The 288,358-nt window shown below is 38.2% G+C and overlaps 1 protein-coding gene across 3 annotated transcripts; it reads left to right on the forward strand.

Moving 5' to 3' along the window:
• Positions 1 to 64,278: 64,278 nt before the first annotated feature.
• On the forward strand, positions 64,279 to 202,033 carry NXPH1 (neurexophilin 1). 3 transcript variants are annotated; one of them, XM_077175359.1, is made up of 3 exons: positions 64,279 to 64,550; positions 65,507 to 65,668; positions 200,091 to 202,033. In XM_077175359.1, exons 2-3 carry the CDS (start codon positions 65,615 to 65,617, stop codon positions 200,850 to 200,852), a joined length of 816 nt encoding a protein of 271 aa, XP_077031474.1. In that variant the 5' UTR covers positions 64,279 to 64,550; positions 65,507 to 65,614; the 3' UTR covers positions 200,853 to 202,033. The 3 variants fall into 3 exon arrangements, with proteins under 3 accessions (XP_077031474.1, XP_054490563.1, XP_077031479.1); XM_054634588.2 differs by having other exon boundaries at positions 64,280 to 64,803; XM_077175364.1 differs by lacking the exon at positions 64,279 to 64,550 and adding an exon at positions 64,843 to 64,986.
• The last annotated feature ends 86,325 nt before the right edge of the window (positions 202,034 to 288,358 follow it).

A 288,358-nucleotide genomic window follows, 5' to 3' on the forward strand; every position in this document is an offset into this window, starting at 1 on the left:
TGAGGGATCATTTTCTGAACCTTACCGAGGTCCCAAGCACTCATGTCAGTGTCTCCAAGTTACTGTGAGGCAGAGCTGCGCTACTTCTCTGGAAGTCACAGATCTAAGAGTAAAAGTGAGGATGTTTTCAGCAACAGGGACTGTGCTGTGGGACAGTGACTGTGAAAAAGACTTGGGATCCTAATGGGTAGAGAGCTAGGCATGCTATCCCTGAGCTCTGAAGAAATCAACTGGGATAATTTAACACTGTATAATGTGAGGAATTTCAGGTATAATTTGGGAGCTTTTTCGTTTCCCTGTTTGGCATTAGTGTAACCACTAACAGCAGGTCATACCCCCAGGCATGGTTTATGTAGCACAGAGAGTGTGTTGACAAACAAGAATGGTTTTATGGCAAGAAATACAGGGTTGTTTCCCAGAACTACAGAAACCCTAACAGGATAGGTTTTGCGTTAAAGCAAAGTTACAGCAAGAAAATATTTTCATGCAAGACAAATCTCTTCATGGGGTCCTTCATCTTGCAGAAAAGGGTAGGACACAGCTGAAAGCTTGGAATACAGGAAACCTGGTGTAAAAGATCTCATTTGCTTTTGGATGTTATACTGTAAACACCCTTTAGCTGCCTTTTTATTCTAGAGCTCTCTTTAGAACAAATATAAAAAGATGCATTTTAGGGTGTGGTTATCTGGTTTATTTTAGTTTCCAGTGAGATTAATCATCCTCTGGACAGGGGTTCCCATGACTGAAAGAGTAACAGGCTGAAGTGTAAATACTTGCATTAGACATATTACCCCATTAGTCAAATAAATTTTAGGTGTTACTGGTTTTGAGAGAAAAAATGTTCATGGAGTTCTTACTTTACCAAAGGGAAGTGGTGCCAATAAGTGACATAATGTTTCTCTGCAGTGGATGAGGATCTGGGATCTCTTCAGCCACGTCTGGCATTGGGATTTGATAGCTTTTAGTTTCTCAGTGAACATGAAGAATCTGTTGTGTCTTTTAGTAGTATTTACATGTGCAAATCTTCTAGAGGAAGGTGCAAAAAGAAAATTTCACCGGATGTAAGGAATTACTTTAGCCATTGCAGGAGCAGAACCAAGACAAATAGATTTTTTTTTTTTTGTAAATTTGCAAGTATTACTTTTCTTAGTTGCTCCATGGCAAGGAAGAGGCAAAATAAACCTGAATAAACCTTGATTCTGCAAAACGCTGTACTTTTGTAATTATGGAACTATTTTTATGCTAATATTTATGTATGTATGTGAATATACCAAAGATCAGGACTTAGGCTAGCTCATTTCTCATGTACTTTAGGACTACATCCTGCAAATTACAGACAATTTTTGGCTTTGTCCATCTAAATGTCTCAAGCCATTAGCTGAGATTACTCTATAACCTCAAAAAATTAGTTTTACAGCTTTATTCCTCACTGAAGGGAAGGCATTACTTAATCTTTTCTCATGTTTCATGTAGTTTATCACCAGATGTAAATGTTATAAATATAAGCAAGTGCCATCTGGTTGTTCTAGCACCTCTCTTATCTCCCATGGAGATATTTTTAGGGCAGCAGAAATACAGAAATGTAACTAAAACAGTTATTGTAAGTGATATTTGAAATAAGGTGTACTTTCTACTTTTCACAGGCTTAGTTCTTTAATAAAGCTGACTGGATGCATGAAGCACCTTGAAGCATGGTGCTTCATACTTTGTGCTACTAATAATTTTTCCCCATTTGAACATCAAAGTTAAGTTACTTTAATTAACTGAACAGTTGGTACCCTGACCTTAAAAAAGTTCATTTCTGCTGTTCCATGGAACACCTCATCCTCTCACAAACTGAGATTGTTTGGGTGACATCATTAAAATTGCCATAAGATGCAAGTAAAGATGAAGTACAACCCTCTGAGGTGGAACTACTGATCATGTCTCAGTTGAAAACATCACTTTTTATGGTAGAGAAATGACTTTCCAAGCCCTCAATCACACAAACCCAGAGTTTTTGAAAGACTGAGGCAGCAATTAGTTTTAGCCCTCATTTTGTAAGCTCCTTTTTGCATCTGAGCTTTGTGTTGCACTTTGCTCCAGCTGCATTTAATTTTTAAAAAGACAAATAAAGATGGGAATCCCATGTTGACTCAGTGAGACTCACCATCCAGTTGTGTTTACTGTACCACATGGCTACTATAGCATACTATGGGATATGCTATAATTGATACAGGTGTTCGTGCTGTCTATATGAAATAATCCTAAAAATGTGTGTGGTTGGTGATTTTTGGCTTATTATATTCCTTAAGTAATAAGATTGAATTTCAAATAAGAAAATGGAAACCATAAAGAGAGAGTAAACTAGAAACTCAAGGATTTTGGAAGCCCAGTAGTAGAGGCCTGTTTTTCACTTGAAGCAATAGAAATTACATTTCCCAATTTGTATATATTATTTTCTTAAGGTTTCTCAATGTGCTGTTATTCTGTCCCCCATTTATATGCATCTGGGAATTAGTAACTTCAGAAACTTGAATAGTTTAGGTATCCTAGAAACAGCATTGAAAGTTTCTCATCTTCCTTGGACAGTAACACCATCATCATCATCATCATCATCATCATCATTATTATTATTGTTATTATTTAAACTTTCCCATATTAAGATGGTTTTTAATCCTCTCAAGTCATTTGCCCTCTGTTTCTTTTCCACATAAGGAAGTACAGTCTTTTAATGTTTTGTTTTATGGACACAGTCACTACTTCCTTGAGCTTCTGCTCAAAATTTAGAAATTTAGAAAAATTAGAAATCAAGATGAGGGACATGATGCTTCCCTTAAACTTCCTCAAGTCCCTCATATGACTATTTTCAGTCTTTTTTGTCCTCTCTTGTCTAACTGCTGTTCTTTTAATTTTCCTGCCACATTGCTGTTTGTTTTCAAATTTCTTAGCAAAAATCTGTCTAGTTTAAAGGTGTTTGTGTTCTGCTGTTTTGCATTTATTTTTATAGTTTCTATAATTCAGCTCAGCTTGTATTGTTTGTGTGACTATTCCAGCTTAGTGATCTGCTGAAAACCTTTAGCCTATTGTCAGCTTCAGAGATTTACTTAATTAGTCATTTATTTCTCCTTTCTTAAGCTGGAAAATACAGAATCACAGGATAATTTGGGTTGGGATTGGAAGAGATCTGTGGGGTAATCTGGTCCAGCCCCTGCTGCTAAAGCAGACTCCCCTGGAGCATGTTGCACAGGACTGTGTGCAGATGGATTTTCAGTATGTCCAGAGAAGGATACTCCAGAACCTCTCCATGCAGCCTGTTCTGGTGCTCGGTCACCCTCAAAGTGAAGTTTTCCCTCATATTCTTATGGAACTTCCTGTGTTTCAGTTGCCCCTGATATCTTCTACGATAGCAGAGGATGACAGCCAAGTGTAGAATTAGAGGGCTCCAGGTTGAAGTGGTGCCAGCATCTCTGACCATCAAGGTAGGACCAAAACTGCCCAATAGGACTCAGCCTGTAATCATGGCTTTCATGATGTCCAGTCATCATTACTTTCCTATGGTTCGTAAGACTTAAAATTAAAACAGTCCTAAGTGGAAGGGCTTGCCTGGATTTTTCTTCATGCAGGTTTTTGTTCACTTTTAGATACTGTCTGAAGTCCAAATTTAATATTGCCATCCAAATGCTGGTTTGTATACTCTTTCTGGCAATTCCTGATCAGTGAGCTGTGCAATACTCTTCTTTCCTGTTGTCTGGTTTGCACTGAACATTTTTGTACATTCTTCCACTATCCTCCACTATTTATCTCCTTTATTGTCATTATCCAGCTCCCTGGATACTCTTGTGCAAACAGCACACAGGGTATTCTTTCCTGCCAAATACTTTTCATTTGAATGACAGGGATGGAGCATTTGGAGTGACTATCTATTTTTCATACCTGACATTTTGAATCAAAAGAACTGTGTTGGTTAATCTGTTGTTGAGATGGAGCTGGTATTTGCAGAATTCACCAGAGAATTAGCAAGGCATTCAAGAGCCAGGTTTATCCTTAATAAGACAAGTAGACAGTAGGGAGAGGAGAATGGGCACGGTGGCAATTTGCACTGATTTTCATCTGAGAACAATAATGTTTTAAAAAAACATTCTTCTTAAGTATTTACTTGGAAATATTAATGTGGACACACACAACCTGACATCATGGGTTGTATTCTGAAATGCATATGTACTTGAACTGAGATTATCTTTATCTACTGTGGACTTGGATAAGCAATCCAATCCCTGCTGTAAACAATGAATTTATTTTATTATAGTCTGCAACGGTATTATGGAATAATCCCCAAACTTCTTTCCCAAAGAGGCTTACAGTCTGAAAGAAAATGCAAAATGGGAGAGAGACAGCAAGAATCACTGGTTTTGCTTTGTAAATGAGAAACTGAGACACAGATAAAGTGATTAGTCAGCAAAAACTGATGACAGAACTGGCCAAGGGTTTTTACACTGATTTACCAGTGCCTTCAGCTATCCCATCTTCCAGTGTTTTCAAAGGCTAGAGATTCATAAGACGGGCTTGCTTTTTCTACAGGTTTGGGAATGAGAAAGGAGCAGGGTACTGACAGAAACCATGTTTAATAAATAGAACTTCTTTGAAGGATGGTATATCAATTAAACAGCTCTTCATTTAATGTATTTTCATAGTGGCAATATGAATGCATTTTCTATTAAGTTCATTTCTTTCGAAGACAATAATATTGTAAATACAGGCTGGGGCTCCCAGATGTTACCATGCTCTCTTTGATGCATTCATGAGAGCTGTTCCATATAAAGACAAACATTTTGAAACAGTCATTAAAATATTCTGGCCCATTAAGAATATGAGTCACCTAATTTTTAAAGCTCTCCTGGAGATGTTTCTTATGTTAGGAGTGTAAGTCTACTAAAAAAGAATCTGGCAGCTGTTATCCTGTGTACTGTAGATATTGCTAATTCTCAAATGTGTGAGAAGAATTCCACTACATCAGAAAATAAATTTGCAGCACAATAACTATGCAAGCAACTACAGAGTTTGTTTTACTTTCAACCCCTCATGTATCATATAAACACTTTTATTGTAAATGTATACTTACTGAATTTTCTGAATGTATGAGTTTTAATACTTAGCAAGCATACTATGGCTTGGTACAAATTTGAATATTGATTTTGAGATATTGAAATTCTGAACAATCCATCTGTGAATAATTTAAAAAACTTGATTTTTTTTTCCCCAAAACATGTTAATATTTGGGTTTGTAAAATTTTTTGACATTTGCTTGAAAAGAAACTATAATGAAGCTGTTGTGCTCAATAAACCTTTGTAACATGTGCCAGAGTTCTTAGTGATAAGATGGTCCTAAAATTGAGCATTGTGATTTAAATAATCTCTGAGATTTCAACGGCTTGAATCAGATGTTCCAGTGCTGTATAATCTCTTTGCCCTTCAAGGCAGTATGAACTGGCTGTCCCAAGATAACTGTTTTGAGATAGAAGATACTTTTCAATTCCTTATGACACATGGACTTTATGTTATTTTTGCCATTTAATAGAAAAAATAGTGGCATTGTTTGAGAAACAGGACGTTGGTGGAGTTTCATCTTCTAATATGCAGAGATTTCTTATCTGACAAAAAAATACCTTTACCAATCTATTTTTTTTTTCAGTTGTGCCAACAGGAATCATGAAGGCTACTATTCTGAAAGTACAGCTTAGTCCAACTTCAGTTTGCATTTGAAAAACAAGCCTCTTAATTTTCTAAGGTGCACTTTTTTAAGTGATGGAAAATAACTGAAAATATTACTGAAAACTTGATTTTTCCAACCCTTTTCATACTATGCTGTTGAAAAAACACCCCACCTCATCATAAATTAAATTATTGATCTGAACAGAGAAAAAAATATAGAAGTATTGTTTTAAATAGAAAAAGTATTCATCAAAGTACTGCTGCATCTCTCATTCAGCCATGACTTTTTCCTTCCTCTTTTGTGAATAGCATGAATCAGTTGTCCCAGGAGATAAGCTATACCCTCTCTGAAATTCAATGTTTTCTGTTTCTGATGTTGTTTTTTTCCCATCTTATATATGTATATTCCACAGAACTAAAAAGATGTGCATACTTCCTGCATGTTGCCATGAGATTGTTTTCATTCTGATTCTATGAGAAATGTTCTGATATCTACAAAACATTTAACAAAGGTGAAACTGTTGTGGGCAATAAACCAATTTGCTCACTAGATTGATGTGCTCAGCTCATTCCTGCTGAAGAGAGATAAACATTTACTTGGGATATACACTAAAATTAAAGTCTTGAGCTTCAGCTTCTCTCCAAGGCAGGGTTTGAAAAAGGCTCTCAAATTCCAAATAGAATTTGAAGAGAACAGAATTTGAAGAGAACAGAATTTGAAGAGAATAGAACAGTATCTATTCTCAAATAGGTACTGTTAGTATGGATACTTAAAATATTCTGTAATTTTTGAGAAATCATATTTTTTTTATTGTGAAAGCACAGTAGATAGATTATTTGTCATTTTGAGTTATTGACAATATAGATCATCTTAATACTTTTAGAGATAAAGCCTGCTAAAATTTGCTGTTAAAGCAAGTTTTAAAATTTGCTGGTTTTAAAAATTTGCTGTTAAAGCCAGTGATTTGCACCACAGTAGATTTCTGTCCTGAGCTGCTTTAGTGAAAGATCTGTCAGCTTTTCCATTATCACATCCTTTTTTTGGAGAGGATCCTAATTCATTCATTTCAATTCTCACCAGGAAAAAATTTGGCTTATAATACGTATTATTGATAGTTTTCGTTGCGTTAGCATTTGGAAATGCAAAATATGTTGTTTTCTCACAGCTCTACTTCTTATCTATTGCCTCTACAGCACAAGAATTCATTAGACTGAATTCTGGAAAATAAAATATTCAGGGCTAGACTGTTCCTTTCAGCACAGCCTTGATCCATGAATGCTGTGCAATCTGTGCAGCTGGAAGACATTGTGCCTTTGAGATGCTCTCCTCTGGTGTAGTACAGTCTTCCTGCTGGTCTACACCAGCTCATTTTAACTTCCTTTACAAGAGGTGGTTCCTGAGCAGTGTAAAGAAGAGAAAACTCAATGTATTCCCCTTCCCAATGAACCTGTGCAGTGAAAAGTATTGTATTTGCTACTTCTGCCTATTAGAATACAAGATTTAAATAACTTGTTCATTAGTACAAAGGCAGACGTTTTACACACCTAGCTGCTCTAATAGAGGCACACAATGTTATCTTTCCTTTTGAAAATGCAATTTAAAAGTTTTTGGCTAGCTAGCTATCTTTTTATGTTTTATGATATGTGGTATAGGGATGAACAAGTAATAACAGTGCAAAATTTCACTGCATGTATTCATTGTGGCTAAGAAAAAAAATTAGCATTTGAGTCCCTTAAACTACGAGTTCAATCTAAAGTCTTGATGACTTCAATGACTGCTGGTTCAAGATGTTGTACTTCTGTTTATGTGGTTTTAGAATTTTAGGTCTATTGAGCTCAGTTCTGTTCTTGAGCTGTTTTTTTTCATGAGCTTCTTAAAACTGAAATAAATACAATATAAGCAGTCTAAAACAAACTGTAATATTCTAACTTTGACCAAATCAAGATGCATTTATGATGTCTGAATCATCCCCTCCCAGATTTACGTCTCTTTCAAGCCAGTAAAAACAATGCATAACCAAATATTTAATCTGAGTGAAGCTGAAGACATTGAACTATTCAGCCATAGCAAACAAAACATGGCCAATCAAACAAACAAGCAAACAAACAAACAAAAAAAAAACCCAACCAAAAAAAACCCAAAGAAGCAATTGAAAATCTTTTTCTTTCCTATTGTTTTTATATCTACCTTTATAAAGCTTTTTTGTGAGCCACAGAAGAATGTGTAAAATCATAAGTATCTCTTGGTAATTGTTGGCAAGGTGTTGTTTGCAGGCCTCCCAAGTGTCTGTTCTTTGTGGCAGAATCCCAGTGAAGGAAGCACTATCCACACTAGAGAGGAGCTTGGTTAAGGACCATTTTGAACGTAGCCCAGTTCATTGGACAGGCTGGGGTTCTGGCTGGTGCCATGGAGAGGCTGTGATGACTAGGGGATATTTCTGATGGCTGGGAAAAGGCAAACATTAAGCCTGTGTTTGTGAAGAGCCATCCACAAAGGTGACCAGGGAGGGGCAGCCTGCTCTGTCTGGCCTCAGTCTCTAGGATGATCATGAAGAAAATCCTTCTGGAGGCCATTTCCATGCTCTGAAAGACAAATAACACAATTAGGAGGAACCAGTATGGATTTACCAGGGATAAGTCATCCCTGAGCAATTTGATAGCTCTCTGTGATTAAATAGCTGTCCCTGATAGTAACTGAGATAGAGCAAGGGATGTTGTATGCTTTTACTTTAATAGGCTTATGTTAAAATCTGCCATAGCATCCTTATAAGCCAAATTAGATATGGATGGATTACAAGGTGACTGGAAAACTGGCTTAATCGCTAGGCTCGAAGAGTCACTGGTTTGAAGTTCAGGTAGCCTCTAGTGTAGCTCCTCTGCAGTTGTTTATGGTCTAACATGTTTAATGTCTTAGTTTATAACCTGGATGATGGGTTGAAACACCCTCAGCAAGTTCATGGCTGCCACTAAATTGGAGAAAACAGCTGATACATTTGAGGGCAAGGCTTCTGCATAGGGATATTTTGAAAAACTGGACGAAGAGATTGATTTGCTGCTTAATATGTGTGTCTTAAGAGTACAAGCACATACCTAGGCTTACCTCAGCACAGATATTATACAGGAAAGGTTTATTATCTCTTCTGCAGTATGACTTAATTATGATGAAGTACTTTAAGTATTGGAACATTATTCCTGTTTGATAGAACTATTAATCAGTGACATGAAAAATGATTGTCATTATTCAAATCTCTGAATGACAGTATGCCCTGTCTGGCACTCAAGATACGAAGCAGAACACCTACCACATAATGCATCCCAAAATGGAAAAGCACAGAACAAGCTTTGGCATATAATTACATATATTTCAGTGTTGTACAAGTGTGTAAACACTGCTACTTGCTCCCTCTTTCATCACATCAATGCAAAATTCTTCTGTTGCATTACTACAAATGTGAAGTGAATGGACTTAATTGTTTCAGGTATGTTTCTAACTGAAGTCTGAATTTGACTTAGAAAGCTAGAATAATCAAACACCAAAATATTTGAAAAATGTTCATTGATCTTTAATCTATCAAGTGAGTGTGACTGTTTTGTGGAGAATCACAGTAAGAGCAGTGGGTCTTTCTTTTGTAAATCTTATACTCAAGTTCAATAGGAATTGCTTGAAAGAAGTCCTGATATTTGGCATGGATGGGAGGCAAGATTAGGTGCTCTGTTGTGGCAGTTAAAACCAGCATATCCTTGTAACATGAATTTTAATTTTTTTTTAAATTAGCTTCTGTGACTGAGGAAGGGCCTTGTTACCAAGAAGAAATAGAAGTGTTTTGTGGTGAGGAAATAATTTTGTATGTCTAGTTCTCCCCACCTCTCTGAAAAAAAAGGCTTATTTAATTGCAACATATAAAAGTTCTTTTTTCCATTTCAGCATAGAAATATGAGCTTAATGTTATCACCATTTTTAACATTTTATCTTGTATACTTTTCCAGAAAGATACCATTCTCTAGCCCTATCCCTAGAAAGCAGTAATATATCAGTGTGAAAGAATTATTCAGTTTTCTGCATATTGTATTTTTGAACAAAACTAAGCTTTGAGTATTTTGCATGAACATAGACTTACATTGTATTAAACCTTTATCTATAATGACAAATATCTCATCTTAGGTGTTTTCAACTAAAATTTAATCAATTAGAGCCATTTTTTCCCTGGGGTTGGTATTCATTAGTGCAACTCATAATTTCTAAGCTCCAGTCTGGTGAAAATAATGAAATTAGATCAATAGATTTGTGTTTAATGGCTTGTGTTATACAGCTCATCTGCAAGAGCTCTAAATGTACATTTTCATAAGGTCTGCATTACTCAACTCATTGACCAGAGTGTGATGATGAGCTAATGCTGTTATTTTTAGTTCCTGCAGGTTTTATCCAAGGCATTTTGGAGATAAAGAGCTGGAAGGAATGACTGTACTGAACAGGGAAGCAGGATGCATTATGAATGATTTTTAAGTTCTGTTTTTCAGGAATGAGAGCTAGAAAGTTAGTTGAGTAGTGTTGCAACTGCAATTTCCTTATTTTAATGACTCCAGTTTATAGCCTTGGGAATATGCCCATTTTCATGTTTTCATGGACTGTGCCTATTGGCTCCAGGAGCAAAGAAATTTCACTGCTCTGTGAGACCTGTGTGCTGTCCTGTGTCAAACCACAGCCAGCACTAGGGGAAGATGCAAAGACCTGTACAGGAGCTAGTTGCAGGTCAGATATAAATCTCAGCCTAATCCCTGAATTTAAGATCATACCCATGAAGTTTTCTTACTGCTGCCTTTTTGTTACTCATATTGACCATTACAACCCTGGTATCACTAGTGTATAGACATGGTAAGGGCTACTAAGAGGTAGGATTGAAGTGCCTTTGTTGTATCTAATTTCTTTTCTAAGAAAATCAATATCAATATTTTAAGTCTCCCTTTGTAAAACTCCATCTCCCTTTTTTTTTCTTCCATTCTTCTCTGAATCCCCTGTAATTCTAGGGTGGGCTCCTCGAGAGGCTGTGTGTGAGCAGATGCACACCCAATGCAGAGAGGGCTATTTCTGTGGCTTGTATAACAGCCTCCTGATGTTTGCTGATTTCCCCATGCCCTTTCCTCACACCACCTGCCAATTTGTCTGGATTTTGGGAGAAGAGGTGCCCATTAAGGTTATAAAATTAATTATCTGTTGTGGTGTGTTTTATGTTTGTTCAGTTTTCCCTCCATTGTTCTCTCAGAAAGTCCTGCCCTGTTACCAGTTTGTGTCAATCCCCAAACCCCTCCCCAGTTGTCTTGGTTATCAAATGTATCTTTCTTGTTCCCCACCCCTGGCGGCCTGCCTGTCACTCGACACCCCTGCCTCTTTTTCTAGAGAGTTCGGGCCAGGATGTCGGGTGATTGGGTTAGGGGCCAGGGTCCCTCCTGCAACTGTGTTTGATGGGTTCTCCGATTATGCCAATCCTTAATGTATCCCTCTCTGATTTGCTATCTTTCACCCCTCCCACCCTCTGTAAAACCCGAGGCTTTCCCTGCCTCGGGGCTCTCAGCTCCTTCTACCTGAAACTCCACGTTTCCCTACCAATAAAACCACCCTCCCTGAAGAAACTGAGGGTCGCCTCTTCATTTCATCCTGCGACTTCGGAGCTCTCTACTGCGGCCACACGTCCGTAAGCTTGTCATCGCCTTGGGCACAAGGCCCTGACTTAGGGTTGGGGAAGTGCCTGACTGGCTGGAGGTTGGCTGGACACTTATCTAGCCTGGGCGTTTTACTTTCCACTGGCCACCGCTCCAATTATCCTTGTTCCATTTCTGGTTGGATTTTTTTGATTCAAAAGAGATTGTGACCGATACAAAGGAAACCTGGTTTCTTAACACTCTTTGCTTTGCTGGCCACGTGTTTGTAAAGATCATGAAGAACCTGGTTGAGTGCCTCTTAATGAACCTTATTGGCTCAGATCCAAACTGTTTTAAATAATTAGAAAAGTAAATATGGGGCCCCACAGGATATTTTCAAAGGCACAAAGGACAGTTAGCTCACAGGGCAGATCTAAGGCTTTCTCCAACTAAGCCACTAAAAAAGCCCTGTACCTATGTAATTTTACACAAGCTGAAAAACGTGGCCCATAGATACTGGCATATTTCTGCAAACTAAACCTCAAAAAAACTCTAATTAAATAAAAAAAAAGGAGTGATAAGACATCTGGAACAATAGATTGTGTTGAGATATATGATTCATAATTACAGATAGGAAATGGCAGCAGATTATAAAATATCTTTGGCCTGAAATGATGCAGCAGAAATCTGTGAGGAGCTGCTTGAAGAGGCCTATCAGCAAGTGCCTGAATTTCACCAAACCCTCTGTGTTCACTTATGTTGAACATTTTCAGCTGAAAAGAACCTGCAAGTACGAGATGGCAACTTTGATTTTGCATTTGATTAACAGTAGGAAGTGCTAGTAATTGTCAGTTTGTATTGGTTAAGCTGGTACTCCATGGCACTAACTCGACAAAACCATTTACTTTGAATATGTCTAGCAAACAGAATGTAGCTTACTAGACATGGCCAGTTTGGTGCTGGCCTGTGCTTCTGTGCAATGTCTGTATAATGCACCAAGCTGAGAGCTATTTGTTGCTGTCTGACTGTGCTGTCATGCTGTTGGCATGGCCTTGCTTCCAAGCTAGTAAAAGAAGACAAGACAGAGGCAGCATCTTGATACTGTTCTGTTTCCCTTGAACTTAGCTATGCTGCTGCCTTTGTGTTTAGTGTCTTCAGACTCCAGGTTAAAATTAGAATTAGTGCATTTGTCTTCTAATTCATTAGTATGGCTGCCAACATGACAGAAAAGTGCTCCATCTTCACCAAAATTGCTTATTTGATTTGATTCAACTTCCTTTAATTCTGATCTTATATCATGTACAAATCCAAATCAAGTTACATGTCTGTAATAGCCCACATAATAAAAAAATGCTCAAATGTTTTATTGTCATTGAAAGCAACATCATTCATTTCTAGTGTCCAGAAATTTAGATGTGGTGAAACTGCATTGATGTTTAAATAATACAATTAATTAACTCCTTTATTGTGTTCTGATGTACAAATTGGAATTACCAGCATAAAATCCCCTTCGGATTAGATTTTGCAATTATTTATTTACAAATTAAACACTTTCTATACCAGATTCTTTCAGTACACAAAGGGAGCTGAAAAGGAAATTTGGACAAAAGTCTGATTTCAGGAAATGTTTAATGTAACATTGTAAGAAAAAAATTAAACTATCAATAAAGAATATGATGGGTAGCCTTACTTATGTGACCAGAATTGTAAAGCTATTTTCAGTGAGTTGACATTTGCCATGGTATCTATGATTTATTAATAATGTTGTTTAATGCAGGATAACTGCATTCCTTGAGCACTCAGACATTCTGACAATATGTGCTGTGTAATCACTGTAATCACTGCAATCTCTGCTTTGTAAATAAAATGGAAATAAATCTTTGTCTCTAAATAACCCTTGCAGGGAATACAGCAAAAGGACAGCAGAAAAAAAAAGTTACAGTGAGGGGAAGTGCCTTATCTGTGGTCCCATCAAATGTAAGTGAAAAGGATGAAAACAGAAGGCACATCTTCTGAGTCTTAGACATCTAAGTCTCCATCCAGTGGCTTGCTTGTTAGTCTAATCTGTCTCTCACATACCTTTGGATCTCACCTAACTGCAGTAGCCACCAACTGAAATTTCACAGATCAGTTTTAAAGGCTGATTGTTTTACTTGTGGTTGCATAGAAAGCCTTCCATATTCACAGAACTGGGGTGATAAGGAGGCAGTGATACGAAGCCTCAAAGGAAACCACATTTTTCAGAAGTCATATGCTGACACTGATTTACTCATGAGAGTCTCAAACTTCATGTTGAGTATAAGCTTACTATGAACTTCCACTTCATATCCTGTGTGACACAGGGTTTTGTTCTGCTTGATGGTGGGGCTGTTTGGCTGACCTCAGAAGTATTGTTTGGTATGAATTACTACATTATCTCTGCTTTATTCTAAATGAGGAATCCATGGAATTTCCCTCATTCTAATAATAAACATAGCAGTAAAAGCCAATGTTAGGCTGGACAAGGCCCAAATAGATTTTTATCTGGGCAGCTGAAAGGACTTGCCTCAAAATTGACCACAGATTCAGGGTCGGATGCATCAGTTTGGTGTCTGCCTAAAGATAAATAGGAATTGGAAAGTAAATATAACTAGAGAACAAGGGGAACTGTGAATGTAGTCCTGGTGGAAGTCCTGTGAGAGAGAGGGAAGCTTATTTTGAGCATATGATCAGGTGGAAATCCAGACTTGAGATTTATGAGCGGGAAAACCTTCATGTCGGCTTCTGAGAAATTTGTGCATGTTCTTTGTATGAGTTTTTAAATAAAAAAGTATGAAACTTTGGAAATAATCAAGTCATGTTTTACATTTCTTTTTCAAATGGAAACAAGATGGCTTTGGTATCAACTAACATTTGAAGGTTTCTGTGATTGAAACAGATTAAAGAGTTTTAGAGACCTGAAGTGCACTTTCCCATGAGTATACAGCAAAGAAATTATTTGGGGATCTCAGAAGAAATGACTACAAGTTCCTGCATCAAATTATGGCATGACTTAAAGCAGATAGGAAAATGAAGAGTCAGGAGTCTTCCACAGACACAATTTTGCACTGTTCATTAGAGATGCTTCCTGCAGGTTACACTGTAATGGGGTGGGGGGAGTGAGTTTAAAAGATCATCAGAAATAAACAGTGTTGGGTGCTGCACCCATCACAGTGACTGACAGCATCCCTGGGAATTCAGATTGCTGGAAATTGCAGTGTAGTAGGAGATAAGGAGCCTTTCAAAATCTGAATTGCACAAGGAGTGGGCTTCTGGGCTTTTTTTGCCCTTAACATACAGCACTTTTTCTTTATAAAATTTTAGATTAAAAGTGATATTATATGCATTTTTAATAAAGGAAACACTATTTTGTTTTTGTGTTGTTACACAGCAGAGTGATCACTGGCATTACAAAACCCTCCCTGTGTGATGTGTGTATTGAGTGAGAGCCCGCACATCATTTCAGGAGTTTGAATTTTGAATAAAGGAAATAAGTGTGTCTTAGGCCTTGAAAACAGGCATACCTAGAAATGTGAGGGAAGCACAAAGGTATTATGGTCATCATTTTCCTTGTGGAAAAAACCATCACATGTGAAATGTGATTGCCAACTCGGAAAAATTGCTGTTTGGCTTCTGCATACAAACACGAACATATTAATTGAATTTCTCATCAGGAAGTTGTTCCAGTCTCCTTGTTCACCTGGTGATAATCCATCTGATGCAGCAGTTGCTATGGTAGCAGCTGTTTCAACATTTTAACCTATATAAATATTGCCCAATATAGAATTCTGTGATAACACAGTTAACTTGTACTAACACAGTTAACTATTACTCCTGAAAAGAAAATTATGATAAAAAATCAGAGCAAATAAATTTGCAAGAATTTGCTACTGAGCCAGGAAAAGGCTGGTTGGATAAAGCAAGGCTGACACCTGCTGGCTTCTTTTGCTCAGACACAAATGGATTTTCTGCATTCGAGACACGTCCAGCTTTATTTAAAATAGCCTTAAAATAGCCTAATTCCTTCTGCATTAGGAGAATTCTGTTTTTCTAGTATCATCACCTATTTCTTATCCTTTTCTTTCTGAAGGTTGTGAACAATGTTTATATATAGCTTGCAGCTCATACTATAGACTATAAGCATGTCTTTAGTAAAAACAAGCTTCCAATTCTTACTACCCAGATTGCTTATTCATAAAGTTTGACATTTAAGACAAATTCAGTGGTGCTAATTGGCTAGCTAGGCATGCTGATGGATTTGGTGTTTTGAGAGTGAATAAGGCATTTTATGTAACTTCTAAAATACTCTTTGGGATTTTTTTGAGGCAGAGAATGAAAAAATATGTAACAAATAATCTCTTCCAGGCAGAGCTAGTGTCTTACTAAGCACCATGCATATGGCCAGTGCTTAAAAATCCATGAATAAATCCAGCAATAGGACATGCATAAATACTGTATGATGTCTATTCTCCTGACACTACCAAGGGCACAGCAAAATCATGGGGGAACTGCAGGTGCACTGCAGCGCTGGTAATTCCTGAAAGTGTTGCGCCTGTCAGCTCTCAAGGGCAGGCAGAAAGTCTCAGTGTCATGGGAAGGATTTCTTCAATGACAAGTAGTTTGTACGTCTCCTTTGTGGGGGTATAGCATAAACTCCCTCTGTTTAGTTTGGTAGCTAATGTGAGAGAAAGAGAGCAGAGCTTTAACTGCCCTCCCTTCTGCTCCACTTTCCTTTGAAAAGTGTTCTGCTGCTGGCATTATTAACTCTGAAACTCCCTATACAGCTGTGGGCTGCAAGGACTGGCTCTCCTATGCAACTGTGGAAGAGGCACAAAGGTTTCCTTGTGACCACTCATTCTTTTTGTGTCCCCACAAAAGGCCAGTCACAATGTAGTATGCTGTTAATAGCTGAAGCACAAGATGTGGTAATGTTAATGAAGCCTGAGCAGCTGACGCTAAGGTTTGGGGGAAACTGGGGCCTAAATGACTGTGCTTTATCTTTCTTATTGAGTCACTGCCACATGACTCTTTTGGCTTAATCCCTTCACAGCATTTTATGCAGAGGCACTACATTCAGATGTTTAAACACAAATTCATTATATGCCATGTATGCTCTGATGTCCTTGTGTGTGAATATGACTTTGTTATTACTCTGTCCTCAAGTATATTTTTCACCTGCCCATGTGAATACTGAGGTATTTTGGCAAAGTGCTTCATTGTGGAGCTGTACTTCCCACTCCCTGAGCTGACATTATGCTCTTCTCATTAGCATGTATGAAAACGAACTTTTTGGTTTAATAAGGAGCCATTAAGAATCTGTGAAATATCAAAGTGGAAGCAAAGAAACTGAGCATCATTGAAACTAGAGATGCAGTAGAGATGCAAAGAGCTCTGGCTTTTCAAAGAGAGGCAAGGAGGGAGGGGGGAGGCTAAGGGTGTTCATGCCATGAATGTCCCTTCTGTTTGTTAGCTCTACAGCAGAGTCAAAGAAGCTCCTATCTGTGACAGGCAGACCTGACAGACATTGTTTTTTCTGTTTTTATTCCTGCCTCATCTTCTATTTGACGTTCTTAGATCCCAGTGTCAGGATAGTGTGGTACTCAGTAAGTGGTCTCACAAGTCCTGCTCCTCTAGGGCTCAGAAGTCCACGATGTGCCTACTATAGGTAATTCCTATTTTCCTGTCAGGGATTCTGAGATGAAAGTGAAAGGTGATTTTTTTTTGTTTGTTTGTTTGTTTTTTTGTTAGGATTCAGGCAAGCCAGTGTGAATATTTGAATATATTTCGAGATGCAAAATATGTGGCCCTTCATATAGTTCCTAGTTTGTGTACTTTTCTGTGACAGCTTGCAAAGTTGAGGGAATGGTAGTGGTAGTGATTGATGCTATATACCTGTGAAAAAAGGTAAGAGGAGAGTCAGCTCTTTTGGTGCTGTGCAAAATCCCAATAGGTTAATCATCTGACATTGCAGAACTGTATCATTTTAGGAAACCTGAAAACCTTGTTATTATTTCCTGGCAAAGAATTTCTGTTTGCTACCTGATACATGCTGTGATCCTGTATGTTTGTGTCTCCTGAAATGGAGAGCTACTCTAAAGCATCTGGAGTGACAAGAACCACAGCAGATTATTGTTTTTACAGAATTGTGTAGCTTGTGAGGCTAATGTGGTGTCACATCACTGATGTTGGAGTTCTCATTGCAAGTAATCATACACAGCAAGGAATAAATATGGTGGGAAGCGTGTCCATCACCAGCCAAAGAAAAGCATGTCTCAGTTCTCACTTTCTAGTGTAAGTAAGTTCCCTAAATCCCTCAGATGCCCTTGAAAACCACCCCCAAGTCATGCCCACCCCACCCACACCTCAGTGAAAAGCGTCTCTTGAGGCCAATTTCCTGAGAAAGTCTGTATGTAACTAAGCAGAAAACTGGGGCATCACTAAAGACAGAGGAACATATGGAAGTTCTCTAGTTCCAAGTTTCTGCAGCATTTCTTCCACTAAGGGACCCTTGCAAATCAAGCATAGAACAAGCAGAAATACTAACTTGGAAGAAATTCATCCAGTGCTGTATTCTGCGTTTGCACATCCATGTTAGCATATTCTGCCCTCCTTCAGAGAAGGAAAATATTTTGAGGCAAGCATCACAGATTATGATAACTTTCAGTTTGGTGCAGAGAAATAGCCATCAAGTCATTGTCTAGAAAGATTCCTGGCCTCAGAGTGGCTGAGTCTGTGAGGAACTCTGCCTTGTCCAAGTCACTGCTCACAACAGGGTCAGCAGGGTCAGCTGGAGCAGGTTGCTAAGGCTGTGTCCAGTTGGGTTTTGAGTATCTCCAAGGATGGAGACTTCACAACCTCTCTATTCCAATATTCAGCAGTTCTTACCATTAAAAAAAAAAGTTTTGCTTGTGTTAAAAGTACAATCTCTTGTATTTCAGTTTGTGCCCCATTTGCTCTTAGCCTGTCACTGGGTGCTACAAAGAAGAGTCTTCTTTACTCATTCCTATCAGGTATTTATGCACAGTGATAACATCCCAGTGAGCTGTCTCTTCTCCAGGCTAGGCAGCCCCCATGCTAAAGAACAGCATAAAGAAGGCAAACTGAGAACTCCTGACATAGTTCTGGAACTGACAACTTTGAGCAAATCATAGGGAAATTCTGTGTCCTGTCCCCAGAGCAGAAGCACAGAAATCATGACCTAGTAGGAAGAGAGGCAAAAGTAGCTTCAAGATACTTCTGAGCTCTTTTAACCTTGAATTTCCCTGGGGTCTGGTGAATGCTCTAGTGTAATCTGTTCAGTTCAAACTGTGGTTCTTCTTCAGTGTCCTACGGGAATGTGAAATAGGATTGCATGAAATAGAAATGTCATGGCTGGAATATCCGTAATACTGTTTCTTTTGTCCCCACTCCAAGCTGTAGCATGCTCCTTTCACCAGACCTTGAGAAAGGATGTTAGGAACAAAGCTTATTGGGTTCTTTCATAGTGCCCCTTCTAAAGAAACCTTACTCCGTGTGAAGGGCTTTTAGGGCCCCTTTAGGCCTCCACATTGCTTTTGCATGGAAAACAGTGATGATGAGGCTTTTCTGTTTATTCTGTCTAGGTCTTAGGTATAAGATACCTGAGACTTGTCTCTGAATCATAATCTCTTTGTGTTGGGGTTGGATTTTGAGTTGGGATTGGACTTTATTCCATACTTTTGGCTTAGCAGAAAGGGTGCCATTTTTTCCCTGTGGTTTCCTGCAATGCTGTAGAATAATTCGATTAGGACAAGTCAAAACTACAATACATGACTCTTCAATAAGTCATTTTACTTCTTGGGAGTGGAAAGGTCAGTGGGCCAGCAGATGACTTCTATTTGCTAGAGCGAATTTTACTTGTGCAGACACCTTCCAGAAAGGTTACCATAATGACAATGTAAGTCCAGACTCTTGGAAAATTCTTTTTAGGAACTCTTGACAGGGTGGTAATGCTTCCCTCCTCATATTCCTCATATCAAGCTGGAGATGCATCTCATTGACCTGGTAATTTTGATGCAGGTCATCTTGGCAGCTGCTGAGTTAAAGAGTGGTAAGAGGTAGCTTCCTCTCTTTGGGAGACTTTTTGGTCTTTTTACCAACTGACTATTCCTTAAGTTGACTTATTTTAAACAGAACAGCCCAATATCAAAGGTCTTTAAAACTTTTATAAAGTGATACACTTTAGTACCTGGAGTTTTCTTGTAAGAGAACTAATTAAAGATCAGTATATACAGGTAGTGTGAAAATTGAGCTTTGTCCTTCACCTGATGACATGTCTGTTCCCCTTCACTTTTTGACAGTGATACATCTACCACACTAAATGTTACACTTTCACACAGCTACTCAATATTTGTCAATATTCTCATTGTTATTCAAATCATATGGCCTACTCATGTATTCATGCAGCAGTTAAGATGGTCATTGCTGGATGATAGCAGCCTTTATTGTCATGACTGAATTTTTTGCCTTTATATAATTCAAAAAATTTTATGGTCCAATAATGTACAGTACATTGGATATAAGACAGATGATGAGATTTAAGTGAGTTTGTGTCTTTTGAGCTTTTCATCTCTGTGCATATGCATGGGATAAAAATATGGTCTTGAGGCCAACAAAAATTGGAAAGATAATGGAGAGTAAAAGAATTTTTGAAACCATTGATTTGAATATTGTGTAAGGAAAATATTTATAAACAAAAGTATTAGGGAAATCAAATGTTGTCAAAAAACCAATAAACATTGATAGCAAAAGAGAAATAACAGGTAGTACATCAGTTTGGGAGTTCAGATTGTGATCTTGCAGCAAAAAATTTAATTAATTTATTGTTAAATCAGAAGAAATAAATTTTCTTAAGTGACATTGCAGGCAGGTGTTGGTTCTCCATCTCTGAATGAATTCTCTGTTTTTCCATAAGAAAAGAGAAAAATCAAGAGTTATTTAGTATCTATGTGAACAATTTTGGATTTAATTTTTCTTTTTAAGCCTAAAAATCCTGGTCAGAATGGGAGAATATGTAAATACAGGGAGAAATATTTCAGCTCTGCAAATCAGAGATGACAAGTGCTGTCTCATTTCTCCATGATGATTATAAGGTACACTAAAAATTATCAAACTGCAGTTATGTTACCTGTCTGAAAAAAATATCAGAATTATCATAAAGGAAAATAAAATTATTTTGCATCTTTCTTCACAAAAATTTTCACTAGACTGTAATGATTTGGAAGGCAAGCTTTATTAATGTTATTTCTCCTTTATCAAATCTCATGTTTTAGCTTTTGTACCTTTAATTCTTGGTGTGAAATCAAGTGACCCTTCTGTACTTTGACAAAGCCCTTGTCTCCACTGGACAGTGACTAGCCTGAATTTAGTGGCTTGATCACTTCTAATCCAAGCTAATATAGCAGTTAGAGAAAAAGATTTTAAAAGAAGTCACTGGGTATCCCTGAAATGATGCTTTGTTTTCATAAAAGCAGGCAAGCCAACCATCAACCCCACCAGACATTATCTGCTTAAACATACCTGCATATTTCCAGCTGCCTTTTCCTTTCCTTTATCTCCTTTCTTATGGAGGAAAATGGGTGGGCTGACTGGCAGTCTGAGGGAGTCTGCCTTTGGCTGGAGAGCCTCCTCCTGTCCCCCAAGGGTTTACAAAGAGGTGCCTTGTCCTCTCACTGACTGTCTGCCTTGCTCATTGGTGCATATTGTTGCAATTCTCCTTCCCATCACAGTGGAAGTGACTTGTGTCAAATGCCAAATTAAATGTGTACAAATCAGGGCAGTTTTAACAATTTATTGCAGTGCATTGTCAATTTGATCAACACAAGTCATTCAGATAAACCAGATTTTTCTAAAAGATCTTTAGATCTTTTAGATCAAAAGAGGCTTTGCCACCTCTACAGTCTACTGATTTTTTTCAAGTCATATCCTAAAAATCTGTTTTAAAATTCAAGGAATGAAGATGACTCCTCATTTAATTTGTCCTCTCCCAGTGAGCTGGTGTATAGTAGACAGCTGGCAGACCTGTGAGGAATTGCTTCAGTGCTCTCATTCTGATTTTTTCAGGCCTTTCTCAGAGATACTAGGACACTCTTCATTTCCAGTTTATTCTTTTGGGGTTTTGTATTGAGCTCGTGACCAAAGCACCAGAGTGACATGCAAAAGAGCACGGAGCAGCATGAGGAACAGCTGGTGTATGTTTATGCTCTCACCCTCTCCTCAGGGGGATGTGTGTGCCCAGCTGAATATTTTCCTTTGGAATTACTTTAAATACTGTGCTAATAAGAGAGAATCGAGGGTAAAAGAAATGATCTTGTTGTTCAGTGTATAAATAGTGTTGTCATGTCCCTATTTCCTTGCTTAGCCCAAGCACTGAGCAAGCTTCCAGAACCTGTCTGCTTCACAGACAGGCTTTACTCTTTGTAGAGATTGTGTTATGGATATTCTCTTTCTGCTGCTTTAGGGAGAAAAAGCTGTTGTTTGTTTGGGTTGGTTTTGTTTTTTTTTTTACTAGAATAATATGAAGGGAAGCTCAAAAAAATTGAATTTCTCTGTCTCCAGATCCATAGATGTCTGTTTTTCTGAGGAAAGTGGGTGCTCCTAAATACAGAAAAATAGCACTGCTATTTCAGTGAAGACAATGACAATTAGGCTTATCTATGGTACAACCTCTGTGTCTGGAACAAGATGAAAATTTGACAGGTGGCACCAGTGAGAATTATCCTTTTGGAAATGAATGTTGGAGCCATTAGGAATTGTCTGTGGCATCCTGTTTGGAGCAATAGAAGTGAACCAGAATGACATTACTTTCATTTTATTCTCAGATACTTCTTTCTGTCAAAGGATATTTTCTAAGCTAAACCTTGTCTTTAATCAGGGAAAATTTTATTCTGTTTTCCTTATATTGTATTGCTATGGCAACACAACACGAAATGGCTGATTCTGAGCTGGCTATCATAAAGCTGCTTCCCCCATTGTGTCCAGTGACCAGCCTCCGTTCAGGGCTGTCCTCTCCCCTGAGTGCAGGGTCTGTCTGGTGCCTCCTGTCCCTCGAGTGCTGCTGGCTCACTTCTGTGCAGAAGCCTGTGATGAGTCAGAATAACACTGTGGACATTTTGACATGTTTATACTTCCACAGGTACTGGGGCACATCAAGGACCCGGTAGCCTACAGCAGCAGCTTGCAGCACAGAGCAAATCATGTCCAGGAGTGGTGTCACCCTCACACATGAGGGCTCCTGGCTCACAGGGGCCGGGTGTTGCTCTGTCCAGTTTGGGCAGGAGCAACAATCCCCCTGTGACAGCTGAGGCTTCACAGCTCAGCACTAACCTGTGGTTTGAGGCAAGCCAGTGCAGTGTGATGGAAGCTGTGCTGCTGCAGACATGCTCCTGTTGTTAAGGAGGGTTAAGGGCAGGTAAAGCCTACCTGAGCTGCAGTCGTGCCTCTGTGTTGACTTACCCCCCAAGACTTCTGTTTTTCCAGTGCCCCCTCTTTCCAGAGGAGGCCTGTAGTGCAGCACCGAGCCAGCACAGCCTGACCTAATTGCACTTACTCCTCAACAAATATTCTAGTAACCTGATGTTTCTATTCTAGAAGGATAATAATGATTCTTTCTGGAGTGAAACTTTACCTGTAGCAGAATAATTACAGTGAATTATCTGGGGGTACGATTGCAAGGCAGCAGTTCCCAGGAACTTGCTTTGAAGAATGTACCTCTGCAAATGTGAGAAGGATGACTTCTGACAATCTGCTATTGATTACAGAAAATTGTTTAGTTCTAGTTTCATCCTCAAACAATTGTCTCTCTGCTGCCTTGTTTTGGAAGAGGAAGCTTCTCAGAAACTGAAAGTGGGTCTTATTGATATCAACTGTATTTTACCTAACAGCTCATTTACCTCTTTCCTCTCTGCCTGCCTCCCTCCCTTTCCTTTCCATGCTGCTGCTGGCAGCTAATTAGGCTGCTCCCTCAAGAAAAATTCATCCAAGGCCATAATAGCCATATCAGATGGAAGCTAGGATAAAACTCTCCACAGTATAGCCTTGTAAGTGCCTCTCAGCTTCCCATAATGTTTCCCTGCCTGCTTTTGCTTTGTAGGGAGAATTCTCTCATTGTATGTTCTATGGAAGTATTAGGTAAATTAATTAAAAGAAATTATGATGTCTGTTTCCTGAAATATCCTCCTTGATTTCTTTTTATCCCACTTATTTATACATTTTAGGTGCTGAATCTCAAGCTTTGTCCAAAAAGCCCACATTTTATATTTCACTATCATTCCTTTTGTAAATCCTTAACCTTCTGTTAGACTAATATATTAAAATTCTTCAGACATGGAGTAGCAATGTTCATAATCCCCAGTTCATTATCTTAATTAGATCTGTCTTACATTATCCCATAGTTTATTCTTGTTACTTTTAAGGTGATCAGCCTTAGAAGGGAATGTGAGCAGAATTTAGTGAATTCTATTGTGACAACATTTCTCTGATCTGGCTTTGAATCTTTCAGGTGTAATAATGATAATGCTGCTGGTGCTGTTAATTAAAAATTGCATTTGAATGGTATGAATATTCATTTTGGGGAATGAACACAGAATTAACTAAGGGGGCTAAAATGTCTTTAATGGCCCAAGGAAGTGAAGTGAACCTGGCTCCCCATTAAAACACAAATGAATCATTAAAAATGATGGAAATTCAAAATCCTCCCACCCTGCAAACTATTAGTAAAGTATTGCCCAGGTCAAGCCTGTCTTCTAAGGTGGCAACAGACATTAATGTTCATCCTTCAGTAACAAATTATATGACATATACTTGACAAACAGCTCTGTCCAGGAGCTGATACCTGATGCTAAATCTCTATTAAATAATTTAGAAGGGCTATTGCTTATTTAAAATTCTCAAATTAAAGTGCTGTATCTATAAGATCCAGGTCACTTTTAATAGCTTTCCGTGGAAGATCAAAATTGCTTTCCCAGAAAATGATTGTGACATCCAAGATGCTGTTGGGGAAGATACAGACAAGAAGTGCTGAGACCTTTGATTATGAAGCTCTCTATACCCAAATTCTCTCTCAGGCAAAATGCAGGACTTTAATTTTCTGGGCAGAAGTGTTAAAAATGTATCTTTGTCATGTGAATAGCACCACTGAAAATATGAAAGTGGTGTCTGGTTTTGGTTTTTTTTCTGAATTTATTTGTTGTCATTTTTATCTGAACAAAAGAAACATCAAATAATGAATACCTTTTTTAAAAGCTTATCTGGTACTGCAGGATGTTTAAAAAAATGAGACTACAAACTAGAGATAAAGCCTCTTTGGTGTAGGAACGTTATGTGAAGTTTAATGGGCATTTGGCAGGGAATATTTTGCTGGCTGTTAGCTAGTTGCCAAGGGGATTCACAGGATGCATGTTCTAGAATAAAATGCTCTGTGAATAAACTGGGGTCAGTTAAGGTAATTTGTATGGTGCTTTTGACTGGAGCACCGGGGTCTGGGCTTGCTGTGCAGTCAGAGATAAGTGCACTGATGTGCACCCTCTCCTTTCTCGCTCTGCATCTAAGTCCTTCTTATGCAATCCACTTCTCAGTTCAGGTCTGCACCAGATATCTGCTTGGGAGAGCCCAAATCAACTCTTCATATCATGCAAGACAGATTTTGGCCTTCCTTTGTGCAAGAGAGAAACAGAAATGTTGTGTCTTACGGATTCAAGCTGTATCATGAAACAAATAGAGGGAGGTTTCACAGTGAGAACCCCTTCCTCCTATGCTTCTAAATGAGGATAGATAAAAGCAAAAGGATTCTGCTGACCCTTGTGTTTTCTTGCTTGTGGTGAAGAGGAGATATGGTAAGCTTTTCTCTGGGAAGGATGTAACAGGGACATGGAGAGTATGTGATTAAGATTCTGTATACAGTGGGGATCTCCCTATTAAGCTGCTCCTCTTCTACCCAGTGGCAGTAGAAGGGAGCTCTGTCCTTGGCCTTGCAGTTGTTTGTGATCAAGAGGGCATCTTTTTGCTAGTTCTGTGTGGGCCTTTTGGAACTGAACTGTAACTTGCAAATAAAATCATGGGACTAAATAAAGGAAATACTAAAAAGTAAAAAAAAAAAGCTATTACCAATATTTAATCTGATTTTTATTAGCAGTATTATTTTCTGTACATTAGGCTGAAAAGTGTGATAAATAATTTAAGGTCATTGTGTCTGGATACAGCACACACAAAAGCCAAAAATCTCCTTGTTTGGCTTGTGGGGCACATTTAAGGTTCTTAACTACTGATGTCTTGTATCACTGAAGATACTGTTGGGTGTGTGTGCTTGCTGGGTCTGACATGGCAACCAAGGTGGATCTACTGCCTCCAGAAGCACAGCTAGTTGATTCACTCTGGATTGTCTTTGACATTTTAGTCCTTATCCAGAGAATCTATCTGTGTGTCAAGACACTCAGCCCTTTCTGAAATCAGATTCCTCAACATCTAAATATTAGCAGAGAGTCACTTAAAAAATCTCTACCCCAGCACATCAGTGCAAATGTATGCCACTTGCAAACTCTATTGAACAGAGTAACATCAAGGCTCAATTTGAGCTGCTAATTAAACTTGAGAAGGAGACTACGGCTGGACAGCAGCTGTGAGAGGAAGGAATGAGCAAACTCAGAGTTTTGTTTCATCTGATCATGTTTTTCACCCTTGTTTGACTATCTGGCAATTATTGTGCATATGCTTGTGTTCTTTAAAATTTATCCTGCAAGTGAGAAACTGCAGATAGTGAGAAACTGATGTTTCTTTCTTCCCCCATAATTTTATCCCACTGTGAAGGCCAGGCTTAAGGTGATGGAGTACCTGGCCTTGCATTAGTGCCAGATGTTTTCCTTGGTATCTCTTTGAAGGAGTAATCACATTAATTTATTCATGGAATGTCATAGTGCTCAGTTTTGAGGAGGAGCATGTGCTTGCCTTTTGTACCCTGCTTCTGCTTTGTATATTTTTGTGGAGCCCATGTGTCTAGTGCCTGATAGCTAATCCCAAGGATAGTGTGATTTAATAAAATGAAAGAATGATATGGCTGCATCCTGCCCATTATGCCCTTAGGAAAGAGATTTTTATTTGCTGTGAGATGTCGTTGATGGTGCATTTGGCTTCCTTTCATCAAGTGACAATTGCAGTTTTAAGAGTACAGTACAGAGAGCCACTTTAAAGCCAAACATCTCAATTCACAAGTAAGGGAAGGAAAAAAAGTTGTGCAGCTGGAGGATGCTATTTCTTCTCAGCAGCTGTCATTGAAAAGGCATGTGAATGCTCTAGATGTCAGGTGTCATAAATGCTTCATCCAGAGTCTGTCATGTGCCTGGAAATATCATATGAAATGTTGAAACAAAGTTTCTAAACATTAGAAGTCTCTAGACAAGCTTGCCTTGGAATTTGCTATATTGAAATTTTAGGGAATGAGAAATTAATATAAGTGAAATCTACAGCAAAATCTCTATTTTTACCATAGTCACAGAGCCTTTTGTGTTACTCAGATCAAAGTGTTTGACTGTGGTAGGAAAAATGTTCATGACAAATTCTCTGCCCTTTCCTTGGCTCTCCAAATCTTTAGATGTACCCACAAGGGGACATCTGCACATTTTAAAGGACAGATGCACACACAGTGGTGGTCATGAGAAAAAAGCACTATTCCAATTTAAGAAGAGGCTTTACATTAGAAAAATATTATACAGTGTGCCCATTATATGCCCTATTAGCAGCTCTCAAACTTTTTTGTTTTATGCCTTTCTTGTTTCTTCCCCTTCACTGGTGGAAGATGTCATCACTGGGACAGAAGAGAAGAAGAACAGCTGAAGCCATGAAGAATACCTGGGTCTTTTCACTTGATTCACACTCCTGGATTCACACTCCTGTCTTCTTCTAACAGGTCCTTGTTGGAGGAGGGCAGTGCTTGACAAAGCTGGTGTGTGTAGGTTGGCTGGGAGCTTTGGCTCTATGCAGGATTCCAAGTCCCCATTGCGTGGTTCATGAGGTACCCCAGATTGCCTGTGGAGTTGTTCCCAAGTTTGCATATAGTTTGGTCTCCAGAAAGTACACGGGTGCTGAGTTTTAGTCATTTTGCCCCTCTCTTTCTACAATGTATTCAATGTGATCTGTGCTTGACAGCAGCTGCACTACCTATGTATGGGGGCACTTAGTAGGAGTCACTATCAAAACCATGAGCTTGAGAATTGTTTAGGTCTGATGCCTGGTGACAGCTGGGGCAAGGAAAGGGTGAGGTTTGAATCTGCTCTCTTTGGCCTTGGACTCTGGTATTAACATACAGGTTTTCTGTAATGTCCTGTTCCTTTTCAGTTGTCACTGGCTGGCTTTCTCTGCGTATCATTTCTGTCAACTATTGAAATCAGAGTGTCTCTTCCTATTCCAGCTGGCAGTTGCCAAAGCTGTGTGAAACAGAACTGGATATACAGAAGAACACTTTTCATTTGTTTTTATGTCAGGTGAAAAATGTAACACTAGAAACCTAGGGGTGTTTATTGATGCAGGGGACACCAGGCACTGAGTGCTGGAATTCTGCTCAAAGGAAGCAAGACAGATGGGAAGGGAAAAAAAATCCACACCTGTCAAGTGTCACATCATCGCAGGTGAGTCTAAAGAATAAAAGTAGCATCTTCTTCCAGTATACTACTGCCTCTGCACAAGAAATCCTTTGATAACACATGCCTGTTGTTCATTTAATAGATTTTTAAATTAAGATTATGGAAAATTTACATCCAGTGTGCCTCACTGCATTGAGTTAATACCAGATTTTATAAAGTGAGGAGTACTGGACCTTACTACACCAGTCTCCCTTCTGTATTTGTGGCCATAGGTGATTGAAAGAGTTGAGATCAAGGCCACCAAGGAGAGTGGAACTACCCACAACATCTTACTAATTTTGCATTGCAGTTGTCAAGTAAGTCCATGAATATTGTGGATTCCTGGAATACTCATCTGCACAATAATCTTCTAAGGAAAACTTGTGATTTCACTTTGTGTCTCACCAGGTGATGATTGGTTCATGATTGACTTCCTTTTGGTATTTCCAAGGGCTCTTCTATATCCCATAAATCTAAATATAGTTGTAATTGATTGAAAAATATTGCCTATAGATTCAAGCATAAGATTTGTTTCCCAATTTGTATGAACTGCAAAGAAATACCCTGACCACTTGACTGGTCTTACAATTTTCTGTAACACATTTGTATTGAATGTTGAGAAAAATGTGACTTTTAAGATGAAAGTATGGTTTGATTTTTAAGAGAGTAACAATGATGGGAAGAAAGGGATACATTGTTGTCTATCTTTAGAATATAATGAGAACAGGCTACATTTGTATTATTTCCCGGGTTTAAGTTTCATTACAGTTATTTTCCCAATGAATACATTGCATGGTGTGCTATTTCCTCTTTTCATTACCATCTTTTTCATGCAAAGGCAGTTATGGAATCTTAATGATTCTGTTATTTAAACCTTTTTGATAATCTCTGTGTTTTGAATGACCTCTCTTTCACCTCTTCCCTAAGGTTGCTGAAATTGAGACTAGGAGTTGCTTTCAAATCAAATTACTCACAGTTATTGTCACAATTACAGATTTTATAAAAAGGATGAGGGAAAAAAAAAAGAAAAGGAAGTCTGAAACTGAACTAGTTTTCCACCACAAAGCAGGGAAAATAATAATTATTGTATGTGACTGATTCAAAATTCACTGAAAAGCATGGATCCCTACATATGAGATTATTCAGGCTTCAGACACTATCAAATCAGGGTTAGTTCTGGATTTGGGGTAAAAAATAACTGTCTAAACCATTGGTAAACACTGACAATGTGCTCTTTAAAAGTTTTCTCATCTTGAAAAATGTACAAATGTGGTTGATCATGTGCTTTTGAAATATTTTAGGAATGTTTATTTATAAGACTTCGTATTCAAATGAGAGGAGAAGAATAGATCTCCCATTCAAGGTGCTGGCTGGTGATATGAGTGAAATGGGCTGCACACTGCTTGGGATCCATAGTCCATGTGGGAAAATTGGTATGTGTACTTATAAAACCCCAAATATTTGTGTCCAGAAGTTACCACACAGTTTGACTGAATGGACTCTGCCAGCCAATCAACTCTCACCATTTAAAGACATGACTGAATAGTCTGTAATGCTTCACAGACATCTGAGATAGTCAACCATGATCATTGTATGATAAAAGTCAAGATTAAGAACTCAGTACTTTCAGTATCATTATGACTTTTGTGTGTGCACTGACCCTTCTAAAAGGTAAATACATTTCCTTCTCATGCCCTGTACTTTCTATTAGGGCTGTTTTCCTACAGTGGGCAGGGAGCTCGCATGACAGACTCGTGGGAAGTGCAAAAACAAAGAACAAATATAGGCAAAGGATTTACCTGCAAAGAAATTGTAGAGAGCAGGCTTGCTGTATTTACTCACACTCTCCAATCTTCATCCAAATAAATAAAGTGGTGTCATGGGGTATGCTGCAATACTGATAATGAGTTTTATATTCATTCAGCTTAAGAAGCTTCAACTGATACAGTTTGTCTGTCAAATGGATTTAAAATTGTATTGTCTCTGCCTTGCTTTCTGCACTGATTGCTTTTGTATTGCAGCTCCATGCCTCAATAGACACTTTGATTGTCTATATCTGTCACTTTGTTCACATGAGTCTCCCCATAATCTATAATATGAAACCCTTTGTTTTAATACCAAAACTCAACATGTGCTTCTATGAAGATTATTAACTTAGGGAGATGGTGGCCAAAATTATATTTTGCTGTCTATCCTTGGTTCTGGGTTGGTTTTTTTTTTCTGTGTACATTGAATGGTAGGCAACAATCCACTTAGTTCAAGATCTCAGTTTAGTGACAGAACCATTTCAGAAGGGACGTTGTGGGTACAGCTGCAGACACTTCCACAGGTTTGATTACCATGCTGCACACAGGTATAATAATGAACCTTGGCTACCCTTGGCTTAAATTTTATTTTAAATTCATAAGATCTGAATCCTAACTTTCATCACAGAGTATGACTGCAATTTAACAAGTCTTTTAAGCATGTATTCCATCTCAAATACATTACCTTAAGAATGAATGATTTAATCCTGACATAATGATTTGGTATATAAAATACCAAATATATAAAAATATATGTAAGGTATTGTGTATTGCTATAAAACCACAATGTCTTTGGAGAACACTGCTCTGAGGGGGCCTACTTGGGTACCAAAAGCACCACGATCATCCTAATAAAATGGTCTTTCTAATGTTAAATTACCTTCAGCAAGTGAGTTGAAACTGCTGTAAATATTATAGATATATTCTCAATCAGGATTATCTGTCTGACTCCAGTATTTATACCTTAGGTATATACCTTAATATATACCTTAGGTGTCACTCTGGACTTTTGCTATTTCTTCAAAATAAGACCAAATTTCACTTTTAGTGTATCAGAATACACTGGTTTATTGTGCTAGGCCCTGGATGTGAGCTTTCAAATATATACAATACAAGAAACCTTACAGAACCCTAACTCATTCCTTAAAGAAGGGTGATATGTAAATAAAGAATACCATACACTGAAGTGGAAGCATAAACTAGAAATCATATATTTCACATTTAAATATTTTTTTGCATGTGCTAGCACTGCAATAACGTAATACAAACTTTAAAACTTATTAAAGCACATTGTTTATTTTTAGGCAGAGAATAACAGTTCATGTTTCTCAGGGCATTAGGTCTTCTGATTTCCATATGTTTCTGAGCAGCCTCTGAGCATCCACTGAAATACCAGAGAATTAGGTTAGTATCATGCAAACATATTAATGTCCAGAAAAGCAAAATTGTACACACTAGATGTCTTTATTAGTTCCTTTAAAATTGGAGCATTAAAAATTACTAACAAGAAGATTAGAAAACAAGAAGGAGATAAAAAATAACTTACAAGAAAGATTTTCTTTTCCAAATTCATGTAAGGGAGTAGCATTTATAACTGTTAATCCTTTCTTTTCCTTCCTCCTAACTAAATTCAGTCATCGATTTAACTCAAACTTTAGGATTTGCATTTGAGCTTGATAGCAATAATAATAAGAGAGATAAATCAAATTAATATCCTTGCAGATACAGTTAGTTTAATAACTTTGCCATTTCCATTCCCTTTTTATCTGCATTATCACAATTCGATAACATACTACAGTAAACCAACGCCTCAATGAACTTCTTTCTGTGCCCAGCATGGAGAGATTAGAATTTCTAATTTTATTGCTCAGATTGTCATATCTTGCTTTATATGGCACCTTTTATTGCAAAAGGAAGCCAGATGTTGTGATGTAAAGAGGAATTATTTTTTTCAGAGTTTGTATGTGTGTACTTGTGGGGTGAAACAGAGACCTTTGTCAAAGCAACCTGCAATATCACACAGCCATTAAAACAGAATGCCCAGAAAAACTGGAGCAGGGTGTAGTAGTTTTCCTGGGATCTTGGGGCTTCCAGAACAGACAGGACATGTCCTCAAATACAGAGACATCAATATTTGTCTGTGTTCAGGGGGTTTTCATCCTTACGCACCCTCACTGAGAGCTGCTCTGCGTTTATAATCTCAGTATTTGGGCTTTAGGAGGATGGAATATGAATGGTCTGCAGAGGACAAACCTACTTTTTAACCTAGGGCCACTGAGCAGGGCTGTAAAGCTCCTGTTGGAGCCATTGCCAACAAACTGCAGCCTCTCTGCATTCTCCTTGTGGAGTTACTGGATTCAAGTAAGGACAAGTCACAAACTCGTCAAGATGATCTCTATTAGGTGCCACAAAGCTTTTCTGTGGTATCTTTTATATCTCCTGGTGTGAACCAAGTGCCATTTTATACATATGTATATACAGAAGCACTCCCAACTAGGATGTCCTTTTCAGCATAAAGGACAGGTATCTGAGGGAGTTGTGCAGCAGTAATTGTGCTGGGTCAGCAATCTCTTTAACACTTGCAGTTTAAGCCACTGTGTCCATAATTGTCCTCTGTGTGTTTACACAAAAGATTAATATATACACATACAAACCTTTCAAGCCCATGTGTGGGCTGGTTAATAGTTTACCAAGTGTTATCATCTACCTTGGTCCTCCCACTTATCCTTGTTGGGGCTGCCAAGTGTGCCTGGAGCAGTTTTTAATGGCAGGGTTATTCATTATATGAATAGCTAGTGCTTTTGTCTTCAGTGCTGTTCCAGGTGCACTAGAAGGGAACAAGCCATTTGAAGGAAAGAATTTCAATCCCTCACTCCTTCCCAGATTTCAACATGACCTTGGTGAAATATACCTAGCTTTGCACATAGGGTCGGGTTCAGTTCTGAAACGGAACTGGCGCTGGGAATGGAGTTGACAAATCTGACTTAGATGCCTAATGTATGGGGAAATTTAAGACCCTGAGAAAGGGATTCCTTTTTCTTTATGCCTCCATGTCAACTCATTAGAACAGATAATTACATCCTTTTCTTCTTTGAAGGTACAGAGAAAAGCTAGGGAGAACAATAAGTGCCCATCTCTTACATAGTAGCTGGGAGATGGAAGTGTTCCATCAGAGAGCAGAAGACCTGGGTAAACAGATTATAGAGGTGTTTATACATTATTGTCTTGTTAAAGAAGAACAAAGATGCAAAATAAATCAGAAAGTAATATTCATATAGAAGACTGAACATGCTGTAGTTTTTTTGTCATTAATTTCAGTAGTTTTTTCAATGAATGCAATGTCACAATTTATTACTTTTGGTGTAAATAGGCTTTTTTATTCAGCAGTAAGAGACACAAAAGCAATACTTTTTTACTCTAATATGACTCCAGAAACATTAGAATGTTACTGTGCTCACTTACACTCAGCTGAAATAGTTTTGGTTTCATCAAGGCCCTCCTGAGGTAGCTCTGACAGGCTATTTAACTCTGCAGAGCTCTGTGACAGCTGAAGCTAAACACATTCAGCCTTTGTAAAAGACTTTAAGCATACCAATAATGGAAGAAATGGAAACCAAAGAATTGTAGATGTAAAAACAATAAAAAACACCCTTTAGGATTTTCTAAAGGATTGTTAATATCATGGTAAAGGTTTCTTAGGACTTTTGGGTTTTTTTCCTGCCATACCTTCTTTCCTGTTTTAGCATTTTGGGGGGTTTTTTTGCCACTTTTATTAGACTGTTGCTTGTAAAGTCCATTTTTAAATATCTCGTCCTTCTACCTTTCCTCTGTGTTGTTTCTATTCTCCATCCTTTCTTTAAATTGAGGCTAAAAATAGTTAAGAGTAAATGTCTCAGGCAGTGACTTCCACTGTTTTCCTGGAGAGAAGCCATACATTGCCCTGAGACATGTCTGTCCCACAGGCAGGGTCTCTTTTTCCGTATATTTATTCCATGTTTAAAATAAGTCAAAAACAGAGTTCATAAATTAATGAGAATTCATAAGTCTACTTAAAAATATTCTCCAGGCCATCACATGAGATCCTAAATTAAAATATGAAGATGTTTCAAAACTCTACATAATTTGGAGATGGACCCTAGAATAAACACCAGGAAACACTATTCCCTTCATGGCCAAACACCACACACACTTGTATTCATAGAACATATGTTCTATGAATACATCCTGACTTTGCATATGTTTCAAAACTTTAAAATTTTATTTTTCAAAACTTTAAAATTAAACTTTAAATAAAAATATTTGAGCTTAAGGGAAAAAATAACATAACAGAATTGCATTTAATACTGAATTTCTCTTATCCTAGCAGTGTGTGGCTTAGACAAGCTACACTGTCCCCAAAAGGTAATAACTTAATAAATATCCACTGCTTCACAGTTTGTGATCAGTCAAGGTAATACAAGTTCACAGAATGAGGAATAGCTTGATTGGTAACTCAAATTTTTCCTGAAGAGATTGAAGACCACATGCTCCTCTCGTTTGACCCCATATGAACCTATTGATTTATATAAAGCCTTCTCTGAGCCTCAGTGGTCTGAGAACATCAAGCGAGCTAATACAAAACGTATTTTGATTTGGATGATGCTCTTTGGGGACTTAGCTGAATGGATTTCCTATATATTTGATATGGCCTTAAAGGATGGATATTTGAGCACTTACTGTGGATCATCTAGAGTTAGGTAACTGCTTATATGTTGTAACTTGGTTGTAGGTCTGAGCTTTTTGATTTAGAAACAATCAGAGATCTCACTGAAGTTCCTGGGCATGACAATCACTCTCTTTTAAGATAAATGAGGACAGTGAAGTGATAGTAGGTGTTAAGCAGCAACTGACACAGTGGAATTGCTACTATGAGCACTGACAGCAGATCCCAGCAGCTGCAAATTTCTGCAAAGCTGTCGCAGAGCCTAAGGATCTAATACATAGAGCAGAGAATCAGCAGTCATGAAAAAAACCACAGAAAGGACCAGAAAAACAGGTAACAGAGAAATATGTGTGGCATGATGGAAGGAAAGCCAAAGGGGATAAAAACAGCTTTTGGGGCAGAATGATTGTTAAAAAGACAGATTTAGAATGCTTAAAGACAAAAGAAAAAAAAAAAGAAAAAAAAGAAGACATTCTATTGCTCTTCCTGCTGTATCTGGGATTTATGCTTGCTCCTTGTAAAGAAAATGGTTGTACCAGAGCAATCACAGTCTCTCTCATTAATTTATCCCCCTAACGAAACAATTGAGAAAACCCCAAATATCTCCTTAGCTACTTGGATAAGAAGAATAAGGGTATAAAAGAGAGAACAATATTTCCAGCTGTGGAATTTGCTAGATATGCAGTGAAGTGTGTTGTTCAGCTGAGTTTTGCATAAGAAATACATTTATGTTGCATTTCTAATGCAAATTGCACGTATTTTACATGAACAGAATGAATTCTTGCTGGCTGGATCTTCAGCTTTTCAAATCAATAGAAAGACTCTAATGTATTTTCAATAGACTTTGGAGCAGGCCCTTCCTCCCATGCACTCAAAATGATTTACAATCAATTTATGGCAAGAATCCACTTCAGAAAGCCTGAAAACTACGAATATGCAGTTTCATGGGGAAGCTAGCATCAGTGGCCTAAAAATAGACTCAATTTCAATATACTGATCCAGATGCCCGCCTGTGAAGAATTTAGTCCCTGTGCATATGCTATCTAGCTTTTAGTGGTTTGAACAAAAGAGGCAGAAGACTATGTTTAAGGAAGTGATGACAAGTGCCTCTTTTTATCAGATGTTCTGTGCACCGAAATGGAAATACTCAAGGAGCTTATTTTGATGGCATGTTATTTCTGACCCCCCAGTAACTTGTCATGTGACTGACACCAGAATTGTTATAGATAGATGCATCAACCACTTACATTTATACAGATGGATCTGTAAAGAACCTTTTTATATGGCCTGTTCTAAATGCAGTAGGGCTTCTATTTTTTTTTTTTCCTGGCTTCATCTGTACCTTGGGATTTGGGATTTTGCAGCTTCTGGCTATGGAGGCACACACCAGCAATGTTCCACCTTCTTCCTGAGGTAAAACTGAGGAGTATGACCTCCCTTCCTTTAAGCCAAAAAATATATTCACATGTGCTGACTGAAAGGGGGGACACAGTTTACACCAAGAGGTCCCCAAGTTTGAACAGCCAGGGAGTGAGAAGACATTTCACAGGCTTCACATCCCCAAAAATGCAAATATAGACTCATAGCACTATATTGGGGAATACATATACAGCATATATGATACAACCCTCAGTGTTTCTGGTATTTACAAAGAAGGGAGGACCAGAAAGGGTCAGTGAGCAGGAAAAAGAAGATGGACTAGCAAATCCCCAAAGGCACGGAATATTTTGACATTAAAAACTAGGGTAAGGAAAGATGATTAGGAAAGGAGATGATGTATTGCTCTGAGCAGGCATATGTGGGAGTAGAGAAAGAGCAATAGGCAGTTCAGGGTAGAAAACTACCTGGAGCAGTTTGTGAGTAGAAGAGGAGAAAATGCATGAGGATGACAGATTAGTATTCTGGTTTAGGAGCAGATAACTTACTGTTGTGCATCTGACTCCTTGCAATGTGAAATAAGGGACTTTGGGGAGTCACTAATTGGGACTGAGAGAGGTTGTGGGAGTCTTATGTTCCAAAAATGCTTTTCTTTGCTGTATCAACTAAAGCATAGCAAATAGCATGTCATAGCAAATCTATACTATGAACATCCAGATGGGAATGCAGGAAAGTTGGTAGAGATACTGTTTAAAAATCCTTGGCAGATTTAACTATTCCATATTTAGCATTGTAAGAAAATAGCAATCAATTTCATAACACTTTGCAAAGATCACAGCTCGGGGATGAACAGACAAAAAGATCAAAGTCTCAGTACACAACTAACAAGACGTGTTAATCAGACACCTAATTCTAAATCAGTCATGAGACTGGGCAATACTGGGAATCCTGACCCTGCCAAAGCAAACAGCAGATTGCAGATCAGAGTCACTTCCCCCATGACTGTAAGAAAGAACAGTGAATTTCATTGTGAAATGCCTGCCACCAGGACTTGGCATCACAAGTACTTGACCAGAGTCCTTAGGATCAGTTCTCTAGGAGGCAATTTTGTTCAGCAAGAAGCATGTCCAGAATGATGATGAGAGAACTGTGAATTTGCCATAAACTCACTTGGGTATGTGACACTGCAGCCAAAGAGAAGGCTGCACTCTGGAAACTGATGCAGAGACTGCTTTATCTCTTACACATTACAGGAGGACACTTCTTCTCTCCTTCTGTTTTGTTGGAAGAACCCAAAATTTTTAAAAAGTGTCAACCCAACAAAAATAAAGCTGAAATACACCCAGACATTTCCATAGCACTGCAAAAACTGTCCCGGTGTCTCCCAATCAGTGGAGAGCAGAGCCAGCACCTGGTGCGAATGCGCCTGCCAGCAGGGCTGCCTAGGATGACTTCCGTCCTCTTCTCACCCTCTGCCTGTTTTTAAAGCATTCCCCTTCAACTCCACCAAGTGCTGCTAAATAATTTTCACTCTTTATGTTCTCATCCCTCCAAACTGCAGGAGAAGTCCACAAGACAATCGCTCCCAACTCACAGATGGGCCTTCATGGCATTCATAAACTGCTGCTGTAGAATTGCAACCCAGAAAGGATAGAAAATGCTGCACTGGGCTAGGGTTTTAGTGGAATTGCATCAAACTGGCAGCTTGGTCTGTGAAAGACAAAGAGACAGATAGATTTAAAAAAATCATGTTGAGGAAATAACTGTGCATTTGTACAAAATGAAGATTATTCTGCATATCCTTTCACCACAGTAGAAGAATTGTAATAGTTCTGGTTTTAAATCATCAAGAATATAGTTCCTAGAAAAGAAATATATTGAACAAGGAGTTTTCTTCCTATTACTTTTACTATTGTTTTTGCATTCCTTTTCATCCCCAAAGCTTTTACTTCTAGGTGTTGAATCCTGGCATACAGTCCCCAACAAATGCATGCTTTGGTGCTGATAGTTCAGCTCTGGACTCGTTTTTTCCTCCAGACCAGATGTTTGACTTCTCCCTGCTAATAGTTAACATGGTGCTACCTCATTATACACCTCTCTCTGGAAATGATGCCAGTGCTGCTTCAGCGCCAGCCAAGAGCCATGCAGACTCAATGCGACAGCTGGCCTCCTCCATGGGGATGGGCTGCTTTACCTTTTGGATTCAGGCAGCCACTGTGAGCTCAGATCCAGGATGCTGCAAATGATTTTTCATAGGCAGGTGAGAACAAAAGGGCTTTGAAAACCTACTTCAATAGAATCTCGAGACATGGAGCTCTCCTGATTATAAAAAAAATGTACACATACACAGTCCAGTTGCATTTTCATCTTAATTGATTTTTGTATGAGATGGAGAAGTGAATTCGTCAAACAAAAGTGCTCATAGAAATCTTTTCTTTGCATAACATTAAGTAGATTTTTTCATGCACAACAGCTGTGTTGTGTTTGCAAAAATCAAATAATTCCCTTATAAAGCTCACAAACTGTAAGTTGATTGCTTTGATCTTGTCCACAACATATGCTAATCCTCAAATATCCATGGAAGAAGTGGGTGAGATAATGCAAACAAAATAAACACCTGGTTAAGATAAAACATTTGTACAGTTTGAAGCCAACATGTAGTTAGTGTATTTGCTGTTGGAAAAAAATTAAAAGAAGAAAAGAAGTTAAGACTTTAAAAGGAGGGTTTAAACAGGAAGAACTTGGGGGTGTTCTGTGAAGTCTCACTAAACTGCAAGTTGGAAAATTCTCCTGGAAATAAATGAGAATAGACTGCACTTAATTTTCTTCCTATAGTGTGTATGCCTACTTTCACAGAAGGTACTTGACAAAACTCATCAAGAATGAAGCAGTCAGTTTCTACAAGCACTGTATGACTAAAATAGACTGGAGGATTCTCAAGGTCATCCCTACTTATAAGACTGCCTGGTTGATTTACAGTGTCTAGTTCAGACCATCTAAAGGAGTACTCTGTACATTTTACTATTTCCCCTTTACCTCTGACACTGAATTTAGTTTCAGACTATAAGGTTAAGGACTGATCTTTGTTGGTACTTGAAAGTCTCTCAGTCATGCTGCATGCTGCTGAAAACGAGGATTAATAGTGGCTGTTATCCTTCCAAGGCAGATGATCCTCCAGTGTAATAACTAGAGATATTTCTGATGTCTCCCTCTGCCAGGACTGCATGGAATAACATCTAACCATGCCCCACCTTTGCCAAATTTGTTGAAAACAATTTTAACACTGTTTTTAATCACATCTACTTGTTTCACTTCAAGGGGTTAATGTTTCTTGGATGTCAAGCCTCCAGATCTGCAAAACTCAGTGAAATAGGGATGAAAGTGCAAGGTACCAAGGTAACCTAGGCATCTGCCATCATTTTCATCAGAAATTGCACTGACTGTGTGACTGCTGACAGAGATTTCTCTGTGTCCCTTTTTCCCTAACCCTTTGGTATTCAAAGCAAGCACTAGCTTTGCTGAATAGAAAGAAATAGAGCTGAGTCACATGTCTTCAAAGTGGCTGCAGGAAAAGACCCGAAAATGCATTAATATGACAGCCATCCTTAACAATAGTTTTTATACATCCTGTAGAGATCATGCCTGGCAGAGAGCTACTTCCTTTAAAGAAAAGCACTGTGGTTGGTTTTCCTTTCCTGTCTAGATTACCTTTCAACTGCTTTTATTTTGATTTCTCCTCTCAAAAATGATGAAGGATACTGAAATCTCAGAAAATGATGATCCTAATTGCATTTAAAATTTGTCAATTCCTTGTAAATATGCAGGTCATCTGTATAGTTGTGGTGTTTTTTATCTCAATCCTCTTAAAAAAAAAAAAGAGAAAAGAAAAGGCTTAAACTTCAAAAAATTCCTGTGAGACAGATAAATCTTTTCATAAAAGATTATTTCACCTTTTACTGAGATACAGGCACCTCCAGGGTGAAACACTGTGGTTTTTTAACTGCCTGTAGCCACACACATGAGAAGTGAGGGGACAGGAAATGAAAACCATCCTATCCAATTTAATTTTAAGGAGAAAGGAGATAGGAGAAATGTAAAGTTCACAGCTGGGATTTCACCAGAGTAGAGGAAATAATACACCTTAAACAAAAGTGTCACAGTATCTTTAGTGACTGCAGTAGCAGACTCTCACTTTATGTCTTATCTGGAAGACAAAATCCTCTCTGCAGGTCAGTGCTCTTTACATCATCCTGCAATGACAATCTGAGAATTCATGTTAGAGGGTAAAATAAGATTTTACCTTCCTGAGGAATCCAGATATTCCCTAGATTTTTGCAATGCAAATACCACCTGGCCATCACTGATAAGTTATGACAGTATTGCAGTAAAAGGTGGAAGAATGCAGCAGATGTTTGAAAGTGCCAGTGCAGAAAAACACCAGAGGAAAGGTTATCTTCCAAAAATGTTTATTCCTGTTCCCTAGAGTATCTCAATCTGTATCTGCTTGCTTATCTGTAGTTCTTTATGATTGGAAATGTTTAGATGTTTTAGGATCATTTGGATAATTTTGTTTCTCTGGGAATGAACTTTTGTACTTGAGGTCCCAGCTGAGAATGAAGAAATGAGGATTGCACTTTACAGCTCTGAAGTGGCTTGAGGAAAAGCACCAGCAATGGGAACAAAAATGCATAGATGTGACTGATGTGGAAGAAACATGAAGGAAGGAAGGAAGGAAGGAAGGAAGGAAGGAAGGAAGGAAGGAAGGAAGGAAGGAAGGAAGGAAGGAAGGAAGGAAGGAAGGAAGGAAGGAAGGAAGGAAGGAAGGAAGGAAGGAAGGAAGGAAGGAAGGAAGGAAGGAAGGAAGGAAGGAAGGAAGGACGGGACAAAACATTTGCTGTATTTGTGCTGTGCTTGTCTTTTTTGAGAGCCCCTGTGAGGCTGTGGTCACTGAGCAAATACTTGGTGTGGTTAAAGGGAGAAATAGCTGCAGCCATAAGCAGAGGAGGGTTTTGATGAGGAGGGTCAGACTGGTGGCAATGGGATGTGACCCAAAGAAACTGCCCCTCTAACTGCCATATGTGTTTGCAAGAAAATCAGGTTTGCACTCCAGATGTATTTTTGTGAAGGGGAAAAGAGAAGGTAGTATATTTTATTCTGATTTGTATAGCTGTATTCTTTTCTTCCACTGGATTTGTGAGTGGCTTCTTTAGCTTTAGGTAGCGTAGTCCTTCAATAAGTGGTTAAAGCAATGCATAGAAAGAAGGATGAAAACCACTTGTGGAAACCCTCTTTTCTACCTTTTCTTTACATTTGAAAGGAAATCAAGTGTCTTTTTTCTGTAAACGATTCATCAGGAACCACAACAGCCATGTTTAGAGCTTGAACAACCTCTTCTGCACACTTCTTCCATAAATCATGCATTTATTTCTGACTTCCCTGGTAAACCCGAGCAATGTGCTGTGCTTTTTACAGGTGATTTTCATGCCTCCCATGAAGCTATTTCCAAACCTCCCTATGATGTTTGTCATAGGTTAGGAAGTCTGTGGGGCAGCAGAGAACTATGATGAGAAAGCATGTGTTATATCACAAGTGGTTTCTACACATTCCCAGCAAGACGAAATTATTTTGAACAGCATAGTCTGCCTTGCTTTGTGTTGCTAGGGCATAAAGCTGTCAAATGTTTTTCAGTTTAAAGAGGACAGCAACACTGACAACTGCAGGGATTTCAAAAAGGTGCTGGTTTCTCAGTTATGTAGAGAAGAGCCAGTATTATTAACTTCCTGATCAAAAAGAATGGGAACTGAGATATCCATTGGCTGGTGAACACCACTGGGATCCAGGCACAAAGGTGTTGACCAAGTCAGTCTCTGTGCTGTGGAGAAACATTCATTCAGCTGGAAGATACAGCAGCAGCAGCCCCAGCTGAGCTGTCCACTGCCCTAACCCATAGTCAGTCCTGCAGCAACAGAAGCTGGGGAGAGCTGGAACCAGCCCCATTCCAGCAAAGCAGCAGAACTGGGAGAAGCAATGGCCAACTTGCCTTTCAGTGGTCAGCAGTAAAGGCCTTCTCCTTACCTACAAAGGGAGAAGCAGAAGGAGATGTAACAGAAGAGGAAGAAAAATAATGGTTCTGGTAATTTCTGCAAAGATTCTGCATCTGGGGAAGGGCAGCCCTGTTTGTGAACATAAACTAGGGAATGAGAGGATGGAGCTGCAGAAAGGCGCCTGGGGATCCTGGTCGATGTCAGGTTGGACATGAATCAGCGGTGCCCTGGCAGCCAGGAGGGCCACCTGTGTCCTGGGGACATCAGGCACAGCATCACCAGCCAGGCAAGGGAGGGGATTGTCCTGCTCTGCTCTGAGCTGGGGCAGCCTCACCCTGAGTCCTGGGGGCAGTTTTAGGGCCCAATATTAAAAAAAAACAAAACCAACTCATTAAGCTGTTAGAGTGTGTCCAAAGGAGGACAACAAAGATGGTGAAGGGCCTTGAGGGGAAGCCATATCAGGAGTGGCTGAGGTTACTTGGTCTGTTCAGCCTGGAGAAGAGGAGACTGAGGGGAGACCTCATTGCAGTTACAACTTCCTCATGAGAGGAGAGGAGGGGCAGACAGTGATCTCTTCTCTGTGGTGGGCAGTGACAGGACTCCAGGAAATGGCATGAGGCAGGCTGAGCTAGGGTGGTGGTGGGGGTGTGGAGGGGGTGTGTGTTGAGGATAAATATCAAGAAAAGGTTCTTCCTGCAGAGGGTGGCTGGGCACTGGAACAGCTCCTCGGGGAAGTGGTCACAGCACCAAGCCTGACAGTTCAAGAAGCATTAATACAACACTCTCAGGCACATGGTGTGACTCTTGGGGATATCCTGTGCAGGACCAGGACTTGGACTTGATGATTCTGATGGGTCCCTTCCTACTCAGCATATTCTATTATTCTCTGAAGGGAGGGAACAGAGATGTGTCCTTGAAGCAGAGACATTACCATGTTTGAAATGGTGGACAGTCCAAGACATAGAGTTTTCTCAGAACTGCCAGTAGTTGAAAGCTAAAGATGTGGAAGCTTATCCATAATTCAATTTCAGTGTTCTATACTGGAAACTAGTGATAATACCATAGCCATGGAAAGGTCTCCAGCAACTGGCAGGGTAAAAAAAAAAAACCAAAAAAACAACACAACTTGACTGTCTTTCCTTTTATTTCATAAATGTCAAACTCTATCATACAGTTCTCTAATACTTGTTTTGCATCCATGTTCAAATACTCAGGGGGAACACTTGAAATCAAGCAGCTGAGACAGAGAGAAAGGGATCAAATAGCATTAGAAAACTAAAATTATTTCAATGGAGTTTTACAGAAGAGACCAAGTTTGGCATCTCTTACAGATCGGTCAAGTGATGCCTGGACCCAGTGTGAATCAAATCTACTGATGATTTCTTTGCTGTATAGTCCCATCTCCTTCCCTGCTTTCCTACTATGTGAGCTTTTTTATCTTCTTCTCTGTCTGGCACTTTGTTTGCTTTCCCTTTAGAGAGAGACTAAAATGGTCAGAGGACTCATTACTATATCCCAAGGCAGCACTGGAATGAAGACAAGGGACATTGTTGAAAGACAGTAAAATGATGGGATGTAATGAGAAATACACTCAGGGAATGCCAGCTAATGCTCACAGCCCTCTCAAGGTAGTTTTAGCAAAGAGAATCTTGAATTTGTCACAATCAATCATCCTGAAATCATTATGGTACTTAACAAATGAAGAGTTTTTAGCCATGTGTATTTTGCTATATGCTCAATGAAGAATGAAGAATGAAGAAAGGAGTACTGCAAAGGCAAAAGAAATTTCTGTTTAAGATCAATAACAAATTAATAAAGTTAAAATAGGACTACAGATGACCCGAGATGTCATTTCAAATGGGTGTCATCTACTTGAGATAACTAGGAATTTCTTCTAAAACAGGTTTTGGAAGCGTATCGATCAAATATTAGCTTATTTAGGAGTTTTATAGGTCAACACTTAGTTGTTCTAGGCAATCACATACCTAGTCAGGGAAGCCAAACAGATGCCATTATGAGAAAGTGTAGCATGGAGAGATGCTGTGATGTGGTAGCCTGGGCCCAAAGGGAAAATACTCAGCAGAGGCACAGCCAGTGTCTTCAGGACAGAACATCTTACCTCTGTGCAAAGATAACCAAGGGTATTTCAGGTAATTTCTGGATCAGAAACACCATGGTAAGCTAAGAGACCATCTCACCACCCTTTCAGTACAGCACAGAAGTAGCTGGATGACACAATTAATACATTTTTTATAGGGTGAAAATACTAGTGACACTTCTGTGTTTTTTTCCTATTATTATTCAGAGCCACACTACCCAGCAGCTGCAGCTTCCAGAGAGTACAGCTGAGGCTCAGCATTATGAACTAATCTCACTGTACCTTCAGGCATTGTTTTAGCACACATCTCTTGTTCCTGTAGCTTAGCTAAGACAGAAGACTGTCAGTGAAGTCTGACTCCCCTTTTTATGTGAGCAGGCAAGCTCAGACTCAGGAAGAACTACAAGACTAAGTGAGAGGACCAACAGGACCTGTGCATGTTGAAACACTTGCTGTTCTAGCAGCCCCTCCCGTGGAATGAAAAAGGAGAGGAGATTGTTTCATTCAGACTTTGCAGGTCTGTTGTATGAGTAGGGGCAGGCAAGAGGGCAATCTGAAGTCTTCCCTAGACAGTCTGGGTATTCTCTCCCCCAGGGCTCTCCTGTGCTCCTTCCTCACTCTTCTACCCACTCTGCTGCTTGACTGAGCTTACCTACCAGTGCTTCACGTTTTTACCACTGAGCTATTTAGGAGGCAATACATGGAACTGTGCCATTTGCTCAGCTCTGCTTATTCTGAAGATATTTACTATCTTTTTACTCTTACTAGGCACTACTCTTTTCTATTACTTCTTACTTTCTTACTCTTACTCTCCTACTGCTCACTACTCTTTCTCTTCTCTTTGTTTAGAATTGAAGTGAACTTCGGGTAGACACTTGAGTAGAAATCCCTGTAAAAAGATTTTGGATTACATCTACGCCCATGAAATTACCTGTAAGTTCCATGAGTCTTTCTTCAGTAGCCTGGATTACCTTCTTTCTGTGGTTTTGCAGGATGACTGACCCCAAACTGACCTCTCTTCTCACTACCTCTATCTCTGGGAACATACTGCACACTCAGCCACATCTTTTGTTGAGTCACAAACACCTCCTCACGGGCTGGCCTATTAGTAGTGGTGGGAACATTGTACAAACATTTGCCATTTGTTTTCTGGCAGTTCTTGATTTCCTGCAGCACTTTCTTGTTGGCTGCTTTTGCAGTGGGCTGTGATGAAAAGATGTAACACTTTTATAAGGACATACAGTCACAAACACTTTCCTACCACTCACTAGTTCATTAAGCAATTTAGCAGAAATTCCATAAGTTTTCTAAGCTTTTCATTCACTCTTTTTTCCTTTTTTCTCCTTGAGTAGTGTCACTTTAATGCAGTCACTAGCAGCTCATCTAGCATCAGCAGATACACAGTTACACACTATTTCCATTTTCAAAAACCTGTTTCTATAAATAATAGGAATCCTTTCATCACACAATATTCTCTTTCATCTTTGTCAGTCACTGATTCCAGTCCAGTGACCTTTTCACTTCCCTTTACAATGAGCCTGTTTACAAACATAAACCACTTATTGCTTTCATCTCACTTGCCTTGTCCATCTCTGTTCTCTTCCCTTGCAAGAACAGTGTCACATCACATCTCACTGCTGTGTTGCTATCTCTATTTAGACCTGGGCTTATGTCTCTTTTTTCTTTTCCTTTCAACCCTTCACAGAGGTACCTAGGGTATGATCATAGAAATACAAAATCATAGAATGGTTTGGGTTACAAGGAACCTTAAATTTCATCTAGTTCCAACTCCGCTGGCATGAGCAAGGATGCTTTCCTCTATACCAGGTTGCTCAGAGCTTGATCCAGCCTGGCCTTGAGCAATTCTATGGATGGGGCATTTACAGCTTCTCTGGGCAACCTGTTCCAGTGCCTCACCACCCTTGCAGTAAAGAATTTCTTCCTTATATCTAATCTAAACCTGCCCTCTTTCAGTTTACAGCCATGACCCCTTGTCCTGTCACTATGTGTCCTTGTTACAAGTCCCTCTCTGTCTCTCTTGTAGCCCCTCCAGGTTCTGGAAGGTGCTCTAGTGTCTTCCCAGACCTTTCTTGTTTCCAGGCTGAACAACACCAGCTTTCTTACCCTAGAGAGGTACTCCAGTCCTGTGATCACCTTTGTAGCCCTTCCCTGGACTCATCCAACAAATCCACATCCTTGTCATGTTAGGGACCCCAGAGCTGGATGCAGCACTGTGGATGGGGTTTGAGCAGAGCAGAGCAGAGCAGAGCAGAGGGGCAGAATCTCCTCCCTGGCCCTGCTGGCCACACTGCTGTAGATGCAGCCCAGGACACATTTGTCTTTCTGGGCTATAAGTGCACATTGCTGGGTCATCCACCAGCACCCCACATCCTTCTCAGCAGTGCTGCTCTCACTCCATTCTCTGCTCAGTTTGTATTCATGCTTGGGACTGGAACTACCCCAACCCAGTTGCAGGACCTTGCACTTGACTTTCTTGAACTTCATGAGGTTTTCACAGGCCCACCTCCCAAGCCTGCCATCCCTTCCCTCCAGCACATCAACCAATTGGTTGAGCTTGTGATACAAAGCAAAATGCTTTGTGTTCTTGGCAGATTTGCTAACTGGGAAATTCAGAATTTTGACATTTCTCCCTGTGGAAGAAAGCACAAAGTTAGGAGAAGTGAACCTCAGCCAACATCATGCTACTGCTACAGATTATAATTATGTTATTTGATCCTGTGAGATTCTTTCAAATTATTTTGCGATGGTCTCTGAAACATCAAGTTCAATTTCATTTAAGTGTTAAATACAGCTGTGACTTCTTTTCCTTTGTTGTAAGCTATATGTCACACATTCTTGTGTGGCAAAAAGGAGATTTCTGATTGAAGAGCAGCTCAGCATGTTCCTGTAATTAATACAGGAGAAAACTCAAATCTTAGTTCAGAAATGCTCGAATACCTTCAAACACAGAGATGTTCTGACAGCTGAGCATCCAGTGGGAATTCTGGATAAGAAATAGATACAAATGAAGTCATTTTTCTTCAGGCCTTTGCTAATGAGTACAATGGATGAGTGAAGCAGGCAGCATATAACTCAGCCAAATGGTACACAGGTCACAGGTCACACAGCTTGCTCATTGGCAGCAGTAAAATAATGGAATCACAGAATATCCTGAGTTAGAAAGGACCCAAAAGGATCACTGAGTCCAATTCTTAGCCCTGCACAGGACCATCCCCAAGAGTCACACCATGTGCCTGAGAACATTTTCCAAACACTTCTTGAGCTCTGTCAGTGCTCCCTCCCTGGGGAGCCTGTTCCAGTGCCCAGCCTCTCACTGGATGAAAAACCTTTTTCTGATATCCAGCCTAAACTACCCTAACTCAGCCTCATCCTGCTTCCTCAAATCCTGTCATGATTTATGAGAGTGAAGAAATCGGTACCTGTCCCTTCTCATCCTCAGGTAAGGATGTTGACTTGCAAGAAAGATTGCCAGGAGATCTACAAAGGGAATATTATTCTATTAATCTTTTGATCTATTCGTCTTCTAGAAGAGGCCAAATGCTACATAAATTTGAGTTGCTGCTCCACCACGCCATATCCAGACTTCTTGTCACGACATCTATTTATTTTCATGTCTATTAGAACATCTCAGTCTAAGAGAGAGATGAAGGACCCAAGACAGAAATCCCACAGCTGGGGACTACCAGGTGCTGGTTTGTGGCACAGTCCAAGGTGGCATCTAGAGTAGATATAAAACTAGACTATTTATCCACTTAAATCTGTTGTGTAAAACGCTGAATGGGAAATTGTTTTGCCTGTAATTAGGATGGCAAAGGTACCCTGGAAACCTTTGTGCATGATATTATTCATTTATTTTTGACTGGGGTGGAGGTGCACTTCTCAACAGAATAGATAACTAGGGAGTTTATAAAAAAGCTCTTTGCTTGCATAAAGCAGCATGTGAGTAATTTCCCTGCTGAAAGCACCTTGGCTGTGTTTGAAAATAGCTGCTTGTCCCTGACAGTCAATGTTCCTGGCTAGTTTGTATCTATATATGGTGATATGACATTGATGCCTGTGTCTGAATGAGAGCTTTACATTATTCCTTAATTGATGACTGCTCAACATTTGTATTGGAGAAAAATAAAAGGTTTTGTAGTGTGACCTTTGAAGTAATTTCAAATTGGTATCAGGATTATTTTTTTTTTTTTACATGACAGCTTCTGATTTTGACCATTAAGTAATTTGCACTTTAGGGTTAGGATTTTAGTGTCTGGATGATGGGTCTGGAAGCAGTCAGGCAAGGGGTTGCCTACATACTGTAGTTTAAAATCCACAATTAATGATTCCAGCAAGTTAAAAGACACAGGAGGTGTCCTTCATTCTCTCCAGCTTTAACTATCTGAAAGCCAGGGTCCAGTCTGTTTTGTGCCCCCTTCCTCAGCCAGTGAAGAAATATGTCCTCTTGGAAAAAAAGATACTCTAACTAAAGCAGGTGTCTAATTGGTTTCAAAATGTCTAAGTGCTCTAAAGCTTCATGTTTGAGTTATGCAAGATGAATTGCCCTCTGGAGTTTCCTGCCTTGGTCTTTTGACAATGAAACAGCTATCTAAGTGTGCTGATGGTTGCACTTAAGGTGTTGAATCTCTATCAGAAATGATAGCTATGAAAATACTGCCCAAACTTCATCTGTTTGGTGTGTTTGGCCCTCTGTACTGCTAACACTTTAAGAATGAGGCATCAGCTGAACAGTCCTTCTGGGAATAAATGCTCCTGGTTTCTGGTCAGAAGGATGTGAAGAATGTGAAGCATTTCGCTTTGTATCACAAGCTCAACAAATGGGAAATCTCACCCATAGCAGCATCTCTTGGCATAATGGTGCACCAGTTAATTGTTTACAATAAGTACAAACCACAGTTTAACCTTAAGACTGGAGCCAAGTATAGCTTTAGGTTGAATAAACTACAGTTTGCTTTTCTATTGAGATTAGAATATGTTTAAGCCCATACATTTTCCAACTTGCAATTTGCTTACATAGCCAAACTTCTCTACTTCAGTTATTGTGAGAATGAATCGTTTCATATTTTTTAACCTCTTTGCGTGGTAACTATTGAAACATATGAACACATCACACAGTCAGAATGAAGCACTGTGCATTACATTGGTATCTATTTCAGGTTTTTTGAGGTACTGTCTTATAACAGATACAAATACACTGAAAACTCTGTTGTGTCTTGTGGCTATGTTTTTTAAAAAAAAAGTTTCTGCATAGGATTTAATGTTTTCCATAAATAGGTAAATAAATTTTAAAAAACATAAAACCCACACAGATGATGCTGTATTTAATCAAAAATGTAGTTAGACTTTTGTTCATAGCACATTTCTCCAGTCAGTGGGGTTCTAGCATGCCCAACCTCCTTTGGTGAAGACACCAGAAACAGTCTGAGATGTGGAAGATTCCCACTTGGGCTTACAGAACGGTCTGTGCAGTGTCATGAAGAGACAAAGACATTCACCACAGACACTACATCAGCTGGGTAGAGAAAACAGTGGGAAATCAATTTTGATTTTGAATCTTATGTTTTACACCACCACAGGAAGGGAAGAGGTAATTTATCTGCACATGGACTTTTTGTACTGAAGACTTCTGCAAACACATAATTTCACTTGCCAGTCAACTAACACTTGCCTTTTTCCCAGCCTGGAAACTCGAGATAATTTTAGTAAGGAGGTAATGTAAAAGAGGATCTTTATTTGAAGACCTTCAGGAGCAGTTATGGAAAGATGTGCACAAAAGCCCACCTGCTCCAGGGGGGAGTATATTTTTAGAGGTTTTAAGAAATCAGCATAATTGATAAAAAGTACCAATTAGGAGGACAATTGGTGATGCAAACCCCTTCTCTGGAGGCTCCCCTTCAGCACTAATACAGGAAGAGCCAAGATAGGACAGGGGCCTTGTACCCCCTGGGGTTTGGAGCTCTGGAATTTGTTTTGTCTTTCTGCTTAGGGAAAGGCCATGGAAAAGTACTGAGAAAACTAACTGCTAATGCAATAGGTGACAGGGTTACAAATATATGTGTGAAGAATACAGAAAACATATAAAAGAGAAAAGGCAAAACCCAAATGGCATCATTACATACTTGTACATGACTCTACCTGCCAGCCACAGCTGGTCACACATCTGCAGGTACACAAGCTATAACTCTGCAAACATGTAATTGTGTGCCTGATGTAAATAGTGCTAACAGTGCCATTGATGCAGATTACTGCCTAAATAGGCAGAATTAAAGAAGGTGCCTAAAGGCCATAGATTACTCAGGATCTAAAAATCTTACCTCTTCAACTCAGAGTTGCACTGGAGAATTGCATGTCCTGAGTGAGTCTGCAAAGACACCCCAGAAGTGCCCACCAGCAATGCATGCAGGCTCACAAAAAACACCACAGGGACAGGGAGCTACTTATAGCTAGAAATCATTAAAACCAAAGTACTACTACCAAACTGCCTCCTAGATAAATTATCGCTAAAATTAAAATAAATCATGTAACTTTTCCAGCTCTCCATGAAATGGACTGATACAGTTTAAGTTCTGTGGAGCTGAGTTTTTTTTCAATGAGTCAATTGTCTGCATTACTGGAGACTAAATGCTACACACAAATTAATAACACAATTAAACTTTGAATGTAGTAATAAAAGGATTAGTTTGAGTTCTTTTTTTTTCTGTTTTGGAAAGATGTTTAATTTTCATAGTGCTCTCCTCTGCTCACATATTTCTTCTTTTTCTCTTTACAAGAGTGGCTTTTGGGGTGAAGCTTGAATTCTGCTGTAGTGGATCTTCTCTTATACACTTTGCATTAGCAATTTCCTGCTTCACTGCTCCTGCACTATGAGACAAGCTTCAAGATTTAGTGATCTTATAGCAGAGTTGAGTAACAGCACTTCCATTTCCTTTTACAAAAATTGGCATCTCTCTTGCCCTAGTCACTCAGATGCACCTAAACAAAAATTGCAACAGAGAAAGGAAAAAGTAGCATCAGAATTTTTAACAGTGGCTCTCAAGAATCTGCATTTTTTGGAATACAAGGACAAACAAGTTGATGCGTTTGAAGGGGATTTTTTTCCTTCTTCACATCATTTTATTCCTTTGCCATTGGTTTTACAAGCAGAAAAGTGGTTTGTAGAGGCTTTCCTCATGTGGAAGCTGTAACACAATGGTGATCTTATCTTTCTCTTCAGCTTTTCTACTTCTGTTAAAGCCGTTTGCTGATAGAGGAGTAGACCTGTGCACAGTCAGCAATGGGGATGCACTAACCATTTGTGAGCAATATACTTCTTGTACTCCTGTTTTCTGACTTCTTCGCTCTTTTTTTTTTTTATTATTAAATAATTAAGATCTGTTTTTCTTCATGATTCCCACAGACTGTTAAGCTAAACTTTCCACTTTCCACAAATCTCTTTCCTGAGAGGAAAACATTTATTTAGAGCACATGTTTAAAGTTTTAATTAACTGATATTGAACTTCACTTTACAGTTTGTTGCCACTCTACATGGAAGCCACTAGTAAATGAGGTCCCTTTTCAACTTTTCACTACCACCCTAATTCTTTTCCAGTCCTGAATAATTTTCAGTCATCATGATGTGCCAATCTTGGCACATCAGTTTGATGTTCCTTTCAGACTTTCAAGCTGTTGAGCACCAGAAATGCTTACATGGATCCTTGTGAGCCCCCTGGCTCCATCTCCCTGTTGTGAAAAATTTCAGTTCATAACAGGGCCTCCATCTTCCTCCAGGCAAGCAGAGTGTTTTTAAAGCCCTTGTGGAGAGAATATGAGCAAACTTTTAACAAAATTCTAATATTCCTACTACACTGCAGTATCCCTGTTTACATGTTAATTGACACTTCAAAGAAATGTAGTAGATTTATGAAGCATGACTTTTCACCATGAAAGTCAAACTGACCCTTCTCCAATGCATCATGTTTACTTCTGAGTCTATATATTCTGTTCTTTAATATAGTTTCTACAAATTTACCCAAGATGGAAAACAAATTTACTAGATTCATGTCAACAACTATTTAAAAAAATTGTTACCAAACTTAACATCTCTGGTACCAATACTGGTGTGTTTCTTGAGATATGAAATGGAGTTGGCTCTTCAGCAATTTCACACATGAATTCCTTTAGGTGTCCCGAGTGAACATTTTTTAGTTCTGGAACCTGATTTGTTACAACTTATTTTGTAGCTTTTTCTGTACTGTTTTCTTCTACATTTCAGTTTGAGACAGATCATCATATTCTTATCCCATATAAAGTGCTCTGCTGCCTGAGCCTCCCTCAGATCCTCCACCATGAACAGTAGTGGAAAAATTCATTAAACATTTTCAACCTTATCTTCCATGAGCATTCCTTTTACATCTTGATCATATATCTGCCTGACTAACTAGCTGGCAGCTGTCCTACTTCTGATGTGTTTAAAAGGAGGGTTTTTTTTTAATGAAACATTTTTATGACTTCAGTAAATTGCTCCTAAAAATATTTTGGGCTTCCTTGTGGTTTTCTGTAAACCTTCCAGTTTTTATGATCTCTTTTCCTCACTTGGATGAAACTACTTCTGTTTTTTCTTTTTTACTTTTGAAATCTTTCATCACCCTGTTAACCCTAACTGACTTGTGATTTTCTTCCTTTTAAAGTTTTGTGATAGTAGTTCCTGGCTTGCTTAGAACCAACCTCTAACAGGGCATCTTAAAACAATTTCCACACCATGCAAATTTTTTTTGCCCTTTTGCTTCTTTCCTAGTTTCCTCTTTTTTGGGGAATTCTATTTTTTGAAGTCAAATACCTTTCACATGAATTCTTCCAACTCTTTTGCTCCTATTGGCATAGTCACTGTGCCTGTAATATAAGGTTATATTATGTCTCCTTTGCAGCCAGTTTGAGGTAGTTCACTGCTTGGGCCTGAGTCAATAACAGCTTTCTCTGGTGGGGACTCTCCAAGCTGTTATGCCATGCAACCATAAGTGGGCAATGGGCTCCGGTCCTCAGCCCTGACAAGAGGACACAGCAGGTGCCTCTGACACCCTTCTGCACAACATCAGTTCCTGGGACTCTTGAACCTCCAGGAAGGTTTCTTCAGACTGTTAATAGCTCACTGACCTACTCTGTCACACGTGCTGTGTGATGAAAGGATCCTGCTTGATTTATCCACCGGTATCTTGCAGTGGAAGGAGGGAATGTCTGAAGTAAACAAAGATTCAGAAGCAGAAGTCTTTCCCTGGTACGTATATATATATATATGTATATATATATATATCTCCTTGGTGCTGAATTACATGCTGAATTTAGAGCAATGCTTATGTACTACAACATGGCCTGTTGCATGGCCTCCCTGGGGATCTCTCTGCACACTGCTTTGGGTGCATCCTTAGAGCAACACCCCTTTCCCTGGGGTATTTAGTCCAAGAAGGAGGAAGTTGTTATCTAATGCCAAACATTTATTCCCTGTGACTCCTTGCTGAGAAGGAATCCTTGTTTTTCATTTCCCTAGCTGTGGCTTTGAACAAAGAACAGACTCTCTCTTAGTCCTCAAGAGCATGGTGCTTTCAGGCTGTGTTTGTCAAGAGTGTCCCAAAGCTTTGAATTCTCCAGTGTCCAGCCCATCTCAGGGTACTTTCTCAGGAGACCAGACAGGGTTTGTTCCCAGCTGTCAGCTCTGGAGCTGGGTCTCATGTCATGAACAGGGGTATCTGCTGCCTGTAAAAGGGCTGGGAAATTACAGGTGCTCTGGGTGTTTGAATCACCTTGGATTGTCATCATGGAGGTGAGGCAGCTCTATTTCCAGGGGCTGTCATGCATATAGGCCTTTCTTAATGAGAATTTATGAGTGCTCTGAGGGACAGAGGGGAGAGAGCCTCCCTTTAAACAGCATGGAAGTTAGATACCACACATGGGGATAAGCCCTGGAGCCTTGACAGAGGTGTGATGGCATACCTGGTGAAGAGGTATGCCATTGGTTTGAATAGAAAGAGACAGAACTGTAACACTACTGAGTTGGAAAGAGTATGTACCTTTTTTATAGGTCTTGGCTTTCCTTGACTTTTGTTTATTTAAAAAAAAAAAAATTAAAACTCTCTGTTTCAATTAATCAATGAGTTGGTTCTAGTTTGGTTTTTCCTTCCTTACATAAATTTCAGCTATTCCAAAGAGTTCCAAAAATTAACCTTTCTGCCTTTACTGCTTTCATAACCTTACTTTTCAAATGTATTTTTTCTCTGTCTGTGTGGCAGTTTCAGAGTACACTTCCTAGCTTAAAAGATTACTTTTTCTCCCTTTGATATTGATACTGTCATGGTCCAGAGCTACCACATCCTCTTTGATGTTGTATAAGAAACTATCAAGAAAACTTCAGAGGTCCAGTGCTATTACATGTGGCCTACAAACCACTGGCCAGGTTTCCATGGCTTTGGAAGCTGGATTATCCATGTAGCTGACAATTGAATCTTTCTGTAGTGCATGTCTTTTACAATGAAAGCTAGATTCCTTGTCCACTGAGTGTTTCACTTGGTGAAAAAGAATATATGGACATCCTAGGGTTAAGGGAAACATGTACTGGAAAAAATGTGCTCCTTTTCAGATGAGTGGTGCCCTGCTGTAGGACTGTTTATGAGCACAGGTGCTGTAGCCCACAGCTGGGACTGTGCTGTCTCCACGTGGGTTGCTGGTGCTCCCCAAGCTCTTCCCATTTTGCCAGGTCTGGGAGCTGGGTTGCTGTGAGCACAGCCCATCTGCTCAGGGGCAGATAATGGTACAGATGATACCTGTGCATTATGTGAATCAAGGGGCTTCCACTCTCCTTCTGCTCTCATTAGACAGTTTGCTCCACACTTCTACAAAGAAGATAGTTAATTAAGGGTAATTAATCTACTGTTGCAGTGCCCAGCGCTCAAATGGAAACCAAACAGCAACCTATTTATCACTCCTTCAGACCAGCTTTATACTGAATCCAGTTAATATTGTTAAGGCTATGGATTTAATTCAAACTAGTAATTTGAACTACCATGCTCAAGGATTTGCTTAATTTTAATGAGTGGTGCTCAAATTGAAAAATTTCTAAAACTGTATGTCTGTTTTGTCTAAGTACACTGTACCATGCTGGCAAAGTTATAAATTAGCTGAACTTAAAATCTAATTGAATGGCACAATTCCCAACCTGTCTCAAATTTAAATGTAATTCCCCCTTCAGACTAGCTGATCTGTAGAATCCAAATTTACTGAATTTATTTTACTGCAGTGTTTGAAACTTGTCAGGTAAGACAAGCAGATTTTATCCTAAACAGTCTGTTCTTTCTGAAGAATATATATTTCATACCATATATCTAAATCTGCAAGCAATCTGAACTTGAAAAAAATAGTATTTCCATGTCCTGATGTGTACATAGATGCCTATGTAGCTAGCATGTGCTTGGCTTAGAAGAGTATTGTTCTTCATCTTAAAACTGTCCTCCTCTTAAAGACAAAAATGAGATCTGCAAGCTTCAATTTACCTGGGGAGCTGGGGTGATCATGGCCACCTTGCTAGACTTAAACACCATTGCTGTTTAAATCAGGCTTCTGTCAGCATCTGATAGTCTCCTTAAATCTATGTGTAGAAATAAAACCGTGGACACATCTTATGCCTTCAAGAGGAAGATGAATCTTCTGGAAATGTGCTTCTTACAATTATGTTTTATGATCCTATTACCTTATGAGTGGTACGCTACATAAGCTCAGCACCTTTGAAAATAACATAATATATACTATTGACAGATGACAAGAAACAAAAGATTTGTCAGCATAGATCTGTAAGAAGTATAGGATGAAAAGTAAAAGAGGGATCTGTCAGTAGGGTAATTGGTTGACTCTCCAAAACACGAATCCCATTTTAAAGCCTGCTGGATGATGTTTGCCTGGCACTGCATGGTCATCTGAGGCATAACTATCCAGGACTGATATTGGTCTTATTAGTAAACTCTGACTTAGCATCCTGCAGATTATTTTAATTAATGTGTCATTTGTGGGTTTCATGGATTTTCACACTCAAGGAAATAGAACCACTTGGTTCCCTTGGTTTAATTTCTTTTTATATCCTCCAAATGTCCTTGCAGTCACTGCAAGTCTTGTACAGCTGTGAAGGGCAGTTTCACAGTAGGATGTGAGGTTAACCAGCCTGGGGAACTGGACTGTCCACCCCCAAATCACAGCTCACAGAACCAGACTGAGTATGAGCTGTTCTGCAGCTCTTGCCAGTGTACTGCCACTGTTGCTGACATCCTTGTGCCTTGTACACTATTCAAAAATATCCCTTCCCTGTTTAAAACTGTTATGTCCTCTGGGTTATGTGTCAATGAAATCAGCCAGTTTTATTTTGGGTGATTTATGTCTCTTATCAGTTGGTGACACCAAGGTACTCTGTGTGTGTGCAAGGAGCTCGTGTAGCAACATGGAAGGGCTCTGCTCAGGAGCTGTGATTCTATTGCTGTGAGTGTGATGTGATAATCCAGCCTCAGACTGCAGCAAGACAAATCCTGGTGGCCTGAGAGAAACAATCTTCACAGGGAGAGTAGTTAAGACTGGAATAGATGTCCACATATGGTGATGTTTTCTTATGTTGGTGCATTCCGTTCCATTGTAAAGTAAGAATGGTGATTTAAACAAATATATATATATGTATATATATATATAGATATATCTATCCTTGGTGCTGAATTACATTCTGAATTTAGAGCATTGCTTATGTACTGCAACATGGCCTGTTGCAAAGCCTCCCTGGGGATCTCTCTGCACACTGCTTTGTGTGCATCCTTAGAGTGACACCCAAATATCAGCATTAGGTGTGATGGGTGCTACTCTCTACCAGCAAGAGCTGACATTTTCTTGTGGCAGGGGCAGAAGTTTAATATCTAAGATGAAAACTCTCCTCCACCTCTCTGTTATGTTTATGGACTGCTGCATGGATAACTGGCTGCTTTTGCTTGGCGAGGGCGATGCGAGATGCCTTTTGCGGTATTATACTGTGCCACAAGGTGGCACTGGAAGATTGCTGTAATCCAGCGTAATTAACACCATCACCCCGCAGCCTCTGCCAGAGAGCACGAATTTTTGTATTAAAGGATGTAAACCAAGGGAACTGGCAATATTTTATTTCTTCTGATTTTAGGATTCACTAAAAATTTTTAGTGAAGTTTTCTCAAGAGTGAAAAGGAAATGGGTCTGTGTGCAGTGTAGCTATTGCAAAAGCATAACTAGACAAATTGAGATCCCTTTGTTTTCCAACATGTATTCGTTAATACTGGCATTCCTAACAGCTGTCTCTGTTTTTGTAGTGAATTGTTCATACCTCAGCAGCAACTGTAATGCAAAAGTGGGATTTTAATTTCCTCTGTAATTTCTTTGATATGTGTCTGAAGCTTTCTCTTCCCTTATAAAGTTGAAAATCTATTTCAGGTTTTCTTAAAGGTGAAAATTCTCCCAACGTTTGTCTGCTTCTAATAGATTTCACAATAGTCTCATCCAAAATATCTCACTTGATTTTAATACCAGATGTAGGCTTGGGTAAAGAAAACCAGTTAATTACTGTATTGCTATTACAGGTGAAATATGACATATTTTTGCATGGCTTTGCAAAATATATAGCTTCTTCCCATATTGCCACATTTCTTTCTGATCCTCTGAACAGTGAAAATATCTGAACTGTTTTGTACTTTAGTGAAGTAACAAGATGTTCACTTGGATGGGCCATTGGCTAACTGAAGACTGTCTTTTACACCTATGACTAAGAGAATGCCTTCAAGCTAACAAAGAAAATAAAACATGTTCGTACCTTTTAGTCCTAAGCTAAAATGTACAATCTGGATCGTGAAATGTAAACAGCCTTCAATAGTTTAAAAATACTCCTTGTTGGTCTTAATACCTGACCACATGAAATAATTTACTTGATCGGGGACTTGGAAAAAATTTTTCTTTACAGGTTTTTGTTGCTGCAAGATATATCCAAAGGAGACTTCTCACAAAAGCTCAACTCCCCTTGTTCAAAGGAAGTCTCAATACTTGATTTATTTAATGATGAACAGAGTGGTCACCCAAATTTACAGGTCTAAAACATGAAAGACAAAGTTTTTATGAATAGATTCCTGATAGCTCATTTTGTCTTATAGGTTAACAATATTAAGTTATTCATTATGAAAGGTAAAAAAAAGCCCTCAGGTTCTGCTACTCACTGAGCTAGAGGCAAAATCAGTGTGGTTGGTAATTACAAACCTACTATGAAGCAAAAGCAATGTGAAAGGGTTCAGAGCTCCACAAAACACATGGAACATTCACTCAGAAACTCGTTTCTTCCTAGCTACAGCTATATTTGACATGAAGAGTCCCGTGTCTGAGCTCAGGCTCTTCTATCTGAGATCATTTATCCTTTTATCAGATGCTTCCTTAAAAGAGAATCAGGTTCCTTTTGGACACAGCCATTCCAGTAATTTACCACCTGTACTTCCCTTCCTGAGGTCAACAGAGCTTTTTACTGCAGTGTGTAGAAGCTGTAGCCCCAGCCCAGCTCCGTGAGCAGGCGAGTGTGGGGCAGCACACCCAGCACCCTGCCTGTCAGCCTGGCACCAGCGTGCCTGCCACAAACCCCCAGGGGGAGAGGAGGGGGTGGAAAGAGCTGCCCCCAGAGCCTTCAGTGTGATGGCTCCAGCATCAAGAAGAGCCCGACTGGGCATGCAGCCTGATGTCCTGCCCTGCCTGGCTGCAGCTGCAGCCACTCCATAGAGTGACAAGTGAATTCTGGCTTCAGGACAGCACTGCTGTTGAGTGTACACAGTCAATACAGGATGAAGGAGAAAAAAAGAGGCAAAGACACTAAAGAGATCTGCCTTCAGTGAACTTAGCACTGCATCAGAGATTTTATTCCTGCTTATAATACAGTGAATGGAAAATAGTTGATTGCTGCTTCACAAGGTGTGGCTTCACAGTGTTGTTTTGGCACGTACAATGTAGAGCCAGGATGTCTCCCCTGGCAGGCTTTGGGGGTGAAATTTTGCCATTCTTCCTCATTCTCTGTCGAGTGTCCTTCTGCTCTGAATGCTCAAGGTTTATGCAGCTCTCTGACTCAACCCTTGAAAAGCAGACTGCTCCCAGGAGCCAAGGGCAGCTGCTTTGACCATGCATTGCTCCTTCCTTCAGCTTAGCCAGCAGCCCAAGAAGCCTTCAGAGACTTCCCTGCTCTCTTCCTCACCATCACTGAAAGGAAGAAAACTGGCTTTGCAGACTCTCCCTTACATCAGTTTCTTCAAGACATTTTAACTCTCCTATTTTAGCTCTCTTGTATAAAGCCTTCCCTGCTGACATGGTATACTTTGTGTTATTTTGCAGTTAAAACACATACTCAGAGACATAGAAATTTTAATAAAACTTTTGTTATCAAGTTTTATTATTCCAACAAGTGTTGCTGTCAGCTAATAATCCCTAGAGTGGACATCATGAAATATCCTAATAATTGGATTTTAATTAAGCAATTCACTTAGTCCTACATTATTTTTGAAATCTAATTATGTCTTCTGGAAACTCACCCAAGTTGTGGACCTAATATAAAGACTTAGTATAGACTTCTTTCTTACATTAAGTTCTTTTTCTCCACTTCTTATAGCTATTATTTCCTGTATTCCCACTGTCGAAAATTATCTAGATATAATGGATAAAATAAAAGTGGAATGCAAATAAAAATCTCTTGATATAATGATATAATTATAATTATATATATATATTTATAAATATTATGTTAGAAAAGAAGCTCCCTATTCAATGGAAGTTTGAAAGATTTTTTTTTATTAAATTCATGATTTCCCCTCCTCCTTGAATTTAAAGACATTACTAATGAGAGAATCCCATAGATAAATTTGGCTGTAAGTTTTATTCATATAGATTATAATTTACATTTTACCTCATCTCAAGTATTTTTTGTGCACACTGAGTGTCACCTGCAGTAAGTCTTATGGAGCCTGTAGGCTGACTCATGTTTCTATCACAGAAGCACTGAGTGGTCCAGACACAGCTGTTTCTACATTACCTTTTAGTCTTCTTTGATGCTGAACATCACATCTCACTCCAGCATGGTGTGAATCCTCGTGGTGTAGTGTCAGGAGAAATAGTTAAGAACACCATGAATACAAGGCACTTCTCTTGAAGGGGTTGGAGTATTCCTGTATTTTTCCATATGGGACACAGAGAAACATCACTTTGTGGTGTGCCTTTGACCGTAAGTAGGCAGAAATCAATGTAATAAAAATAAAAGTCTCACAGAGATATTTTTATATTTAGAAATAGCAATAGTACATACAGTCATATTCTGACCTTGAAAAATGGAAATAAAATGTGACAAGGGACTCTGTTTGTAGTATTTATACCAACCATAAAAATGCTCTCTTCAAACATGAAGATTTCCTTGAAACAAAAGAAATCTATTTAAAATGTGAAGAGGGGAAGGGATAAGAAGAGAAGGTCTGATGAGTTAATGGTTGGCAATATGAAGAACATTTCAATAAGATTATTTACATGAGTGATATGAGGCATCTGGCCCACACACTGTATGGTACAAATATAGAAAAGCTGTGGAGGCCATAATCTGTCATTGTGGTGCATATGCAACTCCAGCTGAATTCAGCTTGCATATAGATAAGATAGCGGAGTTGCACATGCCCTACATATGTACTACACAGTTTACAGGCTGGACACTCCTTATCACTCATGTAAATAATCTTACTGAAATATTCTTCATATGGCCAGACACTGATTCATCAGACTTTCTCTTCTTATTCCTTTGCTTCTTCACATTTTACATGGATTTCATTGTTCTCTGGCCCACCTTTGCCTTCTTTGCTTTGCTTTTTTTCCCCAAGCAGTTTATTTCCAAAATAAGAGATGTGTGGTCTCTATGAATAGAATTCCACGGGATTCAGTTCTATTTACTATTTCATAAATAACTGTCCATGTTTAGACAGGTTAGCTACATTGTGCAGTAAGTTTAGCACAATCATTTGATATTTATCATTATAGCATTGTATTTTCTTCCAGGGCCTCAAGCAATTAAACCATGTGCCCATCTTCCATTGGAACCTGTAACAGTTATTAATCACTTGCCATTGTCTTTGGATTTTCTGCTTGCGACCCTTTCAGTTCTTCAAGCCAGGACGCTATCTTTGCAGAAACAGGGAAGATATCTAAAGGCTAGAATGCATTTCCAAGCTTTAAAAATAGTCCAATTACATTCTAAACTCTAATTGGTCTTTTGCAAAGTCCGTTACTAAGCCCAGAATTTGTGATTCTTTAAAACCTCACTAGCTGATACTGCTTTGATGAGGACCTTATTGTTAAAATTGCAAACTGCATCCAAATGGTTGAAATTAAAATTCACTTATTCACTGCAAAAATCTAATATTCCACTTAAGCTGCTGCACCAATATTACAGGATCAGATGAAAGTCAAATGACTGTATCCAAAAATCTTAAATGTCAGATTTTTATATGCCTTTTATAATTTTATTCCCTTTGAAAAAGTATCACATGTTCACAGGTGGAATACTTTGGAGTTTGCATTTTTTTTTCTTTAATAATAAAAACGCTTAATCCAGATTCCTATATACTCCTTACTCCTTTCTTCTGGAATGGCAGTGGAGAGAAGGAGCAATCCAAGCAGCATTTCTGAAGGAAGTCTCAGTTCCACTGTAGTTAGAAAGTTTGTCCCGGTGGCCTCTGGCTAAGGAGGTCAGCTGAAGGGCAAAGAGAGATGCCCTCAGTTAAGCCAATGAGACCTTGGAACAGTCTGAAACTTCAGTAAACAGATCCATCCATCCTTCAGAACTTTGCCTCAAGAGTCTCCCCAACAATTGGAATAGATGCCACACAGATCAGGCTGTTTATAGGAGACCTTGCTGAATTCACAGGGTGAGGACATTTCAATGGGATGAAGTAAAGATGAGGCATGCTTGTGATTCCAGTGGAGCCAGGAATGAGGAGGCACAGTGGAGCCTCCATAATGCTCCTCTAGACAAGGTATAAGGATCTGGATGAGAAAGACTCGGAGGACCTTCTTCTATTTGACCAGCTGAAGGAATGATTATTCTCCTGGGACTACTGCCTTGTCACTCTAATAGGAAGGCAGTGATCAGAGCTTGGGTAAACTGAATCAAGTTATACATAGAATTGAATTGCCCCTTCCTGAAGAAATTATGTCTTCTCCAGGAGCATGACCTACTGATACCTGGCAGACTTTGCTTTTTCTGCTCGGTACTTACCTGGCAATTTCATATCTAAAATAAGAGTACTGTGCTGTGTTAAACAGCAAGTTATTGCAATGATCAGCAGTATGCTCCACACTGTCTATGGCAAGTTTGTTCTATGCAAAGAGAGCAATATCTATCTAGCCATCTCCTCTCTCTCTCTCTCTCCCTCTCTCATCTGTCATCTCTCTAGATTGTTTATTAGGTGTGGTTCTAGCCCCGGACTAACGGAGAAGTGAGAGTGGGAGAGATAGGAAGGAGGGAGTTGCAAGGGAAAAGTCAGCTGCAATTTTTTGTTCTCCTTTTGAAAGGAGAAGTCCCTAGGCAGCTTTAGCCTGCACTGCAACGCAGAGGCTGTCTGGAGGGGCAGGATGACAGTATGATTCCTCGCAGGCTGCACACTTCTGTTCAAAGCTGTGACATGAGCATTCTGCATGTCTAGCAGAGTGATGGTGCTGGAAGCATATGGAGGTGTCCATCTTCCAGGTGTTTGGAGCAGAAATGGCTATGGGGGAGGGCTCTGGTGCAGCTCTTTCAAAGAGTACTCATTACCTTCCCCATTCTTTCCCTGCTCCCCTTTTATTATAGTGTTCCAAACTCAGACCCCAAAATGAAAACATATTAAAATATTAAGTATTTTACAGCTTGATACTGAAGTCCCAGACCACAGATATTAGTTACTCCTATGTGCTCTGAGAGAAGGATTTGACAGGATTACTGAAGTCCTCCTTTTCTTTATCATTTCCCTCTCTGTACAGCGTACTGGAGTGCTTCTTGCTTTGGCTTTGGGAAGTGATAAATCTGAGGTTTGCTATTGAGCTTGGGCATCTGGTAAGGCTGCTCTGTGCTGCTGGTATCCTCCCCTTCACCCTGTCCCAATGTCACACTAGTAATGATACCGTTTAGGAGGATGGAAGGGTGTATGAAAAACATCCATAGGATTCTTTGCAAAGTAGAAGCAAAAACAGGTCGGTGAGACCTTTCCATTTGTATGACAGCTGGCAGGATAAGCCACAGCACCCGACAGGGGTGAGCTTTCCAGCCTCACTCCGAGGGGCTGTCCAGCTACAGGTTCCTGCTAGCGCGGGAGAAGCCACCCTTCCATCCTGGAGCCTGGCTCCCGCAGCCGTCACCCTTCTGGGCTCCGCGATCCTGCCACCTCCGTCAGCTGGCGGGCGCCCGCTGACTTCCCAGGCGGAGCAGCACTGTCGGTGCACGGGACACCGCAGAGGGAGGCGGAAAAACTAAAATGAGAGGGAAGAAAGAGGAAGAAGATGTTCTGCCATGCTCCTTTAAGGCGGACAGCCGGCTCCCGCGGGCAGGCAGAGAGGGAAAGGGCTGTGCCCAGGCAGCAGCGCGGGCAGCAGGGAGGGCAGGGAGGGCAGCGCCGCTCCCGGGCAGAGGCAGGCAGCAGGGCGGCTAGGGCAGGCAGCAGGGACAGGGCAGGCAGCAGGGACAGGGCAGGCAGCAGGGACAGGGCAGGACACACGGCGGGCAGCAGGGACAGGGCAGGCAGCAGGAACAGCGCAGGACACAGGGCGGGCAGCAGGGACAGGGCAGGCAGCAGGAACAGGGCAGGCAGCGGGACAGGGCAGGACACACGGCAGGCAGCAGGGACAGGGCAGGCAGCAGGGACAGGGCAGGACACACGGCAGGCAGCAGGGCGGCTAGGGCAGGCAGCAGGGACAGGGCAGGACACACGGCGGGCAGCAGGGACAGGGCAGGCAGCAGGGACAGGGCAGCACACACGGCGGGCAGCAGGGATAGGGCAGGCAGCAGGGACAGGGCAGGCAGCAGGGACAGGGCAGGACACACGGCGGGCAGCAGCGCGGGCAGGGTGGGCAGGGCGGGCAGCGCAAGGCAGATCGCGCCGCCCGGGGAGGGCTCTAATTCATCACCCCGTTCAGCGGAGAGGATGGGACGCCGCTAAACTCCCCTTCCTCCCTCCTCCCTTCCCCCCTCGCCAAGCAAGCCCCCCCCTCCTCCCCCCTCCGCTGCTCTTTCTCTTTCCCCAAGCAGTGAGCCTCGGACAGTGCTCGGCTCCAGCGCTTTATTTTAAGATGATCGGCCAAGGTCTTTGCAGATAGATTTTATCTGAAGTTAAATAGCAGGCGCTCGCCGCTCACTCGCCAATAAGTCATTTTTAATAGAGACAAATCGCTCTGGACGCCCCGGAGCGCCGGTGCCGCCGCTCCTGCCCGCGCCCCCCGCCGAAGGCGAGCGGGCAGCCCGGGCAGCTCCCTCCTCCCGTAAGTGTCCTGCTCGGCGGATCCAGAGCGCGGCCGTGTGCGGAGAAGGGGAGGCAAGGGGGGGAGAGCCTGCCAGCCGCCCCGCCGCCCTGACAGTGCCTGCGCTGGATGCACAGCGGCCGCGGGACACCTCGGCGCGGAGCGCGGCCAGGAGATGCGCAGGGGTGGTGGGCTGCGCCGCGGCACTCGGCCCCTCTAGGCTCGCCCATGGAGCGTCCCGCGGAGCCCCGTCCGCCGTCGGATCCCCCACGCCGTACGTATCCCCAGCGCGGCCCCCCCGCGGCGGCGGGGCTGTCCGCGGGCCGCGGGGGCGGAGAAGGGCTGGGGCCGGGGATGGGGGTCCTCGCCCGTCGGGGCGCCCCGGGGCGCGGTCCCGGCCCGGGGCAGGGCACGGCGCGCCTTTAGGAGCGGCAGAGGGAGGTGGGCGCTTGCAGGGGTAAGCAGATCCTGCTCGGGCGTCCCGAAGGCGAAGCTCTCTGCCTCGGCTTTAAGCGCCCGCAAGCATCCGGAGCCACGACCCCAGCGTCCGCTGTCGCCTTCTCCCCGCTCCGTTCCCTAGCTCGCTGCCGGGGCTCCGCAGCCAACCGGCGGGCGGCTGCCGCCCGGTCCCCGCCGGGGGCACACAGACAGGCAGGGCTGGCAGTGGCACCCCCGGGCCGTCCCAGCCTACACCACGGGGCTCTCCCGCCCAGTGAAAGGACTGAGCGCCGGGGAGCGCTACCTGTAGGCGGTCTGCCGCCACCTCGGACCGTGCGATCACTTTGCTCTGACGATGGATTAACTCGATTTTAATCGTTTTTTGTTTCGCCCACCCCCATTCACACACCCCATCTCCTCCTTCTCTCCCGCCGCCGCCCCCCCGCGCCACCCCTTTCCCTATACACCTCTCTTCCCCCCTTGTGCTGAGCCTAACCTTGTCTTGTGGTCATGGGATCTATAATTTCGTTTTTGTCTAGGCTGGTGAGAGCTCTGCTTGTTCTGTAAAGTGGATGTCAGGTGGATCTATGTTCTGGAAGGAACAAAGAGGCAGCGAAAGCAGCGCGGGGGAAGTTTGAGCGGCGAGGATGCAGGCTGTGTACTGGTACGCGGTCCTTCTGCTGCAGCCCACTCTCTACCTGGTGAGTGTCCCCGGCCCCTGTCACGGGCCGGGCATGGGGAAGCTCGTCGGGGAGGAGGGCGCCAGCCTGGCGGAGAACGAGCAAACTCACGGCAACTACTTGCACGCCGCAGCCAGCCCTGCCCCGTCCTCCCGGGGCCGGGGCGGTGCGGGTCCCGGCCGGGAAATCTCGGCGGGGTGCGAGGAGTGGGGGCGCAGACCTGTAACTCCTTCGCGGGGAAGGGGCGCTCCGCCGGGCCAGAGCAGGGTCGGGGTCTCCTGGGCCGCGTCCCCCGGTGCTGCCTCCCGGACCGGTCCCTGGGTGTCTGCGCGGGCACCAGAGCACCGCCGCGGGGGCGCCCGGCCAGGCTGTGGGATGGAGGCAACTTCGTGCCCTCCGCTCCCTCCTGAGGGTGGGAGCCCCTCCGGAAGGGAACCCCGCGGTGTGCCACTACGGGCGGTGCGGCACAGGCGGGCGGGCACTCGGCGGCCAGCACAGCTAGTATTTTCCGCGACAAGTGTCATTGACTTTCGTAGCAAATCTCCTTTAAGATTACCGCGGGAACACGAGTAAACATCGGCGTTATCTCCTTTCACACACGCACATACACTTTATTCCCGCTACGACTGCAAGGAACAAAACCCAGGCAGACTGCCCTTTTGCAGTCCGCATCCTCTCTCGCTTGTGATGCGTTAAGCAGGCAAACGCTTGGCGGCAGCTCATCCCCATGGCTACGGGGGAGGGAAAAGACCTTTTTCCAGGAGCGCTGCCGAGAGAAGCACACCGGCGCCCGTGCGGGGGGTGGTGACGGCGACGGCCCGGCTCCGGCTCCCGGGCTCCGGCTCCGGCTCTCGGGCTCCGGCTCCGGCTCTCGGGCTCCGGCTCCGGCTCCCGGGCTCCGGCTCTCGGGCTCGAGCTCGGGCTCCGGCTGCGGCTGCGGCTCCGGCTCCGGCTCCGGTTCCCGGGCTGCGGGCGCTGCCCGCGCCGCCGCTCCCTGCGCTGTGGCGGTGGCGCCGCCCGGGGGCGCTGCGGGGCAGCGCGCGCGGCCCCGCGCGGGGCAGCCAATGGGGCGCGGGCGGGGCGGGGGGGGGGGGGGGGGGGGCAGGCGGGGCCGCGCGCGCTCCAACCGCGCCCGCGCAGCGCCCGCCGCGCCCGGCCCGGCCCGGCCCAATCCCGGCCCAATCCCGGCCCAATCCCGGCCCGGTCCGGCACCTCCCGGCCCTTCCGTGCCCGCCCGACGTGGCTCCCTCATCGGGGGTCCTGCCCTCGCCGGGCGGTGCCACGTCTGCCGCGGGCGTCTCTCCTCCCTGCGAATTTTATAGCTGGGGTGGGGGTGGAGGGGGGAAATGGGGAGAAAAGCGCGTGGCAAATAATCCATCAAAAAGCCGGAGCGAGATCGATACGTCGTGTTAAATTTTAAATGTGTTTGCTGGCAGTTAAACTGCTCTCGACTCATTACAACAACAGTGCTGGATTTATTCTAATGCGCTGCAGTCTGAACAACAAGCGCATTAATTCTCCTTTAATTGTAAACTGGGAGCATTTGAAAACCATTCAGTGTGCAAATTATGCTGATTCAATTACCGTTTAGTTACAGACTTCATTACCTGAATACTTTTTTTTTCCTGAGGACTTGGCATTGCAGAGTGAAGGAGACGATTTTCAAGTTTCCCTCGAAACAATGCGAAATATGACACAGAAAAAAAAAATCGGGAATAAAAGGCGAGCTAGGGGGAGGGAATGCGCCCTTCAGCTGGTCTGTGTCTTCTGCCAAAACGCTCGGGGAGGATCCAAAGGATTTCCCTAGCACGATTCTTCTTTCTAACTCGATTCTTCCACGTTTCTGCCAATGTCCCCCTATTCTCTGTATTTCAGGAGTGACTCTGAAAGTTTGTATTAGGCCGTCACATGGTAACAAACTGTTTATTAGCACCGAAGCATGAAGTTTTGATTAAAGCTTTAATGCGGCGCCACAAAGCAGCAAGGTGCAGCACTTTGTTGTGCCTATCCATATGTGCACGTCGCTCCGCGTGGACAAAAGCAGTTTCAATTAGGAATTAAATTTTCAATGCTCAAACTGTTAGGAAGGGTAAATGAAATGGCAGCACAAACAGCTTCCTATCGAGTTTGTTAAAGAAAACCTTTTTGAGAGGGGTTAATAATATAGGTGAGAGGGACAATAGCCTGTTTCCCCTTCGCCTGAATTAGGAGGTGTTCATGGAGAGTGAACAGCTGCAGTGAGGCTAGGCTGCCTTGAAGTCACTCATTTACGGACACTGCCTTGTAATTTCTCTTCGCTCAGCAAACTGCTAAACCGCTGCTCTTTTTCTTTTGTTTTTTAATTAATTTTTCCCCCTCCACCGTTAAACCTCTTTGCAAGAAATATTAAGGAAAAAAAACCAAACCAAATAATGCTTCTGCTTTTCTTCCCCTTTTAGTAGGGCCATATGCTATTCAGCCTTATTGCCTGAAATTTATAGAGATCGTGGCCGATCTGAATGAGTAGGAATTTTGCTGGGGTGGAGATGGTAAACCTTATTATGTTTATTGAAAAGAACATTAGTTGTGCATTTCAAGGTGCATTTTCTCCTTGTTTTGAGCTGTGCAGTGTATTGAAAATGTTATATTTGATTTGCAATGGTAGTGCATTTCCTTTGGCCTAAATGGGTAACTTAGTACTTATTTGTCAGAATTAGGAGTTAACCTTTAAAGTCATGCAGTTGTTTTCTTTCTCTACTTTTAGAAAGCTGCAGAAATTATTCAAACACCTACACTAGGTCTCATTTACCACGACACTCCACATCACTGCTGTTCTTTCAAAAGCATCTTAGTCTGATTCTAATGGATGATGTTTCCTTAACTAACAGTGCTGAGCTCAAAATCGTCCGTGAGGAAGAACGTAAAGAATAAAGAAAAAAACCAAAATAACATCTGGAGCTTGCAGACTCTCTTAGAATTGAGTTCTGTTTATAAGGATGCTGGGATTTTACAACCTTCTCGTTGTACCTCCTGCCTAGCTGCCTGTGAACTTCCAGTCCGACACCACAGGACAATAAAAGGCCAGGCTGTTTCTTTTCATTTCTTCCTTATTTTTTCTCCCCCTGTGTGGAAGCAGCAAGCTGTAGAAGTGGCTACAGAACGCGCGGGCTGTTAGGAAGGGCGGCAAGGATCCTGAGTATTATTTCTCAGAGGGACAGGTCAAGCAGGCCCTGGAAGGAGGAGGCAGATCGCGTTCGTGCCGGCAGCTGCGGAGCCGCTCCGTGCGGCGGGGCCCGGCGGGCTGTGCCCGGCAGCTCCCGGCGGCGAAGGGCGCTCGCCCCGTCCCGTCCCGTCCCGTCCCGTCCCGTCCCGTCCCGTCCCGTCCCGTCCCGTCCCGGCGCTCCCGGGCCCCGTGCAGCCCCGGGTGGCGAAGGGCTGGCTCACGGCGGGATTTCACCCCCGCCACGGTCACAGGCTCGACTCCCGCCCGCCCTGAGGAGACCGTGCCGCACCGCACAAGCACGGAGTGGGTACTTTTGTGCACCTCTCTTGCCGGGATCACCCCGGCTCGGAGAGACTTCGGCTCATTTCTTAGGTGCTCCTACACCGGAGCAGCGGGTACGGAATTAAATCAGTCGGAATTTTGCGTGGCATGCTGCTAGGGTAAGGATCCCTCCCCCCCTTCATCCCCCGCCCGGCTTGTCGTCTTCTCCCAGCAAAGTGTTTATTCACCGGTGGCTTTAATTAGGATACGCACCGGAGCCGGGTAGCAGAGTGCTGAACTCTGTGCAGAACTTAAGCAGCGCCAGGGCAAGAGGAGGGGTGGTTCTGCACCCCGCGGTGAAGGCTGTTCCGCGGGGGGAGCTTTCCTGCGCGGCGCTTTGCCAGAGGAGCAGAACTGCGGGGCTCACGGGGCACCTTGTTAAACACGGCGATGGCTTTGGCAGAGGGGCTTTGGAAACAGCCTGCTAACCTCCCCCCCGTGCCGGGCTGGGATTTTAAGGTCTGTTTCACACCGCCACTGTAGCTTGGAGGCCTTCTGACAGCCGAGAGGAGCTTCCCTGCAAAATTGTTGTGAATAACAGGGGTTTAAAATTGTCCTCGGTGATGGCACACTTTGTGCAGTATTTGCTGAGGGGGTAAACAGGGGGTGAGCGGCTCCGGAGTTTGTGTACATTTAATTTCACTGCGCGTCGCACTGTTTGCGGTCATTTCACCCCGGTTAATGAAAGCTGTGGTGAACGTGAGGAAATATCACGTGCCGGCGAAGATAAGTTGGTTTTTTTTCTTCCTTCTTTTTAAAGATTGTTGCTGATTGTGTCCTACTTTGTCACGGAAGAAAAAAAAAGCCCAACAAACAAACCCACACCTCTATAGGCAGAAAACAAAAGAGACAGGAGGCATTGTCCTATCGTAATCACCACCCACAGTATTTTCTCAGAGGCATTTGGTGGTGAATGCATTCGGGTATTGCTTTTTTCCCCCCAAATAAGCGATTTCTTTCAATTTTCAAATTGACGTCGAAGGGAGGGAGGGCGGGGGAGAGTGCTTGGCGAGCAGGGACAGTAGTGGCTTTTTGTGCGGGGGAGTTTACGTAGCCTTGAGAAGCTCCTGCTCCCTCTTTCTAGACGAGTTTGAGAGACGCTGTAGCGGTGGTGTAAGGGGAAAAAAAATACCCTTTCGGAAGGTAAGACACGGGAATAACAACGGGACCCCGACCTCGTGTAGGTGAAACAAACTTACCTGCGCTCTTGATTTTTTTTTTTTTTTTCAAGCTGAGGATAGTGTATTCTTTTCCAGGCATCCCTGCTTCCTAACCACCAGAGACCTGTGCTAGTTTTAGAAGGGGTTTCCTTGCACTGAACTTTCTTTTTCCTGATGCTTAGTACACACTATTTTAATTCAGTATATAGTTGGAGAAAGCAATCTGGAATAGATTTCACCTTCTGGGGAGGTACCTGAATGTAATCCAAATTCCTGCCTCTCTTCGACTAGCCAAATCTTCCAAGTCGGTACGGTACCTAGAGGTATCCATTTTAACCTCTTTAATATTTCCCTGCATCTCTAAACCGCCATTTTAATTAACAAAAAACCCGTTTCCTAATCGTCTTGGAAAGTGCGGTGAAGCAGGTTAAGAAACCAATTGCTCGGAATAGCCAGCACTTGGAGAAAATGAATGTGTGAGCCATCCTAGCCTCCCTAGGATTGGCTTCTGTTCTCCCGACTGGATTTGGGTGAAGTTTTAATGTGATTTAGCAGATAGTTTAACACCCAGCTCGCTCTTCTTGTAAGTCAGCATTAAACCACCTCCTGGGTGCTTTGTAAATACAGCTTTAGCATTTTTTTCATGCAGCAGATTGACATGTTGACGATTCTGCTTTAAGGAATGTGACAATAAAGTGGAAAACCAAAGGCTGGCAAGCACTTCATCAAGGATAAAAAGGTTCTGCTGTAAGGATGTCACTCAATTTATTGTGAAAGTCGAATGAATTACGTTTAATGAAAGTGCTCCCCAGATGAATATTACCAGCAATTTCCTGAGTTGGCTCTGTCAGATTGATATGAGGAAATGCCAACCCATATCAAAAAAGATCTCCAATCTCAATTACTATGCAAGCTTTCGAAGAGCTCCTTTTTATTGATATGATATATATTGGCGGGTTCTCAATGCTGTGCAAACTACTCTCTGTTTAACAGGACAGCACATTTCCCAGTTTATTGTTTAACACTACGTTTTTCTGGCTGTTGTATAAACTTCTGCGAGTGCCCTTTTTCAGAGGGGAAACTGCCTCTCATCCTCTTTCCCTTTCTGTGACCCAGAGAGATCAAAGTTGTGTGGCTGGCAGACAGCGGGGGCGACGCTCATTGCAGGAAGTTTGTTCAGCCTGGATGGACAAAGCCGAAGGTCAGGACAAATAGCTCGGCTGAGACAATGGCATTGGATCCCCTAATTTTCAGTGCATTTCTAGGCAACAATCCAGATCACGGTAATATTTGTTGCGACTAGCAATCCCAGTATTCCCACCCCTTCTTCCTCATTCCTCTAGGGCTTCTAGGGGCAAATTAGGAATTCAGTGAGCCCTCGAAGGGAGAGAAAATCTCTCTTGTCACCTCATCTACATAAGAATTGACTTTTCGAGAGGCTTTTCTGTTCTAGTTTAACTACTGTGACGCCGGTCGTTACTCAAGAGTACAGCTTCTTTTCCCATAATCCGTCCTGCTGGGCTTGATTGTGATTGATTCAGTCAGATTTCTTCTATCGCTTTGCCATACTCTTTCAATTTTTTTGTATCAAAGCAGAGAGACGGTATTGAAGGACAATAGGGAGGCTCTCAAAACTCTGCAGTAGGACGGGGACATTGTTACTTTCACATGTGGGCTGCACTCCTTGCATGAAGCATTAACGAGGAAGCAGAAAGAGCTTGTCCTTAGCACATATCGGGTTAGTCTGGCTTCCTATTTCCCTTTCGTTGCTGGATCCGTATCTGAAACTTTCTTCAGAGTACGATTAGTCTACGTGCCATTTATTTATTTGTTTATTTTTAAAAGTGTGGTTTTTTTCCCCCCTCTGTCGGAGATGCTGAGTGTTTCGAGCCGTGGACGGCGAGGGCAGGCGCTGCGGGGAGAGCGGGCAGGCTCTGGCAAGGGGGCCGAGAGAGGGCCTGAGAGAGACACACCCTGAGTGTCCCGCTCGGTGCCGGGCCGGGGCCGGCGCTGCCCCCTCGGCCGGGCCGGCAGCGCCGTGCGGCAGCACCCTGGAGAGAGCCCGGGATGGGGGAGAGCCCTGGAGAGAGCCCGGGATGGGGCAGCACCCTGGAGAGAGCCCGGGATGGGGGAGAGCCCTGGAGAGAGCCCGGGATGGGGGAGAGCCCTGGAGAGAGCCCGGGATGGGGCAGTGCCCTGGAGAGAGTCCGGGCCAGGGCAGCACCACGGACAGCGCCTGGGCCGGCAGCACCACGGACAGCGCCTGGGCCGGCAGCACCACTAACAGCGCCTGGGCCGGCAGCACCACGGACAGCGCCCGGCCCGGCCCGGCCCCGGCCCGCACCGCCGCTACTCGCTCTCAAGGTGCCCCGTCCCGGGTTACTCAATATTTTGGGCTGCTGCTGCTTAGACCTCATCCTCAACACGCTCTGGAGTCGGGGCTTGGCGCTCTGTGCCAGTTTTCCTGAAGGAAGGAGGGGACGGGTGGACCAGCAGATCGATGTATTTGTTTACTGTTGCTGCTGACTGTCTTTCACTCAGTGGTGAAATGGTAGCTTTGTTTTCTGAGGAAAAGCTGGTCAGAGGGACAATACATGAGTATACGGTGGAGCAGGGGTGGTAGAATGAATCTGAGGATAGGAAAGCTGTTCTGAGATGCTCAGGTTTGTCTCATTCTATCCCAGGACCATGGCATCCTCTCCTTTTGGAGAGACACCAGAGATATCCAAAAGCACTGGAGTAAAAAATGAGATCTGAGACATGGCTGACACTGAGACATGAGAACAGGGAGTTATTAATTAACAATGACTTTTTTAATCCTATGGGTCGGGGCAGGAGTGTCTCTCAGACATAGCTGATGTCATTTTTGGAGGTAGTGGCACTCTGAGGCACCTGTGAGGGGCAGCCAGATCTTGCTGCCTTCAACTGATTGCCTGTGTCCTGGCAGACAGTGCTCAGGGTATCACCCAGCCCTCCACTTGCTTTCACGAGGAGATAATCACAGGCAACTGCCTCCACCCCTGTAAATCCCACTTACTATCAACAGAGCTATCCTCTAGAGCTCTACTGCCTGAAAAGCACTTGTCAATGAAACAGTGACTTTTGGCAAGGCAGGTGTAAGTGAATGACTGATGAAGAGTCCTTCAATAAAGGAATGTGATGGGAATTGACTGGGCTGAGAGGTAAAATAACCCACAATCTCCACCAGCCTTCCAGACAAAACCATAAGCCATTTATTCTTGATCCATATTCTCCCATGAATACCAGTTGTGATTGTGATGCTTTTGCTGGATGTGAACATTCTCCAGTCCCTTTTGATTACACCATATCCCTGTGCGTGGCGTCTCACAACTGCATTGTCTGCTGCAGAGATACTGCTTTTATCTTCCAAATGCCACCCTCATTAATGTCAATGTCTCACCGTCCAGCCGGTGACAAATGTCTCAGGGACGTTCATCTGCCTTGCACACTGCATCATCTCTCCCGCTGCCTTGTCTTTTCCTCTCTGAGGAGAGATTTAGTAGTATTTTCTACCTTACCCCCTGTATCTGCTCAAAAAATTTTTGTCCAGTAGTTGGTCTTGGTCCTGTCCGTTCACAAGTTAGTTTTGCCAGTGTCCTCTGGGTTATCACCTCTCCTGTTAATCTGTTTGATCACTTTGATGACAGACTGACCAGTGCATGCAAAGATGATCTGCTCTTTCCAGATCTGCAGGCTGTTGAAGGGAGACAAACTAGGCCTACCAAATGATTATGACATTAGTGCCCTCTTTTCCTCAAATTTCATATTCTAACCCAGACTTGACACAAAAACCAAAAGAACAAAGAGCCTGGTTGTTTCTTTGTGTGGGTAACCTGGTTATTGTGTGCACAAGAGCACTTGTGAATGCTCTTATTTTGCTGGGCTTTTGAAAATTTGGTGATAGCTGTGCAGCAGACTTGTTTTAGAAGCAGAGCTGACAGACAAAATAATAGTAGGAAAGTTATCTAATAACCTTGGTTCTTGGAAAGGCATGTAATTATAATAGATACAATATATATATATATAAATATATTAATTATTAATATTACAGTAATATATGAGACATTAGAATTATATTTTTTTATTTAGAAAGAAAAGTAGAGAGTCATTTAAATCTAATCAGTACAGTATCCTCAGCTGAAAATTAAAAGGTACTTCTTACCTTCCTAGTTGGAACATGCTTTGAAATAACAGGAGTAGGATTACCAATGATTAGTGACCAGTGTTTTATGATCCTCTTTCCCCTTCCCCTGCCCTATGTCAGCCTTGCATTATGTGTGAGTTAACTTTCAGCTGGCACAATATTTCCTGCACTCGTTTTAGAGGAGCATGTGAGCTACTGGGTAAAAGTAAAAATAGAAAACGAGAAACATTCTGGCCATGTATTGAGAACACTCTGGATAAACAAAGACTCCCCTGCTGCAGATCCTATGCCCTGATCCTGCAGTGTAATACAAGAGAGGATTCCATGTAAATCAATGGTTTGTTTACTTGTGTGAGGAGGACAGATTCTGTTTATGTTGAAGATTAAGGAGACCATTTCTGTTTCTGGGAATTGCTTGTCACTATTCAGATACCACTTCAAATTGAAAGTGTAATTGGCAGCTCTTAAAAGATTTTAGCTAATGGAATTTCTGTTATGGGTAGTTCAGACCACCTGTACCATAATATTTATCAGCACAGTCATTTTTATAAGCTATTCTTGATTGAACTTTAGAAAAATAGTCCTTCTGCTAGGCTATTTTGTCAAGAAATGTTGTCATAGGCCTTCAGGTATATAAAACTGCTCATATAAAATTAATGGACTGCTTTTTATATTTACATTCTTATGCATAGCATTTGAGGTCTTGCAAAAGAAGAGATAGACTTAAAATAGGAATAATGTTAAAACTGTGTCCTCATGCTACTGTCAATAACAGTATTGTAAAATATTCATGTGCTTAAAATCAGAATGTTAGTTTGCAATTTGACTCTAATTTAGACTAATTTCTGCTGTCACTTACTGCAACTACTCTGTATTACATAGAGATTTTTCTTAATGTTTATGTGGGGAATGCTTTGCACCTTGAGAAGATTTTGTAAGAAATACTGATAGGTTAAACATAGCAATAATACTGTAGCTCTGTGGAGGACAATTGCTGAGTGAACAGATCTTTAAGGATGGGGAAGATAAGAAAGATTACAGAAATGTGACATAAAAGATGTGCATAATAAATAGTACATGAAAACCTTCACCATTTAAAAAGATGGACTCCATCCTGCTGCCTTCATCTGCAATGGATAATACTTGATAATGTCCACATTTTATATTCCTGCTTTTCTCTTCTCCCTGCTTCCACAAACCATCACATTTGCTTAGCTGACTTGCTTGTAGCAGGTGGCAGTGTAGTACGTGTTGCAAGCAGAGGGAAGTGCATTGATACTTTTAGTGGAATTGCATCTGGGAGTGGTCACTCAGAGTGGGTAAAAAACAATATTATCTGGTCCTTGACAAGACTGTGGTATGTGTGAATCATTATCTATCTCTTTAGCTTCTATCTGTGCTGACTCAGTAGGACCTCTTGCTGTGTGTCTTCTTCCTCTGTGAGCAGCCCTGCTCTCTGTGCTAGCACAAGTCATTGCTGCAAGGTACCATCCCACAGGATTACAAATGTATTCGAATATAGATTGTATTTATCTCTTAAATGTGCTGAAAATTTTCTAGCTAGAGCAGACTGTGAGTCTTGGAAAAGTTATTGTATGGATTAGCAGATTGTAATTATATGGTTCAGTCTTCCAGTGTAACACAACTCAAATGAATATGGAAATGTATGACTAAGTACATTAGAGGAGGTGCTGTTTTTGTTCTCCACAATTTATAGGATATTCTGAAATTGCAGTGTTGTAGCAGACACTTCAGAGTGAAGGCCAATAGCTTGCAACTACTTTTTAGAAGCAAAACACAATCTCAACTGAAGTCAGAACACTTGTCACATATGCTTCAGTGCTTTACTGAGCTAGGAGAAGGTGAATGCAGTATGGTTTTTGCATTTCTTTTTTTGGGATATAGAACTTCTTCCATGGAGGAAATGATAACACATCCATGTCTTCAAAAATATTACAGAGTAATGTTTTTGCCAAGAATCTGCTGAATTTACCTCTAGACTACTTAGGATCTATTACAATATTTTTCTATAACCAAGTAGTACACTTGATACTATCCCTTATCCTAAAAAGATTGTCTTTATTATTATTGGATAATAATTAATGAGAAAAATTCCTATAATTATGAGATAATAATTATTTTTGGATTATTTTAATTTTTTGAGTCATGATTTGTGACTCATTCTGACTACTGCTCCAGCTTCTGAAGAAATAGTCTACAAAAATACCGTTATCTATGAAATTAAATTAAAGTTAGGATTTTCAAATAGATAATTCACGTGTCTTTTTTTTCTTCCTGTAAATATGTTTTTGAGGCATCCAGACAGCACCCTTACTGCTGTCTAGAGCTACAAAGAGATGCAAATGGTGACATGTCTCAGAAAGCCATGTGTGGCTATTTTGCAGAAGTATATTTGAGGTCTAAAGTTGAAGTCTAACTGCACTATTGATGTACATGTTTTGCAGACTACTGCAGATTCTTTTTTTTTTTTTTCTTTCAGAAGAAAAATGCACTGGAATAATGACCATGTAAAGCAAAAAATGTAGCTTTATTTATTCTTCGACAAGAAACTTGCATGTTGATTCAAAACCACTCAGCTCAGAAGAACTTTGCCATTGATTTCTTCGACTGTAAACTGGGGTCTTTAGCTTGATAAATACTTCCATTTTTATAAGGTGGCTGGGATATTTCATTACATTTTAGCTTGACTTTCTTTGTGAGAACTGGCTATTGATAGCTTACAGAGGAAAGAAGTAGTGAGCATTTCTGATGACTGTGAAAGAATATGTATGTATGGGTATGTGGTATTCATAGCCTCTGGTCTGAGCAACTTAGTCATCTGTGAAGTCAAAAAAAGCTGAGCAGGTTCTATATATTTTTATTTCTAGCATTGTTTCTGTCATTGTTTTATTCTTTAGTGTATTTACCCAGAAGAATGTCATCCTGTCTTTGGCCTGCCATGAGACCCTTCCCGTAGATCCCAGTCCTTCTGTCCTCTGGCAGAATGGCTCCATGGCTGCAGTATCCTTCACCTAGAGTGATGACTGCATGGTTTGTCCCTAAACTCTGATGTTTTACTTTATCCAAGAAGCACAGTGTTAGTCATCCACGTCTGGCACAAGAACAAACCTGTGCTGCCAGCAGTTACAGGTGGATGGTTTGCTTTAGCTCAACAGGTGGAGCTGTGACTTCGTTAGCCTCTTGATTCAGGCTAAAATTCATCTCCCTGGGCAGGTCCCTGACTCAATTTTGCTCAGGTGTTTTACACTCTCTAAATTTGTACCTACATTTCCATTGCCGATGGAAAGTTTTTAACCTCTTGACCTATAAAACATTTCAGGTAATGAGAGGCATATATGCTTATGTATTCATCAAGAACAGTTACTTTGTGGGAATGTGGTGGTTGTAGGGAGATTCTGTGGGAGATTTTTTTCACCTCAGCTTTGTGTAATAACAGAGAAATTAGATGGAGTCTAAGATGATATTTCATTTAGTCCTCTTTGAGCAAGGTCCACCTTGCATGATTGATTTTTTGTGACCTGTCTTTTTGTTAGGTTCTCAAAGACTGTAGAGATGTTTGGAACAATTCTGTCTTCAGCGTGTTTAGAGGAAATGAGTTCCAGTGGAGTTATACTAATGACATTTATAAAAACAGCAAACTCATTGCTCATACATGCTAAAATTCTCGTTTCATGGAATACTTACCACTCCTATGGGCCCTTTTTGGCCTTGATTTAGCTGGAGCTGATGAATTGGTGATTGGAATGAATGAAGGATCATTCTGTGTTGAGGAAATATATCATAGGACAACAAGGGAGTGGTTTGAAATAAGTTGGGATAATAGTGTGAGGATCCATCTATAAAGGTTCTTGCTTCTCCAAAGATTTCCATTTTCTGTATTCTTATGTTTTTTTAATTCATTTTTCAACATACTCCTGTTTAAACTTGTTTTGTCTGATGAATGTTTAGAGAAAGGTTGTTTTCCTATGGATTTGTGCATCCCTTGGTAAGTCAGTGCTTCAATATGATACTAGATGTTCACTATTCATGTCAGAAGTGTTCCTGATACTGCACTTACAGTGGCAAAGTCAGTTAGGTGAACAAAGACAATACTAACTGAAGATTCCAAGTCACAGCATCTCCAGCAAAGAAATAATCATTGTGATTAGATGAAGCAAAGAACTTCCAAACAAATATTTTAGCTTTCTAGACTAAAATATGCTGGAAACATTCACTGAATGCTTATGAATAAAATAAGCAGAAATCAAAATGGGAGAAGCTTTTTAATGAACAGAAGTATAGGGTAAATGAATCAAATAAATTGTTTGCTATTAATAATGTGACCAGCTACAGTAAGATTCCAATAAATATGCCCAGTGGGGATGGAAAATCTACACAACTGAAATTACATTGATGAATTTATCCTAGTTTCCAATGCCTTCTGAGTATGTATTTAGGAAACAAAAGCTGTCATAAAGATAGCCTGACAGAAAATGGTCTCAACTATATATTTTTTTTTTTAAATTGAGATACTTCTCTTTGACAGTGAAAGTAATTTCAAGTTACTTAAGGATGTAAATGTATTACTGCTTAGGCAGAAAATTCTTAGCAGAAATATCAGCATAAAAGTGACCTCTACTTTTGCTAGAAGACTCATTGGGAATGGTAGGAAATGCATAGTATTACCTCTCATGCCTGAAGAAACAGGAGGTTAGTCTTTAGTGGAATACTGTTGGTTCTAAAATATGAATGAGTCACTGTAGTTGCACAGAAGTAGGTACAGTAATCAAAAGGCAATCCCAGCACAAATTCCTTCTTAGAAATCAAAACAAAATCTCAAAAACCCCAGAATCTGAATAAAGATTCATCTTGTCCTAATTGCTTAGCTTTGATGTTCGTTTTTACAAGAGTCTGTCCTCTGGATCTTGGGCCTCTATTTCATTCTTGACTATTTAAGAATTGTTTACATCTTGCATTGTTGATGTCTGAGTCAATGTTACCCACAAACCTGAGACTGAGTTCAGTCACAGGCTTGGTTCAAGGCTGAACTCCTCACCTAGGTTTTGTTTTTTTCTCATACAATTTTATTGCCATTGAACACAGAAAAAACCCCAAACCTCTCTCAAATGTCCAACAAAATGACTGTGCAGAAAGCTACTCTCACATGCAATAATTTTTATTTTTCATCTCTCATATCACAACTTCTAGCTTTATTTGTTTAACTACTTTATATTACTCCATAAGTAATTCACATCAACCATGCACTTAAGCTCTGTCTCATGACAGTCTGAATATATTCTTTGGATGTTTTTCAGTGTGCACATCTTCACTGAATAGTACCTTTTCCATGTTTGGTATAAGCCAAATCTTATGCAGCTATCAGCTGCATTCACACTTTCAAGCATCCTACTAGTCAGTTGTAAGAAACTAACAACATATAGCAAAGCTTTGTTCCCAAAAAAATGACTGCACCCCACATTCAACTATCACTTACAACAGAATTGGTATCAGCTGTAATAGACTTCTTAGTTATTTAACTTAAATGCCACCACTTCAGCCTAAAATACCAATACTTCTTTAGTATTGATTCTGTTGACTCACATTAGCACATGAAAACAAAAATAAACAAACAAAAATCACCCAACCAACCAAAAAAAAAAACCAAACCAAGAAAATTCCCAAAAAACTCCAAAACCAAAAAACGGAATGCTGACCATCAAGAAGCAGTTCTAGCTGGGGGTGTAACACCCTAGACTTACAAAAGATTTCATAGGGTCACAGGACTTTTCCACTCTCATTTTCTCTGTCTCTTGTTCATATTTTTCTCATCAGCCCAGTGACTGAAGCTTCTGTTAGGGATTTAAGAGATTCAGTTTCTTTACTTCTTCAGAAAATGTGAATCCAAACCTTACAAATAGAGGTAATTGCTTCAACCACTGCCTGGTGGAATAGCCTTGGTGGAATTTTCTTGATTTTGCTTGTTCATTTTATTCTGCTTGGTTTAATACAGTCAGGGACTGCTTTAACCTGAAACAGGATCTCATTGTAGGTAGATTCTGAGACATTTGTGTAATTAACTCTCTTTCTCTTGCTCTTTGGCCCTATGTATTTGAGTTCACTCCTAATGGAAGCACTTCAGATTTTGAGAGCCCTGTATCAGAAAAAAAAGCTTTATTATTGTGTGTAAGAAATACTTGAACCAGAAAGTTGAAGATATGCTGCCTTGCCAATTCTATTCATTGGGCATACTAGCAACAGCAAAATAAGGTACCTAATTCTAGGAGCATTTGTGCTTCAGAAATGTCAGAAAGTGTTTAAGTTAATTCCTTTTCTTTCTCTGATTGCCTGGTTTGGACAGTTTAGTAGCTTTTATGAATGCTGCTTTCAGGAAACATTTCCCAACAGAAATATGTGGACAGCTAATTTCAGGTTATGAACTTTAACAGGTCCCTTGGATGAAGAGAGTGAGCCTTTCACTGTAGTAATTATAGGCACCTTCTGGGTCAAGCCTGGAGGGTCTTCCAAGGTTGCTCACAGTAAGCATAGGCAGTCCTGAATTTAAGCATAGGCAGTCCTGAATTTTATCTGCTTGCTGAATCTCCATTATCTTCACAGCTTCATACAAGTCCAGTTCTCATCTTACATTTTAAGAAACCCTGTCAGTCTGTCATAGCACAGTAACTAATTAGTTACTAATTTCTTCTAGAAAGCTGTTTATGTGCCCAAGATCCTGAAAGCTTTATTTTTTTTCCTGAAGAGCAATACCCATGGTTAGCTATGGATGCATATGTTAGCTTGCAACAAGCTACCAATTTGCAGACCACTACCCTCACTCCCCATCCACTATTTTTAAGCTTATAATTTCCTTTGTTTGATGATTTGTATCTATCATCCATGCATAAAAACCTGTAATGAATTACTGGATTGCAAGCTCTTTTCATGTCTATCTGCTTTTTCATTCTCAGTGCACCTGCAGGAACTGTCAGGAAAGGATGGGAGAACTTGGCTCCAGTATCTTATTTTGTTGGTCTAGGATATATAGAGCAAGGATTGAAGGGGTGTTTTTGCTTGGTGCAACTAGCTCTATGGGCTGAAGAAAGCAAACTCGGTTTTCCAGAGCTGAAACATGTATAGGTCATTCTGAATGTTAAAACACATAAAGAATATTAATGATTTTATCTGTAGAAACTGAGATGATTCTGGGGAGTAGTTAAGGCTTGATATTGAAAACACCCAACAAACTAGCCTGTCTTTGAATGGGCATTCTAGGAATCATAAAATTTATATGCCTGACAAAAAGGCCATGCCCTTACACATTTTAAAGGTTTTTCCTTCTCCAGAAATGCAGCATTAGGAATTCTCAAAGAAAAACTGGTTTTGGTTTTTTTTTTCCCAAAGCCAAGGATATTTTCCTGTAGTCTTGTTCTCCAAACCATTTTGTGTTAATCTTTCCACAAAGACTATATAAATACTCAGGTAGACACCCTGCAGGGAAAAAAATTGTTCCAAGTAGTTGGAGTTCAGCAAACTTATAAGTAACTGAAAAAAGTGTCTTATTCCATGAAGTTTCAGGCAGCCTTAATCACAGCCATTGCTACCAGAACCATCTATAGTTTATAAACATATGTATCCTCCTAGGTGCTCTGTGTGACAGTACTTTGCAATATGGTGTAATTCTGTGAATAACTGTTGCCCTTTTTTAAATGTTGTACTTTGGAGTAGCTCCATGGGTAAACAGAATGGTTAGAAAAATGCAGTTATTGTTGATATTTAAAATTTCTTTATAACACTACCACTCTCTGGTGCTTACAAACAAGAATTTTAGTAGTAACTTTTTCATCATGCGGTTCTTAGACAATGAACAGGGAATACTGTAGTGTAATGGATAGATTTTTAAATATACATTTTAAAAAAATTGAAAGTGACAGGCACATTTGGTATACATACAAAAAATATGCTGTTCTATAAGTGCTTTAACACGCAGATTGCATCCAATTATACACAGCTTTAATTATTTCCTAAAGACTCTGTTCTAAAAGTATAGACATTATAGTGCTGTTGGCCCTGGAGGATGTGATATATTTCATTTTGAATAAGGCTTTTTCAAGCTGCCATCTCTTTATGGGTAGATCTTTTTATCTGTACAGATGAAACTAGCTTGTTATAGTAGCTCAAACATAATTAATGATCTGTTTGTGCAGAACAGTTAAGGGACAAAGAAACAGTGTCTCATTATTTCTTATTTCTCCATCTTAAAATTAGGAGATTTTTTTTGACTGGCAAACAAAAATAGATCACCAGTATTACAAGGTCTGGGTGAAACATACTGGTAGCAGGATTAAGAAAGTCTTGCTTCATTTCAGACTATATGTGCCCTTGGGGGATCTCAGTTATGCCTTGTGAGAAAAAATTTAATGTTTCATTTTGTAGTGGTACATCTTTCACCTTTATGTGGATTTAAAAATGTAAATAAAATTCCTTTCTGTCAATGGGCTATGTGAAGGTCGCAGTCATATTCACCACAAGAATTCAAAATGCCATTTGACCCATCATTGGTTCAGTAGATAACAATGCATTCCATTCCCTTCCAGTGATCTAATTTGTAAGCACTTTGCAGCCCAACATTTTATGCCTAGCTGCTAAAAAGTAGAAATAAACCTTTAAGGACTTCATTGCAGATTTATTTACAGAATGTCTGTGTATCAAATGAGAAGATTTTAGAGTGCCAGGACATCTTGTAACAAGACTGAATATTATAAAAGATAGTAGGAATGACTAGCAAAGGAGTTCAAGGGCTCTCTGATATATTTACTTTAAACTTTTATGTGCTTATCTCACACAATTCTCTCAGATCATCTTTGCAGCAGGCTTGGCATAGACTGCATTCTTCTAAAATTGAAAACAAGTAAAAGCTACTGTGCATGCTGTTTAGAGGTGGGGATGGATAAAGCCACAGTTTTAATTAAATAGAATTTTTCTAATTTTGTCAATGGAAGGTCTAGGATAAGTGTGAAGTTTGTTTGCCACAGTGCAGACTGCCCAAGTGCCCACAGACTTCTCTCTGGATATCCGGAACATTTCTTGGCCAGAGCTTCAGCCGGCATTAGGTCCGGATGGTTCCCCTGATCTGGCCATATGTGACCATGCATACCTTCTGTTGTTGCTTCCTCTCTTGGCTAGCAGACAGTTGTTCTGAAACTGTGTAAACTGTTAAGCTTTGAAACAGAAACAAACCCCTAAATGCTTAAAGCTGGCATGAGACTTTTCTACATGCAGCTTATTCTGCATTTGCTCAGGAGAAACAGTAGTTTTTTTCTGCCAGAATGGGAACAATATATTTTTCTTTAATATTAATGTGTTGCATTGTTTAGAGCTTCATTAGAAATACCTGATATCAGCCATAGGTAGGATCAGGACACTAGATTAAGTGAACTGATTTGGCCATAACTTCATTTCTGTATCCTGTGGAACACACTGAATACACTACCATGAGATTATCTCAACTGATTTGAAAGGAACTGGTAAAAACTAACAACTATTAGACTCTACAAACACTTTACACCAACAGAATTTGATGGAACACACTTCCCAGACTCCCCCTAGATATCCGTGGATCTCTAAAAAGATATGACTTGCAGTATTAAGCAAAGATATGTGGATTAAATTTTTACAAATATATTCTTAGTTTTCTGTGGCGTGATTTCATATAGGTTCTTTTGTTAGGAACAGAAGGAGTTGTCCCAGTGGCTGGTACTGGGGAACTTAGTACCTTTCATGAAGTAGATATCTGTAAAGAGTTGTTGTAGAGAACACACTTGGGGCTCTTATAACTGCAGATGCAGACAACTTAGGTGCTTGGCTAGGCTGTCCTTGAGCTACAGGAGCAGGAAGTATCCCTAGTCCTGAACATATGCAGCTCAGTTAGGGAATCAGAGCGTTTGAGCAAAGAAAGAACACCCTCCTCTTAGGTGAGCTGTTAGCATGGGTTGGTAGCTGTGCACAAACATAATTGTCTTCATCTTGGAAATTACTCACATGCTGGCAAAGAAAATCTCTGTGTTTTACCATACAGATACATTGTTGAATTCTATCCTGAGCCCCAGCATAAGTGAACAAGATGAATATTATGACTGAGGCACAGGAGTAAAGATTTATCCTCCAGAAATTGCCTTGTTCTTCCTTCTGTTGCCTGCTTTACTTAACCTTTGCTTACAAAGGTATTTCTAGGCTAAAATTTTAGGCTAAAGCAATATGAGGTCAGAGTGTGTTTGTAATATTCACAGCAAAACTCAGCTTGAAGTGAAAGCAAGCCTGGGACTCTAAAGGAAATGCTTCTTTAGTTTATTAACCAAGAGAGAATATTTTTCAGAATGGATGTGTTTAAAAGAAGTCTCCTGTTAAGCTCAATGAGATCTAAGAATATGTGCTGACTATAACCAAGATTACTACATGTTTTGGAGAAGTAAAGCTTGAGGGTTTTATGTTGATTTATTTTTCCTTTTACCTTTTTATGCCATCTTTTTTGAGGAAAAGTACTAGCAGGAGAGAGCCCTAGGGGTTGTAAAATGTACTCTCAATATATTATAAAAAGCAGTGAATGTGTGAAGAAAAGTATAATATTTGCCTATAGTATTTGCTAGGTGTAGTCTGATCTAAAGCCCATCAATGAAATAACTGGACATTTTTCTGCACTACATCTAGATGGGTTTAACAAAGTTTTCCACAAAAAAGATTTCAGAGCTTTTTACAATGTCCAAAACCCCCTACAAACAAAGACTTCAACTCCTCCCACCCCCTACTCCCCCAAAAAACCCAAAAACCAAACCAAGGAACCTCACAACAAAGCTAAATCAGAAGTGCAGAGGAGTGGAAGGTGTTACCTATCTCGGGCTAGTTTTAGATGCTCATCTCCACACAGCTCCATCACTTGTCTGACTAACCACGAGGACACTGGTGGGGAAGTTGGAGGTGCAAAGCAGGTCCCTGCAAGTCACACTAAGCACACACTCTCCTGGCAGCAGTAATGCTGGATGCTCAGTGGGACATCACACTACAGCTACAGAGCCTCTGTGGGAGGCAATTGTCCTATTTGTCATGAACAAGGACACTCATATATAACCAGGAACAATTCACCAGTTCAGAACAATTAATGGTATGATAACTCAACCCATTTAATCTTTAATTGAAGTTGCAGACCTTATGAAATAATAAAACTGGGAGGCAGAAATAGTATAAAATGTATCGATTTGTCAGTAATTGATTAAAAAAAAATCAAAAAAACACCCCATGAATCCTGCTCTCATTATGCTATCTCAGATTGATGTTTTGGGATATTATGTGCTTTTGCAACTAACTCATCTGTAATAAAAGGATGTGAGGAGAGAAATATGATTCAGAAAAGGATTTAAAAGCATCAAACAAATCCAATACCTCAGAAATCTATTCATAGCTCATTGTCAATGAGAGAGGCCTTGCAGAAGAATGGTAAACAATCTCTTTTCTTAGTATTAGCAGAGCTGTGCAACAATCTTTAGAAGCCAAAATGTTTTGCTGTGTTTGACCTAAGGTGAATAGCTGGACTGAGCTCCTTGCAAGTTTTTACACATTACTTATGCGCTTTCTATATTATTTTGAAGATAATAGCAGATAAACCAAAGGATATTTGTACTTGTCCATTGTATTGTTGCAAATAAATCCAGACAGAGTTTTAGTGTTAGTAAATTTTTCACTACTGAAAAGGGAAATGAAAGGGGAATTACTTGATGTCACTTTTTTTCTGATATGGAAACTCTGTTAGTGCCGGTCAAGTGAAAGAACAAAACATATTCTAAACTATGAATATGTAACACGAGTTGCAGTGAGACTCTTCACATATATAAATATTTGCTTCCATCCTCTGCTGAATAGAGGCATATCACAGAATCACAGAATATGCTGAGTTGGAAGGGATCCACAAGGATCATTCAGTCCAACTCCTGCCCTGCACAGGACCATTCCCAAGAGTCACACCAAGTACCCAAGAGCATGGTCTGGATGCTTCTTGAACTCTGTCAGGCTTCATGCTGTGACCACTTCCTTGGGGGTTCCAGTGGCCAACTATCCTCTGGGTGAAAACCCCTTTTGTAATATCCAATCTAAACCTCTCCTGGCACAACTTCAGGCCATTCCCTCACTGGTCATGTCACTGGTTGTCACAGAGAATTCAGTGCCTGCCCCTCCTCTTCCCCTCACAAGGAAGTTGTAACTGCAATGAGGTATCCCCTCAGTCTCTTCTTCTCCAGGCTGAACAGACCAAATTACCTCAGCCACTCTTCAAGGAGTAGTTTTTCCTCAAGGCCTTTTACCATTCTTGTCTCACTCTTTTGGACACTGTCCAACAGTTTAATCTCTTTTTTTATATTGTGGTGCCCAAAACTGCCTCGAGGATTCAAGGTGAGGCCGCCCCAGTGCAGAGCAGGATAGGACAATCCCTCCCTTGCCTGGCTGGTAATCCTGTGTCTGATGCACAGCATCAGATGAGTAGGGGTTGAATACATTCCATGTGTGCATATTTGTACAAAGTCCCATGTTATTCTGTATACTTTAGCAAAAATACTCATGCAGAAGACAAAATGAGGGTGACATCTGGAAAAATACATGGCATAATTGGTCCAGCAGTTAAGTTTTCCTGTGTTATTAAGAAAGTTCATTGTGATGATGGCTGCTACATCTCAGCTTCTGTGATTATTCCAGTCTCAGTTACTGCTTCACATTCTTTGAATCAGTATCCTGGGTTATGGCCATTCCTCTGCCATCTGAGGGGATTAAAAAATCGAGATCATGATCTGTGAAAGATTACTGGGTATGCACACATTTGGTTTGGCCTTGCTTCTGTCTTGTTTGAGGTTCTGATCTCTCACCCTTTCTCCTGCTTGCTCTTCCTGGAGAACCATCTGTTACTATTCTATGCAGCCATATGTAGGTGCTTTGTGACACCTTAGATTTATCTTCTCTTTCACTGATGTTTGAGGGAGGAGATACCCTGTCCAAAACTTAAGACATTCCAAGAGAATCCTGCCAAATCAGGTGGTTGCTCTCCTGGGCACAAGCATGTGAGAAAAGGACTGTCTGTTAAAGTGTCTCAAGCACAGGGTGAGTCTCAGGTGTTGAGTGTTGGAAGAACCTGGTGGGTGAGTGCAAAGGCTGGTAAGGAAGGCTGTGTATCTTAAAGAATATGTTTTCATGTGCTGTTTTTTATCAAGAATTTTCTTCTTAGAAAGTGGATTGCCTTGTATTTTTTTTAATCCAGGTTACTATGCAGGATTGCTTGGACAGGTGGTAACAAGTTTTGATTCAGAGATAAGCCAGAGAGGACAGAGCATAGGCTCCTGTGAGTAAAGATCAATATTTCTTTGGATCAAAGTTAAGTATAAAGAGGACATACATGAACACATATTGATAGATATAAATATATGTATGTGTATGTGACTATTAACTTGTCCTGCTTCTGTGGAAGTCCATACTAGCACAGGATTCTTAGCATTGCTTGTCTTTGATGGAGCTTTCAGTTTAGGGCTTTGACAGCTGAGGTGTCGCTCCTCATCCAAATCAAATCTTTCAAAGCATTACAGGGTGTGCTAAAGACAGGGTCCTTTGTGAAAAGGGATGTACTTGCCTTCCAGATAAACCAAGAACACAGAAAAGCACTCAGGGTGCTGTTCCTTGAAGCAGGGCTGTCAGAATTCATTCTTTGTAAAGTGAGTAAAGTGTGGAGTGAGGTGCATGAAAATCTTCTGTCTTGAACAGCAAGAAAGATTTTGGGAGGATTAAAAATGGTGTGACTTGTTGACATGTAACTAATCTGCTGTCTGTATGACTTGGGAAGAGAACCTTGGCTTTGGTTCTGTTCTCCCACTACCTCCCTACCTCCTCACGTGAACCCAAGAATATTGCATCCAATGTTGTGTGTTCTGTCCTGTGTGCTGTATCTCTAAATCTTGGTGACCTCTGATGACTTGGAATCTTCTCAGTGGGGGAAGAATTCTCCAGTACATCACAGCATGAGTTATATCCAGAAAAATGATGTAAGCAGGACATAATACCTCTGGAGTGCTCTGGCTTGGCTCCTTGGCAAAACAGGTACTTGTTTGATACATGGCCCTTTTGGGCTGCCAGATACCATGTGCACATATTCCCAGTGAAGGGCTGATGGACAAGTCCAGTCTTTGGTGTCCTGTTCCTTTGGCTAGAAAATAATCAAAGACTGAGGCTCCGGCAGGGCCAGTTAAGTTGTGGTTGCTCTCAGGATGCAATTGTCAAAGATGTGGAGAAACCTGGAGGGACAGCTGAAGGCCTGAGGGCACGTCAGGGTGTGGAGTTTGAGCTCATACAGTGTGGTCAGGAATGTGGATAGTTGCCACAGGGCAATTATCCATACTAACTTATAGTATGGGTATCCCTTGGGGGGAGAAACCTAAGTGAGTGATGAAAATGGCATCGTGATGTTCTGAGGCTTAATTGTTGTACAGTCAGGGTGTCACTACAGAACATGAAAGTAATTGCATAAAAATAATTCATTTTCATGTGGTCCCATTGACTGGAGAAGTTTAATACCCATTGAAAAGTGCATCTTATAATAATTCTTTTGACAAAACACACACAAATACACTAACCCTTATCTATGAAATATTTCTGTGGGTTTTGCCCAGGATTCGACCTTCGGCTCATGGAAGTCCAATTCATTAGGTGGGGATATTTTGGTTGTTGTTATTTACTGTTTTTCAATAATCATAATTCCTCAATGCCATCACTAAGCAGAACTTGTATTTTACTTTTCTACATTTTGTAATGTTGAAAGAGCCCCATCTCACTCTTTTGAAAGTCAAAGGGAGATTACCACTAGGCAGTAAGCATGATAGATGCATAATTTGCAGTTTCATCCATTTTCTATCTGATCCACTATTCTGTCTGCTATTTAAAAAGTAAATGAACAGGGAGATCAGAACTCTAAAGAAGTTAACACACCAGTCTTGGGTAAAGCTTTATCTGCCTACCAGGCTGCCATGGCTCACAATAAAGTGAATCTTCTCCTTCTATGCAAACAATTTTAAAAATTTGAAAGCCTTTGGAGGCCAAGCATTACAGGAATACAGGTATTGCCAGGCAGAAATCTTAATTTCAATCATATGCAAGACCTACATTGTTAACATTCATAAGGAGTTTATGAATAGGAATCCAGAGGAAATTACCTACCTCTTATCAATAGTCACTATTTCCTCTGTCTACATAGAGGCTTGGAGGGGAATAGTTTGGTATCTTTATTATTAAAATGTCAAGTAATTTCTTTTGTATATTTCTAGAGTGCACATGTTGTGTTACAGCACAAAGAGTGCACATTCTCTGTGCACAGGGAACACAATGTCTATTATAGTTTTTAGTACTACCATTATGTGGAGTGAGGAACAAAAATAACTGGCATTCTTGGTTTTCTTCACATAGAGGGATTGCTCAGCTGTCCCTGGTCCTGTGAAGGAGAATCAGAGATTGGAATACAAGGTTTGCAAGGGAGATATTTGTAGGACCCTCTGCTTACCTGGCCATAAACTTTGGCAGTTCTATAATGGAAAAAAGAGAAGGTGGGCTCAATTTCCCCTGCAATGATCACTAAGAGAGGCTTGTAGCTAGGCCTGATTTGCCTTTACTGATTTGCCCTCATTTTAGAAGGGTACAACATGTGTACAATAACTGATGGTTTATATACCAGTGGAAAGGAAAGGAAGTTTTTAGGACTAAAATGAATCCCATTCTTTAAATTTTTTTTTTTAATTTTTTTTATTTTTTTTTATTTTTTTTTTTTTTTTTTTGTGAAATAGACAGAGCTTTTGGTTTTCTGGACCTTAAATTGCTTGAAGTGAGGTAGTGGGTGGTGATTTCCAGAAAAAATATGTTGTGGCTCAGGGAGCTCTCTGAGACACAAAGGGTTAGATGCTGGAAGGGTATTATGGGGAAACAGCATTACAGACTTACCTTGTTCTTGTACTCTACACTAAGCACCTTTTGTTCAATGTGTTGAAAACAGACCTTTGGTCCCACCTGTGTGCTTGTTCTTGTGTGCTTCTGTGGGTTGTGGGGAACTTGCCTCACATGGTAATAATTTCCTCTGAGTGGTGGAGGAAGGAAAATGGTTTTCTGTGCCACAGCCCTGAGATGGAGTGCAGCAACTGAGTCTGAGTCTTCTGATGTCTGAATTCAGCCCTTGAAGCAGAAACAAGTATCTGAACTGCTGCAAGCTAACTATAATCAACTCTTTGCAGACAATTCTGTAGCTGAAATACTCTCATGCAGGTGGATAATCTTATGCAATTTGACTATACTTTCCAACTTAAAGGGAACAGGTGTGTTATCTAAAAAACATCTGCCTCTACTCCTGAGATTAAATACTCTGGTTCAGCTCAGAAAAAATAAAATTGGCAAACTCTAAAGAAATTAGCATTTTTGTATGACAAACTTGAACTTGAGATTGGCCACCTGAAAAATGAGAAGCTCATTGGGGCTTAATTTTAATGTACTTTGTTCTTTTGCTGTTCAGGCAGCTTCTTTTCATTAAAAATAGTTATAAAATATGTATTGCTGAATATTCCCCGACAGAAAGTTATGTACTATGTTTTCATACAGTTTCTAGTTCTTATATATTGTTCATCTACCAGATCTGTATCATATTTACAATCTCCATGGGTTTCCAAAATCACCATGTGTATTCTTAAAGGTAGGAAGTTAATTTCAATTTTTAATTTTTTTTTTAATTAAACAGTTTCTGTATTTCAAAGCTTTAATTGAGGTTTCAGCCAGTTTTGTCTATGTAGAAGTTTCAGTGTGTAACTGTATGTGTGACTCATTATATTCTCATGTTCAAAGGATGATGTCTTAGAGGAAATGGTACAAAATAGAAAATATACCTATGTAGTGAAATAATTAAAATTTTCTTTTTCCATACAATGTGTTATAGGTTTATTTGAAATGTGGTTTTAATTACACTAAAATAGATGGACCTCATTTTCTACACTACCACCAATGCTGACATATCCATTTGTTGACCAGAACAATTATTAGAAAAACACTGAAGTATTACACTTTCTGTGAGCATAAATGACTATCTGAAGGCCAGAATGACAAATCAAGGTCAGTGCTTATCTTGCAAACAGAAGACTAAGGAGCAGCTGGTCACCATGATTGAACCTAAAATGAGATTCTTCAGTCTGTGTTTAAATAGTTCAAGTTGTTAGAGGTAGTGAAAATACAGAATTTCCTGTTTTGTACAACAGATCCTTATAAGTGTTTAGTGCTTTTGAAATGAAAATCATTTATCTAAGTATCTTTTAATATCTAGGCTCTCTAGGGATGTCTAACTTGATAGTTTATTTTGGTATTTTAGTACTCCTTGTAAATAAAAAATGGCCCTATGTTTTAATTTTTTATTTTAAAAAGAAAAAAAAAAGCTTGCTTTTCACAGTATGGAATTCTAAATGCAGATTCTAAATTCTAAATGGATTTATTTGCATTTCTTTTCATTTATTGATGTGTACTGGAAATTATGTTGAAAATAATACAGAAAAGGATTATAGCCATTCCAAAAGTGGACAGAATAAAATTGGATGTGATGATTTTTGCAGCATGCACCATTTGTGAACATAAGTATCAGTTGTAGCTATTTGATCCATTTTTGCTTCCTTCTAGCACTTCTAGCTATTAAAGGGAACTTTAAAAACATGAAGAGTGTATGTGTAAAAATGCTCAAGACTTGATACCAGGATGTGTTGATATCAGGGCACGTTGAGTGATTGCAATATTCATGTGTGGGGGGGTACAGAGGTGAAAACAGAACTATACTAAAATTTGTGGGAAATGGATGCACTAAATACACTTCAGGTAGAAGAATTTATATATTTTTTGTGTTGGTTCCCTCAAAAAATGTTGCTCCCCTTTCATTGTCCCATGTGAAGAAGCTGAAGTGGAAAAACTTTTCTTTTCTCTCTCTCCCCTTCTTTCTATATGTAAGTGAAAAGATATGAGAAGTGAAATATTGATTTTTTAATAACATGTCCAAATTATATTTTCACAAATTAAAGTAAAAACACTTCATGAAAATTATTGAAGATGTGACAAACTTATTAATGCTCCATTGATTTAACTCTGTTAAAGAATCACAGATCTTGAGTAGTAAAGTGCAGAATTACCTAGATTGTTCAATAATATAAGTATGTCTTTATCCTCAGTGACAAAAAATCACAGTTCTGGCATTTTCACAGGGTGCTGAAAAGAGATGTGAATTTCAGGGCCAAATCCAGCAATTTCTTGTTGCTCATGGTGAGAAGGAGACCAATTCTTGTTGCAACAATGAAAAGGGACAGGTAGAGTGAGGTGTAATTTCAGATGATCAAGTGGTTTTTGAATGAGCTTGTTTATAGTGAGGAAGAGCTCTAGAAGAGAAGAGCAAGAGATTTTTGCTTGAATGTGTGGCTTCAACTGCACCTTCTAGACACCTACAGTGAATGTGATAGACTGTTTTGAGGAGTGTAGTATGGTGGGCATTGAATCAGAGACCTTCCTTTCACATATCTTTGTCCTGACCTGATTGGTGGGAGAATTGATACAAGGATCTTCCAAGGAGGAGCAGCAAAGGACAAAACTATTCAGTGAACAAGGGCAAAAGGTCTGAAGCATTTATAGAAATGTATATCATGATTTTCTACTTGTACACTCTGCATCAAATTTGCAAAATCTAAGAATTACTCCCAAGCTTCTGTATTTGTGTGTGTGACTTTTGCATTTCCCGACTTTTTATCTTTTTTTCCACCAGTTTTATTCTTCCTCTTCCTCTCTATTCCAATGCTTTCACTTTCCTAGAAGAAAGGGTTGCATGAGCTTTGGGGAACTTCAATCAGCTTTGGGTAGATCCCCAAGGGAGCAGTTGTGAGCAGGGAGTGTAGGCTGCCTCGCAGAGAGCATTCATTGCGCCTGTGTCGAGTCTGTGGGAGGAAGCCCTTGCTTTTCAGCTGTGTCACTGGGATGAGCAGCACAACTTTGAGAGAAAAGGGAGTGGTTTCAAAGAACTAATCTCCTGTAGTTTTGGAGATTGCAAGCTCCTTTGATGTCTCTGTCCATGGACAAAAGCCATTGTTTCGTTGTTTAGTTATGAGATGACCTTCTATCCTGGTCTTTTTCCCATGCATTTCCTTTATCTAGACAATGAGGATAAGCAAGGTATTTTCTTTTGTGTTTCTGGAAGTTCCCTATTCTGTGTAGTGTCCACAGGAGAAGGCTGTGCTGTCTTTAGGCTTTCTTTGTGCTGATGGTGTGGCAAATGCTGTTCCAGTACAACTAAGGATTGGGGCCATATGCTGACTGTCAGACATGATTATTTTTCAGAACTATACTCACAGAAGTGAGTCCTTTGATCATATACCAAAGGCAAGAGCAAGAGGTTCTCTCTGGTCATATTAATGTCATGCTGGTTTTCATTTATTTTTCAACGATGTTTTTTCCTTACTATGGTGAAAATCCTCATAAATAAATCATGGAGCGTTAAACGACCCAGTATGCACTTGCTTTCAAAAGTATTTGCCTTTTAATTTAAGAATGCTTTAAAACTTATTTTAGATGACTCTGTGCTGGTATAATATCAAGTGTTCATTGTCCAACTGCTGTGGCATTTTTGCTGGTTGCTTGCCTCTGGAGAGGAGATGCCTGAAACAACTTTCTTGGAATATTAATTTCTGTAAAGAAGATTGCTTACTCGTGAATACCTTCTTTTAGGCCATGGTGTAAATCATCAGTAGATCAGAGGGGGAGAACTTGTACTTTAGCCACCTGAAGTGCTGTTGACACAAAGATAGATGGTGTCTAATTCTGTAAGAGCCCCATGACTGAGAAGTTTCCACTTCAGAAGTTTCTCTTCTGACAGATACAGAAGGTAAATTCTTTTATCAGGGAAACCATGGTGTCATATTCAATATTAACACATGTCCTGTGATATCCCCAAAGCCAACATCAATAACAATTTTGATTAAAATTATAATTTTATGAATAATATGTACTCAGTCAGCATGCTTTCTTCATGCCAAATCTGGAATTATGGGAGAACTTTAACAATTTTTTTTCTCTCCTTCTTAAAGAAAAGAGAAATATACAGTCTGAAGGTAGTAATGAGTAAATAATATTCTTGTGCAGCTGCTAAGCAAAATAAACTCTTGGTGCCTGTATTTTGAAATGACTGCCAGCAAGTTCGTTGAAATGAGTTCAAAATCTATATGCAGATGAAGTTGTGTGTTGTGACTGTCTACCTAACATTGGATAAATACAGCTGGATGAAATGTTTTCCATGTAATTTAGATGTGTGTGTCACCAAGAAGGCTTCCAAGAGATGATGAGATTCTAGGGTGGAATGTGTCTATCACAGCAATGGAAGATTGATCACAGGTGTTGATTTTTTTTCTGCTCAACAAGAAACTATTAGAACAATATGCATCAACAGAAACGGTTCTTCCACATGAATATGGCCCATTAAATATGGAGGAGATTGAAATATTGGTCTTACAAATATCTATAACTACATGCACATTCAGAAGTGCTATCAAAATTAACAACATAGTATATAGGATGTGTATGCTTGCGAATTTATGTGAAATCAAACATGATGAATAGCATGAGCTTCTTACAGACTAGAAATTAGTAAAAGACTATTTTACTGTTATTAGTATTCTTTTCTTCCTTTGTTTCACCCATTTTCATTTGGAATGTGACCACCTTTTCTTTTCCAGGTAATTTTACCAGTGTTTTATATTATGTTAGGCTAATTTATCTAATTTCTTCCCCAATCTCTTTTTATTCCTTTAGAATTCTTTTCCAAGACTTTTTCTCCTAATTTAATTTTTTTTGGTACTATTTCTCTGTTCAAGGTTTATTGTCCCTCTCTTTTTTTGTAGGGTTCCTGTTACACTTCTGTGTATTTTTCTTGGTTTCTGTGACTGTTTAACCCTTTCCCATCCATTTATTTTACTCACACTTTCTCACTTATACCATTGTATTCTCTATGGCTTTTGTCCCAGGTTTTATTTAAGGTATATAGGAAATTGCAGAAAAGTAATGTATAGTAATCACTGAACACATAATTAAACACATTTTTTTTGGGAGTTCATATATTTCAAGAGTACAAGTTATAGATTTCTTACATTACAGTGATAAGAAAAGGAACACAGATATGGTCTGGAATTTTTATTCTGTTTAACAAAGTAAAGTTTTTTTGTAATATACATCAGTTAATCCGTAGAGAGTGTAGTAATTTTGTATTAAAACATATAATAAATAGGATTATCTTGAGCCAATTGTTTAGGTTTACAAATAGCATCAACATAAAAGAGAGTGAAAATTTGTCAAGACTGAGGAAGAATTGCCAATGAAAGCTCTTTAATGAGGTTTGAAATATACATTCTTCTGAAATGCTTTTCTCTCTTGCATTTTTTGTAAGGTTGGTTAGGTGTGAACTGCATCATTAGTCTTTAAGAAATGGTCAATTACTAGGAACTGCAAATTAGGTCTGCCTGTCAGTGCCTCCAAAGGGAAAGCTTTGCTCATCTGCAGTATGGGAAACAAGGGGGGAACTGAATGTTATGGGAATCTCTAAATCAGCTGTGACAACAAGCAAATCTATCTTCAAAGAAGATCAAGACAATAGCCCTTCCTGCCAGAGTGGAATTAAAAGGAAAAATGGACAAGTTCAAAAGCAGCACGGCAGAATAAGACTTTAATATTACTAACAGATCAAAGGGAATGGACTGATAGAAGATAGATGAACTAGACAAACTAGGAGAACAGCCTGCCTCATAAACCTAAGCTGAACCACAGGGTTGTATTCCTAAACTTATATTCCTTCCTTTTCACTAGCCAATTGCCCAAACATTCTTCAAAGTTTATTGCCCTTGTCTTTCCTACACTGTTGCAGAGTGGCCCATGAAATACAGAGATTCTACCTCACGTCTGATATGTGAGGGCAGGGGTTGGAAGCAGTAGGAAAATTCTACATCCTTCTCTCATTTTGGCAACCTAGAGTATTCTTACAACAGAACATTTCTGCATGGAGTTAGAAATATAGATCTACCTCCTAGAGGTTTGGTAAAACAACTAGGCTTAACCAAATAATTCTGTTTCAATATAGGAAAAATTTCTTGAGGGTCCAATGATCCTGTAGACTAAATATCTGTCAGCCACAACAAAATCTTAGATGCCTGTTTCATGTGCACAGACCTATGTGTAGACACTTAAATTTAGCTCAATATTTCCTCATTAAGAAAGATTTTTGTGAGCATTTTTTATGCCACTTAATTTGATCATTGCTTGTATAGAAGGAATGCTTTTCTTGCTTTATTACCTTCTGGTGATTTTCTCTAGACTGTAAGGCAAGGTGAACAACTGGGGTACTTTGTCTTGGGTGTGATGTCACAACAGAAAAAGTGATGCAATATTTCATGTCCACCTTGCTGCTAAAGCAGGCAAAATCAGATAAGTTCAGTTTTCCAGCTGAAGCATACTTAATGTAGTATGACTTAATTAGGTTGACTGAGGAACTGACAAAAAAGCAAAGTAAGATTTTCAGAAATTCTAATTGTTATTGTGGTTCTAGAATTTTAAAGGATTGGAACCTGGAATATGTTCAGCCTTTAGGCTAGAATAAGTTTTCTCTTGGGAGTCCTGAATTTCCTTGCTGGAAGTGTGTTGGAGTAGCAGAGACTTGTTTATTTGTTTTGCCATTGAGACCGAGACAGTTTTTTGTGACTGTGCCTAAGGAGAGGCTGTTACTTTAAAAACTTTCTGGTATTACTTAAATATTCAGCAAACAGCCATGTTTCATGCTTGGAAATTATGCTGAGGAATATAATGGAGAGGTTGTCATGTATGACTGAAAACACGATGTGACTGTTGTGGGGATTCCCAAAACCATGGGAATGTTTCATTTCTCTGCTGGATATGGTTGGGATGGAGTTAATTTTCTTTAAAGCAGTCTGTATGGTGCTGCATTTTGGATTTGTGATAAAAACATTGCTGATGACACACCAAAGTTTTAGCTGTTGCTGAACAGAGCTTGCAGTGTCATATAAAGTTCATGTTCAGCAATGAATCTGGGCAGTTTTTCCAAGGTAGACATTGCTCAGACTAGCTGGAGATTGGTCTGTTTGTGGGAGGTAGTGAGCAATTGCCTTTGTATCACTTGATTTTTTTTTCTTTTTTTTGATTTTGTTTTTGTTTTTTTGTTTACTCTATTAACAAAGTCTTTATTGTGACCCAGAAGGATTTTCTTGCTTCAGCTCTTCTGATTATATCCTTTGTCCTTCTGGGGAGAGATTGAGTGACTGACTGGGTGGAAACTTGGCTACTGCATGGGGCATCCCATCACAATTTCTAATTGCTAATAAATAGGGAATGAGATGTGAGCACTATTATCTGAATATTCTTATTTTTAAGTTCAGCTTTTTGGTTTGGGTATTCTGCAACAGATCATTTCCTGAACTGTGTGTAATGCTGAAGAGAGGGACTAGGAACCTCTAGTGCTGAAAAAAGAAGATTCTCAGCTATAAGATTTTCATTTGCCTAAGTGAAGTGTCCAGAAGGACCCCATTGTAGAATGGTCCCAGAAATGGACCACAGCATAAACCTAGCTATGTGGTGGAAAAATGCTGAAGTTGTATGCAGCAAACTGTTAGTGAACATGGGGTGTAGCTAATGGGATCTTTTATGAAAAACCTCATACTCCTGCCTTTCCCTTTACTATTTTGATCACTAGAATTTGCAGGGATCATTGTTATAAAGGTAATGTTCGTAACCACTAATTTGCAGTTGTTTCTGGAAGCTGGTCTGGTATCTCAGTAGAACTGAAAAGAGAAGGTATGTGAGGACATAGTCTCTTTTTGCTCACAACTTACAGAGTGAGACTAGGCTTGGATTCAGCAGGCAAAGGAACATGAGTCTCTGAAGAACACAAGATGAGATACAAAAAGGTCAATATACTCAATATTACTCTGTGTCCTTAAGACAGAGTGTCTGGGAAGTTCCCTGAACTGTTCCTCCGCATGCAAATGAAAGTTTTATGTAGGAATATTGAGAAGTTGCTTCTTTGCAGTAACTTCTCATTAAGCATTTCTGAAGTGTTGGATATCTTTTAGCTCATCATTGTATAGCACCATTTTTACAGGGATTCCATGGTTTCTAACTTGCTGTAGGGAAGGAAGAGCTAACCATCACTTGTAACATCAATAGATAGAGACTATGAGGCTAGAAAACTAAATGTCATGGCCAAGGTCAAACAGAAAAGAGTGGTAGAATTGGGATTTAAACCCACTTCTCTCCCAGGTGTCTTAACACAGAACTAATCTTCCATTCTTTGTCTTAAAGGTAATTTATTTTGTAAGTCAAATTCTTGGTATATTACTCCTAAGAAGTAGCAGGGTAATAAAGAAAATTAAGCAGATGTTCGAATCACTAAATGAGTGTCATTTTTTGTTTGAAGGCTATCCCAACATGAACTCAGATTTTAGTCTCTTGTGAAAATGTCTGATATAATGCTGAGTTTTAATAGAGTAGCAGAGAGAAGAATATTTAGCTACCTTCAATGTATTCAGCTATTTGATTAATTGAAGGGCTCAGCAGTCAGCGGACATCTCATTAGGCAATTCACGAAGGCATGCTGTGACTATTTTGGATCACATATCCACAATTCAAATTGACGGTAAAAGTCCAATTAAAAAGTAAATGTATTTTCATACATTGTAGCAGTGGTGTTGTCATGTAGCTTCGGTTTTTCCTATTATTTCATTTCCAATTACTCATGTTAATGATGTGCTCCAGCATGTGAGAAACTAATGTTCTTATTTTGAGCTCTGCTTGGAGAAATTGTCAGGCAACCTTTCCCATACTGTTCTGCTCAGCTGCTGCAAAGTTGTGTGCTTCGACTACATGTGCAGAGGTTATTGTGCCAGATGGTGTGGTTGTTTCTAGGATGTGAAAAACCACAGAGAGACCCCTGAAATATATCCCTTATGTCATAAAACATCACTTTGACTGGCTTTTCAGAGATGAGACTTATAGGTAAATTAAGGTGCAGAGAGCCAAACTGTATCTAACATTGAATATCAAAAGGTCAGCTGATACATTTCCAAAGGCATTCAATTTATCTTCAATATAAATTACTTTTTAGCAGTGTTCTTTACTGACATTAGTTTCCTGCTTTAGTCTATTGTTTAAAAGCCAGAATGTTTATTTATCCATCAAAATCATGGTCTAAGTCTCTACATATATTTTGTTATTCATTATGCATAGAGATTATAGATTGTATTTGCTAGTACTTCAAACTAGATAAGATTATACAGTTGTACTGCAGTAATGCAAAGCTTCCACAAAGATAGGTTTACTCTGAATTACATCAGGGCCAAAGCAAAGAATTAGGAAGTTGTGTCTGGTCTCCTATCTACCCTCTCCCTCATTCTTCAAGAAAACAAACTAAAGAGAAATGTTTCTAATGGCTTACCTCCATAAACAGCCCTTGATTTATAGGGAGCAAATTTGAGTGCTGGAACAAGGGAGTGTGGCAGAAGAGGGGACTCTGAAATGTAATCATCAGTTCTGCTTGTTGAAATATTTTATGAGTCTGACAGCCCCCCATACCTCCAGTAAGAACATGCAGAAGAGGTACAGCATACTTTCATTGTGAGTGAAGTCTGCTAGCTGGTGTAGGTTGGGGAAATTTAGGATTCTACAAGTCTGTTTCTGCATAATTCAAGGACAGCATTTGACCTCACTGACGTGCAGATGAGTTCTCGGTCACCATGAAAGGGCTTTGTAAGCCATCCATGAGATCCCTTTTCTCCCTGGGTGCTTGTTTCTAACATGCAGCAGCTGAACTTCTGTATACCAGTGAATTCAATTTTGTGTAGGAGCCCTTCTTGCTCCAACTGGCCACAAACAGTGTCTGTGAATATGTATATTCTGGATTGTTTTTTTCATATATATATATACACACACATTTCCTTTTCCCCAAAGCTTTGAACAGCATGTAGACATGCCTGTGTATTTGGCTTTGAAAAGATCCACAACAGTTGAATTTCAGGCAGGTCAGTAGTGAATCTGAGTGGGCTAAGTCACAGCCCTTTGTGGTACATAAATTCCTTATAGTTCAGTGAAAAGCCGCTAATATCTGATGTAAACTTCAGATCCCAGAAACTATTGCAGATCTTTATTTTATCTACCCACTCAGCGTGTGAACTTGAGCATTCACTTCAGCCTGTGCATTGTATGGGGAGAGAAAAAGGAGCAGAAAAGATTTGCCAGTGACTGTAGACGTACATTCGCAAGCTTTTCCAAATCTGTTTTGGAATTCAACCTTCTTTTTCCTCTGACAGTTTGTAAGTGTGTATAATTCAAGATCCTTACGTTTAGATGTCGGCAACATGGTTGCTACTTCAATAATTTTGATGTTTCATGGTCAGCTCCGTTCATCTTTAGCATACTTCAATTAGTGACAAAGCCAGCACATAAGTGCTTTGAGTAGAAGCGTTTCATTTGTAAATCCCCACACAAGGAGGAGATGAACATGGGTACTGTGAACAGAGTTTAACAAGAAGCAGCAGACTGATCCATCCACATTGGCATAGACTTCTGAAGTTCATCATTCAGTGCCTAAAACTAGCATTTTGCTAACTAACTTGCTATATAGATTAAATGAAAAGGTTATTTTGATTAACATTTGTCATTTGTCATTTTGTTGGTGAACTGAGTAAACATCATTTTAATTCTACAGATGTTTATCTGTATTAACACCTCAAAACTCACCACAGGGTTACTTTATTTTTCTATTCTACATAAAAATACCTTGTTGTTTTGAGAACACTGACTAGTCAGTAATTTGTGTCTACCCAGTATTCATTTGAGAATGATGTATTCATTGTGATTAGTAATCAGATCTGGGTAAGAGATATAAAAAAAAAGTAAAAATATTCCTCTGTCTCTGAATTACTCTGAATTATTTCTTGCTTTTGAGGCAGAGGAAAAGTAAAACAGGTCATCAAGAAATTAGATACATAAAGATGAGAGGTGAGATAATGAGCTCATTTGCATAGCATTCAGGATTTGTTTTGAACTTCAAAACATGAGTTCATAAACGAGTCAACATTTAAATACTGCCAGCTATATGAAAGGCTAAATCAAAAATGGGCTTTGTGTTTTTTATCCTCTAACAATTATTCTCTCACTGGATGTTTTCTGCCTTTCATTTGGTGATCTCTGAATGTGAAGTTCTGTCATCTATTCTTTATTTCTCTTTTAAAAAACAAACAACAATCTAAATGCCATAAATAAATTCTGAAGTCTACTGTAAATAGCATTTAGTGGAGAGTAGAAGAATAGAAGGTATATTAGAAGTGCAGGTGTTGGATTTTTCAAAGAAGCTCTCCTTTAAAAAATGCTTTGCTGCTGGTACAGTTCAGAGCTTTGGGCAAATGAAATTTATCTACATAACAGATAAACAGAGGTAAGGTAATGGACCTCAAACACAGTTTTCTCATGCTTTAGAAGATATTTTATAGGCCTTTCACAATAGGGCTTATATCTAGTAATTTGATAGATGCACTATTCAGACTTCTGTGAGTGCAGAAGGAAAAGGAAGGGTTTCTTTTCTACATTGAGGCTTTGCAATCTGCCACAGGGTGGTGGAGAATAAACAAGACAGCTGTACTTGCCCTGTTGCAGGAATAAGCCAAAGGACAATCTAAGCTTGAGGTTAAGATGGTGGAGTGCATGTTGGCATGTATCTTAGGGTGTTGCCAGTAAGATTTCCATCTTTATCCTTCTATTCCTCCCCCATTCAATTTCTTTATAGAGGTTAAGTTGCTTCTCGATGTTTTACTGATTAGATTCCTTCGCATATCCTTGGTAAGTCTGGACATGGGTTGTATATCTCTAAATTGCCCTTTCCCAATAACTTGGATAAAACCTTCTTGCTCTTCTCACAGCAGAGAAATCAATATTCTGAGCAGAACCAGGCAAGAACCTATGGTTTCATCAGGGGTTTCCTTTCCTCTCTTTCCCTGAACAGTTGGCAAAGGCTGTGACAACTTTAGCCTGCTGTGATAAATGATAGCTCTACTGGCTCATTGTTATAGTGGAGGAGTGAGCTTAAAGACATAAGAGGATAACCTTTCAGGAATGCACAAGTTTGCTCAAATAAATGACATCAGGAAAGGGCACCATATTTTTCCTTAGTTTTTTTCTAGGGTCTGAAACTAACCCATGCCCTAGCTACCATGGTACTGCAAAGTCATTTGATTTTCCATTATCTAGGTTATCTGTTCATATTTGGACGAAGATGTCATTTGGCCCAATCTTCTGTAAATTAGATGTGCTTGACTAGCAGTACTGTCATATACTCAGCAACTGTAAGAGGAAACAAAAGCTTTGCCAGTATAAAAATGGAGACAGAAGCAAAACACAAAGTGATGTGAGTAAAAAGCAGTTCAGGTGACTTTTTGCAGAAAGCCTCCTGGAGTCTCCAGTCAGCCTCACTGATAAAGCTGCTATTCCTGCTTGCAATCTATTTTCCACTGAATGTAATCAGCAAAACAAACACAAAATAATCTTGTTAGTTGCAGACTGCTGTGTTGGCACCTGAAGAGCACCTAATGTGCCAGCTGCTGCTTTGTTTTGTTTTGTTTATTTGTTTATTTCTTGCTGTATTAATGGATTTTACATCACTTTTATTATCCAGTGAAAATATGAAAAAACCATTCAGGTTGTGTGGATGCCAAGGTGGTTTTGTGGAGAAATTTGGCTGCATAGCATCCATTTTTGGAATTGGTGATCATTGTATATTTTCACTTGATTACACCTGTACAAAATATGAGGCCTGTTAAATGATCTGAGTGGTGATGAGGGATCCACTCTGGGTTTTGTAAGGGTACCTGTACACTGTGCACTGCATCACTTTACAGCAGGTACTCTGCTGAATTGCTGCCATCACCCTGAACAATCATTCTATGCCTCTCTTGTCTTCCTCTCCCTGAGAAAGACTGGTATCAAACATGCAAAAATTTTTTTGTGGTAAGATGAAAGAAAGAGAAAAGTATGAGATTTTTATTTGCATCAGCATTTCAGCTAATTTTTTTTGTTTACTTTCACCTTCTCAGTTTACTTTCACCTGTCTCAGATATATTAACATCTTTCATTCCTGGACAGTGAAAGTAGTGTGAGAAAATAAAATATTAGATTATTTCGACCCTTAAGGAACTAATCAGAAAAAGTACTCATAAATGTGAAAGCCAAGATATTAAAGATTTTCTTAAATTTAGTTGAACAGGCTTAGTTTACAGGTCATATACTTTCCCAGGTGAAATCAGTGATAATTTCTGAAGCAGGTAAGGGATGAATTTTAACACTTGGAAGAATTTTTAATAGCTGTGGAGAAGAAAATCTCAGATAGCTAAACACTAGCTATGGCCTTTATACACAAAATGACTATTGCTTATCAAATAATTCTCATAACTCTCGCATATATAATAAGCATAGATCTTCACATACCTTTTGGCATTTACAGTGTCTGTGGGGGTTTTAAAAGTCATAGCACAGTAATTTGGATGGGAAAATTTGATTTATTTTTATTTTGTATATTGTCCAGAGGCCTTCCCTCAAGTAATAATCAATTTCATATTTCTGATAAAAACTTCATACAGTATTTATGATCTTTAAAGGGTTTTAGACTGAGTGTTTATGAAATACTTTGGAAAAATCCTTGTTTAGAAATGTTGGGATAACAGTTGTCCATTAAACCAGTAATAATATTAAAACAACAGCATAACATTAGTATTGTTTTTATCTAGCCTAAGTCACAAAAGCAATCCCAACCTCTCATTCTCCACATTGTGTTTTTTTGGGGTTTTTAAAATGTGAAATACATTTCAGGAATAAAATAGACAAGTGGTTTATGGCATGTGAATTAACATGATTAGTGACATAAATAAATATATATGGAGCACAAAAACATAGACAAAGCTATGTCAACAGAGACAAACAAATAGGCTTTTGGGTGCATACACATACATGGCTTTTTGATATAATAGGACACAGAGCTTTTATAATCATTAGTACCCATGTTTACCACTTGCTTGCTTTCCAGTCTGCATGGTTTATTGCATATTATAATTTGAAAATATTATGTTACCAGGGTAATGAACAATTAAAAAAATTGCAATTCATCCTAATAAGGTTGAATGGTAACCCACATGCCTTGGACATTTCTAGCCAGGCATAATTTATCCACATCTTTGGCTGTGAAACAGTGTGGATCTTCTTAACTGAGTCCCTGACAGATGGTTTAAGCTTTTTCAGGACTACATTTCCAATCACTTTGCCCATATTGCAAAATTGGCCTTGAAAAAGGGTAAAGAGTTGTTATGCTGCATTAACATCTCTTCTGAATTGCTTGCTGTGAAGGACATGAAAAAGCAGGAAATCAAAAAAGCAGTGTTTTAAAAATACACTTTTGAAAGTTACAAATGTTGCATAGGATGATGATCATAATTTATGTCCCTCACCTCAATTACAATGTGAATGTGGTCACGTTATGTGTGATAATGAAAACACAACCTGTTGCCTTGTTTCATAAATGATTCAGATGCCATTCATGATACAAGAAATGTTAAAAGTGCTGTAATTAGAAAGACTTATAGTCTTAAACCCTGCTGATGGATAGCACAATTGACTGCTATTAGATGAACTGGGATTTCTGTGGCACTCAAGATTTTTGCTACTTTGAGTGGAAAGATTCAAATATCTGCATTCATTTGTGCATGAAACATAGATTGATCGCACGTACATTGGCAAATTTTCATTTTCTTTTGCAGCTTCAGCTGACTGGCTTTTTCATATAAACTGCTGTTCTTTTCTTCTTGCCACCTTTTAGTTTATGATAAAAATCAATGAAAGCTGAAACCTTCCACAGCCATCTATAAAATGCAATTATTGTATACAACACACAGTAAAGCTCCTGTGGTGTATATGTTGAGACATAATTTATGCCACTTACCTCCAGAGAGGTATTGATCCTACTCTGTGAATATCTTACAAAAGGGCTGTTGAATGCAGGCTCAAGGAAATATGTGGTTATTGGGACTGATCTGTAATTTGATTAATAATGACCTAATTCTTGAACTCTGTTCATTGCTGCACTGTTTTCTGTGACTGAACCTTTTATTCTTGAATATTGCCCCTGCTGATCCCCTCCAGAGGCCCACCCTTCCTCACTGTCCCTTGGAAGCACTGTGATCTCTGTGATCCACACCAAAGGAGCCATGGGAGAAAGCTGAAGGGACCTGGCAGATTTGGTTTTTATTTTGCAAATGGATTGCAATATTTTCTAGCCTTGAAAGTGGTGGTTGTCCAGCACAGCCTTCACCCCCCATTCTGTGATGGGATCCAGTTCTTAGTTTCCTGCTGTGTATAGGAAGGAAAAACAATTCTGAAAAAATAGTACAGCAGGGATTCTCTGAGATAGAAAAAACTCAATAATTTAATTTAACTCCTGGTTTTGAGACCTGAAATCTAATATATAAATTATAGAATCCTAGAATCCTTTAGGTTAGAAAAGACCTTAAAGGTCATTGCATCCAACCATTACCTTGACACTGACAAGTCCACCACTAAAATCTACATCTTTTAAATACCCACAGGGGTGGTGACTTAACCACTTCCTTGGGCAGCCTGTTCCAAAGCTTGATGACTCTTTCAGTGGAGAAGTTTTTACTAAAATCCTTCATAAACCTCCCTGGACCCAACTTAAGACCATTTCCTCTTGTTCTGTCCCTCATTACTTGGGAGACCAACACCCACTTGGCTGTGTCTTCCTTTCAGGTAGTTTTAGACAGTGATAAGGTTTGCCCTGGGCCTTCTCCTCTCCAGACTCAACACTCCCAGCTCCTTCAGCTACTCCTCATCATACTTATGTTCCAGACCCTTCACCAGCTCTGTTGCCCTTCTCTGGACACACCCCAGCACCTCAGTGTCTTTCTTGTCGTGCAGGGCCCAAAACCCAACATGAGTTTTGAGACGCAGCCTCACCGGGGCCAAGCCATCACCGGGGGGATGATCACTGCCTTGCTGCTGGCCACACTAATTCTGCTACAAGCCAGAATGACATTGGCCTTCTTGGCCATCTGCTGGCTTGTGTTCAACTGGCTATAGACTAGGTCCTCACTTGCCTTTTAAACAACTCTGCCCCCAGCCTGTAGTGCTCCATGGGGTTGTTGTGACCCAAGTGCAGGACCTGGAATGTTTCCTTGTTGAATGTCAGACCATTAGTCCTTTCTCGGGTTGCTGTTGATAATTGCTGCCCTGAGATGTGTAGGTTGTCTCTGCTTCTGTATGCGCTACCAAAGAACGAGTCTGGACTCTTCACTTTTCGGTCTTGAGGTTGTTTATTAATTCTTATCTATAAAATTTTCTTTCTGTCCATCCAAGATCTGCTCAGCAAGGCAGCCACAGGCACTCTGACCGCTCCCAAGGCGGTGTCGTCTTTTTATACCACAAACTACATATATAATATTTACACTTAATTCCCAATACCTATCACCTATGTTAGACAGTGCACTTCTACTCTAAACCAATCCCAAAGTGCCAGCATCACTGCAGAAAATGGAGAACAAGAAGAAGAAGAAGAAGGAGAAAGGCTAGACATGTCCAGATTCCCCCATCTTGTCCCCATAACCCCCATACCAAAAATCCTAAAATCTACATTTTCACCTTGTACTTATTCTGTTATTACACTATTCAAACCTGTGTGACTCACGTCCTCATACAAAGCTAGTAACTTGCTCCAAGGGTCAAAATCAAATCCCCAGGTGTTCTGGGCAGCACGCCAAGGTCTCTGAGCCCCCCGGCGGGGTCCTCAGCAACTCTGGACACCCAGAGGGATGTACTGAGTTCCGACAGTCCTCGACACATCAATCCAGCCTGTCCAGATCCCTTTGCAGAGCCTTCCTGCCTTCCAGCAGATCAATATTCCTGCCCAGCTTGATGTCACCTTCAAACTGTCTGGAGGAAAACTCAATCCCCTTGCCCAAATCTTTGATAAAGATATTAAACAAGACTGGTCCCAGTACTGAGCCCTGGGTAACACCACTAGTGACTGGCTGCCATCTGGATTTAACTTTGTTTACCACCACTCTTTGGGCTGAGCCTCCTTATTACACAGTGAACAGTGCACCCATCCAAGTAATGAAACACCAGGAAAACCCTTCAAGAATGATACAAAAAAAGAAAGTGGGGGGGATTTATGTAAACCTTTCAGTGTTCTGGTGTTGAGTAATATTTGCATAGCAAAATAATGAGAAAAAACCACTTCAAGAATAAACCTCTGTTACTCAGTGTCTCAACCCCTTGTCTGAGGTAAATTCCTCAAATAAAGAGTTGTGGAGTGGTGTCTCTGACATGACTGTTTCCATTTCAAAGTTCATTTTCCTTAAGATGCTACAAGAATATTAGCAATTTGCTGTATATATGTAAAAACTATGTGTATTCATAGAATGAGAGCTCAGGAGAGTTTAATTCACTTTGGGCAGAGACCTGGGTAGGAGGTAAGCTTGTCTACTATGTGATTACAGTAAACAGTTCAACCTTGTTCTGACATAAATGTCCTGGTCTGGGATTTGACAGAAGTTAATTGTCTATTGTGATTGCACTGTAGTTGTTATTACAGAGGGGCATGACAAAATAGTATTTATTGAAAATGAGAGAAATTGCCTGTTAAGGAATGCTAAAAATATATCTCTGGCCCAAATTGACCTAAACTAAATCAAAGTAGAAATACACATGAAAAGGGGAATTTTTCTCTTCATCTCTGTATTGGTGGGGTTTTCAACAAAGCATAAGCTCATATCATCAGTTCTGGAAAATGTGAAGCAGTTCTTAAGTAGCAACTGAATGAAAAATAAACTAAAACACAAATAGCTTCATTACACATACAGAAAAAACCCCAAAACCACCAAAAACCCTAAAACTCAAACTAAGAAATCAAAACCAGAAATTGAATTTCATTTTATAATACTTTTTATTTCACCAATCTTATTATTATGAAAAATTAGTCTCAGTGCAGCAAATGCTGGTCTCTTTGTGCATTCCTCCAAGCCAGGATTACAGCTGTGAATTGTGCAATCAGCAGTGTTACCTGCTTGGGCAAAGTCTCATCAAGGCTTTCTGCATTAGTTTCCCCATCTATGAGATTCTTTGTATCTTTGCTTAAAGATGAAGGACATAATTGCTTTGAAAAGTATCTGTTGAGACTATGAAGCTTGACTGTGTATTTAATAAGAGATAAAAGAGCCATCACTACAGTGGGAAGCAATTCAACTCTTCTAATTTCTTTGCTGACTTAAGTGTTTTTTCTTGCAATGTATTTTGTGCAGTTTTATCCACTCTGGTAAAAAACATGTCCTCTTGATATTGAGATGATGTGAATAATGGGTAAAATACCTGACCAGAGTAAATGGGTAAAATACCAGAGTGGGAGTCCAGCCCAGATATGGAATGGAAGTCCAATCCATACAGTCAAATCCAGCTGGAAATTTCTTACACCACGAGTGAACTTTTCATTTGAAAAACAGAGAGAAAGAATAGTGAGCATTTTTAGAACTCAGACACTGCATCTAGGAATTTGTAAAAAGAACTTATTTGGTAAGCTGGAGAAATCAAGTTTTGGAATTTACTAAGGAAGTAAGGAAGCTTGGTTGAATCAGATGGTCACAGATTGACCAACATATCCCAATATGATTTAGTAATGAAAAAGATCAAATGTTCCTAAGGCAAGTCAGGTAAGGTACTTCTAGTGAGATGGAGAATTATATTATTGGTATTTTATCTGGAAAATTATGTGCAATTCTAGTAACTCATACTTAAGGAAGAAATAAATGACTCTGGGAAATGTCAGGCTACTTTTTTATGAGAGGAGACTAAAAAATGGCTTGTTAGGCCTTGGAGAAAGGGGTTATGTCTGCTCTGTTTAATACATCCTGGAGTAAGTGCAAAGGAAGAAGAAACATTTCCTTCAGCTGAACAACAACAACATTGCTGTTAGAATCAATGTGTTGTGGTTGCCCATACACAAATTCAGGCTAGAAATCTTCCAGCAATCTGAGAAGTGGATTCTGGAGCATCTGACCAGTTGGGAGAGCTAAATGAAGACCTTAATTAGTATTAATAGGGATTTTGATCAGTTCTGAAAGACATGATGGGATGTGGTGTCTGTAGTAGCTTATCGGGATCCTTCTTTTGTGACTATGCCTTTTACCTCATATGAACTAAATCCACCAATTGAAAAGGATGTGATGCTGCTGACTTCAGTTTGATTGCAGAGCTGTATTAAGTGTAGCAGTACTTTACATTTAAAATGCAGATGATGCTTTGTAGAGAGTATAGGAGATTTTAAAAAATCCTTATTACAACCACGGCTAGTAGATTCCTATGAACTCTCATGGGTGAAGGCCTAAGAAAGGGATCAGGGGTCTGTGATTTTTCTAAAGCCAGAAATTCAGCTAGAATAGCTTGAAGATGAAATCTCTTGAGAACATTAGATGAACCACAGCATGAGAAAATGCAGCCATTTCGTGACTTTTCCCTTGCTACACACACTGCTCAAGGACTGTAGGAGAAGGCAGAATGGAGGGTATGTAGGGATATCCCATTTGGAAATTTCCTATTTAATAGAAGAATTATCAGGTGCCTGGTTGCCTCTGCCATTTTTTCAGCTTCTGTAATGAAACCAAACTTCCTGTACTTGCCCATGTAAATTCTAGTTTGCTAAGCAAAAGACTATTATTGCACAGTAAATGCTGAACGCACTTTGTACACCTGAGAAATTTGCTCTGTAAATTGTCATTCATTTGTATCTGAGTTCAGTAGATATCAGCTGTGGCCAAGGTTGCTGTGATTCTGAAGCAAAGTTTGGTCTATCTTGAATGTCCCAGAATGGATCAGACAATACAGCTGCTGTGTATCCTCAATTTGATCAACAGCTTATCAGACTCTCACTGGCTCACTGTCTTGTCTACAAGTGAGATTCAATGTGTTGCTACAGGAATTCAATGTGATCTACAGGGCCATGAAACTGGGAGAATGAACCTTCACACCTGACCACTGCCTGGTCAATGAGGGGTCTTGAACAGATAAATACAATTCCTGACTGGGAAATTAAATCTCGTGGGAAGTAATACTTTACCTACAGCATATCAAATCTTCACAAAAACAGGGGACAGACAGTCATTTTGGTCTGTCATTGTCCCTCTGCTTTCCCTTTCCCTGCTGCTTGATTATTATGTTGCATTCTGGCAAAGGATTTGAACGATGGTGCTGGGAACTGTCCCAGGAGGCAGGGTAGCAGCCTCTGCAAGTTGAATGTATGACATGATTCTTTCTTGTGCAGAGTAACTCTGTAGGCAATGGGGAGTTCTTGGGAGGCTTTGAATGAACTTTGCATCTTGAACTTACCTCAAAAAAAATTAACCCTATATTTGCATTTGTGAAATGTTACATCAAGATGAAATAGACATAGAATACACACTGCCTGCTTCACTGGTTGCAATTCCTACTATGTTTCCTCATGCATGTTTTTTTGAGTTAGATTTATGCTAGAAAAACATACTAAGGCTAATTCATTTGAAATCTTGGTCTCAGACAGGACTTAGTTTAGTGATCTAAAAAGGACCTGGAACGTGCTTTGAACATTTATTTTTAAAATTCCATAGGCTGCACATTTGATGTAGAATTTAGTCTTTTGCAAGATTTCTTGGGCTTTCATGATCTTTATCTACCAAATCCTTATTCATATTAATTTGTGTCCTATCCATTTCCATCTCCTATTTCAAGTGCTGAGTCTGGACTTAGAGAGTTTTCTAGTGCTTTATAAAAATGTGGGCTGCCTTCTTATGTTACATTGATTCATCCAGGTTTAGGATAGTCTGACATAGTCTGTTAGTTGTTATGCATCTGCTGATGGGTGATAATTAAATTTTATTGCGTTCAATTGTGCGACTGTATACAAGAAATCTGTGAAAACTGGTTCAGAAAATAAGGCAGGTATAAAATCTCTGCCTTGTTTATGAAGAAGAGGCTCAGACACAAGTGATTTGCACCTCTTACAGCCACGTTGTGGCAACAACAAATTTCCAGGTGTGTTTAGAATGATATCAGGCCTGTGGTTGTCTTGAATACAGGATGCAGCCCATTGGGTTCGTTTGCAAGTGTGGCAGCTACTGTGAAGCATATTTTCTGTTTTCAAGGTGGGCTCAAAGGAGAGCAGCCACCAGGATGTGAAGGGATTCCAGCAGCAGACTGATCCTGCACCAACCTGAGGCTGTTGTGCTGCTGGGAACAATGCCAGGGCAGAGGCCAGAGGAAGGGCTGCTCACTGCTGCAGATGCCAGTGCTCAAGAAATATAATCTGGAAGATAACAGCTGCCAAGTTAACCCTCAGAGTAGCCAAGCTAGTTGGCTTTTTTTGGAAGAGATGACAGAAAATGGCCAAAGGGACCAGTAGTGGCAATTTTCCAACTACAGGAGTAAAACAAAGCCAAATGAGTACTGTGATTGTACTGGTGTTCTCAGAATAAGAGGCACTGTCAGCAGGATCCTAATTCAGACATTTTCTTTTTTGCATCCACATCCTGGAGGATCTACAATTAAATAGATCAAATGTATGAGCAAAATGGAATCTTCCCCCACTTTTCTGACTCCATCCCAGTCCAGGGCAATGACACAATGAAAAATAGACACTGCAGCCCCTTCTCCAAATGTCATGATCCATGGAAGTAAAATGCTTTCCAAATTATAACTCAACCTTGTGTGTAACTCAGTGGGGCACTGGCTGGATGGGTCTCCCGCTTTAACAGGGGGCCCACTTGGTGTTGCACAGCCTAAGGCAGGAGTTGTTCAGAAGCAAATGGTGATGGCTCAGCACCTGCCTGGAGTTCATATCAAGCACTGCTAATTCTTGCTAAGCTCCCTTCTGTCTGCTGCTGTGCCCAGTGCCCACAGCTGATCTGGCAGCCTTCCACTCTGTGGCTGCAGAGCAACTCCCTCGCCTGTAGCACAGGAGGTCAAGGGCAGAGGTCCTCACTTTGATCCCCTCTGCTAGAATGCCTAGCTAATAACACTCCTGAATTGTGTTGTGGTCCCAAGGAGAATATTGATTCTGCCACCTAAACAAGCCATCCTTTCTCAGGATTTGTCAGGTCTCTCTAAAAGCGTGTGACACAGTTAAGGGTGAGACCTCATGCTAGGAATGAGGGCAAAAAGAGATGGAAAGAGAGAGAGAGACGTCTGAAGCTAAAGAGATGATATTTTTGAAGTAAGGAAGAAAACCTCTGGGAAGCAGACCAGGAGAAAGTTTTCATATTTGCGAAACAAATCTAGTGTGAAAGGAGATTGATTTCTGGGGGAAAGGCAATATGAAAGCTGTTAATAGAATTGACTTTTATTCTAGTACATCTGGAGAGATCTTTTTCACTTTATAGATGCAGGATGGATCATGTGGTAAATTATAGAATCACATGAGAGCTGAAGAGGTCATATTCCTATGGCCGTCTTCATCTATCATACAAGATTTGTAAGGCAGTTCATCTTCTTACAATTGAGCCATCAACTTAACATGCTAAAATGTAGAAGGGGAATGTTTCCTGTTTCTGCTCCTAAATACAGAATTTACTCCATAGCAACCTCAACCATGTACTGAGAATGGCCAAGTTACAGCCATACTTTTCTTTATGCAAATATGTGGCTTCAAAGTACTTTATTTCAAATCCTGGGTTACAAAGGGAGGAGTTGGAAAACTCATATTCCTAACTGGTGCATCCATTGCATCCACTCCCAGTCTAGGAAACAATGAAAAATAGCTTATGTTGTGTACCTTAGGAGGCCAGGTGATTCATTGCCTAAACACACTTGCTTCCTTTCATTGACTACAAAGGGAGAGCACTATGATGAGTTGTTTTAGTTGTTTACTTTATAGATGTGTAGGATGATCAGGTGATTCAGACTCAATGGAGTCATTATAGCTTGATGGGACCTTGGAGCTGAGACCCCAAATTATCAGCACAATCCTTTTTAGGGCATGCCTACAGCTCAGTAAGCAGGCGACTAAACTACTTCGAGACATATTTCTCATTGTCTGAAAAAGTGGAGTGCAAATTTTTCCTGTCTGAATGTTTTACTTAGAGGGTAGCTGCACCCTGGGGTTCTTTGTTACAAAACACAGAAGAGAGGCATAAGATGTTATTATTACAAATGTTATCACAAAATCTGATAAAACATGTCTGGAACCTATTCTTAAAAAATCCAATGATATGGATTTTGCAGTCTTTCCAGGCAATCTGTTCCGATGCTTTGCTCTCATCAAGTTAGAAAGTTTTTCTAATGCCTAGTCTAAAGTTTCCACATTCCATTATTTCTTGTTCTAATCCCTGTGGACATGGAGAACAATTGATTCCGATTCCTCAGCAGGATACTGTTCAAGTCTGTTATGACATTTCCTCTGAAGTCTTTCACTCTCCAAACTGAACAACTCTGGTTTTGTTCAATCTTTACCTGCAGATCATTTTTTTCCAGTCCTCTAATCCACCTTGTTTCTTTCTCTGGACTTCTGCAAGGAGTTCACATCTCTTTTAAAGCAGGGTCCCTAGAGGTGCATACAGAACATTAGCTGCTTACTGATTCTGGAGTAAGTACAAATCTCACACATGATACTACCCAGATAACCTCTGCAATAGTTTTTTGCAGGGAGGTGAGACTGTTTATTTCTGTTCAGCTTGTGATCCCCCACAGGCCACAAACTGTTTCCTACAGACTCATTTTCCACCTTCTATTTGTACAGTTGATTACTCTGCCTAACTGTAGCACTTTCACTTGTCCTTACAGAATTGCATCCTATTGATTTCAAACCACTTCTTCAAATCACCAACTTCATTTTTAATAGTGAAAAATGAGGTCTGCTACCTCAGAGGCTCTCTGTGTTCAGTATGGTAACACAGGAAAGGATCACAGATTTTCCTCTGCTTGTATTCTTATCGAGTGGCAAGGCACAATGGCCACAGCTCTGCTGACATAAGTCTATGCCTTGGGATAAGTTGTTACAGTAGAGCTTAAAGGTAAGAAAAGTTAATCCTGCTGTTAGCAAGAGTTTTCCAGTACTTATTCCATCACATGTATTAAAAATAAGAGGGAGAAAAATATATTTTTATTCCTCAGCAGGAGGACCTTTGTTTTAGGTACTGCATTCATATGAATTGTTCCTGCTCTTCTAAATTTGTAACCTAAACACAAGAAATTAGAAATAGAGGCAAGGGCTTTCGCAGATAATGGAAAGGTGGCAAACTGTATGCTGATTTTTGGCACTTTCTAGGAAAGTTTTTAGTTGTGCTGATGAGGGAAATGGAATGCAAAAATATAGGGGAAGCGTACACTGAAGTGAGGCTAAATGAAGGGGACTGAGCATGCTAAGGGCAATGTAGTGGGAAGGAAGGAAAAGATAAATAAAATTTGAAAAAAAAATAAAATAAAAGGAGAAGATTCTGGGAGGAGATTGTAGAAAAGAGTCAATTCTAAACTAAACTGTATAACATAGTCTATGTGCCTAGAGGTCCCCATTTTGTCTCTGTCAAGTAGGATGTCTCTAGCTGAATGAACACTAGAATTTGTCTTTAAAGCCATAGAACAGGAAAGGAGCATGAGGGGAATGGAAAGGAGTATTTTGTCAAGATTCTCGAGGGTGTGTGTCTCGAGCACAGTTCAGGGAAGTACTAAGATAAGAGGTGGAACCTTTGAAGCTACATTCTACATTGAGTGACATGTCTGTCATTGCAGAGCAGGCCCTTCACAAAAGAAGTGTCCTGTAGACTGGAAGAGGATGATGACACAGCTATATTTTTTACCTGCTCCAAGGACACTGCCTCCAGGAACACTGGCTGTGGTCTGTGGTACTCTTCCATGCTGAGTTCAAAGCATACTCCTTGTGTGCACCTTGAAAACTCTCCACTTCAGAAAATTGCAGTCTATTTTCAGTTGCTGACTGGTTCACTGTGAATTAAAATGGGGTGTTCAGAAGGGTGAAATCAGAACCATTTATAATGCATGTTCTTTGTTTTTTTCATTTCTTCTTTCTCCCCTCTCTCTTCCCTGACATAATTGGAGCACATTAGCTTCACTGTCTCAGTTCATTAGGTCATTTCTGAAAATCGAAAATCACAGCTTTGTGTTTATTGGTGTCTTTTATTTGTAGGAAATCATTTGCAATGAAACTACTTCTAAATTTCCTACTGTGTAGAAGACTCCAGAGCTGTTTGCTTATACCTCATCAGCAGAACTGCTGGAAATAATGCTCTGAGTTGGGGAATGATGTTGTCCAAGGACTCTAGCTTTGATAATTAAAAATTCCAGTCCCTCATGATGCTGAAAACCCTCAGTTCTTGCGGACTGCTGAGGGTCCTCAGCTCTTTGCAACCTCACGACCTAATTCTGAAGTGATGGAGTAAGCTTTTCAGAACATGCATAGGGCAAGTTTATCTCTGCTGCAGTATCAAAAACCAGTGCAAGATCAGATGAATGGCATCTATGGGATATCCAAGGGTAGTTTCTTTTAACTATATTTAACTGATGATGTCTCTTTAGCCTATGATATTTATAACAGCTAAGATCTGGTCTTTTTCTATTTACAACTGACAGAAATTGAAAAGATTCAAAATGTGAAAATTTAAAAAGATGACCTGTAAAGAAAACAACTTTCAGTTTACATAAGAGATGTTTTTATTGAATCTTTACATGGCCTTTACAAAGGAAGGAAAAATTCAGGATTATCTCTACAGGAGAGAAACAGTCCAGTGATTTATATTTTAGAAGATTACTGATATGTGAGAAATCTCTTCTTTTTGCCTTTCACAGTCTTTTTGTCTCAGCGTCACTTTACCCTTTTCTTTCTTTTTCATTTCCCTTCATCCTTTTTCCTGTCAATAATATCCCTTCCCTCATTTTTCCAAATTACAATTTAAAATGTCAGCCTAACCTATGGCAATAGTAAACCAGTTAATTCTATCTTTAATGGTCCCCTTGAGTCCAGAAGAACTTTTCTTACCCATTTTTCCTGCTTGTTTAAAGATATTCCCTAACAGTCACTGTAAATACATGTGAGAGGAGGCAAGATGCTATCTGGCAAGCCTTTAGCTAAGGCTTGCAACTGGAGAAACTACTGTGAAGTTTCAAGGTGCAGAACACTTTTGCAGAATATTTGCTTTATATTCTGAAGCCAGCCCTTGGCTTACTTCTAAGACTGACTATGGCCTGAGTGGGAACTGTGTTTGATTGTTGAATATGACTTTGAAAGTAAACACTTTCATTAGGACTTCTGTAATGGACTTGGAAATCTTTTAATCCAAAGTTTTCTTCCTGGAACGATTAGCTGCCTGTGCTCTAGCCTGAGGGAAACTGCCACAAGGGAAAATATTATGAAAAATGGATGTAAATGGAGAGCTGTGCCACTACCACTTAAAATTCAGTTCCTTGTGTGTGATGTTTTCAGAGAATGAAAAATCATTTCTATATACAAAAAAAAAGAAAAAGAAAAAAACCGCAAACCATACCAGTGATAATATATTGCAACTTCCTAAAATAAAGACTTCAGAAAAATAATTTAGACATTTTTTTTGCTCATTCATTGCAATTTGTTTTCTATGGAGATATTCAATGATGTCAGCCGTTCAGACTAGAACTGGTGATGATACTGCTGCTCCTCTAACACCAGGAAGTGGAGGTGTCAGTGGGAAATTCAGTTATTAGACTGAATTAGTCTTTTACTGGGTAGGTGATGGTTGGGAGGGTATGTGCAACAGGTGTGAAGATGGGTTGTTTCCTGGGATATCAATAAAGTTCTGGGAAGACCTAAGAGACCCTTTTGAACTTTTACCTATTAATTTGACAGTGGGAAGGAAAATGAGTTTTCAAATCAAAATTAAATTAACAGGGAAAAGATGCCCCTCTAAGCAACAGTTTCATGAAATGTACACCAACTTACCTACACATATAGCACAGGATGAGTACTCAGAATCTCAGAATTGTAGTAGGAAAACACAAGTTAACACAAAGAATTTAAATATGCTTAGAAATGTAGGAAGTTTTGCAGAAAAAATTCCTCTACAGAAAGCGATTCTTCCTTTTTTAACAGGGCAAAACTGCTACCCCAGAGAACTGACAATATTTAGGGAAATTATACAAAGCAAGAGCAGGAGAAGGCTGACAGGTGCTAAAGAGTATTCAGGTCAGACAAAGACATCTGCCAAAGACATCAGTCATACGAGATAAGGAAAATTACAATTGAACTGTGGGAGGAACAGATGCTGCTCACAAAGAAGGATTCTGGAAACATAATGGCATATCAGAACACAAAGCTAAATAAAAAAGCCAAATATTAAATAAAACTTATATGTCTTAATGAAAGGCTAAAAAGGCTAGGAAGGTGAAGTTGATTACTTGGTAAGGTGTCAAGAAGCCTTGTATAACCTGGAGGAATGAAAGATAGAAATAAAATATTTTAAAAACTGGATTTGACCACTCATAATGAGTAGATTTAAGTCATTGAATAGTTGAATAGTGCTACACCTAAATTATTTTATATTCTTCAAAGAGGTACACTTTCTTAATACATGGAAATGCCTACAGATATAAACTGCCTGTATGTATTTCACAGATTATGACATTTATTTCATTACCAGTATCCTGACCAAACTATTTTCCATGAAAAAAACCAAAGGAGATCAATAAGATGTAAGATAACAACTGGTTAAAGACTCCAAAAGAGGTGACTTTGAGTATCTGGCTCTAAGCTACAACGAATAAATAATACTCTTTTTGTAACATATGAGACAGTCCAATTGGAAACAGCTGAAATGCCAGATGTGACATTGATATAATTAAGCCCTCTCTATTAAGTGACCATGGAGTTGGAAGTACAGTATTGGAACCTACTTTGGACAGCTCACTATAAATCTCCACAGTAATCTGCAAAGAGCAATAGTGTAACACGGAAAAAATGGAAAGATATAGTACCATCACTTTATTAACTCTATACTCCAATACATATAAATGAGAAGAGACCAACAGGTACATGGCAAAAACATAGAAGCATGAGGCAATTTTGATCTGAATAAAGAGATGAAGTAATGAATTTTAGAAAAGAAAAAAAACCACAATGAAGGTATACAAGATAGTGAATATTAATAAGAAGCTAAATCTGAAGCTTCTATTTACTTTCTGAAGATTTCATCAAAAGGGACTTTGCTTTGAAATGGAAAGCCTCTGCAATTAAAACTGATAAAAGGAAATATATTTAAAGATAATACTTAATTAACCTGTGGCGTTTATGTAGACAATGCAAATATCCTCAGGACATTAAACAGGAAACAACAAACAAAAAAATAATCAGTAACTTAAGCCCTCAGATCTCAGCATGTTTACCAGCCTGGGAAAAAAAAATGTCTGTGAGCAGATTATTTTAAAAAATTCCACTTATTAATTTGGTTTTTCTCTTTCTCTCATGCACTGGATACTGTCTAGGTTACCAGAGCATCTGTGTCATTTGTTTTAGGAAAGAGATGAAAAGATAGATGCAAAAATATCCCTTGCAAAAGTGACAGTAAGTACTTTGACTTCTCAGATGCTCTCTGAAATCTCAGTTTTCAAATCTTGCAGATGGAATATTTTTAAAACCCTTCTAAAATAGAATGGGAGAATTAACATATATTTTTTGTATAATTTTCTTTATTTAGAAAAAGGAAATATTTTTCTGTCCCAAAGTAAGGGACTGTAACAATAGGTGGTAGAATGCTTGTATATGTTTTCATCATTTGTATATGTGGGTGAGGGATGAAATGAAAACAGTAAATTCTATGTGTATTTTGTTATTTATTTGGGAAATGAGCCAAAATGACATAGAAAGGAAGTGATGGCCCTGAACCCTCTTCCCTGAATCTGAGGATTGTGTGAGGTTTTGAGGTTGTGGCTCCTGATTAGGATGGCTTGCTGGGCTGGTGTGGTTGAAGCATATCAATAAGAAGCAGGAAGGTGATGTGATTAGTATCTTATCTCTCTGTCCTTGAATCCCCCATGCTTGTGACCTTGTCTGCATTCATATAGACTGGCTGGGAAAGTGTGTGATTACAGCAGAAGTCCATTAGGAAGTGGACTCATTTCAAGTGCAACACCAGGATGGTCCAACCACTCTGCTGTTGTGCCCCGTGATGAATTCCCTGGTGATCTCTTTGCAGGTTACATGCTGGCAATGGCTTATTTGCATATCTCTTAAGGACATTTAGGGTTAAGACTGCATTTTTAATAAGCTTTTTTTAGAAGACCATGTTAATTTTCCACATCCATAAACAGATTGCCTTTTTCATGGAGATATAGATATATAACAGTTCTTTCAGATTTGGTTCACATTCTGAAAACTTATTTCAGAGATCACACATAATGCACTCTAAAATCAAATCAATGTAGGTCATCATTTGGCTCTGTGAGGGTACTCAGAGGGTAAAGAGGAAAGTAGAGGAGCTCATGACCACCTCAGGTGTTGTGGAGGGGCAAGCACCGGGGTATGAGATATCTGGAGGTGGGGAAACCTTAGCTGTTCCTCAGATAGAACCAGTTTACAAACTGTAACTGACAGGAGATATGTGTGGGGAGGGAGAAGAGGGATGAAAGTAATCTGCATATGCTGAAAACTGTCATCCCTGAGATGCAAAGGGCTTAGAAAGGGAGCTGTGATTCTTAGGCAACACTGTAGTGGAAATAAAATAGCCAAGATTTTCCCATCCACTGACAATGAGAGGAAATTCTAAGTTATTTATTAGCAAAGAGAGTATTTTTCTTATGAAAACATTTTTTTTTCAGTGCATTCTCTGCATGCTTTCAATACCTATAATTACATGTCCCTGCTCTAAGCAGCTAATGATTTACTTTCACACAGGGTGCTCTAAGAGGGACAACAAAAGAGTTGGATGGGGAGCATCAGGGCACTAAGGCTTGGGAGATTATGCAGAGATGATATGGGCACAGCATGGAGAAAGGCTTATTTTGCATTTGCATCCATTTTATGACTGCTCCATGTTGTTAAGCTAACATAAAGAGGCCTCATGTAAATGAGTCAAACCTCCCTGGGTAAGTGATTGAATGGATTTTAGTGGACACACATTCTTGTAGCAACCATGGTAGAGTGGTTTTAAACAGTGGCTGGAATATGAAATTATATTGGCATGGGAAGCCTGGTTACCAAAGGGATTCCCCTGAACCTGTTTGAGCCAACCACAACCATTCCCAGCCAGTGATCCTCCAGGGTGGCTGCTCCCAAACCATTAGGCTCATGACGTTTCTGTTACCTTGGATGTTTGTGGGGAAAAAGCAGCAGAAGTCTGCTCTGTAGAAATGGGACATATTTCCATATTTCCAAAACATCTGTTGACATTACATATGCCGAGTAATCTAATTTCAAAATTGTCATATTTTCCAACATAGGACATCTGTGCTGGTAGGCAGTATCTACAAAGTGCAAACAAAGATAGAATTAGTTGTAAAATAAATATGCTCAGACAAATACTACTTTTCAGTAGAGAAGCAAACATGCAGTGTAACACTTTTATCAGCTATTCTCTTTTGTCAGGGAATACTTTCTCCATTCAACAGTCTAGCAAGAGACCAATATATAGGTTACATGCCCCAAGCAATTCTGAGACTATGGAAGTTTTCTATCCATGTAAAAAAGTTTATTATCTGAGTCATAGCTTCTAAATTCCCTTGGTACTTGACCTTTGCTGAACAAGTTGACTTCATAACACCAAAGTTCCCTCCACACACAGGGTAAGGCAGTTTTGGTCTGGGAGTCTCAAAGTGCTAAATTCTCAGTAGGTTAGCCCCAGAAAAGGGGGGAGTTATGAGCTATGCTCCTGTATCAAGCCAGGAATCAGAGCTTGGAATTGCTGTGTGTCTTTGTGAGGCAAGATGTTGACCTCTCATTTGCAGGATGTTACCTTATAAACAGTACAGTGCTCCTATGCTGTCATGGAGTCATCAGAGCTCTCACTTGCATTATCCTAATGGGTTTTGCATTCTAGGCAGCGCCTTCAACACCACCTTTTCAGATCAAAGGGATGGATTATCCTTTTTGGATATCCCCCTTCTGTTGAAACTGGACTCCTGCTTTTGAGGCAAGAGCTTCAAACACTCAGCTGAGGTGTAAGAAGTGGATAACATTCATACCTGCCAGAGCATTTCACACAAAGTAGTCTGATTTAAGTTGGTCAGAGAATGGCTAGAAAATTAGGTTCCTCTGAGGTCTCAGACATCAGTGCATCTTTCTGAATTGTTAATGAGAAGTGGTTTATCTAGGCAGCCAGCTTGGTAGAGAGAAAGGTGCAAGAGAGTTTCCTCACTAATACATATATAATTATCAGGGAGAAAAATCCCTGACACCTACGTGGGTTAGATAGGGTTTTCCCTAATTGCTTTTCTGATTTGAATTACTCAGATTTTAACTGTGTTGTATTTTGAGTTTGAAGAAGATCTGTCCATGCTCCGTGTTCCAGCTATCACAAAGTGTCTTGTAGGAAAGACACATGACAAAGGAGTGTGAATATAGAGCTATGAGAGACCTAGGTAGAACTGAGATTTTTTTTTTGCATCAATCCTGGTGCAAGAATGAGGGGAACAGTGAACTGGGGAGAAGGGCCAGAGCATGAGGGAAGTTGCACTACACAGAGATTTTAGAGTTACAGAGAGCTTGGTTTATCAGTCTTGCTGTCATTACTGAGTTGGTGGGGCCTCTTCCACCAACCAAGAATATTGCCTGATTTTTTATCCTTCAGCAGCAGCTTGTGTTTCCAAGGTTTTCCTGTCAAAAAAGTAAATAGATAAGTAATGACCAGTTTTATGTGATAGGGATTGTCCATTTCTAATGGAAATTCCAGTCAATTTCATCACAGGTGTTTTTTTTTTTTTAAATTTTTTGGGGTTTTTTTTTGTATTTATTTGAATTACTACAGTAATTTTGAAAATGGATATTGTTCTGTATTGAGCGACAGAGTTCACAAGGTCACTTGTTTTGTGCCTCTTTACATTATCGTTTCTCTTTCTTTCCCTTCCCTCAGATTTTCACTAAATAGGAGAGATGACACCTTAGTCTCTAAGGCAATTAAAGCTGCTTTCAGATCTAAATGTTTGAGCCTTAAATGAACACTAAATACAAAATACATATCTACAGTAGGCATTAATTTGTCTATTTTACCTGAAACACTCTGTCAGATCCTCCAACACAAGGTCTTCATAGATTCATTCACCATCTATGGAATGTACCAGGACCATGGGAATCTGGGATTCAGAACTTTGCTTACTATTGTTTCTCAATCATGCATTCTTCACCTCTTCATAAAGTTCCTTTGGTCTGTGGAAGAGCAGCCTAAAAGTAGGCAGATGTTCAGACTCATGGTGGTTATTTCCTCTTGTAGACATGAAATATTAGCTGTTGAAATATTTCCTCCATGAAACAGCTTTTGTTTTCCTTGTTTTCCTTTTTTTTTTTTTTAAATTGTTGTCACTAGCCTATTTCTCTGTTGTAAATACAATTGCCTTCTGGAAGCAGAGGGAAACAGCTGAAAAAAATTTACAGGATCTTATAACATGAAGTGTTTTACAACTCCTCAAGAGAGGGAGGCACAGTGACTTAGATGTGGTATGAATAGCTTAGAGAAGTGGTGTTTCTCATCTGAAGTACCTGCACAGCTACAAGTGTTTTGTTAACTTGGGCTATAAAGAAACCGTGTCACTTGTAGTCAAGAGAAAGTTTGCCAAAAGTTATATCTACCTTGGTTAGAGACTATAAATGTCATAGAGCGGGCTTTAAGTTTGTTGTTGCTGCTGCATATAAACATCTACATTCAAGATGTGTTCTATTACCTGCAGTTAGGCTCATCCTTGAAAATATATGTTAACATAGCTCAGTGGTGTGCTGTATGTCAGGTTTATTAATGGTGAAAAAAATGCCCTTGATATAGCATTTGTTCCAATTTGCTTAGGTATCAAATCAGTTTGGAACCTCATGCTCAAGCTTGTACATCAATATATCTGCAGATATTATAGAAACGATCCTGAACTTATAGTTCCCAGGAGTTGTTTGTAATGCAGCCTATTCTAAAACAAAGTCTGGATAAGAAGCAAAATTTATATGATATAGCAAAGACTTCCATGAATCTTTCACTGTGTTATGCTATTCATTGATAGTGTGAAATGTATTATTGGTTGCTACAAGGTATTCTGGTAGAGTACTGTGCAAGTATTGAAGCTTACAGATGCATTATATTATTGTGCAGTAGATTTATTCTTGGCATAATATCTGCTAATCGTATATTATTTGGAAGAGAAACATTAGTTTGTGAGTGTGAAACAAGATATTGCTTTAGAAGAATGCATATAAATCTCTATATGGAAGATATTAGGTATTGGTATAAAAAGGATCTCTTTTCATGCACTCTAGAGAAATAATGTTTATCAAGGATTATTAAAGTTGAAAAATCAACCCTTCAGACTGGTAGGAAATAGCAGATTGTGCATTTGCTTCTAATGACCTTCAATCTTTATAATGTGTTTCAATAAATTGTGGTAGAATATGCTGATACATTGTAGATGGTCTACAGTTTGGAATTTCTTTATTGAGATAACAAAATGAGACATGCTCAAAGAAAAACGATAATTCAAATTTTAATACTCACCACATATAAAAATATCCTGGCTTGACCTTCAGAGTAATTTCAGTGGTTACAAAAGCTGTCTGTGGGTTTGGAGACCATGTCAAAATTAATGATACTCAATTTTAAAAGTTTCATTGCTAACCATTTTTTTAAACTTTTCCTTTATTCTTCAGTAGGGAAAAAGTGAACTGTTCAGTGTAGAAAGATGAAACTTGTTTTTTCTTAGCTGCACTGGAAATCTACTGGAAGGAACAAGCCACTTTTGGAGACCACTGTTGAGGAACAAAGTTTGCTAACACTCTAATCCAAAACTATTATACTAGAACTCTTAGCAAATTGACTATCTTTACAGGTGTGTTTTTTCACTTGTCGTGACACATTGAAACTTAGCAATATCATTTTCAGTAATTCATGAGTCAAATTTGATCTGAATAAAAAAAATATTTTTGAAACATAGAAATTATTAAAGAGAAAATAATTTCAGATGTATGAATAACTGAAAAAAAATGGAGGCCAGAATTCCTTTGGCGCATGAGAAGCTTTACTGCTCATATAATACCAGAATAATGAAGCAAATGAACTTCAGGTGCTGGAGGTCTTATAATATGCTCTCTAGAAATAGTGAATTATAGAGAAGTAGTAAACAAATTTCATGTATACTACAAGGTGATGTCTTGTTGTGAAATTTCATGGTAAGCTGGAAACTGACTTTTGCAAAGGATGTGCTCATGAAGACCACAGCACCTTCATGCAAATAGAAACCCTTCATGTAACTAAAATAGTAAAAATTGCTGTCTAGTACTTTTAGGATTTAGCATTAAGCATTTTGAAGTTTCAGCACATTATCACTAGAAACTATTTTTGGCTTCACAAGTTATTCTTTAAAGCCTGTTAAAATGAAATCCTCTTTCCCTTCATGTCTAAAAATAAGCATAGGTAAACTCTAATTTTCTGGAGGTTGTGACAGATGAGTGAAGTCCTCATAAAATCAGGGTAAGTTATAAGAAATCTCAGACTTGATACAATTTTTGGATACATGGATTGCCATGAATTTTGAATGCCAAAGGTATTCAGGACTTCAGCTGCATTTCCTTACGTTACATGAATAGTAGTGTTTATTCTTTATAAGGTGAAATTATTGTGCTTTTTCCAGTGGGCTTTGCTCTGACAATAACTATTATAAAGAAGAGCCAGGCATTTCCATCCCCTCAGGAGGCATACAGTGCCTGGATAATAGCAAAGTGTTATGTGGCTTTGCTGCATGTAGTGGTTAGGGAATAGTCAACAGAAATCTCCTGCAGAGATGGAAGTGAGGGTCGTGTGTACTTGAGCTGTGCTTGTAGGGTCTCTGTTTATCATGGCAGAGGGAATGAGGGCTTTGGGGCCTGGGGGGAAATGTGGCAAATAAAGATCTGCCAGTTAACCTCCTGACAGTGAGGCAGTATATAGGGAGCAGCTGCTATGCAGGGCTTAATCAAAACCTTCCAAAAGATTGTAGCAGGCACGCTGAAAGCAGGATGAAATGTTTGGAAGGATTCACAGTCTAAAAAATGGGGTTAGAAATAATTATGAAAAGGAAAACACCCCAAATGTCTGTCTTCTTCCATGAATCTATAGATAATGATGTGACCATACATGCTGTTTACTGCACTCCTGATAAGCTTTTGTAAGTAAGATAATCTATAGTATCACAGCACATTGCTTGCATGCTTGAGTCAAAATGAAACACCTTTCATGGCAAAGGCAGGATGAGAAAGTGTAAGAGGCAAGACATTTCAGCAAATCTGATCCAGGTTATGGTAGAATCTACATTGTAATAAACATCTTAAGGTCTGTCTATATAAACAAGCTGAGAAAAATCCAATTTTAAAAAGGTTTAAATATCTGAATAATAATTTTCACAGAATAAGCATGTGCAAGGTGCCAGTTATTATTGGATTGTGTATAAATGTATATCTATTTATATATACGTATATTTGTAATACATAAAAAATGTGAAGTGCATATATTTGGGTGCATACATCCCAATTTAATCAATGTCTTTGATTAAGCATCAAATAATGTGTTGTAGGAAAAAAAAAAAAGTGATCTTATTGATATCAATGACTCCAAGGTTTAGCCTCAAACACAAGACCATCTGCCTGTGTGGGCAGACTGACTTGGAAAGAATGTTTAAACTTTTTCAAGTATCTAAAGAACTACCCCATGGGCAAAACTCCTTGATCACACTGGTGTCCAGAGTGCAGATGAGATTTCTAGGATGTGAAAATTTATGTTGTCGATTTCTCTGTATTTGAACAAAAGTAGCAGAAGTTATAGATGAATGAAAGGTAACAAAACACAGGTGAAAAATAACTTGGACATGATGTTACCTTTGTAAAAAGAAGACACCAAGGAGCTTAAGCAATGGTAGGGAGAAAGGAGTCAGCAATTTTGAAGTCACATATGAAAATAATCTGGTAGGGAATAAAAACTAATGTAGAATACCAGATATGAACCATGTACTGCTCTGGAATGTTGTTCCCAATGTTGATACTGTTTTTCAGTGCATATCAAAAAATTAAGTGAAAATTGGTTTAATACAGAGGAGACTTAGAGATTTCTTGAATTTTCAGCATTTTTCAGTTAAGCAAAGAAACTGGGGGAAAAAGAGGATTAGGTAAGACACCATTTGGAAATCTTTCTCATGTTTTTATATTTCACAGGATTCAGGTGTTGCAGTTTGAGAAATTCTGAAAGTTCTAGGAATCCCGTAATGTACCTTTTGGCACTCAAATTATTCTTTTTGAAATTGACAAATTAAGAGAAATTTTAAGCTTCTGCTCAGTAGTAACACTACAGAGTGTAGTGCCAGAAAAAAAATGTGTTGCTGCTGCCAGAAAAAAAATAGTGGATTTCCTCGACTTGTTTTTGATGTTTCCACTTTTTTGGTACCAGCTATTTGTGTTATCCAGGACTCCTTGAAGTCCTGGAGAAGGAGCAGCAAGGGATTACATACACATCCCATCAGAGAATATAAAGCAGTTGATGTATTAAGCACTCAGAAACAAACACAGTTCCCCAGAGAACTGACAAGAGAAAACTGACAATTAACATTTATTTATACCTGAGTGTATGTATGTAAAACAAACATCTGTGCAGAGAAGATGAATAAAAATTTTCACAGTGGAATATTTTTGAGCATTAGATTCTCTCTGTGCAGCAGAGAGAATACCTGTTCTTTATGTCCAGGATACATCAAGAGCACTGGAAGTAATAATATGTCTAGTGTTCATGATGAGACAAAGGGGTACTAAAACAACATGTGAAAGGCTGAGATACTTGGAAATAAATTTAATTAAATTTCCAGAACCAATAACCTGTGTGGCAATGCAAAAAGTAAAAGAAATCCATTTCACTAAATATTGGTACTGTCAAGATTGCTTGTAAAGTGCTTTTTATAAACATCATGCAGAATAGGAGGGCACATCAACAGCTCTTTCAGAAAAGTTCATTCCTATTAAGGAATAAGTAGAATATAAAAAATTCTTTTGCAGATACTTGTTTTGGTGTACATGGACTGTGCAGTTAATTCCCTAAATGGCTGAGCAAGATGCTGTGAGGGAAGGAGGAGGAGCAGTAGAAGTACCTCTTTGATGTTCATGTCTTAATCCGGAATTGGTTTTGATTTGATGTTTGGAGTGGCAAGACTAAGCCTATGATTTGCTGAATTGTAAAATCTATATTCTTACTGGACTGTAACAGAAAAAGAAACCAAACAGGTGGATCTGCTCTCAGTTGTACATCAAACTAATTCAATTTACATTTTGTGCTGTTTCTGATTCAAACTTGTAAGGGTTATGGAAAAACTGGGCTCTAGAAGAGAATTTGTCATTGGACACCAGTTTTGGATTTAGGTCTAGATCCAATACATAAAAATAAGGGTCTGCATATCATCTGGGAGTCTAAATTCATAATATAACAGCAGAGCTTGATTCAGTGGCTTAAACATAGTTATCTGGTGCCATTTGAAACTCAGACTTTCCTTCTTCAAGCTGTTCCAGAAAGGCTCATATTTCCCATTTCTTATGTCACATTTGCAACATTTGTGTATTGCAATAGCTGCAAGGACCAATTTTAGGCAACTGAATTGAATCTGCAGTAAGTACAGTTACTGGACCCTAAGGTACACTGAGCAGATTGGTAAGAAGTCTCTGGTCTCCACCACTTGTTTTTACGAGCTCTCCATTGCCTGTAGTCAGAGCTTGGACATCTACTTTGTACATAGACACCTAAAACGTGTCTTTTAATTCCATGCTGAATTCTACCCTATGTTGCTGGAGCAGTGCTTAGGGACTCAGTTCAATTGCCCCCACCAAGATGCCCCCTGCAACTGGAGCCACTGTGAGCATCTGTGACAGCAATGTGGCCTTGGCACAGATGGCACAGGGCCTACAGTGTGCCCGTGCCCTTCTGGAGTGGTAGCTGGATGCAAGGCAGGCATTAATTCTAGGCTGTCCCAATGGCAGTAAATAGTTTTTTCTAGGCAAATAAATATTATCTGAGAAGATTGGAATAAAAGGTTAGCAAGAACCTTAAAAATGTTCCAGAATGGACCCAGGTTATTAGGATGCTCCAATTCTCCTTTTAGAAAGAATCACTTTTGTTAAAAGATTTAACTAACTTTCAGGTGTATTTTTAGAGGAAGAAAATTAATGTACTAATAGGAATACTTTATAAAGATGCAGTTTTTAAGTTTGTACAAAAAAGGATTCTGAAGACAATCACTCTAACAGGATTTAGCTCCTGGCTCATGAGGTCTGTAACCAGAATGGCACAGGTTCAGTCTGTATTGGGGTTATAGCTGGATTTGGATCAGCAGCACCCACCCACTGCAAGGGATTTAGAATCAGAGTTTTTAAAATGGTGGAATTACTGAGAAGCCAGTTGTTTTTATGTGATTTTCTATTCCCCTGTGCTTAAATTGTGGGAAAAGCATGATTTTACTTCAAAGAGATCCTAAACAGAAGGACTGCTTTAGAACCCTAGAGTGGGTTCAGATTTAGACATTCAAAACTAGTTACCCTGCAATGCACTGGAATGTGGAAAAATTAAAATTCTGGAGCTGGCCAACACTTAATGTCATTTTATAACCAATACTTGTTAAGTGTATTTTTAACAATAAAAGATAATGCTGAATTTTTCTAATGGATGTTGCTGATACTGAGCTTGTAGCTTGTGATTATGAAATCATTATATTCAAAAGTCAAACTTTGTTTTCTGTGTGGTATAAATAGACAAGTTTGAAACTGTGTTTTTGTTACTGCCCTAAATTGTGGTCTCATGATTACGTTGTACATGTGGTAAAATTTGCTACCTTGCCCCAAATCATCAAAGCACCAAGGCATATGCTGAAATAAACATTAGTATCATGTTACCTAAAATAATAGGAAAATATTAAAATTGGATAGTTTGAACCTTGCATGTATTAAGCCCTACAGTGTTACCTTTGCAATGAAGTTTCTACTGATGCCAAGATACAATACTTTAATGTTATCAAGCTTAAGGAATGTGCAAAGTACATCCTCTTATCTCTCATTGCTAGGAGAAATGACACTGCTCTAAGATCTCAGAAGGTGATTGCAGGATATCAAGTATGCAAAGACAGGCCAAGTTGAAAAGTCTTCAGAGGTCCCTGCTCTCAGTATGCAACTTCCAGATAAAGTTGAGAGAAATTAAATCCAGTGCTTTGCTGTGGATATAAATCCAAATTTCATCTGATGGCAAGTTTCCCTTATTGAGTGGTTTTAGCAGCTTTCAGACCTTGGTTCAAGGAGAACTGAAATAATCTGCAAATTATGCTGTAGCTATTATGGCTATTTATTCATACGGTAAAAAGGCAACATTATTCTGTCAGTAGATCTCAGCATCCTAGAAGGCACAGAGAAGACCTTGAAAAAGGGAATATATTTTCAGGAAGATTATTAATCTCACTCTCTAAAATAATCAATGGGTTAATTAATAGCCTATTTCAAAAAGTACTAAGGTTCTATACTATTGATCGTTACCATAATGAAAACAAAGGAAATTCTAAATATCAACAATTTTAGTGCAAATGGCTTCATTAGCATGCAGCAGAGAGCACACGCCTACATTGTTGATACCATTTTTCTTGTTTAATCTATGGCAACTACGCAAACTGGCAGCACTTAACATGATTATGTCAAGATCTCACACAAGTTAGCTCACAGCCAAGGGCTGACATCTAGAGTCAATATGCCAGAGCTAATTATGTTGATGTCAAAAGTTACCTTTCTTTATGCATGTTAAATGTTTCACATAGATTAAAACATGTTTGTGTACTGTGAATTTTACCCAAAAGATTGCACCAAAAGGTCAGCAAGCTTTGATGCGATTTAATTACAAAATTGTTGATCACATGTGCCTTGTAATCTGATATTATGATCAAAGTCAAGTGTGGGATTTGGGAAAAAAGTATGTATTATGACTTTTAATTATGATTTTTGCTGGATGATTATGCCTGGGAGGACTAATACAGTCTGCATGTTAACCTTGGAAAGGAATGCTTCTACTCTATCCACTGCACTTTATTTTCAGTAATTCAGAGATGGAAGGTATTATCCAGTTTTCTGTGAGATTTTGTGTGGTCTGTGGTATGCACATGTCAATAGGAACATGCACATGTAAAGATGAACAGAGGCCCCAGAAATCCTCTTTCAGTCTCCAGACTCAGACTTTTAACATTTTTTTTATAGAAAAGAAATGTTCAGGGTTTCCAGCTCTCTGCTCAGATTTCAAAGCATTCCCTTTCTACTAATGAAAGGCATTTTGATTATTTTCCAGTACTTACAATCCTCTCTTGTCTCCTTCTGTTCAAATTTTAACATGGACACAATTGCTTGGTGCTACAGGTGCATGGTTTAGCTTCTGGGACAAGCATGGGTATAAGTGCAACAAAGAATAAATTCCTCCCTCCTTTATCTGGTTTTCTTCAACCTCCCTCAAAACTGTAAACTTTTTGGCTTACCTTTCTAGAGGGACCACCTCTGGGCAAGGTAATCTATAGCTTTTCCCTCCTTCTCTATTATCAATATGTTTGCAAGTTTATGAAAATTATAACCATAAGGAGAATTTGTATGAAAACACATCACATTTCCCAATAGTAATCTTCAACTTTTGCTTGATCATATTTCCATTGTGAAGAGGAAATACAGTTTCTGTGGGTTTAAGTAGTGTAAAATTGCTCATTTGTCCCCTTTTTATTGGTGTCTGCTGCTAGTGAAGTTGCCATACTAATTTCTTCTAGGAAAATATCTGCCAGAGTTTGGAGACATGCATGTTGCCCATATTTTCTGCTTGTATTTTTTTGTATACATGGTGGAAAGAGATATATATATAACTGCCAGTTGTATCATGCATACCTTAAATATATGCAAGATAACTGGTATTCTGGAATTAGAAATGTCTCTTTTTCCTGTGTAAGATTGATTATCAAACCAGATTAATGAACTGTTTTTTTTCCTTTTCATGACTGAAAAATCAACTTTTTATCCTCTTTGGATGGATAAATATGTTGTGGCTCAGTTGAATTCTTTAATTCCTCTTTCCATTACTCTCCCTCCAAGTACATTTCTCCAGTAATGACAGTTCACAGAAAAACTCTCCAGAGGGATATAACATCCTGGCATAAGTATTTCTTTTTGGAAGCAAGTATTCTGAAGAGCTCTCCTTGTTGCCTAATGAACCAAACCCCAAACCTTGTATTTCATTATGGTTATGATTCCTTAACCCACTAGAGTCCCTCATCAAAATGTGGTCTCATTAAGTGAAAGAGGCACTGTGCACCACTCCATTAAAATGTGCTAAGCTAATTTGTTGTCTGACGTGAGATGAAATGAAATATAATTATTTCAGATCTGTTCCTAGTGGACTGTAGCATACATCATAAGCTGGAAAAATGTGTGAGACAGTTTGGTATTCCTAGTTCTGAGGGCCGTAATCTGAATGAGTATGTAAAGTAACAAGTCTAGAGGGGCATTGTCTTCTTTTGAGTGAGGAGAATAGGAACTTTGTGTTGTGGTCTGGATTGAGACTGGACATCTGCAGCTTTGAAAGAAACAAGCAGCAGCTTGTGTTATGCCTGATGTTTGCACATATATCCAGGAGGTGAGGGAGCAAGGAACCTTTCTCCAAATGCATGCCCTGCTTTACAGACTCTGGGCATGAGGGCAGGCTCTAACTTCTTTCTTTCCCATGAGGAAAAGAAGTTTTTGCACTGTCAGCTGGGAGATCTACAGAATGATTCTTGTACTTTTGCAAATAGAAATATCAGGTGCTGCAACATGCTTTTTTATAGTAAACAGTGTATTTGCCCCAAGGAATCTGTGATAAAAGTTAAAGATTAGGAAAAGAAAGAAAACACTTGCAAGAGAGTGGTGGAGGTGCTTTGGGAATATTTTATAGAGGGAAAATCCAATAAAAATCAGATTTACAAACAGAAATCAAGGCTTTGAGTATGCAATTAAGTAGCTAATTTAAACACAGAATATCTGTAAGTGGGGCATTCAAACTTAACTCATAAGTGGGTGTTCAGCTTGCTGCCTATATGTAAGCCATCTGAACATATACTTGTAGTACCTGCAAATAAAGCTTATTGTTGTAAACCATTATTTCACACAAAGCAAGTACAGTTTTCTATTTCTGTTAAGTGCTAACATTTAAAATATTCTTAAATTATTTCTTTGAATGATATTCTGAAAAGACACATTGTAGATTACTTTTTGTGTTTCTGGAGGCACTAATGATCTTCATTGAAAGGGCAAAAGAGGATGAGATCTTTATACTGAATTCTTTCCTTCCTCATCTGGGAAGGTGGTATCCAAGCATCCCACCCAACTGCATTTGGGTGGGATTAGCATTTTCATTAAAATGCTAATCCCACCCAAAATTAGCATTTTCAACTGAAGGCTTCCACACTTGTGGATCAGTAAGTTGGGTCTGTTGTCCTGTGCTATGTCTCACTCTGTCAGTATGATAGGAAAGATGACAAGATGGAATATGAAGGGAAAAGGATAAGGAGAATTAGCATGGTGTGTGGTATTAAGCCATTTCCTTTGGACTGCACCATGCCAGGAGTCAGGAAAACACACTGGACCTCTCTGTAAAGAATCTGTAAAGATGTTGACCTAAGCATCATGTGGGTCACTGAAAACTTGAATAATTCTTGAATATTTCAGCCCATTTAATTCCTAAAATGCCACTTTAAACGTTATGTACATGGTTGATACAACTGTACAGTGAGTTCCCTTGAGCTTTTTGCTCCCTCTGAGAACCAGTTTGACTCTTCCTGTGACTGGGAACATTATTCCTGTTTGGCTTAAACTCAAAGATTTGCAGGAAAAGAAAAAACTAAAGAAAGGTTTGTATAAAGCTAAGGAGGTCTGAGACCCAAATCCAAAAGTGACATTGCTTACAATTACATAAACAATTTTCCCATGCATTTATCCCAGTTATAACCAATAGCTAATAACAAATTATGGAGGCCCAATGTGATTTATGCACAGAGGTTTCTACACAGGCATTTGTGTGGATAAAAATTACTATTATTTCCTTTTCTATCCAAAGAAAGGAAATAATCGAATTCTTGGGGAGAATATAATTTTCTTTCATTTAGTTTTAAATGGCATTAGCACAGCAATCAGATTTTGAGATGAAAGATAAATACTTCTGGACCTGGTCTGTAAATGTACAAAATACTAAACAATAAATAGAGCAACTCCCTCACCTTTGTACTTCAAAGGGCATTAGCATTTTGCTGTAGAGGCAGATATATAAGTGTTCTCAAACTGTTTTGCCTCCAAGTGACCTATTCTACTATTTTGAAACTGCATTAAGTAGCCTCTGAATGTTAAAAAACCCTGACATTTAAACATAGGAATTATTTCCAAGAGACTTTGATATCACAGTATATTAATGCTGTTAATTGATGATCACTTCTGATGGTGCTGTACCTTCCACTGGTGAAATTTAAGAGATTGTTGTAAATGTGTAACAAACAGTAGGGAGAAAACAGTCTAGCTCTGTCAGAAGAAAAGGATATGTAATAGCATTAATCCTTTAACTGCATCTGAAAAGGCACAGGAAAGCCAGTGTCTTGTAATTATAAAAGGCAGCAGTCATGATGTGACAAAGACAACCCCATGTGGTCATTTCCAGCAATTAGAAAAAAAGGGAGTCAAATAAATAAGGGCAACAACCCAGTTCTCAGCAGTGGAGGGAACACCTGCCTGTGTGTAGGGAGGCAGGGGAGGGCAGGTGAGGCAGCACTGATGGGCACTGCAGGTGTGTGGGTGGGCAGGACAGGTAACAAAGGTGAGGCTGGGGTACAAGGGAGAGGATGGGAAAGTCTTGGCTCAGGGGTTGCCTTCAGCTGCCTCACACTGCACCTCTGTAACTTTTGGAGTCTGGATGCTGCATTGTAGACTTCATCTGTCTCGATTTGTAGACCAGAGAAAGATTTCCTTTTTAATCAGGGCATGCTGCAGAAAACCCAGAGGAGATTATTGCTCCTGGTTCATGCTTTTTATTTTCTAACAAAGGAGGCTATCTTGTTACTTTCTCATACTAGGTCAGAGCACGTATACAGCATCTCACATGTCAAGTGGCTTTAATTACCCTTCTAAAAGAGAGTGATTAGAAATAAAGCAAGTAGTGTTAAATCTTTGGACAGACTACTACTGAGGTTTTCCTAGAGTTTCATTGGATAGATTCTTTTGACTGCAGTGAGAATTTGCCTGAGTAAAAAATGAAAAGAGCCTTTGGTTATAGCTTTAATCATTGAATCGAGCTACAGGAGAAATCAATGCCACATTCATTTAAATTTCCCATACTGGAGCCTGCTGTAGGCCTCATGAAACCACTGCCCTGCCTTTATTACCCGTGCATGTCTCAGATGCTGATTTTTTTCACTGTTTCCTTACAGGTGGATTGCTACTGTTCCAAGTAACTGCAAGATGTGTCAGCAGCTGCTGCTGTTATTGATAAATTGTGCAGCCACTTTGGCTAGGGCGCACTGAGGTGCCTTTGAGGGAGCAAAATAAGAGGATTTAAAGGCAAAGCCCTAGATAGAGTGATGTATGAAGTGCTCAAGCTGCCTGGGTGGGAATGGTTGTGTTAGGTTGATAGCTATAATGTGTTCACAGTAATGTCTTACTGAAGGCAGCACTACATAGTTTGGAAGGTCTGGGTAAACACTCTGTGCCTGCACCCCTCCTCAAACAGACCTTAGGGCAGTGTCTCACCTGCTTCCCTCCCTTTTGGGGGAAAGAAGGATTTTTTTTTTTTAAATTATTTCTCAGGGGAGAGTTTCTCCCAGTGATGTGCCTGATTTTGTCTGTTCCTCCTTCTTTCTGGTTCTTCATTTACTGGGAAGACCTGAGTTTGCTGCCCTTTGTCCTTCTCCTACAGCTAGGGTTAAATACAAGGAAGGCTCTCTCTCCTATTTATTGCCCTCCACACACAGAGTTGTATCACCTCACTGGGAGCCTTCCTTCAACTTTCAGATTTTGGCATGGGCTTTTGCTGCCCTTTTCCTTTACTGTCACTTGCAAGAGGATGTTTTTTCCTCTGTTTTTATGGGTTTGGATCTGAGGGTAAAAAATTCAATAAACATTGAAATAAAGACACAGTAAAAGTAAGGGGAAAAAAAAATCCACACACAGAGCCCAAGGATGTGCACTCTTTTGGTTATGTACTTAAAAGGCCCTTACGTTTCTGTGCAAGAGGAAATGATTGCTTTTGAAGGCATATTCAGGGATATTCACAGAAATACTTTGTGGATGAAGACTCACATTTAAAGTAGCCAATGATAGAAAAAAAATTGACACAGAGACAACTTTTCAGGTTACATGAGTTACAAAAATGCAGTACAGTATGAAAATGTACTGTCACTGTCTGATTTGGAGGGTAAGCAAGGAGGAAGCAACCAGCACATTGAAAAGGCAAGCATTAGGATTTAAAGGTAGAAAAGAAGATGGTGCTTTTTTGCTCAAATACCCAACAGGATGTTCTGCACTCGATAAAGCAAAACATTTTGCTGGTATTGTCACATTGTTTTTAGCTGACATTTGGAAGTATGCATCTATGATAAACATGTAGGAGAAATAACCTGTATCGAGATGACAGGAGGTATGATTAGATCATGAGCAATCCAGATCCCTCAGCAGAGAAATGATATTCACACCAGACTGAGATGCAACTAGACAGGTTGTGAAGAGATTAAGGTTTGCATGACACAAAGCTGGGAGCTGGTCTCACAGCATGATGCAGGCTTATAAAACAGGCTTTCCTCTGTCCATACAGGAACCTTCAAATCAGTCACCCTAAAAGGAGATAATTGCTGAGAATTTAGGCAGGGTGCCTGGCATGCCTGTGAACTTGTGGCTGGCAAGGGGCAAAGCAGAGCACTAATGTTATAGCACATGTGGTAGAGTTAGACCTGGTGGGCTGGAGGTTACCTAAAAAGGGGCTGCCTAAAACACAGAAATACTCAGGATATTCTACTGCTGGTAGAGTCAGTCTGGCTTGTAGACTAATTTAGAGAGAGTTTGCCTTGGAGGCATGACAAAATGTTCTCAATTCTGCCTGTTTGGCAGACATAACATTGATGTTCTGCTGAGTTGCTGAACAAGTCTTCACCATGACCCATGATGCAAAGTATCAAAATACTTTTTCCAGCATATCTTTTTCATCCTGAATTTAAACATCATCTAATATCTCCCAGCTTTCTTTCTTTCAATTATGTGGCTTTGACTGTTTATATAAGAGATTGAAAATAATCAGATAGTCTTTCTTTGCAGAAAAAAAAAAAGGATTCTACAGTTTGCACTTTTGTACACTATTTTTACTAAGCTGAAATTTCAAACTGATGTCACATTTTTGCAGAAGCAGTTTGGTAGAGATTTAGGACTTTCTTTGTTCATTTCAGTTGTTTCTCAACTGGTAGAGTTGTTTTCAACAAAAAAAAGTCAGAGTTTTCCTATTTTTCATATTTTTCATCTTTCATTGATTAAATTATTTTTACTCAAGTCCAAAATATCTGCAAGAGAAAAGATACTGCATTCAATTGAATTAAACATACTTCAGATAGTGAGCAGATTATCAGGTGTTTATAATGTGTGTTTATAATCATAGCAATCTTTTCTCTCTGCAACTATAAGGTCAATTTGCTTTTTAAATTTAGGGTCCTTTGTTATATTTTGGTTGTCATGCCTCCTTACTCCCATCTCCAGATGTCTCAATAATTTGAAAGAGAGTAGGGATTGCACATCATTCCTGCAGGGGACACAGATGAAAGGATCAAGGCTGAAGGGATAACACATGAAAAGAAGCAGAAGGAATTATTATTGCCAAGTCCAACAAGCTTTCAGAGCAGGGTGTCAGAATGGATTGACTTCAATAAAAAAAATTCCCCTACTAACAACTGTGTTAAATGTATGAGTAAGAACCTCAGGAATTGGACTATAGTTTGATATTTCCACATTCACTTTGCATGTCAGTCAGCATTAGTGACTGGCTGGGAAGCTGACACTCTCTGAAATAGTTCAGCTGTTAGGTTGTTTCAAAGGACCATTTGGGGTGTAGATTACTGTCTTTATCCTTGGCTTGTTGACTGCTACGTTCTGCTATATCTCATACTTGTTGCAATCCATTTTAAAGTCTGCTTTGAATATGAATACTTTGTGGTAGTGTCACCTTCTCTAACAGCTCTTCAGCATACTTTGTCCTCATGCATAACTTATATAATGATGAATGGAAAACATCAGTACTACTGGATGTAGCCTGTGAATATATTTTTGTAGGTATAACAGCATGTTTGGACTTCTACTGGAACTGATAGAGCCTGAAATTATTGAAAACTCACTTTTCTATTCTATGTTTCTTAACCCAAGCCAATTCTTATTGAGCTGCACTCCAGGAGCAGACAAATCAGCAAGTGGGATGGAAAATGTTGATTTTTGTTAGTGTGAATACATAACCATAGGGTCTCTAGTCTAGTACAATTGTGTCCTGATAAGTGACAATGCAAAAATACTTCTTTTATAAATTTGTTCCCACTCTGCAGGACCTATAGATTTATTTATAATAATGACATTAAAAGGAGATATTTCCTAAAGGCCAAAGACAAAGCTTGAAATAGGACAAGTGATATATATTTCCATGGCACTGGGGTTTCCCCAGGCTTGAGTCAGGTTTGCCAAAGTGTAAGCAAATTACTAAGTTGAACCTTGGCTGCCTATAGATTTGATCCCTTTATCTCTCCAGCACTGCAGCAATCTTTCCTTACATCAGAGACCACATGGGAGCTTGGCTTCCCAACCTATTCTGGCTCAAGAGTTGGACCCAGGGTGCACAGTGATAACCATGTATGTCACTGCTCTGCTACCTTCTCTGGGAAAGAGAAGGGATGTAGCTGAAGCCCAGGCCTCAGATGGGTGCTACAACCTGTGCTTTAGCCTGGGGGTGATAAGGACTCTTAGAGAAAGAGCAGACCTTTCACTTCAGGCTTCCAGATCAAAGAGCTCCAAAAGGAATTTAGCTGCGCTTTTGTTGTTATATCAAAATTTTTCATGGAGCTCACCATGATGGAGCACTTAAGATGTTGTCATGAAAGAGTAGTGTGAGTAAACCCCAAATCAGTGCATTAGAAGCTGTAGAAACAAGAGAGCTTTACTGCCAAAGATCATTGCTGTTGAACTTTAAAGAAGCAACAGGCAATCCAGAGCCCAGCCACCCAGCAATTGAACTCTGAATTGTAGTACATCTGTCAGGAATTGATTCCTATAACTGGCAGGAATCAAGAAAAAATAAAAACACTGCCCATCATCAAAATACACTGTTCAGTAGACCTTTTTGTGAATCCAACCATAAGCACCATTCCTTCCCTCACTGCTAGCTTAATTACATGGGACAAAAGGTATAATTGGATAATTAGGCATACCATAGCATAAAGCCTTATGTGTGCCTTCCTGTTCTTGTTTCCATGCCAGGTGGGTCAGTTCACAGATGTGAAATGTCTTTTCAGAAGTCACTTATAATCTGTTTTCTTTCTTTTTGTGGACATCATCACATTCATGTTTTAATTGATACTATTTGAACTGTAGATGGATGTTAATTAGGCAATGATTCAAAACCCAAAGGAATTACATGCCCAAATACCGACCTGTATCGTAGAGGATGTGTCTCTTCCAGGTGGATTTATCACACTACACTCATGTTTCACCAGTGCATTGAAGAATATTTTCTAGCTAACTGATAGATGGGGAAAGAAGAGAATGGTAAACTGGAGTTTTGGAAAATGTGTCCAAGGAAATGTTTTTCTGGACAAAGGTTTAGGGAAAAACGCATAAATTATACCTGTTATGATTCAGATTACATAGGTCCTTAGAAATGCAAGTAGTCAGCTTTGACAGATAAGAACAGAAATTGTAATTAGTTTAATATAGGAACTTAATTTCAAACATAAGTCCAATTTATTAGTTAAGAATCAAACACCTTGACATGCTGCCTCACATCCTTTCTTTTACAGTAGTGCCATATTTTTTCTGCTGATATTGCAACAGTTGCACTGAATTTCTTAGCTCTTCAACACAGTTTGAAAAGGAGCTTGCAAAAATACTGAAAGAGACCCATCTGATTTTCCTCTTTATCTGTCTGTCTCTTCTACTAACAACTTTTAACTTTTTTCTGGAGCAGGTGATGGGACTTGAATGTTGTAACCAGCCCTGGCTCAACTTAAAGGGCTGTAGGGAGGTAGGGACCCCTATTGGAAGTCTCATGTCCCAGCCATGTTTTGTATGTTGCATCCATACAGGTCAGAAAAGCTTTTACCTTTTGAAATTGTGCTTTAAAGATTCCTGTGCTATTTCAGACACAGTCAGACACCACTTTGGTTGAACTCACATAGAAGGTAGAATCCCAGTTAGGTTGCAACTTTGGATGTAATTAGAGGAGACAAAATTTCAATGTATTTCAATAGCTTCTTGGTAGTTTGTGCCTTTACCAGTTTTATTTGTTTGTCGAGAACACTGAAAGAAACAGTATAGAGTTTGGCTTGAGAAAAACATCCTTTATGTTTTTTGAAAGCCCAGACAAAACCTGAGATGGGTGTCCTTGAATAAAAGAGGTATGAGAACTAAGAGGAAGCTTAGTGAGCAAATGGTGTGGAATATGATTTTCTAATTTTCTTGCCATTTCAATATACTTCAGAATGAGTGGGATGGGCTTAGGTTTCTCAGCACCACATTAAGGTAGAAAAAACACAGTAGCAAATAAATATGCCTTTAATCGTTATTCTTTTTTATAGTACAGGATGTGTTTAGTGGATAGTATATGCAAAGATGAGGCTTTCAGTTTTTAAAATCTAAAACTTGGGTAATTTGCTACAGCTGTATGTAGTGTCTAAGACAAATTCTGTCTGGAGCACACCAAGTGAACTGGCAAATTTACAGAGTGGAGCTGTTCTGAGAACATGCTGCAAGGTGAGCTTTACATACTTATCACAGCAAATCATGATTTAGAACCTGTGATTGCTGTTTAACTGTGATGGGAGAGTAAAATGAACAGCAACAACAAAAATAAAAAAGAAAGAGAATGTGACTACCTGAAAGCATTGTTTCTGGCTAATGGCTTGCAGTCCTTGAGGGAAGGGGCACACAGGAGCTTCCTACTCCAAGAGAAGCCAGGCTGGAAAGAAAGGCTGGACAGAACCCAGGTACCATGTAAGCTTTGTTTTCTATGTGAGCAAGAAGCTCTGGGGACAGGATAGGGGTGATGAGGTATCCTGCAGTGAGCACTGCAGGACAGTGAGCAGCTGGCCTCTTTACTGCCTCCCTGGGGTAGCCCACCCTCTGCGAGAAGCTTGGCTGAAAAGGCTGAAATGAGGTCAGTCTCTCATTTTTCCACATTCCCTAGTTCTACCTGGGAATTCACTTGGTTATTTTAGCTGCAACTCCAACAGAGAGGGAGGATACTCTCTCATTGCTTGGACATGGGAGGTAAGAAAGGGGCTGGATTCCTCTTGCCTCCATAGCACTCAGAGCACTTTTCTCAACCCCACAAGGACTGCTTAATTTCACCAACCCATGTGCCACAGACCGATCTGTTAGTGGGGAGTGACAGCTCTCTCTCGATCTGCAATAGCATTCACTGCTGCTCTGATAAGCAGATTGGATCTCAAATGAACTTGAAACACAAGATGACAGTTTGGGAAATGTAAAATTGAAATATGAATGGGTTATATGCTACTGCATGTGTGGGGGAGGAAAACGTGATAACTGAGCAGTTTAAATAGCAGGGTTCCCCTCTGTTTCTTTTCTTCCTAGTGCTTGTGGTAAATTACGGGCTTAGTACTCAGACTCCAGTGCATATTTTACCACCTTGTTTCATAAGTCTGAATACAGCATTTAGTGGGAGGACAGCCTGTAATTATGTTGTAAGTTATCAAACAAACTGCAGATGTATAAATGTGAGGGTAGGCTTAACTACTTTGTTTTGAAAGGGAACTTTAATATTAAACAAATGTGTACTTATTGGAAATGGCAGTGTTGAAAGCCTGCATTGTGAATCTGACTTAATAAACCTAATCTTTCCCTAAAGCTCTGTATATTATGGAGAAGTAATAAGATATCTTGACTAACTAAAATATTTTCCTTCATCTTTGAAAAAGAACCCTACTTCTAAAAGTAATTAATTGTTTGATATAAAGCATCCCATGTACATGACCAGATTTTTAATATTACCTGTACAGATATGATAGATTGCAATAATGAGGCAAGTATATGAACAGTGTGTAGTTAGAAGACATAATTTAAATGTTTGTGGGCATTTAGAGAGAGGAAAAGTAATATATATTTGCATCTATTTTTAGAAATCCTTCCTGTAAGAATCAAGCTTTGACAAACAGAATTACATATGAACCTCCAACAAAAATTGCATTTGAACCTAAGGCAAATATTTAATATTTCTCAAGATCTGTGCTTTGTACTTCTTCACTTTTTACTGCCTTCTTTTTCATTTTTTCCCCCTTCACCCAGGACAGAACAGGAATATCACAAGAAATAAACAATTTTTAGAATGTCTAATTCATCTTAAACATGTGCCCTGAACATTATTGTTCAGCCCACTTTTATATGTACAGTAGGTTTGGATTATTCATTCACACACACATGAATGTGGGTATAATAAGCATTTTTGTTAGGCAACAGGAACTACTCTCAAACCTTTTCAAAGTTTTCCTGCTTTTTACTTCTGGATAAGAACAAGCTGCTGGTATTGGTACAGTATGGGATATGTGCTACAAGGATGAAGGTTTTGTCAGTTGTCCCACAGAGGTGCTAGTTTAAGTGAGCAGTTAAAAAAAAAATTGTTCTCTTCTGATTATCTGAATAATGTTAATAGAAAGTCCAGACATTTAAAACTTACATGGTGTGGAGAAATTTGCAGTTATCATCAGCTGGGACAAACAGGAATCGGCATGAACTATTCTGAGTTGGTGATCTGGCTTTGAAATCCAAGTCATTACTGTTCCAGTGGATTTGTTAATAATTGGCTATACGTGTCTAAGAAGCAAGGAAGCAGAAGGTACTTGTGAAGAGAAGTAGTGAAGGAGCAGTGTGCTGTTCTCAGTACTGAGGAACAGAAGAAAGGAATGAGAGAGGAAAGTAGTGGAGCAGGGAAATGGGAGCCTTGTAATTCACATGACTCTCAGTGGGAAGACTGCCTAGAGACCAGGGGTGGTGACAGATGGACACAGGGAGTCCATTCCCTACTTGTACTTGAGATATTTGCTTTCTGTTGCAGTTTGACCTTTCATCTGAATATGTCAACTCGCCTGCTGTGGAACCAGCATCCAGAGCTTGAGTGGTCCATAAGGATATGAATATTTTTTGCTGGATCAGGCACTTTGTACATCACCTAATACCTAAGGCATAAAAATTGTCGTTACAGCCATCTGCAATTTTTAGCAAAGGTTAATGGCTTTAAAGGAATTTTCTTTTTTGATTAATCCATCCTACAGCAAATAATGTGACTAAAATTTCTTGATGGAATATTTCCAATGCTGTTAAAGGGCTGTAATAAACCACAAGAAAGGGCGCTCATATTTTCTTCTTTTTCTATTAGAGAACAGAGATTTATGAAGAATCCAGTTAAGCAGAGAATTAATGAATGACTGTACTAATTGTTTACAAGAGCAAAGAGCTAAGAACTTACTGCAACAAGAAAAACAAGTTATAGGGAGAAGAGTTACATTGCTTAATACTTTGAAAAATATCTCTATAAACTGGCCCTTTCTCAAGAGACCAAGCAACTGCTCTCAGGAGATCAAGTAACTACTTTATTCATGCTGAATTCAGCAAAAGATGTGTTCTAGTAGACATACCTGACTGCTTTCATGGTTAGATCAAGTTTTACCTTCAGGGGACACACTAGGTTTTCCAACAACACCAAACAATTTTCTACAAAGGTCTCAAACCTCCTCAAAAAGTTCAAAAATCTCTTTTCCAGTGGGTGAGTGTGATACTTCAGAGAACATACTTGAAGGCATGGTATAATGGAGAAAAAGAGTACCTGGGCCTGTGTTGTGTGAATGTTAAAGACAGACTGTTAACACAAGAGGATGCAGAAATCTCAGCATGTAAGACCCAATCCTGATGTAATTTGTGAGCTATATGCACACTATATCTCTTTTGGGTCTTAGGTTGAATTTGGGTGGCTGAAAGGTTCAGAGAAAATAACCACTACATTTCTTTAAATAAATTCAGTTCCTATTGCTTTCAATATAATAAAAGAACAAACCAGAAAAAATATTTTCATTTTATAACTAGCTCATGTTAATTTTGAGCTTAATTATGCTTATTCAGTTAACTCCTACGTAATTTAATAGCAAAGCTTCAATAGTTAAATTCAGGCACTGTATTGGGTCCTGGGGACCTGGTCCTGATCCTATATGCTTTACTGATCAAAAGTCATTAAAGTCATCTGATCAACAGGCACAGGAAGTGTATATGTATTTAATCTAGTCCAGTTGCAAGATAACTGGATTTGCATTAAAACTCATTGCATTAAAAAAAAGGAAAGCCTAAGCTAAGTGTCAGTATATTGGATTTGAGGTAGTCTTAGGGTGTGCACACTGAGTGTTATGATAATTTGGATGGTAGTTGTTAACTTAATAAAGCTTTTGTGGATCTCATATCAGAACTCTGCTTCAGTAACTTTTTGTAATTGACTCAAAGGTAGATATCATTCTTATCTAGGGTCCTATGTAGGAGTAGGTAGATCAGTAAACATGCTGCTTTTGAAAATGTGTCACTACTTAGAAGATTTGCTATGCAATATTATTTGTATTTTGACTGAAAGCAGAGACCTCAGCTCTGGAAACAGAATCAAAAAATATGCTGAGTTGGAAGAGACTCACAAGGGTCATTGAGTCCATCTCCTGGCCCTGCACAGGACCATCCCCAAGATGGTCTCATGTACCTGAGAGCATTGTCCAACTGCTTCCTGTACTCTGGCAGCCTTGGTGCAGTGAGTGCTTCCCTGGGGAGCCTGTTCCAGTGCACAACCACCCTCTGGGTGGAAACCCTTTTTCTAATATCCAATCTAAACCTCTCCTGGCACAACTTCAGGCCATTCCCTTGGATCCTGTCACTGTTTAACACAGAGGAGATCCTTCCTCTGCCCATCCTCTTCCCCTCATGAGGAAGTTGAAGATTGCAATGAAGTCTCCCTTCAATCTTCAGACTGAACAGACCAAGTGACCTCAGCCACTGCTCTTATGGCTTCCCCTCCAGGCCCTTCATCTTTGTTGCCCTCCTTTGGGCACTGTGTAACAGCTTAATGTCTTTTTTATATTGTGGCACCCAAAGCTGCACACATGATTCAAGGTGAGGCCGCCCCAGCTCAGAGCAGAGCAGGACAATCCCCTCTCTTGCCTGGCTGGTGATGCTGTGCCTGATGTCCCCAGGACAAGGGTGGCCCTCCTGGCTGCCAGGGCACTGCTGACTCATATTTAACCTCCTGTCAACCAGGACTCCCAGGTCCCTTTCTGTGGTACTGCTCTCCAGCCTCTCATTCCCCAGTCTGTCTGTACATCCAGGGTTGCCCCATCCCAGGTGCAGAATCTGCCACTGTCCCTTGTTGAGCTCTATAATGGTTGGTGATTGTGGTGTTTTCTAATTAGTCAAGGTCTCTCTTTGTGCTAAGTGCTGTTCTTGATCGTGACATAACACAAATATTTTTTCAAGTTACCTTCTGATCACATTAATTTCATATTAAACCCCTGGTTTAATATGAAAACTCTTCCGTACTTTTAAGCGATGGTATAAAATCACATATATGACAAATTTTCATGACAGAGAACATTTTAATATTTTTTTTAGCATAGGAAAAAATGAAAATGAAGGTTCCTTGAAATGGCCTCTTATTTTAGTGGTATCTGCACAATAATTTGGAAGAAGTTAAAAGTACTACTGTATTCTTTGTTTCACTAATGGCATTCATTTATTGTCCTTTCATGCTTTTATTTATGAAGATTTGGTGAAATGAGGAGCAGGACTAGAGAAAGTAGGACTAGAGGAAGTAGGAATTATTTTTTTTGCCCAGGGTACAAATTAAGGACCAAAATGTATTACAAATATGAATTCATCAATGACAATCTAATTGAATCAGGATGCCTCTGGATGTTTGAGTCTGGCGACAGCTGCTCCGTTAAGATATATTTCTATCTGTGTAGATACTGGGACACAAAAGAGGAAATTTACAATCCATGAATCCCTCAATGGGAACAACAAAATTGCATTGATACTTTTAACCTCTTTCCCAGTAATTGTGGAGATATTTCCCATATGGCCAACTTTCAGTATGAAATGTCTAGTAGTGAAAGTCATCCACACATGCCCTCAGTCTCTATAGGCAATAGGCCAATAACATGCAGATGCAATCACAGCCACAGCAGAGACAAGCTCCACTACTAGCAGCATAATGAAGAAGCAAACTTGATGAACATAGCAAACGTGTTCCTCAAAAAACCAGAAATTCCTTCTTATGAGAAAAGGAAAAACAAAGAAGACTGAACAAATGAGGAGGAGTTTGGTAAAGTATTTGTGCTGCAGATTAAGAGGCTGTATTTATTATTAATCTATGCCACAGTAACAGTAAGTAGCATGGAAGTGAGCCGAAAGTGTGAAAGACCAATGGAGTCTGTACTTTCTAGCATTCACCACTATCGTTGATCTTGAAGTGGCAGGAAGAGACAATATTGCAGAAATTATAATTGGAGAATCTGCCTCTGTGGGCCAGGACAGTCTAATTCCACTCAGAGGTCTGCAGGGCACAGCAACCAGTGTATTGAAAACTGCTACTGATGCACCAAATAAGCATTTTTTAAAGTCAAAACTATGTCAGTCACTCTGATGACTCGGCAGCCACCCAACAACCAGTAAATAGAAATGTATGGATCAGCATTTGAGAGAAGTTTATGAAATGAGGTTTTATTAGCTTTTCAGAGAGATTCATGATAACACAATATTTTTCTTATTTACTTTTCTTGAGAAACTAAGTATTTTTTATAAGATAGCTGAATGAAAATGGTTTTGAAAGTCATAATGTTCCTCAGATACAGTACTGCTTGTAACTAGTCTCTAGAAACAGCTTTCTAGAGAGAAACACAATATCATTCCACAGAGACAGATTGTGTAGTAAACAGACCTAATTTTGTATTAATATAAAAATTAATTGAATTGATTAGAAATTTGGTCTTGGTTCTACCTCTCTGAAACCATGGAAAGTTTTCCTTTTAGCTCCTTCGGGTGCCAGAGATTTTAGTGTGAATTATTTGTACCATTTGTATGTACAAAACCCAAAAGGAGCTTCTTAGCAGCTTTATTAAAGTCCCATAGAAGAAACCTAAAATTCCCCAGAGTTTTTGCAGTTATGCAATACAAATTTATATATTACAAAGTTCTCCTGTTTCAAAGGAATTCTAGCGAAGGTCTGGCCAAGCAGGGGCAGTAAGTGTTGGAAAATTGTCCAGCCTATTGCTTTCTGTATACAGTCAATGATAGAATCATAGAATGGTTTGAACTGGAAAGAACCTGAAAGGCCATCTTGTTACAGCCCCACTAACATGGGCTGGGGTGCCACCTACTAGAGCAGGTTGCCCAGAACCATGTCCAATCTGGTCTTAGGCTCTTATTTCTTCAAGACTGCAAGAAGTTCTAAAGTTTGTAAATAGTTTACAATCAGTAATTACTTGAACTTAGTGAACATATTTTTCTATTTATAAAATGTTCAATATAATGCTGTCCCATGCTTATCTTTCCTTCATGTCCTAGGACAATCAATTAAAAATGTAATCTTTACATTCTGGAAAATCCTCTGTAGAGGTTGGATATTGGCTGTGAGACTGTTACATCTGACCTATTAGTCAATTACAATTGATTTGGAAATTGGCATGCTGCACAAATTTTTGCCTATAGAACTTCTCTTCATGATGACTTACAGAAGAAAAGCACAAAAAATAAAGACACTAAATTATGTAAAAAATAAAAAGGAAATAAATAATTTTGTGTATGTGTGTCTGCATCCATCCAAGTGGTTCTGTAAGAAATGGGGCAAAATTTCAAGTTTTCAAAAATCTAAAGAGGGAGAACTGTGTACCATGTACTATTACTCAGATTGTGTGTGCCTTGAGGTTTGAATTTTCTGTGGGCATAAAAAGGTCACAGAATTTAATGCTTGATCAAAAACTTGATCAAATACTAATCCCCTATTTGTTTTTAGTTTTGTCCCTCAACTTCTACATGATTTGCATGATTTTTACTGACATTTGCTTTTCTGACTCCTTTGGCTTTTTTAAAATTCCAGCTTGCACATAATATTTTGCACATTAACATGTGCTGTAGATCCAGTTCTGTACAATGCTCTCAAGCTAAACAGAGCTCATATGATCCCCAGCACCATTCCTGAAACCATCAGCACCTTGTTGTATTAGGTGCTTGTGGTCTGTTAGTCAAATTGTGTTTTAAAAGAAAAGAAAAGCGCCTCATAAAAACACACATAGTTGATCTTTACAACTATTTTTAGTTTGTGTCAATCTTCTATGGCCCTGGGCAACAGAGGCAAAATGCCAGCCTTGGCAATCATTTCAGACACTCTAATATGCCAAGTTCTGGCAGCAGCACATTTTTATCAGAATTGTTTTCCAGCCTCAGTAAACTGCTTCAAATGCTGGTGTGCATGTTGTGGATATGACATCCGTGGAGACTATGATGATTGCAATCAAAAAGTAGCAGAGAAAATAGAAAGAGTTAGTGTCAGTTCTGATTCTCACTATCCCTTTCATCATGACAATAAATTAATACAACTTGGCTTCTGCTCTGGTAAGCTTTTTCCATAAGAACAAGGTATTAGAATCTTAGTGCTTAACATTCACAGTGGAATATTCTGGTGTTACAAATGTAGTGGAAGTGTAGTATGAAATGCAAAAAAGTATGTCTGTGCAATGTCATGATAAGAATGTACACGCACAGAGGAGTCAAGAAATTTGAAGTGATGATTCTCACAGGAATTTTAACTTAGTCCTCTTCTACCTTGCAGAGAATTTTCTACCACTTTCTTTGGCAGCTATTTCTGGGTCTACTTGCAGTGTGGATGTTTTGTTTATCCTGGAAATCATAAATTTGATTTGTTTGACATTTTGATGAGCGTGAATTTCTTAACCTAATGTCACAAAAATATTATTTTAAACTATTTTTTTTCCTTTTTAAGAGTGAGTGCTTTCCATCCTTTAAAAATGTAGACATGTAAAAAGAAAAAATAGTAAATTGTGATGTGTAGTATTGTAAAGAAAATTGTATGGTGTTGAAGTTTTTTGACAACTAGTTGACCATGTAATCAGCAGTTTAACAATATCCATGTTTGCATAATGGTAACATATGATCAGAAGTGCTGAACAGACAAGGAAATCGTTTTGATTATGTTATGTACATTTCAACACTTCCCAGGATGCCAGGATGCATTTTCTATGTGTTTAATAGTCAATGCAATACCCAGAGGCACCTTTTTGACTTTACAGAACTGGATCATACCTGAAGCCTTGACCTTATAGTACCTTAAGCATACTTGTAATCCATTTGCATTGGAGCATTGAGTCAGGATTGTTATAAATATCCTGCTCTACAAAGGCCAATAGACTTTCTAGAATGTGTTGTTTTTTATGTGTTAATGCATTTGTTTCTTATCTGCTACTTCCAAACTCAGTCAAGTATGAAATCTTCCCGTTTGACTATATACATACAGCATTTGAAACTTGCCAAATAACTCTTTTCTGGACTAAGCAGTATGCAGAAGATGACAAGGACATTTTCCTTAAAGTACAAAAGGCAGCTTTTAATGAAAAATAGCCACATTTTACTTTATTCATCATGAAAGGTGGTAAACTGCAGACTGAGCACAAAAATGAAAAATATCAGTTCAGACGATATTTTTGCTTCTGAAAAACAAAAAAGAAGCTCTCAAAATAGGATTTGGCACAAAATTGCCTCTGTGCTTATATTTGCTCTTCAGTTTGCTATAAAAATATGACCTTTTCAATATTTTCTCCTTGGGAGGAGGCTCTTATCTCGAGTTTCCTTTCCAGAGGAGATTAGTGCATTAATACTAATGCATCCTCTCCTAAAAGAAGCCAAAAGCAGAACCAAACATGATTTCTTTCTTGACTAGACAGTATGGTACCATGCCATCGCCTGTACTCAGAGTAAAACAAGTCTATTCTTTGCTTTCCAAGACAATAGTCTCAATGAAGAACACAGAAGTTTACTACAGAGCCTACACCAATACACTGTAATAATTGTTCACTTGCTCAAGTGGGGGTTGGTCACCACATTTTTTTGAACTGTTTCTCTAGGGATCATTAGAGAAGACATAGTGTTCTTTACTCATAGTTCCAAGTATCAGTTGTTGTTGGACAATCTCGTTTCTGAGGGGACTTGGACATGCAAGATGAATAGGCTGCAGTGAGATTCTGCTTGAATGAGCTGGCTCTCCTGCCCTGAAGGAGGACAACCTGATGCTGTGCAATCATGCAAAGTACCTCTGTAGCAATAAAATAGAGGGTAAACCCATGCATGTTTTTGCCCCTCTGCCCTGCACCCCTAATCCCTATTGCCCTGTATGAATCCAAAAGGAGATAGTGAAATACTAATCGCTGTGATATAACTTCTAAGCTGCTGAAGGGCACACGCAGGTGAGAGAGGTTGTTGTTTCCATATGCTCTGTAGAGGGAGGGTAGAAAATCATCTTTGTCAGTCTTTGCTGGGAATCTTATGTACTGTCTCAGATGTTGCTGAGTAGTAGGTGATCTCATTTATGGTAGCACAACACTTGTGACAACATTGTTGAAACTGTTATGTTGATTGTATACTTGCTATATAAATGGAAAGCTAATACTTGAGTAAATTAGTGAAAATAGCTGAAATGTTCTTTGGAAAGCTGCTGTCTCTTGGCTTTGCAGTTAGAACTGGAATCATCTGGCATTTCTCAAATCTCCTTTTAAGATGCAGGTATGACTCTTGTAGTCATAATCCTTTGTCAGATAGATCAACTTCAAAAATTCTGTTTGACCTTAAAGAAAGAATTAGAACTTGATTAATATTCTGTGTGTGCCTTTCAGTTCACATTTACAAAACTGGGAATGTAAGAAAATCTTGAAACAGTGTTTTCATAAGAAAATCTTCCAGCAAATAAAAACAGATCATAGAAGGAATAGATGTTTTGACTGTCAGAATCTTCTAATTTATAAAATACCTTTGAAGTCAACTAATGGTGAACAGAAACAAAAATAAGTGTCAGTTATCCCAATGTAAAATATGAGAAAGCAAGCTTTATGGAGAAATTCACTGTAGCACTTCAGACAGGGGGCACAGGACAGCCTTCCTCTTTGTCCTGATTTAACCAAGCCCCACACAAGCACTTGTTTACACCCCTTCCCCCAGTGGGATGGGCAGAGAATCAGAAAGGTAAACTGAGACAAATCATGGGTTGAGATAAAGACAGTTTAATAGGTAAGGCAAATCTGCACACACAAGCACAGCAATACAAGGAATTAATTCACCATTTCATCACTTTCTGGAGAGGCAGATTTTCAGCTGTGTCCAGGAAAGCAGGGCTCCATCATGCATCTTCACTCTCCAACAATTTACAGCTCAAGGACCTCCTGTGGCTGAGGATGCAGAATGATACTGGTATGATACATGGATAGAGGTAGGACAAGCCAGGAGGCCTAATCTTCCTGATGGATAATAGGAATGATGACCAATTGAACAAAAATGTGACTTCAAAGCTGTTAATTTCCTACACAATGAGATTTAATATAGTGAAAATTCTGAAAGTCATATTGTCATTACTGTTATGTATGCTAAAGATAAATATACTAGCAACAGTTACAGAGACCTTCCTTAAGCAATCAGCTTTTGAAAAGAATAAAAGTACAATAATTTTGTATTTAACCAACAGAACAGTCCAAAATAAATTGCTTTTATTTCTTTCCATTGGTTGTCTCTCTAGCATATCAAGCTGACTGTCCTTTTGTATTCTATGTTGATGATAGTACTACAATAAGGCTGTCGTCCTGCCAACACAGTGCACAGTTAGGAGAAATCTGGAACATGGAAATGTCAGCTGCTGGCTTGGCTATTAAAAGTAACTACTCTCTGGTAAAACCCAACTGTTGTAGAATGCTTTGTAGAGTAAAATCAACACCTTCACTGTATAATACTCCATTTAAATATTAATTAAGGTCCATTTTTATAAAAATCCTCATCTGAGATTATACTGGCAAGTGTTATACTGCAAACCTATCAAGTTTCTGTGAAATAAAATTTCTAACACCTTGGCACTTGAAAGAGTCTTTGCTGATGAGTACCTTTCAAGAATTAGCCTATGAGTCCATGAAAAAAGAACTAAACAAATGAGAAACAAGTAAATATTTGAAAAAAGAGAAAGCGCAAAATAGTGTCTAGTTTATTTCATTATTCTACATTTAATTACTGGGATAATTAAGGGAGAGAAATGTTTTCATGTTCTTTTGTAAATAGAAAGCAAGCTTGGTTTGGAAGATGCTAATTTTTGGAGTAAACGAGAAAATCCCAACACTGATACACTGAAAGCTTTCTTGACACTGGCTTGGTGGTGTTCAAGTGTGTACAGACATGCACTGATTTTATATATTGTGTTTAATTTCTTCCCTGACTTAGTACCAACAATCTTTTCCACAGTCAATACTTGGGAATTTGCCATCTTCAGTAAAACATGCAAGATCTAATGTTTGCCACACCTGTGATACTTATTTTCCTTGAAACCCTGCGATATTACATGGAAAATCAGTCTGTAGCTGTGTGAAAAGGTTGAAAGCCTTATGGTGAGCTAAGGTATATATCTTCCCATTTCAGAGCTGACACATCTTCCCCTGCCAGAAAGTGCAATAGTCTCTATCTTACAGAATGCTTTTGATTGCTCTGAGTGCTGTTACTGCAGGCTAAGTTTTCTCTGAGGTACCACTGACTGCTGGAACATCATCAAACCTTTACATGCAATCCATTAGCATCTTTTGCCACAACCATCTGCAAGTAGAAAATTGTTAATATTCAAGAGCCTGCAGGAGAACTCAATTTCTGCATTTTTCTGGGCCCTTGTTCCTGAGAAGAAGAGCTGTTCTTCTGATGGAAGAACCCATATTCGGACCTCTTTCTGAAGTTGTAAGACACTTTTGGGCTCCCCAGCACCTGTTTGATCTGGGCATTTGGCAGCAGCTCAGTTCCTGCAGGTTGGGGAATGGCAATCAATTCTAATTATTGGCTGATGCTGTAAATATGCACTTGGTCCTGGAGGATCTGAGCTTATGCCAGAAATTACGAGTGTTTAGTAGTCCCCTGGCTAGTGCAGACACTTGCAGCTACTAATTAGCAGTAGCTTTTCGCTTCCCTGCTCTGTGGAGAATGGAGCTGCTGCTAAATATCAGTCCTTCTAAGGCAGCTCTGCTGTGTTCAGTTTATGATAGCCCATGGCCAACATGAAGAAAAGGTTGGTCCTTCCCTTTCCCCTGGCCTTGCCTACTTGTGCTGGCACTTTTTTATTATGTGATGGCTTACACCAAAACTAGCCCTCCAGAAATCAGATATCAGTAAACTGATGTGCCTCATTTCATGGCTCCCTTCAGTGTTAGAGCTGATGAAAAGGAAATCTGAGTCCATGAGAAAGAGGATGCTTCTTTTTGACAGGAGGGGAACCTGGGATTGGCTTAAACCATCATAAAATGAACCAATGAGCCCTTCAGACATTTTGATCACCTCTGAATAATTTCTAAGCTCTCAAGGGGCAAAAGACTGCCAGTTCTAGAACACAGTTGGGGAAGAGAAAGGGACAAACAATGCAAGTGTAATTCATCATGCATGGGTGGTTTAACATCTCTTTAAGAATCACCTGTAGACTTAGTGTGAACCTTAGACTACTTTCACTTCTGCAAACTAGCTCCCAGCAACCTTTTAAACTAAGCTGGTGGATCAGCTACATGTGTTCCTCACTCTTGCCAGCCACTTTCCAGTGGTGCCATATCTCTCATGCTTGAATACATTCCTCTTCAACCAAATGGTGATTTGTATTAAGGAATTACTATGGGATTTGTTGCTGGTACAAAGAAACCTGATTTTCACTCTATTTGTGTCAAGAGTGCATGCTTACAGCAGTTTGGCAGAGCAAAATGGACTATTCCAACAGCAGGAGATTTTTTTCTAGTGGAATATTCCTATAAACATTGGGATTTTGGCTTGATGTTTTTTCAGCCATTACTGGAAAGAGTTAAAGTGTCTTATCTCTTGCATTTGTCTGCAATGTCTGACTTTGTATAGAACATCTGTCATTTGGTTAGTCTTTATTACCATTCATGTTGAAGCAATGATGAATTGCTGTTTCAATGTCTTCATCAGATTGCACAGATATGTTCTTTGAGCATCTACTCATTTATCCTCAAAGGACTATCTGGATGGTTTAATTGATCAAATACAGCACAATGGCATGTGTCAATCTACTAGCCAGCCGTTCCTTAATATCTCACTCCTTTTAATGTGGCTTCAGAGCACGCTACATAATGAATGAGTAATAACTACCATATCTCCTGACTATATAGATATATTGATTGAATCCCTGTGTGTCTATTAGGGACTCTGGATCTTTCACAGAGTTAAGAAAGCAACATGCTTCTCTTTACAAAGATATTTAAAACATTTTTTAGCATTTACTAAAAAATTCCAGATGATTTATGCAACTGTGGCTGCAGGCATGCCTGGTTTTTAATGAATTCCACTGGATTTATGCTTATATACTTTTCAGGGTGTTTTTGTAACACATAGTCCTACTGTATAGCATATTTGTTGGATGCAACTTTTACAGGCTTTTGCTTAACCTTTAACACATGGGGATCACAGTAATTCTTTTTGATAGAAGCTTAGTTTCAGTTTCAAGAAGTAATAGTTAAGTCATAATTTAATCTTTTTTCTGTTTTAAAAATTAGTTTTGGTATGAAATAAGAAACTTATATTTCAGTATCACATCAGAATGAGGGGCTGGATGTCAATCAGGCTCAGCTAACAGGAGCTATTTGTGTTCTTCAGAAAGTCTGTATATGTAAGAAGAGATTAGTTTTACAGCTAGTAGCCAGCAGAGAGTTGAAAGTAACACTAAGCTGAATTTTGTATATATGTTTATGCAGAACTCCTGAAAGCATGAAATATGTGTCTCTTCAGCACAGCAGTATAAATAGCCTTGTCCCCCCATGTGTTTCCCAGGCAGGCTTCCCTCTAATTGGCTTCTGTTATCTTCTTTGTAGCCTCTATCACATTTTCCCTTCACCTAATATGCTCTCTCTACTTAGGGCTGTGGATGATAGAGCTTAGTGTTCTCCCACATGATACAAAGTCTCCAGGTTATTCCCAGATCGTTGGGGATATACAAAACTGTAAATCAGCTTCATAGTCTAATAAAACTATTAGACTTTTTGTCTACTCCAGTACTTTACATTTTGACTCCAGAGGTGGCTAAATAGTCTGGATTTATAATTTTCTCTAATTTGGTCCAATTTTGTGTCCTTAAAAATCACAGCAGATTGCCCATTGCACATTTACAGGGCCATTTCTCCAATCTTTCTGCTCCCATGCTCTAGTGGAAACCTCAGTGAAGGTTCTCAATACAGCTGTGCTTCTATCACTGAAGATGGCCTGTAGCATTATTTTGCTTGGCAGCATTTTGAATAGTCCATGGTTTTGCATTTGAATATTTAGAATTTGTGTGCAGATTTATAGAACTTATTTTTACACTATGGTACAAAAGCAACCACAAAAAACCTAACCAAGACAACCTTGACAAATATTACACTAAACTGTTCTTATTTTAACAGAGTGACCTCTAATTCTTCATCCTCAATTTTGAATCAAGAAGTAACTGTGGCTGGAATTTTTAATCTGCAAGTAATTGCAGCTACATTTTACAGCACTTAGCCTGATTACAGTTCCCACAGAGCTATGGTGAAATGTGACTTGCATGTAGCTCTGTTTCTATTACAGGGTCTGAGTTTATCCTGCATTTTTTTCTGATCCAGTTGATTCTGAAGCTTTACACTGTTCAGGCATATTTTGATGACATGGTATGTCTTAAAAATATACCAATTTATGGAAGCCAAAATTTTTCACAGTAATGGAAGCATTTCAATAAGCCTAATTGAAAAGATTTCTATCCTCTAAGGGTTGAACTTCTGATTAAAAACAGTGAGATAGGCGGAGAGAGAGCTGAAACCCAAGAGAGCTGCTATCTCTTAGCGCATTAATGTGGGGAGAGTATGAAAAGGAACTGAAAATGAGTCTTCACCATACTGGTGGCTGATCACTTCACTCCTCAATATGTCAACTCTTCTGGATGTTCTGTGCTCATTCATTTTCATTTTTAACTTCTCCGTAAGAGGAGTCACTTCCTGTATTTTGGAAAATCATGTGTTCCAAAAATGGTGGGGCTGAAATAAGCAAGATACTCTCTCCAATTTTCTTCACTTTTAATCTATTTCGAAAATGAAAAAGGTTATGATAATAGGGAAAACACTGGTGAAATGTACAGACATGTTGGCAAGCTGAGAAGGAACTGGGAAGAAAATAAAAAGAAAATTCTGGCCATGGTTCCACATGTTTTAATGCATCTTTCCTTTGTTGCTCAGTTTATGTAATTTAAGACCTTAAGGTTATAAAGATGACATGAGAGTCATCTAGTGTCTTCAATTAAGCAAACTTAATTAGATTTATTGAAGCTGATTCTTGTTGCTTTAAATCTCTTTGCTCTCATGCTGCTAAATCAGCAATCTCCAGAAAGAGGGACAGCAGTTCATTGTAGCACTGATAGGAAGCCTTGGTTTGTGTCTGCAGGAGCAATACTAAGCATTTAATGGTTAGACTGGTTGCCAAAGTACCATGCTAGTAGGTTCTGGATAAAGCTGTGAATTCTAAGCTACTACAGTTTTATTTTAATACCACCAACTCTGATTAGTTGAGTATGGAACCAGAGGTAATTTGTCAGGAAATACCAACTGCATATTCTGTCCTGCAGTCTGTCCAGAGAGTAAACAATTATGTTTGTTTTTCTTAGTATTTTTTGTTGTTGTAAGTAGTACTTTTTTCGTATACATGTACATGACTCATATGAATTTTCAGAAGTGAGGAGAGCTTGGGCTATTAAAAGATTGGCAAGAACCTCCTTCACACATGATTGTGTTTATTCTTCAGTCAAATTCACTTTTGAGACACCCTTACTTCCTTGTCTTCCTTAGCTGAAGACAAGAGATTGAAATATTTTCCTCTATTCAGCTTGTTTCCATGGGTTGGAGAATGAAACCATAGTCACAATTTTTCCAAAATATTAACCGCTGAACAAAAATGTAATAGATATGGTAGATTCCAGGCATAAAAACATGAAGGATATGATTAGTATGAATGTTCCCTAAGAGCTTTCCATCTTCATATAACAATCTTTATTTCTTAGTTTACATTCCTAGTCAACACAATGAATCCTCACAGGATTTTTGGTGTTGCTACATCTACTATAGTTCTTTTACACTGACTGTATTTCCTGTTGAGATTATTTAGTGCATTGCTTAATCCTGACCTTTTTTTCCAGCTAATGGTGACATACTGTCTTTGATGAAGTCACAATTAAAATCTAGCATTTGCCAGCAAGTAGCATGTGAATTTTACGAGTCACCTTAGTCATCAGTGATATAGCAAGTGAGAATGCAACTTTGAGGATTTTGCTTAGAATGGTCTCTTGAAGGTGTAATGTGAATGCGGATATTGTTAATGATGATGCAGTCTTGTGACTGATGAGCTCTCTAAACTCAGGGAATTTCTGATATCAGACTGATTATATCCATTTTTTATCTTCAAAGGACTTGAGTCTTCAGAAAACAAGAGAAAGTTTTATGGTCTAAAGCCTGGGCAGCGATTTCTGGCATTCAGCTGCTAGGACAGTTCCAGTGCTTTGTTGTACATGACAACAAACTGTGATATTTTATGAGGAGAGCTCTGTGAATATATTAATTGCTCTCTAGGGTATTATGTTAGTGCCTTACATTCCCTTCCACCCAAGACTCTTTACAGGTGCTGATTGCAAAGCAAAAAATCTATTGGAATCAGGGTTTGACACTACCAGATCTTAACATATGCTTGACACAGTTGTATTCGCTTTTCAAGCATGCATATCTTGCACTGGGGATTCTCAGCTGCAGTCCCTGCCTCTCCACACCGAGGTATTTGGGTGTCAGTGCTTGAACTACCTTTGTTCCATCTGACCTATTTTATTGGTGATAACTGGCTCTATTAGCAGTGCTTTGTGGGATTCTGTGGGATATGTGTAAACAGAAGAGCCACAAAAATGTACACAAATGTGGTATGGTGACACTGCTGATGTGTCGATTTTGGCACAACAGTGTGCCAGTTGGGGGAAGCCAGAGGCTAATATTCAACAGATGGCAAAGGCCTACACCCTATAATAATGGCTGCAGTTATTTTCATTACTGTCATTTGATGACACATACGATAGTGGGGAAAGACTTGGACTGGGTAATCACGGGAATTATACTCCGAAGGACCAGATGCACTTCAAACTCCACAAATGGTGACGGATGTTCAGGCTGAATGCCACTGCTGTCCATATTCCAGGTATATTTATTGCTGAGGACTGGGAGCCACACTGTTTGCTGTCATATACAAGGCTAGCATTTTCCCCTCTGTAGTAACCAGGAAAAAACCCCAAACTGGCATTTTTTTAATGAAGGGAAATTATTCTGTATTGCTGATATGTCTGTATATTATTACCACATATATAATGATGCATTATTTTTCAAATTTTTCAACATGAAGATCAAAGCATGAAAAACCAGAAAAGGTTTGCTGTGGAAGCCTAAAGAATTAAAAAAACCCCACAAGCTTGTCTGATTAGTCCTGATAAAAATCATACCAATTTATGTGAATGAAAGCATTAGATGATTATACCTTGAAGTTTTACAAGGTTAAAGGGATTTTTCTTCATCCAGCTTAAGAAACCTGTGAACTGTTTGTTATTATCTTGTGCATAGGGAACTTCCATATAATACTTTGAAGGTTTTAAAAATTATTTAGGATTTTATGATTTTTCTTTCTCAAATTTGAAGGATAAAATTATGATAATCTATGTTCTAGCAGAAAAGGACATTGGCTTTTAGAAAATTAATTAGATCATATTTGAATATTCATAGAACTACTTTGCATTTGGGAAAAAAATAGTTCTTTTTGGTTTCTGGGAGATTTAGGAGTGACCTATTCTGACCCAGTTTTAAAAAAGTCCAGCAAAGCAGGTCTTTTTCTGAGCTATTTATTACAGCATCTTGAGTCATGATACATCCACAGGCTTAATTCAATTTGTATTAACAGTGTCATGCAGTGATTCCTTCATGTTTATTTTATTTTTCTAAAAAAAAGAAAAAGAAAATAAAATCATGTTTCTTTATTTAGCAATTCTGTACAATCCTTCCCACACTACAACAAAGCCAGAATATTTCACACCTACCATCAGTGATCTAATACTTAATATTAAGACAGCTCCTACTGTGACATGTTTCTTCCTTCTGCTGGGCTAACAACATAATAGGGATCAGGAAAACAGTTCTGAACATGGCATTGCTAAAATCTCTGAAAAAAATTTCTAGGTTAAGCCTTCTTTCTGACCCTACCTTGTGTAATTGGTGCAAAGCAGATTGAGAGAACCTGGAGCAAAAAAATCTTATTAGATCAGTCTGCTGCTTTGTCAGCTGATGTTGAACTACTTATTTGAGGTCCTTGGTGCAAATCCTGATGTATTCATGGCTTCTATAAAATGGAGCATTGAAAAAGCCATAAACAAGAGGGGAAATCCATAAATCAACCTGACTGGGAAATTGAAATTATAACAAGACTTTTACAAATGTCCTAATAAAATGAAAGAGGTTGGTGTTTTTGCATTTTTTCCTGTGTTTTTTTTTTTTTTTTTAAACTGTGCATCCTTGAAAGGCATATGGAGAACACCGATCTGGAAAGGATATCCTTATTTTTACAAGCAGGTTGTGTTTGCATACTTGATCTGTAATATCAAGGCCGCTGATACCTTTAGGAAAATGCTCCCGGTGTTCGCAGTGCATCTTAGATCAGATTTCTTTAATTTAAGCCACCTGCAGAATTAAGCTGGACATCATCTGACACCAGCCTTTCCAACTGATTTACAGCCAATCAGGAAAGATGATCTCATAGCCAAAGGTACAGGATTGGGTCTCAGGGGTTTAGGCTTTGTTTCTGTGATGTTCCTTGTACACCGAGAAAATTAATTTTGTTCTAGGTAATAATTTTAAGTGCCTGCATCAATCCAGGATGAGATGCTGTGCATTGGAAGCACAGACTGCTTCTCACAGTCCCTGCCCAACACCCTGTCTGCTTCAGGGATGGACAGAGAAATATTTTGCTAATGGGAAAATTTGTATACCTGTTGTAGAACAGAGGTACAAAGACCCAGCTGGACCAGGTCTGATGGGGTTTTAGTGAGTGGGCTTTATCTGTGTACTTGGAGCAGTTCACTCAAGGTTATGAGGAAGGTTCTTTTTTCCCTTAAAATGCTGTGGAAATCTACATTCCAAGTTTTAATCTCAATGATCTGGATGCAGTTCTGCTACCTTTACTCACCCTGGGTGGTCCTAATGATGATGCTCTGTGATCCTGCACTCAGTGACAATCAAAAATTTTAAGTCTGTACCAAAAACAAGGTACAGTTGAGTTGTGTCTGCCTCTGTCCTCGAGCTGTGCAAGAGCATAAATGCCATTCCTGTAATTTTAAAATATTCTGAGGACAAACAAATGATTGCAAACTGCTTGACTACAAAGGGACTGTGGTCTGTGTTAAATAAAGAGCCAGTCTGCCAACCAACCTGACACAGTGCAATCACAAAAACACCAGCCAGCTATTCAAGCAAACACTACTCCCAGCTTATTGGAATAGGTCTGAACCTCAAAAGTGTTGTGGGCAAAGGTTATGTACAAATTTCATCTCAAATATATTTTTTCCTGGACTTAATGAGTACCTTTGAGCATTGCAGTCGAGAACACATTCCATCTAGTGACAGCTTTTTTACAAATGAGAGAAAAGGACATTTTAGGCAAACTTCTTGCTCAAATGGTAGGGTTATTTTTGTGGGGGTTTTTTGTTTTATTTTGTTTGTTTATTGAAAGACTCTGCTAGTCTTGCATGACTTCAGAAACACAATTTTATACTGTAGAGGCCCAAAATAAATTAAAAATGGTCATTAGGTTACTGAGAATCTACCTATTGGTACTATTGTTGTTGTAAAATGGAATGGTTTTGTGCTGCTTGGAAAGATACATAAGAATTTTAAATATATAAAAACATTATTATTATTATCATTATTATTATTATTATTATTATTACTATTATTATTATTATTACTTTTATTATTATTATGATGGAAAAATTGCTGACCTTTGGTTCTAATTTTTAATATATTGACATGATTGCAAATTTATTTACTCTAATAGCAGGCACAAAATTAAAAGCAACAGTAATTGTGCTGATACTGGAAGCCAATGGGTGAAAGTGAAAATCTGCCTCTGTTCTTTTAATTTGTATTTTTGAACAGGATAAAATCAAATTTATCTTCAGAATGAGTATGTGGGAACCATGCTAAACTCATAGAGAAGAATCAGCTTAGAATCTCAGAGGTGATTAAAAGGTCCAAGTCCTGCTTTGATGCTTGCAGGCTTTCCACAATCAACAGGCATCCAGGAGATTGGAGCACCGTTGTGGAACTGGTTAATTTGATGCAATTTGATTCTGAGCTTATTTCAGAAACTTATCAGCAGAAAGCAAACTAATGCTGAGGCAGTGCATAAGAACATCATCTCCCTAAGGCACGATTACAGTGCAGAAGTCTGGGCTGTCAGATATTTCATGAAGCCAAAGAAAGTCTCACATGAACAGTACTGTAGCCCTGCTATTTTGTTGTGATGTTGCTTGAACTTGTTTATAAAGAAAAATCACATACTATCCTCCTAGTGCCCATAGTTCTGGACAGTGAAAGATCTCCACTGCCTCATCTCTCCAGTCCCTATGTCCATTTTTTTTTCCAGTTTCTTTTTTCTTCCTTTAATCTTCTTCATGTCTGTATCAGTGGTGAGAAAAAGTTGCGACTGAACCAGATTCTTCTTCCAGTGGTTGGATGATGTTCAATCACATTTTTGGGGGTTTACCTCCATATGGACTTGGGAAGAAAATGAGGTTCCCAGGTCTGTGTATATTCCTCTAGAGGTACAGTGAGTTGCTTCGATGGAATTTCTGATTCTGTTTTTAGTTTTTGAAGTACCCAGGGATTTTGAATGAGGTTGAAGCCATCTTGTACTAGGAGCTGTGTACATAAATAGTAAGAGACAATACCTGCCACACAAAGCTTGAAGCTTAAACAGTACAGAGACAAAAGGGAAAAGTCAGTCTCACAATGAAATAAGGAAGGTTATACACCTCAGAGTAGCCAAATTTGAATTAGCCTCCTAATCCTTGAAATTCAGTCCACTGCTAGACTGTGCCTTGAACACCAGGAATACTCTTAAATGGAATGAATGGATACAGCTTTAGGGACCATCAGTTGCTTGATAGTCCAGGGACTGAAACAATCACTGAAACCACATCTCTCATCACCTGACCCATGACTCACACTCACCACAGTATTTCTCATGTATGGGCTTTTTTTAGTCCTCTGTCACTAGATAAGTATCCAGTTTTGCTCCCTGAGACTAATGACACCTATGGAATAGGGTAAATGAAGAACTACTTCATTTATCTTATCAATATCTTTCTCTTTTTAGCATCCACTCTAGGTTAATCTGGTTTACCATGTAGGACCATAATAGAGCTCTCTTTTAAAGGTAGATAAAATTCTAAAATGCCAACTAGAAATGCCATTAGCCTTTTTTTATAGTAAGGCCTTTTCTTTAAACATTTATCCCGGAAAAAATTAGGACAACGAGCCAAAAATTTCATTCCAGTTACAGCAGGCAAACCAGCAGCTTGATGTCAGAATAGTATGTAGCTCAAATGGTTGCATGTAGATAGGATGGGATTTCAAACCTCCACAAAATTAATTGTAAAATAAAGAAAGAATTTATTAGTAAAGAAAGAATTAGTAAAGAAAGAATTTATTTACAGCATTTCTTTTTCAGTTATATCACATCACATCACATTTGTTGAGCTGAAATTTAAGATAGGTTTCTGTGGTTTTGTATTGATGCATTACATATTTGACATACATAGACAAAATATAAAACATTTCCCCTTGTTCTGCTAGAAAGGAGATTTACTACTTTTTAGCCATCTCCCTGTGGTGAGTTCTGCTGAAATTCATGGGAATATTTCCAGTAATGACCAGAGGAAACCCTTTCTAAATAGCTGAAGTAAACAATCTCTAGGCAAGCAAACCTCCCATGCAGGGTGTCAAACTTTGAAATTTCTGTCTCTTTCTTGAGAGTGAGCTGTGAGGTCCCATTTAATTATGAAAAGAAGTCTTTGAATACCCGAATTTAAGCTCTTAAACTGATCCATTTGAAGGAAATATCTACTCCTGAAAATGTGCCTACCACAGGTGTAGTTAAGCTATATGGTCTGCTAATATAAAATAGTCTGGGTACAATGGATTACTTAGAGTTATTATAGTGTGATCACAAATCTAATAAATAGAAAAATGTTACTTTTAACATATAATTATTAAATGAGATGGTTATGCAGTCATTTCCCACATAGTTCAGCTCTTCTATTAACTACTTATGAGTGGAATGTAAGTTTTGTATGTATACAGTTTCTATTTCTATTTCTTTGGAAATAGAAACTATCTCTTTGCATCTTTACATTGCACAGAATCTGAACCTGCTCAATACTGATTTAGTTCACCCTATTTAGAGAGTTTAGAGTTGTCCCACAGGGAAGAAAGAAATTTGCATAAAGTGATAGGAAAGAAATAAGAACAAATTATTTATCTGAATAGATAGATTTTAAATCCATTGTTCAAAAAGCTCTTTTATCATCAGCAGAGTGATGGATTATTTCTTTATGGGAAAGTGGCAGTAATTACTTCTAATACCTGAGAGAACTCAATAAATATTTGCTAAATTAAGATTATTTATTATTTATATTCCAGGAGCATCTAGATGATTCCTGTGAGATCAGACCCCCTTTGTTCAAGGAAGTGTGTAAGAACAGCTGCTATCCTAAACAACATACAGTTCAAAATAGATGTCAGGGAAGACAGGAGGAAAAACAGAATCTCAAAGAAACAAAATTAATTGCCTGAGGGCAGAAAAAGAGCAGCAGAGTTAGGTCTGTGATCAGGTAGGTCTCTTCAAAGCCACCCTGGTGCTTTACCTGGAGCAAGCATCTTCCCTTCTTATCTGACCCTTTTGACTTCCAACCCACCCCTCAGTACAACAACCAACCTCTGTCACCCACCATGAAGCCCCTACACATGTAGCAGCAGTCTTCATTTCCTTTGAGATGGTCCCTCTATCCACACTCAGAAATCACCTGTTATACAGGAAAGTGAATTTGTTTTAGATTTCCTGACATTTCTCACTTATTTTGACCATTCTTTATACCTTTCCTCTTCTACTGAATTTCCTATTGTATCTTGCTGTCACCCTGTTTTTCTGAAGACTGTTATCATTGCTCATCTACCCAGCTGTTCTTGATCCTTTAACAATACATGGGGAATTGTGAGTCAGGTGAGTTTGGTTATATGTTGATGTTTTCCAGAAAATACACTGTAGATAATCCATTCGAAGAGTATTTTATTTTTGTTCTTGTTGCTGGTCTTCTTTAGTTTCTGATCAGAACAGGACATGGAATAGCCAGCAAGTTAATACCCCTAAGAAGGAGACAAATCCATGTGGACACCCATGTGTTGGATAATGTACTCAGCAATCTTTTTCTTATGTATATTCCAAACTCAAAAGGAATTTTACAAATTCCTGCTTACAGGCATGTGAACTAATGAAGTGGTTTAGGGCAAAAGCAAGTGGGTGCAGAAAGCCTGCATGGGGAACTCAGGTGAGTCCAGCCAGGTGAGAGCAGTGCTCTGCATGGAGTCCCTTCTTCCTGAGCCAGAGTCACTTGGCTGTAAACCACGGTGAGGGGAGAAGAACTCTGGGGAGAGTGGCTCTGCCATAACATGAATCTTCTGCATTTCCTCCAACATTTTCTCTTAGTTTATACATTGATGTGAAATTTCAAGCCATCTTTATTTCAGTTATTGCAATGACAATAGGTCTTTCCTTTCACATAGACCTCAGTTTTAAACCCTTCAGTTCAGGTACCACTTTTGTTTAGGTCATCTGAGATCCAAGGTAGGCTGTGCTGGTGGGGAATTCTTTCTGGGAGCTGCTATTGACCAAGATCTCCTCTAATTTAGAGAGCAATTCAAACACCCTCTCCTTGTTTCAGAAAAGAACATTCTTTCATTTCATCTTTAATAATAGGTCTGTAGGGGTTACTAAAAGCTATGCGCCAATTGAGTTTATGCAGAAGGTTCCTTCAAGATATCCTGTTTGTGCTGCTTCTACAGGGTGAGTTAAAAAGCTACATTATTAAATCATTAAATCATTAGAGACTTTTGTTTATAGTACACTTGTGCACTGTCTCTGTGCCAGCCCGAACATTCCTAGGGAATGTGATGAAACCCTGCAGCTGGTCCCTTGGGGAGAGGGACTAGCATGAACTTCTAGGGTTTACTTCAAGTTCAACACACACTGTGCTTTACCTTTAGCTATCATTTGTTCCACACAGGAGTTTGATCTTGATATCATCTAAAGAAAACCTTTTTTGAGTTCATAACATAGATACATCATTGGTAGATATATATTCAGACCTTTGCTGGCAGGTCTGTGTACTCTTTTTTCTTTTTTTTTCTTTTTTTTTTTTTTTTAATTTATTATAAGTAGTTTCTACCAGATAAACTGTGTAATTGTAAGCTGGAAATTGAAGTGTATGCTGCTCTCTGGTGTCACAAAGTGATAGAAATCTATTTGGAATTGATTTACAATTGAGGCAGAATCCAGGAGATTATAAAATGACCAGATCGACCAGATCGTGGGGATAAATGGAGATTGTTGTACTGGTAGCCACCCTGAGACAGATTCCTCTTTCTAAAATTTGATTTCATACATTTATTTTTATTGGCTTAGGCTATCTGATAACTTGGATAACTTTAGTGTATCTAAAATTGTACTAGATGGCTATGTTTAAACACATAATGTAGATTTGATGCTTTTGTAGTGTTTCAGATGCATTTGACAACGTTCAGCAAGGTCTGAATTCCTGGTTAAGAGTTCCTGAATGAACATGCCTTTGTATGGCCAACTTATCTTAGAAAAAGAAAAACAACCAGTTGTAGAAGATATCCCATACTGCATATTTTGCTTAGTGATCATTTCCTTCCACAAAGTCTTGAACAAATGGCTTGGAACTAAAAGCACACGGGCTTTCATGTGCTGTGCAATATGGTTGGGGACCGCAGGATCATCAGATGTGTAGGTGCCTATTTTTCTTTTTCTGAAAAACAAGTCTTTGTTGTACCTTAGTGAACAGATACTTTTGAAAAGTTCTGGGGAGCTAGAGCCTGCCTCTTTAGATGCCTCAATAGCCTCAAAAACTTGTCCCTTCATTCCCAGCTATAAATGCACAGAAGGCTTTGGTTTCTCTGCACTGTGCAGAGGGAGACCCACATTAGAAAGCAGAGTTCAGTTGCAATGAGTACTAGACAAATCTCTGAATAACTTCAGTACACATGTGTGATGTGCAACAATTTTAACCTCTGTATCAGGACTTCCATATCAGGTTCAGAAGTAGAAAAGAGCTGTGCCCTGATAGACCACTGCAGAGTAGAGTGCCTTTGGAGCCTTTCCAAAGCAGGTGACACTTTCCCAATTTCTGTCTCTCTAAAATGTAGAGCCTGGTTACCTGTGGTAACCAAACCAGTGATTTTATTTCTTCTTGGGTATATTTGTTTGACATTAGGTGCAATATTTCTTACCAAATTATACTGTTCATTGTACTTATTTCATTTGGTCTGCACATGCATAGGTGTGTGTACATTGTTATGCAAGTGTATTAATGAAATATCTTCTTCTCTCTCTTTGGGGAAGTCATAACTTCAGGTGATCTGATCTTAAGATGTGGAGATATAAGTAAAAAATAGATATAAATAAAGAATACAGACAGCAACTAAGGGACAGTCAGAAGCTTACTCTGAATCATATTGGAGGATCCTAAAAATCAAACTGTGACAGCCAAGTGGTTACTCTTCACAATTCAGGTAGAATTGTTACTAGGTACAACTGGAGGTACTACTAAAGCACAAATCTTTGTCAATATAGTGAAATTACAAAGTTACATCATCAAACAAAAGAAGATGCTCTCATAAAAGTACATGTAAAAATTCTACATATATTATAGTATCACTATTTTTGTATTGTTTCTGTTTTTTTTTTAAATTCAAGTAGTCAGTGCCAGAGACTGTGAAAATTAGGTAATCTCTCCTAAAATTCAGATTAGACTAATAGTGCAGTGATAATGTTATTTAGGTGATCTAGCAGTACATCTGCATAATTTTTATTGTGTTTATGAATTTGGATCACACCTTTGAATTTTTAAGATTTGGGTGGAGGGAAAATTTTGCTCTCTATATTCAAACAAAACAAATGTTTGGATGAACAGAGGAATTTTGTTTCAAGCTTTGAATGCCTTCTGTCTTAGCATCATTATTATATGCTGGGTGTTTGAATAAATACCCCCAAAATCACATTTTATTCAGAAATAGCCAATTTAAATAGAAAATCCTACTGACTCTGGTTGATTTTTGCAAGAGATGCAAAAGAGATGCATTTGTACATAAATGGCACTCTTCATATGCAGCTACAGTCTATTTTTGTCTATGTAGTATAATTTATGTTTTTAGATGTGAATTTAAAACAAAATTTCTTAAACTATTTACTTTTAAAAGAGGAGATTTGATGGAATGATTCCTGATTTGAATGCTGAAGGATTAGAAAAACCTTATTTGAGACTCTATTGGATTCTGATTTTATTTTTTCATTTTGGCCCAATAAAAACTATTTGTTGAATTTTATGGCATTCTATAAGTTGATCAATACATTCAATATTTTTTTAAGAGAGAACTAGAAGAAGATGAGTTTTATTCTGTTATTTCAAAAGATATTTCAATTCTTTCCTCAGCTGTAATATTCAGTTGTAATTTTCATAACGCAGTAGCCAGACAATAAAGTAGACAGAAATAGCAAATAAATAAAAGAACTGTTGGGGAGATCTTTCAGTTTTGACCCTGTATTCAGGAGACATTTATAAAGATCATTATATAGCTGTAGCTAAATGACACTATCTTCAGCTAATTTTTCTTGATTAAAAAGCTATTAATGATCCATGAAAAGAGAGCAGGGGCAAACTTTGCCTCTTGAATAAAATCTCATAATGATGAAATGCTACATGATAGCCCTGAATTCTGCATGTGATTCTTTTCCAAGGTCAATGACCTATTTATCCTTCTTTTGGCTCAGAGATACCAATATTCAGCTTTATTCCTATTAGAAATTGTATTTTAAAAAGGGACAAGAATAATATACATTCTGTAGCAAGATATGCTAATCTCCAATAAGATATAAGGTGATTCTTCTGCTGATGATTTTGAAAAACAATGTGAATCTTCAAATCAAGCCTAGCAATGAACTCACTGTAACTGGATTTAGCAATTGCCTAGAGCGATAATTACTAGATAAAGAAGGGTCTGAAATGGTCATTGAAAGCAAAAGGGAGAGCAGAAATGATTGAGGTAGGTAGCTTTTATTAAATTAAAACAAAATAGAGACAAAATACTGTTGTATCTTGCATTTGAATATTGAAATTGGGCATCAGGAAAATTTTAATGTAACAGTATGAAGTCAAATATAACAATGATTCAGAAGTTTACCTTCAACAAGGTATGGTTAAGGACAGGCCATAAATACCCACTATAACAAAGAACCTCTTGCTCAATGAATAAACAAATCTCACTACTGAGTTTATACCCATCCTGAGTGTCTCTTGAAATTGTACTCAAGAAACAATCAACTGCAGTGAAGAAGGTGAATGGTTATATCATGTTGATAAACTAAGTTCAGATTCTCATTTCTTTTTTTTCATCACTTTGACATTACAGATTCTTAGTAATGCTTGCCATATTTTTTTCTGCCTCCTCCTTGGTCAGCATTTTATGTGGTTATCCAATACTGGTATAAGAACAGTATATTGAATTTTTTAACTGGAATATTTTCCCAGAATTCTGACTCTATGATCTGCTACTGAATTTTTTTCACATCTAATTTTTTTTTCTACCCTGTGTGATAATCTTCCATACACAGTTTTTGCCCTTCAAAATGCACAGGAATTTCCTATTCCATAGTCTAAATTTCAGTCATGTAAAGACAACTGGGCTACCCTAATTATTTTATTAGGCATCTCTTTCATTGCAGTACAAGGACCATGTTGGAGGGTGCTATCACACAGACCTTAGAATCTATTTAAATATGTATGCTGATAATACCACAATTTTTCTTTGCCACTGAAGCATTGAAAACATCTGATACATAGAGATGAGATTTATGGAATGTTATATATGCCTGGAAACACTTGTATTTTCCTATTGTTTGTTGCCTCTAAGGGCAAAATTTATATAAAAGTGTTAAAGCTAGGATTCTATGAATCATAATAAATAGAGAAAGCAGACTGTCTCTTTACATTTGTCTTCCTTTTTGAAATTAGAAATATGCCTGCTTTTTTCAATTCCCCTAGCTTTTTCACAGACCTCCATATAAGAAAAAATATAGATAAGGTCTCCAAGATTACAGCTTCTTGTTTTTAGCATTTCAGCAGCAACACTGTTGACACCTGGTGCTTGTTATTCCTAAGGGTTCTGATTGCCTCTTGAATGTCTTTAAAATTTGGCTCAGCTCCCTGAAAGGTGGCTATTTGTTGTTGGCCTTTTCATTTCTTTACTGGACTTGTCTAAGCACTCCTACCATATTTCTCTATTTCCATTCCTTGTAATAAGATTGTTTTCAGTTTTCTATTTTATCAGACTTTCTTATTATTGATATTCTTTTCTTCATGCATTGATACCCCTGTAAAATTTTGAGCAGTCTCAGGTTCCTTAAACTCAGCCATCAGAAGCAAATTCTCTACAAACTATAATCCTCTGAAAAGGTCCACTCTTGCCCAAGGAACAAATGTAAAACTTACCAATGCTCATCATCACACCATAGTAAGGATCTCCTCCAAAGAACCACTGAAAGCTCTGAATTTTGTACTTGAATTTCCCAGAATATAATGTATTTCACCTAACACACCAAAAGCCCTTAGGGAAACTGGGGATAGGAACTGGTATAATTAAACAACAAATTCACACTTCAATGAACCCCTGCAGAAAAACAACAATGGCTATAAAAATCCATTTCCAAGTGGGGGAATGCTTTTCACAAAATATTCCTTCCCTCTCTGAACTTTCAGGCCTAATGCAGTAAAGGTATGAAATACCTTTAAAAGAAAAGCTTGGAAAGCAAAATTTCTTATGCCACTGGATACTAAAAGGATAGGCTTTGTAGCTACAGACTTCAGGGAACAGTCATGGTCAGTCTTTTTACACCAACTTCCTTGTTGTTCCTATATGTTCTCATATCTTTGCTAATAATCAGCCAATAATTCCCTCTGCCTCTCAGCTTTCCAAAGTCCTATAATAATTCTCCTACTTCTCACTATCAATTAACTCTTCTTTCTCAGATTTTGGAACTGATTTTTTTCAATACAGCTACTGTTTTCAGCTTGTCTTTGACTTTTGAACTCATTGAACTTTGAATTTTGTTACTCATTTTGATCTGAGGGAGGGCTTACATAAACTACAGTTTTGTATTTTGCTTTTGCCTTCTAGAAATAATTTACCTCAATGTTTTCCTTGTAGTAGAGCCAAGTTTCAAGGTAGTCAGATTGATCAGGGCCGGGTTTAGTCCAGTTTTGTAAAGAAATGTGTTAGTCTCTCAAGCAACTATTAACACGTCTGATCACACTCATGTTCTCACCGTGTTCAACAGGAATTTCTCTTCATTTCTTGTTTTCATACAAAATTTCCTAGGAAAGCCTGTCTCCATTTTCTCTATATCTCCCTTTTAGATAGTAGGAATCTGACAATAAGGTCCTTTCTTACATTTTTCTCTAGACTGAAGCCAGTTTCTTTAGTCACATGTATCATCCGCTTTTGCATCTTAGATGTTTTCATGGTTCTTCAGGGGATTGCACTCCTGTACCAAGGATCCGAGAGTGAACACAGTAATCTTTGTGCAGTTAAATGTGTCTTGAAGTCATGAAGGATAGTCATGTTTTAGTAAAATTATTCTGATTCATTCTTTCCTTGAAATTTTGTATTTTCTTTGTAGGTTTGCAGTTTCTTCTTCAGCCTTTTCACATTCTGTAGTTTCTGATGATATTGATTGCACTGGCATGCTGGCGGCGTTGCATATTAGGTCAAAGTTGTTCATTTACATTTGGATGTGCTTCTGGAGCTCTGCTTTTGTGCTCTCCTTTGTTTTCCAAATGTCCTTCTTTTTGCTATCAACACATATGCAATTTAATCTAGCAGACTCCAGAATTTTTTCCTGAATCAATACTTCCCATTTGTGTGCATAATTTGAATTGTCTAAAGAAAATGTCTTCTCTATGTGCTCATATATTCTGTGTTTTTTCTACTATGTAAATTTTTTTCTTATGAATCCCTTATGAGATAGTCATATGAGTTACTGCTACCTCCCTCCAGATTTTTGATGCCAAGAGGCAAAGATTTCTGTCTTTACTTAGTAAGTGCATGATCAGTCTAGCTAATAGTAACTCCATCTGTGATGTTGGTGAGTACTTGTAGCAGAAAATGCTGTACTCTGTAAAGGCACTTTATAAAATCTGTTCGAAGTAATCTAGTTTCAATATCATGAAACACTTATTTCCATTTTTTTAACATCTTCATTTCCTGTACTAAAAAAGTAGAAACTGTAAACTCACAGCTGTTGAAGGTATTCAGTGCATTCATCATCTAATAATCTTTATTTTTCTTCAGTGAAAGTAGATATATTGCTGGTCAACACTGAGCTATCTCCTTTTAATCTTAATTGAATGTTTGTCCACTAATGGCTACAAAGGTATTTTTGTTGGTAATATATTTTAACTGTTCCCATTTCATGTCTTGTAGTCATTCTATCATTGTGAATGTAGATCCTTCTCTATTTCCATGTATCTTATCTCTGAGAAGTCTGTGATGTGTGCACTATTCTGCTTTGCTTGGGCTATAAGAGTTTGGGGAACTTTTGGCCTATATAATATCAGATGTTCCACATTTCTAATTCCTAATTTTTTTCCAAAGCTGATGGCTTTTATTCATATTATTATTCATGGGGTTTTTTTAAGTTTTGGGGATGACTCCTTAAAATTGTTCTTTGCTGTCGATCAGAGAAGCCATTATTGAATTTCCACTTCCCATATACATTCTTTTAAGCTGTAGATGAAATAATTCCTAATCTTCTGTAAAAGTGTTGAGCTCTTGGAGTATTTAGCTATGATGAGATCTTGGATCTGGTACACAAAGTGAAGGTTCTTCTGTCAACTGAGTACAAAATATCAACATTTCTCTTGAAATGTAGACAGCAGATTGGGACAGCATGTTCTCGCAGTCCCTAGGCCACTGTCAAATATACAAAATAAAATTACTATATTTTTCCATGAAATTTTTCTTTTACGAAAAATTTCTAAAGATGCCAAAGTGATGGGAACTTTCAGCTGACTCGGTCTCCTCTTTATCCAGTGGTTTCAGGTATTGTAGATCATGGAGTGGTGTAAGATTCTGACAATTCCTTCTTCATAAAATTAATGGTTTTTTGGAGGCTTTAAAAAATCTCTTCTGATGCTTTTGCCCAACTTACCTAAACTGTCCTATTGGGTTTATATTGTCTAATTATCTGTGGGTTTGCTATCTATTACTTACTTTGAAATCTGATTGATCAAAAGCCTTTCCTGGTGATGTTACCTTGCAGATCAGTAAAAGATATTGGTAAGATATGTGGGGCCACAAAACCTGCAAGCTACATGTTTCAGCTTCAGCATAAATATATTTCCTTGGGAAATTTCTTTAAGTGGTTACATTTTTTTCTTATCCTCTTCATCCTTTATTTCTATTACAGCAAAGCTCAGAATAAAACCATCAAAGGTAATGAGCATTTATTTTAAGTTAGGGTATATCAGGCAGTTTTACATTTTATACTCATTTTAGTTTTCCTCAACTAAATGAGAACTGTGTGCTGGAACAGGTCATGTCTCTTTCTGTCACAGTCCACCTTGTTTTGTGGTAGTGCACCCTTGGATGCATAATGGAGATATGGGTACTTGTGCATAAAGAAACATAGCTTAAATGAACTGTAAAGCTCTGTGCTTTATTGGGCAGCACTTTTTGAACTTTTTTTCCCCTGGGTGAATTATTCAGAAGATCTTTGTAAATGGTGCATAACTTCAAATTGGATCCATAGACTGTAGATCAGGAAATTGATTCTCCTCCTTAATTTCATTTGTTACATGATCACATTATTGCTTTTTCTTTTTTGATTAAGTTTTTTTTTAATTCATAATGTTACACAAATAATCTAAACCAAGTTCTAATATCTTAATCTCTTGTTAATTAAAATTTCCTCAGCTCACTTAAATTGCCCATCATGCTGTCTTGTAAGGCCATTTCTTGCTAAATCAGAGCACAATTTCAGGTAAAGATGTCTTTTTGAATTTGGAGACAGATTGAAGTTGATATTGGTATGAGATATGGTGGAAGTGATATTAGAAAAGTGATCAAAACCCACTGAAGAAAACCAGAAATGGGTAGAGAAATTCTGGAAGATTATGTACTTAGGTGTTTGGGTTTTTTTGTGTGGGTTTTTTTTTTTGGTTTTTTTTTTTTTTTTTAGATTTCTTTTCCCCAAGAGTACTTGAGTTTCTTCTTAAAGTGGTTCAGCATTTTAAGATGAAACTGTTTGCTTTGGGTAGCTTTCTCATGGGCTAAGATGAGGACTCTGCTAGCCACGTTTATGTGGAAGAAAAAGTCCTTACACTGTGAGTTCTCAAAGCTGAGCTTCTGCTGTGTCTATAATAAGCAAACCTCTTTGTTGCGTGGAGCAAAAGTTCATTCTTTTGTAATGTGTCCATCAGAGTTGCATAGCTGCTAGTAAGGGACTAGCAGGTGCTAGCTATAGAAAACAGTATCCTGTTCAGCTGCATTTTTGTTATTATTTTTCTAACAGGTTTCTGATGTGAAAGTTGTAAAGAGTTGCATTTCTCTTGAGATAAGAAATTACAATTAGATGGAGATTGGTTGATCAGCCATGACAAAATGTTGTCAACATGAAATCAAAGGGGGGACAGTACATTTGCATTTGATGGCTTTGTAGAGTGAGATTATGCTAACAGCATGGAGCTGTCTCACTCCCCTAGAAGCACAAAGAAACTCCACAGCTGCAATTCTGAAATGCTTCCTGAAGAGGTGAAGATTACACCTGCTCCATGTTGTCTCCAAACTGTTCCTGTGCTAGAATAGCCTCTGGCTCTGCCCAGTGCTTGCACTGCTCACCTCCTGTGGATTTGCTATGGGATTAATGAACTCTATGACTGATTCAATTTTCATAATTAAATCATTTTCCCATATCAAATTGAATAAAAAGATTTGATGCAGAGTTGTGTAATTCATGAGCATAACTGATATAATTTTGTAGCTTGCATTGTTGGCGTTTTGTGTTAACAAAATGGAAACAGGAAAAAACTAGTATCAAGCTTTCCTAAAGTCCTAAATAATTTGAGCAATATAAACCCCATGACTTTGTGTGTTCTTGTCTGAACATAGAACATACAGATGTCAAAATTGACTGCTTACATCTCAAAATCAGAAATTGCTGTATGATTTACTGATGTCTGTTGGAAATTTGGTAGGTGTATAATTTTATTTATTTTTCTTGCATGTGTATCTCTTGTTGGATAGGTGCTAAAGTTCTCCAGCTGATTGACAGATATCTGCTGAGCACATTATTGAATTATATCTGTCTAAACCAATTTCTACACCTCTGTGTAGTATTTGCAATGATAATGTGTCAGACCAGGGAAACACCTATGCTTCTTGTGAATAGGGGTCATTCCTATGAGTGTTATATCAATCTGCTAAAAAGGACAAAAAGAGACAAGATGCAAAGGCAAAAAATCAGTGGCTAAGGACATATTATATACATAGAGGACTTAAAAGCCAAAGTGGAAACATCAGCCCTCACTGTAACTCTGAGAATCATGCAGAGGAGGTTCAGTTCTTAGAAAGAACTCCTTTTAATGCAGGTGCAGAGCTGCTTTGGGTGCATGTATTAGGGAAGATTACAAATAACTTTGAGATCTGAGAATGAAAATGATGCTGAACTGAGAGTCTGTGAAATATGGATGAGAAAAACATTCACTTTTCATTCTGTTCTCCATTATCTGTGGAAAAATAATTCTTTCCCATCCTGAAGGAAAATCCTTTCCATGAGAAGTGCCAGAGCAGGAGTCTGTGCCTTCAAAAGTAGCAGGACTTGGGCTATATCCAGCAAGCAATGGCAGTCAGGGAAGGAAGAAAGGAAATTTCTAATTCCCAGGAAAGACCTCATCCTTCCCTTGAAGTGAATCCTATTTGTACTGTTCTAAGGGGCAGGAACAAGATGGAGAGAAATCAGAGTTGAACTTCTCCCTCTGTTATGGAAAAAGTGTGCTGAAACACTAGCTTTTCCCTCTTACCCATAGTTCCCCTTTAAAAATACTTATTTTGAATAGAGAATGAATTAGTCCTTCAGCTGGGTGTTCCCCTCTGAAAAGGGAGAGAGGACTTTGAGATTATATTAGAGGTGCTTTTTATAATTACTTGCCAGAAACTAACACAAAAGAGAAGTGTGAACATATTTGCAGGAGCTAGCAAAGTATAATGAGGGGAAAAGCCTTTCTTCTGATTCTTATTTATATTATCAACACCAGAGCTCTAAATCATAAACCAGGACCACATGCAGAGGTTATGATTCAAATGTAAGAGACAACACATGTATTGAGACAGCTGAAGGAGCACAAGGAAACAATGAGGCAATGTTGGTCAGTATGAGAGAAAGCGTCTCAGTGCATTATTAGCTTAAACATTTTCTCATGTTTTTTTGTAGGCATCACAGCAAGAGAGTTTTAATGAGGGATTTGAAGGAAGATAATGAGGTTGTGTGGCAGATGCTTGGAAAAAATCACAGAGGAGCTTGTTTAAAAATATCTGACAAATGGATAGTGGATGCCAGCATTATGGTCTAACTGGAGACAGAGCTCATTGGAGATGATAGGTAGGATGAAAATGAGGAAGAATTTGAAGATGAAGGCAAATAGCTTACAGCTGATTATTTTGAAAATAATAAACAGGCATTGGTCAAAAAGGCTGGCACTTTTGTTCCATTAGATTCTGTGTGAGGGGATCATAGGTAAACAGAGGAACAGATGTTCTGATGGAAAGAGATTTGAAGTGGATTATGGCAGTGTGGAGAAGAGTTTTGTGGGTGAACATCAATGGGCACTCATTAAAGGTGTTATGCAGAAATAACCAAAAAATTTAGGCTGAAGGCACTGGACATTGACTTGTTTACAAAGCAGATGATGTGATCTAACTTTCTAGAGGAACACGTGATAAGTTTTTATTTAAAAGAAAAGCACTGTCTGGTGTTGAAAAAAAGTTGTGTCAGTGTGTAGATTGTTCCTCTTTTCTAGTATGGAAAGCTAAATATTTTTTTCTGAATGAGGGCAATAAGGAAAGTTAAAAAGTAAATATGTACAAAAATACAGAATGAGTAGTCATAGCAATAGAAACTTCTGCTTGGTTTTCTGAAAGACATACTTATGCCATCCCTTTACATTTTTTCAAAAGCTTCAGGTGTGGTTACTTTGATTTTTAAAATAATCCTCACAATTTAAAGTTCAGTTTCAAAAGTGATTATATTGAAATATTTGCAGAAAAAAATGTTAGGTTCAGTGAAAATCAGGGGTTTAATACAGATGATCGAAGCAATTAGTACATGTCACAGTTGAGACCAGGTAGTTAATGGGAGATTTGAAAAAAACTAGTGCACACAATAGATTTCTATTTTAGCTTTTATGGAAGAGGAAGGCAAATACATATTCTTTGTGGGAAGCCTAATCCTATAGAAAAGTCAACATGAGAAAAGACATGCTGAGCTGTTTTGTGAAGGAATTTTAACGTACTTTGCATGGGAAGTCCATAAAGGTAGCTGGAGTAAGAAGCTAAAATAATTAATGGACAGAACTTTTAAACATTAAATTAATGATTTGCCTTAACATTCACAAGTGAGTGGGTGACAGATGCTGGAAATGGCTGTAAATTTCCTACGAGAGGAAGAAGAAATACTGAGGGAAATCAAGACCATACCTGAACAGATGATCAGGATATTAGAATGTCTAAAGATTAGCAAAACTTCAGGGGCAGATGGAGTCTGTCCCAGAAATGAGAAACCCAAGAACCTATGTGAGTAGAGGCAATATCACATTATAATAGAAAATACTGGTAGACTTAAAAGTGGTGAGTGGAAACTGACAGAAAATTAATGATATTTAGGGATCACTTCTGCTCTTGAGGACAGTGACAGCTAAACATTCATTTTCAGAAAGGTATTTGTTTACAGGCAGAACTCAGAAAGGGAAAACATTTAATTGTTTTAAATAGTGGTCTCAGATTAAAAGTGAACTAGGGAGAGGAAGAAAAGCATGTAAGGGCTGATGATTTTAAGAAGCTTTGTCTATAGCACAGTCTAAAAGACAGGCCAGACTTTTAAAAGCTTTTCTAGCCAGCCAGCATCTCTTTGCATGTATATATTCCTGGGACTTCCTTTTCAGAGCTGGTGATTCCTTGAAGGGTTCTGAGGGCTCAGAGGTACCAGGAAGGCCCTGCATACATCAGATCCACAGTAGCATTGGTGCCAGATTGGGTTAAATGTTGGTCACTGGCAGCTGCAGCAACCACTGAGACCTTCATCTTATTTGGATAAGGGAAGGTGATTATCTTCAGGAGATGAAAGAGTTCTGGAGTTATCAGGTAATAAAAAACACAAATGAAAGCAAATTACTTCAGCCATTTTGTGAGGGTCAGTGTACTGCTAATTTTCAATTATTAGAGTGACACAAACGGGGAGCATAAGTAAGTAAACCAGCAAAAAGTAGAATTTGTGTAGGATTTAGCATTTTGATGCAAGTAAGCAAAGTAATTCACACTTGGGACAGCTTGGGAAGAAAGTTCAGCAAACTCGTTTCTACATACTGGGTGAAAAAATGTTAGAGAATTGTAGGAAGAACAAGAAAAAGCAAACACCCCCAAATCACATGCAAATTAACATTAATCAGGAGGATGATCTAAATGAAAGAATTATAAGCATATAACTATTTTTTTACATAATTGTTTATGTAATAACAGCAAAAACCCAAAGGGGCATTAAAATTCAATAAATACTGCATTGAATATAAATTATTTTAGCCTGCTATAAAAAAAAATCACAAAATCTGTGATACCAAAATTTCTATTGTCTGTGTAATTAATCTTCTAGTTATATCTTGATATACACAGGATATCCATATAAAAATATATGGGCTAATAATTCTGGAAAGGAAAGCATAAAGATCTGTGTTTATTTTAGCCACAGCATTTATTTCTAAAATGAAAATGAAAATATATATGCCACCAGTTATGGCAACAATCACTCATAAAACTTAGTGATGAACAAAATGCCATTAGTTCCATATTTAATTTGTCATTGACCTGCTCCACTTAAATATAAAGCTGGTTGTTTTAATCTAGCAGATCTGCTTTGTCTGCGAATACATCCCCTGAGTTTTTCTTGTCTAGTAGAAATGTCAAGATTATATTTTGTCTCTCTGTTTTTCCAGTACAATACCTCTTACAAGATCCACAGCTCTTAACAGTGTTGATTGATGACCTAAGACCAAAAGTCTATCAAAGTTAATTGTTTTGATCAATCACCCTCTCCTCTGAAATTCTGGACTTGTGGCTTTTCCTTCAGTAAGAAATGATTTCTGTTGTTTCCTCTTTACAGAATAAGGGAGATAGACTTTTAATCAGACATCACCACTAAAGAATGTGTTCCTCAGGAGAGAGAAATCCAGTTTTCAGAGTCAAAGAAGATTTTGAGAAGTCTAGGGGTACATGAGGACAGATCTTGCTAAAGGCCTCAGAGAATTCATGAGAGCGCAAGCTCAGAGATCTTAATATTATGTTTCATGGTTCTGGAGTTTGAAGGTCTAAAGTGGGAGGCTAGAGACTTTACCCAGAAGGATGGACCATGTACCACAAAACCCAAAATCTACAGACTCACTGGGGAGACTATTTTGTATTGTTGGTTAGTAATGAACTTTGTATTGTTGGTTAGTAATTTGCAGCCTGAATAACAGGCTGCAAATGCTGAGGTGGGTTGGAGGTGGGAGTGCAGAAAGTCTCCCCTTTCACAAAGAAACACATTCTGCCTAGAGAAAATGATGGCAAATCCAGTACACTATTATCCCTTAGTGTTTCTGCTGTAAATAGTTGCAGTAGCTTCCTAGACTAAGCAGATTCTTTCTGCCATCCCATTGTCATTGCAGGCATCAACTGATCACAGATGCCAGATCTGCAGCCTTTAAATCTTCCAAGTCAGACCTGCTTAGTTTGCTGACAAAAAGAAATTTCCCAATTCAGTACTGTGGAGTCAATAAAAATGTAGCTGTGGCAGAGCAAGGTGCATTCTCTTCTCCCTGATGTACCATAATCATCAAATTGTAAGCTAAGATACAGTTCCAGAAATAACGTTGCTTCTAATAGTTGATGTATGAAGCGGAAAGAACATAGTTAATTTGCAGAGGTGAATTTGAGCTTTCATGTCCATCAGACAGGAAAATCTGGTTTTGACTGCAGACTGAGAACATTTTAAATGGAAACTCCTGATGGAAATATATATGGAATGCAAAGAAGTGTTTATACGGTCAATTTTCTATCCAGATGAACCTTCTTATTTCTTCCTGTCAGTTTTACTGGGACTTTGTATTCATTTCCTTGCAGTTTTTCCCTGTATATTTCTCTGACTGTAAATTTTTTCATGGTTTCTTGTTTTTTACAGAGATATTCTGTGTCTTGCTGTGTGAGAAACAGCACCTCCTTAAAGACTTAATATAGAGGTTACAATCCAAAAGACAAAAATATAGAACTTTCATTGCAATATTAAATTTCTAATTTTTACTTTAGTCAGTGTTACTGTACGGGTCTTTCCTCATAGCAACAGTGATTTGGGACAACATCTAAACATTAAATTAAGTCTTTAAGATATTTTCAGGGACTCCACCCTAAGCTGCATCCTTCCAGGCCAGGTAGTGTCATTTTTGGGTGTACGAAGCTTATTGCAGTGGAATTTAAAATGTAAATTTGAGTATTTAATAAAAAATGCATGCTCTTGCTTTCTTTCCTGTGACAGATTTTGGTTGTTGTTTATTCACAAGTGGTCTTCAACTGCCTTGGATTTACATCATGGTAAGGATAGGTGTGTTGGCTCTAACTGTGAAACAGCTGACATACAATAACTGAATCTTTTGTGATTACTTGGTCAGGTATCAGTGTCATCACAGTTAGATAGATACACAGCTAGCTGGCAGTGCAACTTCTGTATGGCCACGTTTTTTCCCACTTAGATGTCTGTACCAAGATGTGCCACAGTATCTTTGGCTGGTTCTTCATTCTTAGCAGATGGCAGGAAGGAGCTGTGCATAACTGGCTTGGATACCTTGATACCAGGGTATATTTTTTCAGAAAATTATATTCTTGGAGGTTATAGAGGGTTTTTTAGAATGTTGTCCAGCAGCTGCAGATGGAGTAGGCTGAGAATTTCTTGACAAAGCTCTTTTTATGAAGACTGAAGGTATTGACAGGAAATGGCTTAGTGAATTTGAGTTTCAAGTCTTAAACATATTTGTTTGGTTCAGAAGGAGCTTCTTTAGTGCCAAGAAATGAAAGAGAAAAACTTCTGGGTGCAGAGCAGGTGAGGTGGTAGTATGCCCACCATTTACACAGTTGGTTATTTTTTGTTCTTCCAGTACAAATCTACTTAAATGTTGGCCATAAACCTTGGCTGCATTTTAATATTGGCTGTGTACTTGTGATCTTTCTCTACTGATGCTTAAAAAGGGCATTGACTCTTCCTTTTATTTGATTTCTGTCTGGAGCTATAAAATTAATCTCCCAGTGTCATGCTGCAATGAGCTGTGTCAGTGGAAGAGAGATAAGTTTCATTTTTTTTGCTTTAAAACTTCTTCCAAAGTTACAAAGAGTTGAACACATTTACTTTCTCTTTTCAATTTTAACAAAGCCCTTGTCCTTTTTCTGCATTTCTATTTTATCCATGTCATTTTGGTTCTTTTGTTTTATACTTCACATTTTTTCCAGACTCTTTTTTTCCCCTTCAAGCCTAGTTTATAGTCTCTGACAGGATTCTTTCTATGCTATCTGCCAAAACATCTGTTCCTTTTCTGAATAAAAAGCTTGCTTCTCCAGAAAAGTGTCACTCGGGTCCACACCAAGTATAAACCTTCATTTCTCTCTGTGACTTTGCCAGTGATGGACCAGCACTGGGAAGCTTTGCATTCTTGTCTATCTTGTCTCATTTTTCATTACGCCAAATTCAGTAGTGTAGTGGGGCAAAAAAATAATTTGTATTTAAATGTACACATTTCCTTTCAAAATATGCTAGTACTTAAATGTACTTTCTATTTTTAATCTTGCAATTAATTCCTGAATTTTTAATCGAAGCAAATACTTATTAACTTCAAATTGATTCTACTTAAATAAAAAAAAATCTATTGCCTGTTCTTTTCCGCCAGGACCACATTTGAATTATGACTCTCACTGAAAATCCAACACAACTGTCCTTGATTCTTCTTGGATTCATTTTGGCAATTTTACAGTTTTGCAGTCAAAACAATAGTCAGAAAAATTTTGGGTTGCTGTGAGAAAATTATGTAACTTTCAGTACTTTGGTAATTCTGATGCAGTTGACCAACTTATTTCTATTGTAAAGTTCTTAGACACCTTTAGGAAAAGTTCAGTATTTCAAAAAACATTATTTTTATATTGTGTTCCCACAGATAATAAGACTAACATAACATTTTATAAATGGTCAATACTAGCATTTAATAATTTAAATATATTTCTTTAGTATGGATAAAGTATTGATTCTCTATGTTGTGAAGTAAAGGAAAAAAATTATTTTTGTATGTATTTGTCTGTGTTATATTTTCCTCTTGATTTATTGCTGAGATCATTGACCTTGGACTATAACAATACTAAGAAGAAGAAGAATACTAAGTCTGTGGTGAATAATTTTAAGTTCCTGCAACCTCTAAGCTTTATTGTGGTAAATAACATAAGACAAGAATGGATAGAAACTTCCCTCTGGACTGCATCTGATTCACTAGTTCAGCCCCCTGAAGTTTTAATTAATTTTCACAGAAATTAATGACTATTTTTTTGCTATTTTTTTTGTCTTTGCCAGAAATGTCTTCATTCTTTAGAGGAAACAATGTGTATTTCCATTGTAATATTTGTAGTAGTTACTTAGGGGTTTCCAGAGTCAATCTGGTACGGGGATGGGGAAACACATTCTCTTTCATTGTTACCTCTCTCTGCCAGACATAAAGAAGATTTCTCCAGGTGGCAGAGATTTGATAAATGCTGGGAAGCTGTGTAAAGAGAATTGCTAAGGAAATTGAATTCAGCCCTTCTCTGTGGCTTGATCCCCCCTAGAACAGGTGGCCTGGCATGCTGGCCACAAGTTCCTGTTGACTGCCTCCATCCAATACCTCAGTACCCTCGTGCTGGGGATTTGTTTGTGGAAGCTGGCAAGCTGCCTTCCTGGAGGAGCTGCAGCAACAGAAACAGGGCTGGGAATGGTTCAAAAGTCCTGAGTCTTTTCATGGCTCTTGTTGTGTTTTGCTGGTTCTTTGAAATGCTTAAGAGAATTTGTGTGTGATTTGTTAAATGAAAGTTTGTAAATTCTTAGTCAAAGAAATATTTTCAACGCAATACACTTTCTCAGTCAGCTTTCTGCGTGGACTTGCATGTGTCACTTGCCAAGATCTTAAGGCAGAGGGAGTTTTTTAATTTTTGGCTTATACTTCCAAAAGTATTTATTTAAAAGTCATTTTTGTTACCTATGGAGGCCTGTCTTAGTGTGATCAAGACAGCAGAAAATGAGAAGTGTTCTCAGTCCTGACAAATGTCAATTATTCATTTAATAAGTTGCCATTGACTGGGCTATTCAGTAACTGTGTGGAACAGATTAGAACTTCTGTTTATGACAGCATAGTTCAGGAGTAACTCCAGTAAAGTGTAGTCAATGAATCTATTTTTATACTAGAAAACCAGCATTCTCTTTTTGTCCCTTGAGGTGCAACCCAAGTGGCTGGAAGGCCATCAAAATGAGAAGTACCTTTAATGCCTTCCTCTGTGAAGCCTGAACTCAGTTTTCATGGGAAATGACTCCCTCCAGTGAACAACTACAGTGATTTGTATTGACTTTGGCAGATCTACATTTTTCCATGGATAAAAACGAAGAGAATAGGGCTCCGACATTATAAAAAAATTCAGTACAGACCTCTGTGCAAGCTGTTTCCTAAACCAGTTAGCACAGAGCTGAACAGTGCCCCAGTTGAGGTCTAATAGGTGGATTTCATTATCTGCTGCACACCTTCATGTCCGCACTGTTTTTCTGCTTTGAAGGACCTTGCTAGTGTTTCTGTCTGAGATATTAATCAGTACAATCTCAGGGCAGTAGACACTGCATTCCAGTTTGAAATAGCAAAGCCCTCTAAGTACTACAGAAAAGTAAATGTAGTCTTCAGTCAGGTTTAAAACAGAAATGTGGTTCTAATCTTAGCTACAGATATGACCCTCAATCCTGTAATAAAATGGTATATATTGACAAACACATGTAAGAGGCATGAAACTATGTGACAAACCATAACAGTATTAGGCACTTGTATTTACAGGAAAATTATTATCAGTTTAATGTGATTTTAATATGGTAGAAAATGTACAGGTAGAAGCTTGTGTTCTTCTGGTTTTAAGCTTTGCATTAAGACCTGAGTGCATGATAGATCATACTGCCTTTATGTTTCTTCTTTCTTAGTTGGCAAATGTTAGTCTGAAATATAATTGAGTGTAGATTTGAAAATAATCAAGGAGAAAGTTTAGATTTGGAGATACAGAATTTAGAATAACCTAATTGTACTCAGAAGAACGATTCAAAGACAATGTTCTCCATGTTGTAACTTGAAATTTGAGGAGGGGAAAAGCTTTTATTCCTGTTTTTTTTCTGTAGGATCCTTTTTTAGAATGAAATTCAACACAAAGTGAATCTCAGCTGGTTTTGAATTATATTACCATCTGGGGGAAGATTTTGAAACAAGCCAAAACTAACAGATTTTCACCAGCCCCTTAAGAATTCTAATTGCCAGGAGTTGGGCATTTCTTAGGAGCAAATTGACAGTGCAGTAGAGTGAGTCTGCAAGATTTGTCTTGGCTGCAAAGTCTTCTTGGCTGGAGAGACTTTTTTTGATTCATGTAGAATCACCTAGAGCTCGGCAGATATTTTTAATGTTTCTAGCTAGACAGTTTCTTCTACTTCATCTGGAAACTCTGGCCAAAGCTGCAATTAACATTGTCAAATCTGAGTGTACTCTTGATGATGTTGTTGGTTAAAGCCAGTGTTGAGCAGAGAGGGTCAAGCTGCGTGCCCCGGGGGCTCTGTCGTGTACTTCGGAGTCCCTCGGTAAGGATTAGCAATTAAATTACTAGTGAGAGTCCAGGAAAGGTCAAGAGTGATTAACAATCTTTGTTCCATTGGTTAGTGGGAAACAGATGTAAAATGAAGTGATGATCAAAATCCAATTCCTAGTAGATATTTTACATCATAGACACCAAACTCCTAATGATCCCTTGTTAGCAATCTGATTAGAATGGACAGTAATTGAACAGGCATGGAGAGCTGCCATGAAGCTGCTACTGCCATTCCCCATAACCAAAATCACTGCCATTTTCGGTCTCAAGGACAAGCTGAAAGTTTCAGTCTCTCTGAATTGTATTCTGTTTGGTTATCTTTTACCCTGAAAGAAATAATAAGAAATCATACTTTGGACCCAAAATAAAGCTGAAAATTATTTGAAGGGCTCTGAATGCAGAATAACCTTCATTTTAACTCTGGAAGGTTTTGTTTGATATTTTTAAATATATGTGATTGATCCTGAGCTGGATTAATCTGACATGAATCTGCTGAAAAATTAGTTAAGTAGTAGTCAGTGAACCTGGAAAAAGATCCAATTCTGCATTACTCAAAGTACACAATCATATTTAAGTTGTTTTAGAGAAAGTACTGCAAAATTATGTATATTATACATACAAGGCCTGCCCTTCTTTTTCTTGCCATCAAATTGCTTAGGATGAGGTGAGAGGTTGTATGTTAGGGGCTTGGAATGAGTAAGGGTTTGGGGCTGGGGCTTAGGTTTCAGGCATTTGCCTAGGGTTACTACCATGATACAGCAAAACTTTAAATTCCAAAGCTTTGTATTCTCATACTCCTGTAACTCATGTGTGATAGAATGTCTTTCTTGTAAATATGATATCTTTTAGAGCAAGTCTGTGTACATGCTGTTCTTAATGGAAAAGCTGTTCTGAAATTACCAGGAAATCTGTTCTATTAATTCATCAAGGAATATTGCTGGATTACTGGATTGCTGAATATTGGTAGATAAAAATTCTTCTATATTTTAATAATCAAATCCAAAAGATAAATGGACAAAAAATTTTAATGGATGAATAAAAAGCTTAAATATTGTGTAACAAGTACCAGCTGGACTTTTTTCTGTTCTACAGTCTGTTGTCTTAGTTGTCTCTAGAGCAAACTATAAGAAAGAAAACACTCTATAAAGCTAATAACTTGAAAAAGTTCTTCTGGTTTCCTGTAAGTTTATAAAAATTATATAATTAGATTTTTGTATATTAAATTTGAAACAATAGAAAAATATTCTTGTTATTAACTAGGTAGCTTATATTCTACCCAGAGCTGGTGTTGATTGGCTGCTGAAAGATAAAGGGATTCACATTTTGAAAGACATTTATAATGTCTTCCAAATTGTGAATCCAATGTTATTTCTTTTTTGTTGTGATTTTCTAACCACATTGCAACACAATACAAGACATGAGTATGATTATTGTCACTATCATTTTTTGGCAGAGGAACAAATCAAACATTTCTCATTAACAAGGGCAGCTTTTCCTGCTCCTGTAGAAAACTGAGACCACTTAATGGTCTACAAATTGTTTTCAGGCTTCTTGTTGACGCAATTCACTTCAAAGCTGACTTTGTTTCCTTGAGCTTCCATCCTTTTTAAAGTGGCATTACGTATAAGTAATCATTGGAACTGGCCTTTTCACTGGTACATACTGGATATGACATGGGAAAGAGAAGTCCAGAGATTTGTACTAGCTCTTAGCTCTGCAATTGAGTTAGGACATCACTAATATTTCTTATTTTAGCTTTGCCTTTGTCAAATCTGTTTCAGTGAGAAATCTTTCTAGGTCAGTGACTATGTATGTTTAGCTTCTAGTACACCTTAACCCTGACCAGAGGGAGGTCTGTGAGCATTGCAGTAAGAGTAATAATATATAACATTAACCAGAGGTTATGAAAGGATGTCTATTCTGAAAATACATTTAAGAGAAAAACAAGCAGGACTGTCATTTACTCCCTGAAAAATGGAACTCCTAAGCATTTATATTTAAATTAAATGCTTTTATGAGTTTATTGAATATTATTTAGCAAGTATATTATAATGAAGATGTTACCTTCTGCCTTAGAATGAGGATATTATTGCTTTTTCATATTTATCTTTTGTATCAGCATTTGGCAGGTAACAAATGAAATTTGCTAGCTAATGTTAAATTGTTTTGTACTGCTGCTCAGCCACAAATATATAGAAGGATGAGACAATGTAAAATAGTTATTTGCGTTTTTGGGCAGACAGATGAATGTAACAGTGATCTTGATCTGCCCTTGATGAAATGTTTATGCTATGAAAGGCAAAGCACTTAATTCCTGTCTGAATCACTCCACTGAAATCTTGTTCATGCAGGAGGCTGCATGAGTGGAAATGCAGAGAGAATTGGCTCAAATATTTCAGTGTGGTCAAGGTGTTGATGTTTAGAACTGTCTGAGATCAAAGCAGAGCAGACTTCATGTATCAGTCAAAAAAGATGAAGGCTTCCTGAAACTTGATGTGAAAAGTTTTTGTTTGTCTATTCAGTTTTTGGAGTCCGCCTCATTTCCTAATTTGAGCAGATTTTGGACAAAGAATGCCTGACTGTCCCTGAAACCTGAATTTTTTTATACTCTAAGAATATGAAAACAGGATCTTGAGAAAATAATGAGGCCCAAACTTCTAAGGATTCCAGCTTAATTTTCCAGATTCCGGTGGTCTCTATAAGTTTAGAAAAAGCTTTCTGGCAACCAAGATTTGCAGGTCTCACTTTACTCTAAGCCTGTTTTGATAGACCAATTGAATTTTTTTTACATACCTGAGAAGTTCTTGGGATACAAGGTCAGAGTAATAAATGTAATGTTTTATTCTTCATGAAGGATAAGTTATGTAATTACATCACTACTTTATTACTCTGCAGTAATTTTGTTACTATGCAACTTAAAATATTTTTGCCATCAGCATTTGGAGAAAGCTCATAGGTGTGTAGCACTATATTATAATCTGCCTGTAAGACTACATTTTTTCTAGTCACCCTATCTAGAAATGCAGATAGATCAAGACACTGGAACTAGTTTTGAGGTTCGCTGGTAAACTGAAAATGCACTGCATTTGCATTAGAATTGCTGCAGTATTTCTCTTTATGACCTGAGTTAATACTTGCTAATTGGAAATGTCTGGACCTTTTATGAAGGCTGAAGGCTGGGAAAGTCTCTGAAGGATTTATGAAACTGGTCCTCAAGTCTCGTTGAAAAAACTAGAAGTCTTTCTGTTATTTGAAGGCATAAAATAAATCCCAAAGATGTAAATTTACTAGACCTTGGACTGTCTTGTTTTTAACTTGCTTCAGTACATCTTAATAAGAATTTAAACTGATGTATCAGAGCTACTCAGGAGAAGACTCATGGCCCCCATAGACAAGTTCACAGTGCTGCTGATCCTGGCACGCTGGAGCAATACTCATGTATTCTCTTCCTAAGTTTTTTGTTACAGTGTGAAAAACTTAGCAATGAATAACCTCCTTCAACTTATGTGTCAATGCCCAAAGGACTCTTAACTCATCTCAATTTAAATTAATGACCTTAGTGATAGTATTAGCAATTGGACCATGGCTCTCATGAGCCAGCTATTTGCATATGGAATTTGATTAATCCTGCTGGCTATCAATTTTCACTTTTAATTAGGTGTGATACTATTGCAGGAGAAAATACAAGACTACTGTCAAGCAGCGACAATGTTGATTTTCTGTTGAGCATTCTATTCTGTTTGTTTGGCTGTGGTAAATTCCCTGGCAATGTCTGTCTGGGTCAGCTCAGAAAGGTACCAGAGACCTTAAAACAGGTCTGTGCAAGTGATAGTCAGTGATAGTCAGCACAAAGAAGCACCATGTAGATTGAATATTAACAGTTTATAGGATGTAGAGAAATTGGTTTATGGTATCCCCTTCCAGTGCTCAGTAGCTCTACTCCTCTTAATGGCATAATAATCTCTTATAATGCAGTGTCCAGGGTCACATAAAGACCAGCTCTGCAGGTAAGTGTGGCCAGCACATTTACTGAGGCTGCTTGGTTTCCCTGCATCCAGACTGAGCAAGTGTACACTGATGATAGAGTCCTGCTCAGATTTGGATCAACACTAAATTTTGCCTGGATCTTGTAAATATGTAACATGTGGTGTCTCCTAATTTCCAACAGGCCAATCCATATTTCTTTGACATCTTTGCACTTTGGGAGCATTGCAGCATGTTTGTGTATGTCATCGCCAGGAAAACAATGCTCAGCACTTGGCTCGCCTAGCAGAGCTGGTGCCCACATGCTGCTTACTGCTGAGCATACCCCTGTAAGAATTAGCAGACCTTGACAAAACCATCAAGAAAATCTCAATAAAAATTAATTGAATACACTTGCAATAGAATAGCTGCTTAATGCTTCCCTTCCTTACCAGAACAACTTCAAAGAAATACACCTCTTTCCTCAGAAATGAATTTTAATAGCTGTTGATATCCACTGACCAAAAAAATGAAAGAGCAATGCCTATTAAACAAACACAATTAGAAAGGCAGTTTGTTGTTGTATCTATCTGGTTAAAATTCAAAGAAAAGAAACCCTTCTTCTTTGAGATCACAAAAGACTTCTGAGAAGTTAGTACATGTATGCAGCAAGGGCATAAGGTGAAGAGGAGGGCATAAAAGCTAGCAGGGATATGTCTCTGAACATTGGAACAGCTTCCCCTATGTTTTTAAAATGCCTTTCCTGAAGTATTCAGCTGTTTGTAATCAATGAATAACACATGGTGAAGAACAGGGAATTTTAATGAAAGGAATTTGTATTTTTGCTATAGAATTTCTTGTACTTGTAGGAGCCCTTCCCGCTCCCCCCCCCTCCCCCAAGCATCTCATGTAGATATAAAATTCCTTTGTGTGGCAATGTGCACCCTGCCAACATCAGTGGGAGTTAAATCTCCTCAAATGGCATCTTTGTTCAAATTCAGATTTCTAGGATGCACCCAAGAATATCCGTGTGGAAAGTGACTCAGCTGTATCAACATTCTAATGCTTTTCTCTGGAAAAAATATAGCATCAGACACAGGAGCAACAAACTCTTTGGGTGGATTTAATTTTATTTAAATTTTGCATCGACTGGATGATTGGAAACGTCATGTAGAAAATGAGCAATGTTAACAGTGCACAGTGGTCCATTATATAGTACCAGGATATGTCAAGTTATAATATTTTTCACTTTCCTCAGAAGATATGGCTACTCATATGATAATGGATATTTTTTTCAGTGTGTTACACAGAAAGCAAACTATAGCGCAAATTTTGATTAAAATGTTGCTCTGTGGTCTTTCATATAAAATCTAATTTTATTTAATATTACTTTCTACATGTATGCAGAAAATGGCAAGCTAATATTAATAAAAGAAGGCTTACAGGAATGTGGAACAAGAACAATAGATCCCTGTCAAAATTTATTTACCTAGCTAGACTTTCATTTCAAAGTTAGCAGCACTCTGTGATACTGGCATAATACAGAGGTTTTAAAACTCTGTTAGACATTTTTAACCCACTTTAATTTATTCCATGGTAGTTTAATCCCCTGCTGAATGGGGATGGGGTGAATTTTCAAAAGTCATAATCCACTGAAGTAAAAAATCTGTAATGACAACATAGACAGCAGGCTTCAAGAGTTTAGTTTAAATCATTTCCAAAAATGTTAAACTTAGGGCAAGAGTTAATAGGATATTTCATACAGTTATATTTCAATCCTTTTCCAAATCTTTATACATTCACTTGCATCTCCGCCATCAGAAATACTTGGGCTCGATTTCTGTTCTTTTAAGGCAAAAACCAGAAAGCTGTAAAATTCTAATGCGAAGATTTTCACAGGGTATTGTAACTCATTGGTCCTTTGGTTCACAGAGTTTTATATGTGATAGCACAATATTTTCTAAACTGAAAGAGAAATGACATTTTACAAACTGAACACCTTCCATTCTGTCTTAACTGGGCACAAAAATGAAATTAATGTACATAATACCATACTGTCTTCATCTTTCTGCTCCTCTAGGAATTTTATGATTGACGTTATTGATGGGTGAAGATTTGGCCCACAAATTGATTGGGAAAAGTTCATGCATTTCCTATGTACTTGAAACCTAAAATTTTACACTCTTTCTTGACTATACCTTTGGAGCTGCCTAGTTCTGGAAGTAGCTGTAATGCAGACAACACCTTATTTTCTTTAACCAGGAAGCTCCTCTAGTGCCAGCCATAGATGATTGCAGCTTTGCCTGCCTCAGCATGCAAGCACCGAGATCCTGCCTGAACTCCACAGGAAAAATCCTGCCTCCTTCCTCCGTTTTGTTGTGTCATGCTGGACCAGATTTTGGGTGGCATCAGATAAAGCTGGCAGGGGACTCGTTCAAAACAACAGGATGAGAAAGTTCTGAGGGTCTGAAGTAGAGATGAGGTGGTAGGGTGTTTCACACGGTAGAAGATTGTTACAGAAACAGACAAGTGCTTGTAAGCTATATTTATTGAAAATGAAGAAATTTGTAGCCCACAACTTAAGAAGTCTTTGATCTGCAAAGGCTTGAAAATGAAAAATATTTTCTGGTACAAATAGTATGTTCTTCTCCTCATTTTGCATTTCTTGATAAAATCAACATTTAGCCATTGTTGAATGCATGGTGCAGGACCAGATAGACTTCCAGTTTGACTTCCTAATTCTTTCAAACTCTTAAATGAAATAGACAATGGCAATAATTTCCTTTTTTTCCTTTTTGCCCTCTAAAAGCTATGTGTTTGGAGAGAAAAAAATGAGTTATCTTTGAAAACAACAGTGATAGCAGTGCCTGTCTTCACTCATACTTTCCAGGAAAAGGGTGGAACAAACTGTAGGGCTGGCTTTTCATTGCTTTCTGTTGTGGTTCTGTGATTTTGATTCTTGGTTCAAAGGTCCCAGTCTTATCCAGGCAGATAGAGGAGCCTGGATGTTTAATTCTGAGTCTGATTTCCACTCTGAAAGTTTGTGAAAGAATAAAGAAAATCTTTCTATATATCTGACTGTCATGGGGAGAAGGCAGCCCTGGCAGAATGAAACAGAGAAAAAAAAAAGGAGGAAGAGAAAAATATCCATTAGGACACTGCTACTAGAAGAAGTGTCTCTGTAATTACAATCTAAGTCTGATTGATTTAAAGTACCTATCTGTCTCAGATGACTAAACACTTCTTAAAAGCCTGCTTACCAAACAATTCTTAGTCACTAGTGAACAAAACAGGATCAAGAAGACTAATTTTTCAGATTCTAAATACTTGTGAAAATCTTTCATGTGATTAAATCAAACTCAAAAGATAACAGAATAGTACAAGTCTATACTGTTTCTCACAAGAAATCCCTCTAGATGGGGAATTTCCTATGTCTAAAAGGAGGAGCAATACTAGCAAGTGTGCATGCCTTGGTGTATGAGTACCATATAACTTCATCAGTTTCAGCATGCTTACAGATGTACAGGGAGAAGTGCACTTCAAGCAGGACTGGAGAACAGCAGAAGGCATTTACACAGAGCATTCATTGCCCTGCTGCCAGCCTGCAGCCTTTGGGTTCTCTCCATAGAATTGTCTCCAGGGCAAGTTATGTACCTTAGGTCAGATTGTTCTTGGTTACTATTGGGTGACTAGGTGAAGAGCATTTATTCAATTTGGAAAGTTCATCAACATTCATGGAAGTAGAGGACACAATCCATTCTGTTTCTGTCTTGATTATGGAATAGGCCTAGAATTCCAGGTGAATGAATAGATCAGTGAATCCCACCCAAGATCATGGTCTAGACTGGCAAAGGATATGATATAATTCAGGACCTAATAGCTGCCAGGCCATCAGATTTTTTCATCAGTCTTTTACCATTCACAGAGCTTGTGGCAATGTCACAGCCTAGCCCACAATCCAGGAATGCAAGGGAGAGGAAATGAAACCCTAATTCTTAAGGATTTTTATTGGGACCAAATACTTAAGGTGCTTTACCACCTTTGCATTTCCTGAAAACTGTTTGAGCTAGTTTTCAGATTTATTTGTAAGGTAACTTTCATTGCGTAGAAAGCCCTGCAAAATTGTAATTTTTGCTAGCTTTTTTCTTTTGCAGAACACCCATTCCAATATCTTAATATTTTATGATAACAACTGTTAAGAATTATAATGCACCTAAACAATGCTGTGTTGCTACTTTTTTATTAGTACCCTCATCTCTCTGTGGGTACAAATTTTCTAATTAGTCTTTGATTCTTAGTCAGATCTCAAAGAGATATCAACTGATACAGGCACTGTAATTTCAATGATGTTAAATTTCACTGAATTTTTATCAGCTGCTGTCAGCTGAATTTATATCAGCTTCTTGTCTTGCATAACTGCTGTTGTGTGAATAATGAAGAAAGCTCAGGTAGCTACATTTTTGTTTTAACAAGGGTAATTTGAAGCAAGAATGATAGCTCATAGATTAAAACCAGAAAAATACAGAATTTAAGAATTTAATTTAACTCTGAGCAGAGTTAATAAAAGTATTTTGAATTTTGTGATTCCTAAGGATGTTCTATACAAAAATTGCAGTAACAGTGTATGTTAAGTTCAATTTCTTAACCTAAAGTTAGTAAAAAAAACCAAAAACAAACCTACATTCCCTCTGTTTTGTGTGACAACAAATTATTATTTTTTATGCTTAAATGAATGATCCAAAGTGCTTACTTTAGAAAATATTATTAAAAACTTCAGAAACTTCTTTTTAAATGGTCAATAATCAATTCAGTGCTCTTTTATGACCAAACCCAAATAAAATACTTTGAATAAGTAGAGAAAAAAGACTGAACAAATTATGGGAGGCTATATTTGCAGTCATACAGGACCATGGTTGTGCCACATCCTGAATACCATGTACCATTCTCATTTTAAAAACAGAACTGGGAGTGGAGAAGGACAAAAAGGAAATTCAAAGGTGTAGGTATAGAACAACTTCTGTACAGGGATTATTTGCATGATTCAGGAGGCTTTTAGGGCTGGAAAAGAGATCAATATCTGATTACTATTATGAATGGATATAGTTGAGGCATGTACTAGTCAGCGAGAGGGAGAGCTAGGAATCATCAAATTTTCCACTCAGTGGTATTTGTTGAAAAAAATACTTAAAGCATAGCAACAAAGAGAAGTAATGAGGAGCATGGGAAATTTGGATAGAGGCAGAACTTTCCACATGAAGGGTTCTCCAAAGAAGGTGTCAGGAATCGGGTTCAAAACAAGCCCTAGGAGGAAACAGAGCTGTCGAACTCATTGCTGAAGCATCTTATGATCATTAAATTTTGCAAAGTATCAAAGTGATCAAATGAACAGAAGATTAGTCTGTTTAGAGTTAGTGAAACAGAAATCTCATTTGTTCATGGATTTCTAAATGTGATAGCATAATATTGTGAAATTGAAAGGGAAATGATGAAACAGAAAACATACACAGAAACAACATCTAGCAGAGGAAACTAAAATTATTGGACATCTGGAAGGAAATTAGGGGCCTAAAATACACTTGCCATATTCTTGAAAGGCATCTGCAAGGCACTTGCATGCTCTTCTCCAGGCATCTCTTATAGTTGCTGCTGGAGATAAGATGATTTTTCTAAATGAGTCTTAGGTTTGATCCTGCATAGCGACTTTTGATTTCTCATTTGACACTGTAGATCATGAGTTACTGTCCTGTTTGTCAGTCTCATCTGAGTTTGCAGACTTTTTGAATGACCAACATACATCCCTAATCTTTTCATGTTGTTCAGCAAAAAGGTTTGTAAGTTAAAACCAGAGAGGCCTGTTTCTGTGAAATATCCATGTATTTGGTTTTCTGTTTTCATCCTTCTTTCCCAAGTGTCCATTTAAGAGGTACAAGTCCTTCAGTCTGTTCCACTCTCTCCCTTTATAATAATATCTCCATTAATTTGCATTCTCAGTTTCTTTATTACCAAATACCTGTAGAATATTGACTTTGACTTTTCTGGAAATTATTCACTGAATAAAATATTTCCATACCACTGCTAACTTCGTACAATGTGTAGATAGCTGTGGGAAGAAAAATGGATCTAAATGGAAGAGTAAATTTGGTCTTGTTTTCCCTCCACCCATGGCATAAACAGGATGAATATAAGGACACAGTGACAACTTTCTGTGTCCTGCCCTGCCTTGATAATGGTCCAGCTTATTGTAATGTCCATCAATACTCTCCTGCCTTTGTTGTCTCTGAGATATCTTACTAAGGAAAGGAAATTCTGAATTTTTTTTATACAGAGCATTTGCAAACACAACACTGCCAAATTCTTACAGTTCTATGCCAATAAAAACAGTCTTGGTTTTTGATTAGTTATTTACCTGAAGAGAGAGATTTTCCACCTTGAGTATTAGATTGTTTGTTTGCATTTTCATTTCCTCTGAAGTAGTCATGTATTCTGAGAAATAAATGCATAATTTCTAAACCAATACTGTAATTATAGGTAATGAGCTGTAGTAGAGCTAGAATAAAAGGAAAAGAGTGAGAAATCAAGATGCATTTTGTACATTTTTTAATTAATATTTTTTAAAATCTCAACCTGATCAGTCTTTAATTAATGTTAATATACCTGTGGTTGATTTTACCGTGAGAAGATGACCTAAATCACCAATTGAGGCCTTCATGGTTTCCTGAAATTCCTTTTTAACTTCATTTTCTCTGCTCCAAATGTTAAGGTTTAACTTGGCAAAGAATTCACGGCTCAGTATCTTGAAAGAAAACTCCAAAACTTCTGAGATAAATAAAGTGCCTATCCTTTAGGGAGTCCTAAAAGAACTATTTTAATTAAAGAACTATATTAATTAAAATATGCTTAATGAAGCAAAACATTAAAAAAATTCATCACCCTCAAAACATAGGATACAAAATGAATGGAGCATTCTATTCTATTTAATACATTAAAAAGTTATTTACAGATCAATTCCTGTGTTCTAATGATGCTCTCCGTAATTGTGCCCAATGAAATCACTGTCTTTCCTTTTTCAAAGAAGAAGTAGAAGAAATGGAATAACAAATTGTCAGTATTTTTTGGAGAGGAGTAGCCAGGCAGTAGCAAAAGCTCCTGGTGCCTTTTTGGTATCAGTAGACTTTACTAGGTACTGTAAATCCATACTTTCCATTAAAAGTACAAGAGCAGAACCAAATATCAGTCTGCCATGCTTAATAGGTGCTTTTCCAAAGACAATTGTAGCACTAGATAAGCACTTCTAAATGTTTTTTCTCCTTACTATTTTTCTATACAAACATTTCTGCCCTTGTCATCATTCAGAACCACTTCTGGCTATGCAGTCATGGAAGAAATGCCCCTACTCAGCCCTTTTGCAACACTGATTTATTGCACTGCACTGGTGTTTTGGGTTAACACTGGTGAGCAGCTAAGCACCTCACAGTTCTTTGTTTACTTTCCCCCTTCCCCCCGTGGGATGGGGAAGAGGAACGGAACAATAAAAATGAGAAAACTTGGGAGTCAAGATAAAGAAAAGTTTAATAACTGAAGGATAAATAGAAGAAGAAGAAAAAAAGAAAAAAACAAACCAGAACAAGTGATGCAAAGGCAATACTCAACACACAACCTACTCCAGTGGGTAGAATGATGACCAACCAGTTCCTGAAAAAAAGATGGCTACCTCCTCTAAACCCCCTACTCTTTTAATTGCTAAGCATGATGCTACATATTATGGAATATCTCTGGTGAATTCAGGTTCTCTGCTCAGCTGTGTCCATTCCCAATCCATTGTGCACCTCCCCAGTCTATTCACTTGAGAAGCTGAGAGAGAAATAGAGAAGGCCTTGGCGCTGTACTCTTCAGCCAGAGCTAGAACATAAGTGTGTTACCAGCATTTGGGTCAAAAGTCAGCACCATATGAGCTTCTATGAAGAAAATGTACTCCATCCTAGAAAGAGCCATTAAAACTGGGTTTCAAATGTTTCATCTAGGAGTGACACTTGGCTATGGAAAAGGAGACAAAACTGGTTAGCATGAACTAATTGATAGAGTATGCAAGTTTCTGAATTATATGCAGGTATCTTCAAGGAAGAGGACAAGAAAACCACCATAGAATTTAGGCTGCTCCATGTTTTATTACTCACTTCAAATTGGCTCTTTTTCCATGAACCCCTAAAATAGGTCTATGTTTAAGCTTCACAATACTAAGTGCAAAACCTCATACTTTTGTATGGTCTTTCTTGTATTATTGCAACCTTGTGTTTGGGAAAAAGAGAGATTGAAGAAAACTGAATCAGTTCATGTGAAAGAACTGCTGCATTTGCAGAAATTCTATTACACAGCAATGCTCTGTGTTATTGGGTGTGTGAGTCTCTGAGGATACTTCTATAGTGTATAGTATACTAGCAGTATATGAAAAAGCAGCTGCATGGAAAATGTTAGCGAAGCACAATGAATTCTAGAGCTTTTTTATTAACACTTGTGGGCTGCTTTTTAGTGCTAACATGGACTCTTGACTAGGAAGGACTGGTTCAGGCCTGTACTCACGAATGCAAACAGTTACCCACATTGAAAATCATAAACAGAGGTCTCAGGACTAACTGCACAGCCAGAAATCTTTCAGGTATTACAAAATCAATGACAATAACAATCAGTTGTATCTGTTAGATTGGGTTTGAAGCAGCATAGAATGCATATGGCCTAAATCATCCATTTCCATGAAATATGCTGGCTTTCAAAAAACCACGCATAGGATCAGCCATCAATCATTTCAGAAAATTTTCTCCCTCTCCTGAGTCTTCAGTTTCACATATCTGGAAAAAAAGAGAAACATATTTTCAAGGTTTTTAAACTCTTACATATTGTTACATGGAACTGGTAGTCTAATTCTATGAAATGTAAATCATTAGATGAAGAGAGGAAAACAAAGGAAAAACAAACTGTAAGCAAAGAAAATGAGAGTGGTAAGCAGTCTGTATCCTATGTACAGATTGCTGGTTTACTAGCTCTGCTAGCTAACTGCTTTGATTCATTGTGGGTTGATAGATTCATTCTAGACAGGCACATTTTTCCTTTTAACCACATTTCTTTTCTTATTTTGCCCTCCTTCCCCATATGCCATAGAAAAAAAAAAACATTCTGAGTCTCTTTCTGTCTCCCTGTGACATCTTCATTGCTGCTTCATCAACCCTCCATCAGTGCATTTTATTACAGCTTCTCTCTTGGCCTACTGTGTTATTGCTAAGATGCAGCTATGAACTGGCTATCAAAATGCTAGTCTGTGTTTTAATCCTTCTGTCCATTCGAAAGGGGGGGGAAGTTTTCTCTTTGGCAAAATCCTGAATTAAATCCATATTTTATCTATTATCCCTACTGGCCCCACATGAAATGGATTGGGCAGGTATAGTGTAGGATGCGACAGATTTATTTACCTATTTAGTTGCTGTAAAAGGCTGGGGGCATATCTCCTGTGTGATCAGTGTATTAAGGCAATTTAGACTGATTTTATCTATGTGCCTTCAAATGACCTTGGAAAACTACTGAAGTTAATGAAAGTGTGTTTCAATTTCATGATTGTTAAGAAATGAAAAGGCCATGCTGTGATAGATATCCTCCGTGACATATACCTCCAGTTGTACCAGTAGGGAGGGGACATGATTTAAATACTTTCTGGTTTCCAATGGGTTTCCTAGGTATGAAATGCACTCAATTCATTTTTAAGTGAAGAGAAAGATATAACTGCAAGTATGATAGAAGCACATAAATCAGTGCCAGAGCACAGAGGAATAAAACAGGCATATTTGGAATCTCACATGTAGCCATGAAAATGGAAATAAGAAACTTGATGGCCTCTTCAGAGCAGTGCAAATGTTAAAAAATTGGGCAGTGTGTGAGGTGCAAATTTTAGGGGGAATGGGACTACACGTGTTGTCAGTCCTTTTCCATCCACCCTGCACAAATTCCAGCCCTCCCAGGTATGCTCTGTCAGAGCTCTCTGCCAGTGCTGCATGTTAGACAGCTGCGAGCCTGCATCTGTTCTCTGTTTTCCACTCAATTAAAGCAAAGAGAAAAAAAATATAAATAAGACAAATAGCTCTGACAGTAAATTTTGTGAAAGCCTATGTCTGAAATACATGATTTTGTAGGAACTTGGTACAAGATTTTCCGTTCTTTTAAAATGTGATTTTGCAGGCTTTTTTATTACTGCTTTTAAATTGATGCCTCTATTTTTTTATTTTTGTAAATATACAAAAGGCTTTCTGTCTTACACAGATCTCTGTTTAATTTGGGGAGGAAATGGTGAAAAAAGAAGTGAAGCAAGAAAGGAGAAATACTTGTCATATTAGATACAGACAAGGCAAACCAGTAGTTGGTCTATAAGGGATTGTTAGAAAAGGCTGTGACTCCTCCTGCATTAACTGATGTGGAGTACACTGTATGTACAGCTGTCAACTCAAAACTCATTAAATTTTCATTATTCTGTTATTTATATTGTAGTTGTGACTGAAGATCCCAGTCAAGAACATACACCAATGAGTATTCATAAAAGGAATAGGGAAATTGTATTATTATTATTAGATTCATAATGACATGGACTCCAAGCATGGTCAGGCTGGCACCACCAAGACAGCACCCTGACAGTGGACTCCAGGGGCAGCAAAAGTAAATGAATGTGTCTCTGATGGTGGAAGACACAGCAATCTTGCAGAGTGAACATTCAAGCGAGAACACTTCCCTCTGAGATGCCACATACAGCCTGAAGGATGACAAGACTGCGTAACTCAGTTTTTGTTATGCACTCATCACTTACAGACATCATAACAGACAAATAATGTGAATGTCTGTGATTAAATCTGAAGGCCAATTAAAAAAAACTGGCAAAGGAGAATTGAGTAATAACTTCTTGGAAAGCATAGGAAAACAGACATTTCTCTTTTGGTTTACTGAGTAGAGAGGTACAATTTAATTTCTCAAAAAAATATTTCTCTATGATTAAGAAATCTGGTTATTTTGGTCTCAGTTGGAAATGATGGGGTTTGTATCACATATCTCAATATATTGTTTCTTTCTTCTTCCCTTCTCTTTTAGGTTACCTGTGCAAATTTAACAAATGGAGGAAAAACAGAACTTCTAAAATCAGGAAGCTCCAAATCCACACTAAAGCACATATGGACAGAAAGCAGCAAAGACTTGTCCATCAGCCGACTGCTGTCACAGACTTTTCGTGGAAAGGAAAATGATACAGATTTGGACCTGCGATACGATGCCCCAGAAACTTATTCTGAGCAAGATCTCTGGGACTGGCTGAGGAACTCCACAGATCTGCAAGAGCCTCGGCCCAGAGCAAAGAGACGGCCCATCGTCAAGACTGGGAAATTTAAGAAAATGTTTGGCTGGGGAGATTTTCATTCCAACATCAAGACTGTGAAGCTAAATCTGTTAATAACAGGGAAAATCGTTGACCATGGCAATGGGACGTTTAGTGTTTACTTCAGGCATAACTCCACTGGTCAAGGGAATGTATCTGTGAGCCTAGTGCCCCCTACAAAAATAGTGGAATTTGACTTGGCACAACAGACAGTGATTGATGCCAAAGATTCCAAGTCCTTTAACTGCCGAATCGAGTACGAAAAGGTTGACAAGGCTACCAAGAATACACTCTGCAACTATGACCCTTCAAAAACCTGTTATCAGGAGCAGACCCAGAGCCATGTGTCATGGCTCTGCTCCAAGCCCTTTAAAGTAATCTGTATTTACATTTCCTTTTATAGTACAGATTATAAACTAGTACAGAAGGTGTGTCCTGATTACAACTACCACAGTGACACACCCTACTTCCCTTCAGGGTGAGGACCAACTTGTGTCTGAGACTGAAGCCTGGGGAATAAAAGAGGTCGAATAACAGGGCTGTAACCTCAAGGAGGAAGGCCACATCTATTGCCTGGAATGTGTCTACCTGCTGCTGCTGATGTCAAATGGCTGCAAATATGTTAGTGGAAAACAATCTAATGTAATTTTTGCCCAGTCAGCTCCATGTATCCATCTAGGTGTAAATCACTATGGATTTGAAATAAAACCATACATATACACAGAGACACACACACACGCTTTTCAGCTCACGTTATTGAGATTCCTGTTAAGAAATCTTTCATTGTCTGATATCTAAGGATTCAGCATAACCTATCATCAAGCAAAATGGATTAACTAGACAGTACAAGGTTTCTAAGGCAGACTGTTATGGAAATCTCCTTGAAAGTCCTTTGAGTACATGCCAATCAATAATCCCCACTCATGCATTCTACTGCTTGGAGCAGCTGTACTGGTAAATAATACTGTAGGAATAAGTACTTGTTAAAATGGGAAAAAGTGTGTTTAGAGTTCAGTATTCCGTATTATATGAACACAGCAAAGTGTTGTGACTTTTCCCAGCACACAGTAGGCACATTCAAGGTGGTGTTGGTGGCTCTTTTTCCATGGAGCAAGCCCGTTTCTAGTAAAGATGGGCAAACATTTGGAATTTACATGTGAGCAGACATTCTGGTTTAATGTTTCTCTGACTCTTTAAGCTCTGATTCTTTAAACTTGTTTGAGTTTAGGCCAGCTAAACTACTTAAAAACTGGAATTGATCTCTAAGAAGGAAAATGCCTGGCGGAGAACATGTAAGTTATAAGTGGCTGTCTTATCTTTATTACAAAATATTGTAACAAATTCAATATCCTAGTCTTCATTTGTATGAATGGTTTGTATTGTACATAATTTAACCAGTGTTATTTGAGCTGCTTATTAATATTAACTTGTAATTGTCTCTCTGCTTGTTATTGTTTAAAACAATCAAGGAAATGAGGAATCCATTTTATCAATGTAGCTGTAAACTCCATTAAAAGACAGAACTATGTACAAAGCATTTATTCAGCTAAAGTATTGTTGAAAGCTATACATATACAACATTACAGTCTGTCTGTATTTAGATATTTTATTTCCAGAGGAAAAAAAATGAACTGTACATAAAAATAAAAAATCTTAAAGTTGAGTTTCAATATGTACTGTGTAGATAGTAGTTTAAATAGTTCTGACAAGCGGGTAATACTCCAAGTCTAATATGATTTTCAATATTGTCCCTTTGCATATGTGCATATATAGACATCTATTTATGAATTTGTGTGTGTGTGCATATTTGTGTGTGTATAAGTACATGTGTGTGTGAGTGTGTACAAATACATATATATGTTGAATACATAAAACTTTCTGGAGCCCTTTTCCTAGCAAGAAGATCTTATTACTGAAAGTCTTGCTAGTTCAAGCAGAAGCCCCCACTCCAATAAGAAATTACAGGTGCCGGGCTTTGCTTAAAATGAGTCATTATAGTTTAAAAGTGGGAAAACATAGAGCCACTCTCTGTGTACAAAGGCCTGTCTTTGCCTTAATTCTAGCCTCCTGTGAGGTCCTGATCTCTATGGAATGAAGAGATCCCTTTTTATGGTACTAGGGAATTTTCTTCCTGTAAGAAAAAGCTCATAGCTTTTTTATATATATATATTTTGTGGATAGTGGCATACTTTACCCCCAACATCCAGAAAACCAGCAACTGCAAGAATTCCTTGCCTAAAAGAAGGCTGCCCAAAGAGCTCAGTATTTCATATCATATCTTTCAGAATTATCATTCCTGGAAATGTTTTCTTTCCCCTTCCATCCTTGCCCCCATGTTCTGTGCTGTTGGGTCACAGGTGCAAATGCAGGTCAGCTTTCAACTATGCACAGCATTATAACCAGCTTCTCCAAAATCCCAATAAACACTCTACTAGTGTTTCAAGAACAGAAAAGTTCAAAACAACTACCAGTTGAGGACCTCTTTTGCTGAAATTTGCAGAACATGAGAATGGAACAAAGCAAATGGATAATGTTATTGAAAGTAAATGTTTTCCCACTGATGTACCAGTAGGAGGCTTTCATATTTTTACTGCTTTGGATTCTTTGAATAGATATGCTTGTGGGAATTTCCTCATTATGTATGACATTTCCAGGACAAAATCGTGACCCCAGACCATGTCTAGATTTGGAGAAAGAAATTTTCCAAACTCTGTAGTCTATATTCTGATCTCATTCAGGAATATGCTGACACAATTTTTTTTTTTCTTTTAACAGGGATCGTGATTAAACTGGTAGTGTTTGCCCCTTGTGCTCTATTAAAAGTAATTGTTATTAGTATAAACCCTAAATTAATATGTGTTGTTGCCAATAGTTAGATCTTGGGTCTATTAAATCAATGGGAATTTTGCTATTGATTTCAATATAAATTTCCATTTAATAGTATATAGAACTCCAGTGTTAAATATGATTAAAAATTTTATCAATCCTTATTAAAATTGAGCATTATATGGTTCGTTTATATTCCTGGAAAATTGATGTGAAATACTATTGCTGGTACAGTCTCATTATTTTCTATATTTTCTAAAACTTCTCATAAATATATGAAACATATACATTCTATTCATGTTTAAATATTTGTCCACTTTTCAGGTAGCATCCATACAAAAAGGAACTATTCAACATGCAATGTTTGATCCTATTAATTGTGGTTGTTGGTATTTTATCTGCCTCTGTCACAGTCATTCATACTATTAATTAGTCTTAAGCCTTTGAAGAATTTGCTGTTCTTCATAAGCATTGTTGAGTTTGAACTTGAAAGAGTTCTTTTGGTGATTGAGTTGTGAAACAGTGATCTAATACCAGAACAGATAATGTATTACTTAGGTGCTAGTTCATTGCATTTCATTCAATCTTTTTGGGAAATATTTTGTGTTTACTGACTTTGTTAAAGAATGTTTTTGGTTTTGTCATTTGGAAAAGGATTTTAATGAACATGAATGTGTTAAGTCAGCTAAACAATGTATGTATGAGTGTCTGGGTCTTGCACAGGAAAAATGCCTTAATGGAGTGCTAGGCCAGGCAAATATTGCCACACTATAACTCACTAATTCTAGGAGTAATAAAGATGTATAACTCTAAAGGTATATTTTTAGGATTAAAGAAGATTAAGTTACTTATTTTTAAGAACTGAAGAGACTGTTTCTGTTCACCTTTTTTTTTTTAACCTTTTAAATCATGCTTTGGCTTTTATTTTCACTTCAGAGAGAATCACAGATAGAGATATTTTAATGGAACCAATTATTTCTGGTGGAAAAATACATGGATCATGCACTTGAGCAAGTATCAGTATATTAAAATTGCCCTGCATGGATCGGTGATATTATTTATGTGTCAGTTGCTGTGCTTTTGAAAAAAGGAGTCCAAGATCTAGGAAATGAGTAGTTTGCAAAAAACCTGCAAAAATCACTGATCAAAGTTCTAAGCAGTGGTGGTGACCTGTAAGGCTTTCACTTGTTAATTTTATCAAACTATTTCAGCCTGGGGCAGAAAATATATTATCTTCTCTCCCTATGAAATCACTTGTAAAATTTTATCCCTTTCTCCCTTCTTCCTCTTACACTGATAGTAAGCAAACTAATAAATTCATCTTTACACAGATATTGTTTTTCAAAGTTTGCTCTTACTTAAAAAGTAATGATGTCAGAAAACATTAAAAATTACTGTAATAATTTACAGCAAACTTAGAAATATTCAAACTCCATTTATAGGAGAGCAGAATGAAAGCTTTGTAGTGTTACATGTTAGCACAGAAATTTTAATAGTACTATTCAAGTCATTTTGTCAAAGGGCAGTTTTACTATGATTGAATCATGACATCATGAGCTCTGAACTCTGTGTTGTAAATTGCAATTCTAGTAGAATATCATAAGCTACTCTGAAAATCATGTTTTAGAGAATTGTGGAAGAAAATGGGTTTAAAAATATCTGCTGAGCTTACAGTAAAACCAGCCTAAAGCATAGACAACTGATCTGAAAAATTATTTTTCAACAGAAGATGATGAACCTCAGTCTTGGCATCTTGTGGGACCTTCTATTGTCCTTCCATGACAGAGGTAGTAAAATTGAGTCTGACTGCATCTAGTAAAGGAAGAGCAGCTTTTCTCCAGTGATTTGTACTTAACTGCATGTCTTAGGACTGCCAGAGACCTCAAATGGCTGCATCAAGGATCTATTGTGCTAGGAGCTGCATAATATATAATGTATACAATACTTATTTGGGAATGCCAAGTTTTGGATGCCAAGAACTCCTAATTTCCAAGACAGTGTACTGCAGAGTTCTTGTGAGCCATGTACATATAAATTTGAAGCATACTTTTTATGATTTTTTGTTAAATATACACAGTTCTCAAAAAAAAGTACTTTTAAAATCTCATACATACACACCTGAAAGAAATACAAGCACTTTTGGCCCCTCTGATTAGTTACAGTTGCTTCTTTAATTTTGAATATGAATGCTATTTCCAAAAATATTTTGACATTGAAAGAACAGAGTATTTTATAGTAAAATAATCTTTCATTTTTTTTCATTTTTTTTCTTTACATGGTCAGTATCTTACTAAAATTATGATAAAATTGGCAGATTAAATAATTTTCTGGATTAATTTGTCAAAATAAATATCTATGGATATGGTTAACACCTTTTGCAGCTTCCAAGAGGAACACTCATTAAAAATAAACTGTCATATGTAAATTTACAATAAATTTTCGGACTGTGGGAATATTGTATATTTCCTTGAGTAGTATACACCTGACAATATGATCTAATACTTGTAGCATTTCTCCAAAAATATTGATCCATTTTATAGTTAAAAATTACATTTTCTCATGTTTCCTGTATTCTGTGCTAATTAGTGTACCCAAACTAGCAAGCAGATTACTTTGTTTTGTACAAGAGTATTTTCTCGTTGGAAAATACCTATACAATTTTTAAATTCTGTTTGAAGGACACTGGTGAATCTCTGCTTGTGCTTAGATGGATGTCCTGTTTATGATATACATAATTTTGAATAGTTTATTTTAGTTTGTCTTTGGGATAAAGAAGCAATGTGGTTTTTTGTAGATGCTTTAGATCAGGAGCAAGCCAATGACTCCAACTTTAATTCTAAGAGTTATATTCCCATTACGAAAGAAGAATTTGAGAAGATGGAGCATGTTTGGGATTTATTCCTAGTTCAAACTCTACCTCAGTCATGTATCTATGGATACATGACACATGTTTCATGGGATATTGCTATGAACGAAGGCTTAAGTGGTGGGTGAAATGACTTCTGCCTCCTGTTAATAAGAAATTAGAGGCATCAAAAGAAAATTTATAAGTTTGAAGCCATTCATACACATCAGTGAAGATGTGGCAATTAGCCATTCCAAAAAGTAAATCACTATTTTATGAAAGGGCTACTGAGTTTTTGGGAGAAGCCCAGGTACTTGCAGACCTGTTATTTACAGAAAATAAATAAAACCAGACTTGGCAAAGGCATAAATAACGTGAGATCTTTAGTTCCTCACCTAGGTCACAGAAAATCTGGAATGAGATGCAAAAGCCTACTTAGAACCAGGTAACCTAAAGGAAAATTTGAGATCACTTATGGAGTGTAAATGAAAAGTCATGTTAATTCTTCCAGTAGCCAATAGCTATAATTGTTAAATTTATTATAACATATTTATGAAGCATTTTAAAATTTCTTTTGCGAAAGTAAAGTATTTTGATTAGTTATAGAGTGGAAATAAAGATGGAATTTTCTTCAAGGAAATTTCTATAACTGCAACATACTTCTTCCAGAGGCAAATACTCTGAACTCCTTTCAACTGGCTACATGTGGAATCCAGAACTGTGATTGCTGATAGTGAACAAACCAGCAATAATAGAACTTGAACAGCAGGGACCATGGCCATCTTGAGTTCATTGTATGTTAATTTTGTTGTGTTTGTCTGTTTCTGGTTTTATGTTTGTATTTTTGTAAATCTAGAGGCATAAGAAATGCAGTTATTTAGCCATGATTCACTTTAGCATTTTAAGTGTGGAGCTCATTCATAAACTCCATGAAACAAAGGGATAAATAGGTGTATAGGTGCTCTAGTCTTTATTTTGCTAATGACCTGTAGGTCATGTCCACTTAACAAGGTAGGCAGACACTAACAACACAGCTTGTGTATCAAATGAATTCCCAAATGAATCTTCCCTGACTTGAGAAAAAATTACTGAAACCTTTAGCTGGTGAACTTCAGTAATTTAGCTGTAGCCCTTCAGAAAACAGGAGTAATAATCACAAACTTTGAACTGTATTTTTCTCAAGATCTCACCCATATTTTCCAGTACCATCCTATTTCATGGAATTATGATATCTCCTCTGCATATCAGAGACTTACCATTTCTTTAATCAAAGCTATTGCTCTGAGAAACGTTTTAGCAAATAATGTCCCATTTTTCAGTGAGGTATTTTTTCCTAAAACTTCTTGTACTATTCTTCTACAGATGTTGAGCAAGTTTCTACTTTTTACCCTGCAGACTATGGTCTTACTGAATTTCCTCTCCCAAAAGAAGGCTTTTCCTCCTACTGAGGTAAAAGCATCCCTTTTTTATTCATGGGAATCACACAAATTTGCCCAATTTACTTACTTTTGCTAATTTCACAAGTATTACCTGCAAAGTTGCTTTTAATTAACCACTCCAAAAGAACTGTTGGTCTTTTCAGAGCAACTCCCATATCATCAGTCTCTAATACAGTTAAAGACTACAAAATGAATGCAATATTTTAAATGGAATTCCAGTGATAAAGGGTCTCATCACCTTTCTCTAATGAAATTCCTTCATATTCACAGTTACAGTGGATTCTCTCAGGTTCCAAATTGCAAAAAATTTACTGCTAATGAGCTCTCCACTATTATTTCTATTAGAAGCAAGTCTTAATTATACTGCTTTCCAGTGCTCCTTCTCATTTGAGTTTTGAAGTAGCAGTCTTCTGTCTTCAGCAGTATTCATGGCCATTCTCCTTTGCCACTACCTGTCTACCTCTTTAGACCGATTTTTAATACATTTCTAACCTCATAGATGGAGGAATTGTCTATGAACTTCAGTAGCACATTACTTAGACTTCCAGCTGACTGCTGTGATGCCATAAAGATAGGAAATATTTTGTTGTTCTTTTCTGATTGACTTCTGGCCTGCCTTCGTCCCTGTTTGGTGTATTTTTTCTTTGATTTGAAGTCCATTTGTCTGCTTCAGGTCAGATGTGAGTAGTGCTCACTGATGTGTTTACACATAGGAAGGGATGAAATACATAATTATGTTTTCTATTAAAAATTGATCTAATGAGGTGAACTCATTTAGAAATGCTAAGTAACAAGGGGTAGTCGTAACTAATCCTTGGGTAAGGATTTAGGTATGCCATTAAAAAATCAGTAGTTACTTTATTCATAGGACTGGGAACTAATGTAAAAAACGTTGTTGCCTGTGTCTAAATATCCCTAAAGGCAAAGTGATTAGCTTGGTGGTAGAACCAATCAGTAATAAAATTTCATATCATTCCTAGGAAATGCACACCATTTCCAATTAGTTTCCCAATATTTCTTGTATCTTCCTAGGCAGAAGGCTAATATACAATTATAATTGCTAGCCTGTAGGCCTAGTCTATTCCTTTCACTTGGTCTTATTCTCCCCCAGATATTATTAACATTTTAAAAAGGCTTTACAATGGATTCCTCTTGCTACTCTTATATGACTTAGACCATCTGATGGCTAGTTGCCAAGAGAAGGCAACTAACTTTCTGTAACTGTATTGTCCCCTTTGACTTTTTGAATTTGTAAATTTCCAAAACTTTTAGTTCATCCAGTTGGCATACTTTAAATTTACTCTTCACTCTTTTTCTAGCAGGTACTGATTTTTGGTTTCTCAGCTTAAGATAATTTCTATGTGCTGTCTTTGTGGAAGAGAAATGCAGCCAACTCAAAAGCTTATTTTTAGGCTAGCTGGGTCCTAATATATGATGGGTTAAATCCGTCATAACATGCAAGTTGTAAATTCAGCATAGAACACATTCAATAATGAAAAATATATATGGATAACTAGGAGGCACATAGAATGACAGTTAAGTAAGCAAATTCAAATTAATAATAAAAGAACACGTATAAATATAAGCATAATTTGCACATATTGTAACTTACATATATATTTCTCTTTTCAATTATGAGAAGTATAACACTAAGATTTCTTCTTACATATAGCAAAGATGAGGAAGATTAGTTAGATGAGAAACTCAAAAATGGGTGGTAAATAATCAGATATAAAATTAGAGCCCCATTGACTTCTTGTCACGTTTCACTCAATAGGGTGCTGCTGCTCCATAGCAAATTGCAAATAATATATTTGAGCCAAGTACACATCACTACAAGGTCTACATTTTAGTAAGACTGCTACAGGTCTAAAAAGAAATGAAATGGAGTTGCAAAGCTGTTTGCTTCTGAGCTCCTGCCCAGAGAAAGGTTCAAGAATGTTTAGACCACATGGAAAGATGTTTGTCTATGAATAGATTTTAGGATCCAGCGTGCTTAGTTACTTGTTCTTTCTGGGTAAATTGTCTCCAAACTCAGTAGTTATCAAACTCTATGTTCTTGTACCCTTTCTTCAAAGAAAGTTAATCTTGAATCTTTAGCTTTCTCTTTCTTACTGCTGTTCTTTCACTCACTCTTAGAACATGTCATGATGTTAGAAATGAGAGCAATGGACCCATTTACCCTTGTTTCCAGTGTTTCCCTGCTCTTGTACCCCTCAGGATGGTATACATCAACACTTGCAGGTGTGGAATATCACAACTGCAAATGAAACAATTATTTCCTTCCAAGTCTTCTTGGACTGGAAAAAAGAAAAGCAAGAAGTTCTCTTAAAGCACCCTTTTATGTCTTTGAAGAATGTTATGACACTCAGCCATCAGTCCTAGTTTTTCTGGATTTATCAGTCTTGGTTCTTATACCATGTTGGACTGCATCTTTCTGACTACTCCAAAACCTGCCTACCCTTTCAAGTGGAACTCCAAAGAAAGCAAACTATTCTGGCTTCTGTCTTGCCAACAGTGAGAAAAGCAGAATGTGAATAATTCTCTTCTGTTTCTTTTTATGTACTTGTAACAGTGTTCTATGTAATACCAATAGCATAGTTATTTATCATTATTTATCAATGACTATGCTGGTTATGCTGACTACAACCTGCATATGCAGTAATGTTGTCTAACCTGTAATTCCACATTTTCTATTTGCGCATTCGATTTTTTTTTTTCTGCCTATGGTAGAATTTAAACTACCAAATTTCAGTAAGATATAAATTACCTTACTGAAGTAAGGTATAAATTTACAGCACAGCAGCTTCTCCATGCCAGATTCCCCTGTGGATACTTGTAGCCTGCACTAATGCTGTCTCTGTGCAGAATGTGAAGTAGAAGACATCACAGAGAGCTATACTTACTGCTTAGCAAAGTGTCAGCATGAAAAGTTAGCATGCAGCAGCAAGTGTACTGTAAATTCATGCTTTAGTTTGCTGTACTAATCTGTTTGTGTAGACAAGCCCCAAGTGTAGTACTCTGCACTTGTCTCTATTGAATTTCTTGTTATTGATTTCAGACCAATCCCTCCATTTATCAAGATAACTTTGGTATTCAATAAAGCACTTCTCTCCTCCCTCTTTTTTTTCTTTCACAGTTACATCAACTCTTCATAGTCTTTGTAGTCTTTAATGATATTGTAAATCATTGCAAGATGGCACAGGTGGAGTCTGAATATTATGAGAGTAACCAAGCTGGCATTTTTACACTTACAGTTTTTAGACTACAATCACACAAATTTAAGGCAATGATTAACTGGGGACTAAACAGTAGACTGAAAATATTATTCACCAGAAGAGATGCTTTTAATGTGTTGAGGGAATGAGCTACTTTTATAATTTATCTGCTTTTGGAGGGAAGAAAGGTCATAAACTTGAAGTAGATTCTTTCGTATAAAGTCAAGGCAGAAAAGTATTTCTCTTGGAAGCAGTGACAATTAATAAGGACCTAATTCCTTCTCATATTAATGAGTGAAATAATTCCTTAGAGAATGCTGTTCATAGTTTCTTTGGGATTTATGCTGATATTTTTTAATATATTAGAAGTACCTGTTACCTCTGGCCTGTTAGTATATATATGTTACAAATAAAAAACTTTGCCTAGATCAGAGGTTCTAGTTTGGGAAAATGACTTTTATATAACTCTAAGACAAGCTCCCACATTTCAATGGACATCACATGTCTAAGAAATGTTAATGGTATCTTCTAGTCAAAACAAGGACTTTAGCTCTATAAATATTATTTCTGTTTTCTCATCATTAAATTTTCATCATTTAGTTTTAATCTGAATTTGATCCTTCTTTATAAAAATTTAACTACAAATATTTATAAAACAAAACTCACCTATGTCTACTCTTTATATTTTACTATTAGCCATCAGCTCTGTTTACCTCTGGTTCTAATGTGGTTATCAGAACACACAGAGTGTGAAAACAAAGGTCCAGGTCTCTTTGATTACTTGCAGGCAGAGACTTTGCTTGTGCCCTGATCAAAATGTGCGTGAGAAAGAAGCTGTGTTAACATACTCACCTATGCTATAGACCTCCATGATGGCTTTAAATGTGAGAATATCTCTGAGGTGATAAATATGCACAGCTTTCAGGCTGAAGGGAGCTAAGTTCATAGCATATGTGGACTCAACTCACACCTGGCTGTAAAAAAGTGACTGAGCAAATTTGTGGATCCTGGACTGCAACCAAGGAAGTGATTTATTTAACACCAGTCTAATTTCTGTAGTTTGCTCCTAAAAGAAGTGGTTTTTTTTTTCTCCTCCTGTGCTGCTGTCTCTAAATACTCAGATTTTTCTTTTCCAGTGAATCAGATCTCATGACACCTACAGTATAAATACAGTCCTCAGTCCTATGTTTCCTCCAAAATAATGAAAAAAGTTTTCCCTTTTAAAATGTACAGGTTTCATTCTCACCATTTCTATGAGAACCATCTGGTTACATCACTTGCCTAGAAAGTGGAAGACATGAATTCTAGTTCAAAATTCAGTGTTCCCTACTCTGCCAAATCATCCATTCTATTTGCATTCTCTAAGGCTATGCTTTCTCTTCTTTTCTGTTCTATGTGCTTGAATAAAACTATCATTCTGAACACCTCCAAGATTTCAAGAAGAGAAAAGTGTAAGGCTTAGATATTCATTGTTCAGCATTTAAGCAGAATAGAAGCTTTCAAATACCCTGGATTTTTATTATTTGAAATTGTAAGAAGTGTAGGCTTTACCTTCTCTCCTGATAGACAGCAACTCAACGAGGGCAATTTTGGCCTGTGTTTTTTGGGGAAGGAGATCTAGCTATTCAGGGTGACTGTTTAGTCAGTCAGCTAGGAAAGGATAGCATAAAATTTTGGGTTCAGTATCATGAGGACAAATTTGATGGGCTTCAAGGTGAATTTGTCCTTCTGTGGATCTAACCTCTACAGCTTAATCCAAAAATAAATGAAAGACCATTTACATTCTAGTGGAGGAAAGTGTCTCTCTCTCTCTCTAGCTACTTGTTCACTGATTAATCAATATGCTCAGAATTTATTTACAGTGTTGTTCACTACTGGAATTAAAATACCAGTTATTCTTAATAGCCTAACAGGCTGATAAGCATAAATTACCTCATTTCCTGCAGAAATTCTATCAGAAGAGGGTGTTTCCACTCTTCACTTATATTTCTGATGTTATTAGCCCTGTATAACATCAGCCTAAATGGGAGACAGTGTGGAACCTCTTTCCAAGGACTATGCTTCTGTGAGGAGACAACAACTGCAGAGCAGCTTTTCCATGTGGAACTGCATCAGCTTGTGCACCCATGTGGTCTCTCCTCACTAATACTGCTTCCTGCTGTTCTAAGTAAGAAGATAGACCTTCCTCCTTTTCCTACCTAAAAATGTTTCTGCATGACCTGTGTGAAGGACCTCACACTTCCTTCTGTCCCCTTCACCACAACTCTAGACAATTATGTAAGGGCTTTTTATTGCACATATTCCACTTGAAGAAAAGCTATTCTGCTGAGACATGACAATATTTTTTTTACCTACAATTACAGGTCATTGTTTTGGAGTTTCTGAAAAGAGCTATTGAAGAGCATCATTATTGCCAGTTTCTTCTTTGTAAGTTTGAACTATCAAATGACCTTAATGCATTGAAAAAATCATGTTCAGACAATCTGAGTCATGACGAGTAGTTTCAAAGGCCTGTGGACTGAAAATAAATTGCTGGTTTCTAAGAGATTTGGCTGTAAACTCTGTCTGCCAATCATCTGAAGTAACCTATCTGGACATCATCTGCAAATGTGTGTTTGATTTAAGAGCAGATATATTCTTCTGTATGTATTTTCACCATTTTCACAGAGGGCATAGTTACAAGGTCAAATTTACACTAGGAGGGAATCAAGTCTTCTGAGTATTTATATTGGGTCAAGTTTTGGTCTGTGGTGTTCTTTTCTTCTGGTGTTCTTTGCTTATACAAAACCACTGACATTATTTGAAGCACTCAGGTTTGGAACAGTCTTAAATGCATATCAGAGTGTTCACGTGATATCCAACTTCAAGCCCACCAATATTCAGTTTGGAGTCTCTGGGTTTTCTGCCAGAGAAATTTAATGAATACTTTAAATGTATTAATTTTAATGAATACTACTACAATCAAAGGCATCATGCTTATATATAAAGTTGTAATTGTCTCACAGACTAACATAGCTGAATCTTCTCAATGAGATAGGATAGCTGAATAAATCTTTCCCTATTTTTGAGAGACAAGATCTAGTCAGTGAATGTTTTAGTGGTGGCTTTTCTTCCTCATCTTTGAAACTAAACACCTCTCCATCCCATTCCCAGGGAACAGTGTGATCTTGATACTGCCAAAGGAGCTATCCTACAAAAAGTTGTCTCCCTTCAAAGGATTGCAATCAGAGGAATGAAATAATTTGGTTTTTTTGGTGTTTTTCATATGGTTATTTATTTATTGGTTACTATTTGCATAATGGGATATATGATCCTACTGTGCAGCCAGAAGCAGACAGTCTCTGTCCCAAAAACCAGTTAAACAGAGATGGGAGTTTAAAGATGTGCATTATGGAGGAGAAAAAGGAAGGTTAGGCATAAAGACTAAAAGGAGATACTGCATGGTGCTTCAAAACTATCTCAGTGCTACTGTATCCTATTGATAGCATAAAATGGGCATTTCCTAATTATTCTCTGAACTGGTCTCATCAAACACCTGATACCTGGTAGATGTACTCCTGACCCCAAAGGAAGGCATATATAAGTGTATTAGTGTATTTTGTGATTTTTTTTTTTTTTTTTTTTTTTTTTTTTTTTTTTTTTTTTTTTTTTGTGTAGGTTAATTACTAATGGTCTGATCTCATCCTGACTGGAAGCAGAACTTCATCTATTTGCAGTAAGGGACTTGCAGAATATTGTCTGTGTTTGAGATTCAGCCAGATTTTCTCTAAATGTAGTATGTGTCAGTGTTTTGAAATCCTTTTCTGAGATGCTTACCCATATCTTTGCTCCTGGTTAACCATATGCTGGGCTGCATCATAAGCACCATGGCCAGGAGGGCAAGGGAGAGATTCTGTCCTTCTGCTCTGCTCTGCTCTGCTCTGGTGAGACCCCACCTGCAGAGCCACATACAGCTCTGGGGTCCCTGCACAGGAAGGACATGAACCTGTTGGAGACAGTCCAGAGGAGGGTCACAAAGATGATTAGAGTGGTGATTAGAGCACCTCTTCTAAGAGGAAAGGCTGAGAGAATTGGGATTGTTCAGCCTGGAAATAAAAGGGTGACCTGATTGTGGTCTTCCAACTGCAAGCTTGAAGGGAGCCTAAAAGAAAAATGGAAAGAGACTGTTTACAAGAGCATGGAGTGACAGGACAAGGAGGAATGGCTTCAAGTCAAAATAATGCATTTAAATTAGATATTAGGAAGAAATTCTTGACTGTGAAGATGGTGAGGGCACTGGAACAGGTTGGCCAGAATTGCGTGTGCCCCATCCTTGGAAGTGTTCTAGGCCCGGCTGGATGGGGCTCTTAGCAAACTGGCCTGGTGAAAGGTGTGTCTGCTCATTTCAGGGGGCTTGGAACAAGATGTTCTTTAGGGTCATTTCCAACCCAAACTATTCTATGGTTCTGTGATGATTCTATGATTCTCTGACTCTATGATAGGAATCTCCTCCACAACAGCACTACTGGGTGTGTCTTGAGATTTTCTACTCTTGTAGTCAAGCTGAGTCAGGGGAGGTTTAGGTTGAATATCAAGAAAGGCTTTCCACACAGAGGGTGATTGAACAGGCTCCTCAGGGATATGGTCACAGCACCAAGTCTGTCAAAGTTCAAGAAGGATTTGGACAATGCTCTCAGACACATGGTGTGATCCTGCACAGGGCCCGGAGTTGATCCTGACAGATCTCTTCCAGCTCAGCATAATTTATGATTCTGTGATTCTGATTCTATTCTAGCCCAAGCCATGTCATGATTTTATAGTTCTGACATGGGGCCTCTTAACACCAAAGATACCTAAGGGCCATCTGAGAGTTAGATATTTGCTCTGTTAAGTACAATAGTACCTCAGGAATGGTCTAAATGGTCAGAGGCTGCCACTTTTACACTAACTTGCCCAGTGCTCTAACCTGGTCAGACTGCCAGGTTTATTATATCAATAAACCCATTTGAGAAGCAAGAATTGTTAGCAGGGACATGGTCACATACAGATCTGTCTAAATGACTCTAGAGTCTCAGCTAGTTTTGGTAATGATTTATGCACTTGAAGAACAAATTTCACATCATTATCTTCTGGAGCACTTTTTATCAAATTCCTGCAGGGTGTCACTACCCAGGTGACATATAAAATGGTTTCACTGTGCTAAATTCCACAGAATTGCATTTAGTCTACAGGTAGTAAAAATGCTCTACAACATGAAAGGATGTATGGATTTTTATTTTTTTAAATTCAGATCAGATATCTGCTAGGAGACCTGCTCACTTTATTGATAGGCAGAAAGTGTGAATTGATAAGCAACTTCTGAACCTCAGAACTGCTGGATATTGTGGTTCACTGACTACATGAGTTATTCTAGGGTAGGTCGAAACATATCATGTAGACAACACAGTAAACTGCTCACTTAAGAGTTTGCTAGTTTCTTTTTTTTTTTTTAACCACTAGACCCTGAATTCATTCTACTTACACTAAACTTGCTGTCTATTATCTATTGCAGTCCTTCTCATTATCTGAATTTTTAGTACATTTTGTGGCAGAAACCATTACAAAGCCTGAAAATATTTCCATCACACCAACTTGAAGTGGTTTTCTTCTAATACAAGTTTTCTCTTTCACAGCCCTAAAGAATGTTTGCCATGCTTTTGACAGCATACTAATTTTATTTATAGTATAAGAGCTGCTGTGACTGAGCAGACTGTCAGTTTTGTAAAAATATTCAGTACAATCCTCATCTGGGTATGTATTTTTGATATATACAGTCTAAATACTCTACTTCCATTGAAAATCTTCTTTGGAAAACATATTTCAGTTCATTTCACACTGTGTTAATCGTGTAACACACTGTAACCATTACCTTTTACCAGCCACAGTTGCTCATCTAATGGGAAATGATGACTTTAACAAGGAATTATTAGATCTGTTTGATCTGAGAATGCACATGTGGACAATGGGAGCTGCTGGCTGGAACATGCACCATTTTCTTCCCCTATGAGTACATAATTGAATTACAAGTCTCATTTTATGAAGGAAAAAGTATCAGTAAGCCTTATGCTTTGTAACTAGCCTTGCTGACTTGTAGTTTGTATTTAACATTGCTAAACGTATTTAGAAAATTCAATGTTATCTCAAAGCTAGTTTAAAATACATCAGATGGAATGGGTGAGTAGGTAGGAAGAACTCTTTTTGTTGTGTGTTAGAAATTTTTTGTACTGTTTTTTCATTAAATACTGCTACAACTATAAAATTAGTTTTACTAAAACTAGGGGGAAGACAAGCAAATATTAGAAAGTAATGGTCAATACTGTATGTTATGAGAAAACTTTTTTCAACAGTGCTGCTTTAAATAAGATTTTTTTTCCATCTTCACTTGGCAAACTGAGAGACTTATATTCATGAGACAGATGTTTCATGGGAACATAAAGCCTGAATGCACCATATTTAACTTCACCATTGCCTTCTATTCCTCACTGGTGGAATAGTAATTTTTTTTGTTCTAGAAATTCAGAAAGAGATGTGAAATGACAGTATAAAACAACTTGGGAACCTGAAGTCCAGTTTTCATAAGTCACAGTGGGGTGTTGGAGTTTTGGGATATTCACCCTGTACTGCTGTGAGCAGTAAAGGTAGCTCTTTCCTAATTGAATTTTCTCCCAGTCACCAATTGTACCAGTCTCTGCAGGGTTCTTAGTCTAAGCAATCATCCCATTTTGAGAAAGTAAATACACATATTGGAGTGGACCTGGACTGATGTGAGTACCTCAGGACTTAAGAAAGGACCTGTGAAACATCCCGTCACAAGTAATAGCTGTAGCTCTAAGTCTCCTTGACAGTCATTTCCTAGGTCTTTCAAAATAATCCAGGCTCCCAAAACAACAGATTGGTGCTTAGATTCATGGTATTGGCACGGCTGCTGTTTTCACAGCTATAACTACAGCCCAACCTCCCAGGTGTCCAATTCAGTTACGTGTATAGTCTCTTGCAACTGGCAGCTTCACAGCATCCAAAGCACTGCTGCAACTTTCCCTACTGATTAGCTGCTTGGAGCACCAGCTCCACCATTGAGGCCTTGAAGATGGACTATTACAGAGGCTGGGATCATCTAGTTGGTGAATGATATATAATTCACATAAAGTGCCTAACGCTTTCTATCCTGTAAACCTTGTAGCAGAAGGGCCAGATTAAAGTTCTTAACAGCTGGAACATCTGCATAAACAGTCAAGTGACACCAGCTGTGCCTGAAAGAGGTACTGTAAATGGGAAGAGAAACTGAGAAGCCTAATTTCATGTGAGATGCATAGTGGGACAAGTTATCAGTCTTGGTGCTATCAAATCCAGCTCCTGAGTCCTTCCACTTTCTTCTCTCACTCTCCACTGTGGTGGATCCTGGATGCCTACACAGCAGCTCATTCAAATCTGGCTAGCACCACTGGAAGTTTGAGCAGCTAAAAGACCCCTAAATACTTCTAAAAATGGGGCCCAAAGACTTTTATAAAAAATTGTGCTGATGCAGATGCACGTGCCCCCACTGGCCCTGTGTATGTTTTTTCAGATAAATGTAAGGCTCCCTGCAGCCTGCATTGCATACTAGACTTTCAGGTTGGCCCAGCTCATAGAAGTGGTGCTCAGTGAATGCAAATCTTGCAGCATCATGAAGTCCTAAGAAGTCAAGTTGCACCTGTGTGTGGGATCTAGCTGAATTTGGGCTTTGCAGGCCCACAGAAGGGTTGCAGTGCTGAGCTGTGAGCTCAGTTCCTTGTATCTCCTGTTTTTTAATTCTTCACACTCCCCTGGTTTCACAAACCCCTATTTGCCAAAAGTGGTCTTGAAAGCCCTTATATACTTGTGGTGGTTAAAACCAGCTGGGAATTAAACCCCAAATGAGCCATTCCCCTTCCCCCAGTCCCCCTCTGGTGAGAGAGAGAGAGACAGAGGGCAGAAACTATGGGTTGAGATAACAATTTACTGAAAACAAATAGCAATGGAATAAGAAACACACAGTAACAGCAACACTATTAATAACAAAAGTATACAAAAGCAAAGGTGCTTTACACAAAAAATATGTTCACCATCTTAATTCTGCGTGGCTGCTGAGACAATGACAAGTTGGCAGAGACTCTCCACAGCTGGTGCTCCCCATCTCCATGCTCAACATTGTGAAAAATGACGATGGACAACCCCCACAAAAGCTGGATCATCTGCACTACAGTTCCCACCTCCAGACTGCTTGACTCCACTGATTTAATTCCTTGTGGTGCCGCTGCTTCGGACCTGTCTGCCTGGCTCTGCTGGACTCACTGGGCTCAGCTCAGGCTCATCTCACTGCCACTTCAGAGCTGAGCCTTGGCTGACTTTGCTGCTTTTTGGAGATGTGCCATGGATCAGATGTGTTCACTGCCTGAAGCTGCAGTCTCTGGGGGACAGGAAGGGCAGCAGCAGGAGAGGTACAGAGTCCTCAGTGCTGGTCCTGGTGGCTTCCTTGAGGAAGAAATGGAGCAAAACAGTAAACTTCTCTCCTCAGGTTGTTTTTTAATTCCCTCAAAGCCATGCCCTGAGTCATGCAGTGGGTGGTATAGAACAGCAATTCAGCCACATCCACACAGCTCTAGGCTCTGCTCCTGTGGGAGCAAACCAAAGACAATATTTCTGATACTTTCTGCAAAGAATGTGAGATATCAGAGCCACAGAATTAGATTCACCAAATCATTGAGGTTGAAAGGGACCTCTCCAAGTCATCTTATCCAACCCTGTAAAAGCAGGGTCACCTAGAGCAGATACTCCATGACTAGGCCTGGATGGCTTTTAAATATCTCCAAGGATGTAGAATGTGCTACCTGTGTCAGTGCTCCATTGCCCTCACAGTTCAGATGAAACCTTCAATGTCCACTGACTCCTGTTGTGCCACGGACCACCACTGAAAATAGCCTGGCTTCATGTTCTCTACTGCCTCCACTCACATATTCATGTGCTTTGATGGGGTTATTCCCCTTGTCAGGCTCAATAGAGCTCCATTCACATGAAGGGTGCTCCAGCCCATAAATCCTCTCTGTGGCCCTTCAGTGAATGGTCTCCAGCATGTCTTTTTGTTCTGGGAAAACCAGAAGTGGACCCAGTAGTACAGGTATGGCTTCACCAGTGATGAACAGAGGGGAAGGATCACATTTCTTGACCTTCATGAGGCAATACTCCTCCTAACGAAGCTCAGGACACTTAGCTTTCTTTTGTTTAAGGTTAGTCACATTCTTACAAAAATGTAATGAAAGCAACAAAAAATGCTATGTTTTTTTTACTTCTTGCCTGATCTTCTGAGCCCAAATAATTAAATACAGTTGTGCCTAAATTTATTTTTGAATTTCAAATGAATTCACTGTGCAACTGTGGTTGCACACTGCACTGTGCGACTAGGTCTTGCACAGTGAAGATCAAGCAGAAATCAAAAGCTGTGTTGAACCAGGGATAATACTACACTCTGGTGCACCTTTATATGTCAGGATAGTTCCATTAACTTAAGTGGGATCAGCCTTGTAGGAATAAAGCCTCCAGAATACATGAAATTACTCCATCCTCTCTCAGACCTCTTTACCCAGACCTATGAGCAAATGACTAGCAAAGTAGTTTGAAAGTTGTTAAATTATTGATTGAATCCTATTCCCACCAGTATGTTTGTTTGCAAAAGCATTTGACTAATTTCAGCAGACCAAGAAAGTCTAAATCTATTCAATAACAAACACTTTGGACTTTCAGTGCCTCAGGTACGTATGCAAAATGAAAGCTTGATAGAAATATAATCTATGTATCTCAACAGTTTGTTTACAAAAGTCTCAAGTTAGATATCTAAAATGATGCATTCTGATATCAATTCTGATTTTCAATAAGAGAAGATCTCACACCCATCTCATAACCAGTGTTCTGTTATAAAAAATTCATCAAATCCTGTACAAAAAGGAAGTACCTGACATTTCCATATTCACTGAAGGCAGCAGTTAGTGGAGTCAAGCTACCTCATTGTTCTCTTCCAAGGATACTATGCTATCTTTTGAATATAAAGATGAACTAAAGTTATTCTGAATACAGTAAGAGGTTGTATTTTTCTCTGAAATTGGTATTAATTTGATACTTCTCTCACACTTTGCGCTGGCTTTGAGATTCATTGCCTCTTAGAATATGCCATCAGAAATGTCACTGCACTTCTGAGCAGATTTTTTTAAGCTCTGACTTCCCTTCATTACACTGTTATTTATTCAACTTATGTGATGTAACACTGTTAAATTGGACTTTGCTTATATTCCATATCCTATTGGTTTGAATTACTATGCTCAAACCTCCCAGTAAGCAAAAGCAAAACTGCAGAGATTACATCCTTGATAAGATGACAATCCCCTCTTGGAAGTAATATTAAAATTGACTCCCTGAATATAATCAAGAATTTGTCTTGTTATCTTTAATTGATCTCCCTAGAAAGACAGTGTAGACCACAAATGAAATTGCAGCACATTACAAATCACAGAAATAATATAAAATCACAGAGTAAAGCAAAATAGCAATTTGTGCCTATCTTGGCACTCAAAAGTTATAACTTGTCTCTAACTGACAGGAGAGGTCAGCTCCTGTTTATGGGAACAGTAAGTAAAATAAAACATCCTGGGCAAGACAAAATCGTGCATTAAATATCAAGATGTTGAAAAATGTTTTCCTTTTTTGTAAGTGCCAGTAGACTTAATAAACTTATGAATAAAATCTGGAACAAAAGGAACATTTCTTAAAATATGTTCTTAGGCCTTACCTATCACATAATTGGTAATTACCAATCACAAGATTGGATTCAAGAAACCTAATCTCATTGCTGCCTTTATTTGAGATAAGTTGGATAATTGTATCTTCCTGCTGTATTTTCTGCAAGGCAAAAATCCCAGATTCCAGCTATTTTAAATGTTTGCAAATTGCTGGATGAATGGTTTGTAGTTAGGTGTTTGGAAAGTCCCTTGAGATCCCTTCTTGAGGGACAGTGCACAGTCCTCTAGTCTTTGCAGTCATCACCCCTCTGGAAGCAGTCCAAGACACACAGTCTGTTCTTGATCCCCATGTGCACTACTGTCCTTGCACAGATTTTTCCAATCTTGGCTTTCTCAGATCATCATTTCTTACAGATTCAATAGGATATCTGGTTCTCTGGAGCATACTAGTTCCTTGGAGACTGTTACATGCTATGTCTCAACATATCCTTTTAATCTCTTCAGCCTGCTCTTTTCCAGTTATTATTTCTGTATCTGTACCTATAGATACCTAGAGAAATTATTCACACACACTCAGAGAGAAGGGGTGATTTTTTTTGTTGACTAAAACAGGGCAACCTGAATAAGTGCATATTAGAGGAAGATATTAGTGCATAAGAGGAAGATGGTGAAGAGGTTTTCCTCTGAAGCCTGAAAAGAAATGATAACCAGGTTTATGAAATAGCTTCCAACAGTGCTGACACTTTCTGCAAATGCTGTTTATGCTAATTTTCTCTAGTGAAGTCAAGGTTGAAATTTATATTTATAAGCAGCTCTAGCTTCATGTGTATGTTGAAATTCCTGGGACTATATTGTGGGTTATATATGTTACTTCAATTATTTTATTTTTTATAATATGCTATGTGTTGCTGTATGTGTAGGTATATAAGAATATACAGAAATATGTGTAATTACACAGTGGAATACTTTTGTATCAGTAATATATTTAAAATGAATGAATGCCCTGCCTTATTGCAAGGAAGTCATAATGCTTAAATATTTGGTACTGTATGCTTCATATCATTATTAGGGATCTGTGCTACTTGAGCACTTAAACTCCCCTAGCCTGGTCCCCTACTGTATTAAGTACTGTGCAAACCACTAAATCAGCTGAATTCTTCTGCCTATATACCAACAGTAATGGTTCTCCATGGATAAAAAGAAGAATGCTGTGTTCAGTGTATATCCATACAATTCTAAGTGTTACTCAACCACACAAATAACTCATTATCATATTCCACATTTCTGTTAGATATAGGATTAAAGAATCATTGGAAAATTCTGTTCATTGTTAACTATGAGTTCAATGCAAGATGCTCATGGCTTTATCCAATCTTCAAAATCTCCAAGGACAGAGACTACTAAACTCTCTGGACAAACTGATTCTTTCAAGCTCCTTTCATGATAAAATTTTGTTTTCCTTATATTTAGTCTGAACCTCTGTTATTTCAACTTATGTCCATGTCATCCTCTCACCAGGCACCTCTGTGAAGAACCCTTCTTGATGCCCTCCTTGGAGGTTCTGGCATTCATGTTCCCTGTTAAATTATCTCTTCTCCAGGCTAAGCAAACTCAGTTCCTTCTGTGACAGTAAGGTTAATTTTTGTGAATAGCCACGAGAATCTTGTACAAATCCACACAGCCAATGCTTTTTATATTATTTGACTGAAAAATCAGTTTTTGTTGAGTCTATATTGTCTGATTGCTGTATGGTTCATATTCCCATTCAATTCAATGTGCTGGAAAGTCAAATACTGCTGAAATAAATATTTATCTTAATTTTATTTTGAATTAAAAGGAGACTTGAGGGAGACATTTAGAATGGTGAGAATGGAGAGCTATTGTTTCTTGGTTTATTTTTTTTATTGTTTCTCATTGTCATGAAAACCATGAAACTACAGAGTATCATGACTGACAGCAATGATTACCATCCAGAAACAACAAAAGGATCTTTAAAGGAAAGAGGTGTAATCCATACCTGCATGGTTGAAAGCCATTACAAGTCTGTAAAATCCTACTCTCTCCATGATAGTAAAAATCTTAGAAACAGCAGACAGCATTTACCACAATTTGTCTATGAGACTCTTCCAGGAGAATTTTGAGACATATTTCAGAATTTGGTCAAATTAGTTTCCAAATATTTTTAGATTATAATTTGAAATTATTATTTAGCAAATATGGTTATTTTTTCTGATTCAATATCAAAGAACCTAGAATTGATTATTCAAACCAATGAATAGTTCTTTCAAATATTATTTGTAACAAGTTACTTGATTTAAAAAAACCAAAGTTCACTGTGCAAAGTACCCAGAGGAAAAAAATCTCTCCCTTGGAGAGGTTAGGATCAAATGGAAAATTGGTCACAATGAATGCAATAAACAACAAGACAAGGAGAAGAAAAAATTGAAAGGATAGGGATGAAAATGTGTAATAGTTTCATGACTTGCCACACTGACATGCACAGAGCTTGGTAGTTACAAATCATGTGGAAGTTTTGCCTTGTTTTTTATGTTCCTGACTAGAAGCTTCATTTCAAGTCAGTATGTAAACAATGTGGTGCAGGTAAAAGTGATACATGTTGATCCAGAGGCTCTGGACTGCAGCTGTGAGAAAGGTATTTCCTAATAAGCACTGTGCAACTACATTTTTATTCCATAAAAGTTCTGACTAACTGAAGCCCTATAAAGGTTCTGAGTGTTAACATCCAATGTAAGTTAGACAATTTATATAGTGCTGTGAAAGTATTTGCATTTTTCTCTCTTTCCATCTGCATTATTTTAATCATTCTTTCAGTTAAATTGGACAACTTTATTTTTAACATTATCAGTATTCCACTATCAAGTCACAGCTCAATGCAGTTCTTGGGTTTGTCTCTATTCTTGTATTTAAAATTTGCTAGGATTTATTCTATTGTATTTAAAATTTGCTAGGATTTATTCTTTATGGTCTATACAATATATGAGACTTTTGCACTCAAGAAACATTAAATTAGTTTTGTATCTTTTTTTCTGTCAATACATTAAAAATAATATTCCACTTCTGCTTTTATATCTCAATGAAATTTTTGTAGAATGACCAGTCATGGTCAAAGAAACTTCCAAAGTGAGTGGTAGTGTTTTTGGTTCCATGTCAATGTCACCACATTTGATCAGAAAATATGGATAATCCTACCATCAAACTACCTCAATGGACAAAGTAAATGTTGGAGAAAAACTCTAAGTAAGCCCTTCCTGTGAGGGGGGCATTATAACACATAGAAGAAACACAAACCAAGCTGTGCAGGTTCTGTACCAGCTCTAGCCTGTTGAGTGTGCAGTGTGGATGGATTACAGAAGAAAAAAAGGGCAGGGATGATGCTTCACTGCTCCTAAAAGGCATTGGAATGGTGTCTATGCAAGAGAAACAGAGGCTAGGTGCAAAATTTGTGACTGATTTTTAGTTTGACTTAAATACGTGGAACTCCAGATGGAACTTTAACTGTGTCTTCCCTGAAAAGATCTGGTAGGCATTGGGTCATCTTTGTTAGTCTTTGGGGTATATTTGGATGGATAAAGAGGCTCTTCTGTTTAATTTTATTAGTTCACTTGATTTTAGTTAATGACATTGAAGAGCTGGGCTAACATATCTGAAGTCATGTTAATTGACCATGTTGTCATGTCCCTATCCCTGATGTTTTCTCCTGAGGCTAACTGAGCCTGAAATGCTGTAGCCTACTTTGTCAAGGGCTTTTTAATTGGGTTAAAGCCTCCTGAACAAGCAGCACTGAGAATTTCACATATAGCCTGAATGGAGTGCATAAATGAGTGCAAAACTTCTGCAAACCTTTTCGTACTGGATGAATTTCCCTTTAAAATCCCCCCTCTCAGCTAAAGAATTGAACATAAAAATGGGTCTTCTGATGATTAGTCGCATTTTAGAATAGCTGGTATATGTAAATTGGTTTCAAAAATTAGGCGTCTGAGGGGAAACTTTGATCAAATCCCTAGAAACAATAAATCAGCCATAAATATAAGCAAAGTAAACTTTTTTCCCTTTATGGATGTCTTCTTGTGTGGGAAGTAGCACAGATATAATATTGGCATAAGACAGAGAAATAGCATTTACAAACGTGCAGCACCACTTTATGAATACATACTGAAATAAATCAATTGCTTGTTGCACTCTGAAAATTATAACATAAAGAAAAACTATCCCTTTAATTTCAAGCAGCATTATCTTTAGCAAGACTAGATCATTGATTTTGTTCTTATTTTTAAACAACCAAAGGACGTGGTAAATGATTGATAATAAAGATAATGGAAAGATATCTTAAAGTGATCTCTTTATTTTCTGTGATAGAGCCACTTAGAAAGAATGCACTTTTAGAAAGCATCTAATAGCAGCCATTTTCAGTTATATCTAAATTAAATCATACATTTTCATTAATTTCCCTGTTAAACATCCAAAATTAAACCTGCATTTTCTTCAAGAACACTGAAATCTGAAATCACCTGTGAATTATTGCACTGTCATTCACATAAATTTTATTAAAATTTGAATATCCTTCTACTCTGATGACAAAGATGACAACTATGGATAAAGTAACTTATGAAAGGAGTAAGAAATGCAAATTGCATTTTTGGTTCCTTAAATGACCTTTTATTTCCAGTGTTTATTAGAATGTTAAATATGCTTTTCCTGCATTGGAAATTTACAGAATTTTGTGTGAAGTTAAGAAAGCAGTTTATTTCAGGTGTCAAGCTAGGAGGTTTTTTTCTCTTTTGTGCTGTAACGAGGTGAGTACAGTCTGGTGTAGGTAAAAAAAACCCCAGGTAGTCCTTTAGCACAGATTTTACATAAGAACAATATTTGTGAAATTATTGATGTGGTCTGGGAAAGGTACAGGTAAACCCATACTAATCTTTTCTAGACTGTGAATGATTTAAGAATATAAAGCGCACTAAACTTTTTATCAAATAATGTTGTTATAGTTTGAGACTGGCCAAATGCCAGACACCCATGAAAGCCTCTCACTCACTCCCCACTGCAACTAGACAGGGGAGAAAATCTAATGAAGGGTTCCTTGTTTTGATTTCTTCTTAAAAATGTTGTCACAGAGGCAATACCAACATCTCTAATTGGCCAGCCTCAGCCAGCAGCATGTCCATCTTTGGAGCCATCAGGGGATGGCTCTGCTGGACATAGTGGAAGCTTCTGGCAGCTTCTCACAGAGGCCACCCCTGAGGCCCAACCTGCTACCAAAAACCAGGGCATGCAAAACCAACACAGATGTAATCAAGGTAAATCCAAATAGTCATATTTAAGTTGGTATATTTTTTCATGCTTTGTATTTCTGCAATCATTTTTTTAAAAATCTTGCCTATATTTACCTAAAGTGCTATTGTTCTAGTTAAATAAATTTTTACCTAAGTAATGTGGAATTTTCTGTGAAAAAAGTCTGTGATTTCTGTGCCAAAGTTATTGTTATTACTTATTGCTAGGTCTGTCAGATCAGCTGAAAATAGTAAGGGTACCATAAAGAGTCATCTCACCAAAACTAACAGACTCAGTGAAATTCATTTACATAAGTGGAATGGAGGGAAAATTTTAGTCTACTAAGAAATGAGGAACAAAAATCTAGAGTGGACTGGAAACAAGGACAGAGTAGAGATGGAAGAATGAGATCATTAGGTCAAGTCCTTCAATCAGCTAGTCTATTTTTCAGATTCAAGCTAACTCACTGACAAACGCACATTATTACTCTTCAATCACACCTCAAGTCTGCAAGCCTCTTGATGCCTAGAAACTTTGAATAGTTTTGCATGATTTATGCATTCACATTTCAACTTAAGAACTTTAGTCTGCTCAGCAGCCATTATCTTACAGAAGAAGTAGATGCTAGGGTTAAAGGCAGACCAGTGTCATCCTATTTTTCAGATAGATTTTTATTTTAATTTCTGAAGTCAAATCTCTTTGTAAAAGAGGTAATATTAAAAATGCTATATGAAAAAATGATGTAGACAGGACCAAATCTGCATAACCAAATTGAATTAATTAGAAAAAGTCTTTATATCCAACACTAGGATTTAATATGACTTTGAGGCTATGTAATCATGTAAGAGATAATGGTTTTGAAAATAGGAGGATTATTTTCTAGTTTAAATGTGTAAAAATGTTATAAATAACTCTTGCAAACACCCCAAAATGCCACTCATCTACATGGTGATAAATCTGCACGTTCATGGAGTAGAATGAGGCAAACAGGTCCATCTGCAGACCCATTGTCTACTCCCATTAGTCATTTCATTTGGAAAACTGAACCTGAATCATTTTTGTCTGGCAGCTCTTATGCAAAAGATCACAGCAATAATGTGAGATGTTGAAATGCTAAAAAGCCATCCTCTCAGGAGGGTTTTGCCAATTAGGAAAGGACTGAGAAACCTTTGTTACAAGAGGTAACTCAGTGTGATTCAGGATCAGAAATGGGAAAGAAAGGTGGGAGGAGGAACAACAAAGAAAAGAAACGAAAAAATATAAGAGAAATTTGAGAAAAAAAAATAGAAATGTTTCAACACTCGTCTAGCTGGTTGTATGAGCTGAAGTGTGGAAGCTGGTCTTGATCTTGATCATTGGGTGGCTGCACTTTGTGCAGCTGTGCAGGGTGGGGATTGGGCTGATGGAAATGAAAAGCCGTGAGTGAAGGCATCAAAGAGGAGCCCATAATAAGAGTCTGGTTGAGCCTCAGCTGAATACCCTTTTGTAGACTAATACTGGTAGCCTTGTATCCAAATGCTTCAGAGTTTTATGTGGATTATATACCAAATATTGTGAGATAGGGAGATATTATTAACCCTTGAAGGAAAGCCAACGCAGAAAAAAAAAAAAAAGCTGATTGTCATGCCTTAGGACATAAACAGAGTTAGTGAAAAGGAAGAAATTGACTCCTATGTCTCCTGCTTGACATATATCATTTCCTTTCCTTTTTCTGAACTTAGATATTGTCTTGTATCTTGTGACAGTGATGTACATCTTTCAGAAATCTATCTTTATCTCTGCTTTAAAGTGGAAGATGATAACCTGGTTCAGACAACAAAATTATTGCTCTTGAATTTCAGACAGATTTTTAATAAACACTTTTTATTGTGTAGAGGCATCTCAGTACCACAAGAAAGAATTCTCATGGATAAAAATGAATAAAGATTCAGATTAGGCATCTGTACTGAGATGAGTGACTATGCAGTCAATACATTCTAAGATTTAGCCTCTCACCCAAGGTATAGAAATTTGGAATTAATTTGTGCATTTATAGTTAGAAGAATTTCCCTGACGATGCCAGAATCTAGACAGACTATGGCAACACAGACAAGTGAGTGGCATCCTGTTACACACCAGAATAAAGGCAAGACCAGAATAAAAGCCAGGACCCTCTGAAGACCCTAAGAACACAGACCATACTGCTTTCCTATTCAGTTTTAAGAATAAAACATCAGCCCTACACTGGCAGCTCTGGAAAGCAATAGCTTCCCAAAGCTTTATTGGTTTCAAAGCATGATTAGGATCAATGTCAGAACAGGAACTGAGTCCCCAACCTAGAATAAACCAGTTCCTGTCAGCTAAATCCAACAATATGAGTTTATTGTACCACTGACATCTATGTGGGTATAGACATTACATTCATTTAACTGCAAAACTTTTAACTAATTACAAATTTGATCAACCTCATAAATGCTTGCTTTCAAAAACTGGAGCATTAAGGTCACACCTCCTTCTAACACTCAATGTTTTGTTCTTATTGTTACAAACAGAGAAAATTATTTCTTCAAGGACTCAGTTGTGACTTACAGGGGCTGGAAACACCCTGGATTCCATTTTCTGGAAGTACCCCAGATTCCCTCATTTAATGAGGTACTATTCTCTGAGTGATAAAGTAAAGCTGTGAAATAGAGAATTGCCTTTGTATGAAAAAATGGTTTGAAATACCTTTGCAAATGATTGTTGTGTCTGTTTCCCTTATTGTGTTTTTTAGTATTATTATTTAAAAAGTCATTATTTTCCCCAGAAAAATATTTCCAAATATAAAAGCTATTGAGAAATTTCAACAAGAATATTCCTCTTTTTATTTGAAGAGGGTTAGTCTTTTCTATTTTTCACTTGTAAGTTCCCTGCTTAAACTTCTGTGTTGTCCATTCAAGGAGTAGGAACTATACCAGGAATCCTGGATGAAAAATAATCATGTAGCAGAAAAGATGATACAGTTCAGCTGTTACAGTGGATGACAGAGCTACATGTAAAGGCACTTTTTGAAATGGTTTTGAATAGCAAGAACACTCTGTGAGACCAGGATAGGTTTATATGCAGTTCACAAAACTCTGTCAAGGCTACAGCCATGGCTGTGGATTATGGTACCTAAGCCTATTGCCATTCTTGCTGTAAGCTGCTCTCCTTATCTAGTTGTAAAAGCTGCAGTCCTTCTGTGGTGCTTAGTGTGTTAAGGGAATTATAGAGGGAAGTTGGATGCCAGTGTTTCCTTTGGTGCAGTAGCACTGGGAGCTTACCTGTGGCCAATCCACAACTGCAGCTCCTTTCTTGCTGCACATGTAAGCAGCACCTGCAGTGCTGCAGCACGAGCTCTCCTGGGTATGAGCTGTGACACCAAGCTGTGTGTCTGCCAAGTCATGTGACAACACCATCTTTTCCCTTTGTCTGACAAAAGTGGGAATACAGTTGCGTCCAATGGATGTGGAAGGGAAGATTTTAGTCATTACATTGACTCAGTGTCCCTGTGCTTCTTTTGGACAAAGACATTTGAACCCTGTGACCCAGCACTACCTTCCCTAAGTAAATCTGGCTGAGCTTCATACACTATCCAGGTACTCCAGAGGCTTCTTTGCATAACTCTTCTGCAGTCAGGATGCTTGATGGAGACAAAGCAGATGAAGCTCTGAGCTTAGCATGCCCAATCCTTGTTTTCTTAGTTTGAAATAAATCTACCCCAACATTTATTAATATTTAAAATAAAAGGAAATTAGTGAGGCATTTAAGATAGCTGCTCCATCAAGCTAATGATCTGTGAACTAAGCAGTATTCTGATGAGCTCCAGAGTGGCTGAATTACAGATTCAGGGGCTGGGGGCTCCCAGATCATCTTGTAATGCTGTGAACTTACAGTTGTCCAAATGTGCCTTGCAACAAGCCACTGCTGTGGTCTGCAAAAAATATAAATGGTTGTTATTTCTTCTGTCAGAGGTACAACAGGTATGCATTATCAGACATGATCAATATTGCATTTATTTGCTTTGCATAACTTAATTGATAGCACATGGTACAAATTTTATATATTTAGTCCGAAGGTTCTGCCCTTTGAAAATAGGGACTGTTGGAATCATGAAGAATTGGATTTTAGGGAAAAGAGCTTTGTCTTTTTTTTATTTCAAAAGTAGTGAAATAGAATATTTATAGAAAAATAACCAAATAAGCTACATCAGTGGCAAAAAAAGATTTGCTCAAATTTCAGGTGTTTAAAAACTGGATATTTAATTCAGAATTAAACAATTGAGATTCCATTCATAGCAAATATAAACACAAACAGATACAATTAATCTGATCCATCATGTCAGGGAGAGAAATAAGTGTCTTGATGTGCCTTCCTTTTTCTTTGCTGTGTATAGCAGAATCATGGAGTGACTAGCTCAGCTCCATAAACTAAGGTTTGGGTTCCTTAGCATGAGAAATTAAAACACTCTCCTTTGATAAATCTATTTTATACCAGAAAAGGGAACAGCTTCACAGAGTGACTTGCTCCAGCTAAATACCTGAACTGAAAAGCCATTTGTTGTGATTTTGAGATTTCTTCTTCTTTTTTTTTTTTCCATCTTTCTTATCAATACTAAAGTATTATTTTGGAAATAAAGTTCTAGCAGGATAAATTGTTCATATAGATCTGATCTAAATAACTTGGCAGAGGCATATTCTTTTGAAGTGGAAAATCTGATGTCCAATCCCTCTTCTACCAGAATATAATGAATACTCTAACTGGGCAGCATGGTGACAGCTATGAAGATCTGCTTTGTTTTTTAAAAATCCAGATTCCAATCTTTCTGAGGAGAAATGTAAAAGGAAAGTAATCTCTGGTCTTTCACAGACACATTACTATAAGTGGAAAAATACAATTGACATGCATCTTTTTCTTATCTATTACCCAAAATTATCAAGAAATACCTCCCTAACTTAAATTGAGCAGAAAAAAAATTATGTAGCCATTTTTAGTATTCATTATTATGTCATAAATTATCTTGTTTTTCCAATAGAATATGGTTATTTCTAATTAAATGTTTTCCAGCTGCTGAATCTATAGCTGCATTTTTCTTTTAAAGCAAAACATAAAATGTAACAATCCTTGTCATATTCAGGAACTCAGAAACTAGCTGGTCAGATCCTGCCATTTGGTCTTTGCTTTATTGTTCTTTAGGTGCCAGTTATGGTCAATCCGTTATGTTTAAATTGTTAGCCATCACTGTCTCCCTCTTTTTCAACTGACAGGACACAGCAGGAGAGGAATTTCAAAATGTCTGGCAAACTCATTACTCCTCATAACTACTGCTGTGCTCAGCTAACTGGAGTTGAGGCAGCATAAGCCTTAAATGGCTGACAGCATACTAAACATCATATTCATTAGCTCTCTCTTTTCCTTTTTTTTTCCCCCACACTCTGTTTTTTTTAATTTTCTAGTAAATCTGCTCTCAGAAGAAACTTTCAGTCACTTGAATGAACAGCAAATCAAAACATAAGGTATTTCAAAAGAAAAATTAAGGTAACAGAATTTTCCTACATGCAAGTTTCTCTACATAACATATTGCATACTGTTGAAGTATATTCTCATGCTGTCATTTTTTTTTTCCTTTCAAGTACTACTCAACACACAGACTAACAAAGCTACCTATGCATCAGGTTTGGGGATATTAGTAAAGAAGAGACACAGCCTCCCCCTTCTGTGATTGCTTTTTGGAGTGATGGGCAGCTGATACACATTTTATGGATAAATGATTCAGGATGCATCAGGATTCTTGTCTAGCCCATACACCAAAACTTGTTGCATTTGTAAGATGTTCATTCTGTTTGATTTTTTGGTTTTCCCCAGAAAGGGGTGACTGTATTGAGAAGACATTAAGAGTGCATTGCATATGTTTTCTAGGGAATGTTTTCTACAAAGTCCAAATGCAGAGACTTTTTGATCACCAGAGACTGAACCTTAACTCCCTATATGGGATGTGGACAATCTCCATCATTATCAGAAAATGCCAATGTGATTAAAGGAATTGAGGAGACTGAGGAACTTTGTGTCACAACCAGCTCTTGAAGACTCCTCAGAGAGTCCTATAAAAATAAGTTTTTCAGTAGCCCCAGAGAGATCTGAGCAGACTGATGCTGATCACACCCTTACCACACCATCCCTCCCAGATTTCCTATTTCCTGCCTCATGCGTTCGACTTTGCACATTTGATACTTTTATGGGCAGTTCTGTCTGTGGCCGAATTTTGTTCTCTCCAAGCTACATTGCTTCTCCCAGTAGAGAAAGAACACTGAGGAGACTTGGTATCTCAAGCTTCTCTGCCACTGGGGAGCTAGGATTTGTTAGTGAAGATGATAGTATCATGTTAGGGTAAGGAGAGAAAGAAACATGCCTTGTTTAAGTTCCTTTTGTTGGCTTTGCTGAGTTGGTAGATTAGCTTAGCTTGAAAGATGCTCTTGGGAAGTGTGTTTAAGGAGATACTTTTGAAGTAATTTTGAGACTTGTTATGAGTTTGTGCAGTGATGCCTAGGTAATTGGTGTTTTGGAAATGTCTGGATGTGAAAATTTTAAAATTTTCACATTTAAAAATGCTGATGGAGAAATGCCATGAAGTTTATTACATGTGCAGATATATGTAGATATAGAAAAATTTAGGGAGTAGGAGACTGATATGATGGGGGTGGTTAAGATACTGACAAAACAGAACAGTTCTGATGTTTAGAAAAAGACATGACCAAATTCTTCCATTAAAGCCTCCACAAGCTATTTGTTATCATGCCTGCATCTACATAGCTGCTAAACTTTAATAAGTGTTTCATATATGAGTATCCTTCTAATATATTTGGCAATATATTCTGCCTATTTGCAGTCTCTTGTGCTTATTTTGTTCTTTGAATTTTTTTTACCTGTATCCCTTCTACATTAAACCACACACATATTTGCGCCTTTGGCATCACAATGCTCACATACATGCATATCCATAAAATGCATATGGTATTGCAGTTTTAGAGCCACTGTCTTGGCTGAAAATTGAATGAAGGGGCCTTATTCATTTACCAACGAGTTGAGAAGTAATCAGATTTCTTCTGACAGTTCTGTTTATGGTTAATTTGACCCTTTGTCTCCTCATCCATCTGGTATCATTGCCTCTATTTTCATTTACAGCAGAAAACTGCTGCTTGTTTTGCATGTTTTTGCAAAACCATTATAGGAAGTAAATACTAATAGAGACACAAAAAATGCTTTTCAATAAAGTAATTCAAGTTTATTTGTGGGGAGTTTGTGATACTAACTCTTGCTTGCATTCTTTCTGACTTAAGGACACATGGTTCTACAGACAATATTTAAAGAACATAAATATCATGAATATCATATGTAGTATGATTGGGCAGTCTTTGCCAGTTTGTTGACATATAGAGCCTAAATGGAAGAGGAGGAGGAACAGAGCAGAGAATCCTCTGCAGCCTGTGGATGATTGAGCAGGTAGGTAGGTCCTGCAACCCATGGGAAGAATACATCCACTCTGCATGGAGGACTCTACACTGGAGCATGTGGATATTTCCTAAATGATTTGTGGTCCATGGAGGGCCCATTGCTGGAGCAGGTTTTCACTGAAAGACTGCAGTCCACAGAGAGACCCACAATGGAGAAGAGAAAAAGGATGGAGCAGCAGAAAGGAAGTGCTACAGACTGACTGTGACCCCATCATTCCTCATCCTCCTGCACTACTTGGAACAGGGAGAAAGTAGAGAAGTTGGGAATGAAGCAGTGAGGGTGAGCCTGGGAAGAAGGACAGATAGAAGCAAGGTGTTGTTTTAACCTGCAAGCTCCTTTCATCCTTGGTCTCTCCCAGCCGATGCTTGTGAGAGGAATAAAAAGGGGGGAATGGCTGGGTGGGAATCCATCACCTGGCCAAGTTCAAGCCACCAAAGTAGGAAATGACAGGTTATAAATCTATTTGCCACTTTGGTCAAAACACAAGCAAATCATAAATTCATGACAAAGAAAATAATTCACCTTTTAAGATATCAGTCAATCTTACAGATAAATTTAATCTTGCCCACCCAACAAAATGACAGTTACTCAACAGGCACAACAGGGAAAATTCCATTACTTACAGTAATTCAAAGAGGCCATTTAGAATAAGCATTATTGCTGGGCAGTAAATTCAAGTCAGTTATCAGACTTTTTCTCTCTTACTTTTTTTCTTTCTTTGATGATAAACCCTCATTTTACAACATAATATAATTCTTGGTTTAAGCAATTTTTATAAGAATGCCAAAGGATTTAATTTTTAGACAACACTGATTGTTGGGATATGTTTTATAGAAACTAATTTCTTTTAACTTATTCATGTTCTTTCTCTGACAGAAACTTTAATTGTTTCTCAGCTATTTAAGATAAAGCTCTTTTGAAATTTGTAGTTAAAAATACCATATGTCTAAATGTAAACCATTGCATAATCCCTTCCTGATTCCATTGCTATGTGAATGCTAAAAAAATTATCTACAATATAACAAGGCTGTCTGATGCTATAACTGGATAACAAAGTAAAAAGCGATTTAATGTAAAAAAGCAAAACGTCCAAACAGAGTTACAAACAACATTATCATTTGGGGAATTAATTAACTCAAGTAACTTCCTAACCAAACTAAAAGACAAAATATGTTTTTGTTTTTGGTCTGGCTGAGATGGAGTTCACTTTCCCTTAACAGCCCTCACAGTGCTGTGCTTTGCGTTGGCAGTTTGAAATTGGCAGTTGTGCTGATAACACGGCAGGGTTTTGGCTACTTCTGGGCAGTGCTGGCACGGCATCAGCTCTGTCTTCAACATCGTCCCCCCAGCAAAGGGGCTGGAAGAGGATTAGATCTTGGAGGGGACTCAATTAGGCCAGCTCACCCAAATTTACTTAATTTTTATTTTCCACCATCTCTTAAGCATATAATTTTCAGACTGAAAATGTAGAAGTACTACTCTTCATCCTCCACCCAGTGCAAATGAAAGAGTTTGTATAGCTATTTGGATCCTGTGAGAAATGCTACTGTGACACACTTTGTCAACAAGTATATTTTGATCATTGATCACAGCCAAGATTTGAATGTGATCACTGGTCATTCCCTTTCACATGATGTCTTCAACACTCAGTAAGTGACCTCCTTGTGATTGAGAAAAAAATAAATTAAAGTTTCTTTAGACTTCAATTTCTTTTTACAAAGATAACTGGGTACTTGGTGAACTGGAAACCTGCTGATCACATGAAGTGTCTATGTCTGATTCTACTTTATCTGCTCAACCAGAAACTAAATGCGTAGGGTTTCAAAAGGATGGTTACCTTTTTTTTGAAAAGTCTTTGAAGGTTACTAGATTAGATTATTGACTACTGAGAGAAAATGCAGTATATTCTGTAAACTTGAAGGTTGAAATTCAGCATCTTGTATCATAAGCATATGTTATTTGGGAAGGTAGTCAAACATCTGAGGGTGAGTCCCAGGGCAGTTTGTTTTCTTAAATGTAAGGAGATGATCAGGAGGAGTACAGATTTCAGGGTGACTCTGTAACTCTTCAGGGAAGCTATGGATCTGTGCTGCTAAAAATGTAGAACTATTTAAAAGCAGGGGCCTGATATTGTTTCTACGTCATACTCTTTCCTCAGGGTAATTTCATTCCTTTTACATGGTTCACATTCAATAGATTAATGCATTAGTGACTGAAGCCTCAAAAGTTAAGGTGAAGCTATACAGATATTTTATTTTGAAGAGCTATAAGATACCTTTAGTACTGAAAACATGTCCTTTGCAATTATATTACAGATTAAGAACGTCATAACACATCTTCCATAAAGATCAAATGCAATGTCACGTCTTTAACTGATATAGATCTTTGTATGTTCAAGATACTTCAGTCAGACTATTCTGCTTCACCCCAGCTGAGAATTCAGCTGCTGTTTCCTCATGATCACATAAGATTTTCTTATCTGGACAAAACACTTGTCCAATTCCTATTCAAAAACAATTGTGCTTTACATTAGAAATGAGCTGTGCCTGGATTATTCATCAGACACCTGGTGTTGCATTTTTATGTTACTAAGTATTCTCTTCACTCAGTGACATTACAAACTCTGTCTATCTCATGCTTTTTTACCTTGCTGCCACAAAGTTTTCATTGTAAAAGGTGATATTGCATGATTGTCAGAGAGTATGCTAATCTGTAAACAGACATCTTGTGATTTCCACAACTCTGTTTTATTGGACAACACTTAGCAATGATGGAATTCAATATGCTAGCAGCTCGTGGTTCTATGATTGATGTAATGTTTAAACAACAATTTCATTTCCTCAAAATTTTGATGTACTCAAAGTATACTGCAACTTGAGCAAAACAATACCCCAGTCCTCTTCACACTAATTTTTTGTCACTGCTTTTCATGGGAATAGGGTTAGACTTTTTACTGAGTCATTCCTTTTCAAAGCAAAATTCTCTCCTGTGTTTGACAGAGACGCACAGAGCCTTGGAATTTGGTAGCTGGGGAAAATAAGATCCATTTGTATTCTCACTTGATAATTTTGAGCCTTAGGTCTGAGGTTTTGTACAACAGAGCAGAAGCAGAAGTGTTTGGCAGTGGAGATTTTGATTTCTGTGCTATACACATCAACGATATCAGAACTTTTTGTTTACATCAGTATTACTTTGAAAAAATATTAGTTTCTGTTCCTCCAAGGCCCATTTGTGGGTGTGTGCTATAAGGTATACCTTATATTAGCAATTATTTCCTTGACTAATCCTCAGAAAGACTAGAAAATTACTTAAAAATTAGCAACCTTAAATTTGCCCCTCCAATTGCATTCTTTATGACATTTTAGTCCAGTACTATATTTATATCCTCTTTTTGATTTTAAGTTTTTTTGCTATATAGTTTTTAAGTTTAATCAAAAGTCAACTTAGAAAGGCCATTCTGCCTAAGGGATATTTTTCCATTAAGTATTTGACATATTGGTGGCCTTGAGGGATTATTGGTTTTTGAAGAAATATTAGCAGCTGGAAATTTGCATTTTAATACAGTTCTCCTCAACTACTCAAGCAATTTTATTTTTAAGTCTTGTGACAGGCTTCAAAGCCTTAGTTCTAAAGCAATCTTACCAAGTAGTAGCTAACATAATTTTACTACAAATGATTAAATTTCCTAATAGGTTTTCCTTTTCAAAATCTTGTTTGAGGTGTCTGTGAAATCAATACAAAAACTTTGAGATTTGTAGTAGAACTAGCTTTGCTAATTTTTCTGAACTAGAGAGAACTGGAAAAGAACTCCATTGTAAATCCTCCAACCCAAAGAAAATGAAGACTAAACCCACATGTGATGCAAGAAAGTTCTTTAAATCTAAGGAGGATGGCAACCTCTGTAAAACTGATATTCTTAATCAGTATTTTTTTAAAATTATGGCTATACAAACAGGCTGTCATAAACACTTTTGTTGTTTGATAATATCTGAGGCTTTTAGGTGGATCGGATGCAGGAAAAAGCTTTTACAGTGAAATCAGAACAGACTGCACACTATGGAAGTGCTGATATCAACACTATGCATGTGATGTCTGTCCTAGCTGCCATTCAAGAGAAAATGCCCATTGACTTCATGCGTTTTGTGTCAACCTAACAAAGAATTTATGAGACAGTGACAATTTTGAAAATGGGATACACTGAGATAATATTTCCTGACATGTTAGCATTGCTGGTTGAAATTAGGCAGACACAGTTTAATCAAATGATCATGCTAATCATATATTAGAGTATGGTAAATTGGGATTTTGTTTTGTTTTGTTTTGTTTGGTTTGGGGTTTTTTTGTTTTTGTTTTTGGGTTTTTTTGAGAATGAAATTGCAGGGCAATGTTTCAAATATATAGTTTAGCTAAATTTTTACATTATAGAATATAGGTAAACCAGAACTGGCTGTAGTTGTAGAAGGGGGAAAAAAGGCACTATCTGGGAAAAGAACATTGTCCAACGTCTCCATACATCATCAAATCAAGTGTAAAAATTATCTTCAATTAACTCCTTCCACAGGAAAATATGATGTGATTTCCCTTTCAGAAAAAAAACCATAAACCTGATCAAAAGCCCTGATGACTGTTGGGATTTTTTTTTATTGACCTCAAGATAAGATATCTCAGATTAGGTTTGAAGTTTATTATTAGAACCCAAAGTATTTTAAACAAAGACAGTAAGATTTCTGTTTACTTTACTGGTTTCTATAGAAAGAAAGACTTTTGTTTATGGTATCAGTGTGGCTGACACATCATCTCATTACAACTGAGTCTCATTGCATCTGGTAGTCTATCAACTGATTGTTCTGTTCACACATGGACATGGAAGAGCTTTACTGAATATCACCATAGAAATTCTTCTTGGTGTTATGGAAAACACTCAAAAACCCAGCCAGAATAAGTTTTCAAATCAGAGACTCATGAGTTTGAGTTTAGTTAAAAAATAGTAAGACCACTGTTTTTAATGAATGCATTTTGAGTGTGTTTTTCTTTTGGTTTCTGAATTTTAATTTTTCAGTTGTGGTATGAAATACCTAACATTGTTGAATTTCCAGAACTTATTTAAACAATATCCCTTTGACCAACAATTCCTTTTCTACATTCTTTCCCCAAACTGCACAATCAGTTCTGGACCCAAAGGGGCCACAGAAAGTCTGAATTCAACCACCATATCTGACCATGCCCTAAAGCAGAATCTGGTCACATATTCTGACCCAGACCTTCACTTAGATTTTTTCATTTTTTCTTCATAGAATCATAGGGTAGTTTGAGTTGGAAAGGACCTTTTAAAGATCATCTATTCCAACCTCACTGCAATGAGCAAGGACATCTTCAGCTAGGCCAGGCTGATCAGAACCCTGAATGTCCAACCTGAATGTTTCCAGGGAGAGGACATCTACCATCTCTCTGGGAACCCTGTTCCAGTGTTTCACAACTTTCATTGAAAAGACTTCTTTCTTACATCTAAACTAAATTGACTGTCCTTGAGTTTGAAGCCATTTCCCCTTGTCCTGTCGCTACAGACCCTGAAAAAAACCTTTTGTCCCCATATTTCTTATAGACTTCCTTTGAGTACTGAAAGTCTGCAATAAGATCTCCTCTTAATAAACCTGGTCTTCTGCTGGCTGAAAAATCCCTCTTTTTTTGGCCTTTTAGGAGACGCGCTCCATCCCTCTGATCATCTTGTTGGCTTCCTCTGGAATTGCTCCAACAGGTCCATGTCCTTCCTATGCTGGGACCCCAGAGCTGGGTGCCATGTTCCAGGTGGGGTCTCTCCCACCAGAGCAGAGCAGAGGGACAAAACCTCCCCTGCCCTGCTGCCCACGCTGCTCTGGATGCAGCCCAGGACATGTTTGGCTTTCTGGGCTACAAGTGCACATAGCTGGGTCATGCCCAGCCTTTCATCCACCAGCACCCCAAGGTTCTTCTGGGAAGAGCTGCTCTCAAACCCATCATACCTCACCTGTATTGATAATGGGGATTGCCCTGACCTTGCACTTGGCTTTGTTTGTCCTCTTGAGTTCCCATGGGCCAATTCTCAAGCCTGTCCAGGTCCATTTGGATGGCATCCCATCCTTCAGGGCTGTCAACCCCATCAATCCACTTGCCTTCCATCCTAAAAAGCCTGAAGAGTCTTCCAGAACAGTGTGCAAAGCCTACAGATTAATATTGTGTTGAGTGCATCTTGTCACAACTCCTGGTTGTGACATCTTCTGCTGGTTGCCACCTTCAATTTTGCATTTATACTGAATGGCTATAGTGAGGTGAAGAAACAAATCATCTAAGGAAGTAAACCTTAGATGCGTAAAATTCTTTTAATCATGTTGGTCTGATATAATGATATTCCTCAGTAGAATCAAAGGAACATTTACTTTACTGCTTTTCTCAGACAGCAACTCAAATTGGATTCCTCAGAGGGGTGGATGTGGTTTAATGTAGAAATAATCTTGATGAACGGGCTTAACCTGTTCATCAAGTCTTTTCTTTCAGATGTCCTCAAAATTTTTTTATGTCTAAACAAAAATAGCTTCTGGGGTTTTTTTATACAGATGTTTCTATTTCAATATCAGTTTTTTCAAAGTATAACAAGTCAAACTGTGATAGAGCTGGTTTATCCTTAGGTTTCCATCATGCCTTTTGGATTCCATAGGCTAATATACAACTGCTAAATGATAGGAATGATAAATGTTTATTTGACTCAGTTTAAAGTGAATTTTCTCCCCTCACTATTATTTTAATTTCAAATCCAATTACACTATCATTATTAAGATCAAGAGAAGAAAACAGCTCTCTTAATTATAAAGTCAAAAATTGCTCTGTAAACTGTGGAAATTAGACATTTTAGGATATTTGGAAAAATACCATCCAATTAGATAAAAAGAATATAAATAGGTAGAGGTTAACCCATTTGACATAATGACCTATAAAATAGTGTTTAAAAAGAAATATGATTGTCTGCACTACTCTGGGCTCATTAAAAATCCTCATTGATGCAACCTGAGTTTGTATGTGTGGGATGCAGCTGTACTATAAAAATTATGTATATATCCCTTTGGTATATTTCCCAAAAATGGAAAAATTTCAATGTACCAGTAACTGAATACATCCCAAACCCCCAAAATTTCTTTTTAAACTGGTGATCATGTAACAAAATATGGATTTTTGTCAGGCTTGGTAATACCTGTGTGTTGATTTAAACACCTCAGGCAAATAAGATTCACACATAAGAATATCATTACTGCTAGAGGCTGTAACTTTATTAACTTAATTAACATAATGATAGCTGGGGAGATGCAAAACAGCTATTGCACCCAATATCACTACCTAACAGGAATTCTCCAGAGTGCTTTTACCTAGAATATATCAATCAAGTTAATAATAAAACAGCAATCTTCATTTACATTCATTGGCAGCTGACAGTCAAATCCTTTCCCCTTTTTCTGCTTGAGTCAGGGATCAAGGTGAAGTGTCTGTGCTCAGTCTGTGCTTAAAATTTTCCTAAGTGCTCTGTCAGGTCAACCACTAACTTGGAAAATTTGAAAATATCTGAAATTTTTCCCTTGAATCCCTTGGACCTGGTAGTATGAGGTCATAGGCTTCAAATCAGCAGAAACTCCAAACCCCCATATATTCTAAAACATTTGTCACTATAAACTCCTCTGAACCTCCTGAGTTCCTTGGGTGTGTGACACATGAGAAAATTAACACTGCAGAAAACTATCTTCAAGATGCAATAGAAGAAAAACCATGCACAATATATCACTGTCTCAAATTCAGGAATTAAAGACTGGATATAACTTAGAAATGCAGAAGGAACTAGAGTCCAGGAAGTTTTGCTTAGTAAAAGCTAAAAGTTAATGGTAATATTGAGCCCATATAATGGTTTAGTTTGCACAGCTACAGTTGAAATATCTTTTTTATCACTAACTCTAGGCTATTTTTTTCCTTCTGTTATGGAAGACCTTTGTAATGTACTATGACAAATTTTAGTAGTCTGAAAAAGCCAGGAATTAAGTAACAGAGCTTATAAAAATGATACTAGAAGTTGAGAAATTTTCAGTAGAAAATACTGAGTTACTGGGAGGGATCTACCCACATGATTGTACAGAATTTTAATCTTTCTTTAAGTCAGGAAAGATTTTTCTTAGTCAGCACTTATTCTGTTGAAATTAAAAAAAAACCCCACAATCCTGTAGTTGCTAACAGATAGCCATGCATTGATGGTATGAAAAAAACAGACTTTACATCTTTGCCCTGACTAATTTGAAATGAATGTCTTGAACTTGCAATTCTCATCTCTCATGGGAGCTACTGCCTCTTCTGAACAGATGCTCTCTATTTTTTCCCATAAAACCCCTCAGAAGTCTCAGTTTTGGCTTGATGCAGACTTACCAGAGGCTAAGAAAATAATTTCCTACACAGTTCTTCAGTGCTCATACCTTTCAGCACAGTATGTTTCCTTAAAGGTAGCTAATATTTGCAAACTTCTTGCATAGCAAGTTAAAACTCCCAGAGTAATTTGGACTAGTGTTGAATTTAAAACTAAATGTCACAGGCCTAAGAGAATAAACATGCCCTGAAAGTATAAATGAGGACTTGGTTTTCTATACACAGCAGATAAAGTGTCTTTCTCTAGGAAAGTTTAAGGCATTCTCTTGCAATTGCCCATATTTTTGTCATCTTTTCCCATGTCCACTTTGGCCATGTTCTCATCTGTTTGTGCATATGATGCTCATATGATCCTGCTGAAAAACCTAAACAAGGTCAGTTAAGAAAATCGAACCAGCAGTGAAAAGGAAAAAAAAAAGAACTATTTAGATGCAACTGCTTGTCTCCTTTCTTTAAATAAAAAAGGTTTGAGAGTCCTTGTACTTGTTTGTTTGGCAAGGTTTTGGTAGCAGGGGAAGCTACAAGGCTGGCTTCTGTGAGAAGATGCCAGAAGCTTCTCTAATTTATCTCCAGTGGAGACAAAGCCATCCAGCTCTCAGATGAACCCACTGCTGGCCAAGGCTGAGCCCATCAGTGATGGTGGTAGCACCTCTGGTATAATGTAATAGAGAACAGGAGAAAGGGTGCTGCACAACAGCAACTGCAGACAGATAAGACAGGGCTGAGAATACAAGAGAGAAACAGCTCTGCAGTCATCAAGATCAGTGAAGAAGGGGTGGGCTCAGCTGCCTCAGGTGCCAGATCAGAGATTTCCCTGAAGCACCTGGAAAAGGCAGTGGGGAGGCAGGCTGTCCCCCTGCAGCCCAAGAAGGTGCACAGAAGAGTAGAAATGCTCTGACATGGAGGTGCATCACAAGAAGCCTGTGACCCCATGGGAATCCTGGACTGTGCAAGCTCCTGGAAGGATCTGTGGAGCCATGGAGTCAGAGGAGATGATGCTGGAGCAGATTTTCTGGCAGGAGTTGTGACCCTGTGGGATCTCTCACTGCAGCAGTGAATGAAGAACTGCAGGCGGTGGGAAGAACTCATGTGGGAGAAGCTCATGTAGAACTGTCTCCCATGGGAGAAACCTCACACTGGAGCAGAAGGCTGTGAGTAGCCCCACCTGAGGAGGAAGGAGCAGAAGCAATGATGTGTGATGAACTGACTGCAGACCCCATTCCCTATCTTTGTGCCACTGAGGGGAAGGAGATAGAGAAAATTTGGAGTAAAGTTGAGCCCAGCAAGAAAGGAGGAGTAGGTGGTAGGTGTTTTAAGATTTAGATTTTGCTTTCTCATTAATTTATTCTGATGTTGATGCATAAAATTAAATATTTAATTTTCTGAAGTTGAGCCTGTTTTGGCCATGATGGTAACTGCTGAGTTACTCATCCTCTCATTTTGATCCATGAGGCTTTCCTTATATTTTCTCCCACCTGCCCAACTGAGAAGGGGAGTGATAGAACAGCTTCGTGGGCACCCAGTATCCAGCCAGGGGCAAGCTGCTACAATCATGCATTGGAATAATATAGATAACCTACACAATATGGTTATGAATTTTCTTCAAGATTTGCTGTGCAAGTTTAAGATCATTTTGCCTTCTAAAATAAGAGTCAGTTTCCTGAGCTATTTGCTTTGTCTTCTGCTGTCTTGTTCTGCATTTAGTATAATTTACTGCACTTGCTCTATGACTGAAATGAATCATTTAATTCACATAAGCTCTTGGATTTGTACAGCCTTTTATGCCTTGCCATGAATTGAGGACAATATAGGCTTAGAAGTATAAGGTCAAAAGTGCATTTTTCCATAAATAATAAATTCTTTGATCATTTAAATAAGAAATTTTCCTCCAAAAATTTTTATCATGGTTTTTAATGTCATTTTTGGCACTCATCACCTTAGACATTATGTTTTACATTCATCAAAAATACCATTGCCTTCAGACTCCACATTGTCTCAGTATAAAATGCAGCTACATTTTTATTGGGTGCAAATACCTGTATCTTTAAAATTAATACCATGAAAGCAAACTATAATTAAAAATATTGAAATTCATCCTGCAAAAGAATGTGACTATTCTTAACTTTTGAACACTGAAAAAATTATATTCTAGAGCTCAAATTTTCATTTCTTTATTTGTGACTTTACTTTCTCAGTGGTCTCTTGTTTTGAGAGCACTGGAACTTGTTGGAAGCCATAACTGTGATTTATGCAAGACTTTTTTTTTAAATTTGGGTAATTTGCAGTTCCCTTGGAACAAATTTATTCTATAGGTGCATTATATCACTATTCTGTAAATAATTTTGCAGTCTGTAAACTGAAAGATGTGAAGTTTCCCAAAAATTTTAGTAGAGGTATGTGATGTCAGTAAGTCAGTTCCGACAAGCAAAAACAATTAAGGAAATGACAGTCGCTGATGCTTCACTCTATGACCAAGATGAGTAACATAAAATTAGAGCTCTCTTTCTAGGGAGTTCACTAGAACTCTTCTCTGTAAAAGGAAACACATTAAAAAAAATTACTTTGATTTTCAGCATCTCAAAGGGCAAGTTTTAAAATTGCCCAAAGAAGTTAGAAGTATTTCTGAAAACTTAGCACTCATTTTCTAGGATGGCCCTGCTTGAGCAGGGAGGTTGGACCAGATGACCCCCTTTCAATGGGACCCATTCTGTTATTCTCCTAAACACTTCAGTTGCTTACAAAATGTCCTAATACCCTTGGTGAGAAGGAAGAAGGAATGGACATTCTACCAATTTTATGTTCCATAATGATTTGAAATTAATGATCACTAGATGTAATTAGAAGCTGGCTACTTTACAGAGTGCACGTATGAGGAAATCACATTCATTTTGTATGCTAGCTTTAAAAAGAAACCCCAAAATGTTATTCATTCTTATGAACATATTTCTGTCGGTATTAAAAATATGAAGCATTACAAGAAAAAAACACAGGTAGAAAAAAGAGGTATCTTCAGTAGACATTTGTAAGACATTCTGTGAGTAAAAGAAGATGCATAATTTACTGCAGCCTTAGGGAAGCTATGAATTATATTCAGACAAATCACTATTTGTTCTGTTATTGTAGTGAAAAATTCTCCTAGCAACTACCGTGCCTTACTGTATCTGTTAGTTGATATACAGAACATGCTTTCTTAAAGGACTGTATACAAATAGATGACAAAGATCTTTATCTTTGCTAGCAAAGCCCATAGGGTAAAATGATTAATTTTCAGTTGATAGAAAAAAGAAATCTTTTAGTTGCTCTAGGCTATTTGGATTAAAGAGTAGAAAAGAAAGATGCAACATGTGTCAGGAGGAAGAAAGGGCAAGAAAAGTGCTAAGACACCAAAAGAGGAGAAAACATAAACCAACATATTCCTAGGGGAGAATTAAAATACAAAATAAATTTAAAAAGTGATAATACAGCTATATAATGTAAACTATTTGAAATTAAATAGAAAAATAAGAGGGAAAAAAACCCAGTACCAGCTAGACATACTGTATATTTGGGAAGAAATAAATGAATATGATGAAGATATGATTGTATGTGTTTGTTATAGGTTGCCTGACTTGTAAAGGAAAATTCCTACATCAAGCCTTGAAGTGTTAAAATGCAGAGGCTACTATATTCATGAGGGACTTAACAATAACCATTTTGAAACCCATTAGGTAATGAAGACAGTAAAACACAGAAGTAGTTCCAAGAATACTGAGAAGACAGCTTTATGAACCAGAAAGTAGAAAATGCAACCAGAGGAGAAACTGTCCTGGATCTACTTCTTCAATAGGGAGGAACTAATTGAGAACGTGAGTATAATACAGAGCTACTTGCATTACTCACCATATGTATCTGATTGTAAGGACGGAAATCCTTTTGAATGAAGAAACTGGAGAAATGTGGCACAGAAGAGAAAGAATATGAGACAGACTAGAAAATGCCTTTGCAAAACTCTTAACCATGCCTTGCAGTCCTGCAGGAAACAAAGTGCACAGTCCTATAGGAACATGCAAAGAGTTGTGCTGCACAGCAGTGAGGCTTGACACATCACTGATGAACTGATACTAGAGGTCACCAATTATCTACTGAGTAGTTTCTCTCCTGAGCTGTTTTTCTTTTGCAGTTTGCAGCAACTGTGTCACTATGGTAAAGTAAGTTGTCAGTGAGTTACCTGGAAGAAAACTAGTCTCAGCAGAATGGAGCACAATGCGAGCTAATTTATCTAATTTTGTAATTAGAATGGAATAAAAAAGGAGAAGAGTAGAAAAGGAGCATTCAAGATCCTTTGGGCAGTGTCTTATCCAAGAAGGTCTTCAGCATTGTTTCCAGTCTTCATTGGCTATTTAACTGAGTAGTCTTCATTCTGCCTGGTCTGTTTTCATCTTCACAAAACTCAGAAGAGTCAGACTGAACAAAAAATACTAGGGCCAGTTTATAACTTTTCAGTGCCAGTTTTGGGCACCTGGTTGCCCATTGCTCCAGACTCTACACTGGGTGGCAGCTCTGCCCTTGAACCTGTTGACGGTCTTCTCCAATTTGGTGTCATCTGCAAACTTGACACAACTTTTCATCTTCCCCCAGTATTCTTTTTTTGAGTAAATTCTGTCTCTTTACACAGCTTTGTGTGAGGTGCTTGTCTGAGGGCTCTTTAGCAGGCCACTTTTAGAAACCTCAGAGCTTTCCTGGTAAAATACAGTTGTGCTGAGTTTCAGTTGTTACCCCAAGTCATGTCAGACGCTTCCAGACTGGACTGAAGAAAGAATGCATATTCACAGGAATTAGATACAGTGAATTATTAAGAACACCTATTGTTTACTACAGCTTTGCAATATGTAAATTCCATCATATCTTCTTGCTTTAAATAATCTTGAATAATTTACTGAATATTACAGGTGTACTACCACCTTATTTAAAAGATGTAAACCCATGATGTTCTAACCCTGTCAAAAATTTGACCTCATCATTCAGCTGATCTAGCCAGCTAATTTGGAAAAACAAATCTGTCCAGGAAAAAAAAGTGAAAAAAATCAGCCATTTTTCACTTTTTGCCTCAAGCATGTAACTATGAATGATTCATGGCACTTCTTGCTCTGTGACAGATTCATTATTAAAAGTTTATTTAATTATCAATACTGTGCTCTGCTCTATTAAGAAAATCATATTTTATATTGACTATTACTTGTGAATGAAGCTATCAGTGTCATTCAATCCACTTGGAATCCTGAACAGCTGTTTCATTAAGCTGACAATGTTTGCTATTGACATGTTTAATGCAATATATTTTACAAGGGCATAGTGGCAGTTTCTCTGTGTGTTAGGAGAACTCTGTGGGGTAAGCTAGGACGTATGATACTGTGTGTGTCCTGTTTTGTTTGGGGTATATTTGAGGCTCAAAACCTGAGAGATACTGTACTGCACTACAGTAGTGCCCACTTCAGTCACGCCAGTTCAATTTATTTCATTGTTATTTTCATTGCAAATGTGTGTCAAGAAACATAACGATCTCAGCATGTAAATTATACAAGGACATAGAAAATAAAGGGATTTGTAATCCACTGTTAATGTCAGTTGCTTTCAGTTTGCCTAAATACATTAAAAACATGATATTATGGATATTTTGCAAACACCAACATTAGCATATATTAATGCATGTTTCTTTTTTTTCTTCACTCCATTTCAGATTAATATCCATTACCATTATCAGTGTTTTATCTCTTTTGTGCTGGAAATTGAATTCTGCATTAGAGAAAGTGGATAATGTTTAATAGGAAGATGAGAAATATTCTGAAATAGAAAATATTGGGCTTTTTTTCTATTTAAGATTGTTTTCATGCTCAAATGATATTTTCTGCCCATTTTAACTATTTGCAATAGTTTTTATCTTGGAAAATATGAGGATGAATAACTGTCTTTTTCTAAACACAAGTTCCATATTTAATTCAGAAGCTTTCTTTAAATGCATATGGTAAAATTACAAAAGAATGTATTTATATATTTACTTAAAATATATAAAACACAAGGATATCAATGATCTTTTTGCTCACTTCAGTGGACTAGTCTTACTCTGCTTTCAGTTGTCAAAGTACTCTATATTATGAGGAATCAATATTCTGTTTCCATGTCAAGCCAAATTCTGTATTTTGCCATTAAGCCTTTTTCTATCTCGAAGTTTACGCATATAACTGTGATTTAGCAGGTGCTGTCATAAAACTGATGCCATTAAGGAGGTAAGAAATTGCAGAAGAGAAAGAACTTGCAATATTTTGAAATGTTTCTGTGTTTCAAAGTATTCTGAGGTTTTGAGGGTTTTGTTATGGGGTTTTCTGTGTGTGTGTGTTTGTGTGTGCATGCGTGTTTTCTTTCTATATTTATTTTTATTGTACTGACTTTGAAAAAACCTAAACTACTCTTGGAATATGGACCAAATTAAAAACAGAAAAATGCAAGAATTTATATTGTTATTTAATTACTTTCTTTAAAACATTAGTCAAGGAACTGGCAGAAGCATAAGGTCTTATTTTCAATGCAAGAGTAAGCCTTACAATGAATCAAGTGACTGTTTTAAAGTATATAGCAGTCTTCACAAATAATGATCAATTAATATGAGGTTAAAAACACATGCAACTTTCTGTGCTGATCAGTAAAACCTTACTCAGTAAAAATCAAGCAACAGTCTTTATAAGACTCTTCCCTGAACTTTCATCTTCCTATCTCAGGATCTGTTGAAGAAGGTGAATATCATTAGAAGATATACTTTTTCATTGGAATCCTCAAAGGTCTGCCTAGACACAGTGGATGAGACAACTTTTCCCCCAATGACTATTTACTACACCCATGACCAGAGATAATAAGAAAAAATTCCCTTAGAAATGAACTACTTTGTTGAACTGCTGTAGTGTGGGAGATAAGTTCAGAAATGTGCAGAAAGATTCTTTGGATCTAAATATGGTAGCAAATCAAAATTAGAGATTTAAGCCACAATAAAAAATAGCATAGAAAAATGGAAGAATAAGATTTGGGAACTTTATTCCAGGTCTTCTATAAAATAAATTAATTTTTTGGCTCATGTCATGGCATTGAGACAGTGACTCTTTACAGACCAGTCTAGCATCTTCCAACAAAAACTTTCAATAAATTCTCATGATAACTAGTATTAAAAAGTTTTCAGTTTGATATCTCCCTCCAGATAAACTTTGGTGAATAGAAGTGTTTGTGTGCATATAGTGAAAAAAGATTTTGAATTATTAAATATTTTCACAGAAATTTGAGACCAAGCAATTAAGAACCTTATCATAAAGCACAAAACATCACACTAGGTAGCAACTCTAATGTATGTATTTTCCAGTTTCTCAATTCTTTAATATCATGCACAAATTTAAAGCAGAAAGCAGAGGCTAAACACGTTACAAACAACACAAACTCTGTAGTTCTAGTTTTCATGTGGTATAACATAAAATAATCTATATGAAAATCATTGAAAGATAGCAATTGGTACTGGAACTCTGTATTTTAAATGTCTTCCTTCATTTCCCCTCTAATAAAGAAAATTTTATTAATTTGAACATTCTGAGGTTGCCAACTCACCACATGAACCAAACATCAACGAGGCTAATATCATATACAACCAGACCTTATCAGAGCAACAGCTGACAAACCTGTCCATTGGAGCCAGCACAGTCACCCCCATCTCTTCCTCTGCTGTCCCAAAGGGAACATCAAAATTCATAGGCATCCTTCCAGTGGAATTTCTGTGCCCAATGCTACACTGAAACTATGCAGGTGAAGCAAAGCAATCACTTTGTGTCAAAATGGATCCGCTTGGTCAGCTAAAACTGGAAGAAAATTTTCAACAAAATGGCTATTTCCTGATCTGTTAGTTCTGATGCTCATCAGAAAAGAACAAAAAAGCTGCAAAGGTGAATCTGTCAATTAAAATTATAACTCTGACTTAGGCTTATGTACTTAATTGTGATACTGCTTTTCAGATATTACAGTCTCTTTTCCTTCCTGGTTCATGATTCATAATTTTTAACTAGTTACCTAGCTTGTCCTGGCAGATTACTAAATATAATTGTTTAGCTTAAATTTGTTGTTTCATATTTTTAAATTTTTTTTTTAAATTTTCTTCTATTTTGTTAAGAATCAGGAAATAACTTTTATTTTTAAGCCTTTTATTTCCAGCTGCTTAATCTGATACACTTTCTTCAAAAATTCTTACCTGACATATATGTATTATGTAGAGTTTTTACAGTACTGGATGTTATTTTGTACCTCTAACAATTCAAAATTGAGAGAGAGAGATAACAAGAAACATCTGTTGGACCCTAGCCAGTAGAAAATTTGTCAGAATACTCTCTTAATATGAAAAAAGGTACCCAAGTCCCTGTTTTGAATTCAGAAATAGTTTCAGTTTAGGTCTCCAAGGATTTAAATATTTGACCCAATGAGTAAATTACTAGCTGTATTTACATCATTTGTCTTTGCAATACTTTGAAGAGTTTAATAGAAGCCTAGTGTGGAAGCGGAAGAGATAACAAAAAGAAGAAATTCTTTGTTATATGACTGAGTCAATAGGTTTTTTCCCATAAACAATTATTGGCCCTGGGAGCCATTCAAAACACGTGGGTAGAAATGAAATGTGACAATTCCCTGTGCCAGAAATTTTAACTCATAGCAGTAGTAGCCTCCACAAGACCCTGAGACTGGTGGGCCATCCCACCAGTGGAGTGGGAGGAGACTCATCTGAGGATTGCCTATTCTCATCTTCCCGCAGTACATTGTTTTGGGATAGTGCATGCTTAAAAGTTCCTCTGGATGCTAGTTCAGAAGCTTAGAAGATGGAAAACTTACATTGCTTTTCTCCACAGCGCACACTATTTGCACAGCTCTTTCATTTCTCAACTTTCCCTGCACTGAATAGTAACCCTCCAGACCTAGTGTCCATCCTCAGTAGATTCTTTTATTTCTTAATCCATATTTCTGTGTCCTTCCAGGTACTCTTATAATCTTAACCCTTATATTTATTCAGCCATAGTGCTTTTATGAAAAATGTCAGAGACTTCAGGGCCTGGATCAGTTGCATGTCCTCGGCCTGGTTCATAGTGCACTACAGGCTGACTTGTACACAGATTTTATCAAGTTTATCTTAATGCATTGAAGGAATTGTTCTTGAGGTTGAATTTATGTTATCTATTTCTATTGATGCCAAGATGAATTTTTGCATTTTCTTTTATATACCTTTTATATAACTTTTATGTATCCTCAGTATTCTTAGCATGCATACTTGTAATTCCTTCAGTCTGGTGACTTAGCATAGCCCCAGTACTCTGTTGGGCCAGGAGACCAAACATCCTAAAGGCCTCAGAGCAGGAGGCTTGAAAACCCTACACTGTCTTGAGAAGCCAAGGTCCTCTCTAGAACATATCCTGTAAATCAGAGATTTGGCCCATCCAGGGGGGAATTCCATGAATGGGGAAATACCATGCCATTCATCCAGGCCTCCCACTGGGGCATCCTTATTAGATGTCCTAATTTGTAAGGTCTTTAAATTGTAAATGTGATTTATTGTGTGCGTGCACTGCGACATGTTCCACCTTAGTGAAATGGTGCACCAATAAGGGTCCTTATTAAAATACCAAGGCAAAAACCCCTTATCCCTTAACTGTGTGTGGCTCTCAGTTACCTAAGAGCAGAAAAAGGCATCACTGTCATGTTGGGAAAAGTGGTTTTTTTCCATTGTACCACATTTTTTATTGATTATTTATATGGACCATAAATGTAGCCAAAAAGAGGAGAAAAACCTCTCACTCAATTAATGAAGTTTGTCTTGAAGTAAAGTATATTCCAAACTGACTAGTTTTAAAGATGTTGATTTTTTTCCCCTGTGTGAACTTTTTCCCCTGGATAGATTTTGCACAGTGTAACTCATTAGAGTCCACTGAGAGCACTAACTCTATTTCAGAATAACTAGACTGTTAAGAAATATTCTCTAGAATTAGCCTGGAGAAAAATCTAACCAAGCTAAAACCTCTGATAAGTTTGCATCAGTATAAAATAAGGGCACGAAAATATATCCCCCCCAAAAAGTTAAATATTTTTCAACCTTTATGCCAACTTTTACCTAGAACAGGCATTTTTTTGTCAGATTTTAAGAAAAAAAATAAGATTTTCCTGAAAATATTTAAATTTATCCTCAGGTAATATTTTTTCTGCTGGCTTAGCATAAACAAAAGATTTATTTTTATCTGCTGCAAATGAACAGCCTACTTTCTCTTCTTCCACACTAACATTTTCTTCACAAATAAACGGACAGGGATGACACCAAAGGAACTGATCCCTTCAATTACTCTATGATACAAATATGCCTTACTAGAACAACCTATGGTGTAGCCTGCTGATTCAGCAGAGCATGTAGGGTTAACTAAATGTTTTGCTTCAGTCCATTTATACTTATTAAAGCTTCACTTATTGCAGTGAGACATTTTTGATTAATGTTGCTATTTGTTTGATGGCTTTGCCGCAAGGCTCTCACAGTTTTATGAAATATAATTCTGCTTAAGTTTGTTTGATCGATCAACTCCCAAATCAGATAGTTATGACAATTTACAATTAACTTTGATTTTGGGCTTCTAAATATAGTTGAGCTGTTCTTTGTAATGGGTCCTTAATCTGTAAATATACTGTTATTTATTTTCTGAATATCGACTTGTTCATGATATTTTGGAAGAAATTAGGAGCACAGTATACTACCAAGAAAAAGATACAGTGGCCAGTTAGTTTCATTTTTTGGGAAGCTTAATATTCGTGCTGTACTTTGTACAGAGAAGCATCACATACTGCACTTGCAAATTCATATGATGGAATAAATCCTTGTTATGAACTGGTGATATGTGAATTCTAGTACATATTTCTGGAAAAAGAAAATAACAGATATAATCCAGCAAACTACAGATAAATTATTTAAGACACTTGTGAATCTGATAATTTTAAGAGAGCTCATCAATAAATTAACAGAAGTATCTCAGCTGTTTTCACTCTTTCAGATCCTCTAACTATATCCTCAACAATAGAAACATTATGAATCCTTCTTACAAAGGTGTTCAAAGTCCAGTTCAGCAGCAGTCCAGCTACAAATTGACAACCTGCATAGTTAAAAATTCATTAATTTCCAGAAAGAAAAGATCATCTAATCTTTAACTTTAAAAAATGAAGAAACTATTACTACTCCTTATGGAAGTAAATGAAGATTTTTTAATGGCAATTAAAGATGGGTTAAAATTGATTGAAAAAAACACACCAAAGCAAAACAAAAACCTAAAACCTAAGACCCAAATTAATCTGTGCCCATTTACTTCAACAGGTCCTAGATAACATACCAGATAAGTGATACATACATACAGCTGCTAAGTATAAACTATCAGAGATATCTTAGAAATACTGTGACAACAAACTGACAGTGACTATCAATGTCATTTAGTCAAAATCTAAGATAACAGACATAATTTCTTCCCTCTTCTCCTTCCATCCAAAACAAAAATCTTAGCCACCCTTTTTTAGTTTCTTTCAAAGAAAAGATATTAAAAAATGACCTGATAACAAATTCAAATTGTAATAAAGAAAAACATAAAGGATTTGGGCAGGATCTCAGGAATCTGAAATAGGAAAAAAGAGTAAGCTTATACATGTATTTTCCCAGATGGTTTTCATTTTTGCATGCAATCCATGGTCTTCTGGGCCTTTCATATCCTTTCTCTCAGCCTATGTGACTGATAACATTGTCTTACTTGGTTCTTGCTGTCTGCTTTAATGGTATCTGGTGTCAGTTCCTCAATCAACTTTAACTAAGCTATCACCAGAGCAAGGTTGATTTCCTGCATAACCAGTTGGACTTTTCTTTTTTGTTTGGCCAGTTTGTTGATTTTAGGGTGGTTTATTTTTTGTTGTTGTCACCAGTTTGGTGAGGGTTCGCGAGTGTTGATCAAAGGAAATACAGCCAATATTGGCATGATTCTCTTCTTTTAAGAGAGTCAGAGACTCATATATTCTGTGGTGTTCATGCTCCTAAAGGGAAGAATAGTTTTGGCTGAGAAATCTATTAGCAGACTAATGAACACATTTATGTTAATTGCACGTATTGCCAAAGGTTGAATAATGTATTGATTTGCCTGAGTTGAACTACTTATTTTCTCACTTATCTCTCTTACCTCCCCTCTTTCCCAGCTTCTTACATTGCTGTCCATGCTGAATCTCACCTAATTCAGAAGTTGCTTGGGATTACAATGAGGGTACTGTTAAGGAGGGAGAATACTCAGTGTGGGTATCTGCACTGCAACTCCAGGTGAACTTTTTGTCTCCAGTTCTGGTTTATCAAGTCTCTTTAGGCACTTGTGGTGGTTTGACAGGAAATATGTTTTCTGGGATGCTGTGGTCAGGCTAATGGGTGCTCAGATTTTAATATTGGCATCTAATGTGGCCATTTGGACATTGGACACGCCTCTGAGAACACGGGGTTAAAAGCAGAGCTCTCCCCTGGGAGGTTCTCTTGGGTTTCCAGCGGGAAAGAGTTCGGGTCTCTCCCCCAGCCCAGCTGCTGGCTGGGCAGGGGGAGGGGAAAAGCCATGTGGCCGGGAGAGGTAGGCCTGAGCCCCGGGGTGGAAGGGTGGAAGAGAGAGAGAGAGAGAGAGAGCCAGTGACTGGGACTGTAACCTTGAAGCTTGATAAACATGGGCCTGTGCTGGCAGCACGGCTGAGAAGGCGATGAAGGAGGGGGGGGGTGGGGTGCAGCTGGCCGCTTGTAGGAGCTTTTAACCCCTTTTCGGACAATGAAAACTTCACAGAACATTGACCTTTCCTAGAAGAGAGATAGAGTGGAAGGTGAAGAAGGAAATGGGCCAGTGTGAGAGAGGTCTGGGCAAGTGAGAGATGTTGGAAGAATAGAGAAGAATCTTAGTGGGAAGAGATGATGGAGTGGCTTGTGCTGGACTCTTTTTGTATCGCCATGGACAGAACCATGTCCCTTGTGATACAGGGACTGCATTCTAGGAGGAGGCAATGCCTCAGGACCAAGGGGGTTCGGTGTGGGTACCCCTCGGCCTCAGGGGGTGAAAAATACGGGGGGAACAGATGTCCCAAAGTTGAGACTGTGCCTTTTTGGAGTGGGACGAAGCATCCTTAAAAGTCGACCCTAGAAGCAGCTCTGATCCGTGTTCAGTGGTGAGAGTGCTGGACATGAAAGGAAGAGGTCGCCGTTGGCACAAGAAGGACTCCTTCTCCTCTTGATGAACTGAGGATTGAGTATCCTGAAGGGTGGTGCCGGACTGAGAGTTGATGATTTGGGGGATGTATTGTATTGGGAATTTGGTGGGGAGGAGGAGGAGATGTATTTGTGAAGTTTTCATTTTCCTTGTGTGTTGCTTTTTTTTCCTTTCCCTTGTAGTTTAGTTAATAATTTTTTTTATTTATTTTTTTTCCTAAGTGAGAGCCTGCTTTGCTTATTCCTGGTCACATTTCACAGCAGAAACCAGGGAGAGAGTATTCTCATGGAGGCACTGGCATTGTGTCAGTGTCAAACCATGCCAGCACTGTATGTCTCATTTCTAAGTGATTTCTGTAGTATGGGTAAAATTTCAGGCGGGGTGCACAGTTATGTTGTGCAGCACAGGGAAGTGACGTAAAATAGCATGAGAAAGTTCTTTGGAGTTGCTCCTGGCTCCTTAGCTGAGGGAAATGCTGTCTGGGTCTATGCTGTAAGACACAAATCCTCTGAAGTAGGTCCCAAATATCTGATGCCATGAAAAGACAGAATAAATTCCTTAGGGTCTCTCATTTCTTTGTCAGGAACTTCAGATACATGTGCAGATAGGAAAGAAGGATGCTCTAGGGAAAGATGCATGAAGGAATTAGGCAGAGTGACCTGGGAAAGCAAGTGACTCATAAGAAAAGCTCAACTGAAAGCGAGCACTACTTCTTGCCAGAGAGATTATTCTTTCAAGAGAATTTTGTGAGACCAGTATTTTGTCAAGGAAACTCACACATGTTGAGTAATGTGCAGCTGCTGCAGTTTTATTTACAGTTATGACACCCAAAGCCACCAATGTAGTGCCTTTTAAAATATTATCCTGAATTAGACATGTGTCTATGAGTATTTGCATGTCTTATAAGCACTTGTAGCCATTATATTGGATAATTAAGTAGCATTCTAATTAGACAACCTTAATGAAGTGTTTCAGAGACAACATACATTCATCCTCATTTTCTCTGGTGTTTAGGAAGCACAAGCAAAAGTCAGTTGCACGACATTGTATAATATAAGCTGGCTATCGTAAGTGTATTTTGTTGTGAGTCTGTATTTGTGTATAAATCTATAAACTTTATCAAGACTAAGAAAGTAATCAATACTCCACTGTTACATTACTTGTGTAAGGTTATGCTTCATTGGATAGATTTAATATTTTGAAATAGACCTAAGAGAAAAGGCTCAGGTAGCTGAAGGTTGTTATTCAGTTGAGGCTTTGATATTTCTGTTTTGCCAGTGAGGAGCACATGTATTCTGCTGATCAGTCAACAGCTGAGACATTACAACATGCTTACTAATTATCAAGGGTTACTAATAAAATGTTAATTACCAAGAAAATGCAAATAAAGGCTACTGCCAAGTTTGGGTAAGATGATAACATACCAGAGATACAGTTCAGAAAACACAGGTTGTGTTCTTGATGTCCTAATTTCTTGGGATGGTTGACAGGGAAACATGTGACAATTGGTTTGAATGAATTTTTTGAGTGAACAGCCTATTGTTTTTCTCATGGCATCGTGAAGGGTAAGTGATTTCTTTTGCTACTGCAGGGCAGGTTTTGTGGAGATACATGACCCAAACCTTAATAAGACTCAGTGAAGGGCATCAGTGAAGGGAAGAGGGGCCTTTATTTTCAGAGTTGCACTGGATTACAGATGGCTGGATTAGAACCTTTTTTTCTGATGCTGTACTTACCGATGATGTGCTGTGCAATGCATGAAGTGGAAAGACAGATTTGTTTTTTAGTATGGGACACTGAAAGTGATTACATTAGCCACAACAGCTGTGAATTACTTCAAACTCCTAAAGGAGAAGGCAATACAAATCAGTGTGTTACTGTATTTTCTGTGAGGAAGAAAGTCAAAGAGTCAAGATTGAAGAACAGTGGCTGATAGTAGAACGTCATTGCTATTAACATGTTTCATTAATTTCTTTCTCTACAGATCTATAATATTGTTAAACCTGCTTTCATAAAAGAGTATTTTAAGGTCTAGCAATTTGTCATTGTTTTTTGAGTAGTTTTAAATCCTCTAGTTAAATTCTAATTATACAAGATATTACTATTTATGACTCCTGTTTTTCAGAACATCTTTCTTTACCTTGCTAATTTTATTTTCAGTCTGGTCAAGCAATGTAACACTTATTAGGATATTAAAAACATAGCACTGAAGCTGTAAATAAGTCATTGCCTCCAAACAAAAAAAAGAACACAGATGAAAACAATATGATAAAGCTCGTTGTCGAAATAAATTATGCCTTGGGAAAAAAAGTAATTTGCACAATTAGCTGATACAATAGAGTGTTCCATAATTAGGTGCAATACAAGTGTAACCATCCTTAATATCAGTAGTATGCAAGCCTTTCAGACTTCATTAAAGAGTTGCATTGGAACATGTGAATAATAGGATTAATATAGCCATGGGCACTGCTGGGTCAGCTGGCAATAGATCAATCCACAACGTAGAGCATATTAAAAGGATTATAGATTAGCAATTAGATGGCTTTTTCATGAGCAAGAAATAGTTCCTCAAGCTTTGCCAAAGGTTAACAGAGATAGGATGTCGATTTTTCCAGTTTATAATCCAGTAAGACCTATAAGGTAAGGGAAGTTATGGCATTTTCAGGATGGTAAGAATGATCTGAGCAAAACCTAACAAACCTTTTAGGATCAGCGGCTTGGCTTCACAGAGGAACTCTTCTTACATGAAATGTAGAATATGATTATAACATTTCTTACATGAAATGTAGAATATTGTTAACAACCAAATCTCTAAGAAAAAAGATTTCAAGTGAACTGTCTGAGAGGTAAGAGGCACTTTCAAAGGCCTTTCTATACCATTCTGTTTGAGAACTTTTGTTGCATTTCAGAGAATACAAATAAATAAGTTTTCTAATTCAAACTCTAAAAATCAGTGTTGAGCATTACTAAGATTATACACCACTGGGATTTTAGTTGAACACTTATTTTTAGTTTGTCAATAATACAGATATCTAAGAAATTTTTATAGCTTCCTGATGAAATACTGCATGGCAATATTGGTATGTTTTCAACTGCATAAAGAAAATGTAGTATGTAGAATCAATATGTATTGATCACACTGGGAGCTGAGTCTCAACATTTCCAAAAATCAGGTCACTTACTTGGGTAACAGTGTGCTTTTATTTCATATGTCTAACTCTGAAAATATGGGCTTTTGTATAAAGGGAGACATAAATATATTTAAAAAGATTAAATGGGCATTCAAATGGGAAATACATCAAGAATACCTGGAAATAAAAAAAATGAATAGCAGCCAGTAATTTATTCAAGAAACTCAAACATTTATGTTTGTTCATGAAGAAGTTTTACTCCCTCATTATTCAGCTGCCTTGTTATCTTTCTGCAGAAATTTTGGGACAGAGACCTGACTGTTAATATTTTGCTGAGTCTATTTCTTACTCTGTAAGAAATGCTAGTGAATTTGTTGAGATTAAAGGCAAGAAAATAGCAATAAAAATTGTCTGAATAATGACTCTGCTAAACAACAAAGGGTAAGTTTTAGATTTTTTTTTAAGAAGCAGAAATATTTGCAAATTATTGCAAAGAAGAGCAAAGGAATTTGCTGAAAACTATTTTATTTTTAAGAATTAATGGTTGTACAATTTAAATTACATTTAGACTAATTAAAATACCTCTTAATAAATTAATAAAGCCAGTCACAGCTGCAAAATTTTTCATAAATTTTATGATACCACACTGCCTTTACTATAACAACAGCCCCACAGAGCTCTGAGCTGGAAGAAAGGTTTAAAACTAACTCTACCTTCTTATTCTGCCCAAACCAGCAACTATTTTGGGGCTGTAGCTACATCAGATACTTTTCAGCATAATTTACTGGTTTTAAAGAACAAGAATTTTCTTGTGGAATCTGTCTCTCCGAGTACCTGAAAAATTATGATGCAAACTCAGTCTCTAATTCTAAATGCCTCTTTATTGTACCCATTACATGTTATTAGTTCTCGGGTAAATGCATCCATTTTCTATACAGAAAAAACTTAAGGGATAGAGGATTATATATACAATCTATGTAATTTAATATTTTTTTACAGTATTACTTTCTTACAGTGAGGATATATAGTAATATTTTAATCTCAGTTAACCCCCATTTTTTCTAATTGCTCTTGACAGTCAGAAAAGCAAAAACTACAATATTTTCTATTTTAAAAGTTTGAAGACTGCATTTTTGACTGAAATCCGTATAATTACTACTTTGACTTTAGCTAAACTATAAGAGAAATTTTATAAAGTAGGGCTTCCTAATTGCAATTCTATTCAATTTAGTTAAATTGTGACAGCTGCTGTGATTTTGACAGACAAGAAACAAAGTGTTTGCATTGCAATGACAGCAATGTCCATGACACTAATTGCAACTTTTGTTGGAAAATGTCATGAATAATGTTTCAAATAGGATCCAAACATAAAGCTGGCTCTTCACTCATTTTACTTTGCAACAGAATTCTGGGATATTAACATTATTTTTGTCTTAGTTAGACTAATAATTTTTGCAGCAACTACAGATAGTGAAATAGGTAGCAGCCATCAATGATCACTGAAACAGTCCAGTCAAGTCACTGACTTTATAAAATGTTTGGCAGCCACTACTCCTGAGTGACCGGAAGAATAGTGTTATATGCCTAATTATTTTCATGTTTAATACAGAAAACGTAAGATGATGTTGCATTTATTTCTAGAACTGAGACATTTGCACTTTTTGTCAAAATCAAAAAGTGACAGCTGTTAAAGGTGGAATTTTCATAAGCTCATAGATAATGTAGGAACAGAAGGCCCATCGTTTTTTTTTTTTTCATGTGCTGCATGCTTTTAAATTTGATTTAGTTGAGACTTTTTAGAGTGTTTAAATACTGTGAGAGTCTTATTTTCACTTTTTTTCCCTTGCTTTTCAGCCTAGGTTTGAAATTTTAATCCACCGTTAAATTGGATGCTTTTATAAACCTCACTGTGATTCTTACTATTCCTTAGGTGCCTACATAGCCCATATAAATGTGGCCTTCACAGAAAATCCTACCTGAAATATGTTTAAGGCTTCCCCAGGGGAAGGGAATGGCAAGGAATCATACCTCCCAATTCCCAGTATTACTGCTCTGGGGATAACTGACAGATCCCCTAAGAGTCTGAAGAAATTATATTCTCCTATCTTTATAGCATTTTTCAACATGTATATACTATACACTATACACTATATACTATATGCTTGCAAGAGAATGATGCTGGGAAAAAATATTCAGGAATTATTATGGAGTAGTTAGAACACAATTTACAGAGCGTTTTCTCTTCAGGAAAGTTAAAGTGGGGGAGAGGAGACAAGATTAAGTTTCTTAAATTGATACAGAGGTAAAGTTTGCATAGGATCAATAATGAGTCTTTAGGGGTGCTTTGGCAGAACTTCCTTTTGTATTCCCCGGTACCTGAATTTGGCAAACCTGCCTGCATATGTCATGAAGTACTCTTCAAAGTCAGCCCTATGTTTTCTGCCTTAAAATAATTCTGACATTATGACAGGTCACAGGATTAGCCTTTTTCCTGTACTGCATGGCATCTCCCTATGTCCTGACTGAATCAGGTTTTTTTGATTTATGTCTTCTGAAATGAACTCAGATTGCCATAGCTGCTTATTGCTTATCTATCAATGCATTATATCTCCAGACCTCTGTCTGGTTTCATAATTTTCTTTCTTGTCAGCCCACACAAATGTCTTTTTAATGTCACCTTCTCACTTTGTATTAGGGGTTCAGACCCATGGAGATGAGTGTGGGAAACTCCCTCCTAGCCCTTTCTGTATCAAAGCAGCTGGCATGAAAATACCTCTCCCCACTCCCTTTTCAACATACAGCTTCTTCTCTGTGGAAACACAGTGAACTAGTATTGAATAAACCCTTACACTCCAGTACCTGAATCCATATCACAGCAGCTGGGTAGGCTAAAGTTTACAATTATGCAGATATGTATAATTATATCAAGGAAATCCTCCTCCAGTAACTAGCACTTTTCCTTTTGTAGATAAAGATTTCTCACAGAGGCTGACTGTGATGTTTCCTGTTCACTTGAGAACTTTACCTTATGGGACTTACAATGACTAGGCAATTTGTCCTTCTCAGAGTCCTTTTCCATTAACTTTTCCTTTAGGAAAAGCTCCCCTTTGTGGCAGTGTCCTACAAATCCCTGGCCTCTGTCTAGGTCTCTTCACCTCCACAAGGCATTGTAAAGTCTCTACTGCTAGCACCATATTACTCAACAAGTTACTTATGCTCAAGCTGCGGAAATTCATAATTATGTTAATAAATAAAGAGCAGTGATCGCCTCTGAAAACTTGCTCTGTAAGTGTGAATAATCCAATTCAATTTCCTTTGGGTTTGGATGTGATGTTTACTAAGGTGAAAATTCTACAATTGCAGAATTTCTACAATTGTGAAACTTGTAATGGCTCTCAGATGAACCAAATCCCAGTGATCAGCAATAGCTGAACATCAAAACAGTCCTAAGTCCTCCATCGCTATTCATTGATGCTGTCTTTCTCTTCTGTCAGATATCTTAGAGGCTCTTACCTTCTGTCCAGTGTGGGGGAGATTAACAAATAGATTTGAAAATCATTACTGAGGGCTCCCAAAACTCTGTAGATGTAGTCACACCTATATGAAACTCTGCTAAGCAGCTCCTTAAGATGTGTGAATTTCCTTGCCTTTTGTTATGGCTTTTTTTTCCCTTAGCCTAACACAATGTGCACCTATTTTTATAGAGTGCTGTTTCCCCTTCATTTATGAACATGCTTATACTCACACTGTTTATGGTATAGAAAATATAAAATTCAAAGGTAAGCTTGTGGTATTCTGAACATTATTGCTAATGCTTATTCTTCTAAGTTATACACTATTTTTTTCTTTCATTTGCAAGTGAAAGAGGAGATAATAATATCGATCTATCTGAATATTGATGTCTATTTTTTTAATTGTAGTTATGGAGCTGCATGCAGACTCCATGTGTCTATAGATAAATCTATTATGTGGAATAAGGGTTTTAGTTGGTAATAGCACAGAGAAACAGCTATTTATTTTCTTTCTTTACACTAAAATCTTTTTGAGAGTAAGATGTAGTTTATATGCTTTCATGGAGATTCCTCCAGGAAAATGCCAATTCCATAAAAGGTGCTAGAGAACATGATTGCATATAGATTTAATGATTTCTTTTAAGTTACAGGAGTTTAAGAAAAAAAATTATTTTGAGGATCTGTAAAAATATGGTTTTATATTGATTTCTTAATCAAAAGTAATTAGTTGTTTTATGATCAAAAAAGAATCTTGGAAAAATATTTCCTAGTGTTTTTCTCTAAAATATATTTCCAAACATAGCCAACCTGTGAAAAAAAATCGATTCTATATTGTGCCCTTTACTGTTTAACTATTGCAGGAGTTTGAAGGGAGTGATATGTAATCTATAACATGTAATTCTATAGTACCATGATGTAAAATTATCTCAGGCCAGAGATAGCAAATTTTGGATGTGTTGTTCTCAGAAATTCATATGGTATTTGTCCTTTGCTAAATGTCTTCCACTCCAAATTACTATGGGAAAACTAAGTCAGATTTGCTGATAACTCAGGGCCTTTTACTGGTTTTGAATATTTTTTACCTAAAAAGTGCAATATGCTGTAGAATTTCAGCATCCAGGCAGAAAATGGTACTGTAAGCTCAAAAGGGCTATGTCCATCACAGTCTAACTATATCCTTCTCAGAGTGGATAATTTCATGACCTGTTCAGCTGTTAAAAGGGTAATATTCAGATTCCTGATTATGCTGAGAAATTGCCTCTGAACAGCCATCCTGGGCAGTCTTGTTAAACAAACAAGGTATACAACTTATGGATCACAAATTTCTTGATAGATCCTGCTGAAGAATAGTGATATAATTGATTGAACCTTGTTATAAATGATCAAATCGGTAGCCAAATTTATAAAAAAAATTTAACAAAGATTTATTAGATTGATAACAAAAAAATAGAATTTTGAAGGACCACCACAGCCAAGACAGCGTCAGCCGCGGGTGCAGGCGCTGGGTGAACCGAGACCCGACTGGCAAAGTGCCAGCGCTTCCCCAGTGGTTCACCCCAGTGCTTCAAGCTGCCAGCTTGTATGCAGTTTATTCTGCCTGAGGCAGAAATGACCAAACCTTCCTTTGTGTCTCTTCATATGTAGAACTGGATCCATACATGTGCAGGAATAGACAAAGGTAGGTCCAGGGGTCCAGAGGGATGTCTGAGCACCTCAGCAGAGTCAGTATTCGTGTGTAGCAGAGTGAAGCTGGTTCTTGAGTGTGGTAGATGCAATCTTCCCAGGTGCAGGTCCCATGAGTGATTCAGACATTCCAAGGAAGCCAGCAATCATGGCCCTGGAAGGTTTCATTCATACCTTAATGGACTTGATATTATCTTAACTTTGTCCGGGAACTAATTGAATAAAAAGAAGACTCTGCTCCCAGCCAGGGTGATCACAGACATACCTTAGATTCTACAATATTTTATACACATATATAGCATGAATTATCTCTACCATATACTACAACCTATTTACCTTTGCTTATAATATATCTTCTTTGGGAATCATTTAGGTTTATTTGTAAGCTGAAAAAAACCCCAACTCTACCCCATATGCAAAAACCCCCAAATAAACGAACACAAACCATAAGAGAAAAATGTCACAGTATCTCCAAAGGAAGTCCAGTAGTGGCTGTCCTTCTTGTCTCTAAAGGATCTAACTAAATGTTTCTACTCTTTGTTTTTAGGCTTACTGTCAATATACTGTCTGTATGTGTCCTCTGTTCCATTGGCAAGTTGTATTTATATCATCATATGTTACAATAATCTCCATGAGTGGAAATAACAAAGGAAAGTAAAGACCTGGACAGGTAAAAAGCTAAAGAAACAGCAAAGCACTGAATATTGAAAGGAACTGAAAGAGCAGAGTGCACATTATTTCTAGTTGTATAAAATGTATATGGTGATAGCAGGTAATAATAGCTCCTACTTACTATAATATAGGACTAAAAAGGGGGGTATTGTATGAATGTTGAGGATATGCCTGGAACAAGACAAAATTTGCACCAGGGAATTCTCTTTAGCAGTTAGAGACAAAAAAGATGGGGTTATGTGGGAAATTTTCAGCCTGCCTGAGCCACTCTGCAGCTCCTCTGGTGTGAGGCTGGAAAGGTTCTGAGCACAGCAGGGCTTCAGAACTGCATGTGTGTGTGTGTGTGTGTGTGTGTGTGTGTGTTTGTGTATATGTGTATGTGTTAGGCATTTTCTGTTGTCATTACAAAGAACTGCGCTTTTCATCCTCCAGTCTGAACTGCTTCTCACCTGCTTGCTGGCCTATTTAATAATCAATCACATTTTAGTCACTTAACCTTTGTTTGCTGCTCCCTGCCTCTCTTGCTCTTTTGCATGTTGCAGTGGATGGCAGGACTCCAGCTGTTTGTTGATTAACAAATGAGCTCTGTATGTGCTGCAGCCATTTTCACTTCTTCCCGGAGCCTTTTGCTGCAGCCACTTTAGCTGCTTCTTTGCATATTGATTGAACAGTGCTCGCATTGAGTATTGACTGTCACAGACAATGTTCCTCACTTACCATTACTGCCCTTGTTTCTTTCTCCCTCATCACCATTCCTGTAAATACTGATGTTCATCCAGTTTCTCCTGCCCTTATATTTCTCCACCATCTGCCTCTTTGTTTCATTCTCATACTTGTAAATCAACCACATACAATCATTTCTTTTCTTTTTTGCTATTGCTTTTGAGTACATTTCTCCTAATCACCAGTATGGCCAATCTCAGGAGTTCAGCATACAGAAATCATGACTCAGCTTTCCTCTTCTCTGATATCAGGCTACTTATCTAATTCTGAAAAAACCTTTTTTATTTTTCATTTTTTTTCCTCAGAAAATAAATATAATCATCTAGCCTTTTGAGATGCATAGGAAACCTAAGTAGTAATACAAAGGTATTGTTTACAACCCCTGGGAAAATAATGTCTCAATAATAAAAAAATTAAAGCCTCTGCTATCACCAACAAGCAAGAGCCTGATATCTGAAGACAAAGAGCAGCTAAGATAAAGACAGGATGAAAGAGAGAAGAACGCACACACTGCCTGAAGTGGCAGGAGCTAAAAACAAATATACTAACTCTATAAACCACTGGTCATTTAATGGAATGCAACCTTGTGATCAAGGGAAAAAACAGCTTTAGGGAAATAAGAAAGCAAAAAACAAATCTCCATCATGTCTCTGGCACTCTGATTATCATATGTTTGCATGTAACATTGTGACATAGAGCTGAAGATCAATGGAGAGAGTGCAACATGAAAGCATGTTGGAAAATGTTAAGACACAGGGGAAAAATGAATATTCCATCTTCCCCATATGGGGGGGGAAGAAAGAATTAACCCCATTCTCCTCCTGGCAAAGAGAAAGAAATTCTGTCACCAACATCACTTGCTTTGCTTTGAGTGAGTGACTGAACTAAACGACGTCCACTGGTGTCTCAACCTCATGTGTCTGCTGCAAACATATTTTTAGTAAAATTGTGAAATTATGTATTTAAACTTGTTTTCTGTTGATATTATTCTTTTTTTGGTTTTGTTGTAGTAATTTTTTTTTTATTTCTATCCTCAAAGGAAGGTTTCATTGGCAATTTTCTGTCAAAATACTTTCTGGCATAGGGTTGCTACATGGAAATATATTGTCAATGTGAAGATAGGATACTGCTTGAACATGTTTGTTACCAATTTAGGAATATCATAAGTAGAGCTGTCCTTAACTGGAATATCTTCATTTTTAAATGAAATTAAGAAATTTTATTTTGGAACAACAATAGATGCACTCCAATTACAGTCTTGGAGCTTCCTATTTGTTTTCTCTCTGATTATTTGAGTTCTCTGTATGGGCTGCATTTCTCTTAATGTATTCCAGCCTCATCCTTGCCTCATTTCCAGGAATGTGCTGGAAACCCTATAAACTTGGTCTATTACGAGAGATATAATTTGGCTTTTAAAAAGCCAAAGTTTTAGAAGAAAATATAATTTGGCATCCAAATCAAAATGCCTAGGAAGTTTCTGCCACCAGGTCTCAAAATGTAACATAAAAAAAGGTGGGAAAGTGCTAAATATAGGGCAGGAAAGAAGAAATCCTGAGGAAGTTCCCCACTCACATATGCCATGGGCAGGGCACAAATTTGCTTCCTAAGTGAAGAGATGGGGTGGCAGGAACTGAAAGCAGGGCTTGCTGGAGACAAGTGAGGTAGAGCAAAAGTACCAGATTGAGCCCTGTGCTACACAGCCCCACCCAGGTCAGCGGCCGTGCCAGGAGCTGCTCAGTGCCATGTTTAGCAAACCTTCCCCATCAAACTTGGACTTTCTTTTTGTTGTATGGAATTTTTACTCATCACTCATTTTCACGTGGATTTCTTCCATATGATTTCTTAGGTCATTACAGAGTGCCAAGCCATTTTTTTAAAACAATTTTTTAAAAAATTGAATAAGCTGGCATGTTCCTTTGGATTCTTGTAAAAATATGTGTATTTCAACTTTCATTTCTGAAAAGCTTCTCCTCTACGTCGTGGTTGTGAAGTGAAGATGAAATAATTGACTCAAAGATATCCTATATATAAAGTAGGGCAAAATGTATATTTGTTTCTTTTAGTCAAAACTTGAACTTTAAATAAGCATGTTTGAACACTTGAAATATTACTTCTCTATTAGATGTTGCATTTTCTATTTCTAGCTCATGTTGTTTGCTTAATCTCACCTTGAACTCTTTGATACTCCTTGAGAGACTTATACACTTTAAGTCTTCCCATTTCAGGTCCTTTTATGACTGAGTGTCTTTGAGGTCACCTTGATGCTTCTTGGACTTCTCTCTTCTTTCAACTGATGATATAAATTACCCTTTATTTCCCTCCCCCCTTCTCCCCCCCCCCCAAGTTTGTCCACTATCTTTTGCTCTTATATCCATTCAAGTAACTCCATCTTGCCCTGTTCCTTACTCAATGACTCAGTTTGAATATTGTTATTTTGATAATACCCGTATTTTTTCCTGCTTGAGTAGTGTCCTACTCTTGAGAGTACTCTTAGCCTCTTATTTGAAACTGAAATTCTTTACAGTAAGTTTAGCTCATGTACAATGCATTCTTAAATGGTCATATTTTACCAAGTGGAGTGGTATAGAAGACTTAGCAGCAGACCAAGAGAGTATCTGGTGCTCAGATTCACTCTGTTGTGGCTGCCTATATTCCCAAGGGCCATAAGTGTTAGTGAAGGAGACTCACATATATGAGTGAAGGTTTCTTGATTCTTGGCCTTTGGTAATAATAATGCAGGAATACAATTAAAAAACTTTAATTATAATTATGTAATTACTTGTTCTGTGTGGTATGTGCTAAAGTACTGTAATATATACCAGTACTTTCATATTACCATGCACTGCTTTTGGGATCATTCCACAGCAGTACTGAATTTTCATATTTAATTTCATTTTCCTCAAACCTAACTGCTTTTCAGAGACTAACTGCAGCTTTGATAAATGTTCTTTCTAGACTAGTTAATATCTTAGGCTTATAAAAGGTATTTTAATAAAAAAAATATAGCTTCCAGCTAGAGCTCAGATTTCAAAAGATAAGAACATCTACTTTTCCATTTCTTTTTTTTGGAATAAGTCACTTTAGTTTAAAGACTTTTTTTCCAGACTGATTAAGAAGAAAGACTGACAAATTGAACTTCAGATTTACTCTTTCACCAGACTGATACAAGAAGCAGGTAATGAGATCAACTCATTGTTAGTCACGAAGAGGTTTCTTTGAAATGAAACGTCAGACATACTTATTGCTTTAACAGTCACACAGATTGATATAAACAAAAGCAAGACACTCAGGCCTACATTTTCTTCCACAGCTGCTAAAGTAACTAATATGTATCCTCACAGCTTCTCAGAACTGCCACCAATCTGATACCAATTTGAATTCTTAAAACAGCATTAATAGTAATTTGCCAGCAGTGTACTGTATTTTTTGTAAAGCTACTGTGTTGGTGTAGAAATTTCATCTCTCTCCTCTCAAATAAATGAAACCTCAGCTATCATTTTTCCAGAAGACTAGGTGTTTTCTTTGTATTAAAATGTAGGAATAGCAAAGAAATAAAAAAAGAGGCAGGGTTTGTTACCAGCCCCTTCCCCCCTCACCCCATACAAGCTGATGGGCCAATTGACTTTTCCTGTTAGCAGACGAGTTTTAACCATGTTAATAGAATGTCCTCATTTACAAAAGAATCACAGAATCACAGAATTAATTAGGTTGGAAAAGACTTTTGAGATCATCAAGTCCAACCTATGAGCTAACATCACCTTGTCAACTAGACCGTGGCATTAAGTGGCACATCCAGTCTTTTTTTAAACACCTCCAGGGATAGTGACTCCAGCACCTTCCTGGGTAGCTCATTCCAATGCCCAATCACTCTGGGAAGAGTTTTTTCCTTTTTTTCCTAAACTTCCCCCAGTGCGGCTTAAGACTGTGTCCTTTTGTCCCGTCCCTGGTTGACTGGGAGAAGAGATCAACCCTTACCTGGCTACACCCTCCTTTCAGGCAGTTGTAGAGAGGGATAAGGTCCCCCCAGGAGCTTCCTTTTCTCCAGGCTAAACACCCCCAGCTCCCTCAGCCCCTCCTGTAGGGTTTGTGTTCTAGACTCTTGTTTGTCTAGACACCAGCCTTGTTGCCCTCCTCTGGACACCTTTGACTACCTCAACATCCTTCCTAAATTGGGGGGGCCAGAACTGGATACAAATTTGCTCCTTGAGCACTGGCCTGACAGATAAAGACTATATTCCAAGATGAGGAGTTAAGTCAATTGTAAAAACTTTCCCAGGTTCAATAAGACCCACCAGCCTTGGCATGGGATGAAAGACAGTGAACAAATCCATAAATCAGGAGATAAGTGGATGGAGTGGGAAGACCTAGTTGACTGGTGATATGGATGGTTTAAGAAATTTTAAGAGTTCCTCCACTGAGTTTTTTCTGCTACATATCCTTGATAGGAAGAGACAGGAAAATACTAGTAACTAATGGAGAGAAAGAGAAGATGGTTGTACTAATTTCTTTACTATGAACCATCATGAGTAGAATCAGCACTCCTCTGTCACTTCCCCTTCTCCTTCCTCATCCATACATGAAAGACAATGTCCATAATTTGAAGGAAAATTTCAATGAAATCACAAAAAACTTCTATACCCAGGATATGCAGGATAAAAATATTAAATTTTGTATGCAACATATCTAATTTTACTAGCTTTTCCTGTATTTGCTCTAACAAAGAATTTATTATCTCCATCCACCAAGAATTCCTTTCTTACCTAAAAGCTGCTCCTATGAAGATAGCCAGCCTGAGCATTTCCAGTCTTCCCTGCAAAGTTTGTGTTCTAGATTTGCAGGCAGTTGGCTCAGCTGTTCCTCTGGGAAAGTACACCTAAAATGATGCAGCACCCAAGGCACTTGTGTGATGTTTAAAATTGTTATGAGCAGCATAATCTGATGAAATGACACTGATGAAAGTACCATTTAACCATGTTGTATTACATGTCTATCAAGACATATAACTTTCAGGAGATTAACTTACAGGAAAGTGAGTCTTCTTCTTTTCCCCTCCCCTTCCCTCCACTTCATTTTTTTGAGAAAGGGTTCTGTTAGTGTTATGTTTTAGTGCTCTCTTGGAATTGGGGTATGTGAGAAGCATTTCCTCCATTTCAAAAGAGACAGAGATATCATCAGTCTTTTGACTGGCAGCAAAATCAGATTCCCTCTGGTATGCCACAGTGTGTGTGGCATTTGCAGGCAGTGGTGCAACTTCCCTCACAGTAAATAACTGCTTCCTTCCCTGGTTGGGGGTGGAAGGAAGGAAGGAAGGAAGGAAGGAAGGAAGGAAGGAAGGAAGGAAGGAAGGAAGGAAGGAAGGAAGGAAGGAAGGAAGGAAGGAAGGAAGGAAGGAAGGAAGGAAGGAAGGAAGGAAGGAAGGAAGGAAGGAAGGAAGGAAGGAAGGAAGGAAGGAAGGGCCCTGGTTTGCAGGAACAGCCGTATTTCCTTTAATGATGTTTAGGACCTTGAAAACGATATTCTGCAGTACCACCAATCGCACCAGTGAGGGGGTTGGGTATGTGGGGAAAGGTAGCAAACAGATGTCCAGTTTCCATTCTCACCTTGCCTGTTCCTTACTGCTACTGCAAGGAAAGCCCAGCCTGGCCCTTCAGGTATTTTTCCTTCACTCTACACAGGTTCCCATATTCCCTATTTCCTCAGAAGTCTGCTAAGGTCTCAGCTGCTGGAACAAGGAGAACTCTGCTCCTGATAGACCCCTTGTTCTTGTAGGAACAAAACTGAGTTTGCCTATATTGTTAAGAGAAGGCTTCAAGGAACTCTGCCCTAATAGATTGTATTTCTTTACAGAATGAAAACATTTTTGCTGCCCTTTCAGAAATGTTTGCATGTTACCAGTATAAAAACAAAGCTTCAGTGAATTGGAATGTTTTTTTACATTTACTTAGATATATTTTCCCTTCATGCTTTTAATTAGGAAAAGCAACTAAAATCTAAAATAAAGAGTTCTTTCAGATAAAAACACACACAAAAAAACCATTCTGTTACACAGTTTTTGGAAAAAAGGGCAGCAAAAACTGAACCTTTCTAAATTTATTTTCTGATGAGTCAGTATTTTCACACAAAACAACATTTCCCAGACAATTTCCTAAAGGGCTGTAGAGTCTTGGCTAGATCGTGGATACATCTATTCCTCAGTATTGCGCTAGCCCTCGGTGTTATCCAAGTTTATCTGTAGAATTAGTTGATTAGAAAATATTTAAAGTTCTCTTCTAAAATATATACTGTATTTTGAAGTTTTTTTCCTCTATGGTAATGCATCTGCAGATATTAATCTGTACACTTTTCTATTCAACTTAGCAACCATAACTGAGACTATATGTTTAAAACAGAATAATTTAAATAATAACAAAGCCCCCTGCTTGCTGATTTTTAACACTGGAATGTTAGTAATGACACAAAACTGGCTTGCTGTGTTGCCCCTTTGTGCTGCAGTCCTGATAGGATGCCATGATGAGCTTACTCTTTTAAGCCTAAGGGCTTAACATTAGCAGCATATGACAATTTTCTTATCAGAGTCTGCTTTGCAAAGCACTCAGGGAGGAGGGAGTGGACTGTCATATATGGAATGGTGTGGTAATTAAGCAACACTGTTCAAGCATGGAATGTGAAAAAACCCAAGGGTTTCACTGTTAGGCTTCTTACATGATTGCAAAACATGCCAGTGCACAGCTTCTTTGCTGTGCAATAAGGGACTTTTTATTTTTGAGAAAAAAAAAGAAGCAGTTATTAAACTCAGCATGGAGACAATCTGAAACAGGATCTTCATCAATCAGATTAACTACTTTCCAAGATGAAAGTAGACGAGGCACAGTGTGAGCCTGAGAAGATATTTATCAAAACCCATATTAATAACCACTTTCAGCCTTCTCCTGACAGTTTCATCTTAGCTTCCATGTTTAACATTTGAGTATCATATGTTTTTGTCAGGATGAGGCTGCTAAGAGCATCAATTAATTAATTCCTCTGAAGTATGGTTTGGAAAGGTAATAAAGTAACATTCCCTAAGGCCAGAACCAGTAATGGTAAGCAGCATTCTGGTGCTGTGCAATTCGTTCCTTCAGAAAGAAATTAAAAGCATGGAATCATTTCCACTTTTAAAAGCAGAAGATATTCAACTTTATTTTAATAAAATTGCTGAGAGGGATCCATTTTTAAAGTAATATTTTCAAAGCTGATAAAAAACATTGCTGCTTTTTATTTGTTTTATTTTAAAAGAAAAAAGTAGAATGCCTCTGGTAAAATAAAAGGCAGAAGAGATGACTGGAATATGTCTTAACACTGTTATTTATTTGCTATCATTATTATGATTTGCCTTGTTATTTGGGTCTTACTGTTCTGTTCTGGAATTTTCACTGTGGGGTGAAGGGAGCCTGCTGACAATACAGAGAAATTAACCCTCTCCTTGTTTCTCCTAAAATTCTCACTGGGAATTTCAAGTATACAATAACTTGTCCATCCTTTCCCCTGGTTAGAACCAGTGATATTCTTGTTTCTTTAACTCTGTAGGAAAAGAGATGTTTTGTCTTGTAAGGAGTGGAAGAAAAGCAAGGATAAAGAGCTGTTTGGTGACATAGAAAAACATCAAGGTAGTATTTTTTTAAAAATCAGAAGCAGATAGTTGTTGAACTTGGATACATTGCTTTAATCTTGTGAAATACATGCACTCTTTTACTTCCACATCCTTTTAGACCAACCACAAACAAAGTAATGCATCTATGCAAAAAGACATATGTATGTATATTGTTGACAATAGTAGCTCTTTTCTTGCTGCCTGTGGGAATGTCAGCCTGTATAGTTAGTGTGTCCTAATGACTGCATGAGCCAGATCAAAATATTCTGCTTGCTAGTTACTAAACAAATGTCTCCACACACATTTTATATTACTGTATTTCAGTCTGATCTTGTCAGACAATAAGATTCAGATGTTCATACTTTAAATCTTGTGTGTGAATTGTGTAAATGTGTGTCTATGATCCCTTTGCCTATCAATTCTCTTTTATAGCTTTTGAGTCTTTTGACTACTCAGTTTGGGGTGGTTCTGAAAGCATTTATGTTCATGGGAAGTAACTTCTTTGCCCTGCAGGATAGCTGGAGAAGCAGTCACTGCAGAATAGGCTGAGAATAAGAAACTTGGTGAACTTTCATAGAGACAAACAGGACAGGGATATTGTCTCTTTTTTCCCCCACTGGAACAGGTCAGAAAACCACTCCCAAACAACAAATGCTCTTTACATCCTGTAAGAACTATGTTGATTTATGTTTCTATTCTACATGGTGGGCTTCATCTGGACACCATCATTCAGAGACAATAGACCAAAAGAGCCCTGAGTAGCATCATCTCCCTTCCCCAAGAGTGGAGGTCAGTAGCCTGCAAGCTAAACCTCCCAACAGGCAGTCATCATTTCCAAAATCAACTTGTTTATAAAGAATATGGATGCTTTTGTCATAATTTTTTAGGTAGTCAAACATCCATAAAACCTCCCTTGTATTATACATGGTGAAGGCATACATTTGACCTTCTATAACCTTCAATAAAATTACACTTTTCCTTTTTCTGGGGAGGATTATCTATCTGCTTCATTGTTAACATTGGAGTGAAAATGTCTCAGCTATCTCTTTCCTCAATCAGAGAAGCAATGTCTTAGATCTTATAGAATATGGAATAAAAAAAACGAAACCCACCAACAAACCAGCCAATCAACCATGGTATCTATATTCATCTGTAGGTTTTGCACCTTCATTCCGACAATGCATAGGATCAGTCATCAATAATATCTGGAGATCTGTTCTGGAGAGATCCTATGGCACCATCCAGATAAGCTCAAATACTTTGCAGGATCTGCAAAGAACTTGCTACATTCTGACTCTAATTAACAGCTGAGCAAAGCATTTAGCATTTGCAGCAGAAAACTCAGACTGGAAAAATCACCTCTGGCAAGTAGGGATCTGTGTCAATTCCCCTGGCCATAGCCAATCTTAGGATCTGCTTGTTCCTAGTCTTCTGAGAGTTATTCCAAAATGGCCTGCCTGGACTCAGATTGCTGATGTTTATCAGCCTTTTTGTTGCCCTGGGGATGGGACTCAAGTAAATGCAAGAAAGGAGAGACAAAAATTGGAAACAAAGTTAACAGAATGCAGAACTTCCTTATAGAAAAAGTTTGACTTACACAATAGATCAATTCCATTCATTAGCTGTCTTCTGAGCTGTTGAATGTTTCTATTTGGTTCTCTTTCTTTATTAACTGATATTGTGGAGGAATTATGTTTGATTGGTGAAAATGAAACAAATCTAAAATTTTTCCCCATAAAATAAAATAAAACTTTCAAATATACAGGTGGACTATGCCCATATACAAGGTCAGGAGTGAGGGTGGAGACACAAAGTTATTCTCTGGCCTCTCCGATGAACTGGTATGAATCAGATCCAAAGTCCTGTGGAATTCCTCTTTGCTCTTCTCCATGTATAAAATTGCTATTTATGTATTCAGACCTAAATACCTCTGCAGAAATAAACAAGTCTGAAATGGTTTTGTGCAAATTCTTTGCACCATTATCTTTTCTAAAGTTTAAGGTAACTGTAAGTGAGTTAGGGAGCATTTTCTGCGTAACACATAGGGACTTCACCAGGGGCGTGAGAAGATTGTTTAGCAGCCAGCCAGAATCACCAGCTGAGGTCCCTTGATTTGCATTCAGAGGTTACAGAGCATACAGCTAGAGGAGGATTATGGAATTGAAAGGTCTTAGGCACAGGAAGACTGAGTCTATAAGTGCTGTAAAGAAAACTGAGAAAAACTCAGGAAGCTGAGAGTTGAAACAAAACTAGTTTGTCTTATGTTCTAATTTGGCTTCAGAGATTTAAGGGGTTATCTCTGCTAAACCTCATAGATTGTGGCTGAACCCTCTGAGTGTCAGAAGATCTGCTATTACTGTCTTCCCTGCTAGGGTGATTGTTGTTGCTGGATAAAGAAGGTGTACATCAAAGCAGAAGGATTAATGTGATTTAATACCACTATTCAATCTGCAATTCTGCACATGGAATTGATTACGCTGGTGTTTACAACTGTGGAAACTTAACATTTGAAAATGCACAGAATTTTTTCGTAATGTAGTAATGTTAAAGAAACATCATCAAACTAAGAGTACTTCCATATGCTAAGCTGACCAAATGCTGTGTGACCATGCTGAGAATTAAATTTTGGTAGGTGAGATCTGTGAGGCACAAAAATGAGTATACTGCTTAAGATCAGTATAAAACATTGATGCTAAGAATAGACTCTACATCGTAACTACAGTTCGCATTGCAAAGAGACTTGTAAAATAATCCCAGCCTACAATTTGTACTACAACATCCTACAACATCCTGGGATTCTGAGACCTTTTTAAACAAATATTTCCTTTCATGAAGTTTTGTGCTGTGCTCCACAGGGTCACTGGGACAGGTCAAAAACACGATCAAAAACGTCCTCTCTTTTTCTCCTTCTTTGAAAATATTTCCCTACTGTTTGCTGACTATCAGTTTTGGCTACCTTGTGTTACTCCCAAAGCATGAAGAATGAAACTGAAGACCAACACAATGCTGTTAAACACACACAGACAACTACAAAAAAGAAAAAGGAGAAAATAAAGCACTTCTTCAATCTCTTACTGTTATTGAGATGTTGAGGTTGTATGTGTATTACATGATCATACATGTGGGTAGCAGCATAGTTTTACCTTGTGGATCCACAACACACAAGATACTGATGTGTCTTCATAGTCAATGACTACGGTCTGACAGCTCCAAATTCCTGACCATGATAATATAGGCCATAATTCCTTAGAAGACCTGAATGGATTTATTGTGTTTAGTTTTTGATCCTGTAGAGGTCCACTGATATTCAGAATCATTAGTGTAGCAGTGTTTGTATACTCTGCTAGTAGATAAATTCAGTCTGTGGTGATTTTCGTCCACATCAAGTTACAGGGTTTCTCTGGTATTTAAAGCAAATCTGTGAAGCTCCTTTCTGAGCGTTATCATTCTGTCTGAGAACCTTCTGACTGACAAAGAACATAATTTTGCTGAGTCAAAATGCATGCTTCCTGGTAAACATCTCTTCCCCAATACTGTTTAAAAATTCAGGTTTTGAATGAGTCACTCAGGGTGGCCATACCTTCAACGAATATTGTACTGCCATATTGCAATATTAAAACATATACTTTGTATAAGCTAGGGTTTGCTGTGTTCAAGTTTTAGTCTTACACAACTGGCCCATTGGTCTCTCTCTGAGTTTTCATCCAGAAAAAAGGTCTTCAGTCTTTCCTGAACATTTGCATGGAACTGTTTTCAGTGCTCATGTCCTTGGGCTGACTCTTAAGTGGAAGAGAGTTTGTCCGAATTGACTGGACTGTCATTTTTGCTCATACAGGACTTTTTGGCAATTTTTCTTTCCACTTGGACTTTTAAAATTACATTTCTGCCTTTATTTTTGTTTAATCTTTATTTTTAATTTACTTCGTCCCGTAATTTCACTACTCAGGACAGTCTGTGTAATCTACCTGGTGCCACTGTGGTTCATGTTCCGGGTTTAGCCAGGACAGGGTTAATTTTTTTCACAGGAGCCGTGAGTGGGTGGTGACTTGGAGCCCTGTGGGCATATCTGGGTTGGTTATTCCACAGAAAATACATCACCCCTGGGGGCAAAAGGAAGGGAGTCTGCTTCTGGGAAGAGGGGCAGAGCTTTGGGTGGAACAGGGTAGGGAACCCTTCAGCCATTGTTCTTTGTCTTGGGGTCAGACTGCCTTGGGTCAGGCTGAGTGAGCATTTTTCATGTAAATTGTCATGTAAATGGTCTCTTTTGTAGAATTTCTGTTATTAGCATTGTTGCTGCTACTGTTTATTCTCTTATCTCATTGCTTTTTCCAATAAGTCATTCTTATCTCAATTTGTGATCTCTGCCTTTTGTCTCCTACCAGAGAGGGACGGTTTGTGGTTTCCTTTGGAGAGTACTAAGTTGGGCAATACCATTCCTAAACCATGAAAATTCTGTATCATGACTCAAATAAAGATGAAACTGATGAGGTCTGTGATTTTGTATCATGTCATTTTTAATAGCTCCATGTACCTTTTTTACTTCCCGATGGTTTTGAAAGCTCAAATAGAGTTTCTTTATCCTTTTCCCTCTAGTGACTTATGGCAGTTGTGCTTGTTCATAACTACATGCTCAAAATTACATAAGTCCCTTTCAAAATTACATATCTTATGGTCTGCACATGCAAGTTTCACAAATTCAATCGTAAAGCGACAAAGAATCTCCTTGCTGCCATCTCACATAGGAACTGAAGGTTGTCCTATGCTTTTGGAGGAAATAGGTCCTTTTGCTTACTTTTACCAGTAAATAATGTGTGGCCAGAGAGGAATAGAATTTTTGAAAATAAGGAACTTACAGAAATATTGTCAGTAATGAAACCAAAATTTTAATGTGATATGCTATCTAAAAGATCCACGTTCCCTACAATTCTGTAGAAAACAATTATTTTGTATTACTGAGCTTCTGAGAAAACCTTACAGATTATTCTTCCTGCCAGAATCAAGAACAAGAAATAAAATGGAATGTCCCAACTGGTCATTTGAAATTGTGTTCCTATCAGTTAATGAATTGGAATTAGACTGAACTGTATGACTGTATTTTTAAACAAACTATCAGTCTCCCTTAAACAAATTTTAAAGGTAGCTGGAGACCACTTTGGATATGTCCTGGCTGAAAACATTTCACCTGAAGGAATTAGCCCTTGCTCCTTGGACCCAGAATTATAATGCCATCTGGCAGATATTATTTCAGCACCAAGTTCTTAATGAGATAAGGTCGAGCCAAACATGGATTCAGGGTACAAAAGAATTTAATAATCTTTTATTCATACTAGTGAACATTTGCATATACTTTATGAGAACAGTTATTACAAGAAACTTTTCACCTTCTAGCATTCTTTAAAATATTTTGGCATTTAGATATTTCTAAAAGATCCATAATGTTTTTATTTCTGTTTTTTTTCCTATATTTAAATTCTTGTACTCATGTATTTGGATTCAAATTTTTGTTAAAATAATTGCATTATGTCACACATAACTAAACATATTTTATAATCTGAGGCAAGTAATAGAATATTGAAGATTCAAAATTCTCATTTCTAATCAGTGTAGGTTAGAACAGTCAAATGTTTTAAGATTTCAACCCTGAAGTCCAGTTATCCCTTGTGTTAGTGAATTGGGCATATTGCAGTTCTTTTACACCATGTTACACAGGGAACAGTACTATTAGCAATATGTCTGCTTGCTCTCAAGTTCTTAGCCATGACAAAGGCTGAGGGCAGCCTTCAGCTCAATTTCAGATGAAACAAAGGGTTTTAAATAAAAAAACGTCTTGTGCAGCCGTATCATGTACACTGCCTAACGTAGCTGTGAGTATTTTCATCACCCACTTAATGGAAAGGGTTTAGTTAAGATTCATCTTGCCTTGGTTACATGTAATGCATCTGGCCATATTTGAATTAATTGTATAAATCCCATTAGAATCAATGAAGATATAGCCAATACAGTCAATGGCATCTAGAGAGCAGTTAATCTTGTCCTAAATTTGATCAGATGAATTGTTCTTTAAACTTCATTAACTATATTGATTATCTCCCCAAGAATATAATGGAATTCAGATGGTAAGTCTGCTTTGGACAGGCTAAATGGTAGATATCTAGAGTAAGAATTTCATGCTCTCAGCCATTGTGCTCTGCAATGAAATCTGGTTGAAATACTGGTGACTTATTTCAATTTACTTACTGGCGACAGCATTTCAATTTAAGAATAATATTCAGGTTACAAAAAACTTCATAAAGGAGTAGAGCTTTATATTGCAGCTCTGGCTGCCTAAACAGCAAACAGCCTTGGAAGAAAAGAACTGATTTCTGTTTGCTCTTTTGGATTTGTTGAGAAGTCCACAAGACCCTTTTCTGTCCAAAATCTCATATAGTTGTTCAGGGCAGATGTTTACCCTCAAATCTGGAGGGACTGTGGCCACTGTCTGAATGGTTGGTATGTGTCTTGTTCAGAACAAATGGCCTAACCATGCAACCAGATCAGCAGGTCACTCACAGCTACTTCACTGTCCTTCACTGCTGACTTGCCTTCTTGTACTGTGTCATCTTCATAAATTCTAAACCTACAGAGCCCAAAGAAATTACTGTAACTGCCTAATAAGCCATCCTGACAGACTTGGCCCTGAGAGTTCCCTGAATAATAGCTGCTTGAACTTGGACCACATCTTGATTTAAAAATTGGTGAAAAATTATCTATCACTATCATCAATATATAGTTCTAGCTGAAACCTTCCCCCTTATTTCTGGCCTTTATAGTGATCAAAGCAGTATGCTAGAACAAAAAGGTGTCCATTACCATGCTTCTCTTTCTGTAGTGTATAATTATAGATGGAACAAGATAAGCAAGGTCTTTCCTGCTGACTAGATATGTATGATAGCTGGCAGAGTATAGTGTGCTTTTTCCAAGCTGTCTTAGTGGAACTGTTTCATGTCAGATAAAAAATTAAATATTTATCCTAGAGGGGCACTGGGTCTTTGTTTCTTGTTTCTCAAAAGAATGCAGCTACTACTGGATCAGTCTTTAAGTAGCTGCCCCACTGGGTTTTTTATATAGAATATCACCATGCTGTAGAAAGGGTATGATTGATCCTATTTCCATAGCTAGGATACTCAGTTGGGATGTAAAAATGTTCTTTTCTGAAAGAACAAGAAAAGGGCAAAAAAGGACCTTAAACTGAGGATCCATTTATGCAGGTAACTGCACAACTACTGATCTATGGCTACTCTGGGTGAGGTCTCTTTTCTTATGTGGATAAAAAATCCAATATACTTAAAGACTCTTTCCAATGCAAAATTCCTGCTGCATTCATTTTGAAAATTTTAGTTTAGGGGAAATAGAATTTTCACCCAGAATAATGGCTGTCAAAAAATTTTCAACCTGTTGCTTTCAAGCTATAGCTGTGGATAACTATTCCCTCTTTACACAGAGAAATTCCCACTGTTCTTCTGTTATTTTCTTGGTCTTGTTTGTCCCCACAGTGGTTGTAAGGAAGCAGATGAAGGGAGAGTGTTTTGTTTGTTATTTTACAGTCACTTCTCCCAGAAATATAAAATGTTTTCTCTAAATTGTTAATTCCTTGTTTCTGAAAATTTTCTATTTCAAATTGCAAACAAATTCTACTTTTCCTTTAAACTAAATTAAAGATAATTGCTTCTCAGGTGAATATCAGAAGAGAAATTTATGATCAAAAGCAAAATAACAACTTATTTTCAAATAATGATTTCCTGTCCCAAGTTTTTCAAGGCGTATTGATATTTTCCCTTTTGGGGAAAAGCTTGATTCAAAACTCCTGTTAGAAATATTCTTACAGTTAAATGCTGATGCTGGTTCAGGCACTATATAAAGATATGGTTCCACCCTTTGCCTCAGAACACTTCCAGTTTGGTTCAGACAGTGAATTCACAAACCTACAGGGACAGCAGTATGCTAAAGCATGTGTAATTATGTGCAAATATATATCATGTTTCTATGCCATATTTTACTTTGTATAATATGTATTTGTATAAATACACATATCTTCTTCAATGTTAGTATTCCCAGTGCCATAGCCTTACATATCATAGAGATTTAGGGGAATAAATGGTGGTAGCTTTTCAGATTTTTTTTATAGGATACTCCTTTGGAGAGAGTAGCTACATTTTATCTCCCTGCCAGCTTTTTCCCCATGTTGCCTTACTAAAGCCTGCCTGCCAGTGGGGTACCCCTGAGGGAAGGGACACTGTAGACTTCCATTCAGCAAAAACAAAAGAAGAAAACAAAAACAACCAACCAAACAAAAATCAACAACAACAACAAAAAAAAAATCACAAAAGTATCTGTTTTTGTAGTCACATTCCTGGCTGTGAGGGGATAGGGCAAAGGGAGGTGCTGTGTCAGCACCTCCTGTGACCAGGCCAAGGACCTTTCATGTCATCATGCTCAGGGAAATGCTACTGAGCATGAGGCCAAATGCAGAGTTCTGTCTGCTGCACTGAAACCTGGAAAGTTATCTGTCCATTCTAATACCGTATCACACAAAGTGCTAGGATCTTTTGGAGTTTTCTCTCCCACAAAAATGAGTCTTTTCTAACTGCAGATTATATTGATTTGGAGAGAACAGCATTTAGCATCTTAATTTTTGACTGGAGATACTTTTAGTGAGGTTTTCAAGGAGGATGGTTAATATGCTATTGCTGGTAACCTGCATTATTTTTCATTAATCTGCTGGTTACATCACAGCATCCTTGCATGGTGTAATTCCCTTTTCTCTCCATTCCTCCAAGATATTTCTAGCACTTAGGTTCTCTGCTGTAACACAGTCCCAGGTAGAGATTTCTGTTATTCCAAAGGTTTGGTTTAATGAGAAATTCTTAAAGAGGTTTTTAAAATCTTTGTAAAGGAGGGTAGATATTACACCCCGCAGCATGACTGGTGGAGAAGTGAATCATAAAATAGTTTCCAGACAAATTTCAGATAAATTTCAGTTGTTAATCCATTTAATATTTTCTATTACTGCAGTTAATCTTTGCATATTTCAAGTTAGTCTGTTTTGGTACATGGCATTAAAAAAGCAGTATTTCTACTGTTTATTTTAGCCTTAAATTTGCCTTGGTTTGTCTTCTCTTTACCCCCAGTTTCCCCTTTTCATGCCTATTCTGTTTTCATTCTATATGAGCAGTTCTGAGCAGGCTGATGGACCCCTCTGGAGCAGACAAAATCACATCTGAGTCTTTAAGGTTTATTGGTTTGTGCTCATAATGAGGTGGGGTTGGTTGTGATAGTCTGAATGGGCTGGGGCAGGCATGTTCAGCTATCTGCTTTTGGTGAGAAGGGAATATTGATAATATAAAGAGCTTTTAATACTGGTGGTGAGTTGTGGGACAGAATTCATGCAGAGATTGAGCCTAACAGCAGAAAAAAACAGTATGGAATGAAAGACACTGAGACACTTGAAACCCATATTTATAATGAGAAGATTTTTTGTGCTGTGTGACTTTCCACAATTTTATCTGAATTAATAAATTGCAGAGGAAGGACATGAAGAAATTCATTGACGTGATGTTTCTCCTGTGTTAGGGGACAAAACAGTGTCTGTATAACCCCTCTGAAGACTGGGGAAGTGTTTCAGAGTAAATCAGAGAATAAAGGAACAACAAAGAAACAGCAGAAGCTTTTGGGAATTAAAATGAAAATACTTGGTAGAAGAGAAAGCAAACAGTGAGTTTTTATTAATATGCGGTGAAATATCCTGTCACAGTATACTGTATAGTTAACCTTTCTGAACCACTGGAGATTTATTCTGGTTGGCTACATGTGAACCATTTAGCAAAGCTTAGAGATAAAGTAACTAACATTACAACTGAATACCACTTATAAACATCAAACTCAAAAAAACTGTAAAGTCTTTTCAAATCTGTGATATTTTTTCCTTTTGTCATTATTCTCAAAATGCATGAATATGCCTGTAAGTATTAACTGAATCTAATCTAGTTGTTATTTTTTTTGTGGATGTGCTTTAAAAATTCTTCTCCTGTTGATTTTGCCTTCATTAATATTTTTGTAGTCTCTCCTGCCATAACCTGAGCAAAATTTGGCCATTCTCTGTGAATTTACATACCTCAAAATTGAATACCAATGATTCACATTAACATATTTTGGCAATAACTAACCAGTCCCATGAAGCCACAGGCACATTTTAGTTGTATAATATTGATTATTTTTTGCTTTTCTCTGTTATTCATGACCTGCTAGAACTTCAGACCAATGTGTAGGCCTTTGCCTTTAGCTCATGAAGGCAGTGTTTTGAGGTGTAATAAGTAGATGGTTGAAAATATTAAAACCCCCTGAGTACTGTGTTTGGTATATGTACAAATACAATCTTTTATATGTGCACTAAATTTCAAAGCCATTATTTAACATTTGGATAGAAGAAGAATCTATAACTTTACATCTCTGCAGATTCTGACCTGGATTTACTGTGGCTGTACAGGGCAGCCACAGCAGAGTGTCAGTACTATCCAGTGTGGTCATGGGCTCTCTCAAATTGTTGTAATGATATCTTCATGTTGTTGGCTGGCTTTCTGCTCTCCAGCCAATGAAACAGACATTACACATTCAAGCAGGATTACACATCTGGAGGTCTAGGCAATATACAAGGGATTAGGCTTATTTTCTTACAGCAGCTGTAACTGAGAGGATTACTAAAGCACTGAGTTGGTGTCAGAGACTAGGATTTATTCCTTACTACCTCTATCACTTTGGGCAATTCACTTAATCTCTCAGTGCTTCAATTCTCTGCTCAGAAATGGGGACAAAAATGCTTCTAACCTTACAGATATTTCAGATGTATACACAGCAGAAAGAAACAATGAGGGGGTGATTCTGTGTTAAGGGGCACTCAGGAGCTCACCTGCTGCTCTGACAGGGAGTCATGAGAGCTGTGCTGCCTTCTGGGAGCTGAGGTACAAGATGTTGTCCAGAGAGTGCCACAGCTTGTCAAGAGCACAAACTTCTCTCCATTGCTACCCTTTCACATGGGAATAAACAACACTGCAAGCCAGGACCTGGACAAAATCAAAGAAAATGACAAATCTCTGGATGTACAACTAAAGTATTGGTACCCAAGTTACATTTTCTTGCATTTTACCAGTTAGAGAAAAGGGTGCAGCCAGAGACAGACATATTAATGCAAACAAACTTAGTGGCTTAGTGGCTGGTGCTGTCTTGAGGGTTTTGGCTTTTACAACAGGACATTCTTCGATTATAACCTATCAGGGAGGAATGGCATACTTCTGTCTAGAGGAGGCAAAGGAATCTTCGATGGTGGGATGTCCAACTTGATGATGTTGCCTTAAATGGAAGGACTTAGGGGGCAGGGCTCAAGATTTGTTGTTTCTTCTAAGGTGATATCAATGTAGAAGACCATAATGGGTTATGATGCCCCATTTTCTTGGTTAATCCATAGGCTAGGACAGAAAGAGGAAATGGGTAACAGAGGAGGACAGAAGGTGAGAGCAGGTAAGGAAGGGTTTTTCTGAGATCTGAGAAATCAGAAATTGTGATTGTGAATGACCCAGGAACTGAGGGCTAGAGGTGTCTGGGGGGTTGTTTGATGGAATGACAAGACAGCATTACCTCCTGCAGTCCCTCCAGAGCTGAATGTCCAGAGCAACCCTCAGCCACCATTCTAACAGTGGGAGAAGTAACAGAGCCTGCTCAGTCTCTTGGCTTTCTGCTGTTCAGTCATAGGGAGACCTAGCCACACAGGGTGACTTTGACACCTGCAGAGAACCATTAGTAGCCCTTTAACAAAACCAGGACAACTTGTACTGTCAGGTTTCCAGGATCTCCAAAGATTTCACAGCATCTCCAGGCATCCCATCTACAGCTTTATCATTGCTGTTATTAGAAACAGAGAAAATGTTCTTACCTCAAAACACTTTGAAAGGCACAGCAGTGGGCATTACTTGACTTGCCCCATAAAGTCTGGATTTGGGACTTTCTAATTGCACATTCAGAGATTTCAGATTTACCAACTGGACATCTTGACTGTCTTGGTGTCAGGGTAGACTGAAGCTCATAAATTGAGTATAAAAAGAAATCTGTCTCACTGAAAATTGTGTGAAATCCTCTTGTGTCTGATGTTACAATCATTTTTCATGAGGAACAACCTGCCACACTACAGAGAAAATGAAGATTCAAGACTTTCTGGTGGAAACAGTAAGTTTATGGAATGAAACTCTGTGTCTTTGGCTCACTGTAGTGTCAGACTACACTTTCTCTAGCATAGAAAATGTTCTCATAAATTGTTCAAGTAAACATGGAAGTTTAGAACAGAAAATAGCAAACAATTGGAAGTAGAAAACTGTGCTTACAGTTAAAAGTTGTTTGAACAAGTAGGGTCTATGGCAAAATCCTCTTTTCCATATTTTTTAAAACAAATTTTTCATTTAGTTACACTAATCTCATAATAGGTTTTCTTTAGTTTTGTGGTGACCTCACCTGAGATAGGTATTAAAATATTTTGCTTATATCACACCAAGCATTGATGCCTCTTAAAATTGATTAGATCCTAAAATTTGTGACATACAGTAAAGGACAAGAATTGTGAATGTGTGGCTTTGAAATTACCATCTTCTCAGTTGCCCTGATTGGTGAAAAGTCAGACTAGAAAGAGCACCACTGAAGTAATACATTCCCTCCTTACTGTGTCCTCATTTTGGTTTTCCAATTTCAAAAGCCAGCATCAGGGTAAATTTCAATATTAAAATAGTTTGCTATTTGGTTAAATAGTTGGATTCCATCATTAATGGAGGCGTTTTCTTTTAAATTTATTGGGCTTTATCTGAACTAATGTTACAAAGAAAGGACATGGCCTAGTCCACTCACCCTTGTATGTTGGAGATGATGATGGTATTTCCATGATCCATAGGGAAAGAAGGTTGTTTTCAGAAGTTTATGTTTTTTCTCACAGCTGTTTGTACATCTCATATATCAACAAAAAAGCTTTTCTGAGTTAGTTCAGCCAAAATTTGGGTGACTGACTAATAGTCCTGCAAAGGGTCAATGGAATTTTTGATCGTTTTATTTTAACTTATGAATGAACAGTATTAGAAAAGCATGCCCAAACTTTATTGAAAACTCTTCTTGTTTTGTTGCTCACAATTCCCATTTAATAGATATACAAAAACCAGAGTGGTTGGAATATGCTCTGGTTTTGAAGGAAATAGGTGGTGTATAAAAATTACCTTCATGCATGTTTTCTACTTTATTTATTTATGTAACAAAACCTACAGTAAGTGAAATCTTATTGGCAGAACAAGTACACATTAAAGGCTTATCAACAAGAGCTCTAAAGAATATTTCTATTTCTTTCATTTCTTTAATTTATTTGTATTTCTTAGTACATTTTCACTGCATTTATGAAGCAATATTTTATATCACAGACTGTGGTAGATGTAGTTTTTTACCAGTCTTAAAGAGCTCAAATCCAATTAAACTGTAATGGGCATGGTCACTGCATGTGATCTATAAAAATTAGAAATAAAAATTTGCACTCAAGACATATTTTGGTCATCAGGGGCAGGTAAATGAGTATTTTGGGATAAGACAAAGCTCAGAGTATTAATATATTATAGGATATATATTTGACATTATGGATAATATATCATGTATACATATAACACATGCACTAATATAATTTTTATAGATTATGGAATACAGAATGTTCAACATGAAATTCAGGTAACTGAATAAATATACTCAGACAATAGTAAATGCCCGCAGAACAGTAAGAGTTAGACAGGTCTTGTAAGAACACTACATTTTTATCTGTCATGTCTCCTTTTTCTGTGGAACCTATAAGGCACCTGACAACCACTGTAAGGATCTGAAGAGAATGATGGAGCTGATGTTCAAGCATGCTTGAAGAAAATGGGAAATTACTTAGTTCCCTTGCATCTTTATACACCTCATGTGGAGTTGGCTGGGAGAGTGGAGAATGTATGCTGGAGTACCAAAAGGAATAGCAAGGACAATATTAGCAATAGCAATAGTAGCAATAACATGATATTTTCTGGGAGTCCTTTAATTCCAGTGGTGTCTCTGAGATGATGTACCACTTTAGGCCACTTTCCAATGCAGACCAACACTTTCTGTACCTTCAGTTTTAGATATCCTCTCCAGGCCCAGCTCCAAACATTTCTTTGGAAAGGTGACTGAAAACCGAAGAAACTGACACCTCAAATTCCACTCACCATCAAGAAGCACATCTTCAGGTTCTAGGGCTAATAAAAAACAAGTTCAAATTTAAATCAACTCAACAATCTTCTCTATTAAAGAGAAGGGCAAAGAGAGTTTTCTGGATGATAGGAATACATTGCAAGCTATACCTGCAGTTAAACCATGTTTAATTCCTCTACTATTAAATGTTGTGTTTGGTACTATAACTGCAGTTGGTATTTGATACCATAACTGTATTGAATCTAGTTCTTTGGTGAAGTTGTTTTGAATCTAGTTCTTTTCCTATAAATTGCAACCCAAAATTCGTAAAACTAAGCATTTCTTGATGACAAGTTTTGTTTCACTTGTGGTGATTCCTCAACTTCTCCAAGCTCTTTTTACATGTTAGCTTAATATTTTGATGGCTTCATTTAAAGCAAAATTCTTAACATGATAAAGAAATAATATTCTTGGTCATATTCAATTAATCAGTTTGAAGCTGGGAAAATATATTAACAAAAGACAATTGGCTTCTTCCACTGAATTTTAAATAGTCATTGTAATTTTTAGCAAGAGATAGTTGGGAAGAATTATTACTTTGTTCCTTGTTAAAGATGTTCAGGATATGTAGAAATATCAAAACAAGCAGAAAAAACCCGTCTCCCCCATGCAATAAAACACCCAAAACACTTTAACTCATTATTTCAAAAGTGAAAGAAGAAAGATTAGCTCCTGAATATATCAAAATACTCTGTTCCATCCGGAGCTATATT

Source organism: Agelaius phoeniceus, chromosome 1 (genome assembly GCF_051311805.1).
Source record: "Agelaius phoeniceus isolate bAgePho1 chromosome 1, bAgePho1.hap1, whole genome shotgun sequence".
Classification (NCBI taxonomy): Eukaryota; Metazoa; Chordata; class Aves; order Passeriformes; family Icteridae; genus Agelaius; species Agelaius phoeniceus.

Coding starts and splice junctions, on each gene's coding strand:
- NXPH1 (XM_077175359.1), top strand. CDS start 65,615: ATGCAGGCTGTGTACTGGTACGCGGTCCTTCTGCTGCAGCCCACTCTC. Junction 65,669..200,090: donor TGCAGCCCACTCTCTACCTG/GTGAGTGTCCCC, acceptor CTTCTCTTTTAG/GTTACCTGTGCAAATTTAAC.